Genomic DNA, 258895 nt, shown 5'->3' on the forward strand with positions numbered 1-258895 from the left:
CGGGCGGGCTACCAACTATGTTAATCTATGAACACGGTGAAAGTTTCTAATTTTCTTTTTTAAATCTTGTTTCAATTATTGATGTTAATGAGGAAATATGATCTACTGTACTGCGACTACGCTTAAAATCACTTTGTTCATCAACCACTTTTTCTTTACACTCTAACCATAGCGAAACTCTTTAGTTTAACACTGAACAGTGTAATTTATTTACATTGTAGGTGCCATATAAATATGACGGTAGTACATCGGATTTCTAGGGTCGGTCGTTGAGGATTTAGGTTTTGGGTTTATAATCCCTTTACCCCTATCAGTTGGAACTTTGCCAGATGTAAAACATATGTTGAAAATAATATATAACTAGAAATGTGTCCATGGGACACAGATGCCCCCACTACACATGTACATGACAAATGACACATTTTTTTCCTAGGTCAGGGACCATAACCCCTACAATACTGAATGAATCCGGACGCGAAACCCCAGGTGCACAACCGCAAATGCTGACCAACATTCCTTTTAACTTTGGTGACTCTAGGTCAAATACCTTTGGAGCTACGCACGACACAACATTAAAATGACCAATTTTTAACTAAGTCAGGGGCCATAACTCCTACATGACTGAATGAATCCGGACGCGATACCCCAGGTGCACAACGGCACATGCTGACCAACATTCCTGTAAACTTTGGTGACTCTAGGTCAAATACTTTTGGAGCTACGCGCGACACAACATTAAAATGACCAATTTTTACAAAGTCAGGGGCCATAACTCCTACACGACTGAATGAATCCGGACGCAAAGCCCCAAGTGCACAACTACACATGCTGACCAACATTCCTGTAAAGTTTTGTGACTCTACGCCAAATACTTTTGGAGCTACCTGCGACACAACATTCTCGGAAGGACGGACGGACGGAAGGACGGACGGACAAGGGCAAATCTATATGCCCCCCCCCCCCCAAAAAAAAAAAAAAAAGAATGTGGGCATAAAAATGAGATCAAGGTATTAGGCCCCTAATAGTAATGTTTAAAAAATGGCATTTGCTGGGTATATTCTTACAGTTGACCGTGCTTCGCACTTTATTGCAATTTTTTTACCGTGCCCTTTTTTATAAATTTGGTGTAATTTATGGTATTTCCTCAAGCTCAAGTAGAGACAAATTTCAAAGTGGTGGCCTTTATTCAAAACGTTTGCAAATAATTCATTATACCATTATTTTTTTATGAAAGAAACATCAAACTATTGGTAAACAATTATAAAACTTAAAATAAAAACTGTCATTATCATTATTTTGAGGGTGCCTCGAGTAAACGGATTTAATGAGACAGAATTCTAACTCCAACATTGAAAAATTAAGGTCGAATCCTGCGGGTCTGTTTTGAATATTGCTCACTTCATTCAAAAATAACCTTGGGACAGAAGTAAAACCTGCGTACATTTCTTCCACTATACGTAATCAAAAGAATAAAGGCAAAATAGAGAACTTTTACCGCATGTAACTCAGTATTTTTAAAGATGTCCAACTCTACCCCTTCTGTTTCAGAGGTAAATTCACTTTGAACAGCAAGAAATCGCTTATCAAATGATTTTTTCCCACTTTTGTACAATAAATCAATAACAAGTCTTGAAAGAAGTAAAAACTTACAAGAAAAATGGAAAATAAGGAAAAAGAATTTTGGTCCCAGTGGGGCTTGAACCTATGACCACCCCCCCCCCCCCCCCCCCCCCCCCCCCCCCACGGAAATTGCAGTCAAAGTAGGGTTTATGGTAGAAATTGAATACTCTTCAAAAAGGAGGTACTCTACTATGGGCCTAATACCTTAAGGAACAAGCCTAAGAATCGACTGAGGTATCTGCCACACAACAATATGACGTAATACACGATAAGCCACACAACAATGTGACGTGACACACGATATGCCACACGAAAAAATGATGTGACACAAGATATGTCACGCGAAATTGCATCGTGACACACGATATGCCACACAACAATTCGACGAGACACGATACGACACACGACAATGCGACATGACACACGATATGCCACACAACAATGCGACGTGACACCCGAAATACGTCGCGCGACAATGCAACATGACAAACGACACGCCACACTACAATGCGACATGACACACGATATGCCACACAACAATGCAACGTGACACACTAAATGCCACACGACAGTGCGACGTGACATACGATATGCAACACGACAATGCGACGCGACACTTGCTATTTACAGCGACATTTCATGACAAAGGCGCGACATAAAGACAGTGCAACAACGCGACATTCTCGCGTACAAATTCGTACAAATTTAGTGTCACGTCGCAATATCGGCTATCGAAACGAGTGTCGTGTTGCATTTTCATGTGCCGTGTCGAGTGTTGTATTTAGCTTAGCATGGCTCAAACCGGATTCCGTAAAATGAGGTTGTGAAACCCACAAAGAGATAATTACAGTGTTATAATCAGCTGGTAAATTAACTGATGTTTTCTCTACACTGATTTGACCTGGTGACCTAGTTTGTCTAGATAGAAATTAATGCCATATTTCATGCAAACAAGCATTCCTACCAAGTTTTATTCACACCAGATTGTTAACAAGCTTTTAATTTGATTTGAACAGGTGACCTAGTTTTTGACCCATATGACCAAGCTTCAAACTTAGTCTAGGAATAATAAAGATACTCATTTTGACCAAGTTTTATGAAGACATGGTCTTAAATGTGGCTAACGTTAACAAGCTTTTCCTTAAATTTGACGGATGGCCTAGATTTTGACCCCATATTACCAAGATTTGAACTTGGCCTAGAAATCAAGAAGATAAACATTCTGACCAAGTTTCATGAAGATAGGGTCATAAATGCTTTTCCTTTGATTTGATCTGATGACTAGTTTTTGACCCGACACGAAATTTGGTCCAGGCCTAGGGACCATCAAGAAATGATTTTGTGCAAGTTTGTATCAAACTTAGCATAAATGAAACCTCCATATGTCTGAAAGGGACAAAATAGAAAAAAAAATGCCCATTTCAGGGAAAGTAACTCTAAAACTCTTGATTAAATCTAGCCGGTTTACGAAATGAATCAAGATCTTATTGTGACTTAAAATATGTGTAAGTAAGGTTAAATTCAAATATTAAATGTCACTTCTTTCGTCTTCACAAGGTATTTTTTTCAAATTTTGGCTCTTTCAGGTGTCAACCAGGGGCCGTAACTCCGGAACTTAAAACATGGATCTGACAGATCCTTCATGGAGTCCAAAAGTAATTGCTGCAAGTTTGTATCAAATCAAACCATAAAAGAAGTCTCTATATTGATGCAAAAGCCAAAGTAACAAATTTTGGCCCTTGAAGGGGCAATATCTCTGGAACCCATGGTGGGATCTGGCTAGTTTTCAAAAAAAAAAAAAAAAACGAGATAGTATAACCAGGTCACCTGGACATAAATGTCCAGATTTTTTTGCAAGCATGAAAGTGTTTGTGTGCGTGAGTGCGTATGTTTTCAGAACATGCGCCATAGCGGAAAAATATTTCTTTGAGCACTTCTTTTAAACAAAATTAATGTCTGAATGAAGTCTTGAAATAAATTCCACGACTATTATAGTCCACGATTTCACATGACTTAGAAATATTTCAGCTAGAAGACCATATCTTTATATCGACATGGCTGATAGCTAGAGACGGATTTATCCATGAATTACAGTGTCTCGGGTAAAATATATATTCATCACTATTTTTTTGAATACTAATCTGCAAAGTCATAAACCACTTAATAAATGTAGGGAAGCCAATTGCTATTTATAATACAATATAACTATTGCATTACAAGTATATTGCAGAGGTTTGTCCCTTGGTGTGGAAAATATTGGTGTGTAAGTGACCGCTGTTTGTCTTTAATAACGAGCAGGTGCATTGAAACAGTCTACATAAGTATAAACTGTCTAATTCTATAAGTAAAAGACATTTCACGGGTGAAAAAGTTACTGTGGGTCCCCGGACTATGCGCTATGCACTAAAATGGAATAATTAGGATTTACTATCTAGAGGTCAGAGACCACCAAATAAAAAATGTATTGAGATCTTACTAAGAAAGAGAAAAGTGTATACCTGGGTATAAGGTGATGTCTGTCCGTTTTGTTTTGTCAGTCATGTAAATAAAGTTACTGTAGTGATTTTTTTTTCTAATTGAATATTTTACTGCACTTACAGCATTTTATTTTACTCTACATTTTGACAGAGTTTGTTACATTTATTTTTGTTTTTGGATCAACGCCGATTTTTAACAATATTTCAGTTATGTAACTAAGGACAGTTACTTAAAAAGTGTTCGTTGTTTCTATACAAGTACCTGTTATTCGCAATTAACTGCCATCTTCCCCTCAGAGGTTGAGGACAAATGATATCAGACAATATGTCTTTATCAAAACATCACTGAGAACATACGCACCGCCCTGGGATCGAACTCACGACCCCTTGATTCGTAGATCTGCGTTTTCCCTATAGTGCTAAGCGCCTGGACTTTGCTACAGTCTATGTGTATTAAAAAGTTGTTTACTTTTTCTTTCAAATGAATTTCTCCCGCCATTATGGGGGTCATATCATTCACGCCAAAATTTCTTAAATTTAGCATCACTTTTCATATGTTTTGGTGGAACTAAGATAGTTCTTGAAAAGAAAATGTACCAGATAAACATGTTTCGAAAAATCTAAGGCTGTACACGCCACAATGTTATAATGGAAGTCTATGGGAAAACACTTTGTGGTCTCTAACCTATAGGGTATTTTCGACACCATGGAAGAAAATTTTGACCGAATTATTGCTTCTTAAAAGCTGTAAGCCTGACCACTATTAAATCAAGTCTTCGCAGATCAGAAGTAGTCCAAATATAATAGTCCTATTCTTCGTTCCCTTTCCTCGTACCCTTTCTCGATAGAAAAGTGTTTTCTTTCACTATGCTACGTTTCAGTACATACTTGAAGCATTCTGTTGAAAAATGCATGCTCAAATCGCTGTCTTGATAAAATATGGAGCAAGAATTTCATATCCCGAAAAGAGATATGATTGAAAGATGCGAACAGGAGTAAAATCAGAGGGTTGTATTGAATCAAGCGTACTTAGTCTAATGTTGCATAAAAGCTAACAACCCTTTTCTTTTTTTCTGATGTAAAGGTATAGCTCATTACGTTAATATGTCTCTGACACTGTATTTTGAAATAGAAATTAAAATAATATCATCAGTATGCATAACTTACAAAATAGAATAACTTTAAATGTTTATCAATCAGAAGCCCCTGTTGACCAATATCAGTCAAATTAATATTGCTTTCTTCCTGTTTTTCTGCGGAAGGTAGATGCTTCAACTCAATAAAATCACCCTTGTTATCCGGATAATACTAAATGATGTGATAATTCCAAAATGCTACAAACTGGAGGAAATGTCAAACTTGGTATGGACATTGCTTTGGTCAATATTTTCTTATTACTCATTCCGATTGTTTAAAGTATTATAACTGATTTAACATGGTTTAGAAGCTGTACCATTTGCACTAAACAATTTGAATATGGGACATATTGTTCAGTATAGAGAGCCCCAAACAATGTGTACATTTTGCTTTTGAGAATGAGTTTGGCGATTCAAAGCGTTGTCATCCTCATTTTATGGACTTTCGGTAATGAGTATTATTTTGTATTATTCAGTTATTATATAAACAATGATATGAACATGTTCAAAAGTTTTTATTTTAGATCAAATAACCCATATTGACAAATATATAAGCATATGTAGTAGTCGATGGATACTGACCCAAGTGTTCATAGAAATTTCGAAGATAAAGCCCGAAATGCTATGAGGATAATAGCCAATATTGTAGTTTGAAATTTTGCATATGCTGTTCTAAAGGTACCGATTATTGTATATTGAAGAAGTATACACATAAAATGTGGTAACTAATGGCTGTAACATGCCCAAGGTAATGTTTTATACACATGGTTAGTACCAGATGTTCCTGAAACATTTTATCAAAAAGGTAAATGTCTATATCTTTGTAAAATTCTGTTTTAGAACTTAAGCTTACACGCCTATATCTTTTCTGCTAGATTTTAGTAAAAAATTAAACAAGCCAGAACAGGTAAATTTAACATCTGAATCTAAATGTGCTGAGATTCCACAGGGGATGGGGTACACCCATATTTAGAAATTAAGTATGCTAGGGGTCTGTTAGCATTTTAAGAGTGTGAAAATAATGGCACTTTAACAGGTCAGTTTTGCTGGAATATGTTGAATACTGCTGTGAATTCATAGAAGTATATACCCCTAATCCTTTAACTGATAATAGTTTGATATTGTACTTAATAATTTAGTACACTTGTTAACTTTTGCATACAAAGTGGTCCCCTTAGAATGTCTACCAAAATTTCATCTGCTATACAAGACACATGCATTTCCTTACTAAAATAATAAGAGATGGTCCCAGTGTATAGGACAAGATCTACGTTCATTAACTTAATATTTGTTCAATATCCCCTTCCCTCTTCTTCTGTAAGTTCAATACATTAAGTTGGTGTTATGAATTGTAATTGAGATCATTTTTCTTTTTTGCTTTGTTCCTTGGGCTATAATAACCATGGTATTTACACTGCTGTTCAAAATCTGTGGTATGTTTTGTGGGGTTGAAAATCTTGGGCATTTTTGAAGACAGTATTATACGTCTCGTAGATCTTGGTAGGTTGAAGACAACCTCCAGCCAAACTCCAAAAGCCATTTCTAAAGGAGCTAAAGATCTGTATACGTTGACTGCCGGGAACCCCCACCAGCACTGAAACAAGCCAATATATGGCCATATCTTTTCGGCATTCTTTATCAGGTCTTTATCCAAAGTCATCATTCGGACTATCTCTGTAATTATGTGGCCGTTGTAGAGGGCGACGGTGTATGGGGGCCATCATAGCGGCTACCCCGGGAAAACTGTTGTTTACTTGTGAGTGGTGTGTTTCATATGCTCTACTTATTAGGTTGCTGTCGAACGCTCGACTATTCAGCCTTGCCAACTGAATAAATACAAAAGTCGAAAAAGGGGCATAATTTTGTAAAAATGGGAAAAGGGTTAAGGAACCTTCACAGTGCTTATCAGGTCATGACTGATACTAATGACCGAGTGTGTGAAGTTTCAATCCTTTCCCATTAGTGGATACTGAAATACCAGCTTACATACAAAAACTCAAAACCAAAAGCTGCTAAGTTGAAAAAGGGGCATATTTTTTAAAAGAAAATGCAAAATAGGGTTATGGGACCTGCACAGTGCATGTCAAATCATGACAGTGAACAAGTGGGTGAAGTTTCAATCCATTCCCATTAGTGAGAACTGAGATACCAGCTTACATACAAAACCTTAACCAAGAATTTCTAAGTCGAAAAAGAGACATAATTTTGTAAAAAAAAAAAACAACAAAGCAAAATAGAGTTATGAAACCTGTGCAATGTAGGTCAGTTTATGACAGTGATTAAGTGTGTGAAGTTTCAATCAGATACCTGCTTACATACAAAACCTTAACCAAATCGGGACGCGGACGCCGACGCATTGGTGAGTCCAATAGCTCTACTATTCTTTGAATAGTCGAGCTAAAAATCGTTAACATGTTCATATCATCATGTTGTTACAAACACTCAATCACCAAAACTGGTCAATGTGTAATGGTATGTAAATGAAAGAAGTCAATGACGGCTATTATCTACTTTCAAAGACAACACATCTAGGGCATTATCCATGGTCATTTTCGGCTTTTATCCATTTTTCACACAAGGATCAATATAAATGGTTTTGACATAAAATCGGCAAACGTAAACAACTTACTCTAAACCATGTCAGATAGTGAAATGGTAGAGCCGTATATGCAGTGAATTACAAGCATAAAAACAATTCTAAATATTTTTTATGAATGTTCAAACTAAACTTACATGGATTTTTTAAACTGTTTAACATATTGTGTATTGTATTCACAAAAAAAATTAAAATAGTTTGAGTTCCATGGAAACAAATCACCATTCGTTCTTTTTGAAACATCTCTTTGGTTAAAATCTTTTATCGAGCCACAGCAACTTACCGAAAAATATGAAATTTTCAGAAGCGTTCATCTGTCATTTTGTAGCATTTTGGAATTATCACAGCATTTCGTATTATCCGGATAACAAGGGTGTAAAATAAAACAAATATAAATTCAATAGGACTTTCACACTTCAATAATACAAATGATAAAACAACATAAAATGTTATTTAAATTCTGAGTAACGTAATAATTACCTGCTCTCTTTCTTTCATAATTAGACTGCAGAGCCGTGTCACGAAGATTTGACTTCATTAAATCGTCTGCTGTTGCCTATATCAGAGAAATTTAACAATGTAAATGCTTGTATTTATCTTTTTTCCACGATCAAGCGCTTATATAAATCAAGTCAGTGATTTTTTTTTTAATTTGGTGAATTCATTTTAAACAAAATGCTCAATAGCATCACGACAGTTAGCATGAACTATAGGTTTCAGCAGTTACTTAAAACTGACTTTGAAAAAAAAAAAAAAAAAATTCAAGGGTCAATAGGCAAAAGGTCAATTTCGTAGTCACATTGAGTCTGAAAACGGTTCCTAACTGAGAACCGATTAAGGCGTCAAACTTTATAGGATGATTCCATGTGAACAGTAAAAGCACACTGTTATTATAAAGATCAAAGGTCAAGGTCACTGTAACACTGAGACTGAAAAAGGTTTGACCATTGCTTAGCTGCTTAATCTAATTGACTGATGTGACACAAAACAATTAAAGATAAAATAGGTCTTACAAAAATTTGCTACAATTAGAGGACGATCCCTCTTCAATTTTTACAAATATAGTTTTATGTCTGTATTTCATTTGTGTTGATATTTTATATATAATATCATTTAAACAAACTAATTAACCAATTATGTTGAACTTTTCAATAACTGCTAAGACCTTTTACATGTTTTGGTATAAATGCCTAGCATTCCCGACAAGACATAAAAACCCTCGAAACATGAATATCAACCAAGTCTAATGACTCAGTCTTTATTAATTTTTCTCGAGATCAATATTTTTCATATAACTCTATCAAGAATGCAATATAATTTTACCTTACTAATATCATCATTACGCATGGCCTCGATCTGAATCTGAGCTGACTGTTTTCTTTCCAGCTGATTAAGTATATCTTCTCCTTTACGCTCTAAATGCTTTTCAATTTCTTTCTCTTTTTGATTTAGTTTCCCTTTTGATTCCAATTCTACCATTCTCAAATTATCTTTGATTTCCATCTCTTTTTTATCCATATTCTCTGTAGATTCAATTTCCTTCATCCTAATCACTTCCTTGATTTCTTTCTCTCTCTTCTCTAGTTTTCCTCTTAAGTCGATTTCTGTCTTTCTCAAATCATCTTTCATATCTACTCTTTTCTGTGCGAGTTCGTCTTTAATAGTTGAACCTATCTCCTTTATCTGTGTTTTACTTTCATCAGTTTTAACTCCAATTTCATTCGATGCGTCAATTATTCTCTGTTCAAGATTCTTTTCCTTCTGTTCGATTGCATCCATTGCAATACGACGCATTTCCATTTCATCTGTAGTTGTTATAACAAACTTTTCCTGCCTTAGCTGTAAATTAGATATAAAATATCTGGAACAATTTAATTTCATGAAAGCACTAAGAGCTATAATGATGCTTAAGTATAACATGAATTATAGTGGAATTTAAAATAACAAAAGTCCTCTATATATATGCACAGGGTTTCATAAATCCCATGCCCGGAGACCCGGGGCTACCAGAATATCATTCTCATCCATCAGATGTTCGTCAAAATCCCGAGACGAACCTCTGATTTATTTCTGTCGTTTATTTGGTGAGCATGCGCACTCGTAATTACTACCGGGAGAAGTTTCAGCCTATCAATGTTCGCCACTATTGGGCACGCCGAATTGAAATTTCAAACAATATGTAAGCAAGGTAGTTGCTAACGATGGATAAAGGCGATATTCCATGATTGCGATTAATAAAGATTTATTTCTGTTATTCGATGTTAAGAAATTTACCTGAAGAAATAATAATATTCCTCGTAAGTCGGCATCGATATGAAAGGACGCGGTCACGCTTTTCACGGACGATTTTGATTGGTTCACTACATTTTGTCGCGAAACCACGCTGATTGGCTGAAACGTTTTACCTGTAATGTAACCAAACCACAAATATCGGCGAAATGTGCCAGAGGTTCATCCGGGGAACCACGGTAGACCTCTGGTATGCGAGAATGCCAGAATATTATGTTGGGCTACTAAATATTTTCAAAGCGTGCCCGCCGAGCTGCCTTAAAACCTTATATCGAGTAGCCAGGAAATCAATAATCTAGTTTTTAGGCATAATCCCCTTGTTTATCGATTAATACACACCGGGGGAATTAATTATCTTATGACCTACTGACACTGTCGGCAAACAATTAACCGTTTTCAATCAAGCCAATGTTCATGAGTGCACATGAGATTTTAGACTGATCCAAAACTTAAAGTTTCTGATCCTTAATGTTCAAAACAATATACAAACCAGTCTTAAAATTACGTCATTTTACCGCCACCTGCCAAAATGTACGTACTACCGTTTTCTCTGACCTCAATATTTATCGGAAGGAGTCAGTGATCTTTGATTATAGGGCGATTAAATGCTTATATTGAATGTATGCTTTTAATTTAAATACTTGCACAGAATGTACAATTCGACAATAGTTTAGCGAAAATCGATGCGTTCACGTCAGAGACTATATCCGAGTTCGGACAAATACGAATTCAGATACGTAATAACACAGTGTCAAGGAAGAGAGATTTGTAATTGACTCATTCATCAATTTTATCAAACTGCTTTTTAAAAGATGTTAAGAATCAGACAGAATTATTTGTCGAATTAAAATGATTTTATAAGATAAATTGCAAATAAAAAGGTATTTTCAAGTTTAAAAGAAATGACTGACCTTCTTTTATGTTTGTCATATTATAAAGGTATAGAGGGATAAGAATTCCAAATTTAAACTGTTTTATGTTCTAAAATGAAAAATAAAATAAAATGAGAATAAATTAGAGTCAGATGATACTAGTAATTGCTATTTTAGAGAACACAGTTTATAACAACATATTATGCGTATGGCTGGAAATATGAAACCTTTTATTAATTTAAGCATTACATCCCAACTGTAGACTGTAGTATACAAGCACTTAGAAAATAATTCAAAACGGTCCTTGCCGAATAAATTAAAATGTTCGAGCTACCAGACAAAATACTGGTAGCCCAATGGGCTACCAGTAAATTTGCAGATTTCTGAAACCCTGATATGCACATGGAAAGACCATATACTAAATACATTTACATACTTAATTAAATGACTCCATTTTTTTGAACTCAGGTTGTGTAAGGAATATTACCTCAAGTAGTTTCTTGACCGCCTCTTTCGATTCTTGTCTGCCTTTGATTTCTTTATCATCTTGTAGCAGTTCTATCATATCATCTATATAATTTTCAAAGTCTGTGTCCTCTACTTCCATATTGCTGCAATGAAATATGGCGTTTCTGTGTTGAAGTACCTGCAATGCATCAACAAAAAAGCAAGGCTTAGAAACATTATTTAGACAAAAAAAATTCTGTCACAAATGCTGAATTTATGGACATAGAATTTAGTATTGTATATAAAATACAACAAGGCAGAACAAAACAAAACCGTTATTAAGTATTGCAGTTGAACATCGCCTATCATTCACGTAAATCAGTAATTGTTGGTCATTTACCCGTCATAAGTGACTTCCATATCAAATGTGACCTTAGACGAAAGCATTCTCTAACCATTTGGTGAAAAAGTTCTACTGTTCTAAATCAATGTGACCTTGACATTTGACCTTCTGATCTCAAAAGCATTAGGAGTCGTCTGCTTGTAATAATCGTCCTCTCTATTAAGTTTCGTAATCCTAGGCCCAACCGTTCTAAAGTTATCGTCCAGAAATGGTTTAACTGATCCGGGTCACTGTGACTTGGACCTTTGACCTACTGACCTCAAAATTAATAGAGGTCAGCTGTTAGTTATGATCAGCCTCTGTATTAAGTTTCACAATCCGGAAAATGTTTAACTATTTCCGATCATTTTGACCTTGAAATTTAATCCATTGACCTCAATATGAAAAGCAGTAATATGCTGGTCATGTCCAACCTTCCTATTAACTTTCATGATCCTAGGCCCAAGCATTCTTGAGTTATCCTCCGGAAACCGATTAACTGTTCCGGGTCACTGTAACCTTGACATTTGACCCATTGACCTTAAAATTATTATTCTTGAGTTATCAAGCGGAAACCGATTAATGTACAGACCGACCAACAGACCAATATATGCAAAACAATATACCCCTCCTTCTTCGTAGGAATGGTGGGGGTGCATTATAAAGAATATGATACAAAACGTCATTTTCAATCAGATAATTTTAACATTATGGGCGGCTATACGTCAGGCGTAATAATTATATACTTTTTTCGATTCTATAGCACTATTAGATCAAAAATAATGGAACTGTTGAGCCGTATATGTCACAGAGCGAACATATATCACGAGTGAAAAATTCGACCGAAAAGATCACAAGACGTCGTGTGGTATATTCGATTAAAAATAGTACACGCATGAAACCCATTTTCGGAGGCAAACCAAAACAGATATCTCACAGGCAGAAACGGGCAAAGGAAAACAAAATTTCAACGAATACATCAGATTTTCTTTAATTTGGAAAAAAATGTTATTTTTTAAAACAATAAAATGTTATAGACACATCTCAGCTATGCCACATAGATTCTGCTAATGCTAGATTCACAAGGCCGACCAATTCGACTCGATCGTTCCCAAACCATTGTTTGAGATCTGGACTATACCGCTCGGGAGTGTGGTCGGGAGGATCAGTCTTGTGTCTTCAATTTGCATGAATGTTTGATCAATTAAAAATCAAAGGGTTAAGAAAGTTCTCGGCTGTGTTCGTGATGCGGTCGGTTGGTGGTCGAGTTAACACTGACAAGGGAATTCTAAGTAAGGCATAAAAACAAAAAGTATGCCAAAAAATAGGGTAGGTAGTTAGATATTATTGTTATGTGAGATTTTTCGGAAATTATTTCTGTGTCGACAAATTAATACAAATATGGGGGTTATGCCTTTAGAGCATCAGTATAATAGATTGCTGTACGAAATCCCATCCGATCGATGCGGTCTGCTGTCTAAGTTCTAACTACAACTACCAGCATCAACACTACTAATTCCAACACCACTTCAACTACTACCACCACGGCCACTACTACTATTACCACAACCAACACTACTACCATTACCACCATCACAACCACTACCACCTACACTATCACTACCACTACTACCAATAACAACACTACTATTACTACCACCAACACTATTACCACTACCACCACTTCTACCAGAACCACCATTACTGTCACAACACACAATAAAACCACTACTACAGCCACCACAACCACTACCACAACCACTTCTACCACTACTACCAATACCAACTCTACCACTACCACAACCACTACTACCAAGATTACCACTACTACTACCACCACCATCACTACCACTTCTACCACTATCATCACCAATATTACCACACTTCCACCAACACTACTACCACTACTACTACTACAACCACCACTACTACCACTACCACAAAATATTACTTGATGCGGATTTCTCCGCTATCTTGATATCTAGTGAAATAGGTCAGCGATTGAAAAAGAGCTAACAGAAGATCTGGAATCAGTTTGTCAGCGGCTAATTGATAACAAGCTGTCCCTGCATTTAAGAAAAACAGAGTCAATTTTAGTCGGCTCAAATCACAGGTTAAAGTCAGATAATAACTTTCATATAAGATGCAATGGTCAAAAGTTCTACAAATTCCACTTCTGAATCATCTGTCAAGTATCTAGGTGCAATTTTCAGAGTCTTACTTGTGAATACAGGGCTAAATCCATTATCAAAAGGAAAAAGTCATGTTAAAATTTCTGTATAGGAAAAGAAATTTCTTACTGATATTAATAAAAGACTTCTGGCTCTAGCTTTGATAAGTGCTATTTTGACTATGCTTGTTCTTTCTGGTTTCACGGCTTATCTCAATTTTGGAAAAACAAGCTATAGGTTACCTGAAATAATTTACACAGGTTTATTCTCAATCTGAAAAATAGGTCCCATATTGCCCTGGCAAAAACTATTTATTCATTGAATTGGTTACCAATCTGTAAAAGAGTGGAACAAATAATATTGTGTCTGCTACCATGATTACCACTACTAATACTACCACCGTCACTATCACTATTACCACCAATACTGCGACTACATCCACCATCACTACTACCACCACCATTACTACTACTACCACCACCATCACTACTACTACAGCCACAATCACTACTACCACTATAACAACAACAACAACCACTACTTCCACGACTACCACTACCACAAACACCACTACTTCTACCACTATCACAACCAATACTACTACTACCAAGACCACAACCACTACTACCACTACCACTAGCAATACTACCACCATCATTACAACCACTTCCACCATCACTACTATTACTATCGCCACCATCATTACAACCACTTCCACCATCACTACTATTACTACCGCCACCATCATTACAACCACTTCCACCATCACTACTATTACTACCGCCACCATCATTACAATCACTTCCACCATCACTACTATTACTACCGCCACCATCATTACAACCACTTCCACCATCACTACTATTACTACCACCACCATCATTACAACCACTTCCACCATCACTACTATTACTACCACGACCATCCTTACCACCACCACAACAACAATCAAAACAGCTTTTATAAACTAAATAAGTGTTTTGTATATTTGTATATAAAAGTTGTTTTTAACTTGAATTTTGATGGTGTTCTATAACTGAAGTAAACCTAAAGACAATTCTTCCCTTATATCGGCGTAAAAACTAAAACTATTCGTCTTCAATGTCCAAAGTATCACAACAGCATCATAACATTAACAGTGTATTTTCTCACGGGGATACGATTTCTGCTGTACCTGCTAGTCTGCATTCACTCATCTTAAGTCTGCAGAAATAATATCTAAATTATCATGGCCGTATATCTAAATAACGCTCATATTTAAACATTTTGAATGATTTCGTTATTTCGACTTTCCTACATCGTATTTTCTTCTTTCCAATATTCGAGAGCTCAACGCGAAACTAGTCTATCTGCTTCTGTTTCTATATACACTTAGACTAGTTGCGCATTGAGCCCTCGGATTGTAGTACTTTCCTGCCGCCCATGCGAACAGATCTGTTTACGGTTACGCGGGGCAGAAAGTAGCTGTTGCATTTTCAATACAATGATAAGCTCGAACATGATTGAAAGTACATGTTTTGTTCATAAAAGTCTTTCAAACTTCTCATAACATTTCTTATAAAGTATATTAATGTCATTGTTGTTGTAACCGTATATGCTTGAAAGTAAACATTAAGCATAATGTGTATATGTTACTTACCCTTGAGAAAGCATCATTGCCAGATATACCACTCTGGATATGGTGATGAAACTCTAGGTTATTAATCAACAGATGCAACAAGCCGGAACAGTCAAACTCAGTTGCTTTTGTCTTGTGTTCATATCCTGGAGCATTTATGAAACATTTTGCAACAGCCCAAGGTTCAGTACACCACTGATGTGTGTCTGTGTTTCTCCAGTATGGAGCAGGAGGAGTGGATGCGTGATATCTAATGATTTCGTCGTATATAGCACCGCATACGTTGCTGGGACAACACGTTTTCCCGCGTGGGTGTAGACAGTTACAATGTATTTGACCTAGTGGACACTGCCTATCTTTAGTCCGGACATGGTCTGGTTGGAGTGTGTGTACATCGCAAAGTCCACAGGCTACTTTCGACAGATTATGTTTCTGTTTAACTTTATCTAAGATATCAACATGCTGCTGGTAAACAAGGTGATCGCAGAATGGCTCCAAGCCTTCTTTTACATATTTAATACCAAGTCCAGCTCTTACCCAGTTCCTGTATTTCTTGTTCTCAAGCTGATCCTTGTGTTCCATTGTCTATCTGTAAGAACCGAATCAATATGTGAGTATTGTACAATACTAAGGTTGCAATCAGTAAACAATATTCCATCAATGTGGAAAAAAAATGTTGAAATGATATTCACAATACGATGAAAATTTGGCATTCGTTTACATGTAATGACAAGCCGCCTATACAATCTAGTGCGGCTGTTCAGTTAACATTTATTTTAAAATGATGAAGTAGAATAAAAAGATATTATTGAAGAACAATATTTTATTTTTTATCAAAATCTGAAAATTTGTAAAAATATCTTCAGAATTGCAAGAGTTACATTGCGTTTAAGTAAACAACAAAATGCCTTAAGGGATGAGTACCAAAGAATATCGTGAAAGCAGAACTACGTGTATGTAATGTATGTCATTTATTCGTCAAATTATTTATATAACAAACTTAATATTATTCTTTTAAATACCGAGGGACAGTTTGAAAAGGTTTCATTGAAAAATAACTCACTAGATTTTTTCATTTCGCATTATACCTCTGCCTTTTCATGATGCAAGGATGACACGTGTCAAACAGCGCTACAATGGTTGCCGCATTTGCAATCTACACCGCGGGAGATTAACGAGTGTCATGTGCCAGTTAACGACCGCATGATCTATAATTATACGTCCCTTAATTTTCAAACCTTATTGAAACTGTGAAATATTTAATAACAAAATTCGGCGCAAGTTTAAAAGTGTCAGAACAGTAGCAGCTTGCACAATCAGCATTAACGATAAAAACAGTTATAAAGTTGATCATTGATCATTTGATCGTGTTTCAAACAAGAACTAGTCAGTGTATTGCGAAAACAATTCAAATAACAGCCGTAGCATAGTGCGGTTAGCAGGCGACCCTACGTCAAACTTCTAATTATAGTTTCTATTTATCTTCAACGAGCATGTCATAAACAAACCACAGGTAAAAGTCGGTTTTGTTCCGACGGATACATTTGTTTATCGTTGATGAACCTCTATAAACTACACGAAAGTTGCAGGTCAGTACCGCAAACAAGTACGGCTCAGATAGGACTGCTACGGTATGGTGTCCTTTTTGGCGACATTGTGTAAAAATTACTTTATCGTGGGCACAAGTTATTCGCTGGGACTTAATTTCATGGTTGAGCGGAATCACGAAATCCACGAAAATTAGTCACCCACGAATAATAATTTCACAGCAGGAGCTGATTTGTGTTAGATAATTGAATTATAATATACTTATTCCTTGTTTTTTTTCTGCATTAACACACACAAACAAATCCAATAATTTCCAAATATTTTCAACAGTAAATGATATAATAATCATACCTTGACAGTAATACAGGTTTTCTGCTGGAAGGACCAATTTAGTGTATATGCTTTCAATGGCTTTTGAGTAAGCTGATAGCCCGGGCGAACCTCTTATATTTCGTACAATTTCTTTTAAAAGTGTATCAAATATTCAATACCAGTTTTCGGTCCAAATAACTTTGAACAAGTAAATATAACACGAGGAGAAATTATGTCAATGTACGGATAGACGTTTTACAGCTGTCAGGAGGTAGTTAAAATCTGCTGAGTTAACTGAATGTGTATCACCTCACCCCACCGGCACCGGCGTTAGCGAAACTATGTTATAGTATGAAAAGTAAAGTTGAACACTCTGATTTAAACTACAGTTTGATATTTTTGTTAGATAGAGCATTCTCCCTTTTTTCTATTCGTTAAACTAAAGTGGTTAAGTTAAGACTATTTTCCCGTTCTATATATGCTTAACATTTCGTTTAAATCAAATTATCACTGTTACCACACTCTTCAATTGAAGTTATTGCTGTCTTTCTGATATAATTTGATTAGACAATTTTTACAAATTTACCCTTTTATGTCAGGCTTTACAACAGCAGTGATAAATTACTAGAAAGTTGAAAATAAAAGTGATATTTAATATTAAAAGAATTGCATTGTGCAGTAATCGAAATTAAGTTATTAACCGACGAACACGTTAAACTTGTGCATTCTGAATGTTTTTGTATCTTAAAGATATTTTGATAAAAAATGAAACTAAAACGAACGTTTAAAAAGGACGAAAATTCTGCTTTTATAAACCATAAATTTACTTTTGCCAATTCAAGTATGTTTTTGATTAAATACGGTGTTGTCACTATTCAAACATAAGTTTTTGTGGGTTTCGATAAACTTGACCCAATAGTTTAGTTGCGAACGTGACCATGTTTTATCAGTTGCAATACTGTACTGAAATATCACCTAGCTGCTTGTTTTGCACATTGATCAATTATATAGCTTTTTGAAAAACATGTACCAAAAAAAACAGCTATTCTTTTAAAGCCAGTGACTTTACAACGATAAAAGCAAATTAGTTCAACGAATGTGATACACTGGAAAAATATTTATCACCCTAGTCACGTTAGTGAATGTTGATAACGTATTGAGGACAAACAAAAAATCATGGTTGGTTTTGATTAACTGAAATGAATACAAATGTAGAAAATCCAAATTAACGCTCTTAGTAGGATGATGAGCCAATTTGTAAATGTAAGATAACCGACGAATGCTGTACCTTATTTAAAATAATATTAGTGTCTGTGGTATATTCAAGGAACTTACAAAATTGCAGACATAACATTCCACCTTAATAATTTACATGTATTTGAAATTCTAGTGTTGTATTTTTTTTTTTCTTTTTCTTTTTTTACATCCGGAGATAAATAAAATCACTGTAATTGGGATGTTTAGCTCCATGGATGCATTTTTATAATGTAACCTTTATTGCACTCCGACTTGATTGACACAATTACGCATGAGATGGAGGAAAGGGTGCCATGCCACTTTATTGCTTGATTTTAATGCAAGAACCTCTCTTGACGCTACATCGTATTTGTAAACCCAATTTAAGGATGTGCGAGCGGTTTCTTCAGGATATCCGCCATTTTGAAAAATGTTTCTTCGAATATTGCTTTCTAACAAAAGTTTTGCCAAAAATTAATGATAAATAAATAAAATATGGCTAATAATGTACCATTTAACCAAATATATTATCCTTTTTACGAAAAAATAGCATTTGCCTAAAAATGACGTAAGATTTACAATGGGGTAGGAGTAGGTAATTTCAAATATCTATTAAAGTAGATCAGGTTTGGTTAAGATACTTTTCTGACTGATACATTTAATGTTAAGCTATAAATAACATAAAAGTTTTCAAGATAGCACTTTATATTATCTAGCAAATATAAATTAAAACAAAAAGAACAAATAATATCAAAATTCACCACTTTTTAACAGTTGTTTCTTAATAAATCTGTTAGAGGCACGGTGACCCCAACTTTTTTTCTTTCCATTTTGAAGCATTTTTGTGTGTCATTAATGCTGCAAAGTATTTTGAAAATCTTTTTTTTTAGATCTAAATACGTTTTTCCCATTGAAAATGAAGTGGGTGGGGTAATTATGTCAACATGTAAAAATTAAAGAGATTTGTTAAAGACATTTGTGCTTATATATAACTGACATCACCATATATTCATATTCACCTGAAAGATCTGTAATCCCTATAAAATTAATTAGGATATTATATGTTTTACCAACATTTTTTTTTAATTTTACAAAATTTCAGTAATGCGTAAACAGTTGATGAAGAAAATACCTTATAAAATTTAAATGAGTCCGGTGACCTATGTTTTTTCTGCTCTTGTTTGTCTTAGAAACTAATGTTCTTCAAGCTCACAGTGTATGAAAAAATTCGCTCGTACATCCTTAAGATTGAAACAATCAATTTGTACATTAATTAAGAATGCATCATCAGTAAAAAATACCGTTCTAGGGGCAAACGGGCTGCCGAATCTATCATTATTATATAATAATGATGTAAATAGAAACTGGAATCAAACACTATTTTTGATAAGTTATTTATTAAAGAATATGAAAATAGACTTTTATAAACATTTACAACTTAGCCAACCCTACTCCAACCCCCATCCCACCACAACTAAAAGGGAAATTTTGAAAATTCCCTTTAGGTAAGGTCTGGCATAAAAAAAACTGGCCTCGGTGTTACTCTAACTTAATGTATATTTAACAAAGCGATGGAGAAAATCATGCATTATCGCGTTTTCTTATATCTTTTAACTGCAATATATATTGAAACATTCTTCCCGGTCATGAAATGTATTGATAACAGAAAATATAAGATGTATTTATAGAAATATCTGTGATGATTATAAATTAAAGTATTGTCGTTTTACCAATCCGACTAAAGTACTTGATCTTCTAAACAAAAATCTTTGAAAGACCCATAATGGCATTCACATTCGTCTTCTGTATATTTTTTATTTCCGATATTGCTATTTCTGTTTTCGCAAATCTACTTTTATAAGGTGAGTGCTCTACCGACAGAGCCAACTGACTGCCTGACACATATTCTCTCCTTCTGTGAACAAGTCCGTATCGCATGGTGGCTCATTTCTGCCATTTCGTGTTTTTGTGTTAGCGGGCGGAAACACAAAATCATGAAAACTCGACAAAAACCTAATTTGTCGAGTTTTTGTGTTTTCGTATTGTCGTGTCGTCGGTGGGGAGACACGAAAACATGACAAATTTTACAAGAAAACTCGACGTTTAGAGGGCATAACAGGACAGATTTTACTGTCGGGTTTTCGTGTTCGCGAGTGTAAATATGTCATTTTGGCACCCCTTTTTCGTCTTGTGTTCGTGTTCTCGTTCCGACGACACGAACACACGATAAATACATTATTTGTTGAGTTTTCGTGTTTCGCTCCGCCGACACGACAACACAATATCTCGACAAAGTAGGTATTTTTTTGCGAGTTTTCGTGTTGTCGTGTGAAAGCCCCGTCGACACGACAACACGAAAACACACGACATATACTTTTCAGACAATTCAAGTTAAATGTAGTTATTCTGTGGAAAACGATTTTAGAAGCATTTTTCTTTCTATTCGAACGAACCGCCAAATCCATTTTATTTATATTCACTGAAGCTGCATTTGGATATTTGAAATCATAAAACAGTACAATAACATGTCAGATGTCAGTTATTTTTTAAGAATATGAAGTGTATGTATTACTGACCCGGTTCCTCAAATATTAGGCTGCGGGGAGCGGTAACAGTTTAAGAATGAAGGCCACATCGGCGAGCCAAGTGGGGTTAGGTACGGAAGGGGGATAACCCCCTTATGTTAGGTTGATCAGGGCGTGTCTACCGTTAAACGTTTGAAATAAATATCTTTATATATAGACACGAAAAAACGACAAAATACCTTATTTGTCGAGTTTTCGTGTTGTGATTTAGTCCCGCCGGCACGAAAACATGACAAATAAAAGACGCCGACACGACATGTATATACCTACCAACAAGAAAACTCGACAGATAAATATGTCGTGTCTGTGCCCTTTATAAGAGGAGTTTTGGGGTAAAACTTATTGTGTTTTCGTCCCGCAGACAAGACAAAACGAATTCACGAAAACTCGACAAATTAGGCTTTTGTCGAGTTCTCGTGTTTTCATGTTGTCCTGTTTTCCCCCGCCAATAAGCCAACACGAAATGGCAGAAATCAGCCACCATAGCATCGTTACATATACTACCTTTCAAAACACGACGGGGCAGTCATGATGTGGCCGTCATAAAATAAACGTTAACAACCCAGGCTAAGTATTTTTAACATTCTACTTTCATTTACGAAACGTTGTAAGTAATAAAGGCTCTAACTGGCTAGCGGAAGCGTCGTCAGAACGAGGCTATCGAATATGTGCATTTAGGGCCAAAAGTGGGAAAGTGTTGTTCAAGGTAAATAATAGAATCAATATTGTTGCCATAAGATTAAAGATGAAATAGGTTAAGGACAAACATTCATACATTATCGCTAATATCATGGCATTTGGGGGATTTTTCCTACGGAGAAATTAATTAATGTCTTTGCAAGCACCCAATGCCATTATGTTTGCGGTAATATCATTTTTTGCAGAAACAATGAAATAGGATCATTTTCTTTGTTCCATTTGATATTATCGATCTTTAAATGACTCATATGATGCAGTTTATTTCGAAAAAACGGAGTGCATACTATAAAGTAAACACAGCTATAGTCATGGTCACCTAGAACGACATGTACATTTGTAATAAATGTTTTTAAAGCTTTTATTGAATTTTATATGTAAAGATGTATTTAATTAAACTTACCCTTTATAATTAGATTCATAAATTTACAATACACTGAGTCTCTTTAATTAAAAAACAAAACAAACATATTGCTTTTTTCTTATCCATAGTGTCACCTTGATAAAACAATTATTATCTATATTTGAAGTTCAGCTCGTCATTCAACAATTCAAACATGATATTAAGAATAAATCCTTGATTCTCGTATTTTTATATCATTTGTACTACCGAGGGCGAACTGACAATTATCGATTGAGACTTTAAACTTAAGGTAATTGACTTGCAATAACATAATTTATTATATAATTTCGGCTTCTCCATATTTTACATGGTTTGTACTACCGAGGGCGAACTGACAATTATCAATTGAGACTTTAAACTTAAGGTTATTGACTTGCAATAACATATATAATTTCGGCATTCTCCTTTTTTACGGAAAGCATGAGTAGTACTGATAAAAATAAATTTGCAAGAGAGTAAGGGATGAATATGGCGGGGAGGACGATAATGATGATGGTTGCGGAGATGAAAAAAAAATCATCAAAAAAGACTATTTTGTTGGGAAATGAATTAGTAGATTTGCACTTGCCAAGATAAAAGAATAGGAACTTGTTTGTTGAAATTTTGTTTCGTTGATTGATGCAACAACTAATAAAGGTTATTTTACAAATACACCGAGCCGGTCTCTATTTTGTTTCGGAATCGCTGTTTGTGTATTATTCATAAAAGGACGCCAAAGTAAACGGCGGGGTAATGAAATTGTGATCCATAAAGGAAGAATACCACGATTCAAGATGATACTGGAAGATTAATTAGCATTGTTTCGCATTACGGAGGAAAACAAGATAATAACGGTAAAACGGATGGATGTTCCCCAAAATACGACTTTTTGCATATAAAATGTACAAAAGAGAAATTCACCGACTAAAGCGCATAATTCCGTTTAGTAGTGAAGCTTCAAAAGAAATTTATTGGAACTTCAGTGAGCATTTGTTGAGTGAAACTCCGCTAAAAATAAGCCAGGGTTGGTGAAGAAATCTCTTTTCTTAAGTTCTCAAGAATATTTATGATCTGAGTCAGAGTGTTTTTAAAGACATTACCAAATGTTTGTGCGAGTGTGTGTGTACGTGTTTTTGGGTGGGCTGAAGAATTACATGGTTAAAGTTAGACCAATCATTGGCAATATTTAAAGTACTAAAACAGATTTACATGTATAGAGATAAATGTGTGTAGACACCAGCACTTGCACTAAACGCGTACATTTCAGTCCGTTAAGTTACACATACAGACTATTTAATCATTAAGGTGATCAGTAACGAAAATCAACAAATCGAGACAGTATACAATGTATTTACATGTTTGATATATATTTTTGTGCTGTTATAAACCATTTTTCGTCTAAAAACGTCTGACAAGAATGCTATTAAAATTGTTTGATAGCAGCGAGTAACTTTTCAGATTGAGGGTAGAAAATAATGTTTTTAGAGATAATTAATGAGCAGTATTTCTATACATGCCCGGAAAAGCTTCTGCAACAGTATTTTTATTCTTAAATTTCTTTCTTCATAAGAATTTCTATGTATAAAGAAACAAAATCTTCTGTCCAACCACTGAAGATGTTTTCAAAATAAAAGTTATGTATAGGCCAGTGAGAAAAAATATCTATCCTATTATAAGTAGACCCATAGCATTTTAAAAAAAAATCAAATATAAAGAAATATGGCCTACCACAAGTAGACTTACAAAGTCTGTTTAGATCATTGACAAGTTATCTGTATTAAGTTTATTCTTCATACTTACGCTGACATTGTCTCAGAAAACCACCTTTCTCTCTAGGCTCGGAGTCACAGATAATAGATACTTGTATTGTAAATAAGTTATCTGTAATCTTGGTAATGAATTTATCATTTCTTCATACTAATAATGGTATTTTCTAAGAAAACCCCTTTTATTTCTAGGCCTAGATTTCAGAGATCATAGATATCGTATTTTTTTGCACAAGTTCTATTAAAGTGGATTTATGACAGACATGTTTATTTTACAGGACTCTAACAAATAATGCCGGTCTATACCACTACTGTAACAGTAAACGCACAACATTAAAGGGGTCACATGAACAAATTGCAAATTAAAAGGCACGGTTTAGTTTCCAGTTGTGGCCAAGATACGTTTTTATATTAAATAGGTAGATGCATTTTCAAGTAATTATATTCAACTGGTGATTTATGATGTTCATAGTGCTAAAGATTCCTTCTTAAATTGAGTTTCATACCTCTGAGTAAACAGTTGGGTCTAAAAATCTTACCCAGAGTATCGAAATGGAAACGGTCATCCACCAAAATCCATATTCAGCTCAAATTAGCGGGAAAGTAATGAACGGTTATGAAACATTTTTCTTCCAATCATTGTTTTCGTCGGGTTACATTTTTAATGATATACATATGTTTAAGGTCAGCCATTTGAAGTTAATATGGTACAGGTCGTGCAAATTGTTTATTTTGTGCCATTTTCGCCACAAAATTTATTGTAATAAAACTGGAATTTTAACCGTTTCAATCATAGAAACAGACGGACTGAAAAATGTCACAGTATGTACACTTTCCTGAAATTTCTCAAAATTGGAATAATTTTTATGATTTTATGATTTTGCACTGATGTCAACGCAGATTTGTGGAATTTTCAAATGTACTCTCTCTTGCCCATAAAAACGATCGAAATAAAAGATGAAACACTATGAATAATATGACGGTCAGGGTGGAACAGTTATTTATTCTAAGTATATATATTTAGGCAATTAAGACCAGTGATTAAGTATATCCCCGTCTCCCTTTTATATACCGAATGTGAAACAATCTGCTGATGAAAGAAGTCTCTTTAATTTTCAAATCAAATTTATAAGTGGACCTATAAAGCATATTTATCTTGTCAGTCTGAATAATCATTTACTTTAGCTTTCCTATCATTTGGTAACGCTACTAAATATTTGAAAGCCGGGGGTGCAAACTGATTTTCAAGGTTTAATTTGATTAAGGTTATCCGGGATTCCAAATGTCTCAGGTAAAGAAATCGGTGACAGTTTAAATATCAGATGTGATCACGCGGTATTAATAACCTTGCTGATAAACTAAATAGCAGCGGTGAAATGCCTTAAAACTTAATAAGCATAATTGATGCATTTGTTACATATATAGCTGATATTTAATCATGGTTTCGAAATCATAACATTTGAACACAAAATATTTGATAGATTTTTTTTTGTATTTACTTCGTCGTAATATTTTTCACCCCTATATTGCAAAATAGGAAAGATGTCTGGTAGAAAACTATAATCGAGTCAAGTTTGCAGAGTAATTATTTAGATCCGTGCTATACAATGAAAGAAGATCCTACAATTTAAAGACTAGTAACAAGTAATCCTACAATTTAAAGACTACTAACAAGAATAAAGTTTTAGAATAGTGAGCTGTTTAACAATGTGTTTTAACTTGCAAGGATAAATATATATTGATGTTATTGTTTATGAATATAACGTTTGTACATTTGAAGTCCAATACAAAAATAGGTAACATACATCACGTAGGCTTTGTAATATCAAACGTTTTAAGAGTGCTTAGAAGGTCACTGAAGAAGGGTGAACATAGTTTTGAATTTTTGGAATTCTAACTGAAACACAACGGGATTGGACTGATGAATAGGGATATTGCGCTATATACCTAAGTACCATAGAAGTAAAGGAAGGGTCCCTACAAAGCTTTCATATATTTCCTCTCGGCGTAATAACATCAATGAAGACATGTTTCGAGCATTTTTCTATGAAACTACTGCGTAACTCACATCCATCTACGTAATTAACAAACACTGTGGAGGACTAAACGAACATTTAACTATCATATATGAATGGTCGCCTTAAAATCTAGGTATGAGAACACTATCAATTGTAAAATATCTATGAACTTATGTGAGGAAATAGATACTTGAACATGGCCTTGTAACATATTATAAATAAACGGAATATTTATTCTGTTATGTTATATGCCAATAATAGTGGTTGCTCCTTTATGTTTAGCTCGTATAAATATTCAGGTTTTCATAGTGTCATTGTCATTATGACATTCAATTTGGCAAATATGAGTTTGTAAAATAAAACCGTATCATCGAGTTTTCAATATAAAAAATGTCTGTTTTCTTTATCAAATAGATAATGTCGAGTATAGTCTTGCATTAAAGCCGTGCTCCGCGGCTTTTCAAATTATTTTGTGTGTATGCAACACATTATTACAATGGATAATAATATAGCTAACGACCACGTGCTACACTTGACGCTCGCTACAGTTTCGTATTTTTTTTTCTCAGTAACAGATTATGATGAAATGTTTTGTATTAAAAGATCATGTTATGATGTATTGAAATAAAAAGAAATAAAAATACTAAGTCACCAGCTTTGTTTCAGTTTAATTTGCCCCTAGATATGGTGTTATTTTTTAACATTATTCAAAATTTCTGTAATCCTAAAATAGATTTCAGTAAAGTACAATAATCAGCACAGATTTGATATCTAAGCATTTTTATAACGGAAAACAATATATCTATTTGAAACATGCTCAAAGAAATCAAAAGAAAATGATTTTGTAAAGAAAGGAATTCTTGTTCAGCAGACCCAAGGGCTATATTGGCATATTTTTGTCAATTTTAAGTTGGTACCTCTGCTATTTTATCGAGTTTCACATAATAGAATTTAATCAAACTCTGCAAATACCTTTGGAACAGCGGAATAACTCCAGCAGAATAGCAGAATGGCAGAATAACTCCAGCAGAATAGCAGAATAGCAGAACAGCAGAATAACTCCAGCAGAATAGCGGAATAGCAGAACAGCAGAATAATTCCAGCAGAATAGCAGAATGACTCCAGCAGAATAGCAGAATGGAAGAATAACTCAGGCAGAATAGCAGAATAGCAAAACAGCAGAATAACTCCAGCAAAATAGCAGAGTACCAGAACAGTAGAATAACTCCAGCAGAATAGTAAAATGGCAGAATAACTCCAGCAGAATAGCAGAATGGCAGAATAACTCCAGCAGAATAGCAGAACAGCAGAATAACTCCAGTAGAATAGCAGAATAGCAGAATGGCAGAATAGCAGAATAGAAGAATGGCAGAATAACTCCAGCAGAATAGCAGAACAGCAGAATAACTCCAGCAGAATAGCAAAATGACAGAATAACTCCAGCAGAATAGCAGAATAACTCTAGCAGAATAGCAGAATGGCAGAATAACTCCAGCAGAATAGCAGAATAGCAGAATGTCAGAATAACTCCAGCAGAATAGCAGAATAGCAGAATAACTCCAGCAGAATAGCAGAATAGCAGAATAACTCCAGCAGAATGACAGAATAGCAGAACATCTCTAGCAGAATAGCTGAATAATTCCTGCAGAATAGCAGAATAACTCCAGCAGAGTAGCAGAATGACTTCAGCAGAATGGCAGAATAGCAGAATGACTTCAGCAGAATTGCAGAATAACAGAGTAGCAGAAAAACTCCAGCAGAATAACCTCAGCAGAGTAACTCCAGCAGAAAAGCAGAAAAACTCCAGCAGAATGGCAGAATAATTCCAGCAGAATGACAGAATAACTCCAGCAGAATTAGAATGCTTCCACACATTTATGGGTTACTAGTATAGGAGATTAGAATTAGAAATATCTTCACATTACATCTGAGATTGAGTCAAATATAACCAATCATCTGTAGACGTTTAATGTCAATCAGCACAACACTAGAAATAACAATGTTGCTAATCTCTCCCGAGCAGGGAAACCACAGACACATTCATGAAAGGCAAACCATGATTCTGTATTTCCTAATATGAATTTCATGTCAACATAATATAAACATAATTAAATATAGAAATATATACATTGTAAAATTTAATTCACAAATTAGTTTGCTCATCAGTGTGTCGAATTATACTGAAATTTATGAAAACAGTTTGAAAATGACACCGAAAGATTCTGAATACAATGTAAAATAAGTTTAGTAAAAATTGCCGAGGTCTTATGGTCAAACAGATTTTATTTAATTGTAGTAAAGATCGGATGAGAAATGTTTGACATAGAGTGCAGACAAGATTTGTGACTGACAGATAGACGCAGACACAGACAGACAGGAGTAAATCAATATGTGTCCCACACCACTGTGTGGTTGGAGACATAAAAAGCTGATCATATAAATTTTACAACCCACTTATATATTAAACAGATACAGTCATATTTGAAATGATATTTTACATGTATCTGAGGATAACATTTAAGAGCAGTCTGTAACATCCTGCCATTTACCTTAATACATACACAATGAGATATATTCAACAGATATTGAGACATAACAAATTCTGTTGCTATAAAAACTATTGGAATTTAAATAACATTTTAATAAACAAGAGGGCCATGATGGCCCTATATTGCCCACCTGAGTACAATTTCTCTGATAAGATCAGATTTTGACATATATCACATAGGCATACACATTAAATATCATCAGGATACATATATTCTTGTAACAGCCTCTTTTGACCAAAGGGTCGCGTAATAGTCAAGGCCAGTCTCCATACCAAGTTTGAGGGTCCTAGGCTCAAATGCTGCATTTTTGTACTAGCATGACTACTCCTTACCCTGGCAGACTTCAATAACAGTTAAAACCAATCTAGTTAGAAGCTGCTATCGTATATTCATTTACATAAAAAATACAGAGAGGTAATTTGTCATAAAGCCAGTCAATATGTATCTAAACTGATTGTCTAAGTCCATGTGGTAGCATAAATGAAATTTCAGATCAGTATCTTCATTAGTTACGGATATATACCCATTTTTATTTGAAACAAAGGGAGGTAATTTGACATACAGTCAGTCCATAGTCATCTACCCTGACTGTCTCAGTCCAACTAATGACAATAATGAAATTTCAAACTAATCATATAAATACTTACTGACATAAATCCATTTTTATTAAAATCAGGGAAGTAATCATGCATTGGTATATGCACGTAGAAGATACAGAGTACAAGCCTTTACAACAGAATTATTCTGCTGTTCTTCCATTCTGCTATTCTGCTGGAGTTATTCTGCTGTTCTGCTATTCTGCTGGAATTATTCTGCCATTCTGCTATTCTGCTGGAGTTATTCTGCCATTCTGCTATTCTGCTGGAGTTATTCTGTTGTTCTGCTGGAGTTATTCTGCCATTCTGCTATTCTGTTATTCTGCTGGAGTTATTCTGCTGTTCTATCATTCTGCTATTCTGCTGGACTTATTCTGCCATTCTGCTGGAGTTATTCTGTTGTTCTGCTATTCATCTGGAGTTATTCTGTCATTCTGCTATTCTGCTGATGTTATTCTGCCATTCTGCTATTCTGCTGGAGTTATTCTGCTGTTCTGCTATTCTGCTGGAGTTATTCTGCCATTCTGCTGGAGTTATTTTGCTGTTCTGCTATTCTGCTGGAGTTATTCTGCCATTCCGTTATTCTGCTATTCTGCTGGAGTTATTCTGCCATTCTGCTATTCTGCTGGAGTTATTCTGCTGTACTGCTATTCTTCTATTCTGCTGTACTTGTTCTGCCGTTCTGCTACTCTGCTATTCTGCTGGAGTTATTTTGCTGTTCTGCTATTCTGCTTTTCTGCTATTCTGCTGGAGTTATTCTACCATTCTGCTATTCTGCTGGAGTTATTCTGCTGTTCTGCTATTCTGCTGGAGTTATTCTGCCATTCTGCTGTTCTGCTGAGGTTATTCTGCTGTTCTGCTATTCTGCTATTCTGCTGGAGTTATTCTGCCATTCTGCTAGAGTTATTCTGCTGTTCTGCTATTCTGCTATTCTGCTGGAGTTATTCTGCCATTCTGCTATTCTGCTAACTTTACACAGATCTGCTGATCTCAATTTTGACATTTATTGATGAGCGAATGTCTTTATAAAGTTTGCATGGGTCATATTCAAGCTTATAAAAATGTTTTTCTTATCTAAGTTGTGCGGCTTACAGATTTATTTTAAAGTATTACTTATTATTTTATTATTATGTCCAAATGTTGGATCACGTTGTCAGATTATCTTTTTAATTTTTCTTCAGTGTAATACCACATAGTTGAAAGTCAATAATCAAGTTTCCATACGGATGTCCATAGAATATAATAATTTGAGAAGAAGAATTAAATACATGTATCAAAATATTCTACTGTTCTAGTGGAAAACGTTTCTTCTTTGAAATCCAAAGTTTAAATTTCACCGGGACTTCTATCTTTAAAACAGATTTATGTTTTACATATTTTAACTATTAGTAACCAATAAAACTGGCCCTTACAGTAACTGTCATTAACATAATAAATCAGTCAAATCAATAAACGCCCATGCTGATAAAATTACAAATCAGTCAAGTCAAATAGTTTATTTAAATCTCTTTATTCGTACAGCATAAAAAATTACAACATTAGACTCTTTAAAAAAAAATAAAAATATATATATATATATATATATAAGGTATATATATATACCTTCTAAAGGTTTGCTTAGTATATAAAAACATTAGGAAACTGTGAATCTATCTGTGACTAGCTGCAAATAGATGCTGACAGTGTAGGGAAATTGTGAATCTATCTGTGACCAAATAAAGTTAAAATAGCTTTCTTTAAGATATATATATTTGTGGATCTGTTCAATGTTCCCTCATACTATTTTCCTAAACTATATATTGACAATCAAGTTTACAATTTGTTATATTATTGTTTAAATCTGCTGAAAAAAAAGAAATTTGAACAGACCCAAATGAAAATCTATTTGCGTGTAAAATATCATGGATACATTTTATATAAAAATATAATATACATGTATATAAAATACTGCCCTGTCCGAAACGCATCAAAGCTACTGACCGTCCAGTATTGTTCATTTATTTAGATTTAGAGGCTTATATTTTGCACTGCAGGCTCACAAAACTGACATCATTGCATGGTCGTATGAATCTGTGTTTGTTTAAGGAAGGGGTCAAATTCTTAGACAATTCTTAACCTCAAAAGCCTATAAGAAAGTTGTTCATTTAGAAAGGTATCGTTTATGAAGTTAGACTATGGCCACGTATGCTAGGAATTGTATTATCTTATTTATAGTTTTTGTTTTTGCAATTACTTCAGTAGCGATTTTGGCATACATAAAAAAGATTTTTTCTCATTTGTACTTTCAGTTTTCAGCTTTTAATAGATAACGGCTTTCGGTGGGCTACAATAACTGATTTTACGTGTAGAATCCAGTTGTTTTTAAATAATTGACTACATACATAAAATTAATGTGTATATAAATTGTAAATCTTATCTAATGATAAACTGGTTATTATTATTAAGGTCATTATGTACTACGTGAGGAAAATCAGCCTTTATAGTAAACAGGTACAACAGTCACCGATGATAACCTGATTTCCACCTCTTCTTCCAGTCTCGAATCGTAATGATAAAGATGTCCAGTGATCCAGATTTTGACTTTGATGAGCGATTATTTATTTTATGAAACTTTATCATGTACTTGTGATAGGTTTGTGGTGAACAATACTATAGATTACTAGATTTAGCGCATTTTAAGAGGCTGTCCCATAGCGTGTATAATTTTCATGTAATCGATGTAGATAAGATGTACGATTGTATTTGTCCCAACCTATGGCACTAAAATTAAAGAAAAGATACATCGATACTCGATACATTTAAGCTGATATAATTCTTAAAAAAGCTTAAATAAAATTAAGAGATTCAATAACCTTTTATTTGTATTTGTCTTGCTGATTTCATTCAGAATATATGACGTTAAAATGGTGTCCAGTGTTAAAGCTGAACAGAACATCTTAAAGGCACCAATATATTTTTACAAACATGTATTATATCGTATATATATAAGTCTAGGTTCTTCCAGCACAGTATTAATCCGAAATCTTCAGCGTAAAATGCCACACAGTAACGCCGCGTTTTTAGCTCGGGGTGTGGAAACAATATTAGAACTATTTGGTCATTTCTTTTAGTTGGTGGTTGCTACATTTATCTTTGTGGCAGGTTTCTGTAATACTTCAGGTTATATCTATTTGTCTTTAATATATTTCTTATAATTAATATTAACAAATGAGCTATGCTTTATTTGTTAATGATAATTAAATTAAAATGATAATTATTACGTTACATATATGTACTCTGTCATGTACATTTCGAATTCAAGATGGCCGCCTTCTTGATTGAAAAATATATTGGTGATTGGTGCAGTCACATGTTCATGTCTATGTTCACACTAGATTTGCTAATTTACTGTAACCAGGTTCACAGCCAGCACGTTGGATGTGTGTGATAGAGAGTTGACTTTGAACAGTGTCAGTGCGTTGTGCGTATTGGTCTTGGTACAACCAGTTAACCTGCTCCAAAATTGGTAGGTGAAATTACATTGTATCATTGTTTTATATGTGTATGTAAATATATTTTGTAACTGTTGAATAGTCTTGATCACTAAGTCTTTTATTTATTTTTTAGTTAAGTGACTAGGCCGCTGATCACAGTATACATGTAGGAGTGATATTTTGTAATTGTATTACCCATAAGAATATTTGACTAGTATCTATGCTGTGTTTATAACTATACATGTATTTGAAGCTCTTTGGTTATGAATGTATGTTTTGTTACAGGGCTTCTTATTTGAATACATCTCAACCGCAGTACAGAACAGTTGTTGTAGTTCTTGGAACCGACACAGCTGAATACAAGCTGGAGCCCAGTGACTTTCTACTAATTAAGTAATACCCTATAAGTTTACCTGGGTACACTCGGTCATGGTGTTTTTTGCAACTGTATTTAGTAATTCTTTAAGATATTATGTATGAAAAGAGAGTAGGGTACATGCATACTAGTGTATGTTTTTAGGATGTGTCTACGTTTGTTTACAAAGAGCATAGAGCAGTTTCGTGTTTAAGTACGACAATCGGCAATGTCCGTGTACGTGTTCTCATAAAGTTATGGTATACTTCTGTGTAAATAATATAAATCCGAAAAAAAAACAACAAAGAAAGCCGAAATTACACCTGATAATACATAAAACGCCGATGTATATAACTGGTAAGAAATTCTGAGAGTACTGAAAATGTGGTTTAGGTTGCACTACTTAAGATTCAGTGCACACTGTGCGAGGTTTAGTACGCATTGAGAAAGGTTTGGTGGGCACTACGTGAGACTTTGTGCACACTATGCGAGGTTATGTGCGCACTGTGTAAGGACTGGTGCGCACGTGCACTACGTGAGATTTAGTGCACACTGTGCGAGTTTACGTGCACACTGGGAAAGGTCTGGTGCGTCTGATGCGCACGGCTGACTGAATAACACTCTCCAGAAGTTGTATGCCTCTGACCGTTCTATGGCGGTGTAATATTGTGCTATATTCTTTATTATTTTTTTTTTTTTTGCTTTTGCTAACTATCGTTTTATTCTGTGTTTGTATATTGTGTAAATGTCAGTCCTACACTAAAATAGGGTTTAGTTTCCTGGAGGTGGTGGTTTTCGAACATTGCTTCTTTCTAATGGTACTAATTGCTCTGAATACAGTTCATGAAATGATGTATCATGTACAAATATCAGACATCTGACTATCAAATCTAAATAGTTTTTAGGTTCAAGTGTAAAAATGCGAAATCCCCAAAACAAACATTGCAGGCGCTCACCTGGGCACAGTCGCACAATGTCGGCCGACACAAGTTAGTAATGTCGTCTGCTTGTAGAACGTTTCCACCAATTAGTCGTTAAAATTTGTATATAACAGTTTCTTTCATGTTTATAGAAATGAGAGAAATGAGATTTTTACTTTCTTATCCTATAAAACTTGTTCACTAGTCTGTATTCAGGTCATTTGTGTTTTTTTTTTTTAAAAAGAGATAACTCCTTAGGCTGCTAAAATTTTGTATAATTATGACCCCTTTGATCTGAAAAGATAGAGCTCAGATGATTTTAGCTGATATAGTAAAATAAAATCGAGGAAGTAGAAATTAAAAATAACATCTTTTTATTCTTAAACAAATAAACAATATCCACTCGGTAGCCAGCTAACAACCCGACGAACAAATGCCGTTTTGAAAAACTTGTGTGTGAAATTCTGCATAAAATGTCAGACGTAAATGCCACTGTCAGTTTCCAATGGAACTAACATGTTATCCTGGGAAACATCAGACGGCGCGGCCTCTAGTGATCGTCTAGTAGTTCTCCACATAGCGCTATAACTTTTTGATAATACGCATGCGCAAGAAGCTGTTTGGACAAAACATTTTGCTTCCACTCTCGGGAATCCTTCGGCTGAATACCTCCGGCTTTTCTTCGAATTATATTTGCAAACACATTAGGGCGAAATATTGCCACACATATCTAACCAATATTATCATTATTTTTATGATTCATTTATGATTCATTTTTGAAAGAAATTATCTGTATTTACGTTTACCGTAGTATAAAAAGGCCGGGTATAATATTTTTTTATAAAATATTCTGTCACATTTTAAGAAAAAATACTACACGATAATCTCAATTCATGAAACATGTAATATAAGATTGCAATACCCATAACGTTACACTATGTTGAACAAAGTCATTCTGAAATGTTTCGAACACATGGTACATGTAACATTCATGGAAGTCAGACAGCTTATCACTACGGCACTGTGTCATTTGTTAATTATATAGATTAGATCTTTTGTAGAAATGTTAAACAACATAGTTTCTAAATCACATGAGTTATATTAAATAACTAAACATTACATGTAATGATGATTCGTGGTGTCGCCCAGAATGAAGTTTTTCATGTTAAAACATCTACAGAATTCTTAGGGATTGGCTGGTGCCCGAGCCCTGTAGCGCTAGGGTACCAGTGTATACAGAAGGAATCTGCAGATGCTATAACACGAAAATAACCGTTTTGCTAAAGATAATCTAGCATAAACGGATAACAGTCTATTTTATCACAAAATGTAACTATACTTCATGAAATGCGCGGGAATTCCTACGTTGTTTTTCACGTTGATGTCATTTCTATTTAAATCATTCATTTTCATTCAGTAATATGCTAACGATTTGTACGGAACGTGCATGTATGAAAAGGTGTATAAAAACCACGTGAGCGCGAGAATCCCTCAGTTATCACACTTTTACTCTCGTGTTTTAAAACTCCCGTAATATCACACGAACATGTTAAGATAAAAGACATATCCTTTTTTTCGGATAAATTGAGCATTAAACAAAACAGATAACCCATGGACAAAATTTTCGGCAAAACGTGGCTGTTCAAACTTAGTTCAGATATGAAACAGATGCACAGAAGCAAAATCGTATGATAAAAGCTTTTAATTTGAGCGGTAACTTTCAAGTAATATCATTATCATGACGTCTATGTCATTTAAACGCAACAATGTATCTGTTTCAATTTATTCATTATTTCGTCATGATTGCTAAACCAACTTAATGACGGAGAAAAAAATGATTATACGAACATCTAGTTTGCCATAAATGTTGTCGAAAAATGTTAATGTTGTCGTATATTATCGCTATCTCCTTCTGGTTAGACATGTAATTTTTGAGATACACGGTGCAACCTCTATGGAGCAATACCCTTGCAGTTCTCAAAATTTTAGAAACAGCACTGATTATCATTTAAATCTTTAAAAAAACAGTCACAAATATAAAGTCGTTCTTTTTTCTAACGCGCTGTTATGACGTAATAATTGCGACGAATAGAATGTGCAAAGATTCGTTGGAAACAAAGAATGCAACGAAACAGCAAAATAGCAGATCCTGCCAATGAGATGTAATGAAATGTGCAGCACCCCTCACGTCCCCTAGCACAGACTTAAGCCGAATGTATTACAGTAAAAATAAAGGTTTTTCATTATCCCAAAGGACATAAATATATAATAACACTCAGTCAATGCACGGGAGAAATTTTTTACAGCCGCCACATGGCATTTTAAGACCGTTGTTGTGCTAGTTAATGAAATCAGAAAAAACCTCTTTTGAAACAAAAACTAAACCAAGCAACAAACTAGAAGCTTTGGTTTAACTGAGGAGTACCGGCTTAATGAATGCAATTCAATTATAGCTACAATGACTGTCCTCTGTGATCTCAAAAGGACCAGAAAGTATAACAACACTGTGTCAACATTATACTGAATAACGAAATTTTATTTTAGAAATTACAAACTAGATCTATGTTTGAAAATATGATGAACGTGCGCAGTCACATAAACGATCAAAGCTAAAACGCTCAATAGAACACTATTGACAACTTAAAGAAAAGAAAATATTAAAGGCATAACTGCACATAGAACCGGAAGTAATGGCGTAACGTCATCATTGTTCGGATAGCATAGAATAAACCTCGACTCGACATCCGGTAATTTAAATCATTTCATGAATTAATAACAACGAGTGTGTAAATTTTAAAACCGCAACGTTATATAGCGCTACTATCATTCAAAAGATTAAATATAATGTTGAAAAGTTTGGCTTGTTAAATTATTCCAAATTGGCACTGAAATTCACCTTGAAATGTGCGTATCTCTAAAGTCATGGGCTCAGGAGCAAACACACAGCCCTATACATTTCATTTCACACATATAATATCACCAAATGTTTATTTATGACTGTGAGAAATTTCATTAAAATCTACATTGCAGACAAATTTCATTCGAAAAAAATTCATAAAATATACACCTTTTCCATAGGCATCTTTTAAAAAAAGTTTGTTTGAAATCCAAATATAGACTAGCAAAAAAAAAAATCAAGCTCAATACCCTATCTGATTTATTTGCCAAATATATTAAGTATATTCTGAAGATTTAAAAAATAATTGTCTGATTGAAAGACCCCACGATGCGACAGTATGATAACACGATGAAACATAGCTTTACATGACGTAACAACACGACAACACATTGCGACAGCACGAAAACACGATGTTACAGTATGCTAACACGATGCGACAGCACAAAAACACGATGTTACAGTATGCTAACACGATGTTACAGTATGATAACACGATGTTACAGTATGATAACACGATGCGACATCACGAAAACACGATGTTTAGAGTTTTGCTAACACGATGCGAAAGCACGAAAACACGATGTTACAGTATGCTAACACGATGCGACAGCACGAAAACACGATGTTACAGTATGCTAACACGATGTTACAGTATGATAACACGATGTTACAATACGCTTACACGATGTTACAGTACGCTTACACGATGTTAACAGTACGCTAACACGATGTTACATTTCGCTAACACGATGATATAGTACGCTAACATGATGTTACAGTACGCTAACACGACATGACAACACTATAACATGATACAATAGCGCATGTCTAAGAAGAACGCGGTAAGACGATATAAATGCCGCCCTACCGTCGTAGTGTTAACCTCGACACCAGGGCAACCCAATTATGCTATTGTGCGATGCGGTACTGCCTGCCAATTTTGAGTTTTGCGTTGTCGTGTTGTCGCATCAGGTTGTCGTTCTGTCACATAGTTTTATTACTCTGTTACATCATGTTATCGTGCTGTCGCATCGTACAGTCTTGTTGATGACCTAAACCATAAGTAAAACGATGCGATAGCACGCACAGAAACGCGATGCAACAACGTTATCACATCTTATATTCGTGTTGCCGCATCGTGTTGTCGTGCAATCACATCATGTTGTTGTGCTGTCGCGGTTGACAGTACCATATCAATAATGCATCGTGATGTCGTGATGTCGAAGTTGAAAATATGACGGAACGACATTAATGTATTGTTACTGCGTTCAAGTTAGACCTGCACAATTCATGTAACAGACCTATAAATGCAACGGTTTAGCAATTTTAGTAAATTTTGTTTTGGTACTTTTGAAGATGTTAAAGCAAACAGTCAGCATCTTTTCTAAATAGAAGTGATTAGAATCGGACGGTTGAAGCAGAATCGATGAAATCTCTCCGAGCCAACTAATCAGTAAAGAACCGAAATCGGAAGATAAAAATACACTACGGTGATTTAACAATATGGTAGTTACATGAAACCTTAGTCACGACGTTTATCCTTATATAGCTACAAGGTTTTTGCTTTTGATAAAGAATTTCATGACACAGCTACTGTAGTGTGTAGCCTGTAGCAACTGCCGGGCAAGCAGACTAGCTGTCTGGAGGAAGCTATTGGACCGAATGGAAAACTAACTTGAATTCTTCTGTTTTCCATGGTCAAGAACCTGTGGTTCAAGTCATTCTAGACATAATGTCAAATTTGACATGGAAAATATATTTCGAACATTCCTAGCTGGTCTGGAATTAGTTCTATCATCTTTATGAATATATCCGCAATAATGTTAATATGTTTTCGAATAATAATCTGAATATTGTTTACAGTTTGAAAATTAAAGTGAATGCAGTACCTTCGTAACTGTACGCCTTAGACTGATTTGAAAATATATATTATTTTAAAGATCCCAATAAAGTAGCAGAAATATGATAAACACTTCACCCACTGTACTGTTGCTTACTATAGTTCGAGTCAGAGCATTTTGCTTCTTCAACCGTGCTTATTTTTGAATTCCGCACAACTTTTAGCTCCATTTTTCGAAGCTATTGTAGAGCTATTGTACTCGCCCCGTTATCGGTGTCGGCTTTGCCGTCGGTTAAAGTTTTGGCTTAGATCTTTTTGGTTAAAGTTTTTGATAAAGTCAAATATCTTTGTTACTATCAAAGCTATTGACTTGAAACTTAAAGTACTTATTTACTATCAAAGTCTACACAAGGAGAAACAATCCCCTTAAATCTGTTTGAATTTTGATGGAGTTATGCCCCTTTTTGACTTAGAATTTTTGGTTAAAGTTTTTGATAAAGTCAAATGTCTTTGTATCTAATCAAGCTATTGACTTAAAACTTAAAATAATTGTTTACTATCAAAGTCCACAACAGGAGAAATAATCCCCATAACAGTAATTTGAATTTTGATGGAGTTATGCCCCTTAATGACTTTGAATTTTTGGTTAAAGAATTTGATAAAGTCAAATATCTCTGTTGCTATTAAAGCTTTTTGCTTGAAACTTTAAATAGTTATTTACTATTAAAGTCTACACTAGGAGAAATAATGCCCATAACTATGATTTCAATTTTGATGGAGTTATGCCCCTTTTTAACTTAGAATTATTTAGTAAAAAGTTTTATTGGCAAAGTTCTTATTCAGAGTCAAGCACTACGAAAAGTCGAGCGCGCTGTCTTACGGACAGCTCTTGTTCATCAAAGTATCGCGAGAATTAACGAGAGTGAATTTTATAGTGAGAAGATGACGGACAGGGGTGGCAAGTTGAGGAATACGAAAGGAAACGAGACAAAAAGTAAATATTTTTCGTATTCTAAAGCGATTTTTATTGACATATTTTTCAATGCGTTTTATTTTGAGAAAAACGGAAGAGGTTTTCTTTTACAGTAGGTTGGTTATTGTAACTTTGCGAAATTGGAGGCCAGTTAGAAAAAATACCTATTTGTCTGATTTTTTTCTTAAGAATTGAGCTCGATGACGCATGTGAGTGATTTATTTAAAATAGAAATAGATAAGGGAGGCAAATACAGATAGTTGTTGTAATCTTTTTTGTGGGGTTTCGGATGATCGAACCTTGACCACACATGATAATAAACATGAAACGTAGATGAATAGTCCGATACAGTTGTTTATATCAACAGATGTTAGGGTCAGCTGCAGACATTACGAGTTAGTGCTTATGAAACTAAGTTAGTACAATAAGTGTGTATTAGTTAAATTTTCATCTTTTCCGCTTTAGACAAAGGTTTTTGTTCGTTTTTAAATGAAAATATTCAACTTACTTTTATTTATTACGAATCGATTTAATTAAGTTTATTACCATATTTCATAACACTTTTGCGAAAGAATTGTGTAAAATCAACCACGATTACTATACAGTGCACTGTTCACGTGACCCGATATAATACACTCGCCTGGTTTTTAACAACCTTTACCTTGCCGTTTTTCCTAAATTTTGTATAACTTATGGTATCTCCTTTAGCTCAATTAGAGACAAATTTCAAAGTGATGGCCACTATACGTTCAAACCAATGCTCCAAGATTATTGTTGTAAACTGAGTCTGACGTTCATACCGATGCTCCAAGATTATTATAGTAAACTGAGATTGACGTTCATACCGATGCTCCAAGATTATTATAGTAGACTAAGCTTGATGTTTATACCAATGCTCCAAGGTTATTGTTGTAAACTGAGATTGACGTTCATACCAATGCTCCAAGATTATTATAGTAGACTAAGCTTGATGTTTATACCAATGCTCCAAGGTTATTATAGTAAACTGAGCTTGACGTTCATAATGCTCCAAGATTATTGTAGTAAACTGAGCCTGACGTTCATACCAATGTTCCAAGATTATTGTAATAAACTGAGTCTGACGTTCATACCAATGCTCCAAGATTGTTATAGTAAACTGAGCCTGACGTTCATACCAATGCTCCAAGATTATTGTAGTAAACTGAGCCTGACGTTCATACCGATTCTCCTGATTATTGTATTAAACTGAGCCCGACGTTCATACCGATGCTCCCAGATTATTGTAGTAAACTGAGTCTGACGTTCATACCGATGCTCCCAGATTATTGTAGTAAACTGAGTCTGACGTTCATACCGATGCTCCCAGATTATTTTAGTAAACTGAGTCTGACGTTCATACCGATGCTCCCAGATTATTGTAGTACATTGAGTCTGACGTTCATACCGATGCTCCCAGATTATTGTAGTAAACTCAGCCTGACGTTCATGCCGATGCTCCCAGATTATTTTAGTAAACTCAGCCTGACGTTCATACCAATGCTCCCAGATTATTGTAGTAAACTTAGTCTGACATTAATGCCGATGCTCCTAGATTATTGTAGTAAACTCAGCCTGACGTACATACCGATGCACCGGGATTACTGTAGTAAACTGAGCCCGACGTTCATACCGACGCTCCCAGATCATTGTAGTTAACTGAGCCCGACGTTCAGGCCGATGCTCCCAGATTACTGTAGTAAACTCAGCCTGACGTTCATGCCGATGCTCCCAGATTATTGTAGTAAACTCAGCCTGATGTACAAACCGATGCTCCCGGATCATTGTAGTAAACTGAGACCGACGTTCATACCAATGCTCCCAGATTTTTGTAGTAAACTCAGCCTGACGTTTATGACGATGCTCCTAGATTATTGTAGTAAACTCAGCCTGACGTACATACCGATACTCCCGGATTACTGTAGTAAACTGAGACCGACGTTCATACCGATGCTCCCAGATTATTGTAGTAAACTGAGACCGACGTTCAGGCCGATGCTCCCAGATTACTGTAGTAAACTGAGCCTGACGTTCATGCCGATGCTCCCAGATTATTGTAGTAAACTCAGCCTGATGTACAAACCAATGCTCCCGGATCACTGTAGTAAACTGAGACCGACGTTCATACCGATGCTCCCAGATTATTGTAGTAAACTGAGCCCGATGTTCAGGACGATGCTCCCAGATTACTGTAGTAAACTCAGCGTGACGTTCATGCCGATGCTCCCAGATTATAGTAGTAAACGGAGTCTGACGTTCATGCCGATGCTCCCAGATTATTGTAGTAAACTGAGCCTGACGTTCATGCCGATGCTCCCAGATTATTGTAGTAAACAGAGTCTGACGTTCATACCGATGCTCCCAGATTATTGTAGTGAACTGAGCCCGACGTTCATACCGTTGCTCCCAGATTATTGTAGTAAACTGTGTCTGATGTTCATACCGATGCTCCCAGATTATTGTAGTAAACTGAGCCTGACGTTCATGCCGACGCTCCAAGATTATTGTAGTAAACTGAGCCTGACGTTCATCCAGATGCTCCCAGATTATTGTAGTAAACTGAGCCCGACATTCATCCAGATGCTCCCAGATTATTGTAGTAAACTGAGCCCAACGTTCATACCGATGCTCCCAGATTATTGTAGTAAACTGAGTTTGACGTTCATGCCGATGCTCCCAGATTATTGTAAGAAACTGAGCCCGACGTTCATACCGATGCTCCCAGATGACTGTATTAAACTGAGCCTGACATTCATACCGATGCTCCCAGAGTATTTTAGTAAATGGAGCCTGACGTTCATACCGAAACATACATTTTCATCCGATGATGTCGAATTCTATCATTTATCCATTTTCTATTTATATATATAGGCGATTCGTGCAAAAGAGAAACAGTGAAGTATGTTCTTTTTTCATTTGGGTTACTTGTGGACGTATGGAATTTTATAGGTATTGCCTGTGCATTGTGTAATAAATCCGTCCCTTGATAAGAACTGCTGACTGCATTTACCTTATTAAGTAGAAACGAAAATAAATGTTGCTCCAAGTAACTTAAGTTCAGTTTTATTATCAGAACCTGTTTTGTTTGCTAGAAAAATACTGACAAATGAAATAAGAAATATATCAAAGGCACTGAAACAACCTCTAAATCTTTATCTCGCTAAATCTCATACGAACTTTATCAGATACGTTTATGTTTGAAGACGCATGATTCACCTTGTACTTAATATGTTCTATTACCGTAACATGATTTTACGTAAAAGCAGCTAGTCATTTATAATTTAGTGTTTCTTTGGTCGTTATAATAGATCTTATACAAAATCATGTTTTTGAATTCTGTTTATGATGTGACTGTGGAGAAGGATGGTTTTGACTAGATCAACGAGTGTGAAAACGACGCATGCCAAAACGGTGCCCAATGCATTGATGTAATTGGTGGATTTCAGTGTAGATGTCCGCCATTTTATACCGGACTACTTTGTGAGACGCTGTACAATCCTTGTGCTCAAGAATATAATCCGTGAACCGTAATATTCCCCGAGACGGCCTGTACAGATGTTTCTGCATTTATTGAAAACCAATCAAGAATATATTAGCTATAAGCAAACAATAAGCAAACAGTTTAGTGTGTTCATTTTTTATTATTGTTTTTTTTCCGGCAAAGGAAAAATGTGCCATAAAGAAATCGTCGTTACAGCTCAAAACTTGTGCACGTTTTATAACTAATATTAGTACAGCATTAAATCGACAATGTACTGATTTAAATGGGTTTAAGAACTGCCTTTACATTTTTGTTGTTGTTTTTTTAAATTAAGCTAGCGGAGAATTTAATCAGTCAGTTGATAAAGGCTTATCAACACATATCGTCATTCAAGGCTGAATAGATCGTGATGTGAATTTATATAAATGTGTGCCAATGTCTTGCGAGAAACATCTAAACATGGGCGGTATAGGGTATATTTAGGGTATATACTAAGTATAGGGTATAGGATATATTCTTCACTGTATACCCGAGTTGGAAGGTGAAAACTGCCAGAACTATATAAAAAATGACTGCGCCACGGAACCGTGTCTGAAAAAGTCTGATTGTATGATAAACATCGCGGGTATTTTGTCAGTCTATTAAAATGAGTGCATATGAGTTGTCTTCAGAAATAATGGGTTTGCATGTACAATTATATAAAAGACGATTGCCTCGGAAGCTTAGGTAGCAGGGTACACATAGATTCGAAAATTTTTGGCAGGAACAGTCTTACATGTAGCGAGTCGCAATATTGCACTTCCCTTATGAGCAGAATCAGGTTGGCCAGTTTATAAATTGCGTGCATGTTTTATGCTTTTAATTAATGGCAAGATCAGGATTCTCATACAAGAATAAAGAAAGTTATCAAAACGAAAGTTTTACACCATCCATTAAAATAGCATGGCAAAATCATCAATTTTGCACTCATTGAACAGCCTGCATTGATCCCGCTGCAAGAACAATGCCCAAATTTATTGCATTTCTCAATTTAATAGTCCTTACTGAACTTCAGGATATCAACGGAATGGGGGCCCATCCAGCTTGTTTTTTTTCCACAAAATAGCAAAAATGTTCCTGAGTATCAATCAACAAGCACAGAACCCTTCCGTGATTTGAATTTTTCCGCGAAAAGGTGTCTCATTGATTCCTTGAAAGCTAGCAGCAGTTAGTTTTACAGCTGACACCAGAATTTTACATGTATCGGCTGTATAAATTTTCTAAAGAATTATTAACAATCATTATCTCTCACCTTAATTTACAGACATCCGAAATCATGAAGTCCTAATTATTACAAATATTAACGGGGCCAAAATTCGAAGTGTACCCTGCTACCTTTTTGGATTTCCCGACAATAATTAATTAACTCTCAGCAGATGTACTTACATGTACACTAACTGCCGTCCTCACCATGTGGAAAAACGTACCGGGCAGGCCTTACGCAACGTCTGTTACTATTGTTTATATCCGGCTGAGTATATGATTTATGGCAAACTTCAAAGCAGTCGCGTGATTATCTTTATACTTTCTTCCAATGACGAAATCCAACTTATCAAATAAATTGAGTGATTGAAACAAAGACTAATCCCAAAGCAGAAACTTTTTTCCTTATCCTCTTTCATTTAGGACCGGCTACATGTTTTTTCCGTTCAATCTAAAGTGTGTTTTTTTATGAAATATAGGACATAACGCCAGCTAAGGTACATATAACTACTTTACAAATTCCCTATATATTTTTTTTTTTATTTTTGCTAAACAGTTGCATTTATAATTCTTAAAAATAAACCTACTATATTGCTGTTACTACAACGTGGTAACACGATATTTAATTTCGTCTGATGCTATGCATACTGAGCCAGATGTAAACAACCCTTGGAGACGTTACACAATACCCGCATATCAGGCCTAAGACCACAGTTATTTTTACTATATGTTCTACAATAGGCACTGGACACTATAGTAATTTTGCATGCATTACAACCCCCCTAAAAATACCTGAACTCAACAGAACTATCAAGACAAAAAAATCCAGCCATAATAATCATGGGGTTGACCGGCTCTCAAATCACATGCATATGAAGAATACTCTCTAGTTGGCCGCAAACAGGCAAAACAGGCCCTATCAAAAAGTCAGGTTATGCATATTCTGACATTCTCATTCTGTCAAATTGAACATTTACCTACTATTTCATATCCCCTCTACTAAATTATCCCATTTATTGCAGGTCTTTCACTCAAAAATTTACCAATATTCACCATCAAACAGAGGAACTATTTTCCGCATAACAACTTCCGTATTGGGGTCAACCAAGGGCAAATAACTGTGATTTTGTGCCATATGTTACCTTTTCCCGCCATTTGGATGTCATTATCCCTGCCGGTAACCAATAAATGATTGTCATGTTAATCAACCTCGTTGGTTTGAACACCCAATCTTTGCAGTTTGACTATACGATCCAGGCAGACGACAAGTGCTCTTCAATAACGAAGATACAGGATTGTACGTCAGCTGCGGTCTGCCTAAACAAAGAAAACGCGGGAAACGTAACGTACAGGCTTAACGTAACGTCTGCTACAGCAATGTTTCATTTGGCTCAATATTAGGTTCCTATTGTACGTTTTATTATGAATTCAATGTAAGTTGAGGCAAGAAGTAAACGGCCAAGCGGTACTGTGACCGGGCTTTCACGGGTATTATTTGTGAAAATAATGATGTAGAATTTACGATAAAGAAATCTGTGAACTCAAACTTTAGGTCCTTCAGTCAGGCTGTCGGATCTTTTTTATTTCAAAATAATTAAAGAATTACTCGATGTATCTTATTGGGCATAAACCAACATAACTTGATTTCTTTATATTAACTCTACTCTGACAGGCTGCATTGCAAATTTTCCAGACACTATTTAAACAAACTAGGTACCATCGTATTCTTATGTACTAAGGTTTAGGTCTTGAGCTTTTAGCCAAGAAACTTTTTTAAAGTAGTTATAATCTGAGGCTATGTAAACCTAGTGATTCCCAGGACGGGACTACTTTTGACCAAGATATTTTGGATACAATATTGAGTTACCTAATCCTTGTAAAGTGTTATGTAATAACAGAAGTCAAAACTCAATGACATATATTTTATTACATTGTATTTTCATATTTTTATACAATTTCAATAAATTACTCACACAAATTTGATTTATTATTTATCAAAATATGTGTTACACCGAGAACCTACACCAGGTCATGCATTAAAAAGTTAATGACATAAAAATGAAATAAAAATATTCAAGCATGAACATACATTTCAAGAACTATAGTTATGGGTTATTAGCTCTGTATCGGGAACTATGCAAGTGTTCTTTAGCGGAAATATTGCGCGACATTCTTCTGCTGAAAAACGAGAGCATATTTCCCGATGAAAAAATAATAGCTTTTTTATTACATACACATCTGCACGTAAGAATATAATGTAAATATCATAAATTCGTCTGAATACGATTGACAGTACTGAACTAAATAGAAAAAAATAATGCAACAACACACTTATTTACGTCATACACCCGATATGAAATTCAGGCGTCAGTGTAAGTAAAAATATTGACGTTTTACACTTTCAACAAACCGAAAAAATCAATGTGTTTTTTTCAGACTGCTCAGTAATTGCAGTATTTTATTCTTAAAACTGGATAGCCAAATTATACCTAATTTCCTCATTGCTTATAGTACCAGGATTATAGTACTTGAGTCAAAGTAGAGCTTATTTTTTCTGTCTTTTATGTGATAAAAGAGTTCTCGAATTCCTTTGGATGAATGCATTTAGTTATACTTATAGAACTCGTTGATTGAACAATATTATGTTCGCCAAGTATTCGAATGCTAACATTCAACTTAACTCGTCCACTAACTGAACTACTCACGCGGAAGATTGGACTAATCTGATATTATTTTCACCATTAAGATAAAGCAAATATAATGACAGAACGATTTTCACCATAAATAAAGCAATAAACGTAATTCTTTTATTGCAGTATATACAACAAAGCGTATGAAATTATATAACATTCAATTATTTACCTAAAACATTTTGTCAAAATATCGCTTATATTTCACAAGTTAATATGAACGGCCAGAAAAAAATCCGTATTGTACCTTTTGTATTGTAAGTTGCCGCAGTACTTTCATTTAATATGTATGATCTGACTGTTATCAAATAACACATGCAAAAACTCCGCTAAGTTACATTTCATCATCAACAAACATTGATGTGAGATAAGAAAATAACAAACACAAATTTGGTTGTATAAAATAAATAGGTCATTAGCAGATTAGTAGTTTGTTTGGCTGTATTTGGCTCAAGTGAACTTTACAAGGCTGATCACACTCAGCGCGAAATCAAATGTAGTAATATGATCAAAACATACAATATACAATACATATAATACGTAATACAGCAAATGCGAGGGTAAAAATACAGCTTTACTATTTCTCTTGAAAGAAGTGTAATGAAAATGTTTACACGTTAAACAATTTCACACAATTGAATGAAGTATTATCATGCAAAATAGAGTCCTCCATACCGAAAGTACAAAATCATCGTCTCAGCTGCAAAATAACCTAATGATCTTATGTCTGTCAATAGTGTCATAACCCTAAAATTTGAACAATAACGGTAGGAAGTATAAATCCGATATCACACAACTAATATCATGGCCCTAGTCATAATAATTCTGTGAAGAAGATTTTCAAAATTTCTTATATAAAAGCCTGTAGTAAATACATGTCAGACATAGGTTCCTGGCCATTTTTACATTAGGGTACTAGTTTGGACAAGTATGAAAGAAAGTAAAACCCTTATATCAAATGCCAAATTTCAAAGCTTTAATTGAAAGAATTTTAAAGTCTGATATCCAGAGGGCGTGTTTATTTTAAATTTCAATTTCTTTAATAATATCTCCTCCAAAACCACGAAATGGATTTTGATGAACTTAATACAAATGATCTCTTGGTAGGCCACTCTCAACGTAGTTCAATGGATCCGGTTCATTGAATATACATTTTTTTTTCTTTTTCATTTTTCTTTTTGGTTAAAAGTATATTTCTGGCGGTCATGTCTTTTGACAAATAAGAACAATTTGAACAAGATTTTTAGAAGGTCACAGAAGAACCATTCAACGTGTACAATTATTTTAAAATCCAGCCAGCACAAGAAGATTTTTGAGCTTCCACTTTATACATAAAGGGAAAAGTGACCACACCCTCTGACGGCCATGTTTTTTGACAAATCAAAATAATTTGAACAATCTTAGTGAAGAGTCACACAAGGTGTTTTTGTGTAATACTATTTTGAAATCGGACTAGCAGTTCCACACAAGAAGACTTTTTTTCAATTTTCACTAAATACACAAAGGGAATAGTGACCACATCCTCTGGCGGCCATGTTCCCAGTGATCACAGTAGCTCACCCTGAGCTAAAATCTCATTTTATAATGTTTATAAAACGACTAATTCTTAGTTGAAAAGAAAGAACATTTTAGCCTAAAATCTGGAGTACACCCCTCTTAAAGGGAATTCCGATAGTTTTTTATGCGCATCTTTCTGCGCAGCCGACACTTTCTATGGAAAACTGAACTGAAGTCAACATTTGTTGAAACATCTTACAGACAGTCTTAAATATGAGGAATCTTGAATGAAATAACATTTTTGATAAGTTTTATCAGTAATCAAATGTTGATACTGGTTTATGCTGTATTGACATGTATCATGCCTGACAGGTATCTTGCTATTTTTGTGGTTGTGTTTTCACATCGCATATTGGTACAAAGACAGTGTTGTTCATATAATGTAAAATAATTGACTTAGTACTGATAAGACAATATCACCTTTCAGATTATTTAGTATTCAATTATAGAAAGAATTAAGAATATTTAAAAAAATGTTTTTAACTTCTAGCAGACATACATGTACAATCAATTTGGGCAGGTTCGCGCCATTATCTGTCCGAACAGGTGTTGTATTATTGCGGTCTTAACATAAAATTTAGCCTGGTTACCCATACATTTTTAGCCATTTTTATGCTCACAATACAATTATCTATACACAAGAAAAACAGGAAAAAATTCTATGAAATAATTTTTTCAAAATTTAAAAATAATATTCTTCACTATGGGTATTTTTCACTGAAAAAAGTTCCCAAAAGTAATTATATAACAACATTTTTTTTTCATTTGTACCCATTATTGTAAGGATAGAGTATTACAAATATGACTATGATATCAAATAACTATATAATAAAATCTGTAAAAAGAAAAAAAACCTTATTGTGCTGTCTTGATGTATATTTTGGTTGGTTTTTATAAAAAAAGCAGAAAATGTTGAAAAATCGCTAGCAGTTTCAGCAACATTGGGTGTGTTCAAAAACAATTTTTCACAAAAACAAGCCTGGTGACCTATTGTTTTTATTTGTTCATTGTTTTCAGTACAAATTTTCCTATCATATATGTGAATTTAAAAAATTTCTATGAAAGGAAAAAAACTATAGGAATTCTCTTTAAAGGGAATTCCTATAGTTTTTTATGCGCATCTTTCTGCGCAGCCGACACTTTCTATGGAAAACTGAAGTGAAGTCAACATTTGTTGAAACATGTAACTGACAATCTTTAATATGAGGAATCTTAAATGAAATAACATTTTTGATAATTTTTTATCAGTAATCAAATGTTGATACTGGTTTATGTTATATTGACAAGTATCATGCCTGACAGATATCTTGCCATTTTTGTGGTTGTGCTTTCACATCGCATTTTAGTACAAAGACAGTGTTGTTCGTATAATGTAAGACAATTGACTTAGTACTGATAAGACAAATTCACCTTTCAGGTTATTTAGTATTCAATTATAGAAATAATTAACAATTTTTAAAACTTTTTTTTAACTTCTAGCAGACATACATGTAATTAATTTGGCAAGGTTCGCGCCATTTTCTGTCCGAAGAGGTGTTGTATTCTAGCGGTCTTAACAAAAAATTTAGCCCGGTGACCAATACATTTTTAGCCATTTTTATGCTCACAATACAATTGTCTATACACAAGAAAAACAAGAAAAAATTCTATGAAATATTTTTTTCAAAATCTAAAAAAAATATTCTTCACTATGGGTATTTTTAATTGAAAAAAGTTCACAAAAGTGAATCTGAAACAATTGTTTTTTTTTTATTTGCACCCATTATTGTAAGGATATTGAAGATATAGTATTACAAATATGACTATGATATCAACTAAGTATATAATAAAATTTGTAAAAAGAATAAACCTTATTGTGCTGTCTTGATGTATATTTTGGTTGGTATTTATAAAAAAGCTGAAAATTATGAAAATGTTGAAAAATCGCTGGCAGTTTCAGCAACATTGGCAGTTTGTTTTACACACTGATGTTAAAATTGAATTTCAGTGACCATGAATGTGACCTACTGACTTACTTTCTTGTTTTTCAAGATACAGCCTTGAAATTTGAATGACATATACAGTTTTGCACAAAAATCTTGAAACTGACTTTCAGTGACCATGAATATAACCTACTGACCTACTTAACTTTTCTGTGTTTGAAGCTTTAGCAAAGATATTTGTTCAAGCAAATTCAGATGAGCATTATAGGGCCATCATGGCCGTCTTGTATAAATTAACAAAATAATTTGAAGCCTCACAACTGTTATTGACATTATGAATATGGAAGTTTAGAAGCGTGAATTTTAATTAATCATCTACTGGCTTTTCAATCCTTTGACAATAGTTCTACATAAAAATTGAAACTTTATAATATAGTATTCTAGAAAAAGGGTAAGTCTTTCATACTTATTTTAAAGAAAACGTTTCGATGTAAATTTGCTAGACCCAGACCCCTAGCTCCAAGGTCAAGGTTGAACTAAGAGGTCAAAGGTTAAAAGGGTGTGTGTGGTATCTGGTCCATAACTCTGCCATACATAAAGGGATTTCGAAATAACTTGGAATAAACGACTCTAACCACTCGGCCACGGAGGCCCCTCTAAAAGATATATCCAATACGGATAAATCTAATCAGGGAATAATTATTCCAAATACACTTGTAACAGAAAACAATGAAGTAGTAGACGGAGAACTTGATATAATAAATGCCCTAAACGAACATTTTATAAATACAAATGTATTTCAAATATAACTGAAAAAAACAAAATTAGTCAGTGACAATTTTTCAAATTTAAAACATTATCTAGATGAAAAATTATCATTTCACAAATTTGAGATTGATTTCATTACTCCTTTGGAAGTAAAAAATATCATATCTAAAATTGATCTTAAAAAAGCTACTGGGATAGACGGAATAAGTCCAAAGATTCTACATGACTGCGGAGATTTCATAACTCCAGCCATCACATCTATAATAAATAATAAATAAAAGCATACACAGTGGTGTTTTTCCCGATAAATTAAAAGATGCTTACGTTATTCCAATTTTTAAAAAAGGGAATAAGCAGAATCCAAGTAATTATAGACCTATCTCAATTTTACCTACCATATCTAAGATATTTGAAAGGCATATTGCTTCACAGTTGCAATTGTATTTCAAAAAGACAAATATATTACACAAAAAACAATCAGGTTTTCGTCTTACACATTCATGCCACACCGCTTTAACACTTTTAATTGATACTTGGTTGAAAGATGTTGACAGTGGTAAATATGTAGGGTCCGTATTTCTTGATCTTCGAAAAGCATTCGATCTTGTCGACCATGAAATATTACTACATAAACTAAAGCTTTATCACTTTACAGATAACTCACTGAAATTATTTGAATCATATCTGTCGAAAAGAACTCAGCTAGTTAAAATTAGAAATTTATATTCTAAAAAACTGTTTGTAAAGTCTGGAGTTCCACAAGGCTCGATTTTAGGACCCTTACTATTTATATTATATATAAATGATATGACACTTATTTCAGACACTATTAATATTGACATGTATGCTGACGATTCCACTGTACATAAATCCGACACTGACATTTCAGTTATAGAGCAAGAGCTCCAAAGTAATCTTAGCCTCATTAACACATGGTGCAAAATTAATAATATGTCATTACATCCGGAAAAAACAAAATGTATGCTTCTAAGTACAAATTATAAAACGAAACAAGCAAGGAATCTTGAACTGTTTATCAATGGAACGATAATTGAAAATGTAACAAGTCAAAATATTCTTGGAATCTGTATAGATAATAATGTAACGTGGCATGCACAAGTTTGCAATGTTGTGAATAAACTTAACTCAAAGGTTGCACTTTTAAAAAGAATTTCGTACTTTTTGACCGATGAAATGAAGATGTTATATTATAATGCATATATTATATCAACCATGGACTATTGCAGTACTGTATGGGGGCTTGCCTGTAAATCAGATACTGATAAAATATATAATATACAAAAGAGGGCAATTCGTGTAATAACAAAAAATCGTATCGCAGGTAGCGTGTTTAAAAATCTGAATCTGCTCACTTTTGAAAACAGATGCAATTACCACATGGCTGTACTGGTTTTTAAATGTGACCATAACCTTGTACCAAAATATATGTCTGAATTATTATCTTTTGCTCATAACGATAGATATAATCTTCGTTCCTCGACTCGTAAAGATCTTTCTTTGTTAAAGCCCCGAACAAACTTCTTGAAACAAACATTCTCATACAAAGCCACACATTTATGGAATTCCATTCCATCAAACATCAAACTTCAAGATAATCTGTTAACGTTTAAACGAAAAATTAAGGATTATTTATTACAAGAACAACGTTACTGATTTTTATTCAGTATTTATTTATTTATTCTTTTTTTTTCTCAAATCTTCAACAATTATCATGCATTTTATGTCGTATAGGGTAGTTTTTAAACTTTATGATATTGATGGATGAATGTACATGTATGCAAAATGAATTACACTGATTTATTCTCCTGGTAAAATCATTTCAAATCGAGTTTGTTTTTAAAGTGTGTTTGTCGTTAAAACTGTGCTACTGATATTCTTATTGTTGTAGATACTGTGTTTTAACATTTATGTAGAAGGCCATATTTGAAATAAGTTGTATGTATACTATGTGCTCTTAATATGTCACCTTCTTAAAATAATAATAATTATTATTATTATTATTCTTTTTTATTACGCCACTCCTTTTCAATGCAATATTTTTTTTTAAATTGCACTTCTCATTTTTTTATGTCGTTCCCACGACTTAGTAACTCGTTACCACGGCACACTATGTCGTTCCGTCGAGTTAGTATCTCGTGGGAACAACATGAAAAAAATAGAGGATTGCAATTGAAAAAAGAAAGAGTGCATGTCACCTCTGTGCCACCGTACCTTCTTGTATGATTTAATAGTTTACAGCTGAAAGAAGATCCTGCATGTAGTAGGTACTGTAAGTTCCCGGTAGAAACAGGTAAAAGCTGTAAAAACAGTACTTACTTTGTACAGGATCTTGATTCTGCTGTAAACTATCAACTCATAGTGTTGCTTCAAAATGTTTATTTACCACACCCACTTTTTCCCAGTTTGAGAGTGTACCACTCTTTCAATATTAAGTAGGGTGTACTGATATACTCTCATTTTAATGTTTATTACAGTTTACATATCTGCTGAAAATAACACTTGAATATCTGAACTAATAAAAATGTTTTATGTTTTTGGTGAAGTTCGTCCATTGAAAATCAGTACATTTAATCAGGCAAATTTTTGGCTCTGTGATGAAAGAATTATTCAATGCAATTTAAAATGTAACATGTTGTGTGAATGTCCGTTGCATAGTTATGTTTTTGTGTGTGTTTTTTATGATGAAATTTGCAGAAAAAAAATAGAACCACTTTACAAAAAAAAAAAAAAAAAAATACAAACGGAAATTCAAAGTCACATGTCAGATTATCCCACCCACTTTAAATGTGAATATCTATAAAAGTAAGTCGAAACTGGTTAAAGTAACATTTGTTAATGGAACATTATACATGTATTTATATTGCCATAAAATATAAATAATGATTTGAATTATCTTGACGAACAGTAGAGTTATGAACTTGACATTTAATAGATAATCTTAACATTTGACTGTCAGGTGTGATATTGCCTTCTAAGCTTGGTGACTTGTACTTGCGCGCGATACGTCATCTTATTAAGTTTAAAGTGACTTCTTGTATGGCAGAGTTATAGACCGGACAGGAAGTGCGAAAGACAGACGGAAAAATAAATAAACGAAGAGACGCATCTCATTTTTATGTCCCTTATCTTCTGTGAAACAGACATTATCTGATTATGTTATAATTTTGATATCTAATTACCTAACTATACATTTTGTGATAATTAGGCAGTGGTAATCTAGTGGTAGCAAGTTTCACTGTCAATCCAGAGGTCCGGGGTTCAAACCCCGTTCCAGGCAGTGGAAATTTCTGAAGATGCTCTTGAGTGTCTCCTACTCAGGAAACACGGCTTCGTGTGTATCAGTGCTGTGCACCGGGCACGTTAAAGAACTAGACTGTCTATTCGCAAAGAGCTAGGCTAAATAAACCGGACAAGCCTGGAGCGTTTTTTTTCACTCTGTCCCTCTAGTTTGATCGCTCTGTGTCTGTTTTAGCGGAGGATGAATTTCGCGCCCTGTGTGGCTGCGTTTGCTATATGTCAAACGCCTTTGAATGTGCTTATCATGGAAAGGGCGCTATATAAATCTGGTATATTAATAACAATGATGATGCAATACTTCAGAACTGACATAGATTTTTCAAGGCTGGTATTTTGACTGAGTGTCATGCAGATGAAAAAAAAACTACCATCTTTAGTAGAAACTTAGTTTTAAATGCTTCTGAACAGTAAACAGAGAATATTTTTGGCACTTTGCAATTCAGTTTTAAACTTAGACTTCACAGATAAAAAATTCCCTTTTTTTTAGCCAATTTGCCTAAAATTAAACAAGGGTTTCTTTTCTAGAATTTGATCAAGTGACCTTTAATCGATCATATACGAACCAATTCTGAAAATGATTTAGTTTCATAGACAAAATAGTATCATGTTTAATATAAATAAGACACTTTCTAAAATGGTTTTCATTATGACTCTGTGAAGTGACTAAATGCCATTTCCCTAAAAATGGGCCAAAATCAAACTCTACAGAGATTCTTTTTTAGACAATTACTATGACCAGCTTCATTTATCGAACTTTAATTACAGTTTTTTTTATAATTATATATATAAATATACAATATATAAGTTATACAATAAAGTTGTAGGCAAGCCATGCTGATGGACACAATTTGGTGGTCTAATAGCTTTCATTGAAGTCCTAGAGCTAAGGTGAAATTAAAAAGCAACAGAAGCAATTTAAATAGAATACATGTCAAAATGGTTTTAAATTTACTATATAAGGACTGTTCCGTGTTTACTACGTAACGTAAAGGAAACCCTAGCTCCGGTAACGTTACTGTCTTCAAAAAAAACAGAAAATTGAATATGTGATCGTTTAAACAATCATGAAACTAGCCAGACATTTGACTATCATTTTAAACCAAAATGACACCAGAAATACACAAAGCTTAGATGATTCATTTAAATATACAGTGCAGAATTTTGTCTTTAATGCATATGCCACGAATAAGGTGATTTTCACCTAGGCTCCAAGTACAAAAACTTCCTTATGGTCTTCAGTTTTCAGTGTAGCAAAACCCAATCGTTTTATCAGTCAGTTTCTACTTAAAAGTATATTATGAAATTTCAATAAATCAGGGTCAATAAATCAAATTTTCAATGTCCAGTGGTTGTTTTTCTATTCAGTGGTTTTGTTCAGTTTATTAGGAACTTGTCTGATCACATTATCATTTTAGTCTATATCGTGTAACCTTTTTTGTTTGTTCACATAAGACCTTAAGTAGAATTATCATTCCCGTCAACATGACCTGTATCTAATTTGTGCATATCCTGTACACGCATAAATAAAACAATAAGACAAACTTGTATTAAAGGGCAACCATCAACTAAACTTGTTATAAAAAAAGATACTTATTTGATAACGAAACAAAAAGTACATTTTGTACAATATAACTATGTTCAAATGCGGCAATTTACTCTACACCACGATTTTTTATAGGTAAGCTGTTTACTCTGCACCGTTTGTTCCCTTGCCTGAACCATTTATATGATAACCATGTAATAAAAACAAACAATGAAAAGTATGTTTTGTGCCAGGGCAAAATCTTTTCCGTTGCCACATCATGCGATGTATACGAGTCCTATTTTGTGTGATGATTCTAGGCTAAACACATAAATGTAGGGAAATGGTTCTATAGCCATTCGAAAGCTCCGTTTGAAAAACAGTACGAATATAAAACTAGCGAACAATTAAGGAAAAACTATATCATACATTTTGCTATATATACACATCTTCAACAATAAACTCCTACTTTAACCTATGCGATGTCCTTAGTTTGAAATATCAACAACAATTAATGAATTCACCAAATATTTCTCTACAGAGCTGAGTGTCTGCTTTGAACATGTTTCTGCACACAGACTGCATATTAGCGCCTTGCTCAATACAATATTTAATGGGCCATATTTCTCTAAGTCTGGCTTGTGTTGGATCGTAATACCAATCCGGATAGCCATATACTAAAACGGTTGTAACGTGGATGTTATTTCCCTTCAGAACAATGCCTGGAGAGCCACTTGCACCTTTTGTAAATTTACAGTGAAATAAGAACCTGTCCTTGTTAGTAAGACTATTAAATTGTTCAAAGTCACACGGCGCAGCTGTGTGTTCACGACTAAGACTCCTAGTTCTTGAAATCTCATCACTGAGACGTGGACATTTCCCTTCAATAAATACTTTAGTGACTGGATTTATTTTCATAACATCTTTCTTCGAATGTCCAATTAGGTTGAAATTTTCAACTGGGGCAATAAAATGTTCAAATGCTGGAGGCATTTGACTGTTTTCTGCAAGTTTGATTACGGCTACATCCGTCTCTTCATCGGAGAAAACAACAGATGTCAAGCTATACACATATTTCGGCCAAGCTGGGCTGTCTTGTAAATAGTTGAATATTGCCATGCTGTTGGTAAGGCCACCATGTTTAGCTATAAAAGTAAAAGAATAACGTCATAACAATTTTACAGAGGTCATTATGTCAGAAAAATTAGTCGACCACACCCTATCATGCGGAGCCTCTATTGGCGAATGAAGTGAAGGCATTTTCATGAGAGAAAGTCACCCTTCGGGCTTATGGAGGCTTAAGGAACATGATGGTTGTATTGCCTATGGGTAAGCCTATTCCAGAACAATTAAGAGGTGAACACAAGGTCTTCCGCCATCATCAAAAGCTCGAAAAGACGCCATATGACCTTAATTGTGATGATGTGACTCTTAACCAAATATACACAAAAAAAAAAATAAATAAATAAATAAACAAATCATGCAATGAAGTAATTAGAGAAAAAGTGGTTGATTGTACAGAATGCTTACGTTTAGTGGCTATCGCTCATTTGAAAGGAATGAGGTAAAACTAACTTAAGGTTGTACTTTTTGTTACACATGCTCTTCCCTTTGCTGTGTTTATCTGCCCTGTATACCCAGCACGCAAGTCTACATGGGGCACATGTACTATACGAGTCCTCATCGGAACAATATGTGTCTGCCCACACTAGACCCGTATGTCGCAGCGATGTGAATTACAAATGTATTTATCTTAAGTTTATGAGTGGTGTCAGTAGCAAAGAAATTCGTTATTTTATGTTTTCTTTGAATGTGTGTACGTTTCCTTTGGTCCCAAAAGAAACATGTTTCTGAGAATGGTCCCATCTGGGTCCCATATTGTAAGTATTTGACCACATCGGACCTATATGGGACACATGTGCAATGTCTAATTGAAGTGATACATCAACGTGTTGATTTAAAGACCATAAGTTTTGTCACTGGTATAAAAATATATTCCATTTTTTTTATGTTTTCTTTGAATTCTAATACATTTCTCTGGACTCAAAAAAATATGTTTCCCAGAAGGATCCCATATGGGTCCCATATTTCATTTCCTATCATGACTGTTCAGGCTGTGTATATACATTTATATTTTTTGCTTTTATATATTTACATTTTTTTTTGTAAAAAAAGAAATATGAAATATGAAACTATTTGACAATCATATCTTAACTTGTTATTGCATACACTGAATTTAACAAAAATGAACTTTAAAAGAAAAACAAGAGCTGTCGGAGGACAGCAACGATCGATTATTCAACAGCCTTGTCAGCTGACTAAATACTGAAGTCGAAAAAGGGGTATAATTGGGGAAAATGTGTTATAATTTTGAATTCACCACCACTGAGATCCAAAACAGCAGAGGTTATCTAAGGACCATAGACACTTATCTTGTCCATTTTGATTGCTGAAGGTCCAGGGATTTTATAATAATCTTAAGAAATACTAATGCTTTACCATCTGGCTGGTCGGCAGCTGTAAACAGAAGTTAAACAATATAACCATTTTTCATCAAAGGGCACAAAGATAAATAAAATAAGTTGACGTGAGTCCAAACCTGCATTTGCAACGTGTGCAGCTGTCATTATATATCTCTTGCCGACACGAAATCCCGTGCCTCCGCCAAAACCGTTTTCACAAGGATAATGTATTAAGCAGATACCATATGACGCTTTTGCAATGACATGGCTTTCAAATACAGTCATTTCAATTCCTGTTTCGTCAATAAATGTACCAAATACACGGCCTTCTTTCCTGATGCATGCTGTGGTAAAAAGTAAATATTAAGTAACGATTGACAAATTGCAAGATGAAGCTGATAGTTTTCAATCATATTGCTATTTATGAACGAGTGGTGTGCACAGTAGTAACAGGTGCTCACTGTGATGTATCACATTTTGGTCATTGGAAGATAATAGCCTAACCGTCGGGCGTTTTTGTTTCATGAAACAGTTTTCAAAACAGTACGAATGCAGTGATCACAAAATTAAAGTGGATAGTTAGGAATGTCAGTGGTGGGGAAGCAAATGGAGGAATTTCCCGTTTGGTTGATTAATGTAAATATCTTGTTTAAATAACAAAATGAATCAATTTAGACCTTACGTTTCACGCTTTAGGACTTAAAATAATATTGTTTGCTTCCGGTGATATGCCTCAAAGGAATAAGGTAGGTAGCTAGGAATTTATTATATGTTTTGTTTTCACAATGAAGAAATACAAAAACAAAGTGAAAAATTTTAAAACTAGCGTAAAAATCGTTTATTTTTCCAACACCACAAAAACATTAAAGTTCGCGGCAACTTTTTCAAGGTAGGTCGGGACACCGGAAACAAACATTATTTAGGTCTTATACGTATACAAGACCGTCGATGTTTGCTATAATATTTTGATTAGTTGCTGACTGCAATAAACAAAAACTAAGCGTAAACTTACAAGTCAAGATATGCGATGATTTGCCGAACATTCCTGTGCTATGTAGACTTACAAAGTCTGTTGAGATTAAGTAATTTGTAGTAAAGTTTATTCTTTTTCATACTGACACATATTTTCTCTGAACATCCTTTTCTCCCTAGTCACATGGCAACAGAATCAATGGATATTTGTTTCCAGAAAGTGTTATTTAAGAGGAGTTTATGACAGAGATGTTTATTTTTAATGAATCTTACGACTGAATCCAGCATACCTGCTATACTACTTTAATACTTGCAAATTAACGATAGCGATAGTTATATAAGATCGGACACACAATTTTTTGTAGGTCACTGACCGCCCCGTTTGAAGTAGACCTTTTAAAAAATGAAATGATACATAACACAGACGTCGGGTTGCAGGAGGACTATCGATTTGGAGGAGATGTCGCTTGAAACTTTTATCGACTTTTAGCTATAGTATATATCATTCCATTCATTGGTTTAGGAGAGGATTTCGTTTAAACACAACTGTTGACGAAGGACGGACGACTTGACGGACTTGACAGATGGACACACGACAGACGACGGACGCAGAATTATCAGTATAGATTACCATGAACTCTTTGTACTCAGCTAAGCTAAAAAGTTGCACATTCTGATGATAACTTTTAAAAGTTAACTTTTCAAAAACATGCGGAGTGTGTAATGTTTCATAATCGTAGGTCAAATAACTTTTTGAGATACATGCGACGCAAATTGCTAGATAGTTTTGAATACTTTAAAGGCCATAACTCTGGTCGGACGGTGTGAGCTCGCAATGACATTAGATGCACAACTTCACTTGCTGAAAAGCAACCACGTAGGGTTTAATGACTCCTAGTCTAATACTTTTTGAAATATGCATTACTCAAATTCTGACAGACGGTAGGACGCACGGAAGGACGGACAGACGGACTGACAAGGGCAACTCTTAATGCCTTTCCCACTTATTACTAATTTACCTTTCCCTTATAAAAAAACAAAAAGAAATGGGAGGGGGAGAGAGGGGTCACAGGGAAGAAGCTTTATATCATACAAGATTCAAAAGTAAAACTAATACGTACGGAACCAGTATTGTGTAATTTCATCTGTTCGTAGCACGTGCTGTTCAGTCCTGCAGTTGCACACTACTTCCGATTTTAGAGCTATTTCATCAACCGGAAACAAATTGTCGTTGGAATTGAGGTCAGAAAACTGACACTTCAGAGACACCTTAACGCCACTTGACAACCGTAATCTGTGTTGGAGGAAATCTGATATAAAATCATACACTTTGGAGCATACAGCATTATTCGGCTCTTCGTCTTGAGCACTTAGTTTTGTTATCCAAATCTGTATAACCTGGTCAAAGAAATATACATAAAGCGTATGGTTGTCTTTGAGATCAAATATTCCACATCCGCGGAAAACCAAGTGTTTATAATTCCTTTTGGGTAAAGACCATTTACTGATACAAACTGCCAGAAGTTTGTTAAACACAATTGATGGAAGGAATCCAGATGCCATTGTGAAACATAGTTTACTGGTTGACCTTCGGTTCCTACAATCACTGTATGCCAGCAGATCTTCTGGAGGAGGCGTTTTAAGAACACATGGGGCAAAGTAGAAATCTGCTATCTGAAATATAATTGCTTTATTTTATACAGAACGAAATAGTACAGATCTGTCTACATTGCATTTAACTAAATAATTAAGTTAACTATTTATGTAAGCCAGAAATTCATATATTTATATAAACGACAGCAGTGGGTGGTTCTTATTAAATGTAAAACACAATTATATTACGAGCCATATACTTATGAACACTATAACCTATCCCATGAAATATATATCCTTAACGTATCTGAGGGTATATTAGTAAATCGCAACTTACATTTCATGTAACATAACTGTTTTTTCTGTCCCAAGATATATAAAGTGTATAAGATATGGAACAAAATATGGCAAAGATATTCCCGTGCGTGAAAAAAGTACCAGAATTAGCATGAAATTACTTGAACTCACCCTAAAGTCTACAATAGGAGGACACACGCTTTATCTGCCCTAGAACCTTCTTTGAAAACAATTTCAAAATGGAAAGTAATATGTCTTGAAAACAAAAGCGTTGCTTTAACTGGATATGCATCAATATAGTAATGTTTTACATGATCAAAATAAGGATAACATATGGACCGACAACCATTTGGTATTGGCAAATATACAACATTTGATAAACAAAAATCTTTATAGTTCATTACTCAAGATACATTCTATAAAGGGATGAAATCATCTAATTAGATATTAACTGTATTAAGACTGTTAAAACTAAATGTGTAACGTTGCTTTCTACGAAGAAAACATGAACATTAAATTTTGTATTTAACTATTATTACCAAGATTAAACATACGATTTGTCTGCTTCAAGTACCCTAAAATGATGCACAAAAGGTTACTGTGTATCATTCTTTTCATTCAGATATATATGAATAACAATTTCAAGACCTTATAAACGCTGTACACATTTTTATCAACTACATTTACATTCAATAAACATTGCTCAGAAAAAAATGATATGAGGTTCTATAAGAGGAAATTGTTTCGCAATTTCATTTATAGAACTGATTCAGTCTAATATATTTTTGATATAAATGGACTACTATGCCCGATCTTGACAGTTAATTATTGACAATTATCATTTAAAATCAAATATATTTTCTAGTATTCTTAAAAAGAAATACATGTGTTATATTGTGTTACTACTATATAGTACCCAATCTATATCCTATCTGTCCTTATTACCAGCTTTTTATTGTTTCTTTCGAATACATTATCATCTTTGATTGGATTATCAAGTCTGTATGAATTGCATGGTGATGCTCCGGCACGTGCAGGTTAATTGACTAAACAATCAATTTAGCAATAATGGTGACAACTTGTCTATTGGCTTCGGTGATGGATTTTAAAGAAATATTTCTTTCATCTTTTGAAAAATTTCAATTAATATGGTATTTTTTTTATAGTTTCTAGTATACGATTATTAGTTAATATAATCTAGAGGAAATATAATTGATCTTGGATCAAAAGATAACAGAGTATAGCAAGAGTTCTGTTATTAAACGTTAGAATTACTACAACAGTGCGTAATTACTAGAGTGTCGGTAATGTTTGTTATTTATTAAACTGCCAAAGTTAATGAATGGCATTCCTTCGAGTTGTTATATTTTCTACGCATGAAATACTCGATATTCACATGCAACACCGACCGATTCTCCTACCACATTTATAACCAAAAACCTTTTCGATATCTAAACTATATACTACAAGACTATATCAACACTGTTCTATGTTTAAAATGTTCCCTTTGTCTTGAGCTTTTATATTTTTATATTGCTGATAATACATTTTATTATAATGAATAACCTACTTTTCGCAGCGAAGTGTTATAATGCAGGTGCATACCAAGCATGCTTTTGCATTGCCCCTAACCTATCCTAAATAGACATCAATTTTAGATATTTAAATATTAAATCTTCCAGTAAAAAAGGAACCCTAGTTTTTTTTCTATTTTTATATTTAAATATTAAATCTTCCTGTAATAAAGGAAACTAGTTATTTTTCCTTAGCGTCTAACTGCAAATGTACCCCTGCCCATAACCAGTAATATTGATTATGTGTTTATTTTACTCAACGTTGAAATGCTTCTTACATGTTATGTCATAATTGCTATACTTGTACTGCTCCTGTACCGGAACCCTTCAAATGTTGTGTTATATCAACATTTTGTTACATTGCCCTTGTTGTATTGAGAAAAGCCTAGGTGAAATAAAAGATGTTTTGTTCTGTTCTGATATATTTTTGCACTTGATTCGTTGTACGATTTTGATGTTACATTTAAATTAAATTTTGATACATATTTCATCAGTTTAGCAAAATCATAGTTAACATATTACAGGAAATATGCCAACAGTTTTCTAATTTCGCTGTCTTCAAAGCAGTAGTTTAGTTATGTAACGGCTGGCAGTTAACGTAACAAGTGTTCCTGTTTTCTGTACAAGTACAAATACAAATATCTTCTCCGAAAGTAAATTACGACATTCACACATGAATCAGAGGTGGAGGGCGAGCAATTTTAGAGGCAATGTTAAATCATTGTGGAGAACAAACGCCTCCCACAAAGATCGAACTCCCAACGCTGAGACTCGTAGATCTGCGCATTTCCTGTTGATCTAAGTAGGCAGGTCAAAGTAAAGAAATAAAGCATAAACATATCCATCAATGTTTAATCATTCCCTGGCCAATAGTGATATAGAAAAGTGTGAACTTCATATAAATAATCCTGTAATTGGATTTTATTAAGATATATTTTTTTATTTCATTTAGCAATTGAAAAAAATCGATCACTGAAAATATCAATCTTAGATTTGTTAAGAATAATAAAAAAAGAATTGAGACATTGTATAAAATGATCTAACGGCCTGTCATATGTTCCTTTTTCATAAATTCTTCATATGTTATTAAACAATTAAAAAAGAAAGTAAATGATAAATCCAAGTTTCTATCTTCGATTTGAAATAAAATACAAACAACATATAAGTCAGCGTATGAAAGATGCTGAACGAGAACGATAGAACATCGGAAAAATACCTGTAGTATATCAATTATTTGGTAAAATATAAATATTTTCTTTTCATTTAAATAAAATGCTTCATTTATCAAAGAAAAATGAAAAAAGAAGAAATATATATGTTTTCGAATGAATTAAAGACAAACTATTTGTCATTGGTAAAAGGGCTGAACAAGATTGGAAATGACCTAATTTATACATCTATTACTGCATATTAATTGATAATGCTTAGGTAAGTCATATGCATTACCAAACGACAAATACTATTTTAGCCATATGACACGTCAGTAAATCTATCCGCTGTATGAAATACGAGAATCCAGTCGTAATTAAATCTGAATGGATTTTCATATCTTTCGATAATCGCTGTATGGTAACTACACCGGTGGCCGTGTGTTTGAAATTGTCCAATGTGGCCTCTCGCGGCGAGCAAAACTGTCAAAATCTCAAGTAAGTTTCATATTTTGTTCGATTTAACACATTTTGTAGATACAAATTTACTACGTTTTCAGTTTTCATTCTAAGGTGAAAGTTATTCGACAGAAAAAATCAAATTGTGCCAGTTTAAATTAGTAAGTGATACAACGTGCAGATTATGGCTATCAAGAAGAGGAAGCACATTTTTTAAAATATATTTTGTAAACGCTTGCAATTGATTTATCAGAACAAAATAGTTAAGAAGAAAGAAGAAACATCTTCACGTATCTTGTCAATGGTCTCTAATCTAAAACTATAGTTTGTTTGCGAAAACGTACCATGCAAAGTCAATAAAAGGAATCAAGTGTGTAAATGTTTGGATACAAGTAATTGAAAAACAGTAAACGGTTTGGAATTAGAACATGAACCAGTTTAGACAGCAATATAATTCACATTTCTGCACAAAAGATCGGTATCAAAGTTGATAAAACCACTTCTGTCCTCTTCATTCATATCTGTGCATCAGAGTTGACTTAGTATGGATTGCATAGAATATAAAGGAAGAAATAAACTGAACAGCAGATCACAGAGTGATCTTGGCGCCCACCACTGAGTTTCAAATTTCAAGACTAGATCAAGGTCAAAACCAAGGTCAAAGTTTATTTCGGTACACAAAACTGTGCATGTGGTCCATGCATGTGGTCCAAATTTAAAGCCGTAGCATGAGAAATGCGAAAGTGGGTCACTTAATCAACTTCAAGGTCAAATTTCATTTCTGTTTGCAAAACTATGCATGTGCTTTAAATTACAAAGCTTAGCTTGAGAAATGTGAAAATAGGTACTATGTGAAAATCAAGGTCAAATTTCAATTCAGAACACATAACTATGCATGTGGTCAAAATTTGAAGCATGTAGCTTGAGAAATGTGAAAGTAGGTCACTATGTCAATCTCAAGGGCAAAGTTTATTTCGGTACAAAAACCTATACATGTGGTCTAAATTTGAAGGTTGTTGCTCAAGCATTGTGAAAGTAGGTCACTAGGTCAAAATCAAGGCCAAATTTCATTTCGAAAAACAAAGTTATGCAAGTGGTTCAAATTTGAAGCCTGACCCTTAAAAATGTGAAAGTAGACCACTAGGTCAAAGTCAATGTCAACGTTTATTTCTGTACACAAACCTATGCATGTGGTCAAAATTTGAAGGCTGTTGCTACAGAAATGTGAAAGTATGTCACCCGGTAAATCTCAAGGTCAAAGTTCAGTTCGGTACACAAAACTATGTACGTGTTCCAAATTTGAAGGCTGTAGCATGAGAAATGTGAAACTAGGTCATTAGGTCAAAATCAAGGTCAAATTTCATTTCGGAACATAAAATTGTGCATGTGGACCAAATCAAATTTGAAAGTAGGTCACTAGGTCAATGTCGAATGTCGAAGTCTATTTCGGTACACTAACGTATGCATGTGGTCAAAATTTGAAGGCTATAGCTACAGAAATGTGAAAGTAGGTCAAGATCAAGGTCAACTCATGTCAAGTCACATCTTGCCACTTAAAACTATAGATAATGTCCAAATTTGAATGTTGTAGGTTATGACAAGAAGATTGTTAACTTTTTCCTTATATAAGTCTATATAAACCATGCGATCCCCGGGCAGGGCCCATATTTGACCTTAGGGAAATAATTAAGACAATCTTGGTAGAGGAATTTTGTCAAAGTAAGTCATCTTTTAAATTACATGAGTCATATAAATGAGATTTTTTTAGCCATTCCGCCCTAATGGCCCCATCTGTTTCTTATATACCATGTGTATAAAACAACAACAAAAAAGATACATGTATATGGTTCAAATGAATTAAACATAGGTGTCCATTTAGGGCCTCATTATAGACTAAGCCAGGTGATCAAACTGCGTGCGTCCTCCATGTTTAAGACTCAGCATACTTCAATATAATTATCTACATCTTGTGCTTTCTTCACAAAAGGAATTATATTTACCCAATGACATATTTATTATAGGCCGATTATCCCTTTTTTCCTTTTTTGTAACATAAAACAAAATTAGTAAAATTGTAACAAAAAATAAAGAAAACGAAAACGGGCATACAAGTGCTGTTCAACTTTAGATTAGGCTGTATATAATTGTAATCTCCAAAAGGCATTCGCGAAAAACATCGTGTATTGGATGTAAGACGCGTTTTGGTAACAACCTATACATGCGGTTAGTACATCTGGGCTTTTATTTCATTTTTTCTATATTTTATGCGATAGCATGCCCTAATTACCATATTCATACATGTATTAAGTTCAGCCCTAAAAGGAAATAACTATCTGTTTATGACCGCATGAAAGTGTAAGCACATGCACTCAATACACAGGGGATATTTCTTTGTTTTGATTAAATATGGATTATATCTCAATGAGAAGTGGGTATCTCACTGAGAAGTGAGAAATTTTTAAATATTTTCACGAACGCATCTCACTTCAAGGTGAGATATATTCCATGTTCATGAAAAACAAACAAATTTTCTTTTTATTTGATGCTCAAGTACGCAACAATTTTTAATCTCACCGCGGGAAACGGACGCGCGTAAACAGACATGACGTCAGACGTGTTGCAATGTTAAAAAGACGCACGCACCATAAGGCTTCATTTTATTCTATTTTATGCTGCATAACGTTATGAAATATTCATTTAGTAAAATATTTTGAACCGCGAAATATACATAAAGAACACGATTTCCATCCTGTTTTAAGCAAATAACTTAAAATACATTCACAATGTATGGGGCGGCGGAGCAATAACTCTCAATAAAATGTAGATTTCATATTTCACAGCGTAAGTGACGAGATATAACAAGAGCTCGTCGAACACGAAATGTCCCCCTTGATGCATTCAGTAATTGCACAAGGAACAGAAATTATATGCTCACTGTAAACAAAAGTTCTACCATTCTGGTTTAATCTGACCTTGATCTTTAACCTATTAACCTAACAAGAGATTACAGAGTGATCTTGGCGCCATCCACTGAGCCATATTTGAATGTTCCAGATTTCAAAACTAGCTCAAGGTCAAAATCAAGGTCAAATTTCATTTCGGTACAAAACAATGAGTATGTGGTCCAAATTTGAATGCTGTGGCTTCAGAAAATTGAAAGTAGGTCACCAGATCAATTTTAAGTCCATAATTCATTTCGGTAGACAGACCTATGCATGTGCTTCAAATTGGAAGCTGTAGCTCGAGAAATTGGAAGCTATAGCTTGAGAAATGTGAAAGTAAGTAATAGGTAAAGATCAATGTCAAATTTCAATTCAGAACACAAAAGGTAAAAACAAGGTAAAAGTTTTTTTTCAGTACACAAACCTATGCATGTGGTCCAAATTTGAAGGCTGTAGCTACAAAAATGTGAAAGTAGGTCACTAGGTCAAGATCAAGGTCAGCTCATGTCAAGGTTCATCTTGCTACTAAAAACTATACATATGGTCCAAATTTGAATGAAGTAAGTTATGGACATGAAGATTCTAAGTTTTTCCCTATATAAGTCTAAATGACCATGTGACCCCTGGGGCGGGGTCATATTTGGCCCTAGAGGGATAATTTGAACGAACTTGGTGGAGAATCACTAGATGATGCTACATTACAAAATATCAAAGCTATAGTCTTTGTGGTTTGGACAAGAAGTTTTTCCCTAAGTCAATGTAAACATATGACACCCAGGGTGGAGCCATATTTGACCCTAGGGGAATAATTTGAACAATCTTAGTAGAGGACCACTAGATGGTGTCATATACAAAATATCAAAGGCCTAGGCCCTGTGGTTTTGGACAAGAGGTTTTTCAAAGTTTTGTCCTATATAAGTCTATATAAACCATGTGACCCCCGCGTGGGGCCATATTTGATCCAAGGGAAATAATCTGAACAGTCTTGGTAGAGGACCACTAGATTTTGCTACATACCAAATATCAGAGCCCTAAGCCCTATAGTTTTAGACAAGAAGATCAGAAACCATTTAACTGTTCCTGGCCAATGTGACCTTGACCTTTGACCTAATGACCTCAAAATCAATAGGGTCATCTGCTGGTCATGGCCAACCTAACTGCCAATTGTCCTGATACTAGGCTCAAGCATTCTTGAGTTATTGCCTGGAAACCTTTTTACTGTTCCTAGTCACTGTGACCTTGATCTGTGACATACTGACCTCAAAATCAATAGGTGTCATCTGCTGGTCATGACCAACCTCCCTATCAACGTTCGTGACCCTAGGTCTAAGTGTTCTTGAGTTATCATTCGGAAACCGTTAAACTGTTCAGGGTCACAGTGACCTTGACCTTTAACATACTGACCTAAAAATCAATAGGGGTCATCTGCTTGTCATGACCAACCTCTCTAGCATCTTTCATGATCCTAGGCCCAAGTGTTCTTGAGTTATCATCCGGAAACCGTTTTACTATTCAGGGTCACTGTGACCTTGACCTTTGACATACAGACCTCAAAATCAATAGGGGTCATCTGCTGGTGATGACCAACCTTCCTAGTAACTTTCATGATCCTAGGTCCAAGCGTTCTTGAGTTATCATCCGGAAACGGATTGGTCTACATTCCGACCGACCGACCTACCGACCGACATCTGCAAAACAATATACCCTCCTTCTTCGAAGGGTGGGGGGGGCATAAAAATATTTAACTGATAGAATACGTTATTTCATTAGTTAGCATAAAATTAATTTTGGATCTTGATACAACAAAAGCAATGCATCATTAATTTACCTCAGCGTCGTCAGATTCTTGTACTGGTCTAGCAATCAATCCAAGTTTCTCAAGATAGTCCAGCAAAAGCTGTTTATTTTTGTAAAACATAGAGTTCTCTTCCTTCTTCCAAATTACTTCTACAAAAGTTTTAAACATTATTTACAGGGTTTATCAACAGAGGTGATATGTTTTGCTAACACTGATATGGTTGAAAACAAAAGAGACATGATGGCCTTATATCGCTCACCTGAGATAAGTAGCTTGCTTGAACAATGTTCATTCCTAAAGCTTCAAAATGAAAAAAAAAAATACATATAGTTAAGTAGGTCATTGTAAAAAACTTCTACTGATACTTGTTAAAGGATTATACAGGTGATTCAAAAGTCTTTACTGTAGCTTGAAAAACATGAAATTATGTCAGTAGGGCAGGGTTAAGAATATTAAAGACGTTCACATATGTATCTAAAATTATAAACATGCTCCAAATTTCTATGCTGTACCTTTAAAAACAAAAAAGTAGGTCAAGATTAATATTAAAATCTGTATCAGAAACTATACATGTGGTCCAAATATCTACACTGTTTCTCAAAACAAATATAGGTAATGCTTTGGACTATTTATGATGAAAATTAAATCTGTATCCAACATTGGCATATGGTCAAAATTTCTTTGCTGGAGCTTCCTAAACAAGAATGTAGGTAAGTAGGAGAGACTACTCAAGATGAGTTCTGAAATTTGTATAAGACATTTTACAGATGGTCCAAATCACTTTGCTGTAGCTACAAAACAAGAAAAAAACGTCAGTAAATCAGGGTTAAGAATATTAAAGAAGAACATTGAAAACAATATGAAAAGTTATAAACTTGATCCTAATTTCTTTCCAAATACAAGACAGTAATGTTATGATCAAAACTATTCAAGATGAGTCCAAATTTTTGTGCCATTTCTTTAAAAACAAATAAGTCTATATAAAACAAAATAACCGCTCAGGTGTGGCCTTTATTGACAAAAGGGTCATGATTTCAACAATCTTGGTAGCAAATCACTTGAGCATATCCCATACCAAATATCTAATCTCTAGGCCTTTTGAATTCAGAAAAGAGTTTTCTTTTAAAGATTTTCCATATATAGGCCAAATTAAAAACTTTGACCTCGGGTTGCAGTCAGTTTTTACCCCAGGGTTATGATTTGAAAATAAATGATAGCTGACTACTAGAGAACACTACATACTTATACATGTATATAAAGGTCTAGGCCTATTGATTCTGGACATGAACATTTTTGAAGATTTTGCTTTATCAGTCAATGAAATCAAAGGACCCGCCTTGGGCATGGCATATATTGACCCTAGGGTCATGATTTGAACACTCTTGGTAGATAACCACTAGAGCATGACACATTATAGATATGAAGCTCTGGTCCTTGTTATTTAAAACAATATTTTTTAAAGTTTTTCTCTGTACAAGTCTATTTAAACCATGTTTTAACCCCAGGGGGATAATTAGAACAATCTTTGTAAAGAACTAAAACACAACGATACATACCGAATATCAAAGCCTTAGGCCATGTCATTCGGTACTATATATTTCTATTTTCTTTCCCTATTTAAGTCTTTATAATTCCTGTGATCCCCTGGGTGGGGCCGTATATGACCCTAGGGTATAATTTGAACAAGCTTGGTAGAAAACTTCTACATTATGCTACATACAAAATATTATAGCCCTAGGCCCAGTAGTTTTGGACAGGAAGATTTTCATTGTTTTCCTTATATACATGTACTTTACAAACCATTAACCAACGGGCGGAACCATATTTGACCTTACTGATATAATTTAAACAATTTTCGTTGAGGCCTACTACATGATGCCACATACCAAATATAAAAGCCCTAGGTCCTGTGTTTTTTTGGACAAGAAGTGTTTTCAAAGTTTAAATAAGTCTGAATAAACCATGTGATCCTCAGTCATATTTGACACTTGGGGAAAATTTTGAACAATCTTTTAGGACCCATTGTTGATGCTACATACCAAATATCAAAGTCCTAGCCCTGTGATTTTGGACGAATGATTTTCAAAATTTCCCCGATATAAGTCTATGTAAACCATATGACCTGCAGGGCGGGGTCATATTTGACGCTAAGGTGATTATTTGATTAAGCATAGTAGAGGATTACTTGAAAATGGTACACACCAAATGAGCAGCACCATGAAAGAACCAACATAGTGCATTTTCGACCAGCATTGGTCCATTCGCGTAGTTTGGTCGCTTTCAAAGACTATTGCAATTAGAGAAACCATGGCTGGCCAGGATCCATGCTGGTTGCAAATGCACTGTTCGTTTTCTCATGGCGCGTCTCAAATATCAAAGGCATAGAACTTGTGGTTTTAAACGAGAAGGTTTGTAAAGGTATTCCTTTCGTTTGGCAAGGCAACGAAAGTTATGTATTCAATATAATTTTCATAGAAGACAATCCAAGAAACATTCCTCTAAAGTTCCATTGGAATTGGACTTGTGGTTTAGAAGATGTTGTTTAAAGGGGAATGTGGACGGACGACGGACGACGGGCGGACTAACGCCGGACCGTGAGCGATCATAATAGCTTACCTCGAGCACTCTGTGCTAAGGTGAGCTATCAACCACTTGAGAAGATGTACATTAAAAATTATGAAGAATTGTACAGTTAGATATTCAAAAAGTGTGATGTTTCATGAAATGCTGCAGCATTAGATATATTGAATAACTAGGCGGATAAATTCAGTTTGGTCAAATAGTGTTTATAGAAAAGATGGAAAAGAAAAAATGTATAACTGCATTGGAGAAAACATACCAACAAGTTTCGGTGTCAAAATAGCTGACTCATCAAACTCAATCCATTTTTTGAATGTTTCTTGCGTTTTGGAACAGAAATTTCTGCTGGTAATGAGACTTTTAAACGCATCTATCAACCACTGAGGGTCAATGACAATACTGTTAATTAGATTCTCGTCTCTGTAATTAAAATCGTTATATATATATATATATATATATATATATATATATATATATATATATATATATATATATATATAATACATGCATATTTTATTTTGTTTTGTCTCACTTCACATCACAATTACAAGGTATGTTATATAGCGTGTTTTTTTGGCTTAATGGTAGTGAAAATGCCCCCCTCCCTTCCCTTTCTGTCTTACTCTAGACCTCGTTGTAGGTACATCTTTGAAGAATAACTAACATTTAATAAGCCAGTACAATTACATGACCGAGGAACATAATTGAAAAAATGAAAACAATTGCTAAAACCAGATAACATTAGCATGCGCTTTGAACCTTTCAAAGAAAAAAAGAAACATATCACGGACTTCTATTGCAAAAATTGAGTGCAGAAGAAATTTATAATGTCATATCCTCCATAAAAGTTCATTTCTTAAGTGTCAAAGCCGTGCCTATCTATATTTTGTCTACTCATGTTTGTGATAGGGGAGGTAAAACTCACTTGTAAAAGTATTAAGGGTAGGGTTGTTTGTGTCTACTGGATTTTTCGCTGTTTAATTAAAGTAAACATCTGATTGTCAGTAAATATATACATGGCTAACAATGACAGCAATTGCAAATTCATTAAAAAGAAATGAAGGGCAAACTTGATAATCAAGGTCAAATGACAAATTTATGTAAAAATCACAAGAAGAAAAAAAGAAATTGGCGAATTTGACATTCAATTTTATTTTTAAAGATAGTCTGTTATCATAAGTCACTCAGCTTTATATATGTAATGTGTATATATCAGCACAAATCAGAAACATAAATCTTATTTCAAAAAGTCATTGAAAACCCTGATTATTGAAGGCCAAAGTTCATTTCCATGCAAAACTGTGCAAAATTTGCCTTTACTTCTCCTCATATGTTTAATATGTCTTCACATTATTAGTCACTGAAGTTTATTCGTTTTAATGTTTGTATGTCAGGCAAAGTGAACAGTGAAGATGTAGCCCAAAAACTACCAAGGGCAAAGCTAATATCAAAGGTCAAAATTTGTGTGTAAAAACGCATGAACAGCTTCCTGTTTGAAAAATAACAAATATATTTTATTATTATTACTAATTGCTCGTGATTTAATTTAATGTAACTATGTCCCACAATGTCACTAACAAAAATATAATCAGAAATGAGTCAAATTCAAACGTGATATTAAGGGTCAAGAGTCATTTTCGAGCAAAGAAGTAAACAATAGCTCTTTAACTTCTCTCTATGTTTATTATATCTTGTCGATAATAGTCAATGCTATCAGTTCATGTTAATGTATATATGTTATTCAGTCTGGTATCCACACATAATTTCAAAACATTCAAGGTCAACCATAATATCAAAGGTCAAAGGTGAGTAAAATCCTGTTATAATTATCACCTTTTCGTAATAACTTTTATTCTTAAAACGTATTTGTTTTTTTTTTTTTGTTTTTTTTTTCAATAATTGATGTTTTTTCCATATTACTGTATATATGAATGAAGATGTCATGGAACAGAAAATAAGTCAAGGTCAAACCTAGTATTGATGGTTAGGTGTCATTTGTGTATAAGAATAAAAAGTCACAAAGTATAGCATACTTACTCATTACATAACATTTTTTTATAATTCACTGTTAGCAATTTACTTTAGTGTATACATGTCAAGCAATGTCAGCAATGTAGGACTTATCCCAATAAGTCAAGCCCACCCGCTTAGCTCAGAAGGGAGAGACATTGTGTCTGAAATCATTCGTTCTCAACCTTTGGTTATTCATGTGGGGAAGTTGGCAGTTTGTTCTGGCACGGAATCCAGGAACACTGGTTAGGAAAACTATCCTGGGTAGCCGACGACCGGTCGCGCGAAGCCCCAGTAATGTATATGATGCTTACCCGTACCTTACAAACGTATTACTGAATAATAATTTATGACTGAAACGAAATGGAGAATAATTTCAATGTCGAAATGGATAATATTTATTCCCGGGTAGCAGACGATCGGCCGCGCTAAGCCCCGGTTATGTATATGAGTCGTTTCTGTAACTGTCGAACCTATTACTGAAATGGATAACATGGATAACGATTTATAACTACAACCAAATGGAGAATAATTTCATTGTCAAAATGGATAATATCTTTTTCTAGGTAGCCTTCGACCGGCCGCACAAAGCCCCGGTATATGATGTGTACCTGTAACTAAAAACGTATTACTGAAACGGATAATAATTTATAACTACAACCAAATGGAGAATAATTTCATTGACGAAATTGATACTATATATTTCCGGGTAGCCAACGACCGGTTGTGAGAAGTCCCGGGAATGTATATGATGCTTACCCGTACCTTACAAACGTATTACTGAATAATAATTTATGACTAAAACGAAATGGGGAATAACTTCATTGTCGAAATGGATAATATTTATTCCTGGGTAGCAGACGACCGGCCGCGCTAAGCCCCGGTTATGTATATGAGTCGTTTCTGTAACTGTCGAACCTATTACTGAAATGGATAACATGGATAATGATTTATAACTACAACCACATGGAGAATAATTTCATTGTCAAAATGGATAATATTTATTTCTAGGTAGCCTTCGACCGGCCGCAAAAAGTCCCGGTATATGATGCGTACCCGTAACTAAAAACGTATTACTGAAATGGATAATAATTTATAACTACAACCAAATGGAGAATAAATACATTGACGAAATTGATACTATTTATTTCCGGGTAGCCAACGACCGGTTGTGAGAAGTCCCGGTAATGTATATGATGCGTACCTGTAACTAACAAACTTATTACTGAAACGGATTATAATAATTTATAACTTAAACGAAATGGTGAATAAATTCTTTGACGAAATGGATAATATTTATTTCTGAGTAGCCGATTACAGGCCGCGCGAAACCCCGGTAATGTATATGAGGCGTACCTGTAACTAACAAACTTATTACTAAAATAATAATAATTCATTACTACAACGAAATGCAGAATATTATTTCATAGCCGATATGGCTAAATTTGTATTACCTAAATAGAGAATAGTTATATATGGAAAATATTTAAAGATCAATTATTTAAACCAAAGTGTTTGTCTTATTTCTTAACGTGACCTTGCAGAACTTACGACCTGTCGCAATTAGCTTGCATGATACTTGTAATATAAATAAAAGTGGAAGTTTCAATTGAGTCCAGCCTTTGATTTTTTTCCAGTTATACTCAAATGGGGATCAATTCAATCCTAATTAGAAAATACTAAACATCTTAAAATTGTTATCTTTTATTTCACTTGATTCTTCGAATTTGAAAGGTTTTATCTGAAAATATCAAAGTGTCAGCGGACAGATTTAATAGAGAGAGAGAGAGAGAGAGAGAGAGAGAGACGTGTAGCAGGGAGGGGTGTTCTACACTTAAATTCTTGTTCTCTTTTACTGCGGAGTTCAAGTGTATCATTATTATTCGATTAAATTTACGGATAATGACATCTGCGCACCAAACATTTTCGATGTGTAAACATAAGAAATAAAACACAGAGATTCATAGTAGGTGTTTTCCTTCAGTCCCTGATTCATATCTTACGAATTTAGATCTGTTGTAACTACACTTCCATCGTTTTGTAAGAAAATGTCCATTAAAGTTCCAAAGTATATTCTTATAGATTTTAAAATACTAGACATCTAGAGAAACGTTTATTTTTGATTCACAAAACAGCTCCGCCACGTGATATATTAATCCTAGTGCGTTCTCATATTATGGCATTGAGTACCGAAGGCATTTAATTGTATCACATCAAAACCAAAACCCTCTTATATGCTTCAGTAAATTTTATGAGCTGCTCTAATTAGGGGACCACGAAAGGATCTTGATAATCTGTGTGTCCTATGTTTTATCATGTCATAGTACATAATAGTTACGTAATAAAAATAACAGCAACTTCAGTGACATGGAGACTCGAACCCCAAGGATGTACATGTCATTTAAGTTTGCTCATCAGTGTACATACAATGTAACGTGACGTTACTATGGTAATGACGCGACGTTATTCTGACGTTATTTGTCTCAAAGGGGCGTAATAAATATTATTATTTAATTATTTGGATTTTAGCTGTTACTCTAGTGTGTTAAGTTTTGATTTAAAGCATTTTATAAAATAATATAGGCCATACCGGGCAGTATGTTTCAACCACAGGGAGTGTCAACGAGAGGCCATTCAATTAGACAGAGGGCACCATACTATAGGACATCTGTACTAAAGGAGTATTTCTTCCCTGCCAACATTGTCCTATATCCTATTGATCATTTCTAGCATAAGATATTGTTGACGAGTTCCCTTTTCTTTCTTACTCCTGGAACATTCAGTCTGATCTTGGGAGTACATTGTCTAGGAACTCTGAGACGTGGGCTGCTGCTTTCCCTTTTTGAGTTTTTTAACTATGTGGTTGAGAATGTCGTTTTAGTCTATTCTTGGTTCAGCTCTCGAGATCTGAGCTGAGTAGGTGGGATGGTAGTCTCTTTGCCTTCTCTGCTTTTTACAATGGCTTTGTACTCTCGTCTTGTCTCTTATGGCTCAAAGTTGTCAGTCTTTTCTATTTCTTTCATTGACATTGTTGTCCGAGAATTACCTCAAGCCGTAATTTTGAACCTTGTCCGGTTCATTATATATTTGGTTTGGAAACAGTTACCCAAAAGGTTGATGTGTACGTTGCTATTGGCCGTACCGTGCCTGTGTAGACTTGACGTAGGATATTTGCATTTGCTCTCAAACCTGTTTAAGCCAGTTTTTTTCATAATGGTGAGTGTCTTGAAGTTCCACTACTTTGACCTTTTATGTCAGGTTTGACCTTGACTATTCTTTTTCATTTCTATTTCAAGAATGATGTCATATGTTATGGATAATGATCAGTCACTAGTTTGGAAAACAATACACTAAAACTATAACGAAATGTGAAACTGACCTGGCTATGACTTATTTGGCTAAGACCTACATTGATGACCTTGCTTGACATGTATACATTAAGATAAATTGCTTACAGTGAATTATAATAACAAGCTATTTTTGAACAAAGTAATAAGTAAGTATGCTACATTTTGTAACTTTTTATACAAATTCACCCCTAGCCTCCAATACCAGGTTTGAAAAACGATCAGTTAATAACTTGACAAAACAATTACTTTAAAACAATACATATTAACACAAACAGGTGATATTATTGTAAAATTTTACTCACTTCTTCTTTGACCTTTTATATTGTGGTTGACCTTGAATGTTTTAAAATTATATATTAAGGGCTGACCAGGACACTATTGCATCTGCATTTTTACAATTTTACAGGAGAAATAAACAAGAATAACCATGATGGTCCTGAATCGCTCACCTGTCCCCAAACGACCCAATTTTGATCTGAGTATGACGTCGTTTTTTCTATTATTTGATATAGTGACCTAGTTTTTGAGCTCATATGACCTAGTTTTGAAATTGACCTAGATATCATCAAGATAACATTTCTGACCAATTTTCATTAAGATCCATTGAAAAGTATGGCCTCTAGAGAGGTCACAAGGTTTTTCTATTATATGACCTAATGACCTAGTTTTTAAAGGCACGTAACCCATTTTCAAATTTGACTTAGATATCATCGAGGTGAACATTCCAACTAATTTTCATGAAGATCCATTCAAAAATATAGCCTCTAGAAAGGTCACAAGGTTTTTCTATTTTTAGACCTACTGACCTAGTTTTTGATCGCAGTTGACCTAGTTTCAAATTTTACCTAGATATTATCAAGACAAACATTCTGACCAACATTCATATAGATCCCATGAAAAATATGGCCTCTAGAGAGGTCACAAGGTTTTTTCTATTTTTTAATCTACTGACCTAGTTTTTGTTGGCACGTGACCCAGTTTCCAACTTGACCTAGATACCTCCAAGGTAAGAGGTCACAAGGTTTTTCTATTATATGACCTAATGACCTAGTCTTTAAAGGCACGTGACCCATTTTCAAACTTGACTTAGATATCATCGAGGTGAACATTCTAACCAATTTTCATGAAGATCCATTCAAAAGTATGGCCTCCAGAGAGGTCACAAGGTTTTTCTATTTCTAAACCTACTGACCTAGTTTTTGACCGCAGTTAACCCAGTTTCAAACTTGATCTAGATATTATCAAGTTGAACATTCTGACCAACTTTCATACAGATCCAATGAAAAACATGGCCTGTAGAGAGGTCACAAGGTTTTTTATTATTTGACCTACTGACCTAGTTTTTGTCGGCATGTGACCCAGTTTCAAACATGACCTAGATATCATCAAGGTAAACACTCTGACTAATTTTCATGAAGATCCATTCAATTCAAAAGTATGGCCTCTAAAGTGGTCACAAGGTGTTTCTATTTTTAGACCTGCTGACCTATTTTTTCACCAAGTTAACCCAGTTTCAAACTTTACTTAGATATCATCAAGATAAACATTCAGACCAACTTCATACAGATCCCATGAGAAATTTGGCCTTTAGAGAGGTCACAAGATTTTTCTATTATTTGACCTACTGACCTAGTTTTTGTCGACACGTGACCCAGTTTCGAACTTGACATAGATATCATTAAGGTAAACATTTTGAAAAACTTTCATGAAGATCTATTGAAAAATATGGCCTCCAGAGAGGTCACAAGGTTTTTCTGTTTTTAAACCTACTGACCAAGTTATGGATGGCACGTAATCCAGTTTCGAACTTGACCTAGATGTCATCAAGATGAACATTCTGGCCAACTTTCATAAAGATCCCATGAAAAATGTGACCTCTAGGATGGTCACAAGCAAAAGTTTACGGACGGACGGACGCACGCAAGCACGCACGGACGACGGACGCCAAGCGATCACAAAAGCTCACCATGTCACTTTGTGACAGGTGAGCTAAAAACTGCTTAGTATTATCATTCTTAATAAATCATTATCAACTGAAATAAGAAATGAATTTGGCTTTTAATATACACTCAAATAAATCATTTTTAAGATTTAGCAAAAAAGTGTCAGATATAACAGCTTCACATTCAAAATGACATTATTGAATTTAAAAAGTTACAGTGAAACTACTGTATCTGCATTGTTAATTAAGAATTGTTTAAAAAAATCATATTGCGTTAAGCCTTGAATTATTGGGGTTTTTTTACTTATAAATAACAAATATGCAATGAAAACAGTGTTACATTTTGTAGATACAGTATTTTCTTTCTGATGACCGGGAAACTATTGCATCTGTACTTTAAGTTCTTCTTTTTTTCATTATTTCATAAAATTATCTCTTATCTGTGTTTATCCTTTTTGTATTTCCATTGATAAATTGGTAAACATGTATTTGTTAAGGCTCTGCAAGTAACTAAACAATAATTTAAGCCAGTATTAATGATCTAATAAAAAATAACAAATAGAAGTATGCTTATTATTACCTTTCATAACTTTTTATTTTTTATTTTATTTTTTTTGCAACCGTATGCATTTATATTTAGATTTTTTGTACACATTTCATAACATCCGGGTATCAATTTCATATAAGAAATTAATTTATGCTAATATGAAGCTATACAAGGGATAAATGAGGTACAACATGAGAAAACCAACATAGTGCATTTACAATGGTCAGCATCGATCCAGACCAGCCTGGGCATCTGGTCAGGATCCATACTGTGAGTTTCTCTAATTGCAGTAGAGTTTGAAAGCAAACAGTATGGATCCTTACCAGGCTTCGCAGATGCATAGATGGTCTGGATCCATGCAGGTCGCAAATGCACTATGTTTGTTTGCTCATGGTATGTTTAAAATTAACTAGATCAAAATAATTTTGACTAGTTTCGCCTCTCCTACACCTTCAACAGAAATTTAATTTTTCAGAACATTCGGTAAATTCCACTGTCATTATTTTAGCAATGTTACAGAACTTTTGTGAAGCCAATATTGATGTGCTATGGTTTTGCTATAGAATCCTGTTGCTTGTAGGTTTTAAAGAAATTGTTTCCATTATTTGTTTCCAGTATCCCGACCTACCCAAAATATTTAGCCCGAACTTTAATGTTGTTATTGGCCCTAGAGAATGTTTTTTCAATCTTTAATAAAAAGCTGCAAAACTGCGCTTTTTATTCTTTAAAGATGTATGGTCAGTGATGTTAGAATTAAACTTATTGCTGTTGTAAAGGCATAACCTTCTTATTTGTGTTAATTTCTTGACACAAAAGTAATTTCGAAAAAGTCTCAATAAAAAAATCCGACCTACACATGTACATACCCTAATTTATTTGAGCATGTTACCGAACACAAATAACTTTTTAGGCCTAAATTGCCTTTATGTGAACAATTGTGGTGCTTTGTACCACCAGTGATACGGCTATAATAGTTTGGTGAAACAGAATATTATCTGTATTCAATAATCATTTTCGAAAACTTCTGAAAACAAAGATTTCCACATTTTTATGGCCAAAGGTATCCATATACACTACAGAAATTCAAGTCCTTGTAGTACAAATAAAAAATGACAAAGATGACACTAGATGTTTCAAAAGAACTTCAGTTTATAGCAATAACTTCAATCAACTTTATCAATATCTGAGACTAAAATTTCACAAATGACAGACAGAACAAGAGGGCCAAGATGGCCTAAGGTCGCTCACCTGAGAAACACACCATAACAATGTAAACATTTTTGACCTAGTAATTTCATGGAACAAATATTCTGGCCAATTGTCCTTAGGATTGGACAGAAAATGTGGTCTCTTGAGTTTAAAAAATACCTACTTTTTGACCCTACATGACCCATTTTCAAACTTGCCCTAGATTTTATCAAGGCAATCATTCTGACGAAATTTCATGAAGATCAATTGAAAATTCAACCTCTATTGCATACACAAGTCTTCCTTTGATTTGACCTAGTGACCTACTTTTTAATCTCAGATGATCCATATACAAACTCATTCTAGATTTTATCTAGGCTATCATTTTGGCAAAATTTCATAAGATCAATTGAAGAATACAGTCTCTTTCGCATACAAAAAATTTTCCTTGCTTTGACCTAATGACCTAGCTTTTGACCTTAATGACTCATATTCGAACTCGACCTAGGCTTCATTAAGTCAATTATTCTGACTTAATTTCATGAAGATAAATTGGAAAATACAGCCTCTATCGCATACACATTGTTTTTCTTTGATTTGACCTACTGACATATTTCATAAACCAAGATAACCCATATTCAAACTCGACCTAGATTATATCAAGGCAATTTTTCTGACTAATTTTCATGAAGATCAATTGAAAAATACAGCATCCACAAGCTAAATCTTGACAGACAGACGCCGGACATTGAGCGATCACAAAAACGCACCTGAGCAGTGCTCAGGTGAGCTAGAAATGAAAAGTCAGGAAGCAAGCGCATGATGCAGGTGCAATAAATAAATAATAACTTTGGTGTTTAGTAATGTCCTTACCCTCTCCAAAGCAGACAATCATCCCATGTGACAGAATATCATTATCAAGGAGGAGTACAAAAGGAAACTTCTATAGTAATGCCTCACTGACCGTAATGTCGTGCTGCCATTTTCAAAAGTAAATGACAGGAAAAAAACAAGATAAGCCATATGTCACATTACAGAATGACACATGACCACATCTTCTTCCATATTTCCATGAATTTATGTACAAAAATACGCCCATTAAAGCCATTAAAGTGCAATTCATGACTGAATGAATTAAGCGGGTTATAATAGAGCCACGTCACGCTAACAACTGCCTTTAGTAATCCTCAGGACTTTGCAACCAGCATGGACCAAGATCAGCCCGATCAGGGCCCACTCTGTTTGTTTATAAGTCATAAAAGACCTAAACTGTTTTAAGAAGCAATTTTCTGATCCTATTGCAACAACCTAGAGACACAGGAAACCCTCAGTCTACAATAAGTCTTGTCAGAATTTTACTCAAAGTCATGAAGACACTTATTTGCGTGACATGGCTCAATAATGTAATAATATGTAGCATTAATTTTATGCAAAATGGCAATTAGCTTTGAAGGAAAAAATATTTACAGTTTTCTAACAATAAAATGTAACACAAGGATCCAAAGGGTTATGAAACGCTCATCTGAGTGATACCAAATATAGAAGCTCTTGGCTTTTTGGTTTTAGACTAGATTTTCAAACCTTTTCCTACATAAATGTAAGTAAAATAGCTTGAAATGTCTAGGCAGAAACAATTTTGTAGAGTGTCGCTTTGGAAACATTTCCAGACAGGTTTTATTTAAACTATTCGTGCCTAGAATCTGCGAAAGGGGACTTTGGCAAACACTGAAGACGCAGCAGAACGTGACATATGATCAGGGTCTTCACTGATTTCAAAACGATTCACTCGTTCTAAATAAATAAAGACCTGACACCCCAAAACAAGTTTGCACATACAACATTTTATTTCATAACCAGTGTCTGCTGTTACCGTGAAACTATTGTATCTGTATCGAATTATGTCAAAATGTTAATGTACACTATAATTTATTATAGTTCTTTAACATTTACATAATACATGTACCTAAACAAGAATAACAAATTTTCTTATTGTCTGGTGTTTAAAACAACGACCATAATGTTACAAATATTTTTTTTTTCAAATTGAGACTGTAACAGGAAACGTTATCGGGAAACTATTGTATGTGCTAGGAGGCAGATAAATAGTTTCCCGGTCAAAAAAGTTGATGGTTGCAAATACAATATTTTCTCATTTTTTTAAAAACAAAAAAGAACAAGCAATTGTTGGAAAGTTTTTATAATATTTTTTGAGTATATGCATGACAATAAAAGGCTTAAGAAAATGCAATAAAACCATTTTTGGTCAAAATGTCAGATACAATAATTTCCCTTTAAGCCCTCAATGTGCTCACTAGACATTTCTTAACATTTATGTATTAAAATGAACTGATGTCATTGAGTAATATCATCAAGATATTATAAACTACGAGATAAGTTAAAGACCTATTTATTTTTCTCATTCTTTTACTTCAAAAATGACCTTTGACCCTTATTATCACGTTTGAACTTGTCTGATTTCAGACGATATCTTTATTACTGACATTCTTGGACATATTGACATTAAAATAAACAATGAGCAATTAATAATAATAATTAAAGATATCTGTTATACTACAAACAGGAAGCTATTCATGCGATTTTTCACACAAGTTTGACTTTTGACCTTTGACATTAGCTTTACTCTAGACAGTTATTGGGTTACATCTGCACTGTTGAGTTTGCCTGACATGCAAACATTAAAACGATTTAGCTTCAGCGACTAATAATGTGAAGACATATTAAACAGATCAGAAAAAGTAAAGGTAGTATTTTTCACTTTTTTGCATGAAAATGAATGTTGACCTTCAATTATCAGGGTCTACCTTGTATTTTTGCAATAAGATTTATATTTCTGATTTTGGCTGATATATACACATTACATATATAAAGCTGAGTGACTTACGATAGCAAAGTATTTTCAAAGAATAAAAATAAATTTCAAACATTTTTGTGATTTTTGCATGAATTTGACATTTGACCTTGAATATCAATTTTGCCGTTCATTCCTTTTGAATGAATTTCTTATTGCTGACGTTTACGGACAATCAGATAGTTACTGTAATTAAACAGTGAAAAAATGATAGACGTAAACTTTACCCTACCCACTAATACTATTACAAGTGAGTTTTACCTCCCCAATTACAAACATAAGTGAACAAAATATAGATATGCACGGCTCTGACACCTCAGTAATGGGTTTTCATGGAGGATATGAAATTTTGTTTCCAAAAAAGCATAAATTTCTTTTGGCCTCAATTGTTGCAAAAAAGTCCGTGACCTGTTGGAGCACGTATATCATAAGTTACAGACGGAACGAAAGCAGAAATTTATGGTTTATGCATTTCCACTACCGTGCATGAACAGGCTCAATCAAACCGAGCCTGCAACATTTTCGTTTTTGTCGTGTTGAGCGACCAGTGAAGTTTCCACTTTTCCCTATCTTATTATATACCACAACCAGCTTCGATAGCATTGTAACAGTCATATCATTGACAATTGCATAAAGCGACAGGACATCATATAATTACCTGTAATACAGGATATTTCCAGATTCATGATGGAACTTTAGGAACAATTCTACCCCATTTTCTGTTTCTATGGGAACAGGCAATGTCCTGTTCATATCATAAAGCCTGTCTTTGTAGAGAACCTATTAATAAAATATTTGATAATTTTGAAATTAAAATCCATCTAAACACTTAAAAAGATGTATTTAAAGATAAACAGTTCCTTAGTTAATTATGTAAGAAATTAAGAACGTGCACGCATATTACTTTTATCACAATAGAAATTGTAGCTCTGGTAATGTTGGAATATAAAATTGTTCACCTCTTTTCATTAACGTTATTTCTGTTCACGGTATTTTACAAAGCTGTAATTATGTTAAATATAAGAACTTACACATCTTTCCATTAAATGATATTTGCTATAGTCTGAATTATGTATGAATATATGCACATGCACTTCGTTTAGTCAATGTTATGAAGTGATATGGTTTATAAAAATATAATTTACCTTCAAACCCTCATCTTTTAAATTGACAATGATGTGTTCTAGCGTTATCCAATTCGCAGGTATCAGTTTTTCCCAGTATGGTAGATTTTTAGCTGTGTTTACAATCTTTTGTCTAAGCAGTTCAATTTGTTGATCATCATTTATTGAGTTATCCACGGCAAAATCTTCGTAAATGAGATGACAGTATGTGGCTTTATCGTAAAGAGATCTCCTTATCGTGTAGAAGAACTTATCTACTGCAGCATCCTTTGTTTCCTGGTGCATAGATATATTAACTAATTAACTGAAGCTTCTTGAATACGTCAACCTGGTCATTATGATATTGTCATACTGCCGAATGCATAATAATATTTCTCTCAGTTTTCGTCTTTCCATTTTATGTATAATTTCATCTATTAAATGCTCTTGAGAAGCATAGAACAAATCCAGAATAATGAAAGTAAACATTATTTGGCCTATTTTATTATCACTTAGGTTCTGGAAAGGGAAGGGATATAGAAAATAAAAAGTGATTTATTGATTTACAAATAAAAATGTCATGTTAACCAATATGAAATGATAAGCTATTTCTACCTGCTTTAATTTGTCTGCATGAGTGCCTACAAGTATAACTGGTGGACCTTTGCATTCTGTTGAGCTGCAAAACTCGTGTATGGAATTCAACCAAAAGTGAACAAACTCTGAAAGAACAAAATATCGACATTAAAGTACTTAGCTTAATGTCAAGTAAGCTGGCATTCATAACATTCAGTAACAGGTAGTTCAATTTTACAAGTTTGATTTCAAGTGAGAGCGACTAGTACAAGTGTACTGTATACTTTTCTATCTTTAAAGATGCAACCGCCATCTTTCACATACACTTTATCGTTAGATATTTACTTTAAATGTATAAAACCCTCATCCGCTGTATTTAGCGTTACTAAATATATAAATTGATTTGCATATAGAGCCACTTTCATAATTAAATAGCATGTAGTAACAGTTTATACGAGGTAATTGTTCGTGTTTTGGAATATGAAGATTGGAGCTAAAACACCTTTACATTATGAGTTCTAAAGTTTATTTTAAGGTCATACATGAGTTTACTTCAACAAATGTTTCTAGAACAGATTATAGAATGCATTTTGACTTCAAGAATATTATTTTTCACATGTCATGATTTGTCGTTGACAATGCATATGCTACTTGATAGTACTTCAATATTTTTGTTTGCACTGAACCGCCATCATCTTAAACATAATCTATACATGTTTCGATGTATCTTACATTAGTCAATACACTTTCTGGTATAAGCAGCGTAAGCACTTTGTTGACCATTAGACAGTCATCATCCTCCACTTGATTTGATATACACGTAACTTGCAAAGTGACGATATTCCTAAACAATTTACCTTATATTATTGAATATTTTGCGCCTTTGATATTCCATCATCTTGAATCATATATGTGCTTGAACATATCAAATTCGGATTAATACATGACCTTCCTAGAAAACACTCAAGATTTGCGCCTTTGCTGTCAGGAAAACAGCCGTCATCTTGATCTATATCTCCCATGCCTTCGGATATGTCAGTGACTAATAAACAGTAGACACTCCTATATATAACTCACCTGATACTTTACGTTTAGCACCTTTGCTGTCAATGAAACAAGTATTATCTAGAACAATATCCTCCGCGTCCTTGGATATGTCAGTGACTAATAAGTACACGGCGTTCTTGGATAAGAAAACCTGATGTGTTGCATAGAACTCTGACTGCCCTGCAAAGTCCCATAACGAAACTTCTGCTGTCCTTGTATCTTTATCATCTGCCGAATGTTCCTGAATTTTTTCTATTAATTCCTGTAAATCACACAGCGGAAGTCAAAACAGACATATGACGATTAATGTAAAACGTTAAATTTTCTTTTACCTACTCTTGTTATGTGTGATCAAAACGTTTCAATTTATACTATGCAGTGCTTTATTCAATTAAAGTTACCTCTTGTTAGACATAACTAAAGTTTTTAAGACTTCGAAAATATCTGTACCTCATGTCAGAGGAATGATTTATCAGTTCAATGGTATGTGGATATAAAATGTGCAAAAAGAGTATTGTTAAAGCATGTAATCTATATTTTATTCATTAATGATTAATAAAATCTGTAAAAAGATCCTTTGGAAGCAGAGAATGCAACCAAGAATAATAATAGCAGACTCGGTTTGATGGAGTCTGTTAATGAGAGGTAATGAAATGTGCAACACCTCTCACGCCCCCTAGCACCGGCTGATACAGGAAAAACTGATATAAGAAAAAAAACACTTTATATTGGAACAGATATAAATGATGTTTACTTTTAAATGATTGCGTATATACTCTTCCTTTCGAGAAGGATGTTCTTCTGTAGCAATTTCTTCAGAAACTTCTTCATAAACTTCTCCTTCAGCATCCTTAACAGATGCCACATCCTTTCGAGAAGAATGTTCGTTTGTAGCAATTGGTTCAGGGTCTTCTTCAGAAATTTCTCCTTCAGCATCTTGAATAGATGTCATATTTGATTAATATGTTGTTTCTTTCTCCCACATTTTAGTTGTTATAACAATTGGATATCTTGCATTGATGAAATATAACATATTTGTTAATAAACATCACATTTAATAATTTCGTCTTGCGTGTGTAACAATAAATTTAAATTCCAACGGTTAAAACGGTTCCTTTGTTGAAATTTTAGACAGTTATTGTTTGCTACATCACATGAAATGCAACGACCAAAATGACACAAGATTCAAAATGTTCGACTGATGTCGCTTTTACGAACATTACATTGTCATATGAGATGTGCATTTAACGGATGTTGCTGACTGAAAGCTAGGACCGGGACGATTACTCGGTTCATCGGATCCGATTCAATTACTAGGTGAAACCGGTTTCAATATTGCAAAACAGCTAATCGCTATTAAACAACAAACATCACGAATCGCACTTTATTTTTTTTATATTTCTTATACCAGCACATTGACCCACAGTATATGTCCGCTAAAACATATCATTCATCATAATCAATAGTCTCGGATTCGCCCGTCGTCATCTATTTAAAATGAAATACACCAAAATATGACTATCAATTTTTTTTTAAACTGCTTGCAAATGATAGAGTCCGTAAGTTCCTAATGAAGCCAGCTGCTGGAAGAACCTTGATACGGGCATCAGGGAGGAAAAAAGCATTTTCAAAATGGCAGCCGATTAACCGGTTCGATTCGATTTCATACAAAGGATAAACCGGTTTCAAAATTTTGAAATCGTCCCAGCCCTACTGAAAGCGTCCGTTACACAACTATAGGACCCTTTTCATTATAATAATGACGTCAGCGAGTGCTTGTGTGGTCTGAATGATTGATAACTTTTTTTGTGTATGTATGTAAATGTGTACAATACTGTAGATAAACCATAGGCCTTTTAAAATTACTTTCTCCTAAGTAATGAGATGCATGGTTGTGTCAACAAACCTAAAAAACGCCAATATACTTCGTATTCTAGCGAAACCAGTTCAACAATAATTAATTTGTGTCCATATAATCATTTCAGTACACTACATAGCAATATTTGAGAGTTATACCATTGTCGTCTTCACTCATTGAACTGTCGTCTTCACTCATGTCTTCTGGTTTTATAAATCCAATATCTTTCCCCTCTCCAGTGACTGTTTCTATAACATTATCTTTCTTTCCAGATATTATGTCGTTAGACGCTGGTTTTTGCAACAACTTCATTAAACGGTGATAAATGGTTTTCATTTTCTGATCTGGAACAGTAAATTTAGCAATATCACATTTCTAAATATCTTGTTGGCTTTCCTGGAGTCTTAATAGCTAAGGCCTAAAAAAATTCTTTGTTTCCGGTAACATGCTCAAAAAATTAGGGTAGGTAGGTCGGAATATTTTTTTATTTTTTGGATTTTTTCTTTTTATTTAGGGAGACTTTTCGGAAATTATTTTTGTGTCAAAAAATGAATACAAATAGGGAGATTATGTCTTTAGACCATCAGTAAGTTGATTTCTAACATCACTGACTATATGTTAAAAGCATAAAAAGTGCAGTTTTTTCAACTTTTTGTCTACAAGTTGAAAACATTATTCCCCAAGACCATAAAAACATTTAGGGTCGGGCCAAATTTTTAGGGTAGGTCGGGATACCGGAAACAAACACTTTTTTTACGTCTAATCACAGAAAGTCTAAACAGAGATCTTGTTCATAAAAAGATAAAAATGGTTCAAATTGGAAACAGATAAATAATAAGTGATTACTGCTGCTTATAATATGTTTTGTAAATGTTACACTAACCAACATTTTGACCGTAGGGATTTGCTAGCACTAACTTTATAAAAAGGCATTTGTCTAAAATGCTTCTTTTTTCAAAAAAAAAAAAAAAAACCACATGTAAACTGTTTTCAATTTAACAACTACAATAAACCGTCTTTCATTTCCCTAAACAGTGGGAGAGTTGTCGTTTTTCTACAAATATTTAAACAGAACGTAAATACTAACCTTTGCCTAATATAGTCCAATGACCAGTATCCAGTGAAACATTGCATTTTCTCACATGTACGTCTATTCCGTTTGTGATCTCTCTCTGGTTTATATCTACATCCTCATAGAACAAACGTTTTGTTAGAGTTGTTTTACCAACATTAGTGTGTCCCACAACCATTATACGGATGCTGCGAACAACTTCTTGGCCATCACTCAAAGCTCGCTTGTATAGTTCAATTGAATTCTGGTCCATCCGCAAAATTTCCTCAGGGATCAAACTAGCTGTAAAGAAAACAATTATTGATATAAAGATTTTTTTAAACAAGAGTACCAGAATGGAAATATATACGCAAGTCATTAAGATGTAACAGTAAAACATATTCTGTATAGGTTTGAAAGACAGTAAGCCACAACAATGGCATATCAAATTCTAACACCAAGGTTAAAAATTTCAAGAATAAGCTTTTTATAATTGCAACGAAGGAGAGTAAGTTTACAAGAAAATCTGCAATTTTAATTCCACAAAAACACTCATTGCCGGTTAGAGATACATTTAAATACACTTTAAAGAAAAACCAGCATTAACAATTAAATCTAATAATAACCTCTGCAGTCATGTCAATTAAAAAAGAAAAAAACAGTTTTCAGTTACCTGTTTGATTAGAACTGGTTTCTTCAGAATAGGCATGCAAAGCACAAACGGGATCCTCCTCCATGGGTACTAGCTCGTTCTGCAATGCATGGAAGGTTTTTTGGTTTCTGACTTAGTATCCGAGAGGAACGGAGGGACGGCCGAAGAGACATCTTCATTAAATATAATAGTTTTGGTAAAGTCTTATTGTACCACAGTTTTGTTTTGAAGCAATAAGAAATAAAAAAAATGGAGAGAAGTTGCAAACTGAAATTAACATAATACTATATGTATTTAGATTATATGTATCTAATAAGCTGTCGTAGGAAAGCAACGATCGACTTTTCAAAAGACTAGTCATGAATGCTTATTGAATTAAAACGAAAGTGGAAAAAGTGGCAAGATTTTGTACATCCCATCACAGTCGACACGTATTTGAAGTTCCAATCAATATATACCAGTAGGTATTGAGATACAAGCTTAAGTATAAAAACTTAACCGGAAATTATAAGTCGTAAAAGGGACAGTGTCATTCAATTTCCGTCATTGGGAACTGAGATACCAGCTTACATACAATAAAACTCTACCAACACTTGCTAAGTAATCATGTGAATATGCAAACTAAAGATATGGAACATATGCAATGCATGTTCGATCATCATATATGTCTATAAAGTTCCATTCCATATTCATTAGTGGGTACTGAGTCACAAGTGGGCATACAAAAACTTTACAACGATTGTAAAGTCAAAAATGTGACCTAATTTTGAATGAAAATGTGCAAAAGTAAAAGTGTTGACAAGTGTGACAATCTATTCCATATCGATAAGTGGCTACTTATATTCTAGGTTACATACAGAAATGCACCTAATTGCTACAGATGTGTGTGGAGTCTGAAAAAAATTGCCGACCAGTTTCTGAGAAACAAATTACATGCACAAACACAAAAATATTTCTGAGTAAAAAAGAGACATAATTCGTACAAATAGAAAACTTTAGTGATGTCATTACACTGTAAGGTTAACCCACAATTTCAAAGCATTGTGTGAAGTTTAAAAGTATTTGATCAAGTAGCGTTAGAAAAACATGTTCACATGCAAAACTTTCTATTTGAAATAGAGAAACAATGTGAGTAGAAGTAAAAGCTACAGCTATCTGACGTGTTATCGGAAGTCGAACAATGATTCAAAAAATTTATGTTAATTATGACAGAGTCTAGACAAGGGTTATGCAACATGGCATTTTAGTTCATTTTATGATGCCAATGAAGTTTAAACTATTTGACGGATTATCTTCAAATTTATGGAAACATGATTTCAGGCAAAGCAGACATAAACGCCGATGAATGCTATTATTTCGAAAGAATGTAATATCAAATTGTCGACCATAACATTATATTCTCACTGAAACATCATCAATGAAAACTGTCCGTTTTTATTATGACAAGTTTCATCTGCCTGGAACTTTTATAGGATAATATAAGGTAAGGCACCACCATCTATCGTTAATATGAAATAAGGAAAAGCTCAATGAAATATTGTTAAGCTAAACATATACATGTATATTACAAAGAAATTATTCACGACTCAAAGGAGAAAACCTATTCACTTGTAAGATAGCAAGTTTATACTCAGTTTCATCAGAGTTATTATACCTTTTTGAACAAATTTAAATCGGTATGCGACACTTTCAGGAAAAATCGCATACTTCAAGAAACCAATGCCAAGGAAGATAAACCGGTGTCAGGAGAAATAAGACTAACAAAGTAGTTGTTGTTTCTTTTTAAAACATTAAAAACGGTCAACGATACTTATAGGAACACTCGCAAATCTCCAGGAATAGGTGCCAGTGGAGATAGCATCGACCCAGTAACCTCTGTATTATTTCACGCAACATAGAGCCAGATGGATATTCACCTCTTACGGGGTATTTGTCTTATATATTTCAATACCTAACTCAGAGCTCCCTTTATAGTCTCCTCCTCTGGCTGGATATTCATCTTATATTTTTGAAAACACAACTTTGAGCTAGCTGGATATTCAATGCTGGCTGTGTATTCAGTTTTCTCATATTTCGTGAATATCCAACTCATAGCTACATGTAGCTTTGTATTCACCTGTGTCTGAATATTCGTCTTAGGTAAGGTGAATACCCAACTTAGAGCTAGCTGGATATCCATCTTTGGCTTGATATTCATCTTGTGTATTTGAATACCCAGCTACGCCTAGCTGGGTATTCAGTCCTAGCTGTGTATTAATTGTTCCTATGTATCGTGAATATCCAACTCAGAGCTTGCTGAGCAATAACCTCTGGCTGGATATTCGTCTTAGGTAATTCCAGTACTAAACTCTGAGCTAGCCAGATATTTACCCCTGGATGGAGATTTGTCTTATATATCTGAATACCCAACTTAGACCTAGCTGAGTATTCAATGCTAGCTGTGTTTTCAGTTTTCTTATGTGTCATGAATATGCAACGCAGAACTAGCTAAGCATTCAGTTTTCTTATGTGTCGTGAATATCCAAAGCTAGCTGAGCGTTTACTTCTTGACTGATATTCCTCATAGGTAATTTAAATACCCAACTCAGAGGTAGCTGGATATTCACATCTGGCTGGAGATTAGTCTTATATATTTGAATCCCGAACTCAAAGCTAGTGGGGCATGCTCCCTGTGTAATCAGTTTCTTATGTGTCGTTAAAATCCAACTCTTAGCAAGCTGTGTATTCTCTTCTGGCTGGATATTCGTTTTAGGTAATTTAAATAGCTAACCCAGAGCTAGCTTGGAATTCACATCTGGATGAATATTTTTCCTAGGTAATGTCAATACCAAACACAGAGGTAGGTGTATTCCCCTCTGGCTGGATATTCGTCTTAGGTAATTAGAATAGCCACCTCAGAGCTAGCTTGGTATTCACCTCTGGTTGAACATTTGTCCTAGGTAATTTCAATACCCAGCTCAGAGCTGAATGTGTATCCCCCTCTGGTTTGATATTCGTCTTAAGTTATGTGAATACCCAACTCAGAGCTAGCTGGGCATTCCATGGTCGCTGTGTATTCAATTTTCTTGTGTCGTTAATATTCAGCTAAGAGCTGGCTGTGTATTGACCTCTCGCCGGATATATGTTTAGGTAAAGAAAATACCCAACTCATAGCTAGTTGTGTATTCACTTTTGGCTGAATATTCTTCTTAGGTAGATTGAATACCCAACACAGAGCTGGCTGTATATTCACCTCTGGTTGGATATTCGTCTTATATATTTGAATACCAAACTCTGAGCTAAATGTGTATTCCTTCTGGTTGGATATTCGTCTTAGGTAATCAGAATAGCCACCTCAGAGCTAGCTTGGTATTCACCTCTGGGTGAATATTTGTCCTAGGTAATTTCAAACCCCCAGCTCAGAGCTGAATGCGTATTCCCCTCTGGCTTGATATTCGTCTTAGGTTATGTGAATACCCAACTCAGAGCTAATTTGCTATCCACCTCTGGCTGGATATCAGTCTTATATATTTGCATACCCAACTCACACCTAGCAGGGTATTCAATGTTATCTGTGTATTCAGTTTTCTTATGTGTCGTTAATATACAACTCAGGGCTAGCTGTGTATTCCTCTCTGGTAGGATATCCGTCTTAGATAAATATGTTTTGAATACCCAACTCAGAGCTAGCTGGGTATTCACTTCATGGTGAATATTCGTCTAAGGTAATTTCAATACCCAGCTCAAAGGTAGCTGGAAATCCAACTCTGGCTGAATATTCATGCTAGTCATTTGAATACCCAACTCAGACTTAGCTGGGTATTCAATGCTAGCTGTGAATTCAGTTTTCTTATTGTCGTATATATCCAACTCAGAGTTAGCTGTGTATTCACGTCTTGCTGGATATATTTTTAGGAAATTTGAATACCCAACTCATAGTTAGCTCTGTATTCATTTCTGGCTGAATATTTGAATACCCAACACAGAGCTAGATGTGTGTACCTCTCTGACTTGATAATCGTCTGAGGTAATCTGAAAACACAACAAATGGCTACATGTGTATTCACCACTGGGTAAATTTTTCGTCTAAGGCAATTTCAAAACCAAGCTCAGAGGTAGCTGGATATTTGCCACTGGCTTGAAATTCGTATTTTCATTTGAAAACCCAACTCAGAGTTAGCTGTGCATTCAATCCTGGCTGGGTATTCATGTTAACTTTGTCCTGAGTATCCAACTCAGAGTTAGCTGTGTATTCACATCTGACTGGATTTTGTCTTGTTTATTTGAATACACAACTTAGAGCTAGCCGGGCATTTTCCTTTAGCTGGATATTCGTCTTTTATATTTAAATACACAACTCAGTGCTAGCTGGGTATTCAATCATGGCTGTATATTCTGTTTCGATATTTGGCATGAATATCCAGCTCAGAGCTAGCTGTGTATCCAACCCTGGCTTGATATACGTCTAACGTAATGTGAATACTCAGCTCAGCGATAGCTGGATATTCGTCGTTTTTTTTTTTGAATACCCAATTCAGAGCTAGCTGGGTATTCAATCATGGATGTATATTCAGTTTTCTAATGTATCATAAATATCCAACACAGACCTAGCTGAGTGTTCACCTTTGGATGGATATTCGTCTTAGGTAATATGAATACCCAACTCAGAGCTATCAGGCTATTCACCTTTGGCTGGAGATTCGTCTAACATGGGCATTCCAGGCTTGCTGTGTGTTTAGTTTTCTTATGTGTCGTGAATATCCAACATGGAGCTAGCTGTGTATTCACCTCTGGCCGGACATATGTTTAGGTATTTGAATACTCAACTCATAACTAGTTGTGTATTCATTTCTGGCTGAATATTATCTTAAATAATTTGAATGCTCAACAAAGAGGTAGCTGTGTATTCACCTCTGTCTGGATATTCGTCTTATATATTTGGATATCCAACTAGGAGTAACCTTGATATTCCCTCCATAGTTACCAACCTGCGCTCGTTCGCTTTTCAGGTTGATGCGCTGAATACTAACCAAATCAAAATAAAAGTTATGCGGTAAAGTATAATACAACAGATAAAAATATCTCATTCAATTACAACAGAAATACCCAAAACTTTTGTAAATTTAAAGACAGCGCTCAGTTGCATATTCGATTCTCAATTAAATATTTTTCACAAAGATGGAACACGAAGACGCTTTCTATTAAAGAAAATATTCAAAAATGATCAGATATAGTGTATATTGTAAGAAAAAAAATCAGACAACTTACTTGTGTATCACTCCATGTGGAAGAACATTCAACTTTTGTTTCAAACACAAACTTCCCCCACCAGCTACCATCCTCCGTAACTCGGAAATTCTGAGATGAGCGTATATATTGTATAACGTGTTCAAACTCTGTTTCCGGTTCTATCTCACACACGAATATTGTTACTGTGACTTTGTGTGAAAGTTTCTCCACTACCTTAACGAGATCACGCAATGTTGAAGCAGACATGTTTACACTACTCAAATAAACACTTTCAATATTCGCCATTTCAGGAGGCAGCGACATTTCACCTAGATTGATATACGACAAATTCACGTATTCCACTTGACTACTAACTTTCAATTGTGACACTTCAGGTATCTCCCACAATACTAACTCCCTTAGATCTGAATGCTGACTAAAATCTAAACTGAAAGTACACGAACGCTCGTGCTCGGTACAGTATAAGTCCCACAATCTAATCTCCGTCATTGTTTTTCTGTTTATAATATAATTCAGAAAGTCATTCAGTACATCGTGGCTCATCTTGAAACGATTACCGAGATATAAATTGCTTGTAACAGAGAATTATTCTGTAATGTTTCCAACATTTCACGGCTCCAAGAACCAAGTAGACCAGACGATCCAACAGTGACACATTTCGGCGACTTGTCCAACAGTACAGGAAGCTGTGCGTTTTCTTCTTTACCGCAGTAGGATATTTTATTGATCTGGAACAGTTCGTGCAATTCACAACAATCAATAATTTCACGTAAACTACGATCACTGTCGTCAGTGTTGATATTTATTGACGCCATGTTATTTTTATTGTGCACCGCGAGCCGTGCTAAATATGAAAAGTATTTTTCTTCTTTACAATCTTCACTAAAGAAAAAATCTTGACAGAAAAGTTTGAGTTCCTTATCGCTCGAGTTTTCTTTCATACAAGAAATGTACATGTCTTGTATGTCATGCAGAGGTTTACAGTATTCGTCAGTCGTGGATCTGTATTCGCTCGTTATCTTATCTTCGCTGATAACAGAAAGAAATTCCTGTGATACTGACGAAATGATTTCTGTATTCATTCCGCTGATGAAAACAAGCACTGTTGACATGTCCAGAATACTCTGCAAACTTTTGCATTTGTTTATAACAATGTTTTTGACATCACTTTCATTTTGACAGCTAATGTACAGTGCACAAAAAAATTCGTGCACTGTTTTGTGCGAAAACGAAAATTTCGAGATTTGTTTTGTTAGTGTCTTTTCTGTACTTTGTGTTAATATTCCCGAGTTAAGACTTAATTTCAAATACTCTGGGGTTAGTTTTTTCTCTGTCATTGACTGGCTAAACACAAGGGTTTTTTCTTTGTTATCACTGAATAACATTTCAAATGCTAATTGTCCTAAAGCTTGCAGAAATGTGTAGTGTTTCTTACAATGTTCATGTTCACCGAAGCATTGTGGGATATCACTCTGGGACTGTTTGCGCGACTGTTGCATGTCGGGATATTTTTCAAACGTTCGTTTAAGGAGCAGTTCAACAGTCTGACAATATAACTCAGTTCTAGATGCTCCTAGCTCTATTCCATCACACCATAAACACAAAATATACATCAGTAAGAGCGGAATAGTTTCCAAATCCGAAATACCCCTATCACTGATAGCACGATCAAACTCTTGAATATGTTTTTCTATGTCAGTTTTACCACATAACAGTGAGATCACAGTCCTTTTTAATCTTCTAGCAGACGTTTTACTAAGTCCGACAAGTTCCAACTTTCGTTCTATTTCACTTGCACGTATCTTACTAACGCCCAATTTCCACGGTCTAGTTGTTGTGAGAATTGTACATTTCCTCCTAGTTTTCCTGTGTGGAATGTCACTTTTTGCGTGTGTGAATTCGTCCAATCCATCCAATATTATCAGGCACCTTTCCTTAGAAAGAATTTTTTCAAAATCACTAGTTGAAATAATGTGTGCTAGATCATTAGTTATTTGTTTTTTGATCATCTCATCAATGTCCCATTCTTCGGAACAATCACGTAAAGACAACAAAAACACAAAGTCAAAATTCGACATTGTACTAATGTCTTTCTTCTTAAAATGTTCATCTTCGTTTGGGATACAGTTTTTTGCTTGACACCACGTTAAAACGAGCCGTTTACTTAATGCTGTTTTCCCAAACCCAGCATCCGCAGCAAGGTAAATTTTGCGACATGGTTCTTTTTCCTTGTAGAAAACATCATGCAATGACGTAACCTTTGATCTAATTTCTTTGCCACCTCCACGCGCCCTCTGAATTTCCACTGACTCTATGTCTGGCATGACGTAAAACTTAAGGAGAGGCGTGTCATTTTCTTCCATTAAAGGTGACATCGGTAGGGTATGGTGCCTTTCCCTGTAGAGATCTATCAAATCGTCCTTCAGTTCTGAAATATAAAGAACATCGTTTGTTACTCAAAATACTTATTTAACAATTCCATTTTCTAGAAGAGCACATATTCAGCCACTGTGCATAGTATTTCTGTGTAAATGGTGAAACATTTGAAATTATTGTTGTTGATGTTTGTATGGGTTGCAGTTTTATTTATCCTTGTCAAAATCAAGCTTATTACACCAAATGACACAGGGTGTCACGGGTCGTAATTTTTTATACTGTTTTATCTTTAATAGTAACGTGCGCCGTGCATTAAGTCTTTTTCAGAGCGGGAAAATAACACTTAACCCTCGCGCATGCGCCAAATTTTCGATAGTGTCCGTCAGGTTTTATTTATGTTGTATCGTCTGCTATTTAATTGAATCGGGGCTTCTCGGTATTGTACGTAATATCACGGATATTAACGGAAGTTCCCGAGGCAATTCATCCGTGTGTTTGTCCGTGCAGTTTTGTGAACACTTGTCATGTTTGTCCAATCGTCTTGTTTGAATGAGAGATAAAATGAGAGAAAGATATACGTTGGTCTGTTCTTTTTATCCTCTTTGCACTTTTCACCGCCAAAATCCTTCGGCCCTCAGTGCAGTCTTTCTTCTCTTACGAGTAAGATGGAAAACCCTTAAATACGAATTCAAATCATTTTGAATTTATTTAACAATCCTCAGTTAATTCACCAGACGTTGTGGTAAGAAATATTTAGATCTATTGTTCATTAATATTGTATTTTGTATTTCTTTACCCGACGCGTGAATTAATATTTGTGCAATTTTGTATTATTTTATCTCTATTTTATCATGATTGTTAATTTCATGTTATTATATGTTTTAGGCTTTTTAACGAAATAATAAAGAGAGTAGAACCTACGCCGGGACTGCTAATATATTTAGTCCTGTGACATTTGTTTGCGACACATAATTATACATTGCATTACACAATGGGTTAAAATTACAGATCAGATTCAGTCATTTGAACACAACTTACAATGTTATGACAGATTAACGTTAATTAGATATTGCAGAAGTTTGCGGCCAGAAGTTGGCAGCCTAGCTGCCTAAAATTAACGGTTTGGTGGTAGAGCAGCCTAATATGATGTTAGCGACTAACGGCTGATAATTAGATATAATAAAGTTAAACACTGTATCTATCAACAAAACGACTCTGAAAATGATAATTTTAGGCCACCGCAAGGCCAAAGTAGTTCTATCTGCTTGGCGCACTAAACTTCATTCAAATGAAAAACGAATGAAATCTTGACTAAAATGTTTCTGACCTAGAGAATGCAAGTTACAACTAAATATTGAAAATTCAAAGTTCATTTACACTTCAAATACTTACTCTAGGCCACATTACCAGGCGGCTCTAATGAAAAATAAAATGTTTCAAATCAGGAGAATTATGAAACAAATGGTTATTATTCTGAAACTTTTTAATCCAGCGTCTTGGCGGCCTATAGAGACCCAGCAGACATGTGCATTTAGGTTTTATGTGTTTTATTTAACATAAATAATCCATGAAAATAAAGTCTATAAAGTGTTTGTCTTTTGTTAATGGCTACATACAGGTAATTGTCTTACCGATGGGTCTCTAATTTGTTGAGAATGAATTGTTTTCTAGTTTGACCTATGTAATATTCATGTCAGCCAGTTTATCTAGCTAGTTTATCAGCTAGATTAACAAAAAATAAATAAATACTTTATTGACTGTTTTTGACCGAAATTAAACATGCGGAGCATTTCACATGATACGGATTGATAAATAACATATTCTAACACGATCAGATTCATTTTTACTGTTAAACAAAGAAGGTAGAAAGCAGTGAATTATCATACAACAAACCACTGTTCTGACGTCACAATTATTACGTCATGGCGTCAAGCGGCATAGCTGCGCGCTGGAAAAGAAACCGATTGAAAACGGGCAAATATTTAATGCATGTCATCAAGGATGTACTTTAAAATCCTTTATAACGTGTTAGAATCGAAATAATATATCTCATTTAGTGATTTGCTCTTGAATAATTCATTGCTTGTCGTTCAGATGCGTATTATTATATCACTCGGGCTACGCCCTCGTGATATAATTCCTCCGCATCTGAACTCCAAGCAATGATTTATTCAACGACAAATCACTTGATGAGATATATTATTTCTTAAATAACATCATTTACTCACGTTTGACGTCGAAATTACGCACCTTGTTTCCTTGATGTTAACGTAAAAACTATTGAATTAATTCCCTTCTTTTGTCAGTAAATAGAGGATATTTGTTTGTTTTGAGTGAATTCATATGGAATATATTTCACTTAGAAGTGAGAAAATTTCAAATATTTTCACGAGCGCGTAGCGTGAGTGAAAATGTGAAAATTTTCTCATTTCGAGGTGAGAGATATTCCATATTCACGAAAAACAAACAAATTTTCTTTTTATTTTATGCTCGATTACGTTGAGAAATGCATTTTGCAACTGATTTAATATCAGCGCGGGAAACAGACGCGCGTAAACAGACATGACGTTAGACGTGCTGTGACGTTATAAAGACGCATGCAACATAAAGTTCAATTTTGTTTTATATTTTGCTGCATAACGGTATGAAATTATCTTTAAGTAAAATAATTTGAATCGAGAAGTATACTATAAAGAACAAAGTGCGACTATAATTTTCATCCTGTTTTAAGCAAATAATTTAAAATTCATACACAGTGTATGAGGGGGCGGAGCTCATATCTCTCACAGTGTGAAAATATAGATTTCATAGTTTCACAGTGTGAGCGATAAGATATGAAAATATTTAACTGATAGAATACGGTATTTCATTAGTTAGCATAAAATAAACATTAATAATCCTGGGTAGCCTGGAAGATATTTTTTTTGCAAAATCTTTATGAAGTTTTGCTCTTGACATGTTTTGTCATATCATTTGATTTATGTTTGTATTGATTTCCCTCATGTATTTTCGGCGGGCCATTAGATCAAATAAAACTTTGAAACGTTTTAGTTTATATATATAACAAGTTGATATGCGCATGCCCATTTCATGTCGATGATGTGTACCAAGTTGCGTTTTAAACCGACTGAAAGTGAAAAAATCAAGTACACAACTGTAATATTCCAAAGTTAAAAAAAGGCCATAACTCTAAAAATATATTGGTCATGAATGTCTCGAAAATATGCACATGTCCATTTGATGTTGCTGTTTTATCGGTATACCAATTTTCAGTCCAGTTGTACGAAAAATGTACGAAAGTATATAATATTTTGTTGAACTGCCAAATTTCATAACGCTATAAGTAAATTACTCTTAGAAAAAAATCAGACATAATAATATAAAAATTGTGTGCATTTCCGCTTACAGCTGATGATGTTTACCAAGTTGCATTTGAATTGGATGGAAACTGTAATTGAGTTGAGTACGTCCGAAAGAAAATGTAACCGGCGGACTGACGGACGAACAGATCAAACAACCGCTGTTTCCCCGTGTCTTCGATAAATTTGATATAAAAGAAGGATCAAGAAGCATAAAACAGATATCCAAATGTTTTTCTCAGTTTTTATCTATTCAGTCTGCAGCAGCCGACAGTCTATTTACACGCCTTTATTCCAAGAAAAAAACTGAATTTTTAATACTGACACAAAGCGAAGAATAAGATAACTATAAAAGAAATGTACAAACCTTTTCTTTTATTTATATACATCAAAATTTACTATTTTATTGATATTTCTCTCGACTACGGCTAACATGATACGCCAGCCTACGCTGTAACCAGCGTCTAATGAAAAATACAGCAGTTCTATTAATAGCGTGGAGTTCAAAGTGTCAAAAAGTTATTGACACGATACATGTATAAAAAAAAGAAATAAATCTCTTCCGTACGTTTTCAAGTATCTCAGTCATACATGCAAAGTTTTGACTCCTTTGAATGTTTAATGACTTTCTTTATTCTTGTTTATTTAATTATTTTGCTGGGTTTAACGTCGCACCGACACAATTATAGGTCATATGGCAACTTTTAGTTTTAATGGTGGAGGAAGACCCCAGGTTCCCCTCCGTGCATTATTTAATCACGAGCGGGAACCTGGGTAGAATCAGCGGCCTTCCGTAAGCCGGCTGGATGGCTTCATCACTTGAAGAATTCAACGCTCCGACTGAGGCTCGAACCCACATCGAAGAGAGGCAAGTGAGTGATTTGAAGTCAGAGGCCTTAATCACTCGGCTAAGGAGGCTTAAATACACACATCTAACGATATGAAACAGTTAGACTCTGAGGATTTTCACTTGTCGCTAGAACGCTTCCCTTATGGCATTTTCTATAACTAGTATGTTTAGGCTAACCATTCAAATTAGCTCTGAATGAGTAAACCGCCCATACAAAATCTTAGCAATATTAACTGGAGGAACCGTGGCTTGAACTCATGACCCCTGGTTTCGTCGTCAGATAATGTTACCACTATAGGACTGCGTCCGCTCTAGTCAATTGTTTAGAAATTTAACCCTTATACATTTACATTACAGTACAACTTTTGAAAATGTAAAGTGTTACTCTCGCATGAGATGTCAATCTATTTGTTGGTGATTGCACTTAATTTGAAAATAAAGACACCGCTTTTTAAGTATGTGTATATGTGCGGAACCAGTTTTATGCCACATACTAGTAATGGGTATTTTCTGAGCGAAATAAAAACTCACGTGAATTTTATTAAAAACCGAAAGAAGAAAACCGTTACATCTGCACCTAATTTTCGGATGTTTATTTTTTTCTTCTTCTTCTTTCAATTTCGTATTGGGAGATGTCGTTGAAAATGTTTCTTTGTTAATAGTGTTAAAAAGAAGGAGGTTTTAGTTTTCTATTTCGGTATTAATGTACATGTGTAAATCAGAAATAATTACATAACGTCATTTATCCGGATAACATATCTAATAAAACCTGAACACGGAATACGGACAGAAAAATCACCCAATACGTTTAAACTTCAACACGTGTGAATATTTAAAGTAACACCAAGACTATAATAACAGAAATGTTATCACATAAAATAGTTTCTTCCAATCCGCGCCTGAAAGTTTTGGTTCATTTCTTACCGAACTTAGACTGTTAAAAATTCATATGAAATGATACACCATACAGAAGTGCAGTTCTGGAAACATAAAACTGGTACTTTTATCGTAATGTCTTACATCTAACTTCTAAACAGGCCTGGTAACAGACCTACTTGTTATTTCGTGACGGCCTTAAAGTCAAATTTAAATTTACGACAAATTTTATAGAAATGTACACATTAAAGGCTTATGTCCATATTTGCACAGTCAAAAATAAACCGTCTTTCAACATAATCAAAAATGGAAAGTCATCACTAGGATAATACGTAGCAATCAACGGACTTTATCCAGTAAAATTTGAGATGTTGCAAATATGATTCATTTAAAGATGCCAGGTTTCTGACCCACTGCAACCTAGTGACCTACTTTTTTAACTCACAAAAACTTCTTGAAAATCGTTCTTGAAATACAGGTAATATACAGTTAAACTACAAGTTTTCAGGTGGACAATTTAGGCCATTTCTGAATAAATGTGTTTTTACAACTTCATCAGCAAACGTATTCAGACAATCTCTTTTAGGCATAGTTTCAAAAAAACATGAATGAATAACTATATCTTACACTGTAGAAACAAACTTTGATTGAAATTTCGCTAAATACACTGATTTTTTTTATATTATATTGCTACGGTTATTCAATAAAATATTAAGACCTTAAACACGTTGTCTTCGCCTCATAAATGTCAATTTGTAACTACATACTTGTTATTTCTCATTTTCTTCATGCAACGCATGTATACTTACCATCATGTTTGTATTTTGCTACTGTTAACAAAATCAATCTTTCCTCTACCCGCTTGTCAACATCTCTATAAGTAACGCATTCAAACAGGCCATGGTTGTAATTCTATGATTAACGCATTGTAACAGGCTATAATCATAATTCTATGATAAACGCATTCTAACAGGCCATAATCATAATTCTATGATTAACGCATTTTAACAGACCATAATCATAATTCTATGATTTACGCATTTTAACGGGCCATAGTTATAATTCTACGATTTACAAATTCTAACAGGCCATAGTTATAATTCTATGATTAACGTATTTTAACAGGCCATAGTTATAATTCTACGATTTACACATTCTAACAGGCCATAGTTATAATTCTATGATTAACGAATTCTAACAGGGTATAATCATATTTCTATGATTAACGCATCATCTAACAACCCATAATCATAATTCTATGGTTAACGCATCCTAACAGATAATAATCATAATTCTATGATTAACGCATTCTAACAAGTCATAATCATAGAATTAAGATTAACACATTCTAACAGGCCATATTCATAACTCTATGATTAACGCATTCTAACAGACAAAAATCATAATTCTATTATTAACGCATTCTAACAGGCCATATAATTGTAATTCAGTGATCAACGCGTTCTAACAGGCCATATTCATAATTCTATTATCAATGCGCTGTAGCAGGCAAGGCCATAGTCATAATTTTATGATTAACGCATTCTAACATGCCATAGCTATAATTCTGTGATTAACGCATTCTAACAGGTGATAATCATAATTCTATGAATAACGCATTCTAACGGGCAATAGTTATAAATCTGTGATTAACGCATTCTAACAGGCCATAATCATAATTCTATGATTTACGCATTCTAACAGGCCACAATTATCATTTTATTATCAGCGCATTCTAAAAGACAATACGGTAATCATAATTCTACGATGATGAAATTCACAGAAATATGACAGATGCATCTTCGAAGTTTACAAAATCAAATATATATCTGTTTTGATTCAAGTATACACAATTATTTGAAAGTCGGGTCAAAGGATACCTTTTATGCAAATTAAGCTATGTCGATGCATAAATAAAGATAGATGTTAAGAACTACTCACAATAGTGAGGTTAACTCAGTCCAAGACCAAATTTAAAGTCTGGTTCATCATTAAATCTCAAATATCACAATGTACTTTTATATTAAATGAATGCTGCACACTTCATACTATCCCCTATAATACGCAACTTCGGCTTATTTGGTTTCTATACAGTCAAAGATATTTTCCAACGATAAAAACTCGAGGGCAGGTGACAGAAAAAATTTAAACCAATCAGCGATCTCTACGAACAGATCAATTGCTGTAAACACACAAAAAAATGGATTTTGCACTGTCTATCAAATCTGTGAAATTTACATATCAATAGAATCATGCTGTGAAATTGTTACTTAGGAAGATAATTATCATTATTTAATTTCATTTTTAAGGGCGACCTTATGAGCGTTTATTCCCGGATAGAATTGAGTATAGCCGGATCACGCAGCTCGGTACGCTCTATATGTAATACCGGAACCGGAAATGGAGTTTTACAGTCTTGTTTACAGCGCTTCTTCATTCAAATTATGTACTATTTGTTCATAAATATATCAACCGTTTGTTTCTCTACGATGTTTCTTTGACATTGAAGTTGTACCTTCTTGTTCTCGCACTGTTCGTGGTAATCCTAATTAGGAGGTGCTGTGAAATATAGATCCGAAAACGCCGCCAGATTCTTTATTAGATCTACATTTAATAACATTATTATTATAGTCATATTAGCGTCTTATGGTTCTTTTATGCTTCCGTATATATACATATTGACGGGATGACCCCTGCGCGTGGCCCCTAACTATCGACCAATCCATAGGCGACTTTCGTTTTTAAGTTTGTTATGTCTACTTTCATTTTCTTTACTTCCGGAAATAGCTGAAGGTCGAGTGATGTCATTTTCTGTGATGTCAAAAACATACATATGCCTGGAGAGATTGCATAAAATTGTGAGGCTATCCCGAGGATAAGATTAAAGTATCTTCATAATTACAGTTGATACTGACTGGCACTTATAAATTTTCTCCAATATTTTCGGGTGTTTTTGTTTGTTTACGCAATATTCACATTTGTGGCAACGTTAAATGTCGCAACGCCGCTAAATGTCGCTACCACCGTTATATGTCGCAAGGTTGACGTTAAATGTCGCAACCACCGCTAAATGTCGCAAAATCGTCTGCCGCTAAACGTCAGAATGTAATGTGTTGATTTGGGAAGGGCTGAAATGACCTTTCACTCTAATCTGCACGTTTGCTTTTCAGTGGTCCCGCACCATACATACGTTAAATATTCTATATCTAAAGGTTTGAGCACTAACGTAGTACTCGCCACAGTACTAAATTTATTTCAGGTCTGAACTATGTAATTCTATGGAGTCTGTTTAGCTCATGAGATATTAAGCTCGCGCTCCGTATTGTCGCGCGTTGTATCACATGTCTTGAGTCGACCTGAATTTCGTTACACATTTCAGCCCGGGGGCCAGAAATTGTTGATGGAGGAGGGTGGGGGGAGTGGGGACCAGTTTAAAACAAAAGCGTCACCGGCGACGTGCGGTAGGTACGGGGTAACCCTATCCGTATTTGTGGAAAAAAATTTATGTACAGGTATGAAATGCTGGCCTGTGGTATATTTTTGTCTATTTTTTTGAGGTACGTTCTAGAGAGGCACTCCCCTTATGTTAGGTAATTAGGGTCTTTTCCCCTTGACAATTTTGAAATACAAGTATGGAATGCTGGACTTTTATTGCATTTTTTGTTCAAAATTTCGGTGTATGGGAGGGGTTATTCCTGCCATTTTTGAGGGCTAAGGGGCTCTCCCCGGGAAAGTTTGAAAAACATGTATAAAATGGTTGCCTCTGGTGCATTTTTTGTCTTAATTGTAAGGTATTGGAGGGGTACTCCCCTCATTTTAAGGGGTCAAGGGTTCTTCCCCCTGATATGGATTTCCTCGACAGCGTATATCCCGTATCCTGTCACCAACAAGCAGTGTAACTAATATTACCCGTAGGTATCATTTTATTCCCGTAGGTATAATTTTTATACGCTCTCGCCTGATATGGATTTCCTCGACAGCGTATATCCCGTATCCTGTCACCAACAAGCAGTGTAACTAATAATATTCGCGGGTACAAATTTATACCCGCAAGTATTAAAATTATACCCGCGGGTATAAGAATTATACATGCGGTATTGTACCCGCGGGTATAAAAAATATAATTATACCCTTGTACAAAATTATACAAGCGGGTATAAACATTATACCTGCGGTACTGTACCCGCGGGTATAAAAATTATACGCGCGGGTATAACTTTTTATACCTGCAGGTATAAAATTGTACCCGCAGGTACAAAATTATACCCGTAGGTATAATTTTTATACCCGCGGGTACAAAAATATACCTGCGGGTATAAAAATTATACCTACGGGAATAAAATGATACCTACGGGTAATATTAGTTACATTGCTTGTTGGTGACAGGATACAGGATATACGCTGTCGAGGAAATCCGCTCGAGCCTGATATGGATTTTCCTACAAATTATTTGTTTGGTCATCACTAGATGATTTACACCAGCCATAAAATGCACAATGACCTGTGTTTTGGTTAAATCACAAAACACAAAAGCTCATTTACACAGGTTATGAACTGGTTTAGATTATAAACACTAAAAAGCTTCTTGTTCCATCCCTTCGAAAGTTCACGATGTAGAGATTTACCCTAAGCCTTCTTTACGCAAGGGAAACAACCTAATTATATAGTGGAATTGTTGAGTGAACACCGTTTCTTAATCCTAATCCTGCCCATGTTATATCAGTGCAAAGGAAAAGTAACCTATCTATGATAAATGACATGTATAATTACACAGTTATGCATCTAACAGTGTTGAAATTGATTTCTTCGATTTTCTCATATTTCTAGATATTTTTCCCATACTTTGACGCATATGTATGGGTAGTTGAGATTGTTCTCTTTCCAGCAGTAATTTTTTCAACAATTTTCACTTTGTGAAATTCTGTGGGTTTTGACTTTTAAAAAAAATCGTCTGTTTGTTGACAAATTTCACCACAAAAAATGTCCTACTTTCCCTAGGGCAATCAATTATTTGATCTTTACATAGTTTTGTATTCAGGTTGCTAATCCATGTGGCAAATGTGCATGCTTTTTTCATGGTTAGAGGTAAAAAGTGGGTAGTTTGGATGAGGTACTAGGTCAATTGTCACCTAAGCCTATCATAAAGTCTTTGCGGAGTTGTCTCCATTTTTTCCAAATATTTCATCTGGGATCATTTTTTTCAGCTCAAATAACTCTTTTTCAGGAAATGATATTTTAATAATTTTTTCAGTCCTTGTATTCTGATGCAGTTAACTTCACATACATATAATATAGACAGCTCCTACTTGAAGTTTGTATTTTCAGTTACAATGCCTACACGATGTCATAAATGTCTTGATACTTCGGCTTTCATCCCGTTTCCTGTTAAATCATTTATCTTGCATGACATTGTAGATTAAATGATCCTACAACGAACTGCTGAGTAACAAATATGTCAATTCCTTAATTCTATTTAACTTCCAAAACAAGATTTCAACGTTTGTTATCCCATACAGAGTTATTCCACTTTTACGGCTAATTTTGTCAAACCTCATGAGCCTCAATTTAGATATAGAATGAAATCGGAAAGAAAACACTAAATTTACTCTCGGAAACGATACTCTCGTTGGAGCTAATAAATAATCTGACTTGATTCTATTACGCCAGCAGTGTGGCAGCCATATTGTTTTGATCAAAATTCATATCTGAAATATACTAGCAGGATATGGAATATATCCTGTCTCCACGTGGCGTCTTTTGACCAATAGAAATGCAAGAAACTTGTAAGAGGTAAGATAAACAATTATACCCGCAGGTACAATTTTTATACCCGTAGGTATAATTTTTATACCCACGGGTATAAATTTGTACCTGTGGGTATAATTTTATACCTGCGGGTATAAAATTATACCAGCAGGTATAAAATTATACCCGCACGGGTACATTTCCAATTTATACCCGCAGGTATAAATTTATACCTGCTGGTATAATTTTATTACTACCTGTGGTACCTGGAAACTTTCGACCCAAATGGTACACCATAGAGCACCACGCAAAGAAAATTTTTGGTACCAATTTTACGTCCTTGGTATGACGTAGCAATGGATTGAACCCATGACCTCTATATACGGCGCAAGTTCTGTACGGCAGTAACAATGCACCTGTTGAAATAATTAGGGTTATGTTACGAAACAAATACAGGTTTATTTTAGGGACGGATATTCGTCTTTTTTAGTTATGAATGGTACAGAAGTTAAATAAATAAATACAAAGTTTATAAGTAATGAAATATTTTTACTATAAGAATTTGGACTGGGACGATTACTCAGTTAATCGGATCCGATTCGATTATAATGTGAAGCCGGTTTCAATTTTGCAAAAACGCTAATCGCTCTCAAACAATAAACATCACGAGTCGTACCTTATTTTAATATATTTCTTTGACCAACACATAGATCCACAGTATATTTCCGCTTAAACACATCAACTTAACATAAAAGCCTCCAGTTTGCACGTCGTGATTTATTTAAAATAATAAAAAAACACACACCAAAATATGACTTACTAATTGTCAGACTGCTTGCAAACAATAAAGTCGGTAAATTTCTAATGAAGTCAGCTGCTGGATGTCATCTGGACAGAAAACAGCATTTTCAATATGGCGGCTGATTAACCGGTTCCATTCGATTTTAAACAAATGATTAACCGGTTTCAAAATTTTGAAATCGTCCCAGCCCTATAACGCTTTAGCTTTCCCGAATACGGCGGGAATTTCCGATGATTACCGAATATGCCCTCGTTATCATATTCACAAAGCCAATGCCTGACAAGCAAAATTCTGCCCCCAAAAAAAACAACAACAACAAAAAACAACAAACTATCCGATTTAATCGCTGAAATGAAGGGGAAATGCGGCAAATGACAAACAAATACCTAGAACCTAGCACTTCTCAAAGCAAACGATCGAGGACGTATGATGCCGTGCCCACGGAAATTTCTGAAGTTGAAGATGAATATGACAGATTGTTGGTTACACAAGGTTCGGTTCATCCAGGTAATGTTGATTGCAACGTTATAGATTTTTATTCTTTGCTAAATAAGCTCATAGTTCTAGTAACAGAATGCCATGTTGTGGTGGTGACAGTCAGCCTTCTGTGGCAACAGATACCTATTCTGATATTTTTGACCGGCCAAGCGAGTATCGAACCTGAAGACATGGCTATACCGCAAAACATCAAACTTTCAAAGAGCAAATATGGCAGGTGGAATATATGAACCTCTCCATTTTACTAAAGGAAGTTTGGTCTATTGAGCTGTAGGTCATGCTTTAAATTTTGATTGCTGTAGATCTATACTAAGTATTACAGGAAAGAAAGTGATTAATGAATAATAGATAAAATTTTAATCGTGATTCGTACCCATAATTCCGACATCAAAATGCTTTTAGTGTTGTTTAAGAATCATTTACGGTAAATCTATTTGTTATACAACAATATAAACATGAAAAGGAGTATAATTGTACAGATGGATTGGGTCAAAAGATATGTCAACATTATTTCAACTCGTGACATAATTAAACACTTTCATTTCGTATCAGCCTGACACATTTATTAGAGCTACATTCAACTAAGCCACGTCTGAGAACAAGGGTAATTGTTAGTGATTCACATTTAAAAGGAAACTGTAAGTTCCATAGAATAGGAAACGAAAGAAATATCATAATTTGCTGTAGATCGTTTAACAGCTTTTAAAACTATTCATGAACATACGGCATACTTAGCACAGTGTAAAGTCATGTTAGATTTGTCCATTACACTTTATCCCGGATGTTCATGAAAAAAAAACAGAAATGAATTGATCAAATGGATCTATTTTTATTTTGTTTTCAAAACTTGTAATTTGATATTAGAACCTCTTAAAAATATAATTTATCATGAGCTAATAGATTTAGAATTGACCTGTGAATATGTGTTACTTATCCACTGTTGGTGCATGACGGTGAAAAAATGCGCCAACAGTGACGTTATAAAGCTGTGACATCACCAAAGGAAAAGAAATCGAAAATATAGGTCAGTAGGTGACTTATCCCATGTACTGTGTAGCGCTCATGACATGACATACAGCCGCTAGCGTATTACACAGAAACAAGCATAAGAATAAATTTCCTATTCAGAAATTTTTCTTCTGTCATTAAAGCATCACTAAGCTAGTAATATTATATGAAAGACTAAAGTACCTCAACTATGCGTAGTTCTAAATTTATAGTCGTTTCTTGTGACTCTGTTGACGAACCGTCGTGGAAGGTAACTAGAGTCACGGACTGGGACTAGTATATCGAAATCAGCACCCCCCCCCCCCCACCCACACACACACACCGTAAACTAACATGTAAATTAAGTGACAGCCCATGTCTATGAATAACTTTTCAGCTATGAACTATGAATGAAAGTACATGAATATGTTATGACCAGAAATAGCATCGTAATAAGGCAGTAACATAATACTAGTAGTACACATCGTCAGTTCATTAAAAAGAAGTTATTTTATTATGGTCGACCACCAGCACCTGCATCAACACAAAAACTCCACCCAAGGAATGACAGTTAAAGTTGATAAAAACATCCTTAGCTCGGAAGCAGATTCGTACCTTGCATCTTTCGAGCTATAATCTGTAAAGCACATCTTCAAAGTATAGTAATAAATTTCTTGTAATTTAATTCATTTTCAAACTGATGACGCAGCACTCGATGTGTTTCCATTATTAGAAATGTGAGTGTCACGCATCCCGCACCAGCTAATCTTTATCGCATGTTATTTTCACATGGGTTTGTCTTCGAAATATGTATAAATAAATTCGTATGTAGATTTTTTTTTTCAAATAAAAATCATTTTCTTCATCGGAATTATTGCAAGGCGACTCCCGATTGTAATAATAGTAATAATAACTGTTACGGTCGCTTTAATACGTATAGCCTCACGTTTAAAAGCAATCTTTGATATTTGAGCCCGGGAGTCGACACTTTGGCATTCGAATCCCCGCAGAGGCAATTGGAACTTTTATTATGAATTATCTCCTCTTTCAACAGTAATGATAATAAAGTGAAAGACGAACAAGTTCCTACTAAAAAACAACATTATGTCAGCAATAATAAACTTCAGAGTTAAAGGCTCAAGCGACCTATAAATGAAGTTATGCAGAAAGTTTTACAAATTTAAAACATGTCAAACTTTTCAAAATTTAAGGAAAGCCGGTGTCATGGTGACGTCATTTCCGATTCGCCGCGTTCTCAATATGTTCTGTTTGTGGCACCGTTAAATGTCGCAACACCGCTAATTGTCGCAATCACTGTTAAATGTCGCAAGGTTGACGTTAAATGTCGGTACCACCGCTAAATGACGCAAAATCATCTGCCGCTAAATGTCGCACCTTTAACGTTAAAAGTCGCAAAAATTTGCCTACCGTTAAATGCCGCAACACCAACGCTAAATGTCGCACTTTCAATTTGACAATATGACATACATAAACAATCCCTTGTCTATATTTCAAAGGTCTTCGGACGTTATCATATGCTTTTAGCCTACATTTTGAATGCAAAATTCTCATTAAGTACTTAAACAATACCAAAATCGTTTCAAGTCATTGATAAACCAATGTGTTAGTTAACTTAATACAGCAGAAACTTGTTTGTATCTGTTCCTATCAAGATGTTTTTTTCTTGTTTTATCTGGGCCAGGTTATGTTTTCTTGAAAAAATAAATGTCTAATTTCCGCAAAAATATAATGTCATCACTTTACGAAAGTTTTAAATATTATATGAATTCTAGTCGAAAAAATGACAAAATCTGTTTATTTAAGGAAAAAAAACATTTTAAGATTAAAATCCCATAAATAAATAAAAAAGAGAACGATATTTTTGCAAACAACCTGTACTTGATTTATCTATACACTGTTCGTAATGTAAAGCTATTGATGCATTACATGTGTGAATATGTATACATGTATAATGACCGGTCAGTTTTATTACAGTGGTTCAGGTAGTTATTTAAAGCTAAACCCGAACGAGTATTATATGAAAACCAGAGTTTGTAGCTGAGACTTCCTATTTACTGAAAATATGGCCCACTGCATCGGTTCTGACCAAATAGTCATGAATGTGTTCAAGAATAACTAACAAATAAAAAAATAATGTTGCCTATGTCAAACGAAAGTATGCTTTCCGACTGCTTACGAACCCGTCGAGCATCTTCGGACTTTTTCGGAAGAATCCTCCGAAACGAGGCTATAATTTATAAACAGATGCAAAATAAATCATATGCCCAAACGATAAATAAAATTATTCACGTTTTTCATCGTCTGCTAAGTATTTTTGTCTCCAGTTCCCGGTAGTTTATTAGTTTATTTTTCTCGTGTTTTCAGTGCACTATATAAGTGATTGTTAACTGATATTCTTCACTCGAGGTTGAATATTTGACAGCATAACAAGTATTTTGATTATTTGTTTATTCTCGTAAGAAAACTTGACAAACCCTTCTGAGACGAATATTCAGTTTTTGGACATCATTTGCATCTGGAAATGAACACTCAACGTAATACTCAGCGGAAAAGGTAGCAATTTTGGAAAGGTAAAGATTTATTACTTTTTTCTATGTTCCATAGTGTTTTGTCAAAATGAATACTTTTAGTTTGAAATTTTGACACGTGTAACGGGAATGTCCTAGAATTTATTAACATACTGTTTCCACAAAATGAGACATTTCATATTGCTTAAAGTTTTGATTTTGGCTAGAATATCTTTTACAAAGATTATTGACATGTAAGGTTCATCAACGCTAAGGGATATATGCTATTACGGATTTACAAAATATCTTGTTTTAATTTCGGCCTACTGTGTACTTGAATTAGTGGTAATGTTGGCTGTAGAAATTTGAAACAGTTTATCTGTAAACATTTTGAATATTTTAAGCGGTGGATATGTTACCTATATAGCAAAATTGTAAGTGACAAACTCCATAATCCTTTGTGATTCGGTTTTTATAACCGCAGAGAAGGTTTTGGTAGTGTCGGGTCACGAAGTTTTCGTGCAAATGGTGCAACAAATTACCCCGTCTGGTCAGAATGTTCAAATAAAGAAAACGTGCATATTAAAATCTGTTATCTGTTTTGTATATTTTCAGTTAGTTTTATGGTACATGTGCACAAGGTTTGTATAACACATACTGATGCGTTTATTTGTTTTTTCTCTGTGACTTTGCAGATGTTTTCTTGCTTAATGTGTTATTTTATTGTTAATGTTATTTGATATAAATTCACGATGAAAAAACCTGCTATTAAAGGAAAGTAAATATTACATGTATATACTTCTGGGACGAGATTTATGAACTAGTACATAAAAGGTGTGCATATTGTATCAGTAAGTAGAAGCGAAGCGAATACGTATTCGTACTTTAATTTATCGGGTGTAAATGATTCAGTAGGTACAGCTCGGTCGTATTTAAAGCGTTTACAATTCGATTTCATATTAGATATGTTAATTATTCTTTCTTCAGATGATGCCATTGGCTTTTAGCATAATCAGAGAAAACAACAATAGAAAGTTGCTGATTGATTTTGAATCGTGTGATGTTGTGATTAGCACAGAAGCTTTGACTTGCTTAAATGTAGACCTCGTGGTGGATATGTTTTCATAAATTAAATTGCAATGAAAAGATAAGTATATGTTTAGATAAATTTGGTTTTTAAAGCTACTTGCCCATAGTTTAGGTGAAAAAATTCCAATGTTAATTTCCGCCATGTTTGGCATAGAATGTATATATAACACTGAAAAAATGATGAAGTGGGTGAAAATAAAGTTAGATATTGGAAAAAATGCAAGAATAATGTAAATTGGCTGAATTACTTCAAAAGCGTTGAAACGGTTTGTTCCTTCTGCACAATATATTTGGTTATTTCTAAAGAGGCACCACAAAATAATTGTATTCTTTTTTTTTCCATGATGGTAATTATACATGCTTTGCATGAAGGAAATGAGAAATAACAAGTATCTAGTTGCAAATTGACAGGGACATATATTAGGCCAAGACAATGTGTGTAATGTCTTAACATTTTATTGAATTACTGTAGCAATATGTACATAAATCAGTGTATTTTGTTAAATTTCGATCACATTTTGTTTCCACAGTTTAAGATAGTTATTCATATATATTTTTGAAACTATGCTGAAAAGAGATTTACTGAATAAGTTTGCAGATGAATTTGTCAAAACACATTTATTCAGGAAAGGCCTAAATTGTCCACCTAAAATCTTGTAGTATAGCTGTATTTTAAGAATGATTTTCATGAAGATTTTGTTGGTGAAAAAAGTAGGCCACTAGGTCGTGGTGGGTCTTTAAGAGTATCTTGCAAAAATCTTATGACACTAGTCACTTCAGAGTACCATCTTCTTACGGAATTTCGAGAAAAGATATTAGAGATGATCAGCTTAACGTAGAGATCGTTTATTGATGTGCAATTCAGCATTCAGAATTTGTTAGAACTATGATGAAAATTTAGTATTTGTTTTTATATTTATGTTGTAACATGAAGTCACCAAAACGTCAGTTATGTTGATTTTGAATCGTGTGATGTTGTTTAGCACAGAAGCTTTGATTTGCTTAATTGTAGACCACGTGGTGAATATGTTTTCAAGAATAAAATTGCAATGAAAAGATAAGTATATGTTTTAGATAAACTCGGCTTTAAGGCTACTCGCCCATAGTGTAGGTGGAAATTTTCAATATGTTCATTTCTGCCATGTTTGGCATATGACACTGAAGAATGATGAAGTGGGTGAAAATAAAAGTTAGATATTGGAAAAAATGCAAGAATAATGTAAAATGTCTGCATTATTTCAAAAGCGTTGCAACTGTTTAATACTTTCTGCACAATATATTTGGTTATATATGAGAGTATCTTGCAAAAATCTATGCCTATAAGTTTGTACCACTAGTCATTTCAGAGTACTTTTATGGATTTTTGAGACAATTTATTACTGAGTTAGTTATGTTGCTTTTACTATGGCCGTACTTCGAAAATGTGAGCTATATTTCGTGCATTAGTACGTTTCCTGCCATTAAGTCATGCAGTATTGTGTTGACTGTTTTATTACAGTTGTGTGAAAAATTAAGCTACAAAAATAGGTACATCTGTGAAAGATAATGTTATATATTGAGCTGTTTTAAAGAACGAACGTGCTTTGATGCATTTTGGTTTTACATTTTTGCCGTACTTTGAGACCACTGACCATTTTATTTTTGTTATACTATGAGAGTTTTACATGCAGATAAATCTTGAATCTATTGATTGTTGTTTCCAGATGTCGTAATTAGGAAAACGTTGACTGGTGGATGATATGTATTTTAGAAGTTGTTAGGTTAACAAAAAACTACAATGCACGAAAAACTGCTATGAAAATATGAAATATCTAATATATAATGTTCTTTTCAATGACGGATTATTACGTTTCGATATATTCAGTTGTTTTTAAAATACGACCGTGCTGTGATAGTGTTTGTTCTTGTAATTTTTCGAATATGAGGCTACTGTCCGTTTTACCTTGGTTTTACACCAAAATATAATCATTAATCCATTAATTATTTTAGATGTGATAACCGCAACATTGTTTGGCTGACATGTATTTCAGAAGTGTTCAAACTGTAGTTATTAGCTTAACGAAGAGATTGTTTGATTGATATCCTGTTCATTTGGCTATATTGCGGAAATAGTGACCGTTTTACTTTGGCCGTGCTAGGAAAGCATTTGCGTTTCTTGGTGAAAAAAGGAACCTTTTACTTTGGTCGTGCTGAGAAAGCGTTGGCTGTTTATTTTAAAAGTGCATTATTGCGTTGACTGCCTTATAGTCAGTGTTGTGAAAACATTAGCCATGACACTTTTACTTTGGCTGTATTTTGAAAGTGTGGGATGCTTTGTTCTAGTCGTGCATAATTGCGTTGACTTCCTTATTACTGTTGTTGTGAAAACGCTAGGTATTGTAATTTACGTCGGCTGTGCTATGGAAGTGTTGGCTGTTTTATTTTTGTCGTGTATCATTTTGTTGACCGTTTTATTTCTGTGTTGTGAAGTTATTAGCTACAGCAATGGGTACTGTATTAACGAATGATTATTATATTTTGATAAAGGAAGTTGTTTTAAAAACGACAGTAATTTTGTCTTTTCATTTTTGACACATTCAATTACTTTAATTGTGCTGTGATACATATATACATTTTTCTAGATCAATCGTTAATCTTATTATGTTCTTTTCAGATGAAGTGATCAGTGTTACCTTGTTTGGTTGATATTTATTTCTGTTGAGCTAAGAACAACAATGAATAGATAAGTATACATTTGTAAAATAGGGAGTCGCTTCAAACTTAATTTAAAAGGATACACGAAAGCACTGATTTTTTACATTGTGCTTGTACGGCTAAGTGTTACCTTTTCAAGCTCAAATTGCTAAGGAAGTTATGTCCGTTTTGCTTTAACTGTACTGTAAAAGGTTTCACTGTTTTGACTGGTTATAACGCAAAAGAGCCGACTAGCCAAACAAGATTTTATATTAAAGTCTGCAGTAAGTGTTACTTTTAAATGTTGTGAATAGTTTAACGTATATCGTTTTAGTGAAACTTTCAGCATTTGGATAGAACTGCCCTGATAACAAGACAGGATGTTGTTGTATTTTTATATTTCGAGTCCGTGATGCGAAACCATTAGCCGTTTCATTTTTGCTAAACTTCGAAATGTTGTTTGTAATTTATTTTTGCCGAGTTCTTTCCAAATGAAATGTTTAATATGTGAATTAATATTTTCAGATGGTGTGCACATTGTAGCTTAATGTAGATAGTAAGATGGATATGTAATTCATATAAAACTTGGTGAGAACTGCAATGAAAGATAAGTATACTTTTTGAATATCAAGCTATGTGTCTATTTTACTTCAGCTGTGCTTTGAAAGCGGTGGGTGTTTGGAAAAAAAATGAACGTTTTACTTTGGTAGTGCTGTTAAAGCGTACGCTGTATCAAAAAGTGACCCTATTTGGTCGTGCTGTGAAAGCGTTTGCTGTAAAGTGATATTTTGCTTTGGCTGTGCTGAGAAAGCATGTGCTGTTAATTTTAGTCGTGCATTATTGCGTTGACTGTCATTTGAATGCTTTGTCTATGTTACATTAATATTAGGCTGTACTGCGTTTACTTTGGCTAACGTTCTGAAAACTTTGGATATTTCTAAAAGAATCTTTTGAATTTATTACACTACAATTACCTTCTTTGTTTAGCTCGATTGGAATGCTGTCAAATACTAACACCTGTATCCTATATTTTGTTTGTTGTTTTTGTAGTTAGGAACATGAAATTAGTGAATAATTGATTTACTCTGAACAAAGAGTGAGTAAATGAAATTATTCACGTTTTTCATCGTCTGCTAAGTATTTTTGTCTCCAGTTCCCGGTAGTTATTTTACCGCGTTTTCTGCTTGTAATTCACGATTTTCTCGTGTTTTCAGTGCACTATAAGTGATTGTTAACTGATATTCTTCACTCGAGATTGAATATTTGACAGCATAACAAGTATTTTGATTATTTGTTTATTCCCTGCCACCCACCCTTAAAGACATTTAAAGTTTCTTAATAGTTATTGCTGATGGCTTATAGCAGTATTCGAATATTAAAGGCAGATTTGACTTTTTGATTGTGATTTAAACAAGAGTAATCATTTAGTTCTAGAGGGATTCAGGCCAGACATTACGTCTCCTTTATATTCACAGTTACGTACCTTATATTTCAAGGGTCTTTAGACATGAACAGTTCCTTGATAACTACTGTTGAGTATTCATGTATTACTAGAACTATAAAGGCAGATATACATTTAACATTATATGAGAACATTTGAATTCCTCATGCCAGACTCGGTATCTACATTTAGAAAAGTGACATTCACAAGTACGCATTTAATTCTATATCAATATATTTTATGCTGTTTTTCCCCATGCAATGTTATTCTTTCGTTATCACATGTAAATTGCCGTTATCCTCTTTTGAGCTAGTTTTCATTTTATTTTGATTTTACCTTGAAAGAATGTTATGTTTTGCACACTGCACATATTTTCTTATTTTGTGGTTGTTCAACGAAGCTGAGAGAGACCAGAATGGCCATCTTATATGCTGTTTAACTATTCCAGATTAGATGAGTTCAAGTTATTACATTTGGTTCATTCGGACCTAATAGAAAAAACATTTTTACAGTTTAGATGTTCATGTACATCTGATTATATGTTTGCCTTAAATGTTGATAGTATGTTTTCAGGCTGAGTGGTGTACAAAGATAAAGATAATCACATTTACCCCACTTCTACTGGTCGATCATCACCACATCGCACAACATCGTATCATCTGACATTTGCAAGACAAATATATTCGTATTTTTTGTACATTGGAATGCTGTCAAATACTAAGACCTGTATCCTATATTTTGTTTGTTGTTTTTGTAGTTAGGAACATGAAATTAGTGAATAATTGATTTACTCACGACAAAGAGTGAGTAACGTGATTTTTACAAACTTAGCACATGGAATTCAACAATTTTGTAACTCACAAAAACTTCATGAAAATCATTCTTATAATACAGGTAATATACAGTTATACTACAAGTTTTCATAAGGACAATTCAGGCCCTTCCCGAATAAAAGTGTTTTTACTAGGTAATCTAGGTAATCTATAGTTAAATACATGCATGACTTTCTTATATTATATCTGAATTTTCTTTTACCATTACCATTACTTTCTAAAAACACTTATGTTGAAAGTCAAGTACCTGTTTAATGACTCCCTAACAGTCTTTTTGACATGACATGTAAAAGCTAGCCACCTTAAGGTCTTTAACATCACTATCAGTGACATACTGTTAATTGATAAAAAGGTGTCAAAAGATAACAATAAATTCTGTTTGATATTTTGGTTGACAAAACTAATTATGTCACACTTTAATTGTTATTATGAATTTGTGCTTTGGAGCTGTCCCAGATTTTAAATGTATAGTTCGATGCATTAATTTGCATTAGATACACTGTGAATGTTATTGAAAATTTAATTTGTTACAAACAAATAGTGCAAGTGTTTTAAGTAAAATTGTATGTTCAAAAATGTTTCATAACTAGATAGCCCATATATGATTTAAATTTTATCAGTATTAAGGCAGAATATTGTGCATACCTGAACATTTGGATTGTGTTTCATGTCCTTCAGATTGAGGTTTGTGGTATATCTCTGGATCTGATCTGGTTCACACCAAGTTAACTTGAACCTGGGATTTCTAGTGATACAGAAAATAATGCCTAAGTAATGCTAAGCATTAGCATTAGCATTACTAACTTTGGCATTAAATTAGCATTATTTTTAATGCTAAAATTGTGGCATTAATCATTACTTGTCATTATTTGAAAAAAAAAATGCATTAGCATTAGCATTAGCATTACTACAACCCTGGCCCGAAGGGGCGCATTATGTTATGACACTAGTGTCCGTCCGTCCGTTAGCAATTTCGTGTCAGCTCTGTAACTTTTGAACCACTTGAAGGATTTCGAAGAAACTTGACACAAATGTTCACCATATCAAGACAACATGCAGAGCGCATGTTTTGGATGACTCGCTTCGAGGTAAAGTTCAGACTTAGGGGTCAAAGGTCATATGACTTTGTTTCGTGTCCGATCCGTAACTCTTGAACAGCTTGGCGGATTTTAAAGAAACTTGGCACAAATGCTCACGACATCGAGTTGACGTGCAGAGCTCATGTTTTGGGTGGCTCGCTTCAAGTTCACGGTCAAACACAGGGGTAAAAGGTCATAGCTTCGGGCGTATATTGCTCCGCATTGGGGTGCTCTTGTTATCTTTTGTTATATTTGATACCGTGAAGCTAAGTTGTCGGCAACTGTCTTAAAAGAAATGTTATATTTAAGTAAAGTAAGGTTGTATGTATAGGACGCACACTTAAGTTGTTTTTTTTTTTGCACTTATCACGAGCAATCGAAATAAGATGACGTGCGATCAAAAAAAAAAAGGAGTCGCGAGCTCGAGATAAGATTACGTGTGATCGAGATAAGAAGTCGTGAACTCGAGATAAGAAATCGTGCTCTCGAAAAGAGTTGTCGCACAATCGAGATTTGATGTCGTGAAGTCGTGATTAGATGTCGTGCCTTCGAAGCACGCCAATGCGACGCGAAGCATGACAGTATGACAAGACACACGACAATGCGACACGACGCGCGACATTGATGTCACAATGTCGCGTCGTATTGTCGCCCGTCGTATCATGTGTCCAACGTCACACTGTTGAGCATCACGTTGTGCAACAGGCCCGGATCGTGACCCAGGTTGAGTCCCCACTCCCACAGTTGGCTGAAAAGTGACATATACTCATCAAGGCTGCACTCAACTATTCTAAAATAATATTTTCTCAAAAATTAGATCCAAAACGCACCAGAGGTCAACAATTTTTACCTCAATTTCAAAATTTCCCAGGAGGAGAACCCTATGAACCCCCTAAAATGAGAAGAGTACCCTTCCATTACCTTAACATTAAGACAAAAATGCACCAGAGGCCACCATTTCATACCTTTATTTCAAAATTTTCCAGGGGAAGAGCCCCCTGACACCCCACCAACCCCGGCTCTAAAATTACAGGAGTACCCCCTCCCACACATATCAAAATTTATAACAGAAAAATGCACCAGAGCCAAGCATTTCATACCTGTATTTCAAAATGTTCCTGGGGGAGAGCCCCTAATCTCCCTAAAATAAGGAAGAGTACCCCTCCAATACCTCAAAAATGAGACCAAGAATGCACCACAGGGCAACGTTTCATACCTGTACATAGACAACTGCCCCTCCCCTCCCACCTCTAACCACCACCAATACAGACCCGTACCTACCGCACCTCGCCGGTGACGCCTTTGTTCAAAACTGGTGCTTCCACCCGGGCCTGTTGTGTAATGAATTTTTTCCAGGTCGACGCAAAACATTCAATGCAATGAGCTAAACATAGAATTACGTAGTCCTGAAATAATTTTAGTACTGTGGCGAGTACCGTGTTAGTGCTCAAACCTTTAAATATTAATAACGTATGTATGGCGCGGGACCGTTGAAAAGCAAACGTGCAGTTCAGAGCGTTATGTCATTTCAGCTCTCATTGCATACTCGTGCATGCAAGCTGCACACACCCAATCTTATCTCTAAGTTGTAAAGACTGTTGAACTAACCTTTTTTGCTGAGCGACATTTAGCGTTGGTGTTGCGACATATAACGGTGGGAAAATTTTTGCAACATTTAACGTTAAAGGTGGTTGCGACATTTAGCGGTGTTGCGACATTTAACGTTGCCACACCGTTGTCATTTATTCTCTCAAATAACTAGAAATATTTCAGTGAAAAGAAACATGTTAGCACGGTTTACAAATTTCTGTAACTGATTTCGGGTGCTTTGTTATTCATGCAAACAACCCGTCTGCGGACTACCGGAAAACATAAAAAATTCCCCCGTATTATGCAGGTTACAAAGACGAATAACTACATACGGACGTTACCGTCTCGAGGATTTTCATACCCTATCATACACATGAAACATAAACATCAAACTTGAATCTTGGAAAATATCTAATTTTGATATTACGGATTGATTATCTTTCCGGATTGGTCTGAAAAAAAGATTAGCCTAGTTTTAACATGTTTTAAAGACAGCAAGCTTTTAAGTTGTGCGAATGGTATTGGGCTTTAAGAAAGTACATTCCTCGTTTTCTAAAAGTGATGTTAATGATTTTGTATAAAAATACCAATCAGAATGCCTTTTAAAAATTATCCTAGATCTCAAATGTTTTTGAAATTTCATATGCCTGTAACTCTGATCAGCTTCAGGCAGTAAGAATTTAGTACAACAATCGCTACTTGCAAGTATGCAGAAAGCTGTACACTGCGTTTATTGATAATTCAAGTGAAAACAAAAATAAGTTTATATGCCACTTATTACTTTTTTTTGGTTTGCAGCGATCAGTGCCGCATACTTTTAAACTATACATTATGACCTTTGCAAAATATCTATTTAAATGCCGATTTTTTTTCCCGGGTACATTTTCATTCATGTCATGTTTTGCCTATTCCTTGAAATATTCATATCTCACAAAGTTGTCGAGATAGTATGAACATTTACATTTTCCGAATAAAGATTCATCGGAACTTACAGTACATTTTGTGTTGTTCTTAAGTCACCCCTGTTACCTCTATCCGGGTATATGATATATCTCGATAGAGATAATACAATCCGATAGAGAGATGTACTTGACCTGTTAAATTTTTATGACAAAAACAATATGTACAATACAAAGATATGCATGATACGTCCATCACTATATGCATGATACAAAGATATGCATGATACCTCCATCACTATATGCATGATACAAAGATATGCATGATACCTCCATCACTATATGCATGATACAAAGATATGCATGATACCTCCATCACTATATGCATGATACAAAGTTATGCATGATACCTCCATCACTATATGCATGTTACAAAGATATGCATGATACAAAGATATGCGTGATTCAAAGACGAAACACTGTTCTTTTGGTGGTTAACATTTTTTACCGTTTGCTCCTGTTGCTTAACTTGTAAATAGAGACTGTAAAACAACCGCATTTTATAAGATCCCTATCAGAATGCATTTATTATAAAAGGTATTTTGTAGATTTTAATGACAATAGCTCAATATCTTTAACATAATTATTGACACAGGAACGACACACGCATGGTAATAGCTATTTTCATCTGTTTGTGCTTACTTGGTTTGCTCTTCTTTTCGCAAACCAAACCACAAAAATTCATATTCATTACATTTATATCTTACTACAGATAGAGGCTGATCTGTTCATTACAAACAACTACTCTGTAAAATCAAGAGAAAATATCTGAAGTATATTTATTCGTCAATCATTATTGCTTACGTGACGAAATCATATTCTATGCACATCTCCTACAATGTGGTTATTAAAGTGATCTGTTTATACCTGGCTGCTCTGACCTAATTCAAATTCTCTATATAAGTAACGCGTTCTAAAAAGCCATGATCATACTTCTATAAAAGGAAATTGCTTTTTTATTCAAATTTTCAAAAATACTCTGGTCACGAAAATTTAGCTATGCTAGAATGGATATAAATGATAAGAAATACTCACAAGAGTGTGGTTAACTCAGTCCGAGTCTAATTAAATCCACAATTAACACACTATGTACTTTGTTTATATTAAATGAATGCTGCACACTTTAAACTATCCCCAATAATGTACAACGTCGGCTTATTTGGTAAACGAACCACTTAAGATATATTTCAACGAAAAAAACTGGAGTGCACGCGAAGGAAAATTGAACCAATCAGCGATCTCTGCGAACAGTTAAATTGCTGTAATCTCATCAAAATTGGTTCTGGCACTGTCAATCAAATTTGTCTCATTTACATATCAATAATGATTTTAAGTGCGAATCATTTCGAATAGGAAGACATCATGATGCCCTGTGACTATTGCTGACTATGTCACAATGAGTTATATAAATGATATTGCTAGTGTCTTTGTACATGTTAAAAGAATCATTAACTTTATCTTATACAAAGCAACAAACTAAGAAAAATGAAGAATAAACTTGTTACATTTTCAGAAATGGTAAAAACCTGATAAACTTATTTCCGTATCCTGACAAATTCATATTATGGAAGGAAGTGTTTCAACAATGGAAAATATTAAAAGAATAAACATTGTTTCCACAAAATAGCTATCCGAACAGTGATACAATTTATTTCTCGCATACCATATCCTTCAATAGTAGAATGAAATGATACGACTTACTTTTGTTTAAAGCATTATTTTATCACAGTTAGAATTTACGCATTTGTTCAATTTTAACGGTATTAGAGTCATCTTACACATCTACAACATGCAAATAAATCATCTTAGTGCCTGCCTAATGTGAACGTTTTTTTATGCCATACAAATGTCAAGAAATAATTGATGAAAAAATTATGAACAGTTAGGCATTTTGTTACATAGATATATATTTATATTGTCCGTATGTTTCGACCTGGCACAAATAAATTTTCGCCAATATTTTCGGGCGTTTTCTTAGTTTATGCAATTTTTGTATTATGGAAAATATTTTTTACAAATCTAAATTTTATCATTAGCCGACGACACGGTGGCAAAGTAGAAAGTTTTCTGACTTCCACACACATTATCACGGGTTCAGTATCATTTTAGAACATTTCTAAAAACAATATGTAATGCAATTTTATCGATATTACTATTTTATATAACATATTTTCGAATTATAAAGTATTTTCTCTTGCAGAATTCTTTTTGAAGCGTTAGTTATAAGATATTTGTCTGTTTGAAAACTTTACGGGATTGAACACCAACGAAAAAAAGAAGACGCGTGTTATTTCTATATTTTAACCTGATTGAAAAAATAAGCATTTGCTTTTATTGTTGCTGTCCAATTCAACTGTAGCTGACTCGTTCAAATATTGATACACATGTATATAACAATGCAAACTGAACACACAATATAAGTTAAGTATGACATTAAACAGTTACAGTAGTTATAATCAAACAGAATGTCATTGGACCAGTTCAGTTCAAGTAAAGTTACCCTAAAACAAGATGACAAAATTAGTGCATCTTGGAGCAGTGTCTTGTGGGGACAGTAGCGCCATCTGCGTGATTAAGGTAATAGACACGTGATGACACTCGGCAATTTTCGTTCGATTCCGTATTCTCCGAATGCTATTTCGGCAATATTCGGCTGCTAATGAAGTTTATACGAACAAACAGACTGAGAACGCTGAAATCTATTATGGAATATCGTCACGTGTCTAATTTGCCAGTAAGTAACTTTACATTCGTCATCTACAAGAAGAGACCCTTGTCTAGACATCGGATACCGTTCGTGCATCGGATTTCCGGCACTATTACATACAGTGCGGATAATCCCGTGACAGGGAGAGTTCCTTTAAAGAACACATTTCTTTGTTCAAATTAAGAACTGCTCAGTTCATGTAAAGAAACACAATCAGAACGCAAACGTAATATGTCTTTCACTGTGCTTCTAGAATATACCTGTATTACAGGAAAGAGATGTAACTCACATAAAGATTTGCGAGAATATTTTACTCACAAACGTATGTTGCGAAAGATATTTGCATAAAAAAAAAACTGGTGTTGAAACGTCTCGGATACATACAACGAACGTGTAAACGAACATCTTTATCTTGTCCTTTACAACCTGCAAGACGAGCGGTGGTCTAGTGGTAAAGTTGTCGGCTGCTCAACCCAGGGGTCGTGGGTTCGAGCCCCACTGGGGTCACGACCATGACTTCTCATAAGGCATCAGTGCTGGTTTTTCCAGGAAGTGGACTCGAGAGTGGTTCAAACAAGCTTAAAGCTTTCATCACAATCGAGCTAAAATAAATTAGTATAAACTAACAAGCTGCAAGCTTTCGCCAGATATTATAACATATTCATTGAGTTTACGTTTTAAGTTTCAACAAGCAGTCGGTTATATTGTTTCTTTTTTTTCCAGAGCATTTGGATGATGAAGTGTTTTAACCTGGTGGAAATCTGATACTTACTTTTCAGTGTTACACAGAATCCTAGTAAGTTAGATTAATTTAAAATCTTTCGTATTTATTTATTTACTTTTTCAGTGAAATACTGATTTTTATCAGTGAAGTTTAAGGTGTTTCACGCAGTGCTGTTAAATACTCAATTCTCCACCGTTTCCAGAAATTGTCAAGAATCGTGGATCGTAATTTGCCTGCTTGTGACTGAAGAATGTTCGTCAAATAAGGACGAATTTTCAGAGTCAAAAGCTACTGTGTTATACGGGAGTGACGTCAGTATCTGGCCGTAGAGGAGATGTGACGGCGTCAATAGGTCCACGTCATCAACGCTTGATGATACCTGAGGTAGTGCTCTGTTGGTCAGCATAGTTTCACTCTCCGTGACGACCGTCTGAATTGTTTCCATGGTAATGAGGGAGCGTTCTGGAACATTTTTTTCAGCGCTATTTTTGTGAGATTGATTAGTCGCTCCTACCATCCTACATGCAATGGTGCCCGTTTGAGAATGGAATTTCATTCTGTACCTTTTCTGGTTAATGTGTCTCTGACTTGTGTTTATTAGAAAATAATTGTCAAGCTCTCTGACATACAAGCAAACGTTTAAGCACTGTTTAACATCATGGCCTTTGAAACTGATCTTCGGCTTAAGAAAAGGAGGACTCAGTGCATTCGCGTGTATCGGTGCTATACACAGGGCACGTTAAAGAACCAGACTGTCTATTCGCAAAGAGCTAGGCTAAGTTAGCCGGATAAGTCTGTATCTAAAAAGGGTTTCTCTCTATCTGTTCTGTGGGCTTTATCTCACTCTGTCCCACTGGTCAGATCGCTCTTTGTCTGTACTAGAAGAGGATGAATTTGGCGCCCTATGTGACTGCGTTTGCTATATGTAAAGCGCTTTTGAACGTGTTTATCACGAAATTTGAAAGTTACCTTGAACCCAGCTATATTCTAACAAGCATCAGTTACCATGATCCACTTTCTTACATCATGCATGACATTGCAATAAAAGAACATTAAAGCCAAAAACATCAAAATTATTATTATTATTATATACCACATTTATATAGCACTCTTTTCATATAAAAATATGTTCAGAAGTGCTTTACATAAAAACATTTATATAATGTTCAATAAACAAGAGGGCCATGAAGGCCCTGTATCGCTCACCTGACCTATTGACCTAACGATCATCAAGATTAACATTCTGACAAAGTTTCATTAAGATATGGTCATAAATGAGGCCTCTGGAGTGTTAACTAGCTTTTCCTTTGATTTGACCCGGTGACCTAGTTTTGACCCTACATGACCCAGATTCGAATTTGACCTTAAAATTATCAAGGTTAACATTCTGACCAAGTTTCATGAAGATACAGTCATTAATGGGCTTCTAGAGTGTTAACAAGCTTTTTCTTTGATTTGACCTGATGACCTAGTTTTTGACCCCACCTGATCCAGATTTAAACTTGAGCTAAAAATCATCAACATTAACATTCTGACCAAGTTTCATTAAGATAGGGTCATAAATGTGGCTTATATAGTGTTAAATAGCTTTTCCTTTAATTTGACCTGGTGACCTAGTTTTTGGCCCCATCTGACCCAGATATAAAGTTGACCTAAAGATCATTAAGTTTAACATTCCGACCAAGTTTTATTAAGATATGATCATAAATATGGCATCTAAAGTGCTAACTAACTTTTCCCTTAATTTGGCCCGGTGACCTAGTTTTTGACCCCACATGACCCAGATTCAACTTTGACCAAAAGATCATCAAGATTAACATTCTGACTAAGTTTTATGAAAATAGATCATAAATGTGGCCTCTAGAGTGTTAACAAGCTTTTCCTTTGATTTGACCAAGTGACCTAGTTTTTGACCCCACCTGACCCGGATTTAAACTTGACATAAAACTCATCAAGATTAACATTTTAACCAAGTTTCATTACGATATGGTCATTAATGTGACCTCTAGAGTGTTAACTAGCTTTTCCTTTGATTTGACCTAGTGACCTAGTTTTTGACCCTACATGACCCAGATTCAAACTAAACCTAAACATTATCAAGATTAACATTCTGACCAAGTTTCATGGAGATACAGTCATAAATATGGCCTCCACAGCGTTAAAATTACTGTTGAAAAACGGCGTTAAACCCAAAACAAACAAACAAAAACAGCGTTAAAAACCTTTTACTTTGGTTTGACCTGGTGACCTAGTTTTTGATCCCAGATGACCCAATATCAAACTCATGCAATATTTTATTGAGGGTAACATTCTGACCGAGTTTCATGGAGATACAGTCATAAATATGGCCTCTACAGCGTTAACAACCTTTCCCTTTGATTTGACCTAGTTTTTAACCCCAGATGACCCCATATCAAATTCGTCCAATATTTTATTGAGGGTAACATTCTGACCAAGTTTCATTAAGTTTGGGCCAAAATTGTGACCTCTAGAGTGTTAACAAGCTTTGCATTTGATTTGACCTTGTGACCTAGTTTTTGACCCCAGATGACCCAATATCAATCTCCTCCAAGATTTTATTAAGGGAAACATTCTGACCAAGTTTAATTAAGATTGGGCCAAAACTGTGACCTCTAGAGTGTTAACACGCTTTTCCTTTGATTTGACCTGGTGACCTACTTTTTGACCCCAGATGACCCAATATCAAACTCGTCATAACCCAATATCAAACTCGTCCAAGATTTTATTGAGGGTAACATTCTGACCAAGTTTCATTAAGATTGGACCAAAATTGTGACCTCTAGAGTGTTAACAGTCAATTTGTTGACGACGGACGGACGGACGACGGACGGACGACGGACGACGACGGACACTTGGCGATCACAAAAGCTCACATTGAGCACTTAGTGCTCAGGTGAGCTAAAATGTTAATTGAACTATTATAGAAGAACTTAAAATTACATTACGGTAATAAGATACCAAGCATTTTAAATTGAAGGTAGGCAGATCAAAACATGAAACAAAAGTACAATATCGTAAAACATTAACCTACCTATCAAAGACACAGGTTAGAGCAGAATAGAACAGAAGATATCTTACATTTTGAACAGACAGAATTAACCGTATGATGTCTGCGAAATGCATCACAGCATGCAAACCATCCCGGATGGTTGGGTCAATCCCCACCTAAACAGTCCGGAGAACATCCACAATACATCCCACAGAAAAAACATCGCCAACATTATTCTGACACATTAGAGTTCTTAATTAAGGTAATTGATCGGCCGGTAAAGTACCTACATTATTAATCAGGTAATCAGTGAGATTAGTTCCCAAAGAACTCTATGAAATTATGCATCTTTAGCGCTTTTTTGAAACTTTGTAAGGTCTTGCATTCCCTTATGCCAGATGGGAGGGCATTCCATAACCTCGCAGCTGCTGTCTGAAAGCTCCTGTCACCAAATCGCATTGTTCGACATTTGGGCACCACCAGTTTTAATGCATTTTTCTGCGATCTCAGATTTCTGGATGGTGTATATATTTCTAGTATGTTCACTACATAAGCTGGTGATTGATCTTTGAGTGGTTTATATGTATGTGTTATAATTTTGTATTCTACCCTACATTGCACAGGAAGCAAATGGAGTTCTCGCAGCACAGACGTTATATGGTCGTATCTAGATGTTCTGGTTACGATTCTAGCTGCCGTGTTTTGGACATATTGCAGTTTGTTCATTGACTGTTTTGGAATTCGAATACTCAGAAGTATGTTCTTTCAAGATAGAAGTTATGAAATTTGCATGGAAAATGAGTCTCTGTGGTAATTATGCATTATTTTAGCACATGTTAAAGAATGAATATACAAACATATTTAGTTTGTCGTAAACATTGCCGTTAATCCTCTAGTTAGCTTCCAATGGGGACGTTAAGGTATATTACCTCTTATATTGTGAAGTGGTACATAAGGGGAAGCTATAACTACCAACCGAATAACTGTGGACCAAACAGACTTATTCCCCTTACATTGCATTTTCAGGTAAGAATGTTAAAGAGGTGTAATAGTCAATTCAAAGTATTAAGTTTTATACAGATTACTGTTTTCTATTGTTTTGTTCTATTATTACAAATGGGCTTATTCAATTTATTTTCATACAGATAGAAAATATCAAAATCCTTGTTCTTTACTTTCCTTATTTTCCTAATGTAAAAGTCTGTAGGGTTTTGTGGGGACCATACAGCCAATTATCGTTTAATAAAATTATTTTGTATTATTATTATTCTCTTTATATCTGTTTCTCTATCTTTAATTCAGGCGGCCATGTTTTTGACCTATCGGAATAATTTGAACAGTAGCTACAAAGGGTATCCCGAGTAACATTCGTGTAAAACTATTTAAAGGCACTGACCTCTATATTTGGATAAAAATAACCTTTCTTTCAAATTGAAATTTGGTCATAATTAGAACACTAAAATATAAAATTTTGTTTTGAGCTTTTGTTTTGAAATGATACAAATTACAAATTTACAAAAGAGCCAATTTCGTTAAACACGATACAGTTAATCAAAGACCTATGACATATGTACATTATAGGTCTTTGAGTTAATCTATTAAAAAATCAAAATAGAATTTTACTTGGATCTTGATTACCATTTACGTTTTCTATGTCAGAATATTATGTAAATACATTGTATTGGTTTTATACGAGCACGTAAAATGTCATTTTATTCAACAGAATGTAGTTTTTTTTCAACTATTTACAAATAAACTTTAGTTGATTTTACTACCTTTTACAGTGATTCAAATGTAAATAAAGCAAATAAATCAACTGATTCAATGAACTTTCCTACTTTCGATTTTAGTAGAAACACTGTACGTGATCATACTGTATAATAATAATTAATGTCTAATTTGTGTCGTATTAAGAAAATCGAAAAGTAAAAAAAAAGTCACTATCAATCTATATACATGTATTTACATGTATCCAGGACGAAACCTTATTCACTTACTTACTATTCAACCGAAAACAAAGTCAATTATGTATTTTATCACAGCATGATTTACACGAATACCATTAAGTTTAATATGTACACTGTTTTTTTTCAATGAATACCCTTTGTAAGATTGCGGCGGCATGATATTCATTATTCACAATCCTGTTTTCTGTTGACAAAAGGTGGCTGCCAATATCGTCGCCTAAAACATATTAACAATAATATATCGATTGAAAGAGACGTCATTTGATAAACAGAGCATCTATGATAGTGTTTGATAAAACATAGTGAAATTTGATTAATCAATTAAAAGTACCTGTTGTATTTACAGTTATATTCACTTGCAAAGTACCAAATAGCATCAATGCACGATGTACGACTTTGTAGAATATTTTTTCCGTTGTTTACTTTATCCAATCCCAGATGGTGTTCTTTTTAGACAAATAGTAGGTGGACCTAATGGTGTTACCCAGAGACTCAGACATTTTTTGATATCATACTAAAACCATTGTGTAAAGAAGTCCCCAGTTTCATCAGAGACGACATAGACTTTCTTAACTATTTACCAGAACAGATCGACGAAAATTCAACACTCGTAACATTAATTTGATGTAATTAGCTTATACATAAATATTCCATATTACCTTGAATTAGAAGCAGTTAGTTTTTTGGATAGAAGCTAGAATGTGTCTGTAGGACACAGGATGTACCCCCACTGGTACATTTGTCACAAATAAGGGGCAATAATTCAAATGTTTGCAGACATTCGACATTCGAAACCAGATCCGCACTTGACATAAGATACCAGAACGACATTGGACATTTAAATCCAAAACGACATTGAACATTACATACAAGTACGACATTGGACATTCGATTCGAATTCGAATATCCAATGTTGTTTTGGATTCGAATTTCCAATGTCGTTCTGGTATCGAATGTCAAATGTCAGTCTGAAATCGGATGTCCGATAAAGTTCTGAAATCGAATGATTTGTACAATGTCATTTTTGATTCGAATGTCCAATGTCGTTCTGGTAACGAATTCCCAATGTCGTTTTTGATTCGAATGTCCAAGGTTTTTCTGGGTTCGAATGGCCAATGTCGTTTTAGTATCGAATGTCCAATGTCGTTCTGAAATTAAATGTCCAATGTCGTTTTAGGTTCGAATGTCCAACGTCGTTCTCGGTTCGAATGTTCAATGTCGTTTTGGTATCGAATATCCAATGTCGTTCTGAAATCGAGTGACCAATGTCGTTTTGGGCTATAATGTCGATTGTCGGTTTTAATTCGGATGTTCAATGTCGTTCTAATATCGAATGTCGAATGTCGATTTAAATTCGAAGGTCCAATGTCGTTTTGGATTCGAATGTCAAATGTCGTTTTTGATTCGAATGTCCAATGTCGTTCTGGTATCTAATATGCGGTGACGTTTTGGGTTCGAATGTTCAATGTCGTACTGGTATCTAATGTCCAATGTCGATTTGGTTTCGAATGTCCAATGTCGTTCTGGATTCTAATGTCCAATGTCGTTCTGGGTTCGAATGTCCAACGTCGTTCTTGTATCGAATGTCCAATGTCTGTCTGAAATCGAATATATAATGTCGTTGTGGATTCGAATGTCCATTGTCGTTTATTGTTCGAATGTCCAATGTCATTCTGATATCCAATTTCCAATAACGTTCTGAAATCGAATGTCTAATGTCGTTCTGGTATCTAATGTTCTGGTATCCAATTTCCATTGTCGTTCATGGTTCGAATACCCAATGTTGTTCTGGGTTCGAATGTCTAATGTCGTTCTGGTATCTAATATCCAATGTCATTCTGGTATCCAATGTCCAATGTGGGTTCGAATGTCCAATGTCCAATGTCGTTCTGAAATCGAATGTCCAATGTCTTTCTGATATCTAATGTCCATTTTCATTTTGGGTTCGAATGTCCAATGTTGTTCTTGGTTCGAATGTATAATGTCGTTCTGGTATCTAATGTCTAATGTTGATCTGGTTTCGACTGTCGTTCTGGGTTCGAATGTCCGCTGTCGTTCTGAAAGCCAATGTCCAACGTCGTTTTCGATTCCAATGTCCAATGTCGTTTTTGATTGGGATGTCAAATGTCGTTCTGGTATCTAATGTCTAATGTCGTTCTGGGTTCGAACATCCAATGTCGTTCTTGTATCCAATGTCCAATGTCGTCCTGGGTCCGAATGTCCAATGTCGTTCTGAAATTGAATGTCCAATGTCGTTCTGAAATTGAATGTCCAATGTCGTTCTGAAATCGAATGTTTAATGTCGAATGTTTAACTTATTGCCAATTTCTCGCTTTAAATGTCCAATTTCGTTCTCTTAAGAAATGTCGAATGTTGAACTTCTCGCCAACTTCACACATTCTTGTTGGATGTTTTTGAAGTAATATAACGACGGACTTGTACTGTATATCTACAGATACATATAACTACTTGAACTTAATGTGCCGTTTAACTTAGTTTCAAGAATAGTCACTATAGTGAAAGATAAACAGGTAGGGAAAGACGACATTCAGAATTAAGGGGACGCATATTGCTACATTCACAGTTCATACAGCAATGCGGAAGGGTGCATATTTAAGAAATCGATAGTGGGAAAATAAAAAAACATATTCCTAAACTGATATAATACTGATGGACACCTGTACTATTCAGTATTTTGTGGATAAGGATGTGGTACTATGAATGTAATAGGAAAACAGAGGTCTTTGTGAAAGTACATTCAACACAAAATATTAAGCTTTTGTATAAGGAAAAAACAGGTTTTTTACAATAACAGTGTTCCAAATAATGTTGAAGGGGTGAGACTTTCTTTCTAACACACAAGGTTTGCTTAAACATGTAAAAATTTAACGCCACGTCAGTTCATCTCGGGATGGACGCCATATTTCTCATTGATAAAAAATGTAAACAAAAAAAATCAGTGTGGGATTAGCATTGCAAGGGCATAACATGACATTCTACACAATGAATACCTTAGAACAGATATCTAAGATGCTACACAGGTCAGGCGGGTTAAATGCATAATGTCGATCACTTGAAAATCACTTTGAAAAGGTGGTTAATTTTAGTTTGTTTACATGGTTTTTAATTTTCCCACGACTTCTCGGCGATTCACTGCAAATGTATTACTGCGCCGGACGAAAGGTAACTCTAATAAACAACGGGAGACAACTTAGGTGTCAGCACGTGTATGATTTTTAAAAAAACATGTCGATGATTATAATTTCTTATCAAATAATGAATCCTATTCAGATATTCGTCTTTAATATTAGAAAATTATTAATTTCTGTGGACATTTGTCAAAAAATATTACTTACAGTGGACTACTTTGCGCATCAAACTGGTTTCCGCTTCAGTTGTGAGGCACTTCTGTTATACTTTTTGACAACAATAACAAAACACAAAATGAATCAATAAAGTCACTTATAAACCGACTGCTACTTAAATCAGTGTAAGTAAAGTTGTTGTTACAACATTACACATGTTCGTTACGTTATGAGATAAAGCTTATCTTGAACTGCATAATCCATTAATTACGTTTAGATGATATTGCATTTACAACTTATTTGACCCCGTTTTTTTACGTGAATGACAGCATTCTCGTGCAACTCGTGCAAACAGAGTTATGAAAAGTATGGTGGAGAATTCAAGGACAAATTATAAATGACATTAAAGTGAGGATAACTGTATATTCGTCCAGTTTTGATCATTGACATTCCTGCTGTGTATTAGTAACTTTAGTGAACAAGATTAGAATGTTGCTTTTGCACATATACACATTGATTGGACCTCTCAATCAAATTTCATACCTTATTTTAGGGATTTTTAAGACAATACATTTTCAAAAGTTTGTTGAATGTGTTTTGATATTTAAGTGCATTGTAGTTCATGAATACCAAGTTAAAAATTAATAATGGCAACATTTCTAGGCCTTTATTGTAAGCCACTAGACTTCTGTAACGATAAATGTTTAATGTATTAAGGGGAATATACTCTTTTTAGTTTTGGAATGTGGCATTCCTTGACCACCGTATCTTTTCTTATGCGCTACTTTGTAAACAAACTAAATAATGTGTTTTAGCTCATATATGCGAAATGAAAAGCAAGACAGTGAACTTATTTCACATTCTTTCTTTAAATTAAAATCTGTAGGACATTGATAAATGTTTGGACAAAGTGAAGCACTATTATTTTCGCACCAAAACGTCTTAATTGTTGACTTTGAATGTACACAAGAAGTCTTATGTAATTCAACAATAACTTTCTTGTTTCAGTTTTTCTCATTTTTATTTTAGTGAGCAATCCTTTGTGTACTTATAACAGTTGAAACAGTATTCATTTAATTTACTGAAACCTTGTACTTTTTTGCAGGCAAATTTTATAATACCCCATCCACTTTTTTCTAATTTCAAAGTATGCGTCCCCTTAAAGTTACGATTATCGAAACAAAAATACCCGAAAGAAATTATCAAGCATGAAATTTCAAGGGCAAAATCAAAAGGACCTTTCGCAACAAATAATCGCGAAAATCAAATATCGGATTATAATGTCATTCCATTTGTAGCAACGTTTAACCCACGTAATAAGAACATGTTACAAGCAATACACACATGTAAAGCAATATGCTACAAATCCTCACTCGGGGCGTTGAATTCTTCATGTGAGGAAGCCATCAAGCTTGCTTACGGAAGGTCGGTGGTTCTACCCGGGTGCTCGCTCGTGATGAAATAATGCACGGAGGGGCACCTGGGGTCTTCCTCCACCATTAAAGCTCGAAAGTCGCCATATGTCCTATCATGTGTCGGTGGGACGTTAAATTCAAAAGAAAAAAAATGCTACAAATCAGCGATGGAAAGAAAAGTGTTTTGCAGTACAAAAGAATAATAAATAATAAAAGGCAACCTTAAAACGCATTCTTATATGTTTGTCTCCGTTAAAACACTCTTACGCTTGCAATGACGTCAAAGATTTTGTTGCGACCAAGAAAGAACGCTGCGGCACCGTTAAATGTCGCAACGCCGCTAAATGTCGCAACCACCGTTATATGTCGCAATGTTGACGTTAAATGTCGCAACCACCGCTAAATGTCGCAAAATCGTCTGCCGCTAAATGTCGCACCTTTAACGTTAAATGTCGCAAAAATTTGTCCACCATTATATGTCGCAACTCCAACGCTAAATGTCGCACAGCAAAATAAGAGTTAAACAGTCTTTACAACTTAGAGATAAGATTGGGTAATGCATGCTTGCATGCATCAGTATGCCATGTGTTGATTTGGGAAGGGCTGAAATGACCTTTCACTCTAATCTGCACGTTTGCTTTTCAGTGGTCCCGCACCATACATACGTTATATATTCTAAATCTAAAGGTTTGAGCACTAACGTAGTACTCGCCACAGTACTAAATTTATTTCAGGTCTGAACTACGTAATTCTATGGAGTCCTGTTTAGCTCATGAGATATTAAGTTCGTGCTCCGTATTGTCGCGCGTTGTATCGCATGTCTTGAGTCGACCTGAATTTCGTTACACAACAGCCCGGGGGCCAGAAATTGTTGATGGATGGGGGGGGGGGGGGGGTGTGGGAGGGGAACACCAGTTTAAAACAAAAGCGTCACCGGCGACGTGCGGTAGGTACGGGGTTCCTCTATCCGTATTTGTGGGAAAGTTTTTTATGTACAGGTATGAAATGCTGGCCTGTGGTGCATTTTTGTCTATTTTTTAAGGTACGTACTAGAGGGGCATTCCCCTTTTTTTAGTTGGTTAGGGTTTTTTCCCCTTGACAATTTTGAACTACAGGTATGGAATGCTGGACTTTCATTGCATTTTTTGTTCAAGATTTCGGTGTATGGGAGGGGTTAGCCCTGCCATTTTCGAGGGCTCAGGGGCTCTCCCCGGGAAAGTTTGAAAAATAGGTATAAAATGGTTGCCTCCGGTGCATTTTTTGTCTTAATTTTAAGGTACTGGAGGAGTACTCCCCTCATTTTAAAGGGGTCAAGGGTTCTGCCCCATTGGGAATTTTTGAAATATAAGTATAAAATGTTCGTCTCTGGGTCGGTTTGTGTCTACATTTTGAGAAAATATTATTTCCAAAATAGTCGGTTGCAATTTAGATGAGTATAAGTCAGTACTAAGCCAACAAGGATGGGGTTGGGGCTGGGGGATCGGCTCGGGCCGCGATCCGGGCATGTTACACAACAGGATGTTTAACTACGCGACACGAAGACTGTAACTGTTTTGTACCAGCTGTAGAAAACGAAGATTTTCTATTAATCAGCCACGGATTCTATTTCTTTGTTTGGAGGTTTACATTTAAAGTCATAAGGTGACTATCAAGCTTCAATGGCGGAAAAAGATCCTATGTGGCCCTCTGTACATTTTTTAGGTAAAACGGGAATTTTGATATTATTTTACTTTTAGTCTCTTAAAATTGTTTGATTTAGTCTCATTCCCCTCATTATCCTACTTTTCCGCCTACCCACACATAACCCCCCTCTCTCCCCACCCCCTTCAGAAATGTAAATATTTATATTTTCTATTAATTGTCTTGGTGCTGTGTGTTTTTGTCTTAGATTTCTGTGTCGTTATTCACCCCGTTCCCCACCCATACCCAACCCCCACAAACATACAACATCATTACCAAATCGTATTTACTTTAAGAAACCTTAGAATATTTCTGTCCTAAAACACTGGCCCTATTACAAAATAATAAATATTTTCTTGCGTGACTGTTCAAGCAAGGTGTGGAACTCAGGTGAGCGATCTAGGGCCAACAAGGCCCGCTTGTTGCTATACGTAACAACACTTATCATTAAGATAATTATTTGTATTACATAAACCTGTTAATTTTTCTTCCCTCAAAAAAGTAAATATACACAAGAAATTGATAGTCACAGTGTCAAATAGGAAGTGCGATATTTAGCGTTGGTGTTGCGACATATAACGGTAGGCAAATTTTTGCGACATTTAACGTTAAAGGTGCGACATTTAGCGGCAGACGATTTTGCGACATTTAGCGGTGGTTGCGACATTTAAAGTCAACATTGCGACATTTAACGGTGGTTGCGACATTTAGCGGCGTTGCGACATTTAACGTTGCCACAAGTGCTTCTATATTTTCTCTATTGTTTAAGATTAAGGGAATATTTGAATCAAAATAATTTGCAGCACAACAGTGTTTTAACACTATACACTCGGTTGGTAATACGTGGTATAAATAATCGACATTTGATATAGTGGAAACTATCGCGACTGTAACTAAGCGTAAAAGCAGCAACTTTTTAAGAAGGAGACTCAAATCAATTTTCTAATTATAAAAAGTATACTGTTAAACAGTATAATACTATGAATGTATCGTTATGGTAATAAATAAGGAGATATTTTATTGATTCTAACTATTTTTTTAAATTTGAAATCATATTCATTTTCTTTAAGATAGCTCAACTATAGTAAAGGCGAGACTAATTTAGGGGTCTGCAATTTTAGATGAAGTATGAGAAATGCCACAGTGGTATCTTTTCGGCGTGTGGATATTTATCTCTATTATAAGATGTTACTGGATAGTTTTTCTTAAATATACCTTGTTACTAGGATATATTATATACTGATTCCACTAAGGTGTCATGAGAAATGGTCAGCAGTTGACACATCATCCTCTACGGTTTTGCTATATAACCCTGTCTATGTGAAGAGCACCTAGGCTATGCAGCACTTCTGCTGCAGAGCGCCTTAGCTTTCGAACAGAGCTGCAAGATGATGGGTGTCTCTCAGTTTTGTCATTCAATCTAAATTATTATAATTATAATTAAACTTATTTTATTTTAAAGGACTATTTCGGAACTATGGATAAATTAATTTAACCCTTAGCCTGCTAATTTTCTAAAGTGGATTGGTCCATCATTCAATTTGGGCAATACCATTTATTATTACTAGGTGTGTCACTGAAAATTTACTGACTGAATAGCGAACAGTGCAGACCATGATCAGACTGCACGGATGTGAATTATTTATTTTAAATGTGCATCTAGAGATAGACAGATAGAGAGAGAGAGAGAGAGAGAGAGAGAGAGAGAGAGAGAGAGGGAGGGAGAGAGAGAGAGGTTTTATGTTTTATGTATTAATTAATTCAGGATAATTTCGGGCTTTGGAATGAATAAATCATATTTAAAGAACTTTGTACCTCATGTTTTTGTGTACTAAATAAAATCCACTGTACAATCGACTAATAAATTTATGAAACGGCTGATAGGGGTACAACAGAGCATGAATGTTTTTTTTTCAAAACAAATGCTATTCATTCTATCATTTACGCGAATTGCAACCATCAGTCAAACAAAGAATGAACTATGGCGACGAATTACACTATACAGACAACAAACTTATAACGATAAATAACACATTCTGAAAGTGAATAAACATAATCCATCAATGTTCCGGTGGGAAGTTTAATATATTCCCTCTACACAGGACCTGACGACCAGTGACAGTTTGAGAGAAGAGAAAGAAGTATATTTCATAAAATCTTGAAAACGAAACTTTTAACGTTTGACTCTATTATAATATATATTCTCTCACGCTTGGTATAGTAGACGCAACTTGACTCCGATGGTTGACCTTTGTATTATAATACATAATGAGGCACAACCTATTAGTGAAAAGGAGTGTACGTAAAACGCTTCATCTCTTTGCATTAAAAAAACATGAGCTGCACGAGAAAATGGAAATATAAATTTGCGTAAATAAGAATTAGTGTATTGGAAAGTTGTAACTGATCAAATGTAAGTATACATGCTTTGATATTGCACTGTATACAAACTAATTCCATATAAATATATACGGCTACCCTAAGCACCCTTATTTCTACAATGAAGTAATCGTTATGAATAATCAGCCTAAGGTCAACCATCGCGGTCAAGTTGCGACTACTAATAATCCCCAATGATAACGTGATTCCCGCCGAAACGCGAGGACGAGTCTAATTCATGATAACTGATAAATAGCAATGCATAATGCTTGCACGTACTTGACAAGCAAATGTTAGTATTTCTTTCATTTTAAATATCCACTTAATAGATGGAAACATAGCTCAGTTGGGTAAAATGTTGACAAGAATTGGATATAAGCGGATCGTTTTGTGGGTTCGAATCCTCATGAGGATTTTTTTTTCAGATTTTTTTTTGTTCGTTTTCATTTTTGCTTTCGTATTTTTGTTTCTTTCTTTGATAGTTTGTATTTGTATATATGTCTTTATTTAACACAACAGTATTTTCAATATTTGCATGTATAAATTGCACGCATTTAATCAGTATAATCTTTTATATATAATAAACTATTCTGATCTGCCATATCGCCCTTAGATACCTCTCTGTCTTGTTGTCACAGAGCTCATGAAGGAATCTTAATTTTTATGCAAAGTAAAATAAAAATTGACTGTCAATGCTGAGTTTCGAACCCACACGGCAAAAGATCTCTTGAACATGGGCAGTGTGCTTTACCACTGAGCTAATTCGTAATTGGAACAAAATCCAGAAATATTTAGATTGCAAAATGTTAGAAAAATGTTGAATTCCCTATGTTCCATTTTAATCTCTTTATAGTCATGTTTGTAAATATCAAGTTATCATTGGGGCATAGTATAGACCTTTTAAACTCTATTGTTGTTTCTAACACGTAATCCGAATTTTCTGCACATATATGCTTACTCATTTACCTTAACACTTAGAGTAATAATAGTCAAAACTGTTTTAACAAAAATAAATATTATCAACTGCGTGTACTTTAAATGCCACCATTGCTTTGTTCTTTGAAGTTTTATCTCATTTTTTTTACTGAAATACAGTTGTGTCTTTAAATGTTATTACCTCCCTGATGATATTTTAATATTTGATTAAATATCATTTTTGTCATAAAGAGCTAGTGGGTTATTTGAGTAACTCTTTCTTTTAACAGTAACCATAATTGATTTTTGAACCATCATTACATGTATTTAAATTATTTAAATTTTATTCCTTAACATATATATCGAGCAATATCAGTGGCATTGCGTAAATTATACCTAAACGTTTCCCTATAGATGGTGGGACAAGAGAAGAAAGATAGTCAGGAATCAGGCCGTTTTTCATTTTGTTGAATAGAATTACCTTATGGTAAAGTCGTCGACTTTCAAGAGATTCCCAAGGAACTTCTCTATGAAGTTCTTGAAGAGATACAAGTTTGGTAGCCTCAGAAACAATAGGGGAAGCTTCATCCTGAATTTTATTGAGCTCGAGTTTCTTATATTACTTGCAATTAAACTTGCAATTAATATAAACTACATCAGCATATTACTCAATAAGATAAGAGGTCTGATGAAAGATAAATATATTACTTCTATGGACCTTCTGTTAAGGTCAAGTTGAAACTTTAGTTTTCTCATGATATTTTTTTCCATGCCCGTTCTTTGATAGAGTTAATATGAGAATGCCAAGAACCATCGTCAGAAATGTAGACACTAACATGTTTACGATAGGATACCGAGGAAATAAGTTGGTCATGCATTAGAAGATGCGGGCGAAAATGTTTAGATGATTTACGTGATATGGTCATCGTTTCTGTCTTGGAAGGATTAAATTTAACTAACCATTTGTCATCCCAAATGCATATCTTGTCGATGTCAGATTAAAGAGTTACCGCAGCAGACAAAGGATGGTCAACAATAATACGCAAACTGGTGTCATCAGCAAAAAGATGTACATAAGAGCCCAAATCATCAACAATATCATTAATAAACAGTAAGAATAAAAGAGGCCCTAGAATAGACCTTAGGAACTCCTGCATCAACTAATGACCAATTGGGTTGGAAGCCTGGTAGGACAACGCTCTGTTAGAGAGATAGTCAGAAAACCAGATCAATAACCGCCCATCCAATCCGGCATTTTTCAACTTGAATAGAAAACCTTTATGCAAAACTTTATCAAATGTCTTCCTATTAACAAAGAAGACAGTCCATCATCAAGAGCTTTACAGAATGTATTGTACATATAAGTGAGCTGATTCACGGTCGAGTCCCCTGGAGTAAATCCAGATTGTAGAGAAGAGATAGAAAGATATTAGCAGAAAAAGTTAAAAAGATACTTAAATAAGATGCGCTCGAATACCTTTTCAGTGCAGCAAAGCTGCGAAATTGGTCGGTAGTTATTAGGTAAGGACAGCACAGACATCAGAATCTTTCCAAATTTGAGCTACCTTTCTGCGTTGAAGGGAGTAGTTAAAAAGAGAACAAATAGGAAATTTAATCACAGGTGCAGTTTCACGCAGTATCTGGTTACTAATTCCATCTGGTCTTGATGCTTTGTTAATATTTAAAGACATCAGGGCGTCTTTGGCGTCCTGTGGCGTAATAGAAATAAAGTCATGTTTGTTTTTAGTCGCTTGATTAACATTGTCAGGAAGGTCCTCATAAGAGTCGATTAACGAAGCCTTGCTGCAAAAGAATTCATTCAACAGATCAGATTTTGATTTAGAATCAAAGACAAGTTCCCGAGGGTTTGTGAGTGGTGGTATAGTTTGTTTATCAGTTGTAGAGAAGAAGCCTTTAATAACTTTCTAGAAATCTTTAGCCGTAGTAGAGTCAGATTTAAGTGTGTCAGCAAGTTTTGAGAAGTGATTTTGTTTAGCTGTGCGAATTAAAGATACAATTTCATTAAAAAAATAATTCTGAATTTTATTCCAGTGCCCTGGGTTCTGAGAAAGTTTAGCTCTGTAATAATATTTTTTTGCGTTTCTGATTTTTTTCATGATTTGTGTTGTGATCCAAGGTTTATCATTAGCTTTCATAGTGATATTTCTAGGACTTAAATAGTACAGATGTAGTATAGTTATTAATGTCTTCAGTTTTGAAAATATCCTAGTTGGTATCCTTGATTTTACGTCTTAGTAATGTATAATCGCCGCGGTCGTAATGACATATGATCCGTTTAAAAGGCTTGATACGGGGCGTAGAAAATGCAAATAGAGCATAAACAGGACAATAGAATCGTTGATTCTGGTCTAGAATTGGTTCCCCAACGCCAGAGGTTATAACTTTATGACTACAAGATACAAGAAATAGGTCTAGAAGAGCAGAAAAAGACTCTGTGAAGTGGGTAGGTTCATTAATAAGTTGCTCTAGATTAAACTGCTGGCAAATTTAATTAAGTTTGCGAGTCATTTATGGGTTCGACTGATTAAATTAAACCGAAAGAATCTTCAATCAGATTTGTATGATAGGCGTCGGTGTTTGGGGGACGATAAAAAAAAAACAGCAAACATGATATGCTTGGACTGAGAAGGGAATCCAGATACACTCCGCACCTCTGTGTTCGAGATCTAATCTACTTTCGTAGTAAAGGGTCTCCTTCAAGTAAACTATTACTCCACCGTAGTCGTTCCCAGTTCTGTCTTTTCTTTCTGGTGTGTGAAAGCAAGGAAGTTTGATATCGTTAGAAGATATGTTTGGATATAACAATGTTTCTATAATTGCAAGGACATCAAAGATGCCAAACTCTGCACCTAGAAGGTCAAATCTTATTTAAAAGGCTTTGTACATTATATTGTAAGACTGAACGGCATCTAGTGCTTGTTATTATTATTCCTTCTCTTGAGAAGGAATATTATAGTTCAATAAGTCACACTTGACTGAGCTGCTGATACCGAAAGCTGTTGTCATTACAAGCTGGCCAATAAAACTCCGTGACCTTAGAAATAACCTCTGACGTTAGACTATTCTTTCCTAATTGAGGCGACTCTCTGACTGAACGCGTTCCGTGGATTACATATTACTAAACCCGAGGATATTATTTCCTCCATTCTTGAGGAAAATAACATTCAGTCGACCAGATAGACCAGATAGACATATATCAGCAAATGTAAAGGTAAACAACTAAATAGTATCGTTACCTTGAAATGCATAGTTAATATATGAAAACAAATCCCATTGCGAACCTCTAATTTAGCGCAACAAATTCACGCATCGAATCGTAATTGATTAACCGGGTCAATGTCTTATTTCCGTATTTACTCTACTGAAAGTGGTAACAGATTTAATTTGTTGTTGGATTTAACAATTTATGTTAAATAACTAGCGTAAATACTTACTTGAAATTTTTTGGCAGTATAAAACAAGAAAAAGTGGAAACTTCACAGGTCGCTCAACACGACAAAAACGAAAATGTTGCAGGCTCGGTTTGATTGAGCCTGTTCATGGACGGTAGTGGAAATGCATGCTACCGTCCACGCCCTCTAGCCCCGGGTTGAGCAGAACTCAACATTTACACATGCTAAAAGTGCAAAAAGCAATTTAGAGACATCCGCAGATGTATTCAAACGGCGGTGAACATGGAACCTTCAATAATACACATGTTGAGGCGTATAATTCCATGATGAGCGGCGTTTGGTCCCCAGACATTGCAACCAAAATTTTACAAGATGATCATTTTATTTTTATATAGATATGCCCTAGAAGGAACTTTTGCTATGATTTAACTTGTTTCAGATAAGATGTTTGACATTGAAGAAAAGGCGGATGAGGAACTCATTGACAGTGGGCCAGGATTCGGTTGAACGTCACCAGCTATTAAGAAACATAGCCAAGTTGGACACAAAGATCCTTTAAACCCAAGAATAACATCTCATAAAGGAAAGGTTTTGATTTAGTTTAATCCCAGGAATCAAATGTTTATTTGGGTATATAATGTTATCTTTCAGTTGGAGCTTTAATTGGATGGTCAGAGAGTATGTAAATAATATGTTTGAAATAGTGACCAGAAGTACAACACAGTGCTAAAGTAATGGGAATTTCCATGGACAGGTAAAGTTTGCATGACCATGAGAAGGAAGAGTTACCTATTATGTTATAGCTGATAAGTGACAACAAAAACAGTTGGGCCAAAGTCAGGCTTACTCGCAGAGGAATACTTGATGCCAAGTGCATTCCATTTGAACTGGTCCGAATGATTAGGTTGAAATTTATAAAAAGAAATGTAAGAGTATTAAGTAAATAGTGAAATTGTACAGAATTACAGAAAAGTGCGTATAGAGAAAGTAAAAAGTCCATATTGAACGAATTATGATAACTGAAAAATGATATGAACTGACATATAAATAATACGTTATTATACATAGTAAGTTGTATAACTGAGCAAATTTGAGACTATGAGAATGAAATATATTTTTCTAAAATACTGAGAATGAAAGCTACGTCCAGATACACAGTTGAATCTGCTGACAATGCGATAGTACTCACATTGGTAGGTAGTAAATATTTATGATGTCTGAATAAAATGTAAGAAAAACCAACATCAAAACACACTGAAGCAAAACTGAAAGCTACATATACAAAGGGATATATTGGGAATGTAAAGGTACTTAGTCACATTCGTAAATACTTTTTAAAACACATGATGAAAAGGTTACATATATTTGTACCTTTAAACGGAGAACAAACTGATAAAGATTTAGATAAGAAATGAAAACCCAAACTCCAACAAAACGATATATTCTAAGTGATATCAGTCTGAAAAGGATTTCATTTTATACATGGCCCTAAAGAACAAATGACTTTTTTAACAAGGTTTCATTTTCAAACTTAGCCTAACATAGTTACTGTAACTATTTAACGTTCGTTACATGTACTGCAAGTTTATCTGATATACACAGGCACTGCAAGTATTAACATGTTTCAAAATAGGTATATACCAATAGAGTATCACTGCAAAAAGAAAATATATCTACATATATTTACAATCTGAGATTTTGTTTTTTATGACGTTACGTCATTGTATTATTTCAAAATGTCTGAAGACATGCACAACTGAAAGCAATTGCTGTGAAGAATAATAATCAGTCTCTCTTTCACGCACCGTTCTTGAATAAAACACAGTAGGCAAGTATAATATGAAATCTTTTCCGATTTTGTTCTCTGTTATTTACAGATTGCCGTCTACTGCTAGGTAAGTTCACTTGTTATATTGGAAAGTGCTTAAGATTTTAAGGACGCTCGCTACAGTTTCGTAATTTTTTTTCTCAATAATAGATTTTGATGAAATGTTTTGTATTAAAAGATCATATAATGATGTATTGAAAAATGAAATAAAAATACACATGTACTAGGTAACCAGCTTTGTTTCAATTTAATTTGCCCCTATATATAGTGCTATTTTTAACTTTTTTCAAAATTTCTATAATCCTGAAATATATTTCAGTAAATCACAATAATCAGCATAAATTTATATCTAAGCATTTTTCTAACGGAAAACAATATATCTATTTGAAACATGCTCAGAGAAATAAAAAAAAATGATTTTGTTAAGAAAGGAATACTTGTTCAGCAGACCCAAGAGCTATTTTTGCATATTTTTGTCAATTTTAAGTTGGTACTTCTGCTATTTTATCGCGTTTCACATAATAGAATTTAAGCAAACTCTACACATACCTTTGGTTATGTCAACCTAATTTAATAGAGAAAAGTGGAAACTTCACAAGTCGCTCAACACGACAAAAACAAAAATGTTGCAGGCTCGGTTTGATTGAGCCTGTTCATGGACAGTAGTGGAAATGCATGCTACCGTCCACGCCCTCTAGCCCCGGGTTGAGCAGAACTCAACATTTACACATGCTAAAAGTGCAAAAAGCAATTTAGAGACATCCGCAGATGTATTCAAACGGCGATGAAAATGGAACCTTCAATGATACATGTGTTGAGGCGTGTAATTCCATGAAAAGCGGCGTTTGGTCCCCAGAAAAAAGTAAAGGGTTTGCCCCAAACGAGAAACAATGGGCAGAACTAATCAACTGGAATTTAGGAAGAGGATCTGAGTTTATGGAGCCTGCGTATCACAGGAACTGTCAAAAGACAAAATTAACAAGCAAATTCGATGAATTGGTATCCCCCGCCGAAAGGGTTTGTGGTGAGGAATGGCAAAAATATATATCCGGCAAAAAGTGAAAGGATGTTAATAAGAAGCAAATAATTTCATTAGTCAAAATCAATTTAACAGAAAACAAATGTTTAATTAAAGAGTATATAATAAATGTATGATACTTTGATCCTGACTAAAGAATTTATTTTGAATGGGATATGCTTACTGTAATAAGCTTAGCTTTTAAAATTAAATGCAGTTAATTGAAATATGAGCTTGAAGTTTAACTGGAACGAAATATTGTCTTCTAGTGGTTTGGCATCAGGTTTTGCTGTTTAACATGTACAGTTGTCCTTAAGAGAACACAGGTAAGATATCTTGAACATGGCTGAGGGCAAGGTTTGTGCAGTCACAACTTAACATGTTGAAGGTTTGAACATTTAAAAAAAAAAAAAAAAAGGAATGGAAATATATATATGTATATATACATATATGTATATATTTTTTTTTTAGGGGGTGGGGGTGCAGGGGAACGGGAGAGGAGACAAAATTTCACATGTTGATTATAAATATTGATTGAAAATTAAACATGAAAAAAAAGGGTAAAAGGGTGAAGTTGGGGGGAGTTGGGGGGGAGAGGATGCATGATCAGTGGTGGGCATGACTGGGTGGAGAAGTGAGGTGGGGGAATGGTACAACTTGGAAGGTTTGAAAAAAAATCTAAAATAAGAAATGAAAAAAAAAAAAATTTTTTTTTTGGGGGGGGGGGGGGGGGGGTGGGGGGGGGGAGGGGGTGTGACCAAGGCAAGTGGGTGCGCAACTTCACATGTTTATAATAAATGTTCATATAAAAGAATGAAAGAAATTTAATGAAATTCTGCCAAATGGTAAGTTTGTTATGTACAAATAAATGATGTGGATTTTTAGACAATTAAAGGGCAATAACTCTGAAGTTACAAAAGAAATCCGTACAAAACTGTCTGTGCACAACCACATTATAGTGCTCTCAATTCTGTTAAAGTTTCATAGTTCTAGGTCAAATATATCAAAAGTTACGATGCAGAAATTGCCATATCTATAGATCTATAGTACCCTATATAGTTAACACTAGAAATTTTTAAGGGCCATAACTCTGGTGTTACTTGGGCAATCTGTCTTAAACTTGATGGGCCCCATAACCTCATAGTGGTGAACATGTATATGAAGTTTGTTTGAAAAAAATCTAAAATAAGGAATTTTTTTTTTTTTTTTTTTTTTGGGGGGGGGGGGGGGGGGGTGGGGGGGGGAGGTGTGTGATCAAGGTAAGGGGGGTGACCAGGTGTGGGTACACAACTTCACATGTTTACAATAAATGTTCATGGAAAAGAATGAAAGAAATTTAATGAAATTCTACCAAATGGTAAGTTTGTTATGTACAAATATGTGTATTTTTATACAATTAAAGGGCAATAACTCTTAATTTACAAAATAAATCCGAATGAAATTGTGTGTACACAACCACATTATGGTGATCTAAATTCTGTTTAAGTTTCATAGTTCTAAGTCAAATATATCAAAAGTTATGATGCAGAAATTGCCATATTTATAGTACCCTATATAGTTAATACTAAAAACTTCTAAGGGCCATAACTCTGGTGTTACTTGGGCAATCTGACTGAAACTTGACGGGCCGCAAGAACTCATAGTGGTGAACACGTATATGAAGTTTTAAATAAATATTCCCAACCATTTCCTAGATATGGCTCCGGACGGACGGACGGACGGACGGAAAGACGGAAGGACGGACGGACGGAAAGACGGACGGAAGGACGGACGGACGGACGGACGGACAACGCCAAAACTATATCCCTCCGACTTTCGTCGGGGGATAAAAAGCAGCACCATATCCAAGGGGTGATTAAACGATTACCAAGGCTATGAAAGGGGTAGTACTGGAACCGCCCAGGCCGAAATGGTCATGTTGAGAATCTAAACAGTACCTGGGGGCTTAAAACATGGGGGACATAAAAGTCGTGCTGAACGATCTGAGAAGATCGAAATATAACAGCCCTGATTGAATTTATCAAACGGAAGATTTCTTAATAAGCGGATTTTAAGGTGTTTCTGAAGCATTTTGATGTCGTAGAACGATGAAAGTTTCCGCCTTTCTCCGAACGAAACCTATAGTTTACTAATACGGATGTACGGTATGGGAACGGTGCGGGATTTGAAACAGCTCTGACTCAATGCAGGGTTGGAGTGCCGGTAACAATAATAGACTCCAGTATATGTCGGACTGAAGCAATTTGAACTACAAGTACTTTAAATGTATATATTTTGTAACCATGGTGATACTTACCCTAACCTCTAGTCTGTATATTATACATTTTATACATTAAATGCATGCCAACATATATTTACAATAATTTGTGAATTTTTGCCGTACGCGACATTAGATATTCACTCCTGGGTATGCGCAGAAGACCGCACCAACACTGCAGTGAGCTACATCGATTACAAACACAACCAATTTGGCACGGTGTTGAGGTAAATACTTATTTCGCTTTTTGTTTTTCAGTATGTACCTCTGTGTATATAGGTTGGATACAGCTATTGAATGATGGCCACTGAATTCTACTTACGTTTTTTCATATGAATATACTCGTCATCTGCAGCAGAGTGCAACCTGCTTGTCTCTGTTTCTTCTGAATAAAAAAAAAATTCTTAACGGCAAAGAACTAAATATTATAACAGCTCGTTTGGAGGCAAAGATGATTTGAATAAGTCTCATAATAAAACTATTAATTTGTCAGTCGAAACCATTAAGACCGTTGTGTGAATAGATTAATGCAGCTAATATTCTTTTCCACTATTAGGCTATTATTTAGTTTAATCATAGAGAAACACTGTTGTCAGCAGTACCTACTGGACTATATGATGAGAAATATAGATATTCACGGTAGAGTAATTTGGTTCATCCATCCACGAAATTTAAGCCAAATAATTACCTTGCTCCTATTTTGTTTTGTCTTAAAAAATTGAAATTCATGAATAACTATCGCCACCAATTAGCAGTTTGAAGTCATGTTAAAATAAAATCGTCCCTATAAATTAAATAGCAAATACCAGTTTGGATAGGCGACAACATGGCTGAATAAGATTAAGTCATAATTCTTGCTCTCTACCTTTGACACATGTTGAAACATCAAACTGTTAAAGAAAGCGAGGCCAGAGCTATGGAGTAAGAGTGAAACAATGCATTTAAACCTTTGATTCAAATACAGTCCCTGGCTCGCGGATTTTTCAAAGTCCGCGCTTCCCCGCGATTGGACCCTGGCGCGGACAATTTCCTGAGTCGCGGGGATGCGCGTTTTTTCATGCATCTCCGCAACACATTTTACAGCTTCCGCCGCGACCAAATGCAATAAAATCGATTGCGGTGTCCCGCGATGACGGGTCGCGGCGCATCACGATGAAGTATCGGTGGTTCGCGGTGAATTGCGATGAATCGCCGCGATTTACAGGTAAATGCAGTGGCCTGTTGTACTGTATACAGTTAATTTAAAATTTCAACACTATAATGTGATAAGAAATGAAGAAATTAAACAATGTTCTATATTTTTGAATCATTTATTTCTTCTTTTCTATTTCAAGTATTATTTCCATTAAATCGTATAATTTAATAAATGACAATTTTTTTAAAGAAAACATCAGGGTTATAAAACATATCATTATGTCATTGAACTCGTATAATACATATATACATGTGTACTACTGTATAATTTGTTAATTCATTTAAACAAGATGAAAGTAAATAGTGTTTTGTATTTTGCAAGCATTTATTACTTCTAACTAGTCTATTTCAAGTATTATTTCCATTCAATTCTATAATTTCATAAATGCACGAAAAGACTGTTATTGTTTTTAAAACTCGGCGTTATGTAATTTCATTGAACTCGTATACGATACGAGGGTTGTCCCAGAAAATCGCGAACTTTTTTATTATTTCGAAAATAAGCGACGCATGAAACAATTATTTCAACTGATGGTATTTCAATGTATACTCGACAGGACTATATAGAGTTTAAGGTAGATCTGCACGTTTGGATCGAAAATTTATCAACAATGTAGAATTTGATAAAATTACCACTAAATAAGGAGCGTTAAAACAACACAGAGATATACAACACTGATAAGCTATAAATGCGTTTTATGATGGCATAAACAACATACAGAGCAGGGTAATAGGTATAAGAAAGAAGTCATCATAGGAATTTCCAGTAGTGAGGACGTACAGTAAACAGGCAGACGACGACAGGCAACCGAAAGCAGGCAACAGGTAAATTTTAGCTAAGAATTATACCGCGAAATTTAGGTGTCCCGTACACAGGAAACGCGTGTAGAGCTTTTATTATCCAATAGATTTGCTTCAAACTTTCAACATCGATAAAGAATATCAGGGCATTTTTATTAAGATATAAACATTAAACTAAACAAAATTACATAAAAACGGCCGATTTTCAGTAAAATTACCGGTAAAATTTCATACAGCGCGATCGTAAATAGCTATTATGTCTTAAAAGTAAATAAATTGAAATCAATGCGAACATTAAATTTGGACTTTCGGCTAGAAAAGGCAAAAGACAGAATAGAAAAATCTTTAATAATAAAAAAATGCCATCAATTAAAAAACATACATTAAAGCGAAATTGTTAACCATAATGCGAATAGTAAAGTACATGGAGTAACATATTTATCGATATGACATATAGACGTGGCGTGTAATCTAAAAATAAACCGGTGTATGGAAATGTATCGGGTGTAAATAAATTGTTGTTATAAAGGTGTTTTTAAAGTTTTAATATATTTTAAAGGTTTTAAAGTTATTAAATAAAGTAGTAGTGCATAGACTTAGTTCATGGGCGATTGCAGTCTTTTTCTTGCGTGGCTTATGTGTAAGTCAGGAAGGTAACCGCGGAGCTCCTCTTAGATGATTTTATTAAACAAAATCTATGAAATTATTAAAATCATAAAACTTCATCTTAGTCGCATTTCACCTTAATGTTTCACGACCATTTGGTGTATCTATTACGTATTAAAAACTATTACCCTAGGGTCAGTATCAAAAACTATTGCCCTAGATCCGAAAGGCATATGGTCATTTAATGAGTGTTTTATTGTATTCGATATCAGTAGTGCACTTTCATATTCGAAATCTGAATTTAGTGTTGAATTAAAGACCGGTCGGTAGCACAAACTATGTACTGGCGATTTATATTAATCGAGTAATAAAATTAGTGTTCTGGACAGAAATGAAGAAATAAATATTCCGAGAAATGTATTAGGCAATATATGAATGGAGGTACTAAGAAAGTACTTAAACAACGTTTTCTTTATATATTTTATATAATATTCTATTAAAATGCCTGATATATTGTCTGTTATTTAAAGATTCAATAAACATGAACTACTTCAATATCTTAAAAAAAGACTCAATCAAACCGAGCCTGCAACATTTTTGTTTTAGTCGTGTTGAGCGACCTGTGAAGTTTCCCCTTTTCTCTATTTTAGTTAATCTTCTCGTTTTATTTTAAGTATGTAAGTTGTTGTTCATACTGTACGTTGGGGGCCTCCGTGGCCGAGTGGTTAAGGTCACTGACTTCAAATCACTTGCCCCTCATCGATGTGGGTTCGAGCCTCACTCGGGGCGTTGAATTCTTCATGTGAGGAAGCCATCCAGCTGGCTAACGGAAGGTCGGTGGTTCTACCCAGGTGCCCGCTCGTGATGAAATAATGCACGGAGGTGCACCTGGGGTCTTCCTCCACCATTAAAGCTGGATAGTCGCCATATGACCTATCATGTGTCGGTGCGACGTTGAATCCAACAAAAAAAAAATCAAACGTTGAAGTAAAATTTATAACATTAAAAAATACAACAGTATTTTAAACCGAAAATTCTTGCAGCTGATTATAATCAACTATTCAGTTAAAATGTCCGTAGAGCGTGCGGAATTATAACAAACGGCGAAAAAATGTAATTCTTGGGAGTTTGTACAGTTTGTAACTGAATTTATGTGTTTAATGTTAATACTACAGTGTAGAAAACTAAAATGCTTAATATATCTGAACAGATAAAACATAATACACTGTGCACCTGTTTCATTATAGAAATAGAAAAGTGTCAAGTGCGTGTATCATAATTATTTGACTATGCATAAAATATTGATGGCAATATACAGTATGAAAAGTGACACTTCACGGGTCAATTTTTGTTTCTCCAACCTCGGTACACCACAATGGCATGAGACAGGTTTTGTGAAATGCTATATGTAACTTATATTTCTGTTTGATTGTGCGAATGAATATAAACATTTATCCTGTACAGGAATTAATTGAAATTTACATGAACTTTTAAAATTGCATATTGCGACGAAAAGCCCTACGTCTAAATTTTGAAATTTATCTAAAAGGTAAAATTGAAATTAATCTTAATTTGATAAATACTATAAATAAATTACTAAACTAATGGAATGATTACATATCAACATTACTTTTATTAATTTGTTCTTAAACCCTATTATTTGTACATTGTAACAGAAAAATTAATGCAATTATACATGTAATAACAGTAGACAGTTTGTATGTATTTAACCTACAAAATTTACCTGGATTTCGCGGTGATTGCCGGTGGTTCACCGCGATCCATCGCAATTCACCGCGACCCGCTGAGATTATTTCTCGTGACTCGCCGCGGGAATTTATTGATACTTTAATTGCGGTGTTTTATAAAATCATCGCGATTTTTCGCTCTTGTGAACAGCTGTTCAATGTGAAAAAATCATCGCAATCTTCCACTTAAGGCAAATATTTGTGCCGGTGGTAACGCGGAAAAAGCAAAATCCGCGAGCCAGGGACTGTAGTTACTTTGGCCTTGCATTTACGGGACTTGACACGTAAAATATATCAATAAGTGTGTTCGGGTATTACTAAAAGTTCCGTAACCAATATTACCTTTCTTTTGTCCTCGCATGGAAGGTAACTTTTCAAGTATTCTTTTAAGTACACTTGGTTTCTTCCCTCGTTTTTGGGTTCCTGGAAGTATGATAGTAAAATGTTTTATAACACAGGAAGAGAAACATATTTGCAGGAAACGTTCAACTGTTTAGATATTGTAATATAATACAGAAACTTGTAATGATAATGATGGTTTAAATACCAAACTGCGCATATTTACAAACTATTATAAATGATCATCTGTGCAAGTCTGAATGTAATTTCCGTAATAATAATTGAATGCAAACCTATATGATCATGCAGAAAGTTTACTATTCACGTCAAATCTAGTCAGTAGTAAAATGAATGAAAACAGGGATCCGTCATGCAATTATGTACTTGTCTAATTTGTCTCTAATTAAAGTCAGTACATGTTTTCACTTTTTGCATCTTATTTCTGGACGCGAAGAAATATATGAAATTTGCGAGGTCTTCTTGAAATATAGAAATAACAGACTCGATTTGGCTGTTACAGAGTACGTTCATTTGAGTAGATGAAATGTGCTACATCCTCTTGACCCGCCCTAAGCGCCGACTTTAGCAGAGTTCTTTTTCTGTGTGAAACTGGATTTTATTCAATAGTCTCTGACCAACTAAAAATACCTTTAACCCTTCTCTTATATTTCTTTGACCACCGGAACCAAGTGATAATATGCTGTCACTGTTAATTTAGTAACAACATTAAATCGGCAAAGTCAAAACAGATCCCAGTGTAAATAAAAAAGCAGAACCCCATCAGCTTTAAACTATACTGTCGTCAAGAATATCACGTAACAATTCTTGAAACCGTTTGGGTTTTCTAAAATAAACACATTTCTTTGATTGTAACCGGCTCATGATATTAATAGGGATTCTTCATATAATTATTTCTTCATATTAACTATTTTGAATGAATCTGTGTTGATATTTTACTCTTTATTTCGATACTAACTGCAGCAAGACATACAATATATATATATATATATATATATATATATATATATATATATATATATATAAAATAAATAAAATCAGCAATTCATTCTAAACCCCTAAAATTTAAAATATATAGGATCTCTATCAAAAATAAAATATACAGGATCTCTATTCTGTATATTTTAAATTTTAGTGGTTTAGAATGAATATGAATATATATATATATACTATACTTCCATTCGGAATATTTACAGACGTATTTTGAATGAGTTGTGAATAAGGGAGCTGTATTTTTCAAAAGTGTATTCTACTCGAATTTTACAACCGGAAGCTGGATAAGGATGGCGGCCTCCCCCCCCCCCCCCCCAAAAAAAAAAAAAATTAAACAGCAAAAAAACACCACAATTTTGACAGAGTAAGTCAGCAGATAAATTGAACGAACTTTATATACTTTATTTTTAGTTGTTCTCAGCATAGCAAAAGATAAATGCTTTTTTTCTTTTATATGAAAGACTGCTTACACTGATGTATGAAAAAAGATACCTTCTAATATCCTTTGCTTTTCAAGCCTATCAACTCTGTTGATCGTTGCTTTGAAATCTTCTCTTAATTTGTGAAGATCTTTCGTTACTGTGTGAACATCTCCTTCCACTTCGGTAACTTCTTTTGTTACGTCGGCAATCCCTTTCTTTATATTCTGCATTTCAAATTCTAATTTTTCTTCTTCTTTTCGCATCTTTTCGATTTGCTTTTCTATTTTTTTTTCTGCTTCAGGATCAAGCGGATCAGTTTTGCAATCATCAATGAGTTGTTTTAGATTCTGAATAGGCCTTTGAACTAAGCCGTTCAGTCTGTGCAGAACCTGTAGAATAAGTATTTAGAAAAGATTTACTTTATTTTTATTATTACCATTATTAGTTTTAGTTTTCTTTTCATTACTATCATTATTATGTGTATTATCAATGGCTAATACTATTTGTTTGTTGTCCCTCCCTTTCCATGCGTTAACAAATATTTTAAATCAATCAACATTGAAACCACATAATACTGTCTTATTCCAAACTTCACTTCAACTAAATAAATGCTTAATTATCTTTTATATAGTTTTACAAAACCTGTAACAGTTTGTAAGTAAATCCCCAAAAGTTTGGCATCTTATGGGCGCTTTATGCCATGGGAAATATATTAGATGTTATATAGTTGTGCTGAAAACGCCCAAATCAGATACATTATTATCAAGATAATAGAAATAATGGATATTTTTGTTTAAATATTATATGCACATTATTTTATTATATTACAAATATGGTTTGCAGAGTAAGCATATCTTATGTGTATTGTGTAAACTCAGGATTATTAAGATCTTTGATTAAAAATATCGAAGCGTACTGCAAGACAAGTCAGTTTGATATGTCTGTTATTCTACACCTTAACCTTCATATATCCAATCCGTGAACGTAAGGTAATTAAACGTATTAGCATCTGGTAGCTCTTTCACGCTTACGTAGATTCAACATCAGTGACATGAAAAACTGATTTCGAAAATGTTTCTGAAATGTCTAGATCGACAGCTCTCAATTAATATAAGATTCTCTCAATAGTTATAGGAGAAAATAGGAATATCTGGCCCGAGGATATAACTAATTAATAGGTGGTTTCGTAGCTCCGCCGAGTTAACGCGTAAACAGTTTCCAGATAGCCAGATATTCCTATCTACACCGACAGCCAGTGTTGAATCTATTGCTAGCATACCACATTCCAAAAATTATTGTAAAACAAACCAATCGCACTTTTCCTTTTAGAACTATTTCTTATAATAGTAGAGCGCAGAAAAACCAAAGTCCGTAAACAGGAAAGACGTCATGAAGTTTCAAAGACAAATGACAAAGCTTAGTTCCGTTTTGTTGTACCAGTTGCAGTGTAACGCTATGGTTTTTTGATAAAACAACTTTTTGAATCGGTGTTATTAATATCAGGAACAAAGGAACAAAGAGGAACTGCCAAGGTACTGGAAATCGATTCCGTTTTATGAAATAAAATATTTACTCTATGATTTAAATCTTTTACATAATTTATAATATTTAGTCCGTAATCATCTTTTACCCCGTTGTGTACGATGAACTTTCCCAGCACTGGAAATCCCCGTCTGGTACGCAAGAAGTAAATATCTAACAACATAAGCATAAAATGATACACTCTGAGACATCAGGAAAAAGTCCACAATCGGTGACCCCTGCGCGTAAACCCTATAGATCAAATGCGACTTTCGTTTTTATACTTTCATTTTCATTACTTCTAATAAAAGCTTAGGATCGCCTGACGTCATTTTCTGTGTTGTCAAAAACGTATGTTTGCTCGGCGAAAGCCGGTAGTCCTAAGTATATTTATTACTATCACAGTTCATATTCAGTTTATTATTAATACAAGCACTCTCGGGACACTCATCAGTGCATCAGGTATTTTTGAAATGTATGAATCATGTGGGTAGGGTACATGATATTATCTTGCCTCCTACAAAATTCTTGCATTTCTTTTGTTTAACAGACGTCACCTAGAGACATGATATATATTTCATATCCTGCTAGTATATTTCAGATATGATTTTTTATTAAAACAAAATGGAATCAAGTCAGATTATTTATTAGCTCTAGCAATAGTATCGTTTCCGAGATAAATTTAGTGTTTTCTTGCCGATTTCATTTTACTTTTACTTAAGTTGAGGCTCATAAAGTTTGACAAAAGTTAGCCGTTAAAGCGGAATAACTGTATGGTACACACGGACCTTGAAAGCTTGTTTTAAGTTAAATCATCGTAAAATAAAGGAATTCACATATTTGTTACTCAGCAGTGTTTTGTAGGATCATTTAATCTACGTGCAAGAGAAATGATTTAACAGGAAACGGGATGAAATCCGAAGTATCAAGACATTTGTGACATCGTGAAATCTTGTGACTTTCGAAGGGATGATTTAACCAAAACATAAGTCATTGTGCTTTTTATGACTGGTGTAAATCAACTACAAACAAAACATAATGCCCTAAACAAATGATTGTAGGATTCCAGTTTGCACTGTAAGTAGTTTTTTTAATTTACAAAATGTGTTAATTATAGCTTGTAAGTAAAGGGTAGTCGGCAAGATAAGATTGTTACACATCTTGTTGGTGACAAGATACCGGATATGCGCTGTGTCGAAAATCCATATCAGGCTCGAGCGATATGGATTCCTCGACAGCGTATATCCCGTATCCTTTCTCCAACAATCAGTGTAACTAATATTATTTCTGAGGAATTTCCACGTTATTGTAAAACAAACTTTATTTCAATGTGAAAATATGTTAAAGCCATGAAGTATTATCGATTTAATCAAAAGAAGTGTGAAAAGACATCTGTATATCACTGACAAAATTTTCGGTACAAGAATTCTGTACTATCAAGCGTAAATGCAAAAATCTGTTCCAGATATGATAAAGCTGAAATATTCGTGTAAATAAGCTGAGCACTCTTTTACTAATTGCACTTTAATTTTCTTACATTTCTATAAACACATTTACAACTAAATTGTCATTTTATGCACATGCTTAGGCCTAACATATAAAAGAAACCCGAAGTCATGTGCGAGAATAGCCCGAGCGCTTACATAGAGCACATTTATACGGACTGTACTGTATACTGTCAGATAAACATATGGACTTGCTATAAGTTTGCAAAGTTTAACAATGGAAATAATAGTACTAATGTTGAAATAATATAATTTGTTTGCCTTTAAGAGATTTCCCCCGAAATGGAAGAGAAAATACGACTTCAAATTTCCATACGAAGAACAAGTTAATGTTTACGACTGACATTCCAGAGTTCCCTTATCAAGAAACAAAGATAAAAGCACATCCTCTAATCAGCCGATGTGTCTATTTTTAGAATGACCTGATAAAACCCAGGTTTGTGGTTTTATGATTCGGACAAATGTGTGTTATTTATATAAACTCAATGAATGTTATGTGATGGTTGAATATTGTTTTACACATTATTTTTTCTGTTTAAGAACTTAAATGGATTCAGACATGTCCTAGAACTCTTTTGACTGAATTACAGAAGGCACCGTGTAAAATATGGAGTGGAGTCATGGAGTGGAGTGGTGGAGTGGAGTCTGGAGTCGATTTTGGAGTCAAATTTGGAGTCATTTTTGGAGTCAAATTTGGAGTCGAGTCTTTTTTGGAGTCAATTTTGGAGTCAGTTTTGGAGTCAAAATTTAATAAAACCTAAACATTCATTAAAAGATCCTACGTTTATATGTCACTTCCAAATAATTATCCACATACAATATTTCACACATACATTTACTAGTAAACTGTTGAATCGTGGGCTCAATATCATACTCCTCTAGAAATAACAATAACAGTTACTGATGTTTTCTCAAATGACCCTTATCAGATTGGTAAGAATAACTTGTCATTACATTGGATAGTTGATTACAACAAATCACTCTCTACTTTATGACAGATTTCTACAATTCTGCTGAAGAAGGTACCAGTACAGTATCTCAGCATGATATCTCATTCATATCAGGATTGACCCTTAGATCCTTCATGGTTTGTTATTTATAATGTTGGGCCAGATGTTGCCTGAAGATTACTCAGAGAGAATTGTTAAACATTTCAAACTTGAAATGTTAAATAATGAGAAAGTATTGTTTTAAAATTTTAAAATGAATCAGGAAAATGAAAACAAGAAACAAACTTAGGTAATTAAATATTGACTATCTACTACAAATGGCATAATATAATAAGACATGTTGTCTATTATAAACACATATACATAGCACACAGTATTCTATCCTTGATTAATTTCATAAGTATTATCAAGACAAATTGTTAAAGAACTATATGAATTCTGATCAATATCATGCCTGTGCAGGCCATTCTCGCATACAAGAGCTCTACCACGGTTCTCGGGTACCATGTCGAACATCAGATTAATGAGAATAGTGCAGGCTGATCTATTTCTATGCAAATGCAGTAAACTATGTAGGTTTTCTCATGGTGTGGCTCAACTATGAATAAAGACAAAACATCTGCATTTTTTAAGATTTGCATTTTGTAAATTATAAGTTCAGACTGATAAATAGTAAACAGGTAAATAGGTCTGCCTTCTGCGAACAATGCAAACCATGACCAGCCATGGTCTTTGCTGGTCAATATTCAAAATTTATAAATGATACCTATATTAAACAGGACCTTATTCATAGTACGCAAGGGTGGTGTTGGGGTTACGGGGGTATCCTCCCTAAGAATTTGGTTAAAACGAGAACAGCAAATTGTGCATTTTGGTATATTTGAAGTAAATATAATGAACGTAAACCTTGTTCTTTTTTGTTTTGTTTTTAATAAATTTCATACAAAATGTATTATTTTAGTAGACCTACACGCAGGTGAAAAAATATGCAGCAGGTCTGCAAGTAAACTAAAGAGACATTTTTTATTACAGATATTTTTCAGTACATTCAATAGGATCGAGCCAAAATCACCTATCCCTTTTTTATACAAACTGACCGATCATTTGAACAAGGTAAATGGTCAAATCTCTAAAAACACTGGTTTAAAAAACACAGGCTTTTGTTGTAACTTTAAAATAAACCAACAAAGACATTGAGGGGCGATATCGAAAAAATGTTCTGTTTATTTAGAATTATTGCTATTACGTTCCCTTTCACGTTAAGTCTGCAATAGCCCTCGTTGTTTTCAGAAGTTTGGAAATTTCTATGCATTATTTAATGGTTTGATCAGATTTCTAGACATTCTTATGAAAACAGTGCTAAAGACCGAACAAGATTTGTAGAGAGGCTGATATCTTTGAATTCTTTCTTCGTGAAATAAATGCTACTTGAAATTATAATATCCAAAGTATTTCTGGGACTTTAGTACCCTTGGAAAACCGTAATTTTACCAATAATGACATGACTATTGTCTTAAAACACAGTTTTCTTCGACAATAAACTCAAGGAATTCCATTCCTTAATTCACCACAAAAATGACAATAATAATTAATACGGTATATACCAAACACTAAAGTAGCATTAAGCATCAAAGAGACGCCACTCGCAACATCCTTTAACATTTAAAAAAAAATCCTGCTTGAGAGGCCGCATAAAATTAGAGACCATTTGCCTTAAGGCCCATTTTATCAATAAAGACTGTTTCATTAAGAGATAATTACATACATGTATATTTAGTGGCTACATGCCAGAGAGAAATTACCCCATGCCTACAATCCAAAAAAAGCTCCAAAAAAGACTCTACTCCAAATTGCTCTAAAATCGACTCCAAATTTGACTCCATAAAAAAGACTCCACTCCAAATTTGACTCCAAAATCAACTCCAAAAAGACTCCACTCCAAATGTGACTCCAAAATCGACTCCAAGTTTGACTCCAAAAAAGACTCCACTCCAAATTTGACTCCAGAATTGACTCCAAAATTGACTCCAAAATCGACTCCAGACTCCACTCCACCACTCCACTCCACGACTCCACTCCATATTTTACACGGTGCCATTACAGAAACATCTACTTTACCTGATGATATTATAACATGCAGTAAACTGTTGTTTTCACACCAAATTAGATTACTAGTATATCTTATTCATGTTGAAATTTAATTAGATTGACTATACTGAGAGCTATGACATTAGTTATAACAAATAATAATTCAGGAACACTTGATGAATAAAAAATAACATTAAAAATTGGTTTTAACTAAGATTATCATAAAATCAAATCACATATGTTATTCTGTATTAGCTCTCTATCATTGGTGAATGTAAACAACAGATGACACCGATAGGAAAATAAACCATCTGTTATTGAAGGCTTAATTAGATTGAAATCTATATCAATAAAAATACATACTAATATGAAAGTTACATACTGTGATCTGTCAGTATTAAACAATTTTCCCTTTTTTGAGAATCAGAGTGGGGAGATCATGAACAACTGTCTTAACTTTGTAAGAATTTTTTTTTTTGTTTAAACTAAAACAAAATCAGTATTTTAGCCATCTCATTGTGACCAATACAGATGTTTGACCTCAGTGACAATTTGACTAGAGAGAGTAAATCAGAAATAATTTGTTCTCGATCCAAATTTTGTGGGGAAGTTGTATGACAGTTTACATTACACAAATGTACTTCAGAAACTCATGATACTTAGCCTAAATAGGACTAAAATGATAATAATGCTGCAACAAACAATAAAGAAAAAAAAAACAAGTAGAATCTATCAGAACAAATGTTACAAATTTATATAGGTAACAAAAATTAAAAACAATATTTTTTTTGCATTGTTTATTTTGCTACCATTCAAGATTATATAAATAATTATTATGTGTAAAAGTTACTAAATTCAAACTTAATTTTCCGTCTTAAACAAAAGTAGAGATTGAAACAAAATACAATCCATTTATTATCATTAACAAATATTGAAATGCTCCAGAAAGTTTACCTTTTATTTATCCTTCGTTCTTTCACTTGGGTTGTTTACTTTCGTTTTGCAGCTTTTGCTGGCGACAACGCATGAAGCTGACTGTTGTCTTAGGTCATATTCACAAGACAACAACCAGACATTACGTATTGTACCAGCATTTTTATCTATCCTTCACTTTTGAAGCCGTTTTCCATGACAGAACTTTGTCAAAGTTTGTAAATGTATCCGGTTTTCACGACTAATGTCAACAATTCCGTATTCCCTCATTTTAATTTCCATATGTTAAATTCCAATTTCATTTGGTGTAGCAACCTTCATAAAGTAATTCTGCCATGTAAATCCGTGTATCTTGATGTATAATAATGTAATTTTGACTTTTAATCTACAGCATTTATTGATTACAAGGTCATCCGCCATCTTGTTTTACACGGTGGATAGCTGATAGTTGCTAAGAAGCTGTTTACATTATGAGTCATCAATTTAATGTTAGAAAGCGCAAGTTTGAGGTTTATATTGTAGCCTTCTCTATGTCTCTTAAATACTTTAGATCATTTTTGTATTTTTCAGTCTGCTAGAGCCATTTTTAATCTTCACCACAATTTTTCTGTGGGCACAGTTTTTCTGTGGAGCGTTCCTGGTGAATTCACCATTTCTTCAGTGAATCCACCGCTGTGAATTCACCGTTATTTCAGGGAGTTCACTGTTCTTTTAGTGAATTCACCATTTCACCATTTTTTCTGTGGGGTGTTCGGTGACAGTATATAAGGGGTGCTCACCGTCATTCTGGAGCTCCAACACCAAAATTTCGGCTGCACACTGCATTTTGGCATTTTCTCAGAACTTTTTAAAACATTTTACCAGATTCGAAATTAGAAAGGTGTGCATTATTTTTTTAACTTTAGATTTCTTAGAAAGTCATTTTGTAAAGTTTATTACTGTGTAAAATAGATTTTTGCAATATTCTAATTTATTGTATGTCTATCTTGGGAAACTGACAGTTCGCGGAATTCTTGTGGTAGCTTCGCGACTGTTACCTCCGTATCCGTGTTTTTTTTTTTGTGTGTGTGTGTGTGATTACATGCGTACAGTATACATTTTGTGAACTCTGCATTGAATCTGATGCTAGTTTTGTTTAATAAATTTTAGAAACGTTTAACAGACTTGCATTTCATTTTACATTTATAATTAAATTCCCAAGAGTATCTTATGTTGGAGCATAAAGGTTAGAACCACTCGATCCTTCAGACACAAGCAGACTTCTGAGACCGTGTCACGTAGAGCAGCCTACAGAAGTACAACCACGTTGAGCAGTCAGCTGAAGACCTATCATACCTAGCAGCCTATAGAAATACAAACACGTCGAGCAGTCAAAATAGTCCGGTCACGTTAAGCAGCCTATTGCGGTCTACAGGGGAAGTAGCACACAGTGGTCAACTCCAGAAGAACATTTGAACAGTAACACACACTCTACCAGTTGTATACTTATATGCCCAAAACCTAACCCTGAGGTCCAATCCGGCCCAAGTCAGTGTAGTCCAGAACCATACCCAAGTTCACGCCCAAGGGCTACAGGCAGGTAGCACTTATTAGCATATTTGCTAGGCAGCGACTGACCGCTGCCATAGCATATAGGCTATATATTTACATAAACACAGGAATAATTCGAAAGCGACTCCAAGGGGTAGGAGCGTAACATTTTGTGGTGGCAGCGGTGGGATCTGCTGTTTCCATAGGTAGATCCTGAGATTCGAACCTGAACTTGAAGCTACCTGTGACCCAAGTGATTCTTGATTGACAGACACCTGAATTTTAAATTCCTTTTAGATAAGTAGCAGCAACTATGAGTAGCACTTCACCTATTGACAGTGACGGGGTGGTAAGCTTTAAATGTAATCAACCTCTGGATGAAATGCACATGAGGTCTGCAGATTTTGAAACAGCCGATGAAATGTCTGAGGTGGCTTCTACTGTGAGTGACCACTCTGCTGTACTAACCCATGATGCAAGCAGCGGCAACACAAATGAGAATGCAGTCGTTCAGATATCTCAATGATGAATGGTGTGACCGATGTACTGAAGGACGTTGTCAAAGAATTGAAGGAGTTGAAGCAGACCCCAGCTAGGCAATCCAGTTCTGTTAATTTTTCACCACCCACGAATGGTGTAGACCATGCAAGAAGATATGATGAAGATCAGGGAGGATTGTATGGTGCATCTATGCAACCACAAAGGGTAGCTGAAAGCCATCGATACGGCATACGGGATGACTTGGCATACGTCAACCGAAAAAACTTTGAAGGTGAATCTATGAGACCACAAATGGCAACTGAAGGTCACCGGTACGGCATACGTGATGATACGGCTTACGTCAACCAAAATAATTTAGAGCACATGAATTTTAAGTCTTTCAATGTAAAAATGCCTTCTTTTACAGGTAAGGAAGACTGGGCAACTTGGATAGCCCGCTTTGAAGCGGTTGCTCATAGGTACAGATGGGGACGAGAAGAGAGACTTGATCAGTTGTTACCAAGAATAGAGGGCCAAGCCAATGAGTTTGTTTTCACGCAGCTTCCCCCTTCAATTTTACAGAACTATGATGATCTGATCAGTGAGCTGAATAGCAGATATAGAAAGATTGAAACAACACGTTCCTTTGCGGCCAAGTTCAGTGCTAGAACCCAACGACAAGGGGAGACTGCTGAGGAATATGCAGCTGACTTGAAGAGGTTGTATGATAAAGCGCACGGGTACAGGGATAGGAGGACACGTGATGAAGATTTGGTCAGAAGGTTTTTAGATGGTTTAAAGGATGAAGAAATACGGTTTGAGGTAGAATACCATAAAGAGCCTGCAAATATCGACGAGGCTGTGTTTCATGTGGTGAACTTAATACAAACCAGAAGCAATGGTAGAGCCGATAGAAGAAATAAGCATGGAGTAAGACGATTCCGAACAGAAGAGGCTGATGACAGGGTTTATCATGACAGCTCCAGATATGAGCGTGCCAAGAGAGTACCGGAGAGGAAGAATGCTGAGAAGATGAAGAAAGAAGAGACTAATGATCAAATGAAGGTGCTAGATCAGATTCTAGAGAGACTCTCAAAACTGGAAAAGGCCCATGAGCCCCAACCTCACAAACGGACGGAACAGAATAAAAGAGCTGACATTAAGAATAGTGAGTGCTTTCACTGCCACAAGAATGGTCACTTTGCCAGAAACTGCCCTTTGAAGAAAACTGAAGGCAGAGGAACAGATGACATGGCTAGACAAAGGAAGGATGATAGTCAGTCTTTAAACTTTCACGGACCGACCCTTGCGGCCAAAGGGAGGTCCCAGTAGAGTTTGATGTTAAGGCCACTGAACTTCATGAGAAACAGGGTAACGGACTGGGAGCAGTAGAGGAAATATTTGGTAGGGAAAGGGAGACAAGCGATGGTGTATATATCGAGGGCAGTGTTGAAGGGAAGCCGGTAGTGTTCACGGCAGACACTGGTGCCTCTAGAACCATCTTATCGTCTAGGGTTTATCACAAGTTGGGTGACACAGGGAGACCACCCTTAAAGAGTTCAGCACGGCTGAAAGGTGCTGGAGGGACTCCTATCAAGATACTTGGAAAAGCGGTATTCGGGATGAAGTTAGGAGAACTACATCTGAACAGAGAAATCATTGTTGCAGATATCGAGGATGATGCTCTGCTGGGTTACGATATATTGAATGCCGCTGACCTACTGCTGTCCAGAAACATAGTCATGTTAGAAGGTACAGAGATACCTTGCCGCCGCAGAGTGAGTCATTTAAAGATGAGGAAAGTCACAGTTGCCGGTGATATAGAGATTCCGGGAAGAGCAGAAACATTGGTAGATGTGTACGTAGAAAGAAGTGAAGTTGATGATAATGACGTGCAGGCGGATTATCTAGTGGAACCTACAGATGGATTCAAGGAAGAATACCAGTTAGTTTTAGCATCGACATTAGTTGATATAAACAGGGCGGCTACTTCAAAGGTACGAATCTTGAACCCATTCCCTACAAATATTAAACTCAGGCAAGATGCAGTAATAGGCAAGGCCGAGAAAGTACAGAAGATAGTGAGCATAGTGTCAGAGAAAGAACACGAAAGTGAGGTGGACAATTTTAACAGGGTAAGGCGAATAAATGTTTCAGAGAAGGAGCAAATGGAGACCATATCTGAAATGCCTAGGTCAAAAGTAGAAGACGTACCTGACCATCTAAAGGAACTTTTCAATGAAGCTGTAAAGGGTCGAACACATCAGGATCTGAACTCATTGCAGGTCTTCTGGTTAAACATTCAGGCACATTTTCAAAAGACGAATGGGACCTTGGAATGACAGATCTAGTTGAACACTCGATTAACACTGGGGATGCTGCACCTGTAAAGCAACGTCCAAGAAGAGTACCCCTGGCATATGCAGACGAGGAGAAGAAGGCTATTGAAGATCTTTTGAGGAAGGGCGTCATCCAGAAGAGCACCTCGCCATGGGCGAGTCCTATTGTTCTGGTCAAAAAGAAGTCAGGAGCTATCAGGCCCTGTGTGGACTACCGTAGGGTCAACATGCTCGTAAAACAAGATGGCTTCCCGCTTCCCAGGGTTCAAGATTGCCTCGATGCGGTTGCCGGTGCCAGCTTCTTTAGCAGTTTTGATCTCACAAGTGGTTATTTTCAGATACCTCTTAAGAAGGAGGATATCCCCAAGAGTGCTTTTGTTTGTAAATTTGGTCAGTTTGAGATGACTAGGATGCCTTTTGGCCTGAATAATAGCAGCAGCACATTTCAGAGAATGATGGAACTCGCGCTGCAAGGTCTTCAATGGGAAACCTGTTTGGTGTATATTGACGACATTATCGTATACGGGGCAACCTTCGATCAGCATATAGAACGTGTTGATGAAGTATTGAATAGAATTCAATCAGCCGGTCTGAAATTGCGTCCAGACAAATATCACCTGCTGCAGACGGAGGTAGTGTTCCTAGGTCATGTGGTTTCTAAAGATGGTGTCCGGCCAGACCCAACGAACATATCCAAGATACTCCAGTGGCCGAGGCCAGAGACTCCAAAACAAGTAAAGCAGGTCGTGGCAACAGGCTCATACTACAGAAAGTTCGTCAGAGGGTTCGCTACAACCGCCAGGCCGTTAATAGAATTAACGAAGAAGGGCAAGGAATTTATTTGGAGTATCGACTGCGAAAAGGCGTTCTGTGCACTGAAAGAAGCACTTACCAGTCCTGATGTCATGGGTTACCCTCTGAACAATGGCGGTGTGTTCATTCTTGAGGCAGATACTTCGGGGATCGGAATCGGTTCCGTGTTGGCCCAAGAGCAAGGTGGACGTGAAAGAGTGATCGCATATGCGAGCAGAGGATTAAACAAGGCAGAGCGAAACTACTGCATAAGTGAGCAAGAGCTGCTAGCAGTGGTCTTTTTCATTCAGTATTTTCGCCAATATCTTCTGGGACGGCGTTTCTTAGTCCGAACAGACCATCAAGCCTTGGTCTGGTTGTTCAGCCTCAAAGAGCCCAGCGGTAAGGTAGCGAGATGGATCGAGATCTTAGCACCATACGACTTGGCAATAGAGTACAGGCCCGGAAAGAAGCAACCACATTGTGACGCCCTATCGAGATGTGAGCAACCTAGGGACTGTCAATGTAGTGAAGTAGATATGACTGAGGCCTTGAAATGTGGACCGTGTAAAAAGTGCAGGAAACGCGCGGAAGACATGGGGTGTGCGACCACTCGCAGCAACCAAGCTGAAATGGGCACAAGTATAGAACAAGGAACCAGAGCCGACAAAGTTAGGGGCGCTAATGAGCACAGTGATACGGACACCGATGACTCGGCTCCAAGCACCTCAAAAGACATGGAGGATAAAGCTGTCCATCCTTGGCTTGAACTATATTCTCCCAAGAAGATGGCTGAAAAACAGAGGTCCGATCCAGAGATTGCGCCGATCATCAGTGCACTGACAGGGAACATAAAACCAAGCAGCACTGCCATGGAGATGGAAAGTCAAGCAACAAGGCAGTACTATGTTTTCTGGGGGGATTCACTTTACATGAAGGAAAATGTCCTCTGCAGAAGATTTCGTAAGAAGAATGGCACCGACCAGTACAACCAGGTTATTGTGCCGCGTAGCCTGCAGAAAGAAATTTTAAGCCAAATGCATGACAGTGTACTAACAGGCCACCTGAGAACCAAGAAGACAAAGCAAAGGATCCAGGCAAGCTTTTACTGGTATGGTTTGAAAGGTGACGTCAATCTTTATGTCAAAACGTGTGACGTCTGCGAATCTGATAAAGCGCCGCAGAAAACTCCTAGAGGTCCAATGGGTCATTTGCAGAGTAGTGCCCCCTGGGATACCGTAGCCGTAGATTATCTCGGTCCTCTTCCAGTGACGGCCAATGGGAACAAATACATACTCGTGCTTACTGACCATTTCACTAAGTACGTAGAAGTCATAGCTGTGCCGAATCAGCAAGCAGAAGACTGTGCTTTGCGAATAGCAAACGAATTTATCTCTAGGTGGGGGACACCCTTAAAGATCCATAGTGATCAAGGCCCAACATTTGAGAGTAATATTTTTAAAGAGTTATGTACCCTGTTTCAGATAAAGAAGAGCAGAACAAGCCCAAGAAACCCGAAGGGGAATGGCCAAGTAGAGCGCTACAATAAAAGTCTCCTGAAAATGATAAAAGCTTTCCTCATTGACCAGGATGAGTGGGACCTTTTCTTGGGATGCATAGCTGGGGCATACCGTTCCTCTCCCAATGAGTCCACGAAGCTTACACCAAATCTGATGTGCTTTGGGCGCGAGGTAAGACTTCCAGCTGACCTGGTGTATGGTGTTAGGGAAGATGACAGCATTCCGTCATACAGATCACACGTGGGAGCCATTCAAGAGCACATGTTCCGTGCACACGAAGTAGCGAGAGCCTACCTGAAAGTCAGCGCAAAACGCAGCAAAGACCTGTATGATACCAAATTAACATTTGTGACTTACAAGCCTGGAGACCTAGTATGGATGTTACATGAAACCAGAAAGATTGGGGTTACTCCGAAACTGGAAAAGAAGTATGATGGTCCTTTTGTTGTTACCGAGAAGACATCACCTGTGAACTTTGTTGTTCAGACTGATCGCAATGGGCGTACTGTGTTAATACATCACGACAAGTTGAAACACTATAATGGGTCAAATGTACCAAAATGGGCCAGTAAAGCGGTCAAAAAGATTGTGAATAAATGCTAGTGATATATTTGGTCACTATAAAATTTTGTCTCTGTTTTCATTTCATGTTACGTATTTTAGAAGCTGTCAAACAGTACACAGGGTCAAGCAGATATTGCACTGCCGGTTGTAACAAGCAAAACTTCTACGACACAGAGTGACGTTTTTAGTCGAGCGGTCATTTTCTGTCACGCCATCGTGTTCCGCGACGTCGAAGTGTTCCGCCGCACACTCTACGAAACTGTCAGCTACCCGTAATTTTGAATGTCAATTCAGTGGAGAATAAGTATTCCAACAATTTTTCATTCCAGGAAATGATGGAAGGTAAAGCTGTAAAGCGCAAGTACTTCACCTGTTTTCACTGCGAGAAGAATGGGGCGCAGCACATAGGGGAGAAGTACCGGATGGTTGACCATGTTCTGAAGCACCACCTGGCACTAGATAGAGTGCCCTTCTACTGCAACCTTTGTATGTTCCGGTGCATCAATCGTGAACAGTTAGACAGGCACGTGACCAGTTACAGACGGCATATGGTAATGGTCAGCACGTTGGGGGAGACCTTGGATAACCAGAAGTATCTGGTACAGAACCCTAATGCCACCTTTCCTAAGGAGGGTATAGACTTTCGAGCAGTGCCAGAAGAGACCCAGTTGGAGCAGATGTCTGACAGATCTAGTGGCCAGCTCAACTCTGCAATTCCTTCCCCACAGGCACCAATCACAAAGTCGAGTGAGGAGCTCATCACCATACAGCTACCGCCATCTGTTCTAGCCACCCTTTATACGTCAGCAGGTGCTAGTCCCGTGAGTCCCCAGGGATTGGGTGGTACCCGGCTAGGACAACCAACAATGCCACCGTCTGTGCCGTCAGCACTACCATCAACTGTCCCACCGGTAGTGTCATCATCAGCGCCGTTTACACTGCCGCCATTTGTACCGCCAACTCCACCGTCAGCGGCATCATCATCAGCGCCATTTACACTGCCACCATTTGTACCTCCAACTCCACCGTCAGCGGCATCATCATCAGCGCCATTTACACTGCCACCATTTGTACCGCCAACTCCACCGTCAGCAGTATCATCAACAGCGCCACCAACACAGCCAGCATTTGCACCACCAACATTGCCACCGGCATTGCAATACGACCCCAGTATGCCAGGGATGACAAGGTCCTCCGGCATTAACTCCTTCGGGGATGCTCTGTCTACCACCAACCCTAGTTCTGGCACTGAATCGTTGTCAAAAACCAACCTCCAGCGGGCAGTGACTCCAACAGGCACGATCGGGTACGAGCCAACACCGCTACAGATCATCGCAGGCGCAAGTCCTGTTTTGCACATGCCCCTAGTACCTGGTACCAGTAGAATGAGCACACCATCAATATCAGGGAATTCCGCATTCTCCACCCTGAATACGCCGGAGATCAACAGGACTGAAGACCCTCTGGACTCGACAATTGACAACAATCCTAGTGTTGAGAACATCATGCCTCAGTTGATGGGAAAGCAACCCCCAGAGCAAATGACCTTCTCACCTGTGCCGTCCCATGAAACGAACGAACTGGTCAAGGACACCAGAGAGCGGGAGACCCAGACGAGGGCTGAACCCAGACGCACGAGCAAGGACTTTGACCCGTTGAATGCCGTGTTGGGGCACTTCGAGAAAACCATCGAAGTTTCTCTTGGAAAGGTAACGTTCGCGATTGAGTCAGTGGCGAGGGCAACCAGGCACCTGCAGAAAAACCTGGATTCTATGAGTGACTCCCTACTTACTATATCGAGGACAGCTGACCGCATCGTAGATGAGATGAAACGCAATGGGCGAAGACATGAACCAGCTGAAACAGTTCCAGCCAAGAGGGCCAGGGAAGAAGAAAACAAGGAGAATAATCGCACTCTTAAATCCGTAGTTAATAAGAAGTCTAATAGGAGATGAACATTTGTATTTTATAAACTGGGATTATTTGTGAAAAAGTCTTAAAACTAGTCATACTCTAAGAAATTTTAATTTAATTTAATCATCCTGATTGATACTTTTAGATAGATGGCTTTAGGGGTTAACTCAAATTTGTTGTTAAGTAATGTTTTTCTTAATGATGTTCTAGTTGTTAAAGTAAGGCTGTAAGTTTTGGTGTTTAATATGTAAATACTTTTGCATTTGATACTCAACACTTTGTGTATGCAATTTAAACCTAGTCATCAATTTAAATGCAGAAATTTAATTTATGCATCTTGTTAAATGAATTCTTATACTAAGAAACTCTTTAAATTTTGCTATTGATTATTGTTAAGGCAATTGATCAAAATTTATTTAAATTTAAGGTGATTCATTCCATATATGTATTGTTAAGGTGGTTATTCACATGCTACCAATTTTAGTTCTGAAAGAGTAAAATTTTAAATATTTATGGCAACAGGAGTTTTGCCATGGAAAACCGGGGGGTAATGAAATCCTCAAGAAAGTTTACCTTTTATTTATCCTTCGTTCTTTCACTTGGGTTGTTTACTTTCGTTTTGCAGCTTTTGCTGGCGACAACGCATGAAGCTGACTGTTGTCTTAGGTCATATTCACAAGACAACAACCAGACATTACGTATTGTACCAGCATTTTTATCTATCCTTCACTTTTGAAGCCGTTTTCCATGACAGAACTTTGTCAAAGTTTGTAAATGTATCCGGTTTTCACGACTAATGTCAACAATTCCGTATTCCCTCATTTTAATTTCCATATGTTAAATTCCAATTTCATTTGGTGTAGCAACCTTCATAAAGTAATTCTGCCATGTAAATCCGTGTATCTTGATGTATAATAATGTAATTTTGACTTTTAATCTACAGCATTTATTGATTACAAGGTCATCCGCCATCTTGTTTTACACGGTGGATAGCTGATAGTTGCTAAGAAGCTGTTTACATTATGAGTCATCAATTTAATGTTAGAAAGCGCAAGTTTGAGGTTTATATTGTAGCCTTCTCTATGTCTCTTAAATACTTTAGATCATTTTTGTATTTTTCAGTCTGTTAGAGCCATTTTTAATCTTCACCACAATTTTTCTGTGGGCACATTTTTTTCTGTGGAGCGTTCCTGGTGAATTCACCATTTCTTCAGTGAATCCACCGCTATGAATTCACCGTTATTTCAGGCAATTCACTGTTCTTTTAGTGAATTCACCATTTCACCATTTTTTCTGTGGGGTGTTCGGTGACAGTATATAAGGGCTGCTCACCGTCATTCTGGAGCTCCAACACCAAAATTTCGGCTGCACACTGCATTTTGGCATTTTCTCAGAACTTTTTAAAACATTTTACCAGATTCGAAATTAGAAAGGTGTGCATTATTTTTTTAACTTTAGATTTCTTAGAAAGTCATTTTGTAAAGTTTATTACTGTGTAAAATAGATTTTTGCAATATTCTAATTTATTGTATGTCTATCTTGGGAAACTGACAGTTCGCGGAATTCTTGTGGTAGCTTCGCGACTGTTACCTCCGTATCCGTGTTTTTTTTGTGTGTGTGATTACATGCGTACAGTATACATTTTGTGAACTCTGCATTGAATCTGATGCTAGATTTGTTTAATAAATTTTAGAAACGTTTAACAGACTTGCATTTCGTTTTACATTTATAATGAAATTCCCAAGAGTATCTTATGTTGGAGCATAAAGGTTAGAACCACTCGATCCTTCAGACACAAGCAGACTTCTGAGACCGTGTCACGTAGAGCAGCCTACAGAAGTACAACCACGTTGAGCAGTCAGCTGAAGACCTATCACACCTAGCAGCCTATAGAAATACAAACACGTCGAGCAGTCAAAATAGTCCGGTCACGTTAAGCAGCCTATTGCGGTCTACAGGGGAAGTAGCACACAGTGGTCAACTCCAGAAGAACATTTGAACAGTCACACACACTCTACCAGTTGTATACTTATATGCCCAAAACCTAACCCTGAGGTCCAATCCGGCCCAAGTCAGTGTAGTCCAGAACCATACCCAAGTTCACGCCCAAGGGCTACAGGCAGGTAGCACTTATTAGCATATTTGCTAGGCAGCGACTGACCGCTGTCATAGCATATAGGCTATATATTTACATAAACACAGGAATAATTCGAAAGCGACTCCAACGGGTAGGAGCGTAACAATATCATCTAATAACATCATTGAAAATAATAGTTTAAAGGTTTGTCCAGCACCTTTACTAGGTACATTCATTACATAGCTTAAAATGGGCTATAAAATTACAACCCATTAATTTTTTAAGTTATACTATCGTATATATATATATAAATCATGCAGATGTTCTTATTTTAAAGGGAATTCCTATAGTTTTTTATGCGCATATTTCTGCGCAGCCGACACTTTCTATGGAAAACAGAACTGAAGTCAATATTTGTTGAAACATGTTACAGATAATCTTAAATATGAGGAATCTTGAATAAAATAACATTTTTGATAAGTTTTATCAGTAATCAAATGTTGATACTGGTTTATGTTGTATTGACAAGTATCATGCCTGACAGGTATCTTGCTAATTTTGTGGTTGTGTTTTCACATTGCATTTTAGAACAAAGACAGTGTTGTTCATATAATGTAAGATAATTGACTTAGTACTGATAAGACAATATCACCTTTCAGATTATTTAGTATTCAATTATAGAAAGAATTAAGAATTTTTAAAACATTTTTTTAACTTTTAGCAAACATACATGTAATTAATTTGGCCAGGTTCGCGCCATTTCCGTCCGAACAGGTGTTGTATTTTAGCGGTCTTAACATAAAATTTAGCCTGGTGACCTATATATTTTTAGCCGTTTTTATGCTCACAATACAATTACCTATACACAAGAAAAACAGGAAAAAATTCTATGAAAGAGTTTTTTCAAAATTTAAAAACATATTCTTCACTATGTGTATTTTTCATTGAAAAAAGTGCACAAAAGTAAATATGAAACAATATGTTTTTTTCATTTGTACACATTATTGTAAGGATAGAGTAGTACAAATATGACTATGATATCAAATAAGTATATAATAAAATCTGTAAAAAGAAAAAAACCGTATTGTGCTGTCTTGATGAATATTTTGGTTGGTATTTATAAAAAAGCAGAAAATTATGAAAATGTTGAAAAATCGCTGGCAATTTCAGCAACAGTGGGTGTGTTCAAAACAATTTTTCACAAAAACAAGCCTGGTGACCTATTGTTTTTATTTGTTCATTGTTTTCAGCACAAATTTTCCTATCATATATGTGAATTTAAAAAAATTCTATGAAAGGAAAAAAACTATAGGAATTCTCTTTAACTACCCATTTCGCCAATTGTTAAGACATTTTATAAGCATTTCTATTACAAAGAATAAGTCTCATAAATATGTATACATGATCAATTATTACACATGTATATTCCATTTATGATTATATTAAAAGATATGAACAAAATGCATCAAATATTCAACCATCTAATATGCATATTAGTGCCTTAAATATAAACAAATTTTGCAACACTGGCCAGGTACATTATTTACAGTGAGATAAGAATGTGCAAATGCAATCCTTACAGTAATTAACTCTATGTGCTATATAATTCTACTGTCCGAAAATCTCTCTGCCACGTGTGTTTGTTACTAATAATAGGGATGACCGCATTGAGTGTGACGTAGTGATACCTCTAATCTGAAAATGTGCTATGTAATGCTTGGCATTACCATGCCTTATTTTTCTTATGTGGCATGGTGTTGCAGTATTTTTTATTTAGAAAATTTAATTGATTTTTTATTATTTCTTTGTCTTAGTAAGTAATTCCTGACAATATCTTTCACATGGTATGTGGTATTTACTTATCTTTCTTAGACATAGGGGAAATACAGTTTACACCTGCCTCTTGTTGAATATGTCATTGATTATTTGTGTAAAATTTAACTCTCCCAACTTGTTGTCATATACATACATATGCTCTCTCGGTTCAATTTTAAGGTCACCAGAGTTGTGGGCGAAATTCACACATATTATAACATGTCATGCCTTATTACTGGTGTCTGCACATAAAGATTTACCTTGGTTAACTATCTGCCACGATGATTTATCTGAGATAAATTTATGTAACATGTAATGACCGAGAATATGCACTTCGTTTCTGCAGCATGTTTTACCGTCCGCCATTATTGTTACAGTTGGCGCATGCGCACTTGTCTTTCCTCACTTGACCTAATTTGCATGTAAACAAATCGATTATTTTTAGTATGAATTTTTTTTTTGTTTCATGTCCTGTTATCTGGCTAGTTTTTAGGGTGAATTTGTCGCGTAATGTTGTTTTCATATAATATTGCATTGTTTTACTTCGTGAATTTCCGTATTGCAGATTTCCTCACGAAATCCTCAGTTTTCCTCACGGAGATTGGAATCGTGAGGTTTTGTGAGGAAACGCCCCTATAAATACAGAGGAATAGGCTTTTCCTAACCTCACTCCGCGACTAGCTTCAGTCAGCACCATTCCGTTTTAGCTTTTCCTCATCAGATTTCCTCACAGTCTTTGACTTTTGGTATTTAATCATAGTCATTTATAGTTGAAGAAAAATAATTTATTTAATTATTTTTCATTTATTATAACCAGTTTTACGGTACATTTTCCCTTCCCGTGGGACGGCCGTTTCACCCTCCAGGCTCGCCAGAATATTTATTATTGTTATTTTGTTTACATGATATACTCTCGTAATACATAGAGTAAAAGTGATTGAAACGTTACTTCGACTTGAGTTTGCCTGTAGTAAGGAATACATCGGATTTTCCCAGGCTGATATTTCTGTCTTAGAGACACCTCGTCCCTGTCCCTGTACACGCTATCGCTACCATTTATACCATACATAGAGAGGGACATACACACACACACACACACACGAAGGGGAAGTGTTACAATATTGAGGATATTTGATTGTTTGAAGTGAATATGAATTATATATCTCGATGCGAAGTGAGAAAATTTCAAAACATTGTGAACATTTTCTCACATAAAGGTGAGATATATTGAATATTCACGGGAATCAAACAAATTTTCTTTTTTATGCTTAATTACGTTGAAATGTGCGTTTTGTAACTTTAATCTCAGCGTGGGAAACGGACGCGCGTAAACAGACGTGACATCAGGCGTGTTGTAACGTTAGAATGACGCACATAACACAGAGTTCCATTTTATTTTACTTTTTGCTTCATGACGTTATGAAATTTCTATTAAGTAAAATAATTTGAATCGAGAAATATACCATAAAGAACAAAGTGCGACTACAATTTTCATCCTGTTTAAGCAAATAATTAAAAATTCGTACACAAAGTATGAGGGGGTGGGGCGGAGTTATATCTCTCACAATATGAAAATATAGATTTCATATTTTAACAGTGTGAGTGCTTAGATATGAAAAATAACTTATAGAATACAGTATTTAATTACTTAGCATAAAATAAATAGAGTATATTATTATCGGATACTTGTTTGCTTTACTGTCAGTTCGAAATATAGGCCTATTTCATCGAGTGAACTATTATAAATAATGCAATAGTTTCACGAGTGGCAAATACATATTATGGTGCTCAAGAGTGAAAAAAATTTCGACTTACATTGAAACAAACAAATTTTCTTTTTTTCTTTTTTTTCTACATTCCAGGAGGAGTTTCCCTGACCCAACCCCTGACCCCTAAACTCCTATCTAACATAAGCAAGGGCACCCCATCAAATACCTTGCACCTTTGCGGTGGTGTCTTCGTTCACTTTGTTTTTTTGCATTTTAACAAAAGCACAAAATAGTCTTGGTACATTTTTATCCGCGCTCTACGACAAGTAAACTTACCAATCAACAAATTAATACTAAAGGTATATGCCTGACAAGTCACATCGATAATTGTTTCCAACCATTCAAAAGCCGCTGCATGTTCAAGTACATAATATTTTCTACTTTGGACGACTACAGAAGGAATAACTCAGTGATAAAAACCTGAGCTTGTCAACATGATTTAATTACTCAGTATCAGACCTATTATAAAACGCATTCTGAAAACATCACATCTTTTTTTCGTCGAGAAATGATATAAGGCGAATAAGGAGTAAGTAACTAGTTTCATATTGTTACTAACTCCTTATTCCTTATTTAAACACGAATAGGTAGCAGACAAATTAACACCAGATAAAGTCATACCTTGTTTGCCATTTTTTCAATATGTTTTAGTAACACACCTTATAACCTACGAAAGGTGTTCCGAACACATGGCATCTTTCTTTCACCAGAAAATTGCAGAAATCGAATAATTTAAGCTCGAATAAATAAAAGATGAACGAACACCAGATAACACCTCATCTCGTTTACCAATTCTTCAACTTGATTTTGTTACTCACTATAACACCTCAAAACCAAGTTCTGAACACATCTCTTATCTATTTCACCGAACTATCACAATTATAAGTCGAATAAGGAATAAGGAACTGGTTTCATTTCGTTACTTATTTATTATTTATTTCCTTTTCGTTACTTATTCATTATTCAAACGCGAATAAGTAACAGACAAATTAAAACGTGATAAAATGGTGGTATTTCAAATGTTACTTATTTGCGACCGAATAAGTAACAAGTAACGTGCGGGTTCAATACATTTCAGACATGCTCAAAATAAATTTTATAGGTCTTACTATAGCTTACTGCATCCTGCTGAACATAATTTCGGAACTTCATCTGGTACTTCTTCGTTTTTTACATGATCGTGCCCGAATATGTAATAAGTAACGTACGGGTTCAAAATACATACATTTTCAAGATCAGATTTATACGACGTTTCATAGCTTGCTTATGTATAATGAACATAATTTTGGTCGACTTGCGACTTCAACTAATCTGTTATTTATTCGAGGCTGAATAAGTAACAAGTAACGAGCTTATTCAATATAATTCAGACATGTTCAAAATCAGTTTTATAGGCCAATGTTCTAGACGTAAACTTTGACAATGATTTCCAGGACAAGTAGGAATTGTGACACATGGATGTATGCTGTAGGGCTGGATAAAGATTCTATTAACAGTTGTATTGCATAAATCCTTTGTTTCTTCTTTGGGTTGTTTAACGTTCACAGTATCAAAAAATTAAAGAAATGAAAAATACCTTTAAAGAAGTCCCGATCTTTCATCACTTGTTTGGTCAGCTCATATTTACAATTTTGATGTTAGAGAGCCGTGGTGTCCATGAAGCTGTGTAAAGTGATGATTGTGATGACACTCTGGTTTTATTTTGTAATTGTGAGAGATCGTTAATATATCAGAAAGATCGGTCAGTGAAAAATTATAAAAAAAATATAAAAATGAATAAGGAAATTAAGATTAAATATTACTTTTATTTCGTTGACTGAAGGAAACATGTTTGGATTTTTTTTTATAAAATAATGGTGCACGTGTAATATGTGATAGGCAATTTAACGACGGTTTCGTCGGAAAAGAACGCTGAGTTAATTTACACAGACATATCCTTGATTGATAAATATGTATTTCGTATAAATACGAGCGAATTATGGTACGAAAGGCTTGTCCGGAAATTTTCTATGTACCATCTTCTAGTACATCGTTGGGACACTCTTCTGAGTTTCAAAGACATTTGTTTGTTTCAATGTAAGATCTTTCATGAGTAAACGGCGATACTTTCACGAGTGGTATAGCTACGAGTAAAAGTGTAAGATAACTATGGTGTTCACGAGTGAAATATGACCTTACATATACAACAAAAAGAATTAAGTTCATTTAATGCTTTGACTAAATTTACCCATTTCATGATTTCTTACCAGTGAAAACTATAAACAATATTTTTTCTGCGAATTCTCAGGCGTGTTGCACTCCAACATCTAAGTAATTCAGTGAAAAAGTCAATTTATTCAACGTCCATTCTGCATGTCTGCATCATCATATAAGTTTAAAAGTACGTTCATTTTTGCACTTTTGTTTTCTTTATTGGCGTAATGTAGAGTTTACAGTTAAGAGATATCATATTGAATCGCTATAAAATCGGTAGTTGTTACTCTGTGGAAATAGAGTTTGTAAAATCAAGAGGTACAGAGTATCTACACACACTTCTCTAACACATTTATTGCACCTCTCAGGCTCTTCAATGAATATCTTATGACATACATATCACATATGCATTTACCAAACACAATATGCTCTTCATTTGAAAATTATTGATAACGTATCTAGTTATCTCGAATCTGAAGTCACAACTAATATTTCAGTATCTGTTCTTAACAAAATAACCTTAAATGCTAGTGAAAAGCATTGTGATAAATGCCCAGTTTTGTGAGAGGAGAAAAACACTTTGGCTTATTGATTGTGTAATTGTACTGCAATCATTCAGTAACGTATCTAGCTTTTATTATCGTAACATTCTGTTTCTCGTATTTAAAACCTTGTCATAAATGTTGGTTGTAGTGGGCGATATAAATAGTTTCTTTCTTAACTTTAATTAACTTAAATCTTCAAAATTCTCTAACTAACGGGTTTTCAAATTTGTTTCACTTCTTAGTGGTTTTCGAAAATGAAGTTAACTTTTTTCGATAATGTTTTAGCACAATATATGATTGTTTAAGGTTCAAGCCCAATGGTGATCCGTTCTAATGTGGTCGGCTGGCAAACTGTAAGTTAGCTATAAAATGGGAATGTTTAAATCATCTAACAGTATAATTTACATTAACAGTATAATTTACGTTAAGAAGAACATACCCCTTCGGTTTCAGCCCATTTGGCTATGAAATCTGTCTCTTGAATTCCGTCTGTCGAGGATATATGCGCCAACTGAAAGAAATAAAAGAATGTGTAAGTAAAGTAATATTTAATGATCAATATACATAAAGGCAGACATAAAATGTAAAACCCGTTAAATATGCAACGAATGTAAACCTATATTAAAATACATTTGCAGTGTTTAGAATGTGGCCAGTAAAGTGAAACTAAATATCTCCTATCGTACTCTTGATGTGTATCAACGACTAACGTCTATAAATTAAAAACAATACAAAACAATTGTTTAAAGTGTGGCCATTAATGTATAGCTTGACATCTACTATTTTACAGCAATCATTTACTGCGTAACTGACACGGCACCTTTTATTTTGTACAAACTACACGAATTTGCTTTTGTAAATGTGAATAATTCGAATAGCACAAGCACTGAGATAAGACAAGCATATTTCATCAACTTGGGCAAAACAGTTTGCTTTACATGAAGGCTGATTTAAGAATAAAAATACTCCTTTTGTACTACGTTGAACAGCATGTAGCAAAATTGTCAGATTTTTATCAGCAACATTTCTCGTGTTCTTAGCAGAGCATGCAAGACTTGTTCGTGATGAAATGAAAGAAACTTTACTTACTTCATTGCGATACATGCGCAAGCGGCATAGATCTGCTTCAAGTGAAGTATCTCCTGGCTGAGGGGTAATATTCCATGTATACTTTGGATTTAAACCAAAATGTTTAAGATTCCTTAGCAGGCACAGACCAAGAGTAAGATCGAAGTCTGACGTTGTAGGAGGGATGCCACTCTGTGGATACAACAAATCAAACTGGACCTTCGTTATCGCTTTGTTTGCCCTTAGGTTGTTTATTGCTCTTTTCTCTCGAGTCAAAACGGTCGTAAGTGCAGTATTTGAGCATTTATCGTCAATTACATTTCTAACGATTGCAGTGCCGTAATCTATATTAAGTGTTAGTAAGCGGTAAAGGTAAACTCGGTTGTCTGTTGGCGCTGCTGTAGCCATGTTTACTAGTCTCCGATCTCTATTTCATCTCATAAATCAATTGTTGGTTCAAATCTGTTGAAATAAAACAATTATGTAATATTGTTCGATCCATTTTTGTTTTGTTTTTGCCATTACATTGTTCAATCTATACTTGTCATTGCACGGTTTAATTCATTATTCTGTTATGCAATATTTGTCATGGCGCTTTTGTCTTTTAGCCAATTATTTTTTTTTTACAAAAATCAGATGAATTGACTAGTAGGGTACAGCATTTTGGGATCTTTACAGCTGAAAATATTGTAAATGCTTTATATTGTCTCTAATAACATGTATAAAATCCCCATTAAGCATCAAAATGATAGCCGACTTAGTTCAAATGAGTCTAATGAGAGGTATGTTTGAATGAGTCTGATGAAAAGTTGGTTTGAATGTGTCTGGTGAAAACTTGGTTTGAATGTGTCTGGTGAAAACTTGGTTTGAATGTGTCTGGTGAAAGTTGGTTTGAATGTGTCTGGTGAAAAGTTGGTTTGAATGTGTCCGGTGAAAAGTTGGGTTGAATGTCTTTGGTGAAAAGTTGGGTTGAATGTGTCTGGTGAAAAGTTGGTTTGAATGTGTCTGATGAAAAGTAAGTTTGAATGGGCTGATGAAAAGTTGGTTTGAATGTGTCTGGTGTAAAGTTGGTTTGAATGTGTCTGATGAAAAGTTGGTTTGAATGTGTCTGATGAAAAGTAAGTTTGAATGGGGCTGATGAAAAGTTGGGTTGAATGTGTCTGGTGAAAAGTTGGTTTGAATGTGTCTGGTGAAAAGTTGGTTTGAATGTGTCTGATGAAAAGTAAGTTTGAATAGGGCTGATGAAAAGTTGGGTTGAATGTGTCTGGTGAAAAGTTGGTTTGAATGTGTTTGGTGAAAAGTTGGTTTGAATGTGTCTGATGAAAATTAAGTTTGAGTAAGTCTGATGAAAAGTTGGGTTGAATGTGTCTGGTGAAAAGTTGGTTTGAATGTGTCTGGTGAAAAGTTGGTTTGAATGTTTTTGATGAAAAGTTGGTTTGAATGTGTTTGGTGAAAAGTTGGTTTGAATGTGTCTGGTGAAAAGTTGGTTTGAATGTGTCTGATGAAAATTAAGTTTGAGTAAGTCTGATGAAAAGTTATTTTAAATTTTTGAATGAGTCTGAAGACAAGACGGCCATGCAAGCACTACATCGCTCACCTGAGTTTAAATGCTTGCTTGGACATTTTTTTTTGTGTTAAAGCTTAGAAATGAGGTGAGAAGGTCATGGTAATTATTCTTCCAGATAAGTAATGAAATCTGTTAAAAATTATTCAAATCTCTTTGCTGTTACTTAAAAAACAAGAGAGTGGATTAGTAGGTCTGGGCTAAGAACATTTGAGTATTGAAATCTTTATCGAAAGTTACTGGCGTGGTCCAAATTTCTATGCAGTTATGATCGGTGTAAAAACTGTACATGTCATCAAAAAGGTTGTATCTAAAAAAAAACACGAAAGTAGGTCAGAAGGTCAATGTCACAGTCAAGTGACCCCCAGTTATTTAGGGTCATCAGGAAGTTATAATTGAACAATCCAGGAAATATGATCAGATATTTTTTAAGTATTTTCTCCTATATGATTCATATACAAGTGACCCCGGGGCGGGGCCTCTTTTCACCCAAGGGGCATAATTTGATCAATCTTGAAAGAGAACCACTAGACAATGTTACATACCAAATATCAAAGGCTTAAGTCTTGAACTTTCAGACAAGAAAATTTTTCACCCTATATAAGTCAATGTAAATCTTGGGGCCCCCATGGCAGGGCCTTTTTTCATCCCAGGGGCATAATTTGAACAATTATGGTAGAGGACCATTAGGCAATGCAACATTCCAAAAATCAAAAGCCTAGGCCATACAGTTTCAGGCAAGAATATATTTATTTATTTTCCTGTATAAGTGTATGAAAAACTTGGGACCCCTGGGTGGGGCCTCTTTTGACCTCAGGGGCATAATTTGAATAATCTTGGTAAAGGACCACTATGCAGTATACATAATATCAAAAGCCTAGGCCTTGGAGTATCAGAACAAAAGATTTTTTAAAGTTTTTTCCGATATAAGTCTAGGTAAAATTTTGGGGCGAGGCCTCTTTTCACCCAAGAGACATCATTTGAAAAACTTAGTAGAGGATCACAAGGTAATGCCGCATACCAGTATCAAAAGTCTAGGTCATGTGGTTTCAGACAAGAAGAGTTTTTAAGCTTTTTCCTATATAAAATAGAAAAAGTGGAAACTCCACAGGTCGTTCAACACAACAAAAACGAAACTGTTGCAGGCTCGGTTTGATTGAGCCTGTTCATGGACGGTAGTGGAAATGCATGCTACCGTCCACGCCCTCTAGCCCCGGGTTGAGCAGAACTCAACATTTACACATGCTAAAAGTACAAATTTTTTTAAGGGTAGAAGGGGAAATTAGAAAATATAAATGCGTAGACTTTAAACGTGAAAACGGGAAATCGAAAGAACAGTAAAACAAAAAAGGCAGTAGCTTAGTAAAAAGAATAAGGGGTAGCAGCAGCTTTTAAAGTCTGCGTAGAGTCCCAAAAATAAATTTAGTAGATGAGCAGTGGAGCAGCAGCAGTCGCAGTGGTGAAGTGGCAGCAGGAACGCAGCAAAAGTAGTGCAGTAAAAAGCAGTCCAGTAGTAAAAAGGGCCATTTGATGGCACTTTTTTGGGGCCCCCTACTTTTGGAAAAATGAAAGTAAAACCCCCCAATTAAACGTTATAAAAATTTTGAAAGATAAAGATTAATCGTGCTTTTTTTTGAAAAAAATTTAAAACGTTTTGCTTTTTAAAAGTCTGTTCCTGGTCTATTTTCTGTCATCAACACGTTTTGTACTTTTTAGACATTTTCATGCACTTTTCACAAAAAACGATTCGAGGCAGGGGAGAAAAATTTCAGTTTTTGGAATTTTTGAGGTTTTAAAAAGAGAAATTTTTCCCAAAACGTGCGTAAAGAAAATTTTCGAACAAAAACGTAATTTTTATGGGAAAATGTTACTCTAAAAATACCCTTTTAAAGAGGAAATTCTTGATATACTGTGAAGAGCTTGGCGTAAAGGTAGAAACGGTTTGAATTGGAAAAATTAAGCGTTTGTTGTCAAGATGGTTTCTTCTGAAAGATCGGGTAAATTAAACATTTAGCATTTTTTTTTAAAGTTGTTATTATTTTTAAAAACAATCCCCTCGATGTTTTTAAAACGAGTAAATTGGTTACCTATTAACTAAGGGGGCTATTCATAAATATTGTACAAGAGTGTGCCCCCTTTTGTCATGTTGAATCAAATCCATTTTGTAAACTGTGTTAGTGAAAATGCATCAAAATTAACCCTTTGTTCAAAGAAAAGGGGATAATTCATGAAAAACTTGGTGCAGGTTAGGGCCTTTGTGTCATTGATAAAAGGGTGTAAATTGAACAGCTTTTTTAAAGTTTAAATAAAACCCATTCTGTAAAAACGAGTAGGTGAAAGTGCATCAAAACTTTAACCTGAAATTATAATAAATGGGGGATTATTCATAAATATGATAAAGAGTTATGGCCCTTGTGTCATATGATGTGAGTGATGATTTGAAAACTATTTTAAGTTAAAATCAAAAAATTTTGTGAAAAATTAATAGTGTGAAAGCGACAAAAACTTTAACTGAAATTATAAGAAAAAAAAGGGGGGTGATTATGAAATACTGGTGCAAAGTTATGGCTCTTGTGTTATAATGTGATGTAAAGTTGAAAAAACTATTCAAATCTGAATAAATCCTTTAAAGTAATAACGAGAAAAGTGAAAGGACCAAAACAAACCTGAAAATAAAAAAGGGGATTTTTCATAAAATACTGGTGAAAGAGTTTGGTTTGTGTTATTTTGTGTGAGTGATGATGTTAAAAAACTTTTATTTTTTTGAATCAAATCCTTTTATATACCGAGATAAGTAAAAGTGCCCCAAAAATTTTAACCTGAATTTAGAAAAAAGGGGGATTTTTCATGAAATATGGTGTAAGGGTTTTTGGGTTGTGAATGTGTGGGTGATGATGTTGAAAACTATTTTAATTTTGAATCAAATCCTTTAGTTAACTGGTAATGTGAAAGTGCACCAAAATTTTAACCTAAAATTTAAAATAAAAAGGGGGAGATTCTTTAAAATTTTTGGGCGGAGTTTTAACCTTGTGCATAGGGTTGGATGATGATGAGGAACAAATTCAATTTGATTAAATCCGTCTTTAAAAACAAAGTTTAAAGAGAAAGTGCATCGAACTTTAACCAAATGCGGACGGGGAAGGACCCCCCGGGGGACGCCAACACCAGGTGGTGGGAAAGCTCTCCTACTTGTTGTCGAGCTATAAGGCATTAGGGAAAAAAAGTTATTCGTTTCTTAGAGAAAATTTTTTAAAAAAAGAAAAAAGACAAGAAACAATTGCTGAGTTTGATGTAATTCCACAGTTAACTATGACTTTCATTCATTGTTGGTGTCATGCCCTGTTTATTTTAGCTGGGGACTTTTTTATTTGTTATCATGTAAATTCAGAAAATATCAAAAAAATCCAGGTCTTCCGGGACTTAACCATACAAATTTTTGTTCTTTATTTAACAAAGAAAAGTTTTTTTATGGACCATCCGTTTCTGGATGATAATCGAGTACGCTTTGGGCCCTGGAAAACTCAAGTTGCTTGGGTCGGATCATGAAGGTTGATGTTGGGTTTGTGTAGCAAGCAGTGACCCATTGATTTGGATCAGAAATTTTAAAATTTAAAGGTCAATGCCCCGGAACGTTAAACGGTTCCAAATGAAAACTCAAAAACCTTTGGGCCCCTGGACAAGAAAGTTGATGTTGTTGACATCCCAGCAGAGACCCTTTTGTTTTTGAGGTTGTAGTCAAAGGTAAAGGCACTTTGACCCGATCTTTTTAAACCGTTTCTGGACGAAAATTTGGGAAATGCTTTAAGTCTGGATCGGGAAAATTTAATGTAGGTTGATCTCCCCAGCAAAAACCCTTTTTGATTTTGAGGAAAATGGGTAAAAGTCGGGTTTACACTGACCCAGAACAGTAGATTGAAAAAAAATTGGGGAAACCTATAAAAAGGTTTATAGAAGGGACTCCGATAATAAACACTTTTCCCCAAGTAAGGGAATTTTTTTAAGCCGCCGCCATGGCCCAGACCCAAAAAGAAAGCTATGACATGTATACTTTCCCGATGTTTTTTTAAGAACCTGGTCTAAAGGGGAAAATTACAAACCCCTTTCAATAGTACATTTTTCAACAAAAACGCGCGTTGGGGAAAGGGGGGTCCTATATAATGAACAAGCGAAAATTTATTTCCATCGTGCCCAGTACTTTGTAAAAATTTTTCCTATTGTAAATTTATAAACAAAGTTTTGCTTTCGCGACGTTCAAAAAAAAAAAACTTGCTTGCCTTTCCCTAATGAAATCCGGTTGAGGTAGGGGCATGTGTCATTTTTGGGATTGAAACAAAAAAAAACAAAATTAAAAGAATCACAATTTTACACTAAAATAAAATGTGAATAAAAAATCACTTGTTTGACCCTTTTTTAATTTTGAAAGTACATTCGCGCTCTTTTGTTTTTTTTATTCATTTTACACATTTATTGCCATTCTCAAAACACTTAGTAAAAAGACGTTGACATACAATTCACAAAAAGCCAACAGAAGGGTTTTGTATTAAAACGGAATTTCCCAGGGAAGTTCAAGAAAGTTTTTGTGTACTTTTTAAATAACTATAAACTACGGTTGTTTTTCTAAAAAAGTTTATTGAAGAAATGTGCCAGTACCAATGGAAGAAAAATTTCCCAAATTGTTTTTTCCTATACATTTTTCCCGAAGTGCGTTTTTTAGGTATGAAATGCGCTTTTTAATTGATTAGTAATTTTCCGTTCTGCCTGGTTTTATAGAAATCCTGGGTAAGGTTTTTGTCGAGGCTTTTTCTTTCTTTTTGGGCCAGTGGCCGCCCCAAAGGGCACTTTTAAAAAATTTTGTTGTGACAGTTAATAAAAACGTATCTGTTGTGTGTTTGTTTTGAGTTTAACGTCTTTTTCAACATTTTTTTTTAGTCAATAAACGAGGGAAAAAAATGTAAAATAAATTGTAAGAAAATCCCCGTAAAAATGAAAGCAAAAAAGCAGAGTAATCGAGCTCGGTTAAAAGAGTCTGTTTTTAAAATGAACCGTTAAGCTGAATGGGTAATCATAAGTTTTACAGTTTACTTGATTTATTTTTATAAACTGTTTTATCCCCCAAATACGTTATATGATTTGCGTTATTTTTACTAATTTTTGGGAAAACCCAGAAAAAAGCTTAACTGGTATCTTTTCAAAAAACTACTCGCAAAAAAAACAAAATTTAAAATTTCAAAACCTTTGCGTGTCCCAAATTGATTTTAATTTTTTCCCAAGGAAAAAAATTGCTATCTAATTTGTTTCCCCGCATGTTTGGTTTTTTTTTTTTAATTAAAATGTTCATTTACAGACCTTAAGGTTTTGAAATCTTTTTGTTCTTGTGAAAGGGATTGTCTTTTATTTTAAAGAAAACATGCAAAACTTTTTCTTTTGGAAAAGGGTTTATCAAACGCAAAAATAAGAAGTACAAAAAAATTAAATTACAGGGGCACATAATAATTTAAAATTATCGTCCCTTTCGGTCATGTTTTTGGGAATTCGGAGGGGAAATTTTTTCTCTTACATTTGCTTTTCCCAAAAAAAGTTTAACTTGTTGAAATAAAGAGAAGGCAATTTCAAAAGATATCGTTGTGTAAGGTCATGTTAAGTTTTTTACAACCACATATGATTATCACAAATGAACGTTAGTGACAGGAAACAAAACATAAAAATAAATGGTGGCATTAAAAGTAGGGAAAAAATGTGGCTTTGTTTTAAATTTAAAATAAAATTGCTGAAGTTTGGAGGGAAAAAAAGTATTTAACCCATGTTTTGTTTAAAACAGATAACAAGAAAAGGATTTTCATTTTTTTCATCAGAAACAGTGCCCCAAAAAAAAATTTTTTTTTACCAATTTCGCATCTCCAGACAATTTCATTTGTAGATGTTCGTTTGTTTTTCTTTGCAAATCTTAAAAAAACAGGAAAATATTAAAACGGCTGATTCTTTTATAACGAACGTCACGCATTCTCACTCATCGAAAAGAACCATTTATGTCTTTCCCCCTTTTAAAAAAGTTGGTGTTACTCTTAATTAAAATTTGGGGCGCACATTGTAACTTAATTAAGTATGTATTTACAATTCCGATTCAACCCCTTCCAGTGTATTGTATGGTTAATAAAATTCCGCTTTTAAAGGAAGTCCAATATAATCACGTGCAGTAAAAACCAAAGGTTTGCATTATAAAAAAAGTATTGCGTGTTGATAAAAAAATGAAATTATTTTATATATACCCAAAAGGGGATTCGTTCTATGCTTTAAAACGGGGGAAATTTTTTTTTTCTTTCTTTCTTTCTTTTTTTTTTTAAAAAAGGCGTTTATTTACGTTTTATTTTTTTTTTTAGCCCAAATTGAGTAGTGTGATGTTGATATTCACTAAGTACATGTACAAGAAACGACGACAACGAATTTTGAAAGCGTTTTACTTAAGCATTAAACGACGTTTTGTTTGTTTTGAACTCTTAATGGTTGTTTGTTTAAACTAGTTTATTTTTATTTTTCTTTAAATAAGGGGCTTTTTTCGACGCCCCGGTGCGTCGCGTTCAAAACGTTTTTTGTTAAAAGGGGTTTAAAACTATTTCCAAATGCTTTCAAACGTGTCAAACATGTCTTCCGCAAAAACTTCACCCGCATGGCAAAAATGTTTTCATTCCACAAAGTTTGCAAAACTGTGTTCTTTTGAAAAAGAGAAATTTTGTTTAATCTTTTGTTTTGTAGAAGTATGGTAAAAGGGCTTCAAAAAGCGATTTGGGGCTGTCAAAATGTAAGGCTTTATTTGTAATGTGGCCACGATCACAAAAACAAAAATTTTTATTTTCCAAAATTGGAAAAAAAAAACGCTTACTTTCTCCCCAAAATTTTTTAAATTTTTTTAAATTATTATTATGTAAATTGCGTCCTGAAATTTTTTAAATACATTTTTATGTGGTGGGTTTTATTGGTATGTATTCTCAGTGCTTCAACGATTATACTTTACATTTTTAATTTTAGTGAGCAGAATAACGGGGAAAATCAGTTTCTTTTAAAAATGTTAGTAGGTTTGAATCAGGTTTTTGTTATTTTTTATAGTTTAATTGTTTTTACTAGAAACAAGAAGTTAATTGTAGGTTGCCCGGAGTCTGTTTAAAGCTAACTATTTTTTAAGAGGGAAGAGGTTTTTTAAATTTAGCAAAATAGTTTTCCCCAAATATATACATAGGACTTTTTACCCCTTATAAAAGAAATAACAATTTAGTAGATCCAAAATTATATTCTAGTGATTTTTTTTGAAGTAAGAAATATGGAAACCCCAACTCGAGGAAAAAATTGTTGGTAGTAAAATCAATTAGACTTCCGAAACAAAAGGGGGAAAAAAAAAAAAAAGCACCATGAGTAAAAAAGTGGGAAATTTTTCAGTCGTTTCACTTGTAAACCTTTGGAAACTATGAGCCATAAGCATAAAAATTAATCGGCCTAAGTCGGGCGCATAAGCAGTTGTAGCAGTATCTATGCCAGCTTACGCGTTAAAAAGCTTTTAAACTGTTTGGGTGATGTTCTGCATCAGATTTTTGTGAAAAAAAAAACCTTCCCCCCCTTACATCCCTCAGTAAACCCCATCATCTCTTAGAAAGTTGTCTCAAATTGGCATTTTTCCCTTTTTTGTATGTTATTTCCGTCAAAAAGGGGGGGAGGGGTGCGCTCCCCGTCCCCCACCCCCCCCGCTCCACCTGGGTAAAGTAGGAAAAGTAAAGTAAGTCTGGCCGGCACGTTGCAAATAAAATGAGAAATGTATTTTATAGGCTATTATTCAATTGCATTTTTAAGTTTTAAAAAAAGGATTGGAAAAAATATTACAAAAAACTTGCTGCGGGAGAAACGTTTTCCCGGCTCCGAAAGACAATTTAGCTAAATAATTTAAGGGGTTAAAATTTTCGTTGTGTAGTTTTGGGGTAATGAGAAATTTTTGGGGGCCCCGTCCGCCAGACCCTTTCTTTTTGACGGGCGGGTAGTCCTACCCGGGGACGGGTGCGCCATTCCGGGAAATCTTGCTCGGGGGGAACCCCGGGGCGAGGGTGAGGTGGGGGGTGGGTCCGTTGGCCTAAAATCGTTCCAGCGTTTTAGGGGTCCCTATGGGACCTTAGTTGGGTTTTGGGCCCCGGTGGACGTTTCAGAGGGGGGGGTTATGGAGGGCCCAAATAGGGGGTTTCCGGGGGAAAAATCTTGTTTATGTGAGCGGGTCTCAAAGTTGGTTTTAGGCCATTTTTCGGAATTTTTCATTTTTTTATTTCAGTTTAGGCGCGCCCATCCGCCCCGGACCTTTAATTTTGGATCGAACCGGGTGTCCGTTGTAGAGAGGGTTGTCCCCCACCAGGCACAGGTAGCCACCATTCCGGGAAAACTCTTGTTTGGGAGGAACACGGGTCGAGGTGTGAGGCGGGTGTGGGTTGAGAAACGGCGTAAACCCAACACAGTTAAGGTTTATCAGATGCATAAATGCAATTATTTCTTTACTTCATGTCCACACCCTTTCAACGTATGTCGTTAATTTCACGTTGACTCTTCATATTTCGACCAACTTAAAAGTCAGAATTAGTCGTGAATAAATATTGTTTGTGTTCGGGTTTTACGCCCGTTTTTATCAACATTTTATTTTGTTACAAACACTAAACTCTTTTCCACAGCTACTTACAACTGTCACATTGAAAAACTTTAATCACGGATAGAGTGGCCGTACCGGACACAAAACCTATGATCGCTCGATTGACGGACGACCCTCCAAAAAAGTGTGCCATTCCATCCGATATGAGGGGTGGGGGTAATTTTTGACTGGATGATTTAGACAAGAGACTAATTCCTAACCATTTTTGTTCCTTGGATCACTTGTATTTAAAGTTTCAAAACTGGAAATACATATATTTGTTACCATGGTTTAAAATGTTCATTTAAAAAGGTGAAAGTTAACATTGTGGTAAAGGCTGTATATTGTTGATGTTGAAATAATTTATAGTTTATATTTATAGCCCGACCCAATTGTTTTTTTCTGTTGTTGTGTTTTCTTGTTTGTTGTTTTTGCGGGGTGTTTTTGTTTTGTTTTTGTTCTTTGTTTATATGCCCCTTGCCGGTGGGGGGATAGAAAATGCCGGCTGTATCTCCATGCAGAGGGGTACGACTCCCCCGGAAATGGAGCCGCCCGTTTGCCGTGGGTGGTGGCCCGTAAGCCGGAGAGTAGGGTCCTGGATGTTGAGGTGCTCCATAGCATCCCGGGGAGGTGATGCATACTTGTTTACATGTGTGCATCCTGTTTTCGGGATGTGGGTGCCAATACACTTCTTTGGCCTCTTATTCGGTCTAGACGTTTTGGCGGTCGTATTGGCCCGATACGATCAATCGGCTAGTCATGCCAAGCCCTAGGAAATCTCACTTTAATTACGCTTACATCTTCTATTCTTCATTTAGAATTGCATTTATGTGTTTTCATCTTTATATTGCACAATATTCTTGGTTTTTTGGAAAATTTACGTTATACAAAACCTAATGTCTTCCTTTCTATTGTCATATTTTACTCCTTCAGCAAACTTCATACAGTTCACACTCCGTTTCTTCCTTCTGTCGTAAAAGTTTGATATCTCATTACAAAAGTTACAACATATATTCCTAATCCTCTTCAATGCTATTATTGCTTTAAGTTCGGGCACAATGAGAAAATCTGCAAAGGCGATTTCACTTGCCCAAAATGCGGCCAGGATGGACATTCTCATGACCACGACACCTGTAGTCGTCCATTGCGTTGTGTGAACTGCAGCGAGCCACATTCAGCCAAGTCTCGTGATTGCAAGACATGGAAAATCGAAAAGGAGGTTCTTCATGTCAAATTCACACAAGGCATTGGATTTCCAGAAGCAAGACAAATTGCCAATGCCAAATTTACATCTCCAACACTCGCACAAACTTATTCATCAATAACTAAATCTGTCTCTAGCAAAACAACACAGTGCATTGATGCTTTTACTCAAACAGATTCAGTGACTGTTCAATAAAATCCAACTCAAACTTCTATACCCAGTAAACAACCAACAAATGTACAGAAACCTCTCCAAGTAAAACCCCAGCCGCAATACAAAACATTCCCAACTACAAGCCACAACCACAACGTATAAACAATGTATCAAACAATTCAACATCGGCAAAGGTGAATAAAACACCTAAACAAAAAATTGAACTGAATACCGGTGGAGTGGGGAAGGGATCTAATGATCCCATTAACAGCTACAACCGGTTTGAACATCTAGCAATAGATGTAGACATGGAGGGGGAGGAGGATGCACGCTCATCCAAACCTCCAGACATACCTCCCAAACCTTCTCCTGAGAAGACGGAATAATATAAACACCATATTTCCAGATAAAACATCTTTATGTCGAATAAGATAATCCAATGGAGCTGTCGTGGTCTTAAAGCTAATTATAACGAAATTCTCCTTCTTCTGTCAAAATATAATCCCTCTTTGTTATGTTTTAGTGAAACCTTTTTGAAAGAAAATGACAACACTTCCTTTAAAGATTATTCAATATATAACTTTATAAATAAAAATTCAGAAAGGGCTTCTGGTGGAGCATCAATTTTAATAAAAAATGCATGTCCGCATAGAGAAATTGTTTTGGATACTAATATTCAGCCAGTTGCATTACATGTTACAATGCATCGACCAATTACATTTTGTTCAATATATATATCTCCAAAATACAAACTTAATCTTGAAGAGCTGACCATCTTATCAATCAACTACCGCAACCTTTTATTCTGTTGGGAGATTTCAATGGTCATCATGAATTTTGGGGCCGTTCTGATAGCAATACAAGAGGTCAAATTATTGAAACCTTCATAGAGGGAAATTTTCTCTGTTTACTAAATGATAAATCCAAAACATACCTTCATCCTGCAACAGGACACTACTCGTCTCTCGATTTATCAATTTGCCAACCAAGCCTTTTTCTTGACTTTAAATGGAGAGTACTGGATGACTTACATGGAAGTGATCATTTTCCTATTATCTTATCAAGTATCGTTCAACAAACGTCAGATGATCCCACTTATTTTAAATTTAATAAAGCTGACTGGCAACATTATCAGTCTTTATGTAAAAATGATTTGACTTTGGAGAATTTCACAAATTTTTATGATCCTGTTGATCGGTTTTCTGTTCTTCTGTCTGATATTGCTGACAAGTGCATTCCTAAAACAAGAAATGGTAAACATAAAAGTAAGCCATGGTATAATGATGAATGTAAGACCGCTGTTCGAAAACGTAGGGCAGCCATTAAAAATTCAATATACGGCCCACAAAAGACAATTTACGATCAGTTAAGATTCTGAGAGCAAAAGCTCGTAGAACTATAAAACAAGCTAAGAAAAGATCCTGACATTCATACGTTTTCAAACTTAATTCTAGGTCATCGGTTAAATAAGTATGGGAAATGATTCGTAAAATAAGTGGAAAAAGAAAAAATTCGAATGTTTCCCATCTAAAAAAATCAGACCAGTCTATTGCATCTACCAAGGAGGACATTGCCAATGCACTTGGTGAAACTTTTTCGAACAACTCTTCATCAAACAGTTATGATAAAAGGTTTCAAAATATTAAATCGACTAAAGAAAGTAAACCTTTAAATTTTTATTCAAATAATGATGAAGATTATAATAAACCCTTTTCGCTCACAGAATTGCTTGACTCTTTAGATAAATGTCATGATACTGCAGCTGGTCCAGACCAAATTCATTATCAACTTTTAAAACATTTACCACAAGAATCATTAGACCTCCTTGAAATTTACAATATTACATGGATCCCTGGAGAGAAGCTATAGTTATCCCAATACCAAAACCCGGGAAAGATAGTACAAACCCCAGTAATTATAGACTGATTGCCCTTACTAGTTGTTTATGTAAAACTCTAGAACGTATGATCAATTCTAGGCTAGTTTGGTATCTTGAATCTCAAGGCCTAATTACTAACTTTCAAAGCGGTTTTCGCAAGCAGCGCAGCACAACTGATCATCTTGTTCGACTGGAAAATTTTATTCGTGATGCATTTGTTAAAAAAGAGCATCTAGTGTCTGTCTTTTTCGATTTAGAAAAGCCTTATGACACTACATGGAAATATGGTATTATGAATGATCTTAACGACTTAGGTTTAAAAGGTCGTCTGCCAACATTTATATCACAATTTTTATCTGATCGCAATTTTAAAGTACGTGTTGGAGATACCCTTTCTGACTCTTTTGAGCAAGAACAGGGAGTTCCACAAGGTTCTATTTTATCTGTTACACTTTTTAGCATCAAAATTAATAATATTGTGAAATGTTTGTTACCAGGGACAGATTGTTCATTATATGTTGATGATTTTCTGATCTGTTATCGTTCAAACAATATGCGTACTATTGAACGCCAACTACAACAGTGTTTGAATAAAGTTCAAACTTTGGCCATAGAAAATGGTTTTAAATTTTCCCAATCAAAAACTCAATGTGTCCACTTTTGTCAATTACGGAAACATCATTGTGACCCTGAGCTTTTTCTAAATGGTAAAAAAATACCCGTTGTTGACGAAGCAAAATTTCTTGGTGTTATTTTTGATAAAAAGCTTTCTTTTATACCACATATAAAATACCTGAAAGCCAAATGTTTGAAATCATTGAATCTTTTAAAGGTAATTTCAAATACTGATTGGGGAGCAGATCGCAAGGTTTTGTTAAGACTTTATAGAGCTTTGATTAGATCCAAGCTAGATTACGGTTGTGTTGTTTATGGTTCAGCCAGGAAGTCGTATTTACAAATGTTGGATACTATCCATAATCAAGGTCTTCGTATTGCTCTTGGCGCATTTAGAACATCGCCTGTTGAAAGTTTGTATGTTGAAGCAAACGAACCCTCCCTTTACACGAGACGTAAAAACTGTCATTGCAATATGCTCTGAGGGTAGCTGCCAACAAATCCAATCCTGCTCATAAAATTATATTTAAACCTATACCACGATTCGATGAAGACAAAAACCAAATTAACTTGGATTTCGCATCAACAATTCTATGAAAGAAACTGATTTTGAATTCGATGATATAAAAGAAAATTTAGTTCCTTATACACCACCATGGACTCTTAATTCTCCAACAGTTCTTTTTGATATGAAGACTGCCTTGAAAAAGTCTGAAACAAATCCTGAAATATTCAAGTCCAAATATAATGAGATCAAGTCGACATACAAAGATCATTTTCCAATTTACACGGATGGTTCAAAAGATGATTTAAAGGTTGGATGTGCCGCCGTTAGCCACCTACATCAATCAAAATTACGTTTGCCAAATAACGCTACAATCTTTTCAGCCGAGGCAAAAGCTATTGATTTGGCCCTAAATTTTATTTCAGAATATGATGAAGAAAAGTTTATCATCTTTTCCGACTCACTTTCTGTATTACAATCAATTCACAACCGAAATATGGAAAACCCTTTCATTCAAAATATTTTGCTCAGGTTTCATGGACTATCTTTTAAAAAATCCATCATATTTTGTTGGATTCCTAGTCATGTTGGTATCTATGGAAATGATGATGCTGATACCGCAGCAAAGAAATCGCTTTCATTACTACAATCTAAATTGAAATTACCGTATACTGATTTTAGGCCAAATATCAACAAATACATTTTAAATAAATGGCAGTCTTCATGGAACAATGCTTCGTTCAATAAACTTCGTGATATTAAACCTACTCTAGGTGAATGGCACAAAGGAAACAGATCTGTTCGCAGGGAGGAAGTTGTTCTTTCTCGTTGTCGAATAGGTCATACTCGGTTGACTCATTCGTATCTTCTGAACAATGAAGACCAACCTAAATGTGTACCATGTCAAACACCGCTTACTATTAAACATATTTTAATTGACTGTGTAGACTTCGATCCACAGCGCAATTCATACTACAATGTTGAATCGTTAAAAGAGTTGTTTGAGCAAATTCCTGTCGACAAAATTTTACAATTTTTGAAACAAATAGGCATATATCATAAAATATGAACCTTATTTGATTTTTATTCACAACTTATACACATTTTTATGTTTGCAACTGATTTTTAACACTATATATGTATATACCTTTTTCACTTTAATAGTTTTATATATGCTTTACAATTAACGTAATTCATTTAACTTTTTCTCGGCGATATATGACCTTTTTGTGTCGATTCGCCTTAAAACCCAACTCATTCATTCATTCTTTGTTTATAAGATATGCTTGTATTATTTTATGTATGAATCAAAGAGCAGTCAAATCTATTTAAAAGAAAAAAAAACTGAAGTTAGCAGTTAATTTTTTAAACGCGGAAGTAAATTGTTATCACTTCTCTCTCGTTTACTCATATTCATATTTATAAAAATAAATATTTTTTTGGATAGTGCTGTTTTAAACGGACTCTGAGCGATCATGTTTCGGGGGATCCGTGTTCTAACTTTTTACGTAAAAGTCTTGAGACAGCACCGATCTTTCATATTTTATACTTCGGTTCATTCATATCATCTGGTTGTTGTTTCAAGCTAAAGTTGAAAATGGCCTCGATTTAGTGGCTATATCCAGCCATAATATTCACGTTATGGAAATGTGAAAAAATATACATGCTGATAAAAAAGTTTTTATATGAGCGATAAATATGAATACGGTCAAATGCTGACAAAATCTTAGCCATATATTGACTCTAAACATATATATTGTGTTTCTTCTTCAATGCGTTCATTCTAGCTTTGATGGAAACGAATATATCAGAAAAGATATTTAAAGTGGGCAGTAGTTATATCTACCCCTTTTATGAACTACAAGTAAATACTAAATTGTTTGAAAGTGATAAAAGACGTGGCGTCGTCAAGCGTGATGTTTTGACGTTCCATTAAGGCCCATCTAGACGGTACTCCTTGCTGTATAAACTTTGATCTATACATCAAAGTTTACTGTGTAGATGGGGTCTACTACACTGTTTTATAAACCTCTCTGGGAGTATACAGCAAGTTTTTAGGATAGAGCATGTTCTATTTCTGTAAACCTTGGCTGTGCCGATTTTGTTTATTTTACCAATTACATCGAATTAAAGCGAATTAAAGTCTTGTTGTATGACATTCCAGAAGTATTGAGAGTATGAAAGTGTACAATTTATGAATTCATTTGTGATTATATACAAAAATGCCAGCTAGTTGGAGCATCGCAGACACAGAAAAATTAATTGAATATCATCATGGGGAAGAAGAATTATGGAATATAAGAAATCCTAATTATTCCAAGAAAGACTGCAGACAAAGAGCACTTTTGATATGGGTTGTGACTAATTCCAACAGTTCAAGAAATGAAGGTCTGTCCATGCGTATAAAGTTTTAAATGCTGTCGGATCTTCAGCATCAGGTTCATGTAACAGTGCATTGTTTGTACCAAATTTATCCCTCCTGGCTATCCATAACTTCACCCATTGTCTTTCTATCAAATTATCCCTTTATATTGGCTTAACAGTAACACAAATTATTAATAAGCAAACACACAACAAAAGGTCTTCTTCAAGCGTTTCCATTGTGCAGAAGGAATGTTGGAGGGAAATTAAATAAAGGATAATGAGTTGCATAAACCATGATTTGCCGTGTAGATGTACAAGGTGTACTCCTTAAAAAAATGTACACCTCAGGTTTATACATCAAGGAGTACCGTCTAGATGGGCCTTTAGATGGCGCTCTATTACGCCTTCTTGACCTTGATATGAAACTAATAAAACCTCATAAATCCCTTATTCAGAAGATGTTAATATCATATAGAAAACAGATGAAATTGCATTGAGTGAAATATCTAACTATACAAATAAATGACTAGGCAGTAGCATCTACAGGAAACTGTTAAACTGATTTTAGTGACACAATTTCTGTTGGCAGTATTACATGTAGGACACTGATATACCAAATACATAATGCCAGTAACATCAAACTGGTATAACAGCATTTTGAAGTGCTGTAAATGCTTGCTGTAGTAGCAGTTAACTGCTCGTACTACATGCAATAAACTGCTGTTACTGTTGCTACAAGTACTGGCAGTAGTAGCATTTAACTGCTGTAACTGCTGGCAGTAGCAGCAGTAAATTGCTCCTACTGCTGGCAATAGCTGACAATAGTAGCTAACTGCTCCTACTGCTGCTACTACTGTACTGCCAACTTCACGCCAATTAAAAATTATTAGGTTATTTGATTTTTATCGAGAAATATGCACGAGTTCTGCAGCGGAAATATTGCACAACTTTAGAAGCGCAGTATCATTCCGCGAAAAAAAAAACGAGTGCATATTTCTCGATTAAAATCTAATATTCTTTTTATTACATGCGCATTTATACTTAGAAATATTATATAAATGATATTAATTTGTACATAAGCATGTGTAAAGCTGAAAATATCGTCGGGAAAGAACTTTTAAATGCAACGACAAACATGAAAAATGACGTCACTGACAATTGGAAAGTCAATATGGAAAAATATTGACGTTTCAGGTTAGACTGAAATTCAACGGAGATTATAAATGATTATGTAATAATAGCCATTTTCGTATACCAGAGGTTAACTATGGTTCCCCAGTTGAACCTCTGGTATAGATCGCCGATATTTTAAATTTTGCTACATTACAGGTAAAGGGTTATTTATTTATTCATATTTAGCAATACTTTACTTAGATAGAATCTACTGTTTGATCATGAATTCGGCGTGATTTGCTGAAACCACTCCTGGTAGTAATTGCTCATGCTCACCAAGTAAATGAAATAAATAAATCTGAAGTTCGATTTGGGACTGTGACGAACCTCTGATTTATTTCAATGAAAAATAGCAGACTTGGTTAAGATGAATCTGTTCATGAGAGGTACTTTACTTAGATACTGTTTGAGCATAAGAATGGCGTGATTGGTTGAAACCACTCCTGGTAGTAACTGCGCATGCTCAGCAAATAAATGAAAGAAAGAAATCTGAGGTTCGATTTGAAACTGTGACATATTTCCAAACTATCCAGTGCACCATGGAAAATATAAATATAATTTTAAAGTGTTTGTAAACCCTGTGTTTCGTGGCTGACAGTTGCACTTTCAAAATCATTAATTAAAAGATCCATTTTCATCACTTTTGTCTTACATTTTGACGTGTTGTTACCAATGAAACATCAAAGGAAAACAGAAACAAAAGAATGTAAATATAAATATAAAACGGTTCAAACCACTCTACATGTCTTAATTTCGAAAAAAAAATCAAAGAAAACCAAGTTTTCCATTACAAATGGCTGATTTGAGTAAGGAAGAGTTATCTCCCTTAATGTCTGCACTATTTCAAATGTTATACTGCAGTTTTCTAATTTTATAAAGAATTGTACACTATGGTAATAATTATTTATCGTGAAAAATTTTAATTTAGATAAATAAAATCACCACTGTTCTTTTAATTTTCTTTACATATACCCCCTAATCAAGCAAATATTTACAAACACACAGACACAAATAAATTATTATTTTATGAATTTAATGGAGTAGTTGAGAAATTTGAGGGTACATTGAATCAACAAGACAACATTTTGTATATTATTTTATTGTTAAAAATCAGGAACTGTAGTCAAATTACATACAATTCAACATGTTACAGCTATGAAAAAAATTTAGTGCCATAACGTTCCTCTTTTTTATGGGGCATATTTTTCTATCATTTGAAAATTACGATTACTGTTTTTAAATGACATCCATGCTCTATTCAGTGTTTGACTGTATCATGGTGAAGGTACTGTTAAGCCATAGCACACAAAGAACCTTTTATAATCAAAGATCTTTAATAATACATGGCACGGCCTTTTTCTTAGATTTAAGTTTGGTATATATTTGCTAGCGCCTCGGTCAATATTCATATGTCTCGCGGTGAACATTTTTCATATCAACCTTTCAGGAATGCAATATTTATTTTATTATACCGAAAGATTATAAGGGTCAAAGCATTTACTGGAAAATCAACATAATTTATTTAACATTAAAAGTAATTACTAACCAAATAATGAAGACTTTTTTGATAGATATAGTCGAGACGTTTACATATCGCTGACCCCTATATTTACTCTAATATTTCAATATTGCGTCAGTCAGTAGCATTAAAAAACGGCGATAACTTTCCTTTTTCTAAACGAAACATATAATTGTGAGCACTAATTTTCTTAGTTAGATCATTTCCAAACTTATAGTGGTAGTTTCAATTCAATATTTGATAAAAAATTGTTTTCAAAATATTTTGCACGTAGCATAAAAAAGAAAATTCGGTCCTGTTCTCATATGCAAGAGCACCAGAAAAGGGTAAATCAATCCTTAAGTATAATTATATAAGCGCCTCGTCTGAAAGTTTATCGACTCAGTCTTTTAATCAATGCGAAAGTATCAATCTCTCAACGGGTGATATGAAAAAATAATATCACATGCACAGACAAACAAAATAACGCTGTGGCGCATGTGATATGAAATTATGGATCATATCTATAGCGCAGAAATTGAAAATAACGATTTTGCGCATGTGATATAAAATCACTTGGGAATATGATATATTATTCAAGTTAAACAAATGGGAAATTTGCATTGGAGGTATAATAATTGATATTTCATGTCAGACACTTCAGCTGTCAAGTGAATTGCTGTAACAGTCTTTTCAATTATACTTTAATAAATCATTCCGATCATGGTATCTTTTATGGAGAAAAAATATTCCATAGGACTTTTTGAGAACACAATGTTTGGGTTTATGCTACATTTATATCCCAATCTTCGCATTTGGACTACAGACACTCATAATCAGAATTGACAGTGAACTTGTAGGAAAAATAGGACGTATCAGTTTTTGATGATGATAAAAATCCATTAGATGAGGAAGTATTATTAACTTCTAGAACTTGGACTGTATGTCTTTATCTTTGTACATGTTAAAGATGTTTACTTGAAATTTTAAGACTTCATATCACGAAACACGTGTTTGAAAAGTTTGCAGTAAAGATCTTACTAGTATTCTGAACTTGAATTATTCTATCTCGGCATATGTGGGGAGATATGCTGATTTTGTCTTGTCTGTCATCACAAAATTTAGTTCAGACTGCCCTTCTGAGACTACAGTTCATCGAGCGTAAGATCTAAGGCGCAATTTCCTGTGATTTGAAAATGGACTGGAAAAGCATTAATGGTATGTCGATCTGGTTATATACAGCATGGTCCAGATTACATAATAAGGACTAATTTCACTCAATGCACAAAGTCGCTAGTACACTTGGTTACTCACGTCCTCGATTACTGTTATGTCTTTTGTAAGGCATTCCTAGGTCTTGTTTAAACAAACTTCAGAATGTTCATGCAGCTGCACGTATTTAACAGGAACACGCAGAAACGGCCATAAACACCTGGCTTAAAGAACATAAACTGGATTCTGTACTAAGTGGAGTTAAGATCCGACCCACACGATCAAAGCTCTTCAAGATCATGCCCCTAAAACATCAAGGACATGCTTGATTTAATATCAGACTTCAAGAAATTTAAGATCACAAATTCAAATTTACTGTGTCAAAATACGTACTGTAAATCGGTGGACATAAGTTTGACATGCGGCACCAAGACTGTGGAATTGCTTGCTAATGACATAGAACCATGGACAACACTCTTTTCATTCAAAAAAATCATTAAAAAAACATTTTTTTTAAAAATATGGACAAACCATGAATGCTGTAGTCGACGTGAATTTAGTCAGCTTTAATAATCTAAAATTTTTCTTATCTCGTGAATGTATTTAATACACGCAGTGTATGTTTTCTGCGTAAACGTTTTAGAAATTTGTGTTTAACCAAACCAAAAACTGTGTTACTTCGTAGTCATATGCATAAGATTATATTGCAATATGTATATGGTTTAAACTTTCCTGATAGTAACTGTGTTACATTTAATATTTGAAACTATATTTAATGTTTTTTAAACACGTATCTTATCCGTAGCCTTGTGTTAATTTTTGAATTAATCTATGTGTCTGTAGTCATTTATTGTTCAACTTTGAAGATTCTTTGTATGGAAAAGAGTGCTATAAATATTGGTATAATAATAATAATACAGGTAGATTTCAATTGCATTTTGTAGAGATGCTCTGTACAATGGCTTTCTGTAAATATCATTTGACTCCCGGGATGAAAACGTATTTAGGCTTCCAGGAGGTTTATTGCACTTGCAGTCATTGTCTTGCTATCTATTTTAAAAAGATAGTCATTTCCCTTTAGCTCAACATGTAGCCAATGTCTGAGTGAGCGATGTGATCATCGTCGTCCGTCGTTAAACTTTTAGTTTAAACGACATCTCCTCATAAACCGCTAGGCCAAATTTATCCAAACAAAAATGTTCAAAGAATTGAATTCCATGCAGAACTCTGGTTGCCATGGCAACCGAAAGGAAAATTTTCTTCTTCTCAAAAACCAGAAGCCCTAGAGCTTAGATATTTGGTGTGAAGCATTGCCTAGTGAATCTCTACTAAGTTTATTCAAATCATGACCCCGAGATCAAAATTGACCCCGCACGAGGGGTCAAATGATTTTACATAGGAAAATCTTAAAAAATCTTCTCCAGAAAAACCAGAAGCCCTAGAGCTTAGATATTTAATATGTAGCATTACCTAGTAGACCTCTACTAAAGCTATTCAAATCATGACCCCGGGGTCAAAATTGACCCCGCCCCAGGAGTCACATGATTTTACGTAGATTTCTATAGGAAAATCTTCAAGAATTTTTAAAAAATAAACCAGAAGACCTAGAGCTGCTTAGATATTTGACACGTAGTATTGCCTAGTGGACCTCTACAAAATTTGTTCAAATCATGACCCCCCGGTTCAAAATTGACCCCGCCCAGAGGTCATTTGATTTTACACAGGAAAATCTTCAATTCTTTTCTAAAAATAAACCAGAAGGCCTAGAGCTTAGATATTTAACACGTAGCATTGCCTAATAGATTTCTACAAAATATGTTCAAATTATGACCCTCGGGGTCAAAATTGACCCCGCCCCAGCGGTCACTTGATTTTACATAGGAAAATCTTAAAAATGTGTTTAAAAAAACCCCAGAAAACCTAGATCTTAGAACTTTGACATGTAACATATCCTAGTAGACTTCTACAAAATTTGTTCAAATCATGATCCCCGGGGTCAAATTGACCCCGCCCCATAGGGTTACTTGATTGTACATAGAAAAATCTTCAATTTTTTTCTAAAAATAAACCAGAAGGCCTTGAGCTTAGATATTTGACATGTAGCATTGCCTAGTGGTCCTGTACAAACTTTGTTCAAATCTTGAGCCAGCCCCAGGGGTTACATAATTGTACATAGGGAAATCTTCATAAATTTGCTAAAAATAAACCAGAAGGCCTAGATCTTAGATATTTGATACGTAACATTGCCTAGTAGACTTCTACAGACTTTGTTCAAATCATGACCCCTGGGGTAAAATTGGCCCCGCCCCAGGGGTTATTTGATTGTGCATCAGATTATCTTCTAAAATAATTCTTAAAATCATCAGTTTGACATTTGAAACATGTAGCTCATATTACTCAGGTGAGCGATCCAGGGTCATCATGACCCTCTTGTTAGATTTTTATCATCGTTTACTAAGATGAAAATTATTTTTCACATGGTTTATTGAAATAGTGAACTCACAACTGGCTTGTGACTGAGTAATATTCATATATCTTTTCATATGTTCACCCTAACACAAGAGGTGGATAACTGCATTGACTTAAAGAAGATTTTATTTATTTATTTTGTTGGGTTTAACGTCGCACATATGCAATTATATGTCATATGGCGACTTTCCAGCTTTGACGTTGGAGGAAGACCCCAGGTGCCCCTCCGTGTATTGTTTTATCACGAGCAAGCACCTGGATAGAACCACCAACATCCCGTAAGCCAGATGGATGGCTTCTTCACATGAAAACATTCAAAGCCACGAGTGAGGCTCGAACCCACATCGATGAGAGGTAAGTGATTTGAAGCCAGCGACCTTAACCACTCGGCCACGGAGGCCCCCATGACTTAAAGAAGAACTTATTCACTATTTGCACTAAGGTGACGATATATTGTAGATAGGACTCATCTATTCAACATAATCATAACCAGTAATATTCTCTAATGTTTCGAAGACGTAACCGCTTGAAAGAGAGAAGCACTATCTTTTTTAGAAATAATGGATCATATTGTAGATAGAGGAATGTTCCTCTAGCTACAAAAATACATCTAGCTGGACTAAGAGTAATGTCCCTCTATTTGTCATAATTATGTTGCAGATAGGGGAAGTTCCTCTATGTTACAAAACACTACAAGCTGAAGAGAGTAACATCCCTCTATCTTTAGTTTTTTTGTAGATAGAGGAATGTTTCAAAGTAATAAAGGTGTATTCAAATCACTCCGTCTGCATACAATATCGCGGCCAAAAAGCTCGCTATTTTTTCGCCGCGACAATTTTTGAGACTGTTACTGAGAAACGAAAAGTGGCGGCTGAATTTTCATTCTCGACTTTTTGTTGATTTTCTACTAACTAGTAAAAATGTCGCGAATTTGTGTTTGCTTCTCGATCTTTTGTAGATTGACAAGGGATAAAATGTAGAGTCAAAACATGGACGTAGCGGAGTCCAATTGTTCCTTTCTGTTTCAAACAACTATTATTAGAAATCGAAGTTTATATGGTCCTCGCGACATTTTGTACAATTTCGACAGAAAATCTCGCGGATAGATAATTTGTCCGCGACATATAATACACAGACGAGTTATTTATCGCGGGTTTAGATGGCCGCAACTAGCCACCATACTTTTCTTATGAGCAACAGTTTAGTAATATGTGTACATATGTATTTAGAAATTAACATGCATTCAACAGAACAAAGTACGAAAAACATCAATCAAATTAAACTTTAAATGATTCTGTCTTTGATTTACACAGAATGTGTTTGCAGAAAAAAAGAGTACTAAAGGATCAGTAGTACAACTACCAGTGTAATTTATTACGTGTACATATACTACGGTACCTCTAAAATGACATACAACACATGCAACTCTTTCATTTTAGATATAAAATTCTTTATTATTTCATATTACAGTAGTACCGTAGTTTTATCGTAGTTTTATTGCAATTAGTCGGTGCATTTTAGATCAATCTAGAAAAAACGACACACTGAATATATTTCGATCACAAAAATTTGACGTGAAGCATACAACTTAATCTACCTGTTAAAGTGAGCATGAATGACAGTCACGTTTATCATTAAACACATTGTCAACACTGAATCTATATCAAAACACGATTATTCTCCTCGAGGTGTACCCACACTTTACTTCTCGAGGTGTACCAGCTCTTTACTTCTCGAGGTGTACCAGCATTTTACTTCTCGAGGTGTACCAGCATTTTACTTCTCGAGGTGTACCAGCTCTTTACTTCTCGAGGTGTACCAGCACTTTACTTCTCAAGATGTACCATCACTTTACTTCTCGAGGTGTACTAGCACTTTACTTCGTGGTGTACCAGCACTTTATATGTGGAATGTATATCAACCCATGATTGTTATCCCCCGCCGATGAAATCGGGAGGGGGGTATTGAAATGGCGTTGTCCGTCCGTCAGTCAGTCCGTCAGTCCGTCCGTCCGTCCGCAGCCATTTCTCAGTAACTACTTGGTAGAATTTCATGAAACTTGAAATAAACATAAACCAACATACTACGATGATGCCCGTCAAGTTTTTTTTTTTTGATTGGTCAATTTCCCTCAGAGTTATTGCCCTTGATTTAATAAAAAATGTCCGTCTGCAGCCATTTCTGAGTAACTAACAGGTAGAATTTCATCAAATTTGAAATAGACATGAACCAAGATACTGTGCTGATGCCCGTCAAGTTTTTTTTGATAGGTCAATTTCCGTCAGAGTTATTGCCCTTGATCATGATTTAATGAAAAATGTCCGTCTGCAGCCATTTCTCAGTAACTAGCAGGTAGAATTTCATCAAACTTGAAACAGACATGAACCAAGATACTGCGACGATGCTCTTCAAGTTTTTTTTCGATTGGTCAATTTTCCATATAGTTATTGCCCTTTAATTGTTTAAAAATCCACAGATCTGTACATAACAAACCAACCAATTGGAAGAATTTCATTAAACTTCTTTCATTCTTTTCCATGAACATTTATTATAAACATGTGATGTTGTGTACCTACACCTGGTCACCACCTTACCTTGGTCCCCCCCACCCCCATTTTTTTTTTCATTTTTTTCATTTTCTATCAATATTTATAATCAACATGTAAACTGTTGTATCCTCACCCCACCCCCACCCCAGCCCCACCCAAACAAACCATTCATTTTCTTTTAATTTGATTTTGACTAATGAAATTATTTGCTTCTTGGTAACATTCTTAACTTTTTGCTGGATATATTTTTTTGCCGTTCCTCAACTCTGACCCTTTCGGCGGGGGATTCCAATTCATCGAATTTGCTTGTTCTTCTCGAGGTGTACCAGCACCTGACTTCTCGAGGTGGACCAGCATTTTACTTCCTGAGGTATACCAGCACTTAACTTCCCGAGGTGTACCAGCACTTTATATGCTGAATGTTTATCAAACCATGTTGCTTCTAGAGGCGGACCAACACATTACTTCCATAGTTTTACCAGCACATTTACTTCTCGCGATGTACCAGCACTTGACTTCCCGATGTATACCAGCACTTTACTTCCCGCGATGTACCAGCACTTCGAGTTCTTGAGGTGTACCAGCACTTTACTTCCCGACTTCTACCAGCACTTTACTTTTCGCGATGTACCATCACCTCGAGTTCTTGAGGTGTACCAACACTTTACTTCCCGTTGTATACCAGCACTTTGCTTCCCGAGGTGTACAAGCACTTCATATGCTGAATGTATATCAACAAATGATTTTTCTTCTCGAAGTGTACCAGCACTTTACTTCTCGAGTTGAACCAGCACTCTACTTCTAAAGGTATACAAGCACTTTACTTCTGGAGGTGTACCAGCACTTTCCTCTTGAAGGTGCACCAGCACTTTGCTGCTTGAAGTGTACCAGATCTTTACTTCTCGGGGTGTACCAGTACTTACCTTCTCGAGGTGTACCAGCACTTTACTTCTCGAGATGTACCAGTAAGTACTTTACTTTTCGAGGTATATCAACACTTTACTTCTCGTGGCGTTCCAGCACTTTACTTCTCGTGGTGAACCAGCACTTTACTTCTCGTGGTGTACCACCACTTTACTTCTCAAGGTGTACAAGCACTTTATTTCTCGAGGTGTACACCACTTTACTTCTCGAGGTGCACCAGCACTTTATTTCTCAAGGTGTACAAGCACTTTTTTACTCGAGGTGTACAACACTTTACTTCTCGAGGTGCACCAGCACTTCACTTCTCGATGTGTACAGCACTTTACTTCTCAATGTATACACGCACTATATTTCTCGAGGTGTACCAGCACTTTATTTCTCGAGCAGTGCACTTTACTTCTCGAGTTGTACTAGCACTTTACTTCTCGATGGGTACCAGCACTTTACTTCTCGAGGTTTATTAGTACTTACTTCTCGAGGTGTACCAGCACTTTACTTCTCGAGGTGTACCAGCACTTTATTTCTGGAGGTGTACCAGCACTTTACTTCTCGAGGTGTACCAGCACTTTACTTCTCAATGTGTACACGCACTTTATTTCTCGAGGTGTACCAGCACTTTATTTCTCGAGCTGTGCACTTTACTTCTCGAGTTGTACTAGCACTTTACTTCTCGATGGGTACCAGCACTTTACTTCTCGAGGTTTATTAGTACTTACTTCTCGAGGTGTACCAGCACTTTACTTCTCGAGGTGTACCTGCACTTTACTTCTCGTGGCATGCCAGCACTTTACTTCTCGAGGTGTACCAGCACTCTACATTTCGAGGTGTACCAGCACTTTTCTTCTCGTGGTGTACCAGCACTTTATTTCTGGAGGTGTACCAGCACTTTACTTCTCGAGATGTACCAACACTTTACTTCTCGAGGTGTACCAGCACTTTACTTCTCGAGGTGTACCAGCACTTTACTTCTCGAGGTTATCAGCTCTGTACTTTATATGGATCAGCATACTAATCATTAATTACCCAAAATTCTAAGTTGCATTATTAGTTATTATCATCAGATAATGTAAACTCTAGTGTATTGTTGGATCGGCCGAACAGTCTTTTAATTTAGGATTTATGTTTTAAAATATAATGATTTTCAGTGTCCAATATATGTCGATGTTCATCTTCAAATTCGAGCCAAAACATTGAATTTATTTTATATTTTTACGTTCTACAAGACATCTCAAGAATCTATACGAAACGGAAATTTAGTACACATCAGACATTAGTCTGATAGCAGGATAAATCATCGAAGTACAGACTTTTCTATACAATTGATTTAAACAGTACTTATTTCGATTACAATGAGCATATACATGCATATATACAGTTAGATACATATGAGCAAATTATACATAGGATTCGAAATCAAGTCTTCGAACAACACTTATAACGATTTCGATTTCTTAAGTGTGTAGGATTTAATGGCATTGGTCAGAATTTTGAGTATGTGTGTGTGTATATTTTCGAGATAACATATTATGAGATTTTCGAAGTGTTAAGGATAAAAGAAAAAGAAATAAAAAATATGAAATGAAGTCTGCTGCAATCAACAGTCGCCGAACACCCGATGTGCACGGGACTCTACATTCCAATCCCTTTAAGGCAGTTGGGACCAAAGAATCAATTTAATGTATTTGTATGATAGAGTTTTATTAAAGCCGATGCCAGGGTCGTCATACATTTTACTTCCTGTCATCGTAGATTTTATGTGCTGTATTGTGGTTGTAAAAATTCCCCATGTGTTTAGATTTAGTTTTGTTCTGTAACCATCCACTAAAGTAAGTCGGTGCCAGGGTCGTCTAGGTGCTTCACTTTTCCTTACCTTCCGATCAAATCATGTCTACTAATACACTTCGTTGAACATTGTGGTTTAAACTTGTTCAAGAGTATCTTAATACATTTTACTTCCTGTCATCATAGTTTTTATGTGCTGTATTGTGGTTGTAAAAATTCTCCATGTGGTTAGATTTAGTTTTGTTCTGTAACCATCCACTCAAGTACGTCGGTGCCAGGGTCGTCATAGGTGCTTCACTTTTCCTTACCTTCCGATCAAATCATGTCTACTAATACACTTCGTTGAACATTGTGGTTTAAACTTGTTCAAGAGTATTTTAATAGATTTTACTTCCTGTCATCATAGTTTTTATGTGCTGTATTGTGGTTGTAAAAATTCCCCATGTGGTTAGATTCAGTTTTGTTCTGTGACCATCCACTCAAGTAAGTCGGACGATAAGAGGAGCGATGGTCTAATGGTTAAGGTGTCATGAAAAAGTATATTGTGATTTGTATAGTGACTTTGTTTGAAAAGTAAAATATTCATATTTCAACTAACTCCATTTGGAAACAGCGCTTTTTATTTGTTTTGAAAATTATTACCGACGAGAGATATATTAAGGTAATTTCCAGCCTTGCAACGTATTAAAGGTATTGTCGAAGGTATCGTGGAACCTTAAGACTACACAACTCTTGTAATTGTCACGACCGTAAAACCCATATTAATTTGGTATTCACTCTTCTGCAAAAAAAGCATCATATGATCTTCCGCTATCTAGAAATCTAGCTCCATTATAGCTATGATGCTATTATTTTTTCTTCAGTCTGATTCTTAGTATGTGAATTTATCGACTGTTTATTTCTATTATTTATAGACAGATAGTGGACAAGTTTTGTCTTCGCTCTTGGGAAGAACCAGTTCTAGACTCACATCTAAGAAGTTACCAATTGTTTCAACAAAAAAGGCATGGACGTTTTCGGTTCCGGAGATCAAACTTATGCTCTTCAGTCAATTATAGGCTACATCGATTAAGACTGAGCGTCACCAACAACTCAAACACTCAGATAGGAGTCAATTGCGGTTTATAATAATATTATAAAGGCTTAACACGCGATACAGAATTTAAAGAGAAAAAGAAAAGAATTTTCGGCAATGCATTAGAAGGTTTTCGGCAATGCATTAGAAGGATCAGTTTTTCTTTCCACATCCTAAATAAAGTCAGCATTTTGGCAAGATTCCTTTCAAATTTTAACGGCGATACATCCTTTTCAACAGTATTTAAAACAACCTTTTTACAGTTTCAAATTAACAATTTTATCTTGCAAAATCATGTTATGCAAAATGAACCCGGATAAATTTATACAGGTAGCTTGTTACCCGATATTTGCAAAACATATCTTAAGTTAACAAGGAAAAAAGGACAGTAACAGGTGAAAAGTATGTAAACGTTACGAGGTTGAGTACCAAATATGATTAAGCTTTAACTATGAATTTTAGAATTCAAACAAGACATGTTACACTATACAGATGACATGAATGTTTTGATATAATCTTATGTATTTAAATTAGGCAACGCAATAAAGATTCACCAAATAACGATTTCATAAAAAAGAGCGTTTTCCACAAACAGTTGGCACTTATATGCTGAGAAAACGTCAGTAATTTTACCATTTAAGTCGTGAAACTTTTAAAAAATGATTTTAAATACATATAATGAAACAAATGAACAATTATTGTGTTTCAGTTTTATTTTCTGTTTTGTTTTTATTTTGCTTTTCTTTTTTTTTTTTTTTTTAAACTTAACGCCAATTTTCAGCAGTTTTTAGCCAGATAACCTTGTCAGATAGTCACTGCAAGTAGCACATGACTTACTAATGAATTCCCACGGTTAGTGTCACCAGTATCAGGCTAAAATTGCATGAGCGCAGGTTGGTAACCAAATTCAAGCAGGTGAGTATCTGATCAAGTACCAACCTGTACTCGTACATTGTAATCATGCAAAAAGTGAACAACTCTTATTTTCATTTTTGTTTCCTGATTACTAAAGTTAACTTCAGGCGGGTCATTTATTTGCATGAACTTTGAAACTTGAGTAGAGTTGACATGAATTCAAATAAAGAAATGACACTTTCCTTTCCAGTCTAAATTGTTTTATCGTTTATGTAAATAGTACTTGTATATGCTATAGACTGCTGAATAAAAATCTTAGTATTTAAAAATTAGGAACTGTGAACTTGCTTATATTACTCACAATATCTTTAGTATTATGAGGAAGAGTATAAGAATCATTTTTACCAGTCAAAAGAACTACAAATATCAACATAAAATATATTTTTCCTTAAACTCGAGTCAGAATGTAAATAATAATAATTTGACAGAGGTATCATTAGGATAATGTAGAACATCGAAAATTATGGTATAGTTTCCAAGTTTCTAGGATTTGATAAGATTATCTAAATATACTTGGTGTCATTGAAAAAAGACCACTTAATATATACATCATTACTTGTTTATACAATATCTACGACACCTTTTCATGGCCTGTGCGCGGTCGATTACTCATAGACACTGTCTGATCATGTCCCCTAACCCATTTTATGACTGTCAGGTGAGAACAGCACACCCGGCGTGCAATTAAGTTCGGCGTCAACCATATCAATGGCCTGATGGCGTTGATCTGCCTTAAACGTGGCATTCTTAGCAAGGATATTCTGTATTTTTTAACGTATTCCTTTTAGTCTGTCGACTAACTTCGATGAATAATTTGCAATAAAATTTTCGTACATTTCGACATTGCTGGAAAAAAGTCATTTTGCACGTGTAGCCCGTGCCTCAAATTGAGTTAATCGAATTTGACAAATCTTTACACCAGTGACGTCTCAGTCGCGTCAAAATTGTAGCCGTGTTATGCTTTTAATACATTCTAGTGCGATTTTTAAAATATAAGGGCCATTAGGGTGGTAACCTTTTAGTGACGCTGAGTAAACTTTGAAACTAGGCCAGATTATACTTTCTACTTGAATTGTCTTGACAGAACGTTTTACTAATCTTGGTCAAAACTAATGTTGAATATACCTTTATTTATCTTTCTATTTATTTATTTATTTATTTATTTATTTATAAATATTTATTTATTTATTTATCTATCTATTTTTGAAAATGGTCTTCCTGGTAGTAGTAATAAAATCTGTTAAGAGGTATTTTGGAAACATACAACACAACCAAACAGAATAATGGAAGAGCCTGTTTGACTGAGCCAGTTCATGAGAGGTAATGACTCAGACTCAAACGGAATTCTGTTACAGACAAAATGAGTGTATTCTATAGAAAACATAAGAACACTGAATCAAATAACGATGAAATTTGCAAGTGCAAATACATAGAAAAAAAGATTTTAATAAAATAATACTGTACATGAGTAGCTGTAAAGGATAACTATTTACATCCACTTTAAAAACTGATCAAACTAAATCTGATGTTTGAAATTTATAATATGTTTATGTTTCATCAATAGAGACTGATAGTCATCATGCTTTGCTGCATGTTCAAAGAGTGGGCTACAAAGGAATCTAGGAAAGAGGCTCTGTTGGCAGATTTGCTGTAATTTAGGTTGATCAATTAGTTTTAGAATCTTGTAGATGTTTATGCCGTAGAGGAGGATCCTGAATAGTATTAACTAGATTATGCCAAAATGTTGTACTGCACGGTTATTTTGGACATGCTGCGTCTGTGTTGTATGTTTATCTTAACTTTCCCATACCAACCTTAGAATGAAATAACCCGCTAACTTTCATACATATGTAATAAATAATGGCATCTGACAAACACTTCTGGCAGTTGATGCCTATGGAAATGAAGACTTTCCTCGGCTACGATACGGTTTCAGCCAACGAGTCAGTCAGTTGCAGCCGTCTTCTGTTAACATTTTTGTGTATATCTTCCAGCAACACTGAGAAAGCAGCTTGTATGAAGAAGTTACGTCATGTTTCATATACATGTTTACTATGTTGTAACTGGTCTGTCTGAGGTGATCAAATTTCACCATACAATCAACAGAAATATTGTAATGTTATGATTTGTTTTCCACGAATTTAGTTGTGACAGCTGTCGCTTAATCTTAAAAGGTAATCCATTATATATTTTAGGCCAGACCAATGGTGTATACTATATAGCCCTAACTCTACCTGTTTATTGCAGGTATTTCGTTATGGTACTTTTGTAAAACAAGAGGGTCATGATGACCCTGGATCGCTCACCTGAGTAATATGAGCTACATGTTTCAAATGTCAAACTGATGATGTTTAGAAATTGTTTGGAAGATTGTCCGATGTACAATCAAGTAATCCCTGGGGCAGGGCCAATTTTACCCCGGGGTTAATGATTTGAACAAAGTTTGTAGAAGTCTACTAGGCAATGTTACGTATCAAATATCTAAGATATCGGCCTTCTTGTTTATTTTTAGCAAATTTAAATTTATGAAGATTTCCTTATATACAATCAAGTAACCCCTGGGGCTGGGTCAATTTGACCCTGTAGGGTCAAGATTTGAACAAATTTTGTAGAGGTCCTACTAGGCAATGCTACATGTCAAATACCTAAACTCTAGGCCTTCTGGTTTATTTTTAGAAAATTTTGAAGATTTTTCTATGTATAACCAAGTAACCCCATGGGGCGTAGTCAATTTGACATGATTTGAATAAATTTTGTAGAAGTCTACTAGGCAATGCTACATGTCAAATATCTAAGATCTAGACCTTCTGGTTTATTTTTAGATTTTTTTTAATATTTTCCTATATAAAATCAAGTGACCTCTGGGTTGGGGTCAATTTTGATTCCGGGGGTCAGGATTTGAATAAATTTTGTAGATGTTTACTAGGCTATGCTACATGTCAAATATCTAAGCTCTAGGCTTTCTGGTTTATTTTTAGAAAATTTCGAAGATTTTTCTAGGTACGATCAAGTAACCCAATGGGGCGGGGTCAATTTGACCCCGGGATTCATGATTTGAAAATATTTTATAGAAGTCTATTAGGCAATGCTACATGTCAAATATCTAAGATCTAGGCCTTCTGGTTTATTTCTAGAAAATTTTTGAAGAATTTCCTACATAAAATCAAGTGACCCCTGGGGCGAGGTCAGTTTTGACCCCAGGTCATAATTTGAACAAATTTCGTAGAGGTCCACTAGGCAATGCTACATGTCAAATATCTAAGATCTAGGCCTTCTGGTTTATGTTTAGATTTTTTTTTGAAGATTTTCCCTCTATAAAATCAAGTGACCCCTGGGGCGGGGTCAATTTTGACCCCGGGGGTCATGATTTGAAAATGTTTTGTAGAGGTCCACTAGGCAATGCTACATGTCAAATATCTAAGCTCAAGGCCTTTTTGTTTATTTTTTATTTTTTTGGAAGATTTTCCTATAGAAATCCATGTAAAATCAGGTGACCCCTGGAGCAGGGTCAATTTTGACCCCGGGGTCATAATTTGAACAATTTTAGTAGAGGTCCACTAGGCAATGCTATATGTTAAATATCTAAGCTCTAGGGCTTCTAGTTTTTGAGAAGATGATTTTTTAAGATTTTCCTATGTAAAATCAAGTGACCCCTGGGGCGGGGTCAATTTTAACCCCGGGGTCATGATTTGAACAAACTTGGTAGAGGTCTACTAGGCAATACTTCACACCAAATATCTAAGCTCTAGGGCTTCTGATTTTTGAGAATAAGATTTTTAATGTTTTTCATTTCGGTCGCATGGAATGAAATTCTTTGAACATTTTTTGTAGAGCTTCACCAAAGGAACATTCCTGTGAAGTTTGGATGAAATTTGCCTAGCGGTTTAGGAGGAGAAGTTTGTTTAAAGGAAAGTGTGGACGGACGGACGGACAGACGCCGGACGGTGAGCGATCACAATAGCTAACCCCGAGCACTTTGTGCTCAGGTGAGCTAAAAAGGCAAGGAAGAATATCCAACAAGGAAAGCCATGTTAAAAAAAACGCAGTCTCCCCAAAGACACAAACGAACAATTCTCGCACACCACACACAAAAATGAACACAAAAGGACAAAGCAAACAAATACAGGAACACAGTAGGGCACCGCCTTGAAACGGTCAGTGGCAAAATCACCACTGGGGAGTTTAAACCTCACTCTTGCCCCAACCTTGTTCCAAAGTCACAAAACAGTGTAAATAAAAGTAATCCCCGCCAGGTGAAAGCCTAACTTATATAAGTAAAGGCAACAGAAGGTATGTAATGTAAAACACGAAGATGCAATGTAAGTATTACATACAATTTAGCGTTAAGTCTATCAAATTTAAGAGTCTATAATATTATATTATGTGAGTTACCTTCCTTTGAAAGTAAACAGTCTTTTTACCAAATACAAAACGTGCATCTTTATTGCAAACCTGTAACAAGAAAAAGTTTTGCAAATAAGTGAAATGAGATAATGCTAAAATGCCAGAGTGTAAATTGGAATTAAGTTTGAATTGAAACTTAAACTCTATTTCAAATTACAAATCATGATACTTACTGAACCTGGATAAATTTTGAGAAGCGTGACACTTGATATGTACAATGAAAGCATTTAATGCTTAAGTTGTGCAAACATAGCATGGATGGATGAATAAACGGTTGAACTATTTAACATTTTTTGTCCTCACGCTATGTAAATAAGCTGTACGAGTATAAGGTCGAATAATATCAAGGTTTTGTATCGGAAAAATTGCTGGCATTCGCGCTATTAAGGTACAGGCGTTATTTCTAAAGGACTTTTAACTGATCTAGTATACGCCCGTGAAATAGGACGTATTATGAAAACACCTGTAATAAAACGAGGAAAGTTTCAAAGGAACAAACACCGATGTGAACCTTATTTGTTAAAATGATATGTTAAATTCCTTGAAGAATACGCTTTATTGTGAAATATACATTTTCGTTGAAACTTATCTTCATTTATATCCATATATGGAGATGTTTTCTGTGTCTCAAAATAGAATGTTTACCAGCAATTTGATATTGTCGTTCAAGGTCCAGCAAGTGTAGTTAAAAGTCGTATACAGAAAACCTCATCTTGTCAAAATACTAGTCCACATGGGGAGTGGCTTTGACACAAAGTCGTTGTTAAATATTTGCATATATACCGATGTTCCTCTTTAAACACGGTTTCAGCTATTCCATATCCTTTATTGTTTTACACTTTGCGAGACTATTCAGGAATCATATCGAAAAGCTTTACAAAAGGGACATGTAAAAAGTGCATTACAGTCTTAGTTTAGTTAATCTGAAAGGAAGGCAAGTCAAATGACAGACCTCCCTATGCAGCTGGGACCAAGGAGTCCATTCAATGTATCTGAATGAAGGAGCTTTCCTTAAGCCGATGCCACGGACAACACAGTCTTTACTTGCTGTGTTACGGCTGGACAGATTCTCCAAATACTTAGATTCAGTGATGTTCTGATCCCTTGCATTTCATTATTATAATATCGATCTCTCTATATCTCTTTACATTATGTTAGTTGCTTGCTAGAAATGCTGCAGTTGCACAATTCATTATGACACATTAACATCTTTAATAAAGTCGACTTTGAACTATCGCTTTATGCTTCTAGAAAGATGTGTAATAAACTATAGATTAAAAACTATCAGTGGCACAGTAGTAAGCAGCTTATGTTACTTCATCGGCGATCGTGTTCGAATCGCGAATTTCATTTACATTTGTATATACACAACATCATTTGGTTATCGTTATACATCACTCCAAATCTGGAAAGAAAAATGAAAGTAGTGATTTTTGAACATGCGCAATTTTCATTCATCGTCTAAAGCGGCTCAACGTCATGACACGGGTGTCATATTACACGATACCAGTTATCAAACGTTTCTCGCCATTAAATCTTTTTTTCGACACCTTCCTACGGACACTTGAATATGTTTATAAAAATATCCTGTCGTATTGATGAAATGTGACACTGACTTTAGATACACCAAATCAAGGATCTTTGTCACACCCTATATAGCTCACTTCGGATAAATCTCACAGAGAGGCTGTATTTGTAACATGTTTTCGTATATAGCTCCTTAGGACAGAGGAGCTGTGTACGAACGCAGGAATGTACAAACCCGAATATGACTCCTTATACATGAAAAAATACTATAACAGTACTGTTCGAGTGATACAAAACATGATTATTTGGAAGATTGTCATTTGTATATACGATTTTCCAAAACACCTGGGAGACAAGTGCGGATATATTTTGTACGTATAAGCTAGAGAACCAGAGATACGTAGTCCCGAAAACAGTCACAATTAGACCAAGGGTCACAAACCTGTACAACCAAAATAATAACTCGCAACTGAAGTTAGAAAGGTGCCTTATGAATTAGGCCGACGCAGCTCGGTATACATCTATACATCCAGTACACCACTAAAATTGTTACTACATGACATTTAATTATGAATGTAGCTCTGTATGCACACTTAATGTATAAACTATGTGAGGTTAAATACATTAAATGATTATTGAATTATAGGCATACTACAAAACATGGAGTGGAGTCGTGGAGTGGAGTCAAATTTGGAGTGGAGTCGTTGAGTCAAAATTTTGAAATGTTGTATTAAGCCTGTGAAACTCCATCTAAATTCCTGTTAACAAAATAATTGATTTATTGCCCTTTAGAGAAAATGCGAGTCAGTATTTATATAATATATTTCTGAAATAATAAATGTAGTGTCTATATCTATGTTCTAGTTCCATGTATTTCTAACACCTACCATGTGGTTGATTAAATATTTGAGGGTTATATTTGTTCAATGATAAAGGTTATGAAACATATTATACCCAACCCATCAGAGCATACATCAAGTAGTAATTAGAACATGCTCATACAGTTGTTCAGTTGGAACTTAGTTTTGGAAACTTGGTTATTACCTTTTACCAGTATTTTATACTGTGGTCTATTTGAATATGTTCCCATGGGTTGACTGCCTTTTGATTTGTTTACAACTGCTCTCAAATAAATATAACTGTATTTCATATCTATGTGATGCTTTAAAATCTTTTCAAAAACAATGAGATAAAATATACTGACAATTAACAATTTGACCAAGCCCTCTGTTCCGTGTACCTACAATCAATGTAAGACAAAAGCATTATTATGTTGAATAGTTATAAAAATATCAATAAATAAATATTATTGATAAAACAAATTTGACTCCACTCCATGACTCCAATCCAATTTTGAATCCACTCCATGACTCCACTCCAATTTTGACTCAACTATACGACTCCGCTCCATGACTCCACTCCATGTTTTGTAATATGCCTGACTTATATGTATGAAGTATACCTGGAGATAACATATTTTAGTGAAAGATGGCCAATGTATCTTTAATGTATTCAGCATTTAGATTTAACACGTATTTATATAAATGTTAAATTGTACATTAAAATATGTATTAAGATTTCACTATTTAATATCGGAATGAAATCTTCATTAATCAGGTTACTGTCTGGTCATCTAAATTATCTACACTTGAAAAAATGTATTGTTGGTGATAAATTAAATTCAAATATATATTATTTCAATGATTAGCATTAGCTTTATCGTATTTTTTCATGGAAACTAAAAAGGCAATATCAAATAAAGTGAACTGACTTATCAGTAAGACATTTTATAACCAATGCATACATTGTCAACGAATTGAGGTTCTGTATAAATAGAGGACAAAACACTCACATAATGTAAATAGTTCAATTATTATCTCGGTAAATGGTATATGCATTACTTTAAACGTATCTGTTTATTGCAGGTAGACCGCAATATGATATGTCCACGAAGCTGCTTTTATTCAAGAGCTTTTTTCTTTTGTTATATATTAGTTAAATACTGTTGCATTAGTAAACAATCCTCTGCAAAAATGGGGTCGACGCATTGGTGCGCATTTGTACGTAAACAGGTGAGTAAACGAATAAAAGTTAAATGCCTTTACAATGCCAGTCAGTAAAAGATGATAAAGTTTAAAATTAAACTTTAATTTTTATGCAAATGAGTGGTAAATCATAATACTAAATAAACCCGGATAACTTTTGAGAAATCTGTAACTCGATATATACAATCATAGCGTTTCATTCGATGCAGCAAGTTTAAGTTTTTCAAACCTTGCACGGATGAATAAACTGTTCTCCTCGTCGTATTTAGGACACATATTACCATATGAATAAGCTGACGGAACAATGTCGACTCAATCTTAAAGTTTTTTTCCATCCGCACTTAAAAAGTACAGGCGTGATTTCTAAATGGTTATAAACTAAATTTTCAGACATATATAAACACCGGGCGGAGGTAAATCAGGGCGGTGTCATCTAAACTTGAACAATAATTATCCAGTGTTTGCAAAAAATGGTCACACTGTTTATGGGCATAATGTTACCAGCTATTGTCGAAGAAACTGTGGAGTTATCGCCATTGAATTAGTCAAAATTGCAAAATTTGTAAACCTTCGCTCCGTTTCTCGTCAGACTTTCTGGAGTCATGGCCCTCGAATAAAACTTTATAGATATTATCTAAACCCGTTCACTACCAACATATTATGCTTTATTTAGCTCCGTTTACTACCGTATGAAACATGACTTAAGATGAAATTTTCATCGTTGACTACAATATTAACGATTGGGTCCGATCACTACCATACGGTTATGTATATGATAAAAAGACTGGTCCCGTTCACTGAAATATGATAATTGATATGAGATGAAATAGTTCATAGTTAACTTAGTCTACAATATAATCATTTGTTGTGTTAACATCAATATGATATTGAGTGTAAAATATAGCCGTTTCATTCAAAATAAATTGGCATTAGTTATGAAAACGTTCACTACAATATATGGTAATGGGCACTATTTATCCACCATAATTTATATAGACTGGCGGCATTCATTGCAATATCATATTTAGGATAGGATAAAAACTGTTTTGGTTTACTTTTTTTTACTCGATTATAGAGCTAATGCTAAAAAAACAAGTACTAAAGTCCGACAGCCACAAAGTCTGCAGTCGCACATACAACGATTCACATGGTAATATATGTATGTACAACACTGTATACTGAGTACACACTAACACAAACGAATGCTTTGAAAACTCCGATGTAACAAAAAGCTACAAGAAAAATACATGAAGAGGGAACACAGTAGGGCACCATCTTGGAACGGTCAGTAGCAAAAACACCACTTGGGAGTTTGAACTAGTCTATTGGTGTTAAACCTCATTCTGTAAGCCCTAGGTATACTAGTACTAGTACCATGTTCCTATATAAGGCAGTGCAAATATAACTGCTACCCGACAGATGAATCCCAAACACTTCAAACATGCAGTTACCACATGCACAAAGTATGCTTATATGAAGCTTTATAATCAAAACCCATGGAACCATTAATATATGTACTCAATGACTTTCCAGATTTTAGAGCACGACGAAGTAGGACAGGGTACAGATATCAAACCAGTCCGTCCCGAGACTGGGATTTAAGAGCTAGATACCATGAAGTCCCCTACCTGTCCTGTTATCAACCAATGTGTTTCCATTTGGCTACATTATAGAAGCAATGCCCTGGTACGCTTTACCTACAACCCGCAACTTTTTTCAATACAAATATCCTTATGACAAATAAAGCTGGTGAGATTTTCATATCAAGTGTATGACCTTCAACTCTTTACATGACACAAAACCTAGCAAGGGTCCTCACTCATGCTCATTTCATGAAAAAACTGCCACAAATATATACACCATGCTTTATGAATGTAAACAACGTGTTTGTTTGCCGCTGTTTGAAAAATTATTCAGCCCAGTTAGATTCCTATATTACGTTTATTCCTCAACTGCGATAGTATATATTTTTGTAAATTTATACATAAAGTGACGACATAATACCCTCGTAGTGCTCGATTCCATCAGGAATGAAGTGTCGATAATGATTAATACACAGTTTCACAGTCGACTTAAAATAAATGAAATAAATTATGTAAACAGTATAAACTAAAGTTAAGCACGATTTAAATTTCATTTGTTTTAAAAAGATAACGAAATAATACTGAAACATACGTCTAGGTGTTGGCTATATTAACAATATCTTCACACTATTAAAATATATTTATATACAAGATAGATTTTACAAGAAAAGAAATTATTTCTACAGACGAATGCACATGTTAAAACGAAGTAACTGGCCTTTTAATACAACGAGGACAAACGGCTTAAATCACCGTTTTCAACGAAATAGTGCGGACTATATTTAGAAATGTGACCTTGTAATACAACGTGGATAGATGGCTTAAATCAACGTTTTCAACGAAACAGTATCGTACGATCCTTGCTGACTATATTTAGAAATAAGTTTGCAAACTCGTTTAAGTATGTTTTGCGAAATACTACTTGACATAATAACCGCAGAATCTAGGGACGTACCTGGATGATTTTGAACCGAACGCCAACTATACCAGCAAAGTAACTACGAACCATGCAGCGATTATGAGAGTACGGGGTAGGTGAGATAGAGAGTGGGTTTGGATTGTGTAAGGGTATTCTTGTTTTTGCTCTTATCGTTTATGAATCATCGATGTTTAAATTACATCCATGACTTTTGACAGTTTTTTGATAAATGCATCTACCCATACATTGCGAATGAGTCAGATTTTATGAAATAATCGTTAATATATCTTTCTCACAGGTCTAGACAACGTAAACAACATCTAGATCTAATATTTGCAAACGAAACTGCGTAAATGTCTTTGGTATTTCAGTATCCGGACCTGGCTGTAGATTGATAGATTAAATTGCGCACTGATATTCACGTTAAATGTTTTATTAAGAGCAAGTCTTTTTTTTACTCGAGACCTCGGATGACTCAAACATTTTTGTTCTCACCGTGCGTGCTTGAATACCAATTTTTAACAAGCAGGCTTCTATGGGTAAGTGGCTAAGGTCGATAACTTCGAACCGTTTGCACCTCACCGATGTGGATATGAGCCTCATTCGGAGCGTTGAATTCTTCTGGCTTACTGAAGGTCGGTGGTTCTACCCGGATGTCCGCCCGGGGTAAAAAAAAATGCACGGAGAAGCACCTGAGAGGAAAAAAGAACTAAATGAAATACTGTCAATATGACCAGCATTCATAATTAACATTGTTTTTTTTTCTTGTAAACAACATAAGAAAATTATCATGGTGAAGGTGTCACAACTGCCCGTTCCTGGGCGGTGTCTATAGTGTTCTTAATATCATAAAGTACTATATATACAGCTTATTTCTTAGAATAAACACACTTTTGTAAGTATCAATTAAATGTACACACACGTGTGTAGTCAATTCCTGGGGTAGAAAATGCACGGAGAAGCACCTGAGAGGAAAACAAAATAAAAGAAATACTGTCAATATGTAGTCAATTCACGGAAACGTAGTGTTAAACATAAAGTACATTTTAATATTATGCAAGAAACACAAAAAAAATATGATGGAGTTTAGAAAGCGGCTGTTAAGGTAGTGGGGTACTAGTATATTTAAACGATAACATATCAGAAAGTGATTTTCCTACAAACATAATGCATGTTGAAATTAGAACTAAAAGTCAGTTTGAAAAAAGTAACTAAGTTATCGTTTAAGGCAAGTGGCTGGTTTATTCAGGTGGCGGACCTGTCCGCCTAGCCATATATGAAGAATGCAGATAATATACGGATCTCGGCGTCGCGAATTCGATCCCCGTGCGGGGCGTATGTTCTTTGTAATCTGATAAAAGACACTGAGTCTGACATCATTTGTACTCCACGTCTTATTAATGTGGGAAGTTGTCAGTCACTTACGGAGAACAGTTTTGTACTGCTACAGAATCCAGGAACACTGATTAGGTTAAGTGCCCTCCATAACATAATTGAAATATTTATAAAAAAAGGCGTTAAACCCAAAACAAACAAAGAAATCCGGTGGACGCTAAGACAGGTTCACCTGTAACACAAACACCTTTCTCTCTTTTTTAGTTTGTTCATTTTTCAAAAGTTGTAACGCATAAGGTCTTCATTGAAATAAAATTAAATGTTTAGTTTAATTATTAACCTTAAAAGGTTATGAACTTTAAGTTATAAAGAAATAAAAATGTTTATTTCCGTTTTGTTAAGATATTTTAGTTGTATAACTATTCTTTCTTTCAAATCTGTGCGTATCATCTAAATTACGTTCCAAATCCAGATAGTGTTGGATCATACACGTAATCAACCCGGAAGATATTTAGAATTGATACAATAAGATGACTTCTTTTAAATCAGTTAGGAAAGTTGATATTTTACTTTTAAAGGTGGTTAGGCAGACTTTGATCAAGTAAATGAATTGGACAGAAAGGTTATCAAATGATCAGTTACGCTTACTTGTGTTCACTGAATGTTTAATACTTGTGCAATTTTAGGTGAGAGTGTTTTTAATGTTTGATTTCCCTACCCTGATTGCCCAACATAGATTTAATGAACAAATTTAGCCAAAGAAATGTTTTGAATATAAGAACTTTTGTACCATTTTTGTCAAAGATTGACATTATCAAATATATATCTAGCCAAATTTCATTTTAAATGTAAGTCTGTAAATTTAATATTACCATCGTTTACCTATATTGGTCGCGCAAATGAATTCAGAAGCTACACACTAATCTAAAACCTACTTTTTGTCAAGATTATTGAGATATCTCAGTACATGTCTCTATAAAATGCGAATGTAAACTAGAAATTATATTGAAATTGACCACCTGTAAGACACAGATTTTGCAGATAAACGTATCAAGGTTTTATCATTACGTTTAAAAATCGTGTTGAAATTAATTATAACCATGATAACCAGAATCTCGATTACGGGCGCGCTTGATCTGATATTTCATCGTTATTAACAGAAGCATACATATCTACAATTCTATACGCTTTTTTTCCTTTTCCTTTTTCTTTTATTTTATTTATTTATTTTTTGGAAACAAATCTACTTCATATTCGTCTGCCTAGGTTTCCCATTAGGGTCCTCAACGCGTATAATTACACACAAAGCACGATACTACGATGATAAAAAGTCGAAACAACGAAACCATGATGCTGAAAAGTCGAAACAACGATGGTGAAAAGTTGAAACAATGAACTATGATATTGAAAAATCGAAATAACGATGGTGGAAAGTCGAAAATAACAATGGTAAAGTGTCGAAACAATGAAACCATGATGCTGAAAAGTCGAAACAACGATGGTGAAAAGTTGAAACAATGAACTATGATATTGAAAAGTCGAAATAACGATGGTGGAAAGTCGAAACAACGAACTACGATGTTGAAAAGTCGAAATAACAATGGTAAAGTGTCGAAACAATGAACAACGATGATAAAAACACGATATTATTTCGTGACTTCATCATCGTTGTTCTGGCTTTTTATTATCGTGATTTCGTTTCTTCGCCTTTTCAATACTATACCTTCGACATTTCAACATACCGAATGGCCTTATGATAATACGTCATCTCACGGAAATAGTCGGGGGTTATTAAGGGTGAACTATCTTAAGAGAACAAAGCGAGGTATAAGTCCGAAGAATGCCGTATTGCCTAATGAAAATACGTCATCTCACGGAAATTGCCGAATGTCATTAAGATCTTAAGAGAAAAAAGCTAGGTATATGTCCGAAGAATTCCGAATTTCCTAATGATAACACGTCATCTCACAGATATTGCCGCGAGTTATTAAGGGACAACTATCTTTAGAGAAAAAAACTAGGTATATGTCCGATGAATGCCGACTTTTCTAATGATAATACGTCATCTCACGGAAATTGCCGAAGGTCATTAAGGGTCAACTATCTTAAGAGAACAAAGCTCGGTTCATGTCCGAAGAATGCCGTATCGCCTGATGATAACACGTCATCTCTCGGAAATTGCCGAAGGTCATTAAGGGTCAACTATCTTAAGAGAACAAAGCTTAATTTGTCCGAAGAATGCCGAATTTCCTGATGATAATACGTCACCTGACGGCAATTGCCGAAGGTCATTATGGATCAACTATCTTAAGAGAACAAAGCTAGGTATATGTCCGAAAAATGCCGAATTACCTAATGATAGTACGTCATCTCACGGAAATTGCAGAGGGTCATTAAGGGTCATTACTGCCTCTTTATCATATTCTCTTGCTTTGATAAGCTCCGGTATGAGCTGCTTTCGCCGCTCTTGTATAAATTTCGGATACTGGTCACTGACTTTAACATCAATCTCCTCACGCTTGTCGTATACTCGCTGCTTAACTTCAAGTTTGTCTGGGGTATAACAGAAGTTTGCCACAATTGGCCTGTTTTTGCCAGAAACAAACGGTGGGCTCTTGCTATTTTAAACCTGGTTTTAAGCGTCCTCAGTTCCAAGATTATTTTTACAAAAGTTCAAAATTTTGTCCCGACAGTCCTCATTTTTTCTATCCTCTATATTTGCGCATTCCGCAACATTGAAAAAGAGCATATTGTCACGCATTGAACGAGACTGCAAGTCTATTAATTCGTCACTTAACTAACGATTCTCCTGTTTCAAATGTTCACACTTTTTTAATACATTTCTACGGTGGCACAGAGGTGACATCCGCAACACTGTATTTAAATTGTGGCCACAACTTAGTAAATCGTGGGCACAATATAGTAACTTCGTGGCCACAACTTAGTAAATCGTGGCCTCAATTTAGTAAATTGTGGCCACAATTTAGTGACCAAGACTTATATCAGCCAATCGAAACCATAAATAGATGGATAGACGAACAGACAGATGAATAGATTGGGAATGTTTCTCATTGCAGAGTTGGTGCAGCCGTTCGGCGCATGCGCGGAATTATTACCCATGGATCGCACGGCAAAATTACTCATTTGTTTGCATGTCCGCATGGATTTAGTGTATAAAATGCATAACAAACTGACTAGAGGTTAGGGTTAGTATCACCATAGTTACAAAATATATACATTTAAGATATTTTCTTTCAAATTTAGTTAATCCGGTATATACCGGAGTCTGTAATATATCACAGGCGCACCAACTCTGTATTTAGTTACAGCCATAGATTGGATGGTACACGTACCTACCTACTTATTTATTTGTATGTACTTCTGCCCATCTATCTATCTTCCATTCCTGTCTTACCTCTCTCACGTAGAAATTTTGTGCTTCCATTTCGTATGGTTGGTGAATTATGCCATTTTGCGTCGAGCGAAAACAAGAAATTTAACAAGTTAAATTGCGAAGAAGCAGGTTGAAAACTCTCTATTTTTTTGCAGGGACGCGGAGCGAATATACGATCATTACTAGGGTCGCGGGGCAAGAATTATTAACTGGTTTGTCGGGGGCGAGTAGCGAAAAACACTAACAATAACAATAATTAGCGCTGCAAAAAAACGTAGTGTTCTCGAACCGCGCCCCGACATTCCAGTTAGTTTAAACTTTATTTACTTCCACAAATTGTATATACAAACATGAGTATTATATTCAAATTAACAAAGTTTGATAAAAAGACATACATCAATTAAAATAGTACAAGCAAACAGTTAAAGAAATATTTAATCGAATGGATTGGAAAAAAAAGCTACTTAAAACTTATATGAATTCCGCTCCATAAGAAAAACAGAGATTAGGTGAAGAGTAGTAACTAGGCTGTGTAAATATGTATGAAGAAGCCCGCGATGCCACACAAAAGTACCAGTAACACATCTGCATGAAAAATACCAAGTTTCAGCTTGATTAAATCAGTTTTCCAGGTTTTATGGCATTTTCAGTAACGCGTGTCCCTGCGCCAATTTTCCTTCAAAACTGATGTCGCGACATAATTTTTAACCAGTTCTTGTAGCCAGAGCTGGTTTTTGCCCTATTTAATAAATTTTCACCATAAATTGCAAGCAAATTACACATTAACACTTTGAAATATACCAAATGTCCCCTCTGAAAGGTATAGATGGGCATAATTTAGAGAGCACATTTGCATTTAAAAAAAAAATACCCCCAAGACAGTGAAAATGTGATTTTTTGGGTTTTTACCAATTTTTGCTGCAAAATTTCAATGAAATGCTCATTTTTTACCAAAATCTGACCAAACTAGTTCATTTATATCAATATCTGGACAAATCTCATTTTTTGCCCACATTTTCGAAAAACTGTTTTTCTGTAATAGCCTCAATTTCATTTGTATAGTACCAGTAACACATCTGCATGAAAAATACCAAGTTTCAGCTTGATTAAATCAGTTTTCCAGGTTTTATGGCATTTTCAGTAACGCGTGTCCCTGCGCCAATTTTCCTTCAAAACTGATGTCGCGACATAATTTTTAACCAGTTCTTGTAGCCAGAGCTGCTTTTTGCCCTATTTAATAAATTTTCACCATAAATTGCAAGCAAATTACACATTAACACTTTGAAATATACCAAATGTCCCCTCTGAAAGATATAGATGGGCATAATTTAGAGAGCACATTTGCATTTAAAAAAAAAATACCCCCAAGACAGTGAAAATGTGATTTTTTGGGTTTTTACCAATTTTTGCTGCAAAATTTCAATGAAATGCTCATTTTTTACCAAAATCTGACCAAACTAGTTCATTTATATCAATATCTGGACAAATCTCATTTTTTGCCCACATTTTCTTATAGGTCACAATAGCCTAAATAGTTTCCCCTATATATTCTATATAAAACTGACCTTTTTCAAAGAGCTACCAAACATAGCTAGACCCATTTCAGAGAACAAATCCTTACCTCATTTTAAAGAGTTATGATAAAACTGATATAAAATGAAGAGAAAAGTAGGGGTCATGTATCTTCTAAGAAAGATTTCTCTGGTCACATTTACTTACTGTAAACTGACATCAAAATCACACTGCTGTGACCTGGAAGTACTACTCATACTAAAATGGAGCTTGACTTCACCAAATACAACCTGCTCTCCCATTTTTCCTACCAAAATGTCAACAATACATCCACAATGAAATTTAAACAAAAAATAGCCTCAATTTAGATCCCTGTTGCCATGCCAAGTGAAAAATTAGTGTTCAAATACCTGGCAGCCATTACGCGACTAGACCCGATGGCTCCCACGCTGGTTCCTTTAGTTTGTTAGGCCTATAAGAAAAACTGTTTTTCTGTAATAGCCTCAATTTCATTTGTATAGTACCAGTAAACACATCTGCATGAAAAATACCAAGTTTCAGCTTGATTAAATCAGTTTTCCAGGTTTTATGGCATTTTCAGTAACGCGTGTCCCTGCGCCAATTTTCCTTCAAAACTGATGTCGCGACATAATTTTTAACCAGTTCTTGTAGCCAGAGCTGGTTTTTGCCCTATTTAATAAATTTTCACCATAAATTGCAAGCAATTACACATTAACACTTTGAAATATACCAAATGTCCCCTCTGAAAGGTATAGATGGGCATAATTTGAGAGCACATTTGCATTTAAAAAAAAAATACCCCAAGACAGTGAAAATGTGATTTTTTGGGTTTTTACCAATTTTTGCTGCAAAATTTCAATGAAATGCTCATTTTTTACCAAAATCTGACCAAACTAGTTCATTTATATCAATATCTGGACAAATCTCATTTTTGCCCACATTTTCTGATAGGTCACAATAGCCTAAATAGTTTCCCCTATATATTCTATATAAAACTGACCTTTTTCAAAGAGCTACCAAACATAGCTAGACCCATTTCAGAGAACAAATCCTTACCTCATTTTAAAGAGTTATGATAAAACTGATATAAAATGAAGAGAAAAGTAGGGGTCATGTATCTTCTAAGAAAGATTTCTCTGGTCACATTTACTTACTGTAAACTGACATCAAAATCACACTGCTGTGACCTGGAAGTACTACTCATACTAAAATGGAGCTTGACTTCACCAAATACAACCTGCTCTCCCATTTTTCCTACCAAAATGTCAACAATACATCCACAATGAAATTTAAACAAAAACTAGCCTCAATTTAGATCCCTGTTGCCATGTCAAGTGAAAAATTAGTGTTCAAATACCTGGCAGCCATTACGCGACTAGACCAGATGGCTCCCACGCTGGTTCCTTTAGTTTAGTTAGGCCTATAAGAAAAACTGTTTTTCTGTAATAGCCTCAATTTCATTTGTATAATACCAGTAACACATCTGCATGAAAAATACCAAGTTTCAGCTTGATTAAATCAGTTTTCCAGGTTTTATGGCATTTTCAGTAACGCGTGTCCCTGCGCCAATTTTCCCTCAAAACTGATGTCGCGACATAATGTTTAACCAGTTCTTGTAGCCAGAGCTGGTTTTTGCCCTATTTAATAAATTTTCACCATAAATTGCAAGCAAATTGCACATTAACACTTTGAAATATACCAAATGTCCCCTCTGAAAGGTATAGATGGGCATAATTTAGAGAGCACATTTGCATTTAAAAAAAAATACCCCCAAGACAGTGAAAATGTGATTTTTTGGGTTTTTACCAATTTTTGCTGCAAAATTTCAATGAAATGCTCATTTTTTACTAAAATCTGACCAAACTAGTTCATTTATATCAATATCTGGACAAATCTCATTTTCTGCCCACATTTTCTTATATAAGAAAAACTGTTTTTCTGTAATAGCCTCAATTTCATTTGTATAGTACCAGTAACACATCTGCATGAAAAATACCAAGTTTCAGCTTGATTAAATCAGTTTTCCAGGTTTTATGGCATTTTCAGTAACGCGTGTCCCTGTGCCAATTTTCCTTCAAAACTGATGTCGCGACATAATTTTTAACCAGTTCTTGTAGCCAGAGCTGGTTTTTGCCCTATTTAATAAATTTTCACCATAAATTGCAAGCAAATTACACATTAACACTTTGAAATATACCAAATGTCCCCTCTGAAAGGTATAGATGGGCATAATTTAGAGAGCACATTTGCATTTAAAAAAAAAAATACCCCAAAGACAGTGAAAATGTGATTTTTTGGGTTTTTACCAATTTTTGCTGCAAAATTTCAATGAAATGCTCATTTTTTACCAAAATCTGACCAAACTAGTTCATTTATATCAATATCTGGACAAATCTCATTTTTTGCCCACATTTTCTTATAAGAAAAACTGTTTTTCTGTAATAGTCTCAATTTCATTTGTATAGTACCAGTAACACATCTGCATGAAACATACCAAGTTTCAGCTTGGTTAAATCAGTTTTCCAGGTTTTATGGCATTTTCAGTAACGCGTGTCCCTGCGCCAATTTTCCTTCAAAACTGATGTCGCGACATAATTTTTAACCAGTTCTTGTAGCCAGAGCTGGTTTTTGCCCTATTTAATAAATTTTCACCATAAATTGCAAGCAAATTACACATTAACACTTTGAAATATACCAAATGTCCCCTCTGAAAGGTATAGATGGGCATAATTTAGAGAGCACATTTGCATTTAAAAAAAAAATACCCCCAAGACAGTGAAAATGTGATTTTTTAGGTTTTTACCAATTTTTGCTGCAAAATTTCAATGAAATGCTCATTTTTTACCAAAATCTGACCAAACTAGTTCATTTATATCAATATCTGGACAAATCTCATTTTTTGCCCACATTTTCTTATAGGTCACAATAGCCTAAATAGTTTCCCCTATATATTCTATATAAAACTGACCTTTTTCAAAGAGCTACCAAACATAGCTAGACCCATTTCAGAGAACAAATCCTTACCTCATTTTAAAGAGTTATGATAAAACTGATATAAAATGAAGAGAAAAGTAGGGGTCATGTATCTTCTAAGAAAGATTTCTCTGGTCACATTTACTTACTGTAAACTGACATCAAAATCACACTGCTGTGACCTGGAAGTACTACTCATACTAAAATGGAGCTTGACTTCACCAAATACAACCTGCTCTCCCATTTTTCCTACCAAAATGTCAACAATACATCCACAATGAAATTTAAACAAAAAATAGCCTCAATTTAGATCCCTGTTGCCATGCCAAGTGAAAAATTAGTGTCAAATACCTGGCAGCCATTACGCGACTAGACCAGGTGGCTCCCCCGCTGGTTCCTTTAGATTAGTTAGGCCTATAAGAAAAACTGTTTTTCTGTAATAGCCTCAATTTCATTTGTATAGTACCAGTAACACATCTGCATGAAAAATACCAAGTTTCAGCTTGATTAAATCAGTTTTCCAGGTTTTATGGCATTTTCAGTAACGCGTGTCCCTGCGCCAATTTTCCTTCAAAACTGATGTCGCGACATAATTTTTAACCAGTTCTTGTAGCCAGAGCTGGTTTTTGCCCTATTTAATAAATTTTCACCATAAATTGCAAGCAAATTACACATTAACACTTTGAAATATACCAAATGTCCCCTCTGAAAGGTATAGATGGGCATAATTTAGAGAGCACATTTGCATTTAAAAAAAAAAAATACCCCCAAGACAGTGAAAATGTGATTTTTTGGGTTTTTACCAATTTTTGCTGCAAAAATTTCAATGAAATGCTCATTTTTTACCAAAATCTGACCAAACTAGTTCATTTATATCAATATCTGGACAAATCTCATTTTTTGCCCACATTTTCGAAAAACTGTTTTTTTGTAATAGCCTCAATTTCATTTGTATAGTACCAGTAACACATCTGCATGAAAATACCAAGTTTCAGCTTGATTAAATCAGTTTTCCAGGTTTTATGGCATTTTCAGTAACGCGTGTCCCTTCGCCAATTTTCCTTCAAAACTGATGTCGCGACATAATGTTTAACCAGTTCTTGTAGCCAGAGCTGGTTTTTGCCCTATTTAATAAATTTTCACCATAAATTGCAAGCAAATTACACATTAACACTTTGAAATATACCAAATGTCCCCTCTGAAAGGTATAGATGGGCATAATTTAGAGAGCACATTTGCATTTAAAAAAAAAATACCCCCAAGACAGTGAAAATGTGATTTTTTGGGTTTTTACCAATTTTTGCTGCAAAATTTCAATGAAATGCTCATTTTTTACCAAAATCTGACCAAACTAGTTCATTTATATCAATATCTGGACAAATCTCATTTTTTGCCCACATTTTCTTATATTCACAATAGCCTAAATAGTTTCCCCTATATATTCTATATAAAACTGACCTTTTTCAAAGAGCTACCAAACATAGCTAGACCCATTTCAGAGAACAATCCTTACCTCATTTTAAAGAGTTATGATAAAACTGATATAAAATGAAGAGAAAAGTAGGGGTCATGTATCTTCTAAGAAAGATTTCTCTGGTCACATTTACTTACTGTAAACTGACATCAAAATCACACTGCTGTGACCTGGAAGTACTACTCATACTAAAATGGAGCTTGACTTCACCAAATACAATCTGCTCTCTCATTTTCCTACCAAAATGTCAACAATACATCCACAATGAAATTTAAACAAAAACTAGCCTCAATTTAGATCCCTGTTGCCATGCCAAGTGAAAAATTAGTGTTCAAATACCTGGCAAGCCATTACGCGACTAGACCAGATGGCTCCCACGCTGGTTCCTTTAGTTTAGTTAGGCCTATAAGAAAAACTGTTTTTCTGTAATAGCCTCAATTTCATTTGTATAGTACCAGTAACACATCTGCATGAAAAATACCAAGTTTCAGCTTGATTAAATCAGTTTTCCAGGTTTTATGGCATTTTCAGTAACGCGTGTCCCTGCGCCAATTTTCCTTCAAAACTGATGTCGCGACATAATGTTTAACCAGTTCTTGTAGCCAGAGCTGGTTTTTGTCCTATTTAATAAATTTTCACCATAAATTGCAAGCAAATTACACATTAACACTTTGAAATATACCAAATGTCCCCTCTGAAAGGTATAGATGGGCATAATTTGGAGAGCACATTTGCATTAAAAAAAAATTCCCCCCAAAACAGTGAAAATGTGATTTTTTGGGTTTTTACCAATTTTTGCTGCAAAATTTCAATGAAATGCTCATTTTTTACCAAAATCTGACCAAACTAGTTCATTTATATCAATATCTGGACAAATCTCATTTTTTGCCACATTTTCTTATAGGTCACAATAGCCTAAATAGTTTCCCCTATATATTCTATATAAAACTGACCTTTTCAAAGAGCTACCAAACATAGCTAGACCCATTTCAGAGAACAAATCCTTACCTCATTTTAAAGAGTTATGATAAAACTGATATAAAATGAAGAGAAAAGTAGGGGTCATGTATCTTCTAAGAAAGATTTCTCTGGTCACATTTACTTACTGTAAACTGACATCAAAATCACACTGCTGTGACCTGGAAGTACTACTCATACTAAAATGGAGCTTGACTTCACCAAATACAACCTGCTCTCCCATTTTTCCTACCAAAATGTCAACAATACATCCACAATGAAATTTAAACAAAAAATAGCCTCAATTTAGATCCCTGTTGCCATGCCAAGTGAAAAATTAGTGTTCAAATACCTGGCAGCCATTACGCGACTAGACCAGATGGCTCCCACGCTGGTTCCTTTAGATTAGTTAGGCCTATAAGAAAAACTGTTTTTCTGTAATAGCCTCAATTTCATTTGTATAGTACCAGTAACACATCTGCATGAAAAATACCAAGTTTCAGCTTGATTAAATCAGTTTTCCAGCTTTTATGGCATTTTCAGTAACGCGTGTCCCTGCGCCAATTTTCCTTCAAAACTGATGTCGCGACATAATTTTTTAAACCAGTTCTTGTAGCCAGAGCTGGTTTTTGCCCTATTTAATAAATTTTCACCATAAATTGCAAGCAAATTACACATTAACACTTTGAAATATACCAAATGTCCCCTCTGAAAGGTATAGATGGCATAATTTAGAGAGCACATTTGCATTTAAAAAAAATACCCCAAGACAGTGAAAATGTGATTTTTTGGGTTTTTACCAATTTTTGCTGCAAAATTTCAATGAAATGCTCAATTTTTACCAAAAATCTGACCAAACTAGTTCATTTATATCAATAATCTGGACAAATCTCATTTTTGCCCACATTTTCGAAAAACTGTTTTTCTGTAATAGCCTCAATTTCATTTGTATAGTACCAGTAACACATCTGCATGAAAAATACCAAGTTTCAGCTTGATTAAATCAGTTTTCCAGGTTTTATGGCATTTTCTGTAACGCGTGTCCCTGCGCCAATTTTCCTTCAAAACTGATGTCGCGACATAATTTTAAACCAGTTCTTGTAGCCAGAGCTGGTTTTGCCCTATTTAATAAATTTTCACCATAAATTGCAAGCAAATTACACATTAACACTTTGAAATATACCAAATGTCCCCTCTGAAAGATATAGATGGGCATAATTTAGAGAGCACATTTGCATTTAAAAAAAAAAAAAATACCCCCAAGACAGTGAAAATGTGATTTTTTGGGTTTTTACCAATTTTTGCTGCATAATTTCAATGAAATGCTCATTTTTTACCAAAATCTGACCAAACTAGTTCATTTATATCAATATCTGGACAAATGTCATTTTTTGCCCACTTTTTCTTATATAAGAAAAACTGTTTTTCTGTAATAGCCTCAATTTCATTTGTATAGTACCAGTAACACATCTGCATTAAAAATGCCAAGTTTCAGCTTGATTAAATCAGTTTTCCAGGTTTTATGGCATTTTCAGTAACGCGTGTCCCTGCGCCAATTTTCCTTCAAAACTGATGTCGCGACATAATTTTTAACCAGTTCTTGTAGCCAGAGCTGGTTTTTGCCCTATTTAATAAATTTTCACCATAAATTGCAAGCAAATTACACATTAACACTTTGAAATATACCAAATGTCCCCTCTGAAAGGTATAGATGGGCATAATTTAGAGAGCACATTTGCATTTAAAAAAAAATACCCCCAAGACAGTGAAAATGTGATTTTTTGGGTTTTTACCAATTTTTGCTGCAAAATTTCAATGAAATGCTCATTTTTTACCAAAATCTGACCAAACTAGTTCATTTATATCAATATCTGGACAAATCTCATTTTTTGCCCACATTTTCTTATATTCACAATAGCCTAAATAGTTTCCCCTATATATTCTATATAAAACTGACCTTTTTCAAAGAGCTACCAAACATAGCTAGACCCATTTCAGAGAACAAATCCTTACCTCATTTTAAAGAGTTATGATAAAACTGATATAAAATGAAGAGAAAAGTAGGGGTCATGTATCTTCTAAGAAAGATTTCTCTGGTCACATTTACTTACTGTAAACTGACATCAAAATCACACTGCTGTGACCTGGAAGTACTACTCATACTAAAATGGAGCTTGACTTCACCAAATACAACCTGCTCTCCCATTTTTCCTACCAAAATGTCAACAATACATCCACAATGAAATTTAAACAAAAACTAGCCTCAATTTAGATCCCTGTTGCCATGCCAAGTGAAAAATTAGTGTTCAAATACCTGGCAGCCATTACGCGACTAGACCAGATGGCTCCCACGCTGGTTCCTTTAGTTTAGTTAGGCCTATAAGAAAAACTGTTTTTCTGTAATAGCCTCAATTTCATTTGTATAGTACCAGTAACACATCTGCATGAAAAATATATACCAAGTTTCAGCTTGATTAAATCAGTTTTCCAGGTTTTATGGCATTTTCAGTAACGCGTGTCCCTGCGCCAATTTTCCTTCAAAACTGATGTCGCGACATAATTTTTAACCAGTTCTTGTAGCCAGAGCTGGTTTTTGCCCTATTTAATAAATTTTCACCATAAATTGCAAGCAAATTACACATTAACACTTTGAAATATACCAAATGTCCCCTCTGAAAGGTATAGATGGGCATAATTTAGAGAGCACATTTGCATTTAAAAAAAAAATACCCCCAAGACAGTGAAAATGTGATTTTTTGGGTTTTTACCAATTTTTGCTGCAAAATTTCAATGAAATGCTCATTTTTACCAAAATCTGACCAAACTAGTTCATTTATATCAATATCTGGACAAATCTCATTTTTTGCCCACATTTTCTTATAGGTCACAATAGCCTAAATAGTTTCCCCTATATATTCTATATAAAACTGACCTTTTTCAAAGAGCTACCAAACATAGCTAGACCCATTTCAGAGAACAAATCCTTACCTCATTTTAAAGAGTTATGATAAAACTGATATAAAATGAAGAGAAAAGTAGGGGTCATGTATCTTCTAAGAAAGATTTCTCTGGTCACATTTACTTACTGTAAACTGACATCAAAATCACACTGCTGTGACCTGGAAGTACTACTCATACTAAAATGGAGCTTGACTTCACCAAATACAACCTGCTCTCCCATTTTTCCTACCAAAATGTCAACAATACATCCACAATGAAATTTAAACAAAAACTAGCCTCAATTTAGATCCCTGTTGCCATGCCAAGTGAAAAATTAGTGTTCAAATACCTGGCAGCCATTACGCGACTAGACCAGATGGCTCCCACGCTGGTTCCTTTAGTTTAGTTAGGCCTTTAAGACGGATCAGGACGGTTTAACAAAGTAATTTGTGGTGCAGTTTAAATTACGGTAAACCTATATATCGGTGTTTGAGAGTTTTCTTACATTTCACTTCAATAAAATAAGGCTGAAATTTTTGTTATCTAAATGGCTGTCATTCGATTAAACTTGACACAGGGTCATGTTGAACGTCCAAATATTAAAAGGCGCCCTGTACAAGTTTAACGTTTTTGAACTAACGTCTTACAGGAACAACATGTTTTTCTTTAGATCATGTAGAGTCCCCCAAGGAAGTATCCTTGGGCCTTTACTCTTTCTTGTTACCTAGATGACATGCCAATGTGTGTAGATTCAGACTGCAAACTTATATGCCATGAAAGTGCGATATTGTTTGCCCATAAAGATCCCCACATTATTTCCAAAAAAATAAGCAGAGTTATGGAAAATTGTTCAACATGGTTAATTGATAATAGATTGTCCCTACATCGTGGTAAAACGGAGTGTATGTTGTTTGGTTCTCTTAGGAAGCTCAAGAAAATTTCTTTATTTAAAGTTGTGTGTAACGGTCATGTAATACCTTCCCAAAGTATTTTCAAATATCTTGGTTTACGTATCGACATGTTTTTAAATGGGGAGAAAAATAGTAGATTCAATAGTTAGTAAGGTCAATGTACGGGTAAAAATTGTATACATACACTGTAGTAATTTCAGTATTCAAACAAAGAAAACGTTGACACTGATAGGGCCTATATGGGCAGATTCCTTAAATTTGTTTCTGGTACTGTTATTAGTCTGTCCACATTTAGGCCTACGGTTGTATTTCTAAAGCATTTGCGCACTTTTACGGATTGAATCTCCAGCTCAAAGATATATCCACCCACTTCTACGGTATAATAAGGATATATATAAGAGACCTATCTAGATTTGACTTAGCAGACGACGGTAAACAGATCTAGCGGGTAGATCTACCAGATTTGGTAGTGTACCAGATTTGGCAAAATCTTTGGTTATAACAAAGTTAACAATCAACTGATCTGCACTGGAATGAGAGAACAGGCAAATGTAACAAGCATTATTACGATCCATATTCTATTATCGGATAAGAGAGATTTAGCTTTTCTGTTTTCAACACAACTGTGTTGATGCTTATCGGGAGTGAGACAGTGTGACTACAGCGATACGGAACGCCCAGTATTTATACTAACCCAAATATGACGTCATAATTTCAAAATGTCTGACACTCGCTGGCTGCTGTTTTAAGTCAAATTTTAAGCATATTTACATGTAAATAAGTTTATGACAGCAACTAATAATGAATTGTAAAACTATTTACGGATAAGTGCTATCGATTTAACGTAATAATAGAACTTTAATGAAGTTATTTATGAAGCAATCAGCCTTCGATGTTCGTACATAGAACTTTCGTACCCAGTGTCAGGCAAGATAAAAAATTACTACAAGGAACAATTTCAACAGATGTCTGGATACCACAATATGATTGTAACACGTGAATTGAAGTCAGACACCTTACCACCATGCAACAGTATCATCTATCTTCCGTAACCGCCGAACACCTTTCAGTGACGTAGACGTTGTTGGTCAGTATACTCGACATCACTAATCTCGCGTCATCACTAATTTCGCGGTATTTGAGTTGCGCCACCTACGTGGTGTTTACCGGGGGAAGTTCGTGACCTATTTTACTCAAGCTGGCGAAAAATGTTCCTACCTGCAGTTACATTGTTAACGCCTCAGTCACAATCAAATGCATACTTTTTGGGTGCTCCATGTTATACACCCAAATTTAAAAGTGCATGTTTATATATTCTGTCTCCAGCACTTCAGGAGTTACAAATCACTACCCAGTTGCAGGTAAAACTACTATCAGGTAGCTGATGTACATATAAAAGTAAAACGAACGCCATGCTGTCGATTAACAGTAAAAAGGCCAAAATTCAGCGTTATATTGTTTCACCTTAAAAAATGTGCTTTTTGTCTTTTCATTTTAATTAAAACCTGAACCAGCAAGACCTTTTTGTGCTGTTTGGTTTACAGGAAAATTCGTCTTCTTTCAGCTGCAAGTTATTTTAACTGTCTATGTCACCCACAACAGAAGATATGTACTGAAGACTGACATGACCGTTTTGTTATATATTTTGCCTTTTTGCTCTTCCCCATATCAGATAATGTGATTTCATTATGAAATAATTCTTTTTTTACTGTCTTATTTGTCTCTGTGTGAACTTCAGTCTACCTTCTTCTGAAAAAAATAGCATTCTTTCAGGTGGAAGTTTCTTATCTCCTCAAATTTGACTCTGAACAGACAATGATAAATGCGCCAATTTTTTTGTCCTGTCCGTAGACACCTATTTTCTTTGTGAAGGATACAATATTAGAGTTTAATCACTGTTGGTATGAAAGCTGCTAGGATAGTGTCTAAGTTGATAAACATTAGACGGAATTAAACTGGGTTATATAGATATTTATAAGTAGTTGTTGAATTGCAAAATGTCTTGTCCGTAGACACATGTCTTGTCCGTAGACACTAAAGAAACGAAGGTTTTTTTGACAAATATCATTTATAAAATCATACTGGAGCTATTTATCAAGTTTCAATAATACACCACACTTAATGTTTATATAAAATATAGAATAAATATATTTCTAATGAAACTTACTTCTTCCAAATGCAAAATGTTACCCATTTATTCTTGTGTGTACAATCTGAATCTGAGAAGTACAATGGATATAGAATATGTTTTAATCTTATACATGACTTATATAAATGTTAAAAGCTATCAAAAAAGGAATAATACATTTCTTTCTAACCCTCCATTTGTTATGGCAAAAACAAGGCATGCAATGAGGGTGTCTACGGACAAGACATTACGCAAATACTATTCAATATATTTTCTGTTTTCAATAAAAACCAGCACTGGACCTTAGAAATATATCAAGAGTTCTTTGAAATAAATCAAGAGACTCTGAAATGCAAAAAAAATCAACATTCTTTTACAAGTTAGTAGTAAAACAGAAAGAATGAGAAGACAGAAGCAAAATCATTTGACATTTGGTCATATTCTAGTGGAGTATGGATCTATTGTTAGACATGGTGTGGGCTGTCCACTTTCAACTTAAACATTTTGTTATTTATAATCCACTCAAAATGGCATATTTCTGTGCTCTTCAGGGCCAAGATATAATGGTGATTGGTTTTCAAGATTTCATTCTATTCATCTGCCTATCAACTTTTATTCTGTAACTGACTGAAATCACATAAAATTGAAGCAGTTTAAATCATCTTAAAAAAGAAATTACAAGCAATTTACTAGTGATTAACGTAGTCTCCTTGCAGCTTTCTCCCTTTCAAAAATGAGAGCTATTTAGATTTGTTTGTTTTTGGGGGGGTTAATGCCCTTTTTCAACAGAATTTCAGTTAAGTAACTTAACAATTGTTAATTGATTCTGTACTGTACAAACATGTTCTCTGCAAGTTACTGCCAACTTCCCCACATGCATCAGAGGCAGAGGACTAGAATTTTCAAATCATAGTTTGATTTACGATTGGAGTTAATAACATTTGTTCTGTGGACAGTATTTTTCCAAGAAAATAATATTAATATAGGTGATAACATGAAAAAAAGAAGTAAATGTGATAAAAAGATAGTTAAAAAACTTTGTCTCCGGTCATACTATCTTATATAATGGAAAAAGGTCAATATTAATCAAAAATATTACTGGCTAGAAAAAGAGAATGTATCTTGGGAATTTTAAGAAAAAAGCATAAAATGTAAGTCATTAGCTGACTCAAAACTAAGTGATAAAAACTTATCACAGTGAACATTTAATTATTCGGTAAACAGGTTAAAATTCACAGGAATTTTATTTTGCAGGACTACTTAAAATATTAGTACGAGTTATGGATCTCACAGAATAAATGTCATATGAGTATTTTACAACATACAGCTATTTAAGCAGTCAGCAAGGGAGTTTGTTTCATTAGTTTTCCATTTAAGACACAGTTGTAATCTTTTTAAGATGTTGTTCTCAGCTATAAGTTTAACAAGTTCTTACTACTTTTTTAATGTTTCTACTTTAATGAACATGTTTAGATGAACTCATAGAGTTCTTCATGTTAAACTTTGTGTTTATACTTTTTTACCATTTCTTGATTGATATGGTTGATAACAGCATGTAAATAATTTGCCTCAACAAAGTCTAGTCAGGTGGTTTCTTCCACCATCCAATTTCAGGAAGATTGTGGTTTATTTTGTTTAGTTAAGGTTAAAAGTTATTACGGATAAATAAACATAGTCTAAATGGTGTACATAACAGGCTGCAAGGTCAGTTCTTAAGCCCATTAAATGCATGAGCATTGATCAGAAACATTATTATTCTATCTGTCTTTTATACAGAAATTATGGTCAAATGTCTTGTCCGTAGACACTTAGCTGAAGGAGATTTTTAACAGCCTATTTCAGTGAGGATCCTTCCAAGTATCATTATTTTTAGTATATAGTGAAATATGAAAACAATTAGTCCTAATTTATGTAAGCAATAGCACAGAACTTGTCACATAATGACATTTTGATTTAGTCACAGTTGTTCAAATCCTTCAATTATTCGAAGACACATTCCCAAGACCGTCAATTATACTTCTTTTCTTAAACTTGTTTGTTATTTACTTGTTCTTGATCATTTTAAACATAAAAAGTTCAACAGAACTAAAATACTGTCTTCTAAAACCTATGTAGAAAGCACTTGGCGATGATGTCTTGTCCGTAGACTAAATTTCGGCTTTCATTTTAAAATTGCTATATCTCTGCCAAACATAGTCGTAATCACCAAAAATGAGACCATTATTTAAAGAGAAATGACTGAATTTTTAGAAAATAACATAATTGAGTTGAATAAATGCATTTCAAAAGGTATGCAAAAACTGAAAGCAAGTAGAAAACAAAAATTTCTAGAATTTTGAACTTCAAAAGAAGATAATAACTACAAATCTTTGTGTAATTTATTAGTTTTTTGGGTTTTCTACATTACTTTTATGTACCTTATCATGTGGTAACAATTTTGATGGGTCTCAAAGAGTTATTTGAATAAAACAGTCCTTTAAAAATGGTCATGTCTGTTTTATTTTTTCCCTGAAGATTCATCTTTTTATCGAAAAAAAAATATTGTCGAACTATCAGACAGCGACAACTACCATTGTTTTTGTAGAACCAAGGTATATGGTAAATTAACATTTCAAAATAAAAGAGTTTTACAAAGTTTTATTTTTGACCCCAAGTGAAACAAAAAAATGCATTTGATTGTGACTGAGGCGTAAATATCTGTTTGTCTACCAGTAAATATCTATTTGTCTACCAGCTGATCGGCATTTGTCCTCATTAATAATGCAAATTAAGTCCCGCCTATAGGTTAGAGGATACAAAATTTTAAGTAACATCCCCCAGCTACACAAAAATGAATGAAATATCGGTATCAGACGAAACATCAAAACGTCTTAACTCGACGGATTTTAAGGGGGAGGAAGGGATGGGGGCCCCTGACCATCTCCTCAAAATACACCCATGATACTGAGCAGTGAATTTTAACATGTTAGATAAATATCAAATAGAAAATATTAAGTAATAGTACGATTCTTAGGCTCCGCTACATTATGACCACGCCCGTGACCTTGTGATTTACTCGCAAAATATCTGGTGTGTCCGCTGCCCAGAGGAGAATATTTTCGATAGTGCCAATGTAAACAGATAATATAAAACGTTTAAATTGGCGTTAAATGACTTGAGTGTTCCTGTAAGTTTGACTTAGATAGCTTTTCAATGTTTGAATTATATTTAGTGTTTTTAAACCTATGATAGTTTGATTGACACAATTGTTGACCTATACCGCGACATTAGTGATGTGACGTCACATGATAACAATGGCTGACTATTGTTGTTCGAAATACACATGGATGTTTCTTGAATGATATCTTATTCATTTTCACACAGTTATTGATGCATATGACATGAAATATTATGGTAAAGACAAGAAATACACTGTTGTGTTGTTTCTTGTTTTATGTCGTTACGTCGAATGTCAAGTACCGCGACATTACAGATGAACGGTATATAATATATAGATAATTTTAGTGAAAGAGCAGCCCATTTTTATGGTTTGGCAGATTCCCTAGAGAGCATACGTATTTGTCCGGAAACGCTTCTATAACCAAAATAAACAGAATTTTATTTCTATGCATAATGCTGCCAAAATCCACTTTTGTTTTTTTTGCTAAATGTCATGCATATTGTTCTCTTAATTAATTTTACCGTCCCCTTGCATTTATCTGTGTTTACTGTCCGCCATATTGTTTTTGTTGTAATCTTGACTGCCAGAAATGTCGAAACCCAACTGGTTCAGCAGTAGTATGTTCAGGTATAATCCACAACCTGGCACCACAGAATTGGAATGATAAAAACTAGTATACGAATAAACTAGGGCTGTGGATCGTCAGACAAGTGGCGATCCAATCCGATCCGCAAGTCGGGGCTGACGATTCACAGATCGAACCACGGATTACCAGCAGCAACGAACATAATGATACAAAAATGCAAGCCTGTTATTTTTGTACTTTTTTCTTTATGGAATCTAAACTTTGCAGTTCTCATAGTGCTCAGTTAATAGTTTTGACCTATAGATGTTTAATGTTTTGCTCATTAATTAAAGTCAGGTTTCGCGGAAGGACTTGTTGGGCCATTCTTGCAGATGAACGATATGATGTCGGTCATTAATATCACAATATTTAGTAACAGTTTCGCACTTTTTGATAAGAAAATTTTATTTGTTGGACAGAAATTTCGTATCTAACTTTTTATTGAATTTAATTACTTACATGATAAATGTGACAGATTTCATATTAATTTTAGTTTGAATATAAGACCAATGCTAACTCTACCTAAGACATTTGTTTACATCCGGTTTAGAATCTGACAACGCGTAATCGTCTAAGATGTGCAAGAAAATTCATTGAAGACGTTTAATGTGGCTTTAATTTAGTTTTATTGACAGAATTTTACATATCGTATGTATTAACAGGGTTTTTTTTAACAACTGGGGGAAGAGGCCCCAGCCTGTCACTGGGGGAAGAAAATAGCGCGCGACGAGCAGTTTTGGGGAATTTTTTCACTCAGGGGGGAATTTACAATTATGCATAATAAACACTTTAAACTATGTTTTTATTACATATTCTTGCAACTTTTAGCAACTATACACACTGTCACTTAGCAATAGATGGACTTGCACTAATGTTCACTTATCATTGAAACAAGGTGGGTGGGGAGAGTTGAAATGCTCAAATAATTGAATATTTAAAGGTCACATGCTTTTATTCACAAAAAATGCTTTAAAATAAGAGTTGCTTTTGCAAGAGTCATCATATTATTATTAAATGCATACTTTTGTTGGCTTTTTATTTCAATTGTACTAGAAAATCTTGTAAGAAAGGATAAAAAAGTCCGAAAATCACGATCGCGAAAACGTGTGACAAATATGAAAAAACGAAAGCAAACATTAAAAATTCTTGATAAAATACCCGTTTTAAATTTCATCTTTTCACCAGAACTATTCCATACTTATAATATCTGATTACTTAAAACATTTATATTTTATTTTGCTCTAGCAAAATACCTCGGCAAAGATAATAAATTTGCGTAACGGCCGACCGGCTTATTTAATCGAATCAAGCACATAAAATAATTACTTTAAATTAACAACACATATTACACAATACAGCATAAGCTGTTACCGCTAATTAACAAGAGGTACAAACACAATAATCTGACGCTGCATTGTTTATCAATCATCTATATTACATACTGATGATAACCACGTGTCAGTCGGCGCGTGGCGTGATTGACATCTGTCAGTAGCTAATTAACATACGACGCTCCGCCTACTGTCATACTTACGCTGGTGTCGACAAACAGTATGAAGTTCACTGGGATTTTGATTGACAAGGGGCAGAGCTTTCGAACTCGTTACGCATCAAAGAGTATTACCGCGAGACAAGCAGACGCCCAGGGCATATCATGTGCGGGTCAGATACGAGTTTTTATCGATTTTCGCTGGTCAAAACCGGAACCTCGGGTCCACTGAACGCTCTTCAAACATTTTTCTACTATTTCTAAAGGTTTCCACACCCATTGAAAATTGTGAAAGACCGTCTGCAATTGTGAACGGGTCCGATATTCGGTCGGGAAAATCGCTGGGAGTAATCTCCATTGCTTTGTTTACGATTTTGGAGGGGGGGAATTTCGGACGTAGGGGAATTTCGACTGCGGCAGGGGAAATCCTTGGCTGTGGGGGAAATCCTCGGCTGGGGGACGAGGCCGATATTCGGCCTCTGCTATAGAATAAAAAAAACCCTGATTAATAAAAAAAAGATCGCGATCCAACGATCTTGACAATACTCAAACTTTTGGTCAAACTTGTGGATATCCGAGTACTCGGATACTCGTTACAGTCCTAGAAAAAACACATGAAAACACACTTTCCCATTTTTAGCTCACCTGTCACATAGTGACAAGGTGAGCTTTTGTGATCACCCTTCGTCCGTCGTCAGTCTGTGCGTCCGTCCGTAAACTATTTCTTGTCTGCACGATATTGGTTTCATTTATGATTTTATTTTAACCAAACTTGCACACAACTTGTATCACCATAAGATCATGGTTCCTTTCTTGAACTGGCCAGATCCCATTATGGGTTCCAGAGTAATGGCCCCAGAAAGGGCCAAAATTAGTTATTTTGACCTTGTCTGCACAAAAGTAGCTTTATTTATGATTTGATTTTTACCAAACTGGCACACAACTTGTATCACTATAAGATCGGGGGGGGCCCTTAACTGGCCAGTTTCCTTTAAGGGTTCCAATTTTATGGCCCCTAAAAGGGCCCAGAATTAGCTATTTTCCCTTTGCCGCACAATGGCACTTCATTTATGATTTTTTTTTTAACCAGGCTTCACACAACTTTATCACCACAAGACCCTTTGCTTCCTTTCTTAAAAACTGGCCAACCCCCTTAGGGATTCCAATGGGGGCCCCCTTAAAAGGGGCAAAATTGGCTTTTTTTTTGGCTTTTTTTAGCCATATAAGGACTTCATTTATTTTTTTATTTGAAAACAAATTTTCCAAAATGCCCTTCAAAAACCAATAAATCTTGGATTACATGACAAACAACCCAAAACATGGGTTTCTAGATTTTTTTATATCTGTTTTCCCCCCTCCCAAATGATTGTAATAAAAGGGTTTTATTTTAAGTAAGTAAGGACTTAGTTAAAATTTTTCATTATTTTTATTATTTTGGACTGAGACAATCAGGTATTAACAAAGGATTTGATTTTTTCTTTCCCCCCAAATTTTTTTACCTTTTTTTTCCCTTTTTTTAAATTTTAAAATTTAAAAATTTTTTAAATATCCCATAATTTAATGAAATACTAAATCTAAAATTTCATTTAGGGCAAAAATTTTTATTTGGCAGATTCCTTTTTTTGTAAACTTACAGAAAATTTTTTTTTTTTCATTCTTCCCTTTTTTTTTTTCTAAAAATAGTTTAAATTTTTTAGTAACTTTTAAAAGGGCCGTTTAGAAAACCCCGGACAAGTTTTCTGTGGTACAAAGGAGGGTCCCCTCCAATTTTTGGGTGTTTTTTTAACATACCCAATACCTTAAAAGATATTTTTTTTTTTTTGGTTAAACTTTCTTCCCTTTGTTGTTCCGGGCCCTTTTGGACTTAGATTTTTTTTTCTGAGGACCTTTTTTGTCCTCAAGTGCAGTGAAACAGGGAGCCGGATATAGGGTCATATCTGGCCCCCCCTTGTTAAATTTTATTTGCTTTCGAAAATGTACTATTTAAAATTATTTAGATAAAAAGGGGGTTTACGATTTTTTTTGTATCATTAAAATTTTTTATAGTGTAAAAACAAATTTTAAATTGCCATTATTAATTTTAAAACTTAAATGTGGATTCTTTGATCGTTTGTAACATTTTTGGCTTTTAAAATTAAATTTTCAAAGATATGTGATCAATACAAATTTTAAACAGAAATTATTTTAATTTTTTTTTAAACTTTTTTCTTTTTTTGGGTTTAAAACCTTTTTCATTTTACATTTCAAGTTTTTTTGGGATTGCCCCAATGTGCCTTTTTCCCCAAAATTTTTTCCCGTACAGTTTTATTTTATCTTTTTGCACTTTTTTTTTTTATGCCCCCCAAAGGGGAGGCATATTATTTTTTCAACTGCCCTTTCCGTTCGTTAGTTATTTAGTAAAAACTTTTAAACTTTTTGCATAAAGGGGCACTTTACTTGCGAAAAAACTGCACCCGGGACCCCAATTTCCATGCTGATAGTATTTAAATTGAGTACACGACCCCTACGGGACGTTTAGGTCCCCCGGGTAAAAGGGTTGAAGGTAAAAGGGGTAAAAGGTGCTGGGGGGGCCATTTGTAAACCTTTTAGTGCCAGCTCTTGTTTTTATTGAACCCTTTCAATGGCTTTGTAGCTCTCAAAAGAAACTAGAAAAAATTTCCTTTTTAAAAATTTTGGAAAAATGAATAATGACTTAGTAAACTAGTCAAACTGAAATAAATATAAGGGATGAATAAGGACTAGTCATACTAAAATAAAAAAAATGGATAAAATAAGGGACTAGTCATACTAAAATAAATAAAAGGGATAATAAGTGACTAGTCATTACTGAAATAAATTAATGGAAATAAGTGACTAGTCATACTGAAAAAAAAATAAATGGATAATTAAGTAAACTAATCAAACTAAATATAAATCAAATACATTTTGGGCAGAAAAAATGGAAATTAAGTGTCATAGGTCATTTGCCACTTTTGTAAAAAAAAGCCGGGAATCAGGACATGACTTTAACACGGGACCGGACATGTGCCCCCCCCCCCCCCCCCGGGACATACAACCCTTTAGCACCTCATAAAAACTTTTTTCAGTAATATTTTTTGCAAAAACAATTGTTTTGTCATTTAAAACACACATTTTAGACCCAAAAACAAAATTTTTTCATTCCTGTAATTAAAAAAAAACCCAAAAACCCGCCCGTTTTAACTCATAGGAAAAGGCGTTGCAAACGACCCTTGGGGGTCGCGATTTCCATCCTCGGGCGGGGCGAAATGTTCTCCGTGACTTTTTTGATAAACGACTTTTTGTGTCTAAAAATCATTAGCCCTTTCCCACCTCTGATTCATGGGGGGAATTTGGGCAGTTACTTGCGGAGAACAGTTTGTACTGGTACAGAACCGGAAAACATTTGGTTGGGTTAACTGCCCCCGTTACATGACTAAAAAATACTGTTGAAAAGGCTTTAAAAAACCCCAAATAAAAAATAAAACTAAGAAAAAGTGGGTTTGGGTTGCTATATAGATATTAAATGTTCCCTTTTTTGGGGATATTTTCCCACAGGGAATTGTCTGGGAATCAAATTAAAAATGCCTGAATTCACCTTAACCCAAGTCCCAAATGCTCTAAACTGTTGTTATTTTAACCTTTAGCCTGAAGAATGGGAGTGTCGGCAAGGGGATTCTCCCTTTTGGGCGACCCCCAGGGGCTTAAAGTCTTTTTGGGTAAATGAAAAAACCTACAAATTTTAAATTAATTTGAAGTCAATATTGACTGTAAAAATAAATTTTTTAGTGTTTGTCAACAATAAACCTTTACCCTCCTAAGTTTCCTAAAATGGACTTTGGGCCCTTTCCCTTTAATCTGGGCATAACATTTATAATTCAAAGGGGGGTTCACTGAAAAATTTTTTGATAGCTAGGGTAAAAGTGCAGACCAAAATCAGCCTGCACACCGGAGTTTTGGGCCAAATTTTGAGGGGACATGCGTTCCCCCATGACATAAATTTTTACTCAACCTCTGTTTCATTTTGGGGGTTTTAGATTACAGAGAACAAAATTTGTACGGGTACAAATCCAGGGGAAAACGGGGAAAAGGTTAAAAACCCGCCGAAAAAAACTGAAATATTTTTTGAAAAATAGCATTGAACTCAAAATAAAAAAAAAACAAAAACTTTTTCAGGCATTGGGGAAAATAACAGTTTAAAACAAATACCTACAGTCCCTGAAGTTTTAGAATTGAAGAAATGCAGCTCTGAATTGGGGTTTTAAAACGGGGTTTTGGGGAAAAAAATTGTGGGTATGGACATAGAGATCATGTGTCAAATTTTAAAAGAACCCTTTTTTTTTAGAACCCTTTTCCTCAATCCAGCGTACTCTGAGTTATAGAAAAGCTGAACACAGACAAAACAGCTTTTTTTTTAAAAAAAAAACTTTTTTTTACAATGGAAGGGGGTAACTCAATTTAAAAAAAAGAACACTAAAAGGCTATATTAAAAGAAATTGGTTTTTTGTTTTTTTCCCAAAAAAAAATAAAAAATTTTAAATACTTTGGGAAAAGAAATATTTGGATACAGTTTTTTTGTATTTTCATCTATTAGAACCCATTTTCTAAAAAAGATAATTTAACATCTGCTTCAAAAAAACGAAAAAAAAGAAATTTATCTGAATTTAGGGACCCTCATATACAGTAATTTTTAGACAGCGGGCTGCAGAATAAACACCCTTCCCCCCTTTCATTTTCAATAAAAAAAACCTTTAAAAAACAAAAAGAAACATAAAAATGTCTTTTTTTTTTTGAAAAATTTAAAAATTTAAAAATCACTGAGGAACTTTTTTTTAAAACCCAAATTTCAGCTATATAACCAAAAAAGTCCCCCTGCTTGATTTTATTTTTGGTATAAAGTGCACTAATACGTCCCTTTTAACTTTATAAATTTTTTTTTTGTATTCGAAGTAACATAACAAAAGAATGGCTGGAGACCCCGGGAACTTTAAACTGAAGAGATCAGGGCATTGTTCTTTTATGGTTTATTTATTGGGCCCATGGTGCAGTTTTGAAAATTTAAAAAGGTAGATCATTGATTTCATTTTTCCATGTAACCATTTTGAGGTTTCTGGCAAAACCAAAACCCATGTAAAAAAGCTTCGGAACCCCAAGGGGCTAACTTTTTGGGCCCCACCTCTATTATTACAAAATAGTTTGTTTTTTTAGACTCCTTTCCCCCATACTACAAACCTCATGTTCCCCTGAAGCATGAAGACTTTTTAAAAACTAATTGAAAAGATTTTTCCCTTTCATACAACTTTACATTTATTTTAAAGTAACTTTGGGAAATTTTAAGAATAAATGTTAGGGGGGATGTGGTTTAAAACAGTAAACCCACCTTAAAGGGGGGGAACTCGGATAATAAGGAACACCAAGGGGGTTTAAAGAAAGTTTTCATTTCCCCCCTTTTAAATTTTTTCTTTTTTCAATGTAAAAAATCCTCGGGTTTTAGGGAAATCTGTTAAAGGAACACTTTTCCTATCCCAAGGGACGAAATTCAATGGAAAAAACCCCCCGGGTTTTTGGGGAACAGCGTAAAGAAAAAAATTATTTTAAAAATGGGAAAAAAACCCCAAAAATTTTCTGATGACGTCAAGTAAAGTCGGGGGAAATTTTAAAGCGCTTTTATGCACATGAATAAACACATATTTTTTTCATTTCTATGATCTTTAGTTTTTTTTTTAAATTTTACGATTTTGTTAAAAAGAAAATAAATAATAAATCATTAAAATTTTATTTACTCGAGATTAAAATTTTGAGAGCTTTTTAAAAGTAAAAGGATTTCATGGGTAACAATACTGGGAAAAAAATAATCGTGGACACGGTCATGTCATACTTTTCCAAATAAATGTGTTAATTATTTCGTGATTAACAAAGGCAAACAGTCCAGTTTTTCCAAAATTTTTAATTTGGGAAAAATTATATCAAGGGGCTAAAATGGACAAAAACGAAACAATAGGGGGAAATTTTTCACTTTAGTCCATATGTATTGGGGCCGTTGTCCCATCGTAAAGCACTGGGTCATAAACACCCTACTTTTTTAAAATTTTTAAATTGGGGATCTAATTTAACATTTTTTTTTTAAAATTTTTTGAACATTTATTTTATATTAAGTATTGATGCCTATTCCATAACATGCCCGCCGAGCAAGGGAAGGGCTGCCCAAAATATCTTTTAATCATAATGTTTGTGCTCCCTAAAAAAAAAGATAGAAATAGCCGACAATAATTTAAAAACAAATCAAGTCATTTTTACCCACCCTACATTTTGGTTTTTAGGGTTTAAAAAACCCCTGTTTTTAACGCAAATTTTTGTCCCTAAACACGCAGTCATTTATTTTTACCATCTCTCTAGATGACCGGTACTAGACTCACAAAATTTTTTTCACATAAAGGGTTCATGGGCGACCCCCGGGGGCCCTTTTTAAAAATCAGTCCAAAAATGTTTGCTATAAAAATTTTGTTCGTTTTTACAAAAAATCGGTTACAAGGAATTATTTCATTATACGGATATAAGGAACCTCGGGTTTAAAGGGCCCAATTTTTAAAAGGGCCCAAGCTGTTTCCCTTTTTAGCGAGGTTTTTTCTGTATAATATTTTTTTACCATGTTTAAATGATGGGAAAGTCTGGCAGTCTGGCTAACTGAATTAGATGATTTTTATTAAATTTGTGGGAAAAAACCCCTTTTTTTAATATGGCCCCTTTAGATTTTTTTATGGGTTTAAAAAAATTTTCAAAAAAAACAAATTTTTTTTTAGGTGAGAAGGGACCGAAAAGCAGAATAGCTACAGACCATGGGAAAAAAAAAAAATGAAGAGATGCATGGCTCATTCAGCAAAGGTGTATAAGGGGAAAAATTTTGGGGGGCACAACCTCGTTCAACAATTTTTGTATATGGGAAAAAATTTTTGGGTCACAGACAAAATTTATTTGGTAATTTAACACACCATAAATTTGTAATTTAGAATTATTTTTCCCTTAAAACCAACTGCACTTTTTTAAACCAAATTTTTTTTAAATTTCAGTTAAAAGGGGGGTAACTTAATTTTTAAAAAAAAACACAAAATTTAAATGCCCTTAATTCTATTTTTGGGAAATTACAGGTTTTTTTCCCCCAGAATTTTTTTCAAAGACAGTTTTGAAACAAATCAAAATTTTAGGTTTCTGTTCAGGTATAAATGATATACTACACCAGCAGCCTTTTTTAAAAAATTTGATGGCCGAATTTGATTCAAACCCCAAAAATTTTTTGTTTTGTTTCTTTCCCCTTTTTATCATTGGGCCCTTAACCCCCTTTCAAAAATGGACACAAATTTATTCGCCTTTGCGACCAGTGTAAAATCAAAGATCACCTACGGGCCCTCCTTTCAATTTTGATCAAATCTGCCCCGTTCGCCATTCAGGGGCCCGGGACCCGTTTATAAACCCCCCCTTTTTTACAGTTAATGGTACGGGCCAAATTGAAAGATTGACAAGTGCATTATGAAATTTTTTTAGGGTAAAAAAAAATTTTAAGATATCCGTAAAAATATTCCCTTTTTCCTTTCTGTTTTTAACAAATTTGATTACATCCCTTGATTTTTTTAATTAAATTTAATACCAAAATAAACCCGGGGAAATTTTAAATTGGGAAGGAAAAAACTAAAGTGACATAAAAATTTTTAAAGGGAAATTATTTTTTGGGATTGATTTTTCTTGTTTTAGTCTTAACCTTTTATTTACGACATAATTCTTTTATTTATTGTTTTTGTTTTTTTGGTTGGGTTTAACGTCGCCCGCACAATTTAGTCTTCTTTCTAGCTTGTGGGGGGAGGAAGCCCCAAGTGCCCCTTTCATGCATTAGCATCACGAACAGCACCTGGGGAACCCCGACCTTCCTAACCAGCGGAGGTTTTCCTGCATGAAGAATTCTCCCCCGATGAGGCTCAAACCCCCACATCGATGGGGGGAAAGTATTTAAATCAGCAACCTTAACCACTCAGCCTGAAGGGCCCCTTTGACATAGATTCCACTTACAAATTCATTGCATAAAAATTCAAAAAAGGAAAATTTTTTAATAGTTTCAATTACAAGTTAGGAGTTTTAGATGATTATCATTAAAATTTAAAATTGCTTCTCAAATATATTTCTTTCTAAACCCTGAAAAGTCTCTTTTTTTGTAGTGTGAATAACAAAAAAGCAAAGGGCTACGACAATTTTCAAAATTTGAAAAGAGATCAGGTCTTTGTTCATAAGGTGTTGGGGAACCCCGGTGGAAATTTGATTTCAGGGCGCTAAAAATATCTAATAATAACCAGATAATTTTTTTTAGGAAATTTACCATTTAGAAACTGCTTTTAAGTTCATAAAGCTGAACGATACCAATACTTTAAAAAACACAACAAATGTCCAATCTTCTTTAAAACAGATTTTACAAATTTTAAGGGGGGCAACTTAATTAAAAAAATACATACTAAATGCCCTTTTTTTCAAGAAATTTTTACTTACAAACTTTCGGTTCAGTTTGGACGAGGAGGGGCTACCGGGGGTTTTTTAAGAATTGATGGGGCTTCCATAAATTTCAGTAAATGCCGCATATATTTTTATACCAAAAAAAAAATACCATAGCGTAAAAATTTTTTCACGGTCGTAAAGGATGTGTGACCACGCAACTTTTTTCCGTTTTGCCATCGACAATTTGCAAAATGCTAGTGCATTTATCAACACATTTACCATAGTTTTATTTTTAGCTCACCTGTCACATAGTGACAAGGTGAGCTTTTGTGATCACGCAGCGTCCGTCTTCTGTGCGTTCGTGCGTGCATGCGTAAACTTTTGCTTGTGAGCACTCTAGAGGTCACATTTTTCACGGGATCTTTATGAAAGTTGGTCAGAATGTTCACCTTGATGATATCTAGGTCAAGTTCGAAGCTGGGTCACGTGCGGTCAAAAACTAGGTCAGTAGGTCTAAAAATAGAAAAACCTTGTGACCTCTCTAGAGGCCATATATTTCACAAGATCTTCATGAAAATTGGCCAGAATGTTCACCTTGATGATATCTAGGTCAAGTTCGAAACTGGGTGACGTGCCTTCAAAAACTAGGTCAGTAGGTCTAAAAATAGAAAAATCTTGTGACCTCTCTAGAGACCATATATATCACAAGATCTTCATGAAAAATGGTCGGAATGTTCATCTTGATGATATCTAGGTCAAGTTCGAAACTGGGTCACGTGCCATCAAAAACTAGGTCAGTAAGTCAAATAATAGAAAAACCTTGTGACCTCTCTAAAGGCCATATTTTTCATGGGATCTGTATGAAAGTTGGTCTGAATGTTCATCTTGATGATATGTAGGTCAAGTTTGAAACTGGGTCACGTGCGATCAAAAACTAGGTCAGTAGGTCTAAAAATAGAAAAACATTGTGACCTCTCTATAGGCCATATTTTTCATGAGATCTTCATGAAAATTAGTCAGAATGTTCACCTTGATGATATCTAGGTCAAGTTCGAAAGTGGGTCACATGCCATCAAAAACTAGGTCAGTAGGTCAAATAATAGAAAAACATTGTGACATCTGTATAGGCCATATTTTTCATGGGATCTGTGTGAAAGTTGGTCAGAATGTTCATCTTGATGATATCTAGGTCAAGTTCGAAAGTGGGTCACGTGCCCTGAAAAACTAGGTCAGTAGGTCAAATAATAGAAAAACATTGTGACGTCTCTAAAGGCCATATTTTTCATGGGATCTGTATGAAAGTTGGTCGGAATGTTCATCTTGATGATATCTAGGTCAAATTCGAAACTGGGTCATGTGCGGTCAAAAACTAGGTCAGTAGGTCTAAAAATAGAAAAACCTTGTGACCTCTCTAGAGACCATACTTATGAATGGATCTCCATAAAAATTGGCCAGAATGTTCATCTTGATGATATCTAGGTCAAGTTCGAAACTGGGTCACGTGCCCTCAAAAAGTAGGTCAGTAGGTCAAATAATGAAAAAACGTTTTGACCTTTCTAGAGGCCATATTTTTCATAGGATCTGTACGAAAGTTGGTCTGAATGTTTATCTTGATGATATATAGGTCAAGTTTGAAACTTGGTCAACTGCGATCAAAAACTAGGTCAGTAGGTCTTAAAATAGAAAAACCTTGTGACCTCTCTAGAGGCCATACCCTTGAATGGATGTTCATGAAAATTGGTCAGAATGTTCACCTTGATAATATCTAGGTCAAGTTTGAAACTGGGTCACGTGCCCTAAAAAACTAGGTCAGTAGGTCAAATAATAAAAAAAAACTTGTGACCTCTAGAAGGCCATACTTTTCATGGGATCTGTATGAAAGTTGGTCTGAATGTTCATCTTGATGATACCTAGGTCAAGTTTGAAACTGGGTCAACTGCGGTCAAAAACTAGGTCAGTAGGTTTAAAATTAGAAAAATCTTTTGACCTGTCTAGAGGCCATACTTTTCAATGGATCTTCATGAAAATTGATCTGAACGTTCACCTTGATGATATCTAGGTCAGTTTCGAAACTGGGTCACATGCAGTCAAAAACTAGGCCAGTAGGCATAAAAATAGAAAAACCTTGTGACCTCTCTAGAGGCCATATTTTACATGAGATCTTCATGAAAATAAGTGAGAATGTTCACCTTGATGATATCTAGGTAAAGTTCAAAACAGGGTCACGTACCTTCGAAAACTAGGTCAATAGGTCAAATAATAGAAAAACCTTGTGACCTCTCTAGAGACCATATTTTTCAATGGATCTTCATGAAAAATGGTCAGAATTTTTATCTTGATAATATCTAGGTCAAGTTCAAAACTGGGTCACATGAGCTCAAAAACTAGGTCACTATGTCAAATAATAGAAAAAACGTCGTCATACTCTAAACTGGGTCATGTGGGAAGAGGTGAGCGATTCAAGACCATCATGGTCCTCTTGTTCTGTTATTTTTAGCTCACCTGTCACAAAGTGACAAGGTGAGCTTTTGTGATCACGCAGCGTCCGTCGTCCGTTCATGCGTGCGTAAACTTTTGCTTGTGACCACTCTAGAGGTCACATTTTTCATGGGGTCTTTATGAAAATTGGTCAGATTGTTCACCTTGATGATATCTAGGTCAAGTTCGAAACTGGGTCACGTGCCATCAAAAACTAGGTCAGTAGGTCTTAAAATAGAAAAACCTTGTGACCTCTCTAGAGGCCATATTTTTCACAAGATCTTCATGAAAATTAGAATGTTTACCTTGATGATATCTAGGTCCAGTTCGAAATTGGGTCACATGCCATCAAAAACTAGGTCAGTAGGTCTAAAAATAGAAAAACCTTGTGACCTCTCTAGAGGCCATATTTTTTATAAGATCTTCATGAAAATTGGTCAGAATGTTCACCTTGATGATATCTAGGTAAAGTTTGAAACTGGGTCACATGCCACCAAAAACTAGGTCAGTAGGTCAAATAATAGAAAAACATTGTGACCTCTCTAGAGGCCATATTTTTCATGGGATATGTATGAAAGTTGGTCTGAACGTTCATCTTGATGATATCTAGGTCAAGTTCGAAACTGGGTCACGTGCGGTTAAAAACTAGGTCAGTAGGTCTAAAAATAGAAAAACATTGTGACCTCTCTAGAGGCCATATTTTTCACAAGATCTTCATGAAAATTGGTCAGAATGTTCATCTTGATGATATCTAGGTCAAGTTCGAAAGTGGGTCATGTGCCTTTAAAAACTAGGTCGGTAGGTCAAAAAATAGAAAAACCTTGTGACCTCTCTAGAGGCCATTTTTTTCATGGGATCTGTATGAAAGTTAATCTGAATGTTTATCTTGATAATATCTAGGTCAAGTCGAAACTGGGTCACGTGTGGTCAAAAACTAGGTCAGTAGGTCTAAAAATAAAAAAACCTTGTGACCTCTCTAGAGGCCATACTTGTGAATGGATCTTCATAAAAATTGGTCAGAATGTTCATCTTGATGATATCTAGATAAAGTTCGAAAATTGGTCAAGTGCCTTTAAAAACTAGGTCAGTAGGTCAAATAATATAAAACCTTGTGACCTCTCTAGAGGCCATATTTTTCATGGGATCTTTATGAAAGTTGGTCTGAATGTTCATCTTGATGATATCTAGGTCAAGTTCGAAACTGGGTCAACTGCGGTCAAAAACTAGGTCAGTAGGTCTAAAAATAGAAAAACCTCGTGACCTTCTAGAGGCCATACTTTTGATGAAAATTGGTCAGAATGTTCACCTTGATGATATCTAGGTCAAGTTCGAAACTGGGTCACGTGCCATCAATAACTAGGTCAGTAGGTCAAATAATAAAAAAAACCTTGTGACCTCTCTAGAGGCCATATTTTTCATGGAATTTGTAAGAAAGTTGGTCTGAATGTTCATCTTGATGATATCAAGGTCAGGTTCAAAACTGGGTCACATGAGCTCAAAAACTAGGTCACTATGTCAAATAATAGAAAAAACGACGTCCCCACCTTGGTTAAAGTTTTTTTACACTTTCTCTTTTTTCATCATATCTCAGTAATTACTTGATGGATTTGATTCAAACTTAAAATAGTTATTCCTCATCATCACCCACATCATCTGACATAAGGGTAATAACTCTTGCACAAATATTTCATGATTTATCCCCCCTTTTCACTTAGATTTTCAGGTTAAAGTTTTGATGCACTTTCACCCTATCTCTGTTATTACTGAATGGATTTGATTCAAACTTAAAATAATAGTTCAACATCATCACCCACATTATATGACACAAGGTGCATAATTCTGGCACAAATTTTTAATGAATTATTTCCCTTTTTACTTAGAATTTAAGGTTAAAGTTTTGATGCACTTTCACTCTATCTCTGTTATTACTGAATGTATTTTATTCATACTTGAATTAGTTGTTCAACATCATCACCCACATCATATTGACACAAGGTTCATAACTCTAGCACCAATGTTTCATGAATTATTCCCCCTTTTACTTAGAATTTAAGGTTAATTTTAATTTATTTTCACTATATCTCAGTTATTACTGAATGGATTTGATTCATACTTGAAGTACTTGTTTCAAATCATCATCCTCATCATATGACACAAGGTACATAACTCCTGCACCAATATTTTATGAATTATGCCCCCTTTTTGTTTAGAATTATAGTTATATAATGTTTTGATACACTTTATATTTACCTGTCTTATTACTTGAAATTTTTGACACAGACTCAGGCTATTGTGCATTATCTTCATCCATCATTGGAGTAATTAAACTCTCCAGTGACAGCTCTAGTTTCCGCAGATGTGCTCAGTTTCACTATCCAGCATCGAAATAGTCGAGCGCGCTGTCTCCTGTGACAGCTCTTGTTCTTTTTCTTGTAGGTGAACAACCGCTACGTTTCTAAGACATTAAAC

General features: G+C 34.9%; 4 protein-coding genes across 4 annotated transcripts; all 4 read right to left on the reverse strand.

The window, feature by feature from the left end:
- Window positions 1-8236: 8236 nt before the first annotated feature.
- LOC128549420 (uncharacterized) lies at window positions 8237-9631 on the reverse strand. Its single transcript, XM_053526064.1, has 2 exons — window positions 9153-9631; window positions 8237-8385 (listed from the first exon to the last, which is right to left on the reverse strand). The coding sequence occupies exons 1-2, from the start codon at window positions 9627-9629 to the stop codon at window positions 8239-8241; spliced, it is 624 nt and encodes a 207-aa protein (XP_053382039.1). The 5' UTR covers window positions 9630-9631; the 3' UTR covers window positions 8237-8238.
- Window positions 9632-11190: 1559 nt separating this feature from the next.
- Window positions 11191-16190, reverse strand: LOC123540048 (uncharacterized protein CXorf38 homolog). The gene is made up of 3 exons (XM_053527472.1): window positions 15630-16190; window positions 11478-11636; window positions 11191-11202 (listed from the first exon to the last, which is right to left on the reverse strand). Exons 1-3 carry the CDS (start codon window positions 16188-16190, stop codon window positions 11191-11193), a joined length of 732 nt encoding a protein of 243 aa, XP_053383447.1.
- A 35129-nt stretch (window positions 16191-51319) lies between these two features.
- On the reverse strand, window positions 51320-96010 carry LOC128549418 (uncharacterized). Its single transcript, XM_053526061.1, has 14 exons — window positions 95540-96010; window positions 90314-90392; window positions 89677-89943; window positions 88748-88933; window positions 87486-87667; window positions 86762-86993; window positions 85724-85830; window positions 85151-85405; window positions 84664-84785; window positions 72359-72519; window positions 69550-69668; window positions 60830-61382; window positions 58874-59080; window positions 51320-57419 (listed from the first exon to the last, which is right to left on the reverse strand). The coding sequence occupies exons 1-14, from the start codon at window positions 96008-96010 to the stop codon at window positions 56776-56778; spliced, it is 3585 nt and encodes a 1194-aa protein (XP_053382036.1). The 3' UTR covers window positions 51320-56775.
- LOC123540409 (uncharacterized) lies at window positions 95902-182854 on the reverse strand. The gene is made up of 6 exons (XM_053526062.1): window positions 181570-182854; window positions 180920-180991; window positions 156016-156334; window positions 154516-154596; window positions 150147-150209; window positions 95902-97949 (listed from the first exon to the last, which is right to left on the reverse strand). Exons 1-6 carry the CDS (start codon window positions 181954-181956, stop codon window positions 96061-96063), a joined length of 2811 nt encoding a protein of 936 aa, XP_053382037.1. The 5' UTR covers window positions 181957-182854; the 3' UTR covers window positions 95902-96060.
- Between the last annotated feature and the right edge of the window lie 76041 nt (window positions 182855-258895).

The sequence above is a fragment of the Mercenaria mercenaria genome, chromosome 16, assembly GCF_021730395.1.
Source record: "Mercenaria mercenaria strain notata chromosome 16, MADL_Memer_1, whole genome shotgun sequence".
In the NCBI taxonomy this organism is placed as follows: Eukaryota; Metazoa; Mollusca; class Bivalvia; order Venerida; family Veneridae; genus Mercenaria; species Mercenaria mercenaria.

Excerpts from the sequence above, each read along its gene's own strand:
- LOC128549420 (XM_053526064.1), bottom strand. The coding sequence starts at position 9,629 with ATGGAAATGCGTCGTATTGCAATGGATGCAATCGAACAGAAGGAAAAG. Across the intron at positions 8,386-9,152 it reads GTAATGATGATATTAGTAAG|GCAACAGCAGACGATTTAAT; the intron begins GTAAAATTATAT and ends TCTCTGATATAG.
- LOC123540048 (XM_053527472.1), bottom strand. The coding sequence starts at position 16,190 with ATGGAACACAAGGATCAGCTTGAGAACAAGAAATACAGGAACTGGGTA. Across the intron at positions 11,637-15,629 it reads GCAATGATGCTTTCTCAAGG|GTACTTCAACACAGAAACGC; the intron begins GTAAGTAACATA and ends GATGCATTGCAG.
- LOC128549418 (XM_053526061.1), bottom strand. The coding sequence starts at position 96,010 with ATGACGGAGATTAGATTGTGGGACTTATACTGTACCGAGCACGAGCGT. Across the intron at positions 85,831-86,761 it reads TGCTAAACGTAAAGTATCAG|AGTTTGTTCACTTTTGGTTG; the intron begins GTGAGTTATATA and ends TTGTTCTTTCAG. Across the intron at positions 57,420-58,873 it reads TGCACACGTTGCAAATGCAG|CTAAACATGGTGGCCTTACC; the intron begins GTTTGGACTCAC and ends TTACTTTTATAG.
- LOC123540409 (XM_053526062.1), bottom strand. The coding sequence starts at position 181,956 with ATGGCTACAGCAGCGCCAACAGACAACCGAGTTTACCTTTACCGCTTA. Across the intron at positions 156,335-180,919 it reads AATGGGCTGAAACCGAAGGG|GTTCTGCACAGACTGAACGG; the intron begins GTATGTTCTTCT and ends CTTATTCTACAG. Across the intron at positions 154,597-156,015 it reads AAAGCAAAGGATATTAGAAG|GAACCCAAAAACGAGGGAAG; the intron begins GTATCTTTTTTC and ends TCATACTTCCAG.